At 43.0% G+C, this 283440-nt stretch overlaps 8 protein-coding genes and 1 long non-coding RNA gene across 31 annotated transcripts; 5 read left to right on the plus strand and 4 right to left on the minus strand.

Annotated features, from left to right (window-relative positions):
- Window positions 1-22586: 22586 nt before the first annotated feature.
- Window positions 22587-58114, plus strand: LOC140901449 (mitochondrial glutamate carrier 1-like). Of its 5 annotated transcripts, none has more exons than XM_073320327.1 (7): window positions 23853-24184; window positions 24459-24602; window positions 25119-25243; window positions 25991-26116; window positions 42630-42784; window positions 43546-43621; window positions 57458-58114. In XM_073320327.1, the coding sequence occupies exons 3-7, from the start codon at window positions 25224-25226 to the stop codon at window positions 57561-57563; spliced, it is 483 nt and encodes a 160-aa protein (XP_073176428.1). In that variant the 5' UTR covers window positions 23853-24184; window positions 24459-24602; window positions 25119-25223; the 3' UTR covers window positions 57564-58114. The 5 variants fall into 5 exon arrangements, 2 of the variants coding, with proteins under 2 accessions (XP_073176428.1, XP_073176427.1); XM_073320326.1 differs by lacking the exon at window positions 57458-58114 and adding an exon at window positions 44440-46848; XR_012155858.1 differs by lacking the exons at window positions 23853-24184; window positions 42630-42784; window positions 43546-43621; window positions 57458-58114 and adding an exon at window positions 22587-23168 and having other exon boundaries at window positions 25991-29296.
- Window positions 47230-67759, minus strand: TSHB (thyroid stimulating hormone subunit beta). Of its 3 annotated transcripts, none has more exons than XM_073320328.1 (5): window positions 67533-67759; window positions 66500-66623; window positions 62966-63116; window positions 48366-48528; window positions 47230-47537 (listed from the first exon to the last, which is right to left on the minus strand). In XM_073320328.1, the coding sequence occupies exons 3-5, from the start codon at window positions 63055-63057 to the stop codon at window positions 47295-47297; spliced, it is 498 nt and encodes a 165-aa protein (XP_073176429.1). In that variant the 5' UTR covers window positions 63058-63116; window positions 66500-66623; window positions 67533-67759; the 3' UTR covers window positions 47230-47294. The 3 variants fall into 3 exon arrangements, with proteins under 3 accessions (XP_073176429.1, XP_073176431.1, XP_073176430.1); XM_073320330.1 differs by lacking the exons at window positions 66500-66623; window positions 67533-67759 and adding exons at window positions 52803-52931; window positions 54626-54933 and having other exon boundaries at window positions 62966-63041; XM_073320329.1 differs by lacking the exons at window positions 62966-63116; window positions 66500-66623; window positions 67533-67759 and adding an exon at window positions 49399-49505.
- On the plus strand, window positions 59341-71028 carry LOC140901448 (uncharacterized). Of its 5 annotated transcripts, none has more exons than XM_073320321.1 (4): window positions 59341-59600; window positions 62181-62753; window positions 63973-64134; window positions 67102-71027. In XM_073320321.1, the coding sequence occupies exons 2-4, from the start codon at window positions 62225-62227 to the stop codon at window positions 67332-67334; spliced, it is 924 nt and encodes a 307-aa protein (XP_073176422.1). In that variant the 5' UTR covers window positions 59341-59600; window positions 62181-62224; the 3' UTR covers window positions 67335-71027. The 5 variants fall into 5 exon arrangements, with proteins under 5 accessions (XP_073176422.1, XP_073176425.1, XP_073176421.1 ...); XM_073320320.1 differs by lacking the exon at window positions 59341-59600 and adding an exon at window positions 60700-61206; XM_073320322.1 differs by lacking the exon at window positions 59341-59600 and adding an exon at window positions 60700-61201.
- A 1223-nt stretch (window positions 71029-72251) lies between these two features.
- SYCP1 (synaptonemal complex protein 1) lies at window positions 72252-146216 on the minus strand. Its single transcript, XM_073320331.1, has 31 exons — window positions 146109-146216; window positions 143957-144041; window positions 143716-143762; window positions 142294-142458; window positions 141657-141724; window positions 141353-141426; window positions 139160-139218; window positions 136688-136757; window positions 128913-128986; window positions 127803-127911; window positions 125797-125891; window positions 124343-124527; window positions 123299-123366; window positions 122050-122111; window positions 119443-119559; window positions 116549-116653; window positions 111557-111660; window positions 107798-107915; window positions 107455-107521; window positions 105435-105520; window positions 103362-103424; window positions 102595-102657; window positions 100898-100960; window positions 98689-98805; window positions 91735-91845; window positions 90736-90828; window positions 89621-89695; window positions 87990-88049; window positions 75150-75293; window positions 72903-72989; window positions 72252-72814 (listed from the first exon to the last, which is right to left on the minus strand). The coding sequence occupies exons 1-31, from the start codon at window positions 146214-146216 to the stop codon at window positions 72671-72673; spliced, it is 2886 nt and encodes a 961-aa protein (XP_073176432.1). The 3' UTR covers window positions 72252-72670.
- Window positions 134311-135876, minus strand: LOC140901452 (uncharacterized). Its single transcript, XR_012155860.1, has 2 exons — window positions 135423-135876; window positions 134311-134828 (listed from the first exon to the last, which is right to left on the minus strand). It is a non-coding gene; the product is annotated as an uncharacterized lncRNA (long non-coding RNA).
- Window positions 146217-149810: 3594 nt separating the features above from the next.
- Window positions 149811-185241, minus strand: LOC140901311 (bile acid receptor-like). 8 transcript variants are annotated; one of them, XM_073319925.1, is made up of 13 exons: window positions 170646-170836; window positions 165794-165903; window positions 163500-164723; window positions 158565-158930; window positions 158208-158228; window positions 154992-155132; window positions 154155-154294; window positions 153937-154041; window positions 153713-153812; window positions 151915-152043; window positions 151339-151458; window positions 151043-151156; window positions 149811-150679 (listed from the first exon to the last, which is right to left on the minus strand). In XM_073319925.1, exons 3-13 carry the CDS (start codon window positions 163588-163590, stop codon window positions 150441-150443), a joined length of 1566 nt encoding a protein of 521 aa, XP_073176026.1. In that variant the 5' UTR covers window positions 163591-164723; window positions 165794-165903; window positions 170646-170836; the 3' UTR covers window positions 149811-150440. The 8 variants fall into 8 exon arrangements, with proteins under 8 accessions (XP_073176026.1, XP_073176024.1, XP_073176027.1 ...); XM_073319923.1 differs by having other exon boundaries at window positions 170642-170836; XM_073319926.1 differs by lacking the exon at window positions 170646-170836 and having other exon boundaries at window positions 163500-163626; window positions 164591-164723; window positions 165794-166848.
- A 9334-nt stretch (window positions 185242-194575) lies between these two features.
- On the plus strand, window positions 194576-199827 carry SIKE1 (suppressor of IKBKE 1). Of its 3 annotated transcripts, none has more exons than XM_073320206.1 (6): window positions 194730-194818; window positions 195402-195568; window positions 195655-195760; window positions 196545-196687; window positions 197097-197210; window positions 197715-199827. In XM_073320206.1, exons 2-6 carry the CDS (start codon window positions 195410-195412, stop codon window positions 197814-197816), a joined length of 624 nt encoding a protein of 207 aa, XP_073176307.1. In that variant the 5' UTR covers window positions 194730-194818; window positions 195402-195409; the 3' UTR covers window positions 197817-199827. The 3 variants fall into 3 exon arrangements, with proteins under 3 accessions (XP_073176306.1, XP_073176307.1, XP_073176308.1); XM_073320207.1 differs by lacking the exon at window positions 194730-194818 and adding an exon at window positions 194868-195142; XM_073320205.1 differs by lacking the exon at window positions 195402-195568 and having other exon boundaries at window positions 194576-194818.
- A 1686-nt stretch (window positions 199828-201513) lies between these two features.
- CSDE1 (cold shock domain containing E1) lies at window positions 201514-252491 on the plus strand. 4 transcript variants are annotated; one of them, XM_073320197.1, is made up of 20 exons: window positions 201514-201684; window positions 207270-207662; window positions 213479-213677; window positions 214751-214860; window positions 215238-215330; window positions 215967-216064; window positions 217374-217455; window positions 218050-218178; window positions 218290-218415; window positions 219520-219732; window positions 222533-222673; window positions 222752-222910; window positions 223600-223707; window positions 228568-228743; window positions 229653-229765; window positions 232838-232957; window positions 233251-233429; window positions 238309-238472; window positions 240736-240868; window positions 251279-252491. In XM_073320197.1, exons 3-20 carry the CDS (start codon window positions 213479-213481, stop codon window positions 251324-251326), a joined length of 2391 nt encoding a protein of 796 aa, XP_073176298.1. In that variant the 5' UTR covers window positions 201514-201684; window positions 207270-207662; the 3' UTR covers window positions 251327-252491. The 4 variants fall into 4 exon arrangements, with proteins under 4 accessions (XP_073176298.1, XP_073176301.1, XP_073176299.1 ...); XM_073320198.1 differs by lacking the exon at window positions 201514-201684 and adding an exon at window positions 204248-204436; XM_073320199.1 differs by lacking the exon at window positions 201514-201684 and adding an exon at window positions 207056-207171.
- Window positions 252492-252920: 429 nt separating this feature from the next.
- On the plus strand, window positions 252921-261466 carry NRAS (NRAS proto-oncogene, GTPase). The gene is made up of 6 exons (XM_073320208.1): window positions 252921-253026; window positions 253335-253461; window positions 257563-257741; window positions 258265-258424; window positions 260051-260174; window positions 260892-261466. The coding sequence occupies exons 2-5, from the start codon at window positions 253351-253353 to the stop codon at window positions 260168-260170; spliced, it is 570 nt and encodes a 189-aa protein (XP_073176309.1). The 5' UTR covers window positions 252921-253026; window positions 253335-253350; the 3' UTR covers window positions 260171-260174; window positions 260892-261466.
- The last annotated feature ends 21974 nt before the right edge of the window (window positions 261467-283440 follow it).

Raw genomic sequence — 283440 nt, forward strand, 5'->3', positions numbered from 1 at the left:
CCTTTGCCCTCACTCTATGCACTTTGCAAGTCAGAACATCCTATGCCTTGTTTCTCAGTAACAAATCAGACAGTAGTACACCAGCCCAGAACCCAAGACACTAAGCGCCAGCTCTGTATTTAACAGTGGTGCGGTGTCCGTCTAACTACAAAAGCGCATTTTTCTGCTGTAACCCAGCATCCCAGTAACTGTGAAGGGTGCAAAGATCTCTGGGGGAAAAAACTGCTGTGATAAACTCTCTCTTTGTCCTTATACACTTTTTCCTAGTTCCTTCCCTTTCATATCCTGGCCCCATTCTCCAGGTCTTTCCACACTCACGTTGGTTTCTGAACATTCCCATTTACTCTGTGATCCCCATCCTGTCTCAATCAAACCACAGCCCCCACAGCCCAATAAAGCTCTCATAGTTTGAACCATGCTCAATGACTTTTCAGTACAGTAGGTGAACACAAGGAATAAAGTTGTATAGGAAAGGGATATGTATTAATAAATCCTGGAATTGAGGTCTATCTGAATTCAGCTCATGCTTTTCACACATTATTATTTGTATTACTACCATTGTTAGCCGACGGCCAAGGATGTTTGGTGAGGTGCCAGCTATGCCCGTTTATACCATCCGTGACTTTAACCGCTAGGACGCACTGTCCCTTCGCGGCGGGCAGCCCGGGCTAGGCTGACGGATGCCCCAAGGTCCTAACCACCCATGACTTTAACTGCTAGAGCTCAGAGCTCCTTCGCAGCGGGCAGTCAATACTGACTGACAGGTGCCCCAATGGCAGCACTAAGAGCCTCTCCACACCCGTGACTTTAACTGCTAGAGCTCAGAGCTCCTTCGCAGCGGGCAGCCAGGATTGACTGACAGGTGCCCCAAGAGTTTGCCCCGTGGAGGCGGCACAACTCAACGCTAGGCTCTTAGTACTCTCACCTAATGGCCAGGCTTTAGAGCCAAAACGGCTGAGGTTCTTTAATTGTGTTGGCTGCTTTACAGTAAACCAGAGAAAACAAGTCAGGCTTATGCACAAATGGTTACCAAAATTTATTAAGCTAGATTCTAATCATATGGTTACAAAATTGCTAGTGCCTACTTATTTAAATGTAGAGATGTTACACACACAAACAAGTTACAAAACTGAAGCCACAATCCCAAAGAAAGAAAAAGTATAGAGCTCTATTTCAAAATATGTGTACACTAAAGATAGGAGATCAGGTGTGGGTGCTTCTTGCCCTCCTTGCATCTCTCGATTCCAGCGGTGCCAAGCCAGGATCGGTCACTCAATTCCGCGGAAAGATGAATAAGGGACAAGGCTTAGGGACCCTCTTAGCTGCAGAAGCCTTGGGAGGCTGTCACTTATCTGACCAGCAGATAGATAGTGAAAAGCACTCAAAAATCATGGTGCTGTAGGTCCCCTACTTATACCTCTGTACTCCTTTATTCTCTTTCTCCTTTCTTATGCCAAATTGAGGCTGGTCTGTCTGGGTGACGCCAGCTTTCGCAAGAGTAGTTTACACTTGCAAGGGAGAGAAACAATAAGTGTCGACTACTGGACATTTCTTTTATCAGGGTAAATATTTTCCCACCTAGGATGTTGGTGTGTGTGCATCACGCTATTTAGTAGGGGCTAAGAGCCATGTCTGTCACAGGGCCTCTGCCTGCTGTGAGCTGAATCGTTGTATCTGTTCCCAGAGGCACACCTGTGCTTTTCACAGCTTCAAAGGCTGTGCTGGAATATATGTTAAGTGCCCTGTTCCGGCTTCCTCCTGTGTTTCCAGCAATGCTGGTCTGGGGGGGAGGGGGGGCTGGCTGGCTGGCTACAACCATGCCTTAGTGATGTAGCAGGAGCCCCATTATGCTAGGTGCTGTACAAACAGAACTAAAAGATAGGCCTTGGCCCAGAGAGCTTACAGTCTAAGTATAAAACAGAAGACAACAGAAGGATACAGACAGATGTAGGAGTACAAGGAAACAGTGAGACAATATTGATTAGCATGCTAGCCAGGGGTATTCATTGTCAAGTGTTTTTGTAGCCAGCATGGCAAAGGCAAGTTTTCAAGGAGGGATTTGGAGGGGGATAATGCGGTAGCTTTGCAGTGTTTACAGGTAGCTCCTCCCAAGCGTGAGGGGCAGAATGGAGAAAGCATGAAGATGCTTGTTTGAAAATATAAGAAATGGACAATGGGGACTGGCAATATTGGCCAGTTGGAAGTGGTAGTCAACTTTCTTTCATGCCTCAGGAAGCTTGCTCTTCTCTGAGCTCCCTGCAGTTTGTGGAGTATTAGATCATGTGATGACCAGATCTGAATGCAATATACCAGGTGTGGTCAGTCACACGAGACCTGTATAAAGAAGAGTGTCACCTCCCTGCTTCATGACATGATGACTGTGTATATGGCCCAAAATTGTTTTGGGCTTTTTTGCAACCATATCACATTGCAAACTCAGATCTAATTATCTGTCACTATCTCCCTTAGCTCCTCTCATCGGTATTGCTTTCCATGTTTTTTTCCTCTCATTGAAATATGTATTTTGAATCATTTCCCCCGCAGTGTTTTAGCTGTATTCATCCAAAGGGAGCCTGTGACTCTATCTGTATCTCCATGCAAGAAGGCCAGGGGATCACTTCTGGTAGTGAGTTTCAGTTGTTCCAATTGATTGTCATAAACTGAATCTGATATATGTCGTGTAAGGTATCATTGGAAAACTAATAGCATACTGATCATTAATAGTCTTGTGTGGTATATGTATGGTAAATGCCCAAAGGACATACAAATATGAAGGAAATGTGAAACTAAAATATGTTTAGCAGACAAGTCAGGCAGGGTAAACAGGTTCCTCCCAAAGGACAAGCTGACACCTCCAGCAGATGTCATCACAGTTGATTAGCAATCACATGTCAAGTGGCCATTTATTTGCATCGGAGAGGGCAGGAACAGATCAATTTGCATTTTAGCAAATACCAGCAGGGGAAGAAACCAGCATGGTTTCACAAAACTCACCACAAAACTCCATGTTGAACTTGAATAAACATCATTGGGGGGGCAACTTTCAGAAGAATCCATTTCATTAAGTTCACAGAACTATAAAAGAAATGGGCAAAGAACCCCAAGTTATCTTTCACCTATGAAAATAAGGGGAACTAGCACCGTGTATATCTGTGGAAGATCCTGACTGAAAGACAGTCAGCCATGCTGGACAAAGAGTGATTGGTGAATGAAACCATCTTAAACAAAGTCTGTACTTTGCTAAATTGTTTTAGACTTTTAGAAGCATGTTTTTTCTTTTATTTGCTTGTAATCATCTCTACCTTAATTTCTTTTACTTGACATGACTTACCCTATGTCCTGTTGTTAATAAACTTGTTTTATTTTAATCTAAACCAACCCAGTGCTGTATATGAATTGAAGTGATTGTTTACTCAAGTTAATGTGGCAAGCTGTTGGGTACTGACTTTTTAAAGGTGCAAACAAACCTTATTATGCTTCTGAATGGTCCAGGAAAGGACTGGACATTTCAGGACACATGGTTTGGGGAAAATTCAGGACTGGAAGTGTGTTTGAAGTCACTTGGATAACCAAGGCTAGTGGATACCAGTATGGCTGGGATGTAACAAGCAGGCTGCTAGAATCAGAGCTGTTAGCACACAGACTCTTAGTACATGCTTGTCTAATGGCTATCGGTGTACAGGCTGTGAGCCACAGCAGGAGAGCATTGAAGGCACCTAGCCCTCACTGGTCTGGATTGCACCCCAACGTGACAGAACCTCCTAAAATGTTCTGCCCTCGTGCCCCACTTATATTTTTACTGTCCTCATTAATGTTTGTAACTTATCCCAGTTTGGGATTATCTGTGAATTTCATTAGCATGCGGTTTAATTCCTCTTCCAAATCCTTACTGAAGATATTATATAGGAATAGGCCTAACGTTAGTCTTTGTGGTACCCCAACACACAGTTCAATACTGGCCTTTGTCATTTCACATTACTTTTTTTCCTTTTAAATAGGTTTTCATTCCCCTGAGTGTTTTTAGCCAAACCAGTCTGAATTCATTTGAAATGATATTTTGAGAGACAGTATCAGATGCTTTATTATTCAAATTTTATGCTAAGGTTTAATTTTTAGAACAGCCCCCCTTCCCTCAACACACACACCATGCTACTTATTGCTTAACATGTCATATGGCTGCTTCCCCACCAAACAACTCTCTGTACGGTATTCCATGTCACCCCTACATATGGAACACCTTTCCTCAGTTAATCTGCAAGACCACCATTCTCCCCTCATTGAAATTCCTCCTGAGGCCCCCACTCTCCTTGGTGGTTTCAAGTGCTACAATGGCATTAAGAATTAGGTGTAAAGATCTTTTCTTTGGTGGGTGACACCCTCTATGAATGCAGCAAACCCCGGTGTTACAGAGTCTGAGCTCGAGATTCAGGGGGACTGGACCTGACAGGCTGCCCTAGAGCTGAGAGCCATGCCTGTGGATCTATGTTAAGATTGCAAATGTAAGGCACAACCTCTGAGGCTTTTTGCAGGTAGCAGTTGACTAAGCAGTGTATTAATGGAGGACTACAAACCAGGAGTGAGGCAGCTGGGACTGCAGCATTCGGAGGAAGTTGACGGAGCAATAACAGAATCCAACTCCATTTATGAAAAACAGATTCATTTTATCCTAGAGTAGCACCAACAACTGACTTAATTAAAAAAAAAAGTCATTAGTGCTCTTCTTCCTGTCCTTTGTGGCAGCAAGACTCATTTGCTGAGGCGGTCTGAAATGGAAAGAGACGTGCGATTGCTAATGGGAGATTAGAAACGAGCCCTTTGCACTGGAAGTAATTAACCGCCCAGAAAGTATTTACAGATGTGAACTGATTACTGGGTCAGGTTTCCTGTGTATTGGTTTGCTACGTGTCTCTCTGAGCCCAGAGTGTACAATGCCAACGTGCTGTACAGAGAGCGCAAGGGTTTCCTCCCTTCCCAGCTGCTCACCCCACAGCGCTTGCACCCCTTCGATAGGAAGGCAGGGAAATGACACTTAGCAGCTCGTCCTGAGGGCTTCCTCCACCCCAGCTCTGGAATTTGAAATCCAGGCCCAAGCTTTGGGGCCCAGCGGGATCACCCCTGTTAGTCTGTGAGCCAGACATGCCAGGCAGCAGGTCAGCACACAAACCTGCTGGCCACAGCATATGTCTATCTCTCTTCTGCAGAGCCAGAGAAACCAGAACCAGCCCAGGCGGGACACAGCCAGGGGTGGTGCAAGTTCCCAGGCCCGCCCCTCTGCATCCCTCCACCAGAGTCCAGAGCCACCTCCATCCCCCGCAGCCACCAGTCCCCACCCCAGGCTAGCTCCCCCCAGCCCAGCTCCACCCAGCCTTGGAGCCCTGGGAGGGCGGGTGGAGCGGCCCGAGCCGGGGCCACCCTACAGGGAGACAGGACTCCAGCTGCATGGAGCAGGAAGCAAAGGGGTCACACCTGGTACCTGATACCCACCACCCATGGACACAGCCAAGGGTCAGACGGGCCAGGGGATGATCTCATGTCTGAGGAGAGGGCAGAAGCAAAGGAACTGCTACATCAGAAGCATCCCCCACTGGAGCCCTGCGAAGAGCAGCCACCAGCGGTTCCCCTTGCTTTCCATATGGGCTTGGGGGGAAGAAACATTCTGTTGCCACCTGTGGCATCCCCCAGGGCCCTCCCATGTGGCTCTCACAGGCAGAGACTGGAACACTTTCAGGCTGGAAGGGACCATCATGATCACCTAGCCTGACCTCCTGCACGTGACAGGCCACAAACCTCTCCCACTAGCGAAATGCCCTGCAGCAGGATTCTGCATGGAAGAGTTCAGAGACACGTACCAAGCACTAGCAAACCCTGTCCCCCAGTTGTTCTGCACTCTGCCCCAGGAGAAGTGATTTGGAAGCCCCCATCCCAGTTGCCAGGGAAGGGGGCTCCATTCTACACCCTGATTATTTCTTTGACATGGCCAGATGTAACATTTAGATAAGTACTGCTCCCACAGGCATGGCTGCTCTTTGACACGTGAGAATCAGTGGAGCTCTCATGGATTACATGGGAGTTGACATGCTGCCCATCATTTCTCTTACAAGTTAGTGTTTGGATGGCACGGCTCAGCTGCCAAGCAGACAGAACAGGGACTTTCTCCCTGTGATTTGCCCTGCTGTGGGGGCTGGGGGGGGGGGGGGAGGAGAGAGGTGTGTTGCTCAACCTTGGACCCATTACTCCAGTCAGGAGGTAGGCACCATACAAATGCTTGGGAAGAACCAGTCCCTGTGTGCTCATAAGCTAAAATCGATAAGGCAGAGTAATGGGGATACAACACAGAAGCAAACCCATCCTGTTTCCGGTTACCACATGCCCTAGCTGAATCTAACTGCTCTGTGGATCTGGATCATGACGACGTTGGAATGAAAGTGCTTCTCAAAGTTTAGGAAATCCCATTTCCCTGCTTGCAGAAATCCTTGTGCATTTCTCTCTAGTTTCCCTTAGGCCACAAGCACAGCTGGGAATATAAATCTTGCTGCCCCATGAACCCAGGACCGTTCAGACTGCAGCACCAGCAGTTTGCAGCCCACAGTTTGGCCTGAAGCAGTCACTGCACGTTTCCCCCCCTGCAGCTATATACAGCGTGTGGGTTTTTCCAATATGACTAGTAGTGCACCTTCCCAAAGAGTCAAGACCTTCCCCTTTGTGAGCCAACCCAGCAGAGCTGGGAGGCTGTCTGCACTTCGCCTGAGTCTCCCCTGTCTGCAGAGCCAGCGTGGGAGCAGTTACAAGAGGCTCCCGGAGGACATGGAGTTACCAGCAAGGCCCTCGCCCTGCAAGCTGACTCCACAGGCAGAGCGCTGTGCTCAGCAGTTTGTCCCACCTAGGTTTAGTTTGAACCCCTCTATTTTCAGCCCCTCCATAAAGCAGTTTTCTCCATCCTGCTGCCTGCTCTCATGTGTAGCCCATGTTCCCTAGCTGGCAGCTGTGGTCTGTTACAGGAGCACTGGGCTGGGCAGCTCCTCTGGGTGTTGGTCAGGCAGCACTATCCCCCTTGCCCAGTGCAGTACTCTTAGCTATACACGTTTTGCATGGCTACTCTCCTAAGAGGTGTCACTACCAGCTAGCTTACACCAGCGAGCTCCAGCCCTGCAGGCTAAACACCCTGTGAAAGGGACCTTCTGAAGCAGCCCCTCTCTCCGCTTTCTCAGGGTGTCCCTGGAGCTAAGCTCAGGTGCATTGAACCCACTGCTCTAGTGTGGGAGCTTCTAGAGGCAGCAGTTCCCTGCCACCTGCCGTCCCTTCCATTCAGAGTCCTGGCCTTGGCCCCTGGGCAGCTACAGTCCACTCCAGTTTGTCCAAGGCCTGGCTCTTCCCCTAGGTCAGCTGGAAAAGGAATCTCTCTAGCAATGGCTGCAGTGCAAGAAACTAACAGCCCTGCCCTCAGCTGGGCACAGTTTACAGAGCCTGCCTTGTGACCCTCCTGATATAAGCTCTCCTGCAGCCCAGTCAGCACCCTGGAACACCATACACCTGTGTAGGCTTTAACCGGAGCCCAGCAATTAACCCTCCATTAACCCTCTGCACTTGTGCTCTAACGAGCTCTGGCCTATCCCGCCCCTTGCTCTCTAGTTCCCCAGGATTGTTCTATGGGGTGAGATTAGAAGAGATTGGACAGCCTCTGTTTACTTTTCCTCTAATTACCTCATGTTGGTTCATGTGTCAAGGTCTCCCAAACCACCTGTTATCAGACTGAAAGGGCTCCTGTCTCAGCTTTAATGCCCTTCTTTAGATCCCTAATTACACAGAAGTTTGTTGGATTTCCCCAGGTTGGAACTCAGCAAGGAGGAGATCCAGCTATTGCAGCCCAGCTGCTTCTTAAACATTTACCCCGGTTCTGAACAAAGATCCCTCATTGTCCTTAGAATTCCAGTCAGCCCTGCCCTAAGGAGGAAGCCCTCCCTAGTGGATGGAGCCTCTGAGTTCTGTCACTGAACCCCTGTATGAGTTGGAATGAGCCCCCTGCCCTGCCCCCTCTGTGCCTTAGTTTCCCCAACTGTAAAAGGGAGCAATGACAGCGACCTGCCTGTGTAAATGCTTGTGAGATGCCGCAGCTCAGAACTGTTTGGAGAGCGACATGTGGAAGAGAAGCATATGGAAGAGAAGCATCTGTTCAGATCTTCAGCCCATTCCTTCCCTTCCCCTCTGGGGCAACATCCCAAGCCTTGGCTGATCATTTACTGAGACTGATCCTGCAAGCTGCCCACACAGACAGGTGGTTGTGCCTGGAAAGAGCCATATGCAATCCACTCTGGCAGCAGGGCTTCCTAGGCTGGGCCTAATGTGTGGCTGCAAAATGAGGGGATGCTGGAGGTAAAGGGCTGGCCACGTTACGCTAGGTCATGATGGCTAAGGCTGGAAATTTACCCAATTAGCTATTCTGAATTCTTACTCTGGGATAGTTATTGCACTATAAACCCCAGGTGGACACGCTTATTCTGGAATAAAAGATTAATCCACCGCCAAGATATGGATGATTATTCTGAACAAGCTATTTCAGTCAATCCCAAGTGCAGACAAGCCTTATGTCTTTACTGCCCAGTGAACATGAGTCAGTTGCATTCCGGCTAACTCCTCTCGAGCTCGCCTCGCTCAAGTGAGAGCAGCCACACTGCCCAAGGACATGCAAGTGGCACGGAGAGCATTAGCAGCTGACAAGTTGTGCTAACTCAGCCTGAAGGCTATACCTGCCGACAGGCTAACCAATTTGAGTTCAAAGCACCACCACACTTGGGAGTGTGGACAGGACTTGAATTAGAGCCAACACTTGAGTTATTCCTTGAGTTAACTGCGCAGTGAAGACAAGGCCTGGGAGCTTTCCATACGTGGCACATCAGGTGAGAACCTCCTGATACTCTTGAGTTCCTAGCGTTAATCCTTGCCACTGTCTTTCCCAAGGGTGACTGAATGCTCTGGGATAGATTCCTGGGAGTAAGGAGACCCAGAATGTGCAGATGGGGAGATGTGCAGCAATCACTCATGGGGCAATGCACCAAAGGGAAAAAAGCCAGGGGAAAAAAATCTCATGTCCATTAGTGAACTGGACCCACCAGAATTAAAATCCTCCCTGCTCCAGCTGTCATTGGCCCTCAGTAGCAGCATTGTCCATCTGCCCCAGATCAGCCAGGGGAATTTTTTGCCTCACACATGGCTTAGGCATCTCTGTACACTGTGCTGCTGATAGTCCTTCCCATAGTACAGTGATTTCTTGTCCTTGTTGAAGTATTTATCCATGTTTTCCATTTGCCAGTGAGAGTGCTAGGTCCAATATCTGGCTATATGTCAGTGCCTTCTCTCATTGACACACAGGATTCTCGGCTGTGGGCGGGAGACTCAATGCTCTGCTTACTGGTCTCTTGGCTCCACAGGCCTTCATCTTCCCAAGTGACAGTGGTAGTTGGTGCCCAGTGCACAATGCCATAAAGGAGCTGGTTTTCAGGCCATGCCAAGCACCCACCCTCTGAGAGCCAGGCCGCTCGAAGGTGTCTAGGCACCCAAAATCATTAGCCTAATAACCAGGGAAGCTGTAATCCACATGTGTTGTGTAAGACCCAGGAAGCAAGAGCAAAGCTTGGCTCATGTCCTCAGGAACTAAGCAGTTCCCTGAATGTGCCGCTTTGACGTTCCTGTGAGATGCTTCCATCACTTTATGGTAATTTTCTTGCCTTCCTAAGCTTTCCAGTGAGACTTTTTCCTCTTGTTCATTCGTATATTTAATACTTCTTGGGGGTGACTCTGAGTCTGGTCCCTGAATGTTCCAGCACTGTTTGGAAATCAAATCCATCTGAAGGCCCTGATTTCTTGGGGTGCAGGAGCTCTACAGTTACAATGACCCGCATTGTGACTAGGTTGGCAGTCTGGTGTTTGACACTGTCCTAGGTACAGGAAGTTCAGTTTTTCTTTGTTCAGGTATATAGGATTTATAGTAGTGGATCAATCCCTTAACCACAGTCTGGTATCCTGCCTCTTGCTGTGCCAGACCATCCATCTGTCTACTCAGCTAGCTCACTACCTTCTCCACCAGCTCCAACCACTGGAACATACAGTCTGGCAGCTCAGCTTTGGAGGAGGTAGAAAAAAAATCTTCCAAATGCCCCTGTCCAGCAGTACCACGCTGCACATGGAGGGAAATTCCGGGGCCCAACAGAAATGTATTATAACCCACATGTCAGGTGGTATGAGGAAGACGCTATAGGGGAGACTGGCTGTTGTGCACTTGGGCTTAGCTGGGCATTGCAGCCTCACTGGCAGACACTCAAAGAGGGACAGGAAGGAACAGGGGGAATTGTGGGTTGTTTGTTTTCATTTTATTTTGTACTTGACAAAGCTGCAGGTTATGCTCATCACCATGGGTGTTTTCCATGGCAACAGAACATATATTAAAATGAAGACTCACAATGAACCATTCTAAGTTATTTTATTAAATTTAATAAACTACATTTTTGAATTCATGTCTAGACTGGATTTCGGAAATAAAGTGTATTGTAAATTCCTTTTTCTTTTTAATTAGGAGTTAAATGGAAAAAATAAACTATACACATAGTTGCATGCTTAATGCCCTGTTTTAAAATATAGAGACTCTCTAAAGACAAAGACAATCACTGCAAGGCACAAAACTGTACAATTATTTTACACATCTAGGTACAGGAAATAAACATTCCTCATAACACAAAGATTCAAGTAAAATTGCCAGTGATGGTGCACTGAGAATGTAAGGCACAAGGACTATCCCAAGATGTTTAATGCAGTCATGTACTAAGTGCCATTCTCTGTAAACCCAGGCTGACTGTAACAATGAGTGAGAGCCTTAGTCCCAAATTCACCATGGGCAGATGACCAGAACAAAGTCTGATCTTACCAGAAATTAGACTTTAAATGGCGCAGTGGCCTAGTTTTGGCCCTTTTCATGGGGCGGCATTCCTTCTTGGGCAATAGAAGCAGCCTACATCTTTCCCTTCTGCACAGTGAGGAGTGAGTAGGGTGACATATTTCCCAGAGAGAAAATGGGACACCCCCAGCTGCTTGCCCAAGGACCATTCTCTCCACACACCCCCTCCGCGAGGCTGTTGCCCATGGCTAGAACCCTGCAGGGGTTGCGGGGAGCCCTCAGGAGGCTGTTGGCCCCTTGCTAGAACCTTGCCACCCTCCCTCCCCCCGCCCCATACTGGAACACTGCCTCCCCTCCCCAGCCCTGCCTCCCCTGTTGCAGGGAGCTGGCATCTCTGCTTGCCCTTCCCTCCCCCCGAAATTCCTCCACACCGCACCCCACCTTTTTGAAAAAGTGGGCATTTGTCCCATTTTCTCTTGCCAACTGTGCCAGCAAGAGCACAAGGGACAAATGCCTCCTTTTGGAAAAAAAGGTCAGGACGGCCAGGGCAGGGCTTAAAAAAGGGAATGTGCTGGCCAAAACGGGACGTAAGTTCACACTAGGAGTGAGCCACTCCAGCCCCATGCACAGACACACACTGCAGCTGATCTTCTCAGCAGGGCCTGTGGAATAAGGTGGCGATCCAAGACTGAACCCATTGCTGGAACGGACTACAGAGCACAACACAAAAGATAAGGGAGACCCAGGGCATTGAAGTCCTGACTGAATGATGGAATCAGTAAGGGCAATTTCCTTCCAATTGCCTCACAATGTGTGCATGGACTGTGGGAGGTTGTAACTGTGACAGCCACGGGTAGTCTGCACAGCACGTGCCCTTTTCATGCACACTTAGCAAAAAAAAAAAAGCACAGTCCAACTTGACTGCACACTGTGCCGCAGGATTCCCACATATTCACAACACAGCTAGAGCTAAAACAATGGTCCTTAGGGTGCTCCAAGACTTTTCTCACCTGGGAGGGCTTTTTCCTTGCCAAGGTTCGGCCTCCAGCCCTCTGCCGTTTCTGCTGTGCAGCTGCTAAAGAAATGACCAGAATGTTTTTCATAAAGGGAAAAGTATCTTCCCTTGCTGCTCATACCAACAAAGAGGACATTTTACATTTGGGGACAATGTATACCTTCAAATCAGCGGCACTGCTATGGGTACCCGGATGGCCCCACAGTATGCCAACAATTTTATGGCTGACTTAGAACAACGCTTCCTCAGCTCTCGTCCCCTAACGCCCCTACTCTACTTGTGCTATGTTGATGACAGCTTCATCATCTGGACCCATGGAAAAGAAGCCCTTGAGGAATTCCACCATGTTTTCAACAATTTCCATCCCACCATCAACCTCAGCCTGGTCCAGTCCACACAAGAGATCCACTTCCTGGACACTACAGTGCTAATAAACGATGGTCACATAAACACCACCCTATACCGGAAACCTACTGACTGCTATTCCTACCTACATGCCTCCAGCTTTCATCCTGACCACACCACACGATCCATCGTCTACAGCCAAGCTCTGCGATACAACCGCATTTGCTCCAACCCCTCAGACAGAGACAAACACCTACAAGATCTCTATCAAGCATTCTTACAACTACAATACCCACCTGTGGAAGTGAAGAAACAGATTGATAGAGCCAGAAGAGTTCCCAGAAGTCACCTACTACAGGATAGGCCTAACAAAGAAAATAACAGAACGCCACTCGCCGTCACCTTCAGCCCCCAACTAAAACCCCTCCAACGCATTATTAAGGATCTACAACCTATCCTGAAGGATGACCCAACACTCTCACAAATCTTGGGAGACAGGCCAGTCCTTGTCTACAGACAGTCCCCCAACCTGAAGCAAATACTCACCAGCAACCACATACCACACAACAGAACCACTAACCCAGGAACCCATCCTTGCAACAAAGCCCATTGCCAACTGTGCCCATATATCTATTCAGGGGACACCATCACAGGGCCTAATAACATCAGCCACATCATCAGAGGCTCGTTCACCTGCACATCCACCAGTGTGATATATGCCATCATGTGCCAGCAATGCCACTCTGCCATGTACATTGGTCAAACTGGACAGTCTCTACGTAAAAGAATAAATGAACACAAATCAGATGTCAAGAATTATAACATTCATAAACCAGTCGGAGAACACTTCAATCTCTCTGGTCACGCGATTACAGACATGAAAGTTGCGATATTACAACAAAAAAACTTCAAAACCAGACTCCAGCGAGAGACTGTTGAATTGGAATTCATTTGCAAATTGGATACAATTAACTTAGGCTTGAATAGAGATTGGGAGTGGCTAAGTCATTATGCAAGGTAACCTATTTCCCCTTGTTTTTTCCTACCTCTCCCCCCACAGACGTTCTTGTTAAACCCTGGATTTGTGCTAGAAATGGCCCACCTTGATTATCATACACATTGTAAGGAGAGTGATCACTTTAGATAAGCTATTACCAGCAGGAGAGTGGGGTGGGGGGAGGTATTTTTTCATGCTTTGTGTGTATAAAAAGGTCTTGTACACTTTCCACAGTATGCATCCGATGAAGTGAGCTGTAGCTCACGAAAGCTTATGCTCAAATAAATTGGTTAGTCTCTAAGGTGCCACAAGTACTCCTTTTCTTTTTGCGAATACAGACTAACACGGCTGTTACTCTGAAACCAACAAAGAGCTGAGCCATTTTTGCTCACCCTTAAAAAGCTCTTCTGGACAGAGAGCAAGCTTGGAATATGTCAGCCTGGAAAGGGAACGTTTCAGAAAGTCTGACAGCAGCAGAGCTCAGGGGTTTATAATAGAAACGGTCACAGCTTTTTAGCTAGGAGTTGCCCTGTGCTACCTAAGAGATCAGACTTGGTGACAGTGATCTTCTATGAACTCTGGGTGAAGTTTCTGCTAGAATGACGTCCAGGTTGCTGGAGAATATGCACCTGTGACTGGGCTTCTGCTCTAGTAGAAGTCCATGTATAGCAAACTGCTGACAGCTCTGCTCTGGCAGAGCTCGCGGCTGGATTTGGCTACCAACATGGGGAACGACACTGATCGCACACACTGGACGCCACAGGAAAGATTTTCTCTTTGGACCTGTTGCCCTTCTTGCCTATATGCAAAGCTTTGCTACAAAATAGAGAGTCATTAATACATGTGTCAGAGAGATTATCCCAAATCTGTCTAATTGGGGGGCTCTTGCACCTTCCTCTGAGGCAGCCAGTGCCACTGGCAGAGCCAGGATACTGGACTAGATGGCCCCCAGATCAGATCCAGTCTGGCAGCTCTATATTTCTATTGGCTTCTAGGGAAAGCACGTGTGCAAAGTGCTTTGCTGGATCAGGGCATAATGTCCCAACTGCATAAACCTTTCCCTGGCTCCTGGCATCGCAGGCAGACTTTGGAACTTTCTCAAACTGGCACAGATGCTTGCTGGGAGAGCTCTCACTCAGCTGAGGGTCCCATGATTGCAAGGGGGAAGGACTGCTCAGGTACTTCACCACATTACCAAGACAGCTGCAGGGAGTTAGACAGTGGGGGACACACTCACTGCATGGCAGTGCTGAAGTTCGTCTTCTGTATTTATTGCTTTGGTCTCTCTCAGATAACGGCACAGAACCTTTATTTATTTCTTAAGGCTTTGTAAAGCCTCTCTGGCTGCTCTGGCCTCCTTTTTCAATTTGTCCAGCTGTGACAGTCTAAAATCAGGGCCCAAAGACTTCCTTGAGATGTAACAATAACTTGCTAGGACAAGGTTCCTGTCATCAGCAGGTCTTGGGCTACTGGTGCTTAGGAGAGTTTCCTGACACAGCAACTGGCCTGGAATCTGTGGCAGATGGAGGAAGATGGCCAAGCTCCCCAACTAAAAAGGACAATTTATTTAAAAAGGAAAAGAAGATATTGCAATAAACTAGTCCTTGGGGGCCTAGGGAAGGAGGGCAACCAGCTGATGGGATACTTGTCAAGCAAGCCTTGTGAATTGTGGGGAAGCAATAGATGTGGTATATCTGGGCTTTAGTAAGGCTTTGGATACTGTCTCACATGACCTTCTCATAAACAAATGAGGGAAATACAACCTAGATGGAGCTACTATGAGGTGGATGCAAACTGGGTGGAAAATCATTCCCAGAGAGTAGTTATCAATGATTTGTAATCAAGCTGGAAGGGCACATCGAGTGGGGTCCTGCAGGGATCCATCATGGTTCCAGTTCTATTCAATATCTACAGTGATGATTTGGATAATGGCATAGAGAGCTCTCGCGATGTGACGGAGAGTCTGCCGAGACTCATCAAGCCCTCGGACCACTACCCCTTCCTGCTTTTCCACGTGGGCACCAGTGATACTGCCAAGAATTACCTTGAGCGGATCACTGCAGACTACGTGGCTCTGGGAAGAAGGATAAAGGAGTATTAGGCGCAAGTGGTGTTCTCGTCCATCCTCCCCATGGAAGGAAAAGGCTGGGGTAGGGATCGTTGAATCGTGGAAGTCAACGAATGGCTACGCAGGTGATGTCGGAGAGAAGGCTTTGGATTCTTCGACCATGGGATAGTGTTCCAAGAAGGAGGAGTGCTAGGTAGAGACGGGGTCCACTTAACGAAGAGAGGGAAGAGCATCTTCGCGAGCAGGCTGGCTAACCTAGTGAGGAGGGCTTTAAACTAGGTTCACCGGGGGAAGGAGACCAAAGCCCTGAGGTTAGTGGGGAAGCGGGATACTGGGAGGAAGCTCGAGCAGGAGCGTGTGAGAGGGGAGGGCTCCTGCCTCATACTGAGAACAAGGGGCGATCAGCTGGTTATCTCAAGTGCCTATATACAAATGCACAAAGCCTGGGAAACAAGCAGGGAGAACTGGAGGTCCTGACAAAGTCAGGGAATTATGATGTGACTGGAATAACAGAGACTTGGTAGGATAACTCGCATGACTGGAATACTGTCATGGATGGGTATAAACTGTTCAGGAAGGATAGGGAGGCCAGAAAAGGTGGGGGAGTTGCATTGTATGTAAGGGAGCAGTATGACTGCTCAGAGCTCAAGTATGAAACTGCAGAAAAACCTGAGAGTCTCTGATTAAGTTTAGAAGTGTGAGCAACAAGGGTGATGTCGTGGTGGGAGTCTGCTATAGACCACCGGACCAGGGGGATGAGGTGGACGAGGCTTTCTTCCAGCAACTCGCAGAAGCTACTAGATCGCATGCCCTGGTTCTCATGGGCGACTTCAATCATCCTGATATCTGCTGGGAGAGCAATACAGCGATGGACAGACAATCCAGGAAGTTTTTGGAAAGGGTAGGGGACAATTTCCTGGTGCAAGTGCTGGAGGAACCAACTAGGGGCAGAGCTCTTCTTGACCTGCTGCTCACAAACCGGGAAGAATTAGTAGGGGAAGCTAAAGTGGATGGGAACTTGGGAGGCAGTGACCATGAGGTGGTCAAGTTCAGGATCCTGACACAAGGAAGAAAGGAAAGCAGCAGAATATGGACCCTGGACTTCAGAAAAGCAGACTTTGACTCCCTAAGGGAACTGATGGGCAAGATCCCCTGGGAGAATAACATGAGGGGGAAAGGAATCCAGGAGAGCTGGCTGTATTTTAAAGAATCCTTATTGAGGTTACAGGGACAAATCATCCCTATGTGTAGAAAGAATAGTAAATATGGCAGGCGATCAGCTTGGCTTAACAGTGAAATCCTTGCTGATCTTAAACACAAAAAAGAGGCTTACAAGAAGTGGAAGACTGGACAAATGACCAGGGATGAATATATAAATATTGCTCGGGCATGTAGGAACGAAATCAGGAAGGCTAAATCACACCTGGAGTTGCAGCTAGTGAGGGATGTTAAGAGTAACAAGAAGGGTTTCTTCAGGTATGTTGGCAATAAGAAGAAAGCCAAGGAAAGTGTGGGCCCCTTACTGAATGAGGGAGGCAACCTAGTGACAGAGGATGTGGAAAAAGCTAATGTACTCAATACTTTTTTTTGCCTCTGTCTTCACAAACAAAAGTCAGCTCCCAGACTACTGCAGTGGGCAGCACAGCATGGGGAGGAGGTGGCCAGCCCTCTGTGAAGGAAGACGTGGTTCGGGACTATTTAGAAAAACTGGACATGCACAAGTACATGGGGCTGGATGCATTTCATCCAAGAGTGCTAAAGGAATTGGCGGATGTGATCGCAGAGCCATTGGCCATTATCTTTGAAAACTCATGGCGATCGGGGGAAGTCCCGGAAGACTGGAAAAAGGCTAATGTAGTGCCAATCTTTAAAAAAGGGAAGAAGGAGGATCCTGGGAACTACAGGCCGGTCAGCCTCATCTCAGTCCCCAGAAAAATCATGGAGCATGTCCTCAAGGAATCAATTCTGAAGCACTTAGAGGAGAGGACAGTGATCAGGAACAGTCAGCATGGATTCACCAGGGGAAAGTCATGCCCGACTAATCTAATTGCGTTCTATGATGAGATAACTGGTTCTGTGGATGAAGGGAAAGCAGTGGACGTGTTATTCCTTGACTTTAGCAAAGCTTTTGACATGGTCTCCCACAGTATTCTTGTCAGCAAGTTAAAGAAGTATGGGCTGGATGGATGCACTACAAGGTGGGTAGAAAGTTGGCTAGATTGTCGGGCTCAATGGGTAGTGATCAATGGCTCCATGTCTAGCTGGCAGCTGGTAACTAGCGGAAAAAGAAAAGGAGTACTTGTGGCACCTTAGAGACTAACCAATTTATTTGAGCATAAGCTTTTGTGAGCTACAGCTCACTTCCTAGCGGAGTGCCCCAAAGGTCGGTCCTGGGGCCAGTTTTGTTCAATATCTTCATTAATGATCTGGAGGATGGCGTGGATTGCACCCTCAGCGAGTTTGCAGATTGACGCTAAACTGGGAGGACGTGGTAGATACGCTGCAGGGTAGGGATAGGATACAGAGGGACCTAGACAAATTGGAGGATTGGGCCAAAAGAAATCTGATGAGGTTCAACAAGGACAAGTGCAGAGTCCTTCACTTAGGACGGAAGAATCCAATGAACCGCTACAGACTAGGGACCAAATGGCTCGGCAGCAGTTCTGCAGAGAAGGACCTAGGGGTGACAGTGGACGAGAAGCTGGATATGAGTCAACAGTGTGCCCTTGTTGCCAAGAAGGCCAATGGCATTTTGGGGTGTATAAGTAGGGGCATTGCCAGCAGATCGAGAGACGTGATCGTTCCCCTCTATTCGACACTGGTGAGGCCTCTTCTGGAGTACTGTGTCCAGTTTTGGGCCCCACACTACAAGAAGGATGTGGAGAAATTGGAGAGAGTCCAGTGAAGGGCAACAAAAATGATTAGGGATCTGGAACACATGACTTATGAGGAGAGGCTGAGGGAACTGGGATTGTTTAGTCTACGGAAGAGAAGAATCAGGGGGGATTTGATAGCTGCTTTTAACTGCATGAAAGGTAGATCCAAAGAGAATGGATTTAGACTATTCTCAGTGATAGCAGATGACAGGACAAGGAGTAATGGTCTCAAGTTGCAGTGGGGGAGATTTAGGTTGGATAGTAGGAAAAACTTTTTCACTTGGAGGGTGGTGAAACACTGGAATACATTACCTAGGGAGGTGGTGGAATCCCCTTCCTTAGAAGTTTTTAAGGTCAGGCTTGACAAAGCCCTGGCTGGGATGATTTAGTTGGGATTGGTCCTGCTCTGGGCAGGGGGTTGGACTAGATGACCTCCAGAGGTCCCTTCCAACTCTGATATTCTATGATTCTAATGTGTGCATATATGTGTATAAATCACTATAGAAACTAACTAGTCTCATTAAAATTTATTTTATCAGGACATGGACAATCGTAACCTGGTCTCCTTACAAGTTGTTCCCACTTCCTCTAACCTCCATATCCATTTAGCCTTACTTTAGAGTGTTTGCTCTAAGTCTTCCTGTGTCTCATCAGTTGTTCGTGATTTTTCAAAAGCAGTCAAGGGTGCAATAAGTTCTCTGGCTATTCCCCTTGCTATCCTAGGACATATATAATCTGGACAGGCAGATTTTAATAACTGTGATTTTACCAAATATTCCCTTTTCTGCTCTTTATAAATTGTTATTTTTACTGGACCTGCCTTACTAATTTTTCAAACTTATTTATATTTTGTGTTTTGTTAACTGCTCCTTTTTAAGTTGCATTTCAGTATCAGCCATTATAATCTCATCCTCCCCCTTTACTAATTGAGCTTCAGTCTCTTTAATATTTGTAGAAGCTGTTCTTATTCTGCTTATAATTAAAAAGGTACCATTTTTTGCAGTGCTTATCTTTTCCCTGCAGCCTTGACTCACTATTTAAAAAATTTGGTTCTTAGAGTCAGTCCTTCATGAAGCCAAATTGGCCACTTCTTGTTCCTTGAATGTTTCTTTTTCAGAGGATTTGTACCATAGTCTGTTATACCTTAATTATGGTGTCCTAAGCCGTATCCCATCATGGTGGTTTTTAATCCTGCCTACTGCTGCACTTTACATGCTAGATCTGATGTCTTAACTACCCACAATTTGCTTTTCTGAAATCATAATCTAAAAACATTGAAGTAACACAAAGAATATTCATATGTGACACATGCACACATATGAAAATGCTGTTGGAAGTGCACTGTGCCTATCCTCCTCCAGCTCCCCTTCAGCCTTGTTCCCAACACTTTTTCCTTTTTTCTGAACTGCTCTGTTGTGTGACCATTTCTGAAAATGATTCTGCTGGAAAGCCAAGCAATCATAGGCCACAATGCTATTATTCCTCCCCACCCCCATTTCCTGAAAGAGGTTTCTCAGAGTTCATAGATCCAAACATGTAACATACTCTCACACATACTTCCCAATCACACTTTCTGCTGTAAAATGCCCACTTCTTCTTAACACCAACTTGTTCTGCCTCCTTTTAATCACAAACAAGCTTCAAAAGAACAAAACACACACATACAAAATACTGTTAATTAGCAGAGTGAATCGGGTATGGAATAAAAGAGTGAGTTTTAGGACATTTTGGTAGATTTGACCTGGTTAATGGCAAATGTATTTGTTATAAGTAATAAATCATTGTAAAAATAACAGCTTTTACAAGCAGCCCCATTGGCTCCAGATTACTATTAATGCTGTATATAGCACCTTTACTATTTGTTAGTTGTTGAGAATATGCTTGGCCATGTACAATATACAGAGACCTGGTTCCCCTGCCTGAGCTGCCAAGAGCACACAGATACTAGGACTCTAAGCTTAGAGATAACCTCAAGACATGCGGTGGGGTGATGTAGCAATGGCATGAGATTGTGGCATTTGGGAGCCTTGGGAAAGAGCTGTGTTTTCAGAAGGATCTGAAAAGAAGGTGGGAACTGGTGCTAGGATAAGGACTGAGCAATTCGTACAGGGATGAGCAGAGGTCTTTTATGTAGTAGAAGACATTCCCTGCCCCAAAGAGCTAAATTGAGCCTCTGTGCCCTAGGTGATCCATGTAGTGAGTGTGCATACGACACTAGCCCAGAGCCTGCACAGGGTAGCATCCTTGCCACAGGAGCAGCTGCAGTCAGTGCCATGCAGGACATGGAGTGCATTCAGTGAATCCTCAGCCAAGACAGCATGGCAGAGCATAGCTGCAGCAGCTGCTGGCTTCACAATGAGCTGCTGCCAGGTGGCCGTGCAAAAAGCAGAAATGGGTGCAAACTGGAGGGAATGAATGTCTAAACAAATGCCTGGGTGAATCAGAGACTCACTGTTCAGCTGAATGAGTGAATCAGAAACAAGTGTACAAAAGAACAACTAGTCAGAGGGGGAGAGAATGAACATAAGAATGGCCATAGTGAGTCAGACCAAAGGTCCATCTAGCCCAGTATCCTGTCTTCCAACAGTGGCCAATGCCAGGTGCCCCAAAGGGAATGAACAGAACAGGTGATCATCAAGTGATCCATCCCCTGTTGCCCATTCCCAGCTCTTGGCAAACAGAGGCTAGGGACACCATCCCCGCCCATCCTGGCTAATGGCCATTGATGGACCTATCCTCCATGAACTTATCTAGTTCTTTTTTGAACCCTGTTATAGACTTGGCCTTCACAACATCCCCAGGCAAAGAGTTCCACAGGTTGACTCTGCATTGTGTGAAAAAAACTTCCTTTTAAACTTGCTGCCTATTAATTTCATTTGGTGACCCCTAGTTCTTGTGTTATGAGTAAAGAACACCTCCTTATTTACTTTCTCCACACCAGTCATGATTGTATAGACCTCTATCATATCCCCCCTTAGTCATCTCTTTTCCAAGTTGAAAAATCCCAGTCGTATTAATCTCTCCTCATATAGCAGCTGTTCCATATCTGGTACGCAGTATTCAAGATGTGGGCATACCAAGGATTTATATAGTGGCAATAATATATCTTCTGTCTTATTTTCTATCCCTTTCTTAATGATTCCCAACATTATGTTCCCTTTTTAAACTGAGTGGATGTTTTCAGAGAACTATCCACAATGACTCCAAGATCTCTTTCTTGAGAGTGTGAATGAGTCATGGGAACACAGGAATTGTCAGACTGGCTCAGACCTATAGGCCATCTAGTGCAGTATTTTGTCTCTTTGACACTAAAGTACACTAGCTTCAGAGGAAGGTGTGTTAGATACTCTGCAGTCTACAAATTTTGGATATTCTGTCCCCTACGTTACGTGTCCTCATGGTCTCTAATAGTTAGAGATTGGCTTAAACCTTGAAGCATGAGGGTGAACACACCTTCCAAAATTGGTTAGCATCAACAACTGTAACTCTGGATGTATGTTTTCCATATAAATGTCCAATCTCTTTGAATCTTGGTTGGTTTCTGGCCTTGATAACTTCCTTTGGCAATGAGTTCCACAGCTTAAGTATGCGCTGAGTGAAAAGTTATTTCATTCATTTTGATTTGTCTCCTTTCTGTTTAATTGACTGTCCCCTTGTTCTTGTATTAGGAGACAGAGAACAAGTTCCTGAGCTGCTTTCTCTAGACCAAAAAGAAAAGGAGGACTTGTGGCACCTTAGAGACTAACCAATTTATTTGAGCATGAGCTTTCGTGAGCTACAGCTCACTTCATCGGATGCATATAAATTGGTTAGTCTCTAAGGTGCCACAAGTCCTCCTTTTCTTTTTGCGAATACAGACTAACAGGGCTGCTACTCTGAAACCTTTCTCTAGACCAGGGGTTCTCAAACTTCATTGCACCACAGCCCCCCTCTGACAACAAAAGTTACTACACAACCCCAGGAGAGGGGGACTGAAGCCTGAGCCCGCCCCACTGTTCCAGGCAGGAGGGGCCAAAGCCCAAGGGCTTCATCCCCAGGCAGAGGGCCTGTAACCTGATGTGGTTGGGCTCAGGCCCCAGTCAGCCTAACACCAGCCCTGCTGAAATGGGGTCGCACATTTTTGTGTGTATTTATCGTGTCCCCTCTTCTTACCCATCCCCAGTATGAGGTAACAAGCCCAGTCTTTCCCGCCTCTCCCTGTGAGAATGTCTGAGTGAGGAGGGGGGAACAAGAGAGCAGGCTGGTGACAGATTGTGGGAAAGTGAGAGGGAGCGAGCCTGGCTCGGTACTGGGCGCCATCAGGGGCTCACGCTGCTGGGCACACTGAGGGATCAGGAGCTACGGGGTCTCTCTGCCGGGCAAGGAGGGGCGGGGCGTTACGGGCTCTCACTGCCCAGCGGCAGGGAGCTCGGGGGCTCTGTGTTGGTTACGGGGTCTCTGTGCCCCGCACGGAGGGGCGTTACGGGCTCTCTCTGTCCGGCGCTGAGGGGCGAGGCGTTACGGGGTCTCTTTGCGCGGCTGAGGGGCCGGGCAGGTGGTTACGGGGTCTCTGTGCCCCACACGGAGGGGCGTTACGGGCTCTCTCTGTCCGCCGCTGAGGGGCGAGGCGTTACGGGGTCTCTTTGCGCGGCTGAGGGGCCGGGCAGGTGGTTACGGGGTCTCTGTGCCCCACACGGAGGGGCGTTACGGGCTCTCTCTGTCCGCCGCTGAGGGGCGAGGCGTTACGGGGTCTCTTTGCGCGGCTGAGGGGCCGGGCAGGTGGTTACGGGGTCTCTGTGCCCCGCACGGAGGGGCGTTACGGGCTCTCTCTGTCCGGCGCTGAGGGGCGAGGCGTTACGGGGTCTCTTTGCGCGGCTGAGGGGCCGGGCAGGTGGTTACGGGGTCTCTGTGCCCCGCACGGAGGGGCGTTACGGGCTCTCTCTGTCCGCCGCTGAGGGGCGAGGCGTTACGGGGTCTCTTTGCGCGGCTGAGGGGCCGGGCAGGTGGTTACGGGGTCTCTGTGCCCCGCACGGAGGGGCGTTACGGGCTCGCTGTCTGGCACGGCGGGGCGTTACGGGGTCTCTCTACTCTGCGCTGAGGGGACGGGGGGCGTTACGGGCTCTCTCTGCCCGGCATGAAGGGAAGGGGGAGTTACGGGCGGGGTCTCGCTGACTGGGGCTGAAGGGACCGGGGGCGTCGCTCCAGGCTCTCTCCGTTCGATCCCCGTTTAGCGCTTGGCGCCAGACAGAGTCACGGATACGGGCCACAGGAAGGACGCGCCACTGAGCGCCGCCATGACGGGGGGGAACCGGCCCCAGCCGCTACCATGGGCCAAGGGTGGGGCAAAGAGCGGCGCCCGCTCCGCACTGGCTGTCTCTAGGGGCGGCTGGTGCCAATCACTGTGCACCCTTGCGGCGGGGCGGGCTCAACCGGCGGCGCCGAACCGAGGGAGTGAGCTCGGGAGCGCGACGCTGTCTCTACTGTGTTAGGCCCGGAGCAGATGGCGCCTACCGCCCCGCACGTTATTGGCTCTTGCGCCTGTCTCTTATACCCCTTCCCGCCGCTAACAACACCTCAACCCTATTCTAGTCCCCCTCGAGCAGCGCCATTTATCGGCCGCACTGCGCATGTGCACAGTATCCGGGTGGGGCTGGCAGTGACGGGGGGAGTTTGTGTTGGGTGCGTGACCGAATCCCAGAGGGCCGCGGTGCTGTTATTGCCCCGCCCCCTCTTCCCATCCCGCTGCACGCGCTGCACAGGGGAGGTTGGGGTGTCAGGAGCCTGGGCCTACGGGGCTGGCTGGGAAAGCAGGAGGAGGTCGCGTGGGGGGGTGCAGTCCCTGCTAGTGTGATCTGCATTACTCAGGCCAGAGCGCTGCCACTCCTGTGTCCACGCCAAACTTCTTACAGCTTCATGGGGCCCCACTTGGAGGTTTCTGGCATTAACGGGGGACAAGCTGCAGGAGTGCAAGTTGGGCGGTACCCTCCAGTATGCAGTACTGGCAAGAGTTTTTTAGCAGGTATGGGGTATCGGAAAGACTTGGGGCTAGCCCACTCCCGCCTCCATGGGGGGCTGCACTCTGCTCCTTAAAGGAGCAGAATGCGGTTAGGGAGGGCTTTCATTCTTTATATGGTTTTAACAGCACAATACATGTGCTAACAAACTTAAACAAAGGCTTTGTTTAAATTTGTTAGCATATGTATTGTGTTGTTAAGTTGGTCAGGAGTCCTCAGGAGGGATGGGGGGATGGAAGGTGTTTAAACAGTGGTTTTGTTTCTGTTTCTTCCCATTAGTCTGAATTATCCATATAACATCCGTATGGCATCCCATCAAGGCCAGATCATTAGAGGAATGCCTCTGCTTACTCCACCAGTGCCACGACTACACAGCCGTGGCAGCGCTTTAACGTTGGTAGTGAAGACATACCTTTGATAAAGGTAAGCTGGCAGAAGCTTAGTATGGACATAAGGGAGGCACTGATAGTGTGTTAAGGAAAAGGGGGGTGATTGAAAACTTCTTAAATAAGGATAGGGAGGACAATTTGGAGTGCTGCTGGATCCTCAGTGACACCTGGAAGTACAGATGGCACCAGGGGCCCAAGGCATCATTTTACAACTGCATCTATTTAACAGATGCAGTTGTAAAATTTTAGACAGGTAAGGGGGGGGTGTTGGAGGGGACAGGGAGAGTGTGGTGGGTGGGGAGGAGTCACATGGAGGGTCACGTGTCCCTCCCATGAGCGCAATACTGGCAAGATATTACTTCTACTTGCACCACTGATCAGCTGTCACTACAGCTGGGGGCGGGTGCTGATTTGTCACACGTTCCCTGCACATAGAATTTGAGTGGCATGGAGCTGCTTGAAATAGCTTTATTCTCATACAGTCAGTGAAGTAATATTGTGTTATATATATAACAACCAGAAGGTTTTTAAGCTTCATTTTACTTCACAGAGACTACTTGGAATTTTCTGCTTAACAACCAACTCCTCTCCAGGAGCATCTGTATTGAGTGACCAAAAAGTGCAAACACGTTTCATCTGGTGAATTTCAAAGAAAATGACTGAGAAACACATTGGGTAGGTCTCATAGTTCTGGAATGTTAAAAAGCAGGAGTGCTGAAAGTTAGCTGTGTTCCTATGTGAGTACAATAGAACGTCACTAATTCACACTAAAAACTGTGAGATCCTTTGCTAGAGTTTGGAAATTAGCGAGTAAGCCAACAAGCATACTTTAAATGATTAAGATACATCAAAATCAAATAGATTGAAAAACGTATTGTATTCATTTATTTTGACAAATTTTCATTTGTAACTAAAGTTTTCTGTAATATACTAGCATTGTTGTGGATATAGTCTGCAAAATAATGTCTCTACAACGTGCAAAGGTCTGACAATAGTACTATTTAAAATTGACAGTTTTCCTGCACCTGTTCAGAGAATTCAGCTTTGTTTGGAGGTTCCACATAAAGTGTTCAGAACTGGTTTGTTTTTTGTATATGGTTATTTAAGCTATTTGCAGAAGAGGTGTAGCACTAAATTTAAATAACGAATAGAGAGCTTCAGAGCACGCTGCTTGTGATAGTAGTGATGATTGAATAAGGGCAGTATATGCAATGCAAAACTAACACAATTCCAAACTCTAGTTCAAGTTGAAAGGGAGTCTGAGATTACATTAAGTAACTCTAAGGAGATGCTGAGCTTTTCCAGTTCAGCATGAAAAGGTATCAAGGAGACTTGTTGGTTTTACATAGCACAGGTGAGCTTTGAGAAATAAAGATACTTGCTTCATTTGCTTCCACTTAACATGCACTTTCTCTTGTTCAGTCTGCCTGCTAAACTCATCAATGGGGGAGTTGCAGGGATCATTGGCACTACCTGTGTTTTTCCAATTGATCTGACTAAAACCAGGTTACAGAACCAGAGGAGTGGACAGCAAGTATACAAAAGCATGTGAGTGAACATTGGAAATGAATTCTGAAGACAGAAGAGTTTGTATGTGTATGCTGGAGACACTGCCACCAACAAGAAATTTGTGGAATAAAAGCCCTTTCAAGAAATGTTAGAAATTGTGTTAACATTTAGCCTCTTTTGAAATTCGTAATTTAGTTAAGCAAAGAGGGACACACCACTGTGGTACTGTCATGCTGGGTATTCATTAGACTTTGTTGCCTCCCTATTTTGTTGCCTCCCATATTGACCAGTTGCAGGTGCTTCTGCATTAAACATGTGGCTGCACTGCAGTAGTTTGATATGAGCCTTCAGTCTTTTGAATCTTTTTGTGCTGAGACTCTCATTTTCTGTTGCTGCCAAAGCCCTGGTGTCAGCAAGTTAAGCGTCTCTTGAAATAGGCAATTCTATGCTCAGATGACACAGGTTTGGCTGTAAACTCTTTCATTACGATGCAGCTTCCTCTAATGATGATTTAGTTTTTCCTTTGGAATTTCCACTTTTAATATTAATAACTGGAATAACTAAATACATAGATACTCTCCAAAAGTGTATAGAGTATGTTTAGATCTTTGACAGATGAATTCAAATTACTGTGTAGTGTATTGGTCAGGCTGGATTGTCTAGTTAAGACACTGCGCTCAGAGGGCTGTTTTGGGATGTACAGAGATAAGACTTTTTCCTGTTTCGTAGCTAGTTATAGGTAACTCTGTAACACATAATCACAGTGATTCTCATTCCTTTTCGCCAACATTTTCCAAGTGTTTTGGGTTCCCAACATCATACACCATGGACCAAAATTTCAGCAGTATTAATATCAATCGGAGCTGCAGGTACTGAGAAGCTATGAAAATCAGACTCAACATGTCTAAAGCTGGGTACCCAATGTTAGAGGCCACTTTTGAAAAGTTGGCCCTTCAGGACCTAAGAGTGGAACATTACAAAGCACTAGAAAAAAATCTCATAAGTAAGACTGGACGCTTTTAGAATTTTTTTAAATTGTTGTTGTTATTATTATTATTATACATTTTATCCAAACGTTCTGTTGTTTCCATGCTCTGATATGCAAGTACTGGTAGCTAGATGGCAAGCAAGGAACTCAACTATGGGCACGAAGCGGTTAGTTAAAAGCAGCTGTGTGAGCGATCCAGTTTTCAGGTCTCTTCTGGATTTGTGAGAGGCCTAATATATCAAATGGAATCATGATATCCATACCTAAGAGGAGGACAATTAAAATTTAAGGACACACTCACTACAGGAAGGGCTTTGACTCTGCCAAGTAGTGTATGAGGCTCCTTTATTTACTGCATATACCATGTCTTTCTATCAGTTCAGTCCAGGGAAGGATTCACATCCAGGATTGGGATGTGTTAGAAAGGGAGATGGGTATGTCAGGATCCTCTATAAATCCACTTTTATCAAATTGGAAAGTTAGTTCCTAAGATAGCTACTTTTTGTTCACAGGTTCACTATACCTAAAGAATGTTCCCCTCTGATAAATCTGCTTCAAGAGAATTAATTTAGTTTTTAGGAGCCAAAACCGCATAGTGCAGAAATCTTGGCCAAGGAAAAGAAGCTTTCAGACCATGTGAATGGAGACTAAGCAAGAAATGATTCCTTAACACAAAAGCCAGCATTTCAATGTGGAATTTAAGAAAAATATAAAGGCAGACATCCTAATTATTTTCCCTCAGTGACTTTTACTGCTAATACCTATGCAAAGTAGAATGTTTTTTGTGGCATGTGTTTTTCATAATACAGACCTTGGCTCCTGAGAAGTTTGAAGGCTAGTCAATCTGGCCAAGCCACAATGGAACGTTTAATGGTTTTGCAGTGCTGCTTACCATTGCAAACAGGCATAGTTCCCTTTTTTTCCTGTCTGTAGACACTGCCTAGCTTTAGGTGTTTACTCTCTCAGTAAAGATTTTTTCCCTTAACTTCGATATAAATTCTTTCTCTGCCAAACATCTATTTTAAAGGCTCATCGATATTGGGAGAGTTCCCACTGAATATTGGATTACCAACAAGGAATCTTGACACTATGGATGTTTAACAAAAACATTCAGTCTCATCTTTCCAGCAATGGAAGGTTGCCTTTAATTTGGGATAGATTCTAAAAGTTTAATGGGTTGTTATAGCTTTTAATCTAACATTTAAAATAATTTCTCCCACCCACTAAGGCTGGATAGTGGTGAGCAGACAAAATAAAGGAGTTTGTTAGATAATCTAATTTGTACTATGTATTGCTGGTATTTGGCAAAGTAAGTGAATTCTACAGATCTTTAGTGTGGCAAATGAAAAATTATCGCTTAAATGTACTGTTTTTTATCGCAACCATTTTACAAGCCATTAATCTCATTTGTTTCAGTGTTGGGCAAATTCAGAGTTCTCTCTCACACGTGTGTGACCCGCACTGCTTAAGTGTATTAACCATTGTGGGTGCTTTCCCGATTTATTACTGCCAAAAAATAGTCTGCAAAATTTACCACTGCACGCTGGAGTTGGGGACAAGGCCTTTCAAAAACTTGATCTGATTATAACAATAAAGGACTTTGCCTTTTCTTCTCTTTCCCATTTGCTTTGACTTGTTTAACACACATGCTGCTTTCAGTTGTGTTCCTCACACTTTCTGCATGTCTGTGTGTTATACTGTATGCTTTGTTTTCACAAATAAGAGGAACATAAGAACGGCCATGCTGGATCAGACCAAAGGTCTATCTAGTCCAATATCCTGTCTTACAACAGTGGCCAGTGCCATGTGCCCCAGGGGGAATGAACAGAACAGATAATCATCAAGTGATGGATCCCCTGTTGCCCATTCCCAGCTTCTGGCAAACAGAGGCTAGGGACACCATAATAGGGACACTGTAACAATTTTATAGTCATATAGACTTTAGAATCATAAGCTGTTCTGCACATCATGACTGCATGGACTTAACAGTTGAAATTGGGGATGTAAAACTTTCTGACCCCAAAACACAGTCTTCAGTCATTTGAGTTACAGGTGCATCTCTTGCTGTAGTAGTATTAGAGGTAATAGCTTCTATGGGTCTCTTGCTGTAACGTGCAGTATGAAAACTCATACCTGACAGCTGTGACATTCCCAACTAGTAGAGAACACTGATGACATATATAATGTTAGCTAGTGATTGATACCACATCAATAAACAAGATGTCTTCCAAGCCTTTGTGGTTCTCCATTGATTAAAAATAAGAGCTCGTTTGCAGAGTTAGAAATTTGAGGATCACTTTATGAGGGAGAATCAAACTTCTGTGTACGTATTACATAGAAATGTGACTAGAATATAAATGTTGCAGACATATCACTAACTGCCCATGACAATTGCTCTAGGTAAAGGCTTTATTATAATTCTGCCTAATCTGATTCCATTAGTCTGTCAGAAGCTTTGCTGCAATTAAAATAAAACAAAATGAAGACATTTGGATTTGAGTGCGAGGTCCTAAAGCCTCTTTCCTGTCATTTGCCAAATGCAAAGCTATATGTTACAAGCGTTGTTAGTTTCAAGTTTATACAATACACATCCCATGGATTTTTAAGATTTCTTGCACAGTAATCCAGGGAATTGTAATTTAAATTCACCTGTTTTGTTGGAGCCACATTTCTAGAGATATTCTCCAGGAGAGGGCTGGGAAGTACAGGGTGTTCACTTCTGGGGGAAAAGCTAAGCCTGGGAGTGAGTTGGGGTCACCGTTCAGTATAACTCAGGCTGGTAAGAGCCAAGGTGTGCCTGGCTGGCTGCAGCACACAGACATGGTGGGGAGTGACTTGCAGGCTGGAGGCTCTTTGTGAGCACTCCAGACTGGAGGCTACAACAGCAAGGCAGTGTAAAGGGCACCCCGGGTTAGAGGGCAGGTGTGACGCAGCTACTTATTAGTCTGGATTGTACCCTGGGTATGTCACAGTGGTGTTAAAAATGCCTGCACTCTGCCATAGTACACTGGAGCTGAATCAGCAAAGGAAAGCACATAGGATGCCGCTCTGCTGGTGATACAACAGAGACACTGGTGTAGACAGAGCATTTTTACCACCACTTTTCACAGTAGAGGGCTGAAAACACTTCAGCTCCAGCTGCACTACCCACTTGGCTCTCATTGGTGTATCATTGTTGAATGTTGCTGTAACATAGATTCCGTTTTTTCTATTGTGGATACAAAATTTGCGTAATTGGAAGAATCCCACTCCCCACCTTTGCAGATAACACTGATTCAGGGAGTTTACATAATTTCCTGTACAACTTGTCATAGGTTCACGATCAAGTTGAGCTAACTTAAAGCAGAAATTCTCCCCTTTATGTCATTTCTTGCATCTGAGCCTCCACTTTCAAATCTGCACTGAGCAAATAATACTACGGGCAGTTAAAGGCATTTCTTAGTCACCTTCATAGTTATCACTAAAGAGGAGCATTTAGAGCCTCCTATAAAACACCAGCTGCTTAAGGTTCTCTATTTGATAAAGTGTTGGGTGCACCTGTGACTGGCTCAGTCAGGCCTGGGGATTTCTCTGGGGGAAGTTTCCACAGTGTTCAAAACCCGATTCTTATCTAGTTTCACTTTACAATAGACCAGGTGCCAGCCACAGCACGTACAGTCCTACAGTGACAAGTGACTAGTTTGGGACAAAGCTTGCTGGAAAGTGATCCTCCTGGTCCTTAACTAGAAAGTCCAGGCCCCCGCGGACAGCTGACAAGCTGATGAGGAGAATATTTTCATGTCACATACAGCCTCTGTTGGTGACAGGCATGGGGCACAAGATGCCATTTGTGACCCAGTCTGTGGTTTCCAGTCATTATTGCCAGTGAATGGGGGGTGGAAAACACTCTGCAGGCAATAAAGTGGAGTCGCTTCCTTTTCACATAGCCTCCTGGCTGCTCATGTGAGGCTGGGGCATTGTGTCCTTCACTATGGACATGGAGGAGGTTCAGAATTGCATGGGAGCAGAGCAGAAAGCAGCAGAAAGGTGGGTTTCCATGGGTCCATCTTTCAAGGAACACTGAACCTACCTCGTTAAGGGCCCAAGCCAGAGCGCATTGAAATCCATGGTGAGACTCCCATGGACTTCAGTAGGAGTTGGCTCGGGTCCTAGATATAGCATGCACCATAAAATCTTACTCTGGTACTGGTAGCACAAGTAAGAAATGTGGACCATAGAAACTGGCGTACTGTCATGGATGGACATAAACTGTTCAGGAAGGACAGGCAGGGCAGAAAAGGTGGGGGAGTAGCACTGTATGTAGGGAGTAGTATGACTGCTCAGAGCTCCGGTACGAAACTGCAGAAAAACCTGAGTGTCTCTGAATTAAGTTTAGAAGTGTGAGCAACAAGAGTGATGTAGTGGTGGGAGTCTGCTATAGACCACTGGACCAGGGGGATGAGGTGGATGAGGCTTTCTTCCGGCAGCTCGCAGAAGCTACTAGATCGCACACCCTGGTTCTCATAGGTGACTTTAATTTTCTTGATATCTGCTGGGAGAGCAATACAGCAGTGCATAGACAATCCAGGAAGTTTTTGGAAAGCGTAGGGGACAATTTCCTGGTGCAAGTGCTAGAGGAGCCAACTAGGGGGAGAGCTTTTCTTGACCTGCTGCTCACAAACCGGGAAGAATTAGTAGGGGAAGCAAAAGTGGATGGGAATCTGGGAGGCAGTGACCATGAGTTGGTTGAGTTCAGGATCCTGACACAGGGAAGAAAGGTAAGCAGCAGGATACGGACCCTGGACTTCAGGACAGCAGACTTCGACTCCCTCAGGGAATGGATGGGTAGGGTCCCCTGGGGGACTAACATGAAGCGGAAAGGAGTCCAGGAGAGCTGGCTGTATTTCAAGGAATCCCTGTTGAGGTTACAGGGACAAACCATCCCAATGTGTCGAAAGAATAGTAAATATGGCAGGTGACCAGCTTGGCTTAACGGTGAAATCCTAGCGGATCTTAAACATAAAAAAGAAGCTTACAAGAAGTGGAAGGTTGGACATATGACCAGGGAAGAGTATAAAAATATTGCTTGAGCATGTAGGAATGAAATCAGGAGGGCCAAATCACACCTGGAGCTGCAGCTCGCGAGAGATGTCAAGAGTAACAAGAAGGGTTTCTTCAGGTATGTTGGCAACAAGAAGAAAGCCAAGGAAAGTGTGGGCCCCTTAATGAATGAGGGAGGCAACCTAGTGACAGAGGATGTGGAAAAAGCTCATGTACTCAATACTTTTTTTGCCTCTGTCTTCATGAATAAGGTCAGCTCCCAGACTGCTGCGCTGGGCATCACAACATGGGGAATAGATGGCCAGCCCTCTGTGGAGAAAGAGGTGGTTAGGCACTATTTAGAAAAGCTGGAGGTGCACAAGTCCATGGGGCCGGACGAGTTGCATCCGAGAGTGCTGAAGGAATTGGCGGCTGTGATTGCAGAACCATTGGCCATTATCTTTGAAAACTTGTGGCGAACGGGGGAGGTCCCGGATGACTGGAAAAAGGCTCATGTAGTGCCAATCTTTAAAAAAGGGAAGAAGGAGGATCCTGGGAACTACAGGCCAGTCAGCCTCACCTCAGTCCCCAGAAAAATCATGGAGCAGGTCCTCAAAGAATCAATCCTGAAGCACTTACATGAGAGGAAAGTGATCAGGAACAGTCAGCATGGATTCACCAAGGGACTGTCATGCCTGACTAATCTAATCGCCTTCTATGATGAGATTACTGGTTCTGTGGATGAAGGGAAAGCAGTGGATGTATTGTTTCTTGACTTTAGCAAAGCTTTTGACACGGTCTCCCACGGTATACTTGTCAGCAAGTTAAAGAAGTATGGGCTGGATGAATGCACTATAAGGTGGGTAGAAAGTTGGAGTGCCCCAGGGGTCGGTCCTGGGGCCGGTTTTGTTCAATATCTTCATAAATGATCTGGAGGATGGTGTGGTTTGCACTCTCAGCAAATTTGCGGATGATACTAAACTGGGAGGAGTGGTAGATACGCTGGAGGGCAGGGATAGGATACAGAGGGACCTAGACAAATTGGAGGATTGGGCCAAAAGAAATCTGATGAGGTTCAATAAGGATAAGTGCAGGGTCCTGCGCTTAGGACGGAAGAACCCAATGCACCGCTACAGACTAGGGACCGAATGGCTAGGCAGCAGTTCTGCGGAAAAGGACCTGGGGGTGACAGTGGACGAGAAGCTGGATATGAGTCAGCAGTGTGCCCTTGTTGCCAAGAAGGCCAATGGCATTTTGGGATGTATAAGTAGGGGCATAGCGAGCAGATCGAGGGACGTGATCGTCCCCCTCTATTCGACATTGGTGAGGCCTCATCTGGAGTACTGTGTCCAGTTTTGGGCCCCACACTACAAGAAGGATGTGGATAAATTGGAGAGAGTCCAGCGAAGGGCAACAAAAATGATTAGGGGTCTGGAACACATGACTTATGAGGAGAGGCTGAGGGAACTGGGATTGTTTAGTCTGCAGCAGAGAAGAATGAGGGGGGATTTGATAGCTGCTTTCAACTACCTGAGAGGTGGTTCCAGAGAGGATGGTTCTAGACTATTCTCAGTGGTAGAAGAGGACAGGACAAGGAGTAATGGTCTCAAGTTGCAGTGGGGAAGGTTTAGGCTGGATATTAGGAAAAACTTTTTTCACTAGGAGGGTGGTTAAACACTGGAATGCGTTACCTAGGAAGGTGGTAGAATCTCCTTTCTTAGAAGTTTTTAAGGTCAGGCTTGACAAAGCCCTGGCTGGGATGATTTAATTGGGGATTGGTCCTGCTTTGAGCGGGGGGTTGGACTAGATGGCCTCCTGAGGTCCCGTCCAACCCTGATATTCTATGATTCTAAACAGCCCCCCCCCCCCCCCATTCTGCCTCGCAGGACACAGTCTGCCACAAAGACAGCCGGCGGCAGTACGTCACAGTGTGATTTTGTTAGTGACAAAGAATCAAGATGCCAGTTGGTATTTCCTAATCTCAAACCCCCTTAATCAAAGACTAGCACCTCCTAGGCCCTGCCCAGGCTCTGACCTGAACGTTAGCAAATGCGCCAGCCTTCATTAAGGCAGAGTTAAGGTTGCCCTGTGCTGCTCTATGGCCTTCCAGAATGTGGAGAGCCACTAGACTTAAACCTCTGTAAACTAGGAACTAGAGAGTCAAGGGACATGCAAAGCAACCGTAACCCCTGGCTCCGGCCAGAACCACTGGGAATGGTTCAGTGGGGGGACATAATAAGTAGCCTGAGGATCCCCTTGCCCAAGTGACAGCTTTGCACCACAAGCTCTGCGCCCTACACCATGGCAGCATACCAGGTTTTAAAGCGGTTTGCAGACCTGTGGATTTTAGTGCACTTGGACAATGGTAAGGAGCTGATTTTGGGGCACGCTGAATTCCTGGAGCCCCGGAACCAAACGCCTCGGAATTTGCACCACAAGGGCTCTTTGCCTTCCCATGAGCCCCTACACCCACCTGCTCCCAGGAGCCTCCCTCAGCACTTGAGAGAGGAGACGCCCCCTGCAGTCCCCTAGAAACTGGAGCCCCTGCCTTCCCCGCAATGACCCATGCACTCCCAGGAGCCTCAGCCCCCCACCGCCCCTGCCTCCCACCCCCATCCCACTCCTTACCCCCCTGCTGCCAAGATCCTGCTGCCAAGATGCCAGTGCCAAGAGGAGCAAGAACCGCAGTTGCTGCAGTTTTGGCACCTTGAGGGCCCAGTACTTAAAGTGGGCCCCGGGTGCCATGCTGCCCATGCTCCTGGCCACGTGGCCTGTGTGCCAGAGTAGGGAGATTGCTGTACAACTCCCCTGTGCACACCCACAACTTCCAGTTGCAATGTGCCAGTGTTTAACAAGGGGTATAGTGCAACCAGCAAGGCAGCAGAAAAACTAGCCCAGCCAGGTCTTGGTGGCAACCCCAACACATGGTTAAAAGTGGCTGGTCGTGGGTGGGCACCCCCCAGCTCCGTGGCCTCTACAGTCTACCTGGTTCCTTGTTATGCTATCGCAGGTTTCAAGCCAAATTCCCTATATGAGTGGATTTTAGCGTACCTTGCTTATTAACGTCTACTTATTGGAGGGCCCTAGGTGAGGAATCCTTGACCACAACACGCACTGCCAGCTCATCCCCCAACCCTGGTGTGGCACAGCACTATCATGGTGGGGAGCAGCAACACCACAGATAAGACTGCACCGAACTTTCCTTCTTCACGGGGGAAAAGGGCTGTAAACAATTCCATCGTTTGGGTTATTGCCCCACTGCAAACCATCACCCGCTTCCAAATGTGATGGGCACCATGGTGAAAACCAGCTCAGTTAAGGGGTTGTCTACACTCGAAAATGGGGCCACTTTAACTAGGCCAGTGCAGTTAACGAGGCAACGCTCGGCTCCGTAAGCTCTGCCCCCAAGCCCAGTGTGGCTGCAGTGAACCAGTATGAACGTCTAGTCTGGTTTGGGAAGCAAAACAAGCTGTGTAGCTAGCCAACACCTTGAGCCTGATAGACTTGCATCCACACTAGGGCTCAACCCAGTGTAACTACAGGGGTAAAATAATTACAGCCCAACTGACAGTTAGCCCAAGATACCGTCTCTAGCGCAGCACAGGCCTAAGCCTTTGCCAATAAGCTCCAGGCAACAGTGTGGGAAGGGACTGGGCAGAGCCTGGTGAGAAGACACAATACTTTGGCCTAGTGGCTTTGCCTTTGATACAGTGTGTTGGTACTGGAGCCAGCTGATGTAAGTGAAATGATCGGGTATGTCTACATAAGGGTGGGATTTAATCCGAAGAATTCGCAGCCAAAGAATAAAGCTAACATCGCAAACAGTCTCCTCGCTGACTGGACCGTGATGTGTAAGCAGACCTTGTCACCTTGCTGGTGAGTTTCACGATATCGCACGAGCAGTGAGACTAGGGCCTGGCACCCGTACTGCAATACCAGAATTCAAAGCAGATCACAAGCAAGCAGATTCACTCATGTTCTTGCATGTTGCTCATGCAAAGCAAACAGGATGCTAATGTGGAGCTTGGACTCAGGTTGCACTGATGTGCCCAAAATATTGCCCTATTCTTGGGGCAGATGAATTTGATTTCAAAACTGATGTTGGCCAAAAGAAGAGATGCATTCCCATTCCTCGCATGGCTACGGATCTGCGAATGGCCATTGGGCCGTATGCTGCCAGTGGATGTGACTCCACTTCAGCTTTCAGTGGCATGGGGAAAAGATGGCTGAACACAGCAGCTGAGCACCCAGAGAAGTGAACAGAGAAGTTTAGAGCTCTTCTCTCTCCACACACACACCCCCCCACAGATGTGCAGATGCCTCTCACACACCCATTTAGACACCCCAACACCCAGGCTCAGGCCTCTGTGTCTGGGGCATACATCGAGCCTGCCTGTTCTCAATTCCCCACCTGGGGTTTTGGGGGTGAGGCTGGGGGATGCACTGATGGTGTCTAGTCTGCACTGCCCACCCTGATCTCAGTGCTCGCGGCAGTAACAAAGCATGCCCACTCTCAGCTCTCGGGGACTTAGTGATGTGTCTGTGGTGTGAACTGAACAACCCCTCTTCTTTGGTCGGAGGGCTATTCACCTGAGTCATGCCCATTCCCAGCTCCTGTACAGTCTTAGTGATGTTTGCCTGTAATATAGGCCCAGACCCCGTCTCAGTTCCCCTCTGGCTCAGCACAAAGGGACTTAGGTGTGGCAATTCTCAGTATTACCAGCCCGCACTCATTGGAAGACCAATGGGATCCCCTAAGCCTGAGGTAGGTGCTTAGGCTCCCTCTTCAATAAATGGGGAGAGACAGGCACCTAAGAATGGGAACCACAAAAGCCAGCATGGTAGGCCGGGGGACACCTAAGGTAGCCACTGGGAGAGGCTATCGAAGGGCAGGAAGATGGGGGATGTTAAGCCTGGCCATTCACAGAGTTTGATCCCTATCGCTGCATGTGCTCCACAGCCAGGAACCTGTCTCCCAGGGTCAGGTGACTTCAGTGCCTAATCCCTGTCTTGTGAGATTGTCAAGTTCCTGCCCAAAGCCATACAAAACCAGTGGGGAGAAGGAGACAGAAACCTCCTGTCTGTCCCTTACCCCAGTGATTAGGCTCCTCAGCAGAAGGTATGTAAAAGGGGGTCCAGCACCTCTCAAGTGAGTGCCTTAATTGCTGAGCTAAAGGGTAGTCTGGTGTGGGCTGCTCTTATTGCAGCTGTTCCATTTTAAATATTTAAACATTAATTGGGCCACAGAAGCTGTAAAACTCAGCCTGTAGTCCATTGGTTTGGGGACTCGCCCAGATTTTTGGAGCATCTGGTTTAATCCCCCTTCTGCTTGATGAAAAGGGGTTTGAGCAGTGAGCACCTGCCTCCCCAGTGAATGGCCTAACTGCTGGGGTGTAAATTATTCTGCTGTGGGGCTCCCTCAGTCTTTTCCCTTGAAGCTGTTCCACTTTACTGAACTATGAATTGGGCCAAAGCAATAACAAAGCACAAGAAGCTGAGCACGGTGGTTTGGATATCGTGCTGGACAGTTGGGCGCCTTGGTTCAAGTGGAGAAGGGCTTTCAGCAGGGCACACCCAGCTTCTTGAAGCTGTTCCACTTTAATTAATTGGGTCAGTAAAAGGCTCAGAATTGCTTGATTGGCTGCTGATCTCAAAAGTGCAAGCATCTGCTTCAACACCTCTCTCAGCCTGTTAAGGATGGGTTTGAGGAGGGAGCTTCTTTTCTCTTGAAGCTGTTCCACTTTAATTAACTCTTAATTGGGCCAAGATATTTGTAGGGAACCCTACATAGCCTGGTGGTTAGGGTACTCGGTGGGGCTGGTTCAGTCCTCTTGCTGTGGAGAAGGAATGTGCACAGCAAGTTTCTTTCCTCTGGAAGCTGTTCCACTTTAATCAACTCTTAATTAGGCCAAAGCAGTGTTGCTGTGTAAGAAGCCCTTTTAGAGCCCTGTGATTAGTGTACTCACGTGGGTGCTACAGATGTTGGGTTAATTCCCCCCCTTGCTTGCTGAGAAGGGATTTGACAAGCTCTGAGCTCTTTTCCTCCTCATGCTGTTCCACTTTAATTGACTATTAACTGAGGAAAGCAAGTATCATCCACACCACTCTGTACTTAGCCTGGTGGCTTGGGTCCTGGTTTGGGGTGCTGACACAGTGGGTTCAATTCTTCCCTTGGCTTGAAAAGGGAGTTGAATGGGCACTGCATTAGGGTTTTCTCTTTAAGCTGTGTAATTGTTTAATGAACGATTAAATGGTCCACATCAAAGCAGCCCTTATGTAGCCTGCTAGTCAGGCTGCCTGCCTGGGTTGGTGGTGGCTGCAGCAGCTCAATTCTCACTGTGCTTGATGAGCAGAAAGGATTTGAACAGCTAGCAGCTTTCCTCTGGTTCACTTTAATTAACTATTAACTGGTCCAAAACAAGCTTCATTCCCAGCACTCCCTGGATAGCCTGGTGGTGCAGGTACTAGTCTAGGGTGATGGAAATGCTGCTTCAATTCCGCCCCCCTTGGATTTAGAAGAGAGTTGAGCAGTAATTGCCTCTCCTCTTGATGCTTGTCCACTTTAATTAACTATTAAATGGTCAATCAAAGCTGCTTACTGAATAGCCTGGTGGTTTGGGCCCCACCCACGGTGTTGGAGAGCCTGGTTCAAATCCCCTCTTGCTTTCTGAGGAGAAGGGATTTCAGCTCTTGAAGCTGGTCCACTTTAATTAACTATTCGTTGGGCCAAAACAAGCCTCCTTTATAACACTGCTTTCACAGCCGGGTGGTGCAGGTACCAGCTGGAGCTGCTGGTTCAATTCTCCCCCAATCCCCTTAGATTAAGAAGAGAGTTAAGCAGTAATTGCCTCTCCTCTTGATGCTTATCCACTTTAATTAACTATTAAACGGTCAAATCAAAGCTGCTTACTATAAATCCCTGATAGATCCTGGTTCATAATCCCCCTCTTACTTTCTGAGGAGAAAGGATTTCAGCTCTTGCCTCTTGAAGCTGGTCCACTTTAATTAACTAGGAATCAGGCCACTTCCTGAGCTAGGGTCGCTCTATAGTCTAGTGGTTTGGTTGCTTGCCTTTGCAATGAGAGATGCTAGTTCAAATCTTTCCTCTAAGGATTTGGAGAAGGCTGTCCTGCCTCCCAGAAGGGAAGTGGGAGGTTCCTGTTTAGGTCCCCTTGCGCTTGTAGGAGACCCTTGTCTTTCTGGAAACAGAAGGGGGTTTGAACAGAGATCGCTCACTTCATAGGTGTGATGGAGCGAAGGAGGGGTGGGTAGGGGGCCTGAGAGGAGGGAGTGGCGGTGGCTGGGGCGCCAGGTGGGGCTGTGAGGTGTAGGGGGTGGGGCTGGGAGGCAGGAGGGTCCTTGGGAAGTGGGAGAGCCTTGGTCTAACCCCTTGCAGAGGGGTTGGACCTGGGGTCTCCCACTGCCCGGGTGGGTAGCCTAGCCGCGGGGGACAAAAGAGTGATTTGCTTTTTTAATGTAGCTCAAGGAATATTTAAATAAAACAGAGGCAGCTGATATGTGTGTTGTAAACCCCTTGCCCACAGCAAAGATTGAACCAGGGTCTCTCACATCCCATGCGAGAGCCCCCACCACTATACCACAGAAGGCATCTCTTTTGGCCCAATTCATAGTTTAATTAAAGTGGAACAGCTTCAAGAGAAAGGGACACTACTCACAAGGCAGAGGGAGGAATTGAACCAGAAGCTCCTACACCCCAGTAGAGTACTCTAGCCCCCGTACCATACAGGGCTTCTCAGACTAGGCTTGGCCCAGTTAATAGTTAATTAAAACAATTTCAAGAGAAAACACTCACTTAACTCCCTGCCCCAGAGCAGAAGGAATTGACCCACAGCCTCCAACAGCCCAGGTTAGTACCCCTAGCATGGAGGGCTTCTTATGCTTGACTTCTGCTTTGGCTGTTACTAGTTAATTAAAGTGGAACGGCTTCCAGAGGCAAGACCAAGGCAGCCCCCCATCAGAATAACTCATAGCCCTGTAGTGCGGACATCCTCTTGAGAGGTAGGTGATCACTGCTCAAATCCCTTCTCATCGAATAGAAGGGGGACTGAACCAGACTGGCCCACAACCTAGCTGAGTACCCCAACCACTGCACTGTAAAATGATGCTCCTTGTCCCCCAGTGGCCCATTCGGTTTTGGTAGCCTTCTTGATGAGCAGGAGGTGGTCCCTCCTGACAGGTTCACAGTTTCAGAACAAATATTTTTTACAGTTATAAAGCAAAAACTTAAATATTACCTTACAGCATGTGATAAAGATATTTAAGGGAGATTAATGCATACAGACACTTACAAGCATTTCATAAAGTCTACACACATTGTTATAAGTCCAATACCCACCTTACCTGTGCTAATCCACAGGTGAAACAGACTGTCCAGCAAGCAATTTGTCAGTGCTTGGCTGAGGCCTAAAGCCTTGGCAAGAGCCGGCACTTGGTTTGCCAGTGTCACATAGCTTCTTTTGTTTGGGGAACTGTAATAAGCTACACTGGCAAAAGCATTCTTTTGTCAGTGCAAGATGGGTGTATACTACAAGGATGTGTATATAGTTAGTTCTCTAAAAATTAAATAGAAGAAAAGCTCTGTTTCAATTAAATAGAAGTGTATTTATTTTTAGGTGCCGCAGTAAATCTGACCTTAGTAACACCTGAGAAGGCAATCAAGCTCCTCGCAAATGACTATTTCAGGCACTTCTTGGCCAGGGATGGGTACGTTCCTCTCTGGATAGTCAAGATATCTAGAACATGATACTTTGTATATGGTAGAGTTTGATGTATATACTCGGACTTGCCCTATTAGTCTTTCTGTGGAATACATTCTCAATACAAGGTTTAATTTTAATTAAACAAAGCTGTAGCTCCATCAAAGTCATGTGAATTTCTAGGACCACAGGCAAATAGCCTAGAGAGGGAGTGTCTTAGTTTGTATTAGATGTTTGTTCAGATACTACAGTGATGATAGTTATATACATTAGATAAATATGTAACTTAGCTTTTGAGGGTCCAGTCCCGCATCCTTCACTTACACAGGTAGCCCCGCTGAAATAAATGGAAGACAGCTTCTCTGGAACTCTGAACATGTGTACAGAAAGGCAGAAAGTTAGTAGAGTTTTAAAAACTGAAGTAATATGTTCATAACAATGTAATATTACAATAGCCTGTTAGGTTGCAAGGACACTTGTAATGTTTGACCATCATTACACAGCAGCTAGGAGCATAAAACATGTATGGTGGAGGAAAAAGAAGAAAAACTTCTTCTCATAGGGTAGACATGGCTTTTTCTGCCAGTTTTATTAAACTTAACTTTTCCCCCTTGCTTTGAACAGAACTGAAAGTAACTCAGCTGTTTAACAAAACTGCTAGTTTTATACAGCACCTTATGCTGCCAAAGATGTAAGTAGGAGGTGCAGCACAGTGTTGGGTACAGTGCCAGATAATTAACTTGTTGATTGGAAGAAGTTAGTACCTTTTAGACTCTGCCTCAGCACATTGGAATAAGGTTACAGATGATGAGATTGTCAATGAGGCATTCTGTTGCTCCTGTATGATTTGTGGTCTAAACAGATATTGCTATACCATAATCTTTTTTGTCCCCATTTTAGAACGGTCCTGACCACATCCAGAGAGATGGTGGCAGGCTGTGGTGCTGGAACACGCCAGGTCATCATCACCACTCCCATGGAGATGCTGAAAATCCAACTTTAGGATGCAGGGAGAGTAGGTAATTGAGCACTTATCCCCTTCATTTACAACGTGCTTGGCTTTGAGTGTCAATTTCTGGGCATTAATGTGTCTCTGCTAAAAAGACACATTTTCGCTAACACACAGATCTCTGACGTCGTGAATGATGGAGCTGTTAATATTGTTTCAGGTTTTAGCTCTCATTGCCTGAGAGCAACAATCAGTGCAGATCAATCTTTGTACTGTACAACACTTTGGCCCCAGAGGAATGGAGGACAAAGAGGAATCTTGTCCTGATCTTCTGTCAGTCTGTTGTGGCTGATTGGGTGTGGTAACGTAGAATTGGCAATATCTTGTCAGGTAGGAGCACCGTTTAGTGGTTGGGAAAGATCAGCGAGAAGTAGCAGCTTTGGTATGAGACTTCTTGAGTGCAGGCCAGTTCTTGTAAGAAGGTGCTTTGGGTGGTGGCCATGACCAGATTCTCCAGCCTCATTGTACTGAGGATGAAGAACTAGATCTGAAACTTCAGGAAGAGTGCCAGGAAATAAGTAAGCTTGACATTTCTGGCTTCATTTCAGCATCTCAACAGCTTGCAAGTGGAATCCACTGTTCAAGTTCTGGCTATAAACTTGTAGCTGTCAGCTCTCCCCTGACCAGAGCATATAACACTGGAGCTGCTACACAGATAGCAGCTGCACTTCTGCATACACAGAGGGCATTAAGGGACTCTACAGGGGTCTTGGAGCCACTTTACTGAGGTGGTAATGGTACATTTCTCATTTTCTCCTTTCATTGGTGAGAACTGTTGATCAAGGGGTGTTATGTAAACATGGTGTCTTCTTTACTCAGGGATGTTCCCTTCTCCATCATCTACTTTCCATTATTTGCACGTTTGTACAGACGAGGACAGGAGTCTCTGGAGGAGAGAGCCCCGTTTTATCAGTTATTTCTAGCTGGTTGTCTGGCTGGCTCTGTGGCAGCAGTGTCTGTCAATCCATGTGATGGTAAGAGGCTTTTTATTACACGTTTGGAATCCACATAGGGACCATCGCTTGAAGAACAATCCCCTTCCTGTCTGTGCTTTGAGATAGGCACCTCAACAGCGGTACCATGGATTAGTGAAGAGTTGTTTTTGAGGAGGGCAGCTGTACCAATGGGACCTTAAAAACAGCCCTTGAGTGCTGTTAGGATGTCCCAACAAAGAATGCTGATGACTCCAGGAAAACTCAATGGAAATTAAAAGTCAATATCAGCTACTTCACACAGACATGAATGAAACTTTCTATTGATTTGGAAAGGAGGAGGAATATCTTGGTAGGTGTATTATACACCATTATTGAAGCATTAAGTGTTGGCTATTGCAGAAGGCAAGACTGGCAGACCAATGGTCTGATCAGTGTTGCAGTCCGTATGTTCTTATACAGTACAAATAACATGAGACACCAACACCAGCAGCTCTGTGGAACATTGGGCAGGTAACTGTTCAGTGTTCAACCATGTCAGTGGAAACACATGGCACTTTTTTTAGGCTAGAAGGGGAGTCAAACAGCATTGAACACACTTGCCTTCATCTTTCTGGGTATGGGGCAGAGGAGCTCATTCTGGTCTCTGCTGTCTACTAAAATAAAACAAGAAAAGTCTTAGTATGGATAACAGACAAGATGTGTGTCTTCAAACAGCATTCAGGGGTCCTTTCCTGGCCCTGCCTGTGTAAATCTGTTCAAGCCAATACTATGCTTTACCATGGAACATTTTGATTTTCCAGTAATAAAGACACGGCTCCTGTCACTAACCAAAGGAACAAATGAGGACAGCTACAGCGGACTTGTTGACTGTGCAAGGTAACAAATGAAGAATGATGATGGGCAATATTTTTCAAAAACGACTAATTAAGGGTGTATATGACTTGGACAGCCTTCAGAATTGTACTCTTTGTGGCTTTGAGTCATTTTGTGTAATTGTGGAGATCAGTGAATTCTTAATGGTGAACTAGTTTTGTAGCACTAGGCAGACAGCCAGGGAGTTAATATCCCAATTCGTTTATAAATGGGATATTTTTTGCTGAATATGAATTCATTTTCTTATTTGCTAAAACACAAGTAATAACAGTCTTGTCCCTCAGTGCAAAAGTACTGAGAATCAGCCACTGCCTGGATATGAACTGCCTCCGCTCAAACACCATATCACCAACAAAAATGTGGTGATATCCTTCATCATTGTATTGTTTCCACTTAGGTATGGACAGCTGTGTGCACCCATGAGGGAAATGGCATTGGTGAGCTATACAAGTGGGAGCCCTTCTTAGCTGTCTACCATCATGTAAATGTCAATACACTTTCACCTAGATCAAAGGCATTTAGGCCCCGAACTTGCACTGATCTCAGTGCAGTGGCATGGGGCTGGAAGTCTGTCTTGCCAGTGATCTAAGAACTCCTACCATTAGAATATATTCTTAGCTTTTAATAGATTGTGAAGTATTAGTGCTGAATTAGACAGACATGCTGCTGCCACAGGTTTACATTTGTGTTTTTTCTCTCTCTTTCATGAAAGCTGAACACGTATAAGGAAAAACACTGTGTGTGCAGTGGTAGCATGAACGTTAAATGACCTGTTTGAGAGCCTGGTAACAAAAACAATATATATTGTCTTCTATTTTCAGGAAAATTTGGTGGAAGGAGGGTCGCCTTGCCTTCCTGATTGGGGCTCGCTGCAGAGCATTAGTCATTGCTCCTCTCTTTGGTGTAGCTCAAGTTATTTACTTTACTGGAGTAGGGGAGTTCCTTGTTGAGCTTTCCCAATATGGCAGATTTTCATCCTAACTCCTCATGCCATGGACACGTTGGAACAGAACCTGCAAGAATCATCGGTATAGAGAGGACCCAAGAAACAAATGGCAACTCAGACTGATTTACTTACATTCTTAGTGAATCTGGGGTTCCCTGAATAAACTGTTACTCATCAACTAAAGTTAACGGAAAGTTGGGACAACGTATCCCTGGGCTGCTGCTCAGTGTTGCACCCCAGCTTGGGGATGCTGTATGTCTCCTTTTCATGGCATTTCCTATTTTGCACCACGAGTCAGACTTGTGACACCAACAACCAGTGCAGTATAGGAGTCTGCATATTGTTAGTGTATGGAAATGTCTCCCAGTGCTGAGGGTTGTAAGAGATATAAATCTCTATATGTGAAATGACCATAGCTGCTTTTCTGAATTTTGTGTACTTTTCAGAGGATAGCGTGATCAGACATTAGGGGTAGTTGATTTGGAACTTCAGTAGGTAGTGGGATTTAATGGGACAGATTAAAGACTTCAGTCTTACATGGAGGTTAAGGACATGCTGTTGAAGGGATTTCATTATTTAATGAAGGGAACATGAACGACATATTTTTTAACGGGTTTGGGGCCAAGTCTTTCTCTATTAACTGCACTTGATTATCCAGCTACCAGACTAGGTATTTCTCTTTGTTCTCTGATCCATCAGTGCTGTTTCATTAATTCACTCGTCACAATTAATTGGGAACAGAAGGCTAGGGCTTATAAAAAGTCATAGTTTACAACTTGAAGCATTTCCTTGTAAAGAAGGTGGTTGCTTTGGTGACAGCTAAAAACAGAAGCCATTTCAGACCATACATGCACAGTAGGCAAACTATCTTAGACAGGCACTCAGGATGAAATTCATCCTGTACAAGGCCTATGTATCACTTACAATATGGGTTCTAGAGAAAGCCCTCAGACGATTTTGTATGCTCATAAACCCATGATTGTTCAGCAGAGACATAGGTGCTACTTGAACTGGTTAGCATAACTCATTCCATACTTGAAGTTCTCAGCAATTAGGGACCAGTTCTTCCCTCAAACAAACATACAGTGCAACCATTGAACTTGCTAGGAGCTGCACCTGAGGGTAAAACTGGATAAAGAGTTTTTAACCATGTTAAAATATTACCTTTGATTACATTTAGCCATTTCTTTTCCTTGGCAGTGAGCTCATGTAATGGCTGCTCCCAGTTTTTGTTGTTGTTGTTGTTGTTTGCGGAGGAATAAACTGGTCAGTATCTTTGGCCCCTTCCCCAAATCCACAGTGTGCAGTCTGGGATTTAAATGTATATGGTGCAAGGAAAGCTTGAAGCCCTTTGTGACATGAATGGCAACTTTGTAGAAGCCATCCAGACCCTGTGCCTGCCATACCACCTTGCAGTAAAAGCTAGTGATCCTTCAGTATTAGTGAGGCATATTTTTTCTTTGCTGCAGCCCTGCATGGCCCCCATGCAGTCTTTGGATAAGTGGAGTGAGATTGACTTGGGCAGAGGCAAGAAGGGACTGAATGGCCCTTTTCCATCTCTGACTTCTGCAATTCTGTTAATAAAATAGACATGTGAATGCTAGGGTTGTAAAATTCCATAAGTGGGTTCTGCAGCTTTTTTCCCCTGCTGTGAACCACCTGCTAGAAACTACCTCGCCTTGCCACTGTGTGTTTGGTCTGTTTTATTTATAGCTTACCATTGAGCCACCTGTTGCTGTTCCACAACTGCAGGGGTTCATAGTGAGGCAAAAATTCATTCATTCACCTACTCTTATTTCCCTACAAATGGGCACAGACTCTTCACCCATGCCTGCTCAGTACCTAAGAGAAGGCTGCCACTTACTGTGCACAGAGTGGGTGTAGCCCCCAAATTGAGGAGCAGGGCATGTGTAATTTCACTTAATGTACATTGGGAGAGGACCATGTGCCACCTATTTTATTTTTTTTAAAGTGACCAAATGTGCCCAATATGTCCAAACCACATTTCATATAATCTTTAGAAACAAAATTCAGACAGAAGGTTCAGCTTGCCCCCACTCCCTTTACCCTTCAACATAAGTTACAGATAAGCCATAAAGCTCAACAGACGCAGGCTCCTTCAGTCAAGTGGGGAAGGGGGTTTCTCAGTGCAAAGTCCTTGATTCTGGAATTCCCAACCAGATGTTTAAAGCCACGGACATATAGTTTGCGCACCCAAGTTCACTACTCATGGGGAGAGGCATCTCTCAGACAGACAGTATTAAGCTGTGTACATGGATGTCAGCACCTGAGAGCAAAGAGGAAATGAGCACACTACAGTGACCCAATCTAGAAGGCACCAAGGGTCAAGGAACAGATCTAAAATAAATAATCACAATCAATCAGGTATTGAGCCTGGAGATGACAAAGCAGCAGATCACCACACCTTAGATCACCATCCAAGAGGCCCGGGCGCATCCCCCTGGCAATGCCTAACTCCTCCCTGCACACCAGTTATTTTTATCCTTTTTGCCTCCCTTCACTTCCATCAGTGCCCTCCAATGTTGTAGTTGCTTTGTCCTAGCAGGGTGATACAACAGTAAATTTGCTAGGATTCCTTTAGATTAAAAAATTCTACAGACCAACTTGCAGATCTGTTGTGAAATACAATTTTATTTATGACTCAGTTATAGATAGCCACTAGCTAACTGTGGGGCAGAAGGTACATTTCTAGCTCATTCAGTAATAAGCTCACACATTATAGGGCTTCTGTGGTTTAGTGCAATAGTCTGTCCTGACTGTCTCATGAATGCAGTCACTGTAATCAGTGTTACATTTACCACACTTGCAGTTCGTCGCCACTGGGTAAGAGTAATAGGGGACAGTGTGTCGTGGGCAGCCAGGGAGTACCACTGTTCTGTACACCATGTCTTTATATGTGCACACATTCTGGGACAGGGCACTTTTGAGGACTAGCTTCTTACCATTGATGTCCTACAAAAAAAAAAAAGAGAGATGTTATTCTGTTTTACTGAAGGACACACAAGTGACCCAGAGACTCAAGACCACCCGGAGTCATTCTGATTGTGTTCAGAAGGCAGGCATCTTTCCCTGCAGACTGTAATGGCTGCATTTCTAGTGTAGTTCTACTGAGATCTCTCACTGAAAATCTGCATGTGAATAGTCTCCACATCTCTATAAAGACTTCCACATTATGCTGCACCTGCTGCCTGGCTGAGGTAAATCCACACGTAACACCAGAGCTCCGTGACCTGCACTGGCTGCCTATTGGTTTAAGGGTGGAATTTTAGGTGCTGGCTCTAAGGGTAGCACGGGACCTGCCTATGTGTGAGAGACACCTCTCTCCCCACACCGTACTGCCATCACTGTGATCAGTGCATTGACTTACGAGCTGCACACATGATGAGGCAGAAGTTACTGAAACAATTCACTTAGTAATCTAAGAAAAATTCTGTCCCTCATTAAATGGGAGAAGAACCTCTTTTCCATCCTAACCCCCAAATTCATAGGAGAAAAAGCCATTGCAATGTGAGCGGCAGCTGCCAATCTTCTACTACAAGATTTTTGCTATAGGCACCAGATCCATCAGATGGCTTCTCCCACCTCCCTGCATCACCTCTGTGTCTGAATGATCTGCCAAATGTGGCAAGTGTGTGATTTTCTATCTATTGTAAATAATGTAAGAAATTAATAGTTTGTCCCGCTGATTTTCTAGAGGAATTAATGAGTGAGCTCAGATGTTCATACCACTGCAGTGGGCACAACAGAAGCACCCGCCTAGAACAGAATAGTGCCTGGTACCCGTGTCATGCAGAATCCAGCACAGATGGTTGTGTTGATGGCCAGGCAGTAGGCACATTCTCTCTTCTCCACGTGGATGATATACTCAATGGGAGCACAAAAAGACATTGCTTGCCCAAAAGTCAGGCCAAAGAGAAGGGACATCAGAAAGATGGGACTCATGCTAGATGAAAAGACAAAATATCAAAGGAGAAAGCGTTAGATGTGGCCTTCTGCCATGTTCTGAAAAGCAGTCACTGGGGAACCAGTTATATTATTCCCAAAAGTGAAAGACAACGAAATTATATCTAACAAGAACCTGACAAAGTTCCACTACCCTCAGTCCTTTATCTGAAATAGTACTGACTGCTGCCAGAGGCAGGGTGCCAAAACGTGGAACAATGAGACAAATCTCATGTTCACTTCCTCCTATTAAATCCCATTACACGGAACTTTCTGTTAATGAGTCCTAAAATGCTGACACAATAAAATAGCAGGAAGTATCCCCAACCCTCCCTACTAAAGGATTTAAGAAATGTGACAAACGAAAGAAACAATGAGCGCTAGAGTTCAAACCCAAAACCATTCCATTGGCTTTAAAGAAAGCAAGTCATATAAAACGGTGAAAAAATGAAAAGAAATGGCTGTGTAGACAGACTGCATAATCACACTTCTGACGCTCCAACTGGCTGTTTTAATTAGAGGCCCATTGACTGGAGCTGGTGAGATATGCACACTGCCAGTAATTTAAGTAACATTCTAGTAAATGACAACAAATGACAGAACATCAGTAAAGAGTTCAAATCAACCAACCATCTACCAGCTCTGCTGACCTTTCGCATACATGCTGAGGGATCCCTAGAATGAAGTTCTGATTAGCTCCAGGGTCTGCTCAACAGCCTCCAAAGTACAAAGTTAAACTGACAGTGTCTACAAATTTATGGACATCATCCTCTGAACTCTCTCAGCCTCTAGTTTCCCCAGCCAAAGCCATTATGTTGTCCAGTTTACAACACCCAGTAGCTGCAACAATGCTGAACCTGCAAAGACCAACCTGTTGGCAGCTGAATCTTTCCTCAATACAGTAGCCTGTGTCTGCATTGTGGAGTTGGAGAGGCTGTGACCCAGCACAAGCTCTCACTGTGCTTTATACTCTCCAAGCTAATACCAGGCTGAGCATACTGTTTATATAATTGCATCTTTATTGCTGCTTTCTTATCTCAAACCTATCTATTGAAAATTCATACTGAACTATAAGGCAAATGTAATTGGAACAAATGTTCCATTTATATCCTCACATGGAAACTGGGACTGGAAATCTAATTACTTTAACACTCATTTTCCTCTCAGCCTTTTAAACCAAGTGTTGCTTTAAAAAAGCTTTTATTGATGAGTTTAGTGACTACACAGGACAGTAACATCATGACAAAAAGGCTACCATGGACATATAGCCAACCTGGGTGCTTAGAACTGAGAGCTGCTATAGGAATTACAGATGATTATTTTCCCCTAATTGTTTATTTTGGGGAAGGACTTAACTCTGGTTCCCACTGGATGCAATGATATAACAAAGAGGCAGTAGCATGCACAGAAAGGGCTAGATTCACAAAGGAACTTAGATGTGGAGATGCTGAGTGGCACCATGCCTATAACTTTCAGGTGCCTAGAAAATCACTGGGATTAATGAAGTCAAAGTCAGGCACTGGGGCTCCCTGTACAATGAATGTGGAGAGACAGGCATCCCAGAATGGGATTCGCAAAAGCCAGCATGCTAGGCAGTTCCCCATCTCAACTAGCCAATGGGAGATTCCAAGAAGAGGGGGGTGTCCTAAGCTCTCCTCCACTCAGGAAGTTCAGCACCTTGCTTTGCTTGGGATTTTCAGTTGCAAACTCTCTCTTGTGGTTAGGTGACTACACCATTTTTGCAAGTAGATGCTCCCTCATAACTTTTAGCAAGTGGTTAGGGTATTATACCTGGGATGTGGAAGACTTCCAGCTCAAGACCCATCTCCACCTGAGGTGACAAAGGATCTGCCATCTGTCAGATGAGTGCCGCACTCACTGGGCTATATATGGGACATTCTGATATGTGGTTCCCTCAGTCTGTCCTGTTGAAGCTGTTCCACTGTAAATAAATAATGACTCACTCAACCAGAGCAAGAAAGATCTCAAGCATGAGAATGACTCTCTATCCTGATGGTTAGAGCACTACTTGGGAGACTCAGGATCCAGTCTCCCTGCTCCAACTACTTTTTAAAATTATTTCTTTACAATGGAACAGCTTCAACAGCAGAGACTGATGGAGACCCACATCAGAATATCCCCTTGCTCAGTGTGTAGGCACTCACCTGAAATGTAGTACAACCCTGTTCAAATCTCTTCTCTCTCTCCAGTAGAGGGGGGACTTGAATGCGGGGGGGAGGGACGATGTATCTCACAACATCCCAGTTGAGTACTCTAACCAGCGAGCTGAAAGTTATGAGGGAGGTCCTCTCTGCCACCCGGCCATTTTGCATCCCCTATAGAGATCCAATTTAGTAGATGAGCTATGACCACACTTGGTGGATCAATCCCCACAGGCAACTTTGGCAGAGGAATGCCTAAATTCCCCCAGCTCATGCATCGTTCTGGGGCTTAGGTATCCAGAGGTCTGGGGTAGGGCTGCAGTGCACATGCAGAAATGTAGGCACATAGAGAATGCTTACTGCAAAAATTTAGGTGCCAAGCAAGTTGTGACACCTACTGGCTTCAGTGGCAGATTATGGGGTTGTGAATCCCAGTGGGGCTTCATTCTGGAATACAGGTGCCTAAAATGGCAGTTAGAGGCCTAAGTCCTTTTGTGAATCTAGTCCAAAATGAATAAGATTCAAACTGTAGCTAATCTGAAAAAATTCCCTCAGTCACTCCACCATTTCACATGGGAACAGGAGTTTTCATCTACCCACACAAGCAGATATAGAAATGATTTGGGCATTGAACCTATTTTGCAAAAGATTGATAGCAACAATTGACTCAAAATTAGTCATATCCAATGGGAGTCAAGTCTCTAGAAACAGCTATATGCAGCATGGCTAGAAGCACCATATTCAATATCTATGTCTGGAGAATGTCTAGAAATGGGAGTGCTCAGGTCCCAGTGGAGAGTGGACAGATACTGGGGAAGCACTCTGGGTGGCTAAGGGGGTTGCATGGCTGCATGTGAGTTGGCCTCAATGAAACGTGTGCATTCTCATTTATAGTAGGGCTGTTGCCCTCTCCTGCTTCATCAGGAGCCAACTTGCCTTCCCATCTCATTTATTTTGTCCTTTGAGCTTTTCTGGTTCTTACTCCACTGTTAGCATCCCAGACACATCCTCAGTAACCACTAGCTGCTGTTAAGTTTTCATGAATCTGATCCAAAACAGCCCCGTTCTCCATTTACATGGACATGAGAAATACAATACAATTAAGATTAACTTGACTTTGGTGAGCACACAGTGATTTGGGCAGGAGGAATCCAGTTAGCCCAGACTAGTGCCAAGCTACTCCACTCGCTGGCACATTAGGTTGCGTCACTGCCATGACTTCAGACTGCAGTACGTGTCTCTTTGTTCTGGGTAGTCCTTCAGTGATACCATAATGTCAGAAAAAACACATTTTACTCCTCCCACCTCATTTCTCAGGGTCTCTAATAATGGGTTTCTTTATATAACCTGCCAGGAATTAGGTATGACTCTTTCTGGCTTAAGGGTATGAGTGTAGTATTAATTGTACTCTCGGTAACATCTGTCTATGCTGCCTCAGCAGTAAAATTATAATACTGATATTTTGCTACTATTACTATTTAACTCTTTCTTGTCCTGATATAATTAAAATGTAACTAGATATACTGTTTGTATGTGTACATATATTTTATACAGGTGAGTGTATGTGCATAAAACTAGTCTCAGGGAATAAGTTCCTGCCTGAGAAAATCTAATATTTACAAGCATGCACAAGGAGACTGGAGTTTCTGTTGAGATCCAGAAAGGATAGAAAAGGTCAATGCAAGAGAAAACATACTTCCTCCAAAATGTGGTAAAGGGGAGATAAAATCCAGTGAGATGCAAAAACTGCATAGACACCTGTCCTATCCAGAGTCCCTCTTCCAGTCCTGCATAAGTCAAAGCACTGGCATCTGACACGTCACCTTCCCAGAATACCTGCAAAGGGTGCAGTTGGGGAACAACTAGTGCCTTTCACCCACAGATCTCAAAGTCCTTTACATATAGGACCCCAGGCTGTTGGGGTTGTGCTTGTATCTGTTGGTCCTGACATGAGGAACCCAGTGGATAAGGAATTAATGTGCTCTCACCATATTACATGCTGTTTATATTTAGCATGAGCAAACAGAGGACACACCCAACCAGAAAGGTATACACTAAGTACTTCAAAAGGGGTAATTTTCCAAAGCTGAAGAATATTATGAGTGAAACTTACTGGGAGAAAACCTTTAGACACAAAAATATGAATGAAGATTGGTAGTTGCTTAAGAAGAGTTCATTATGTGTCCAAAAGAGCCACAATTCTACAGTCACCAAAGAGGAAAACTTGGGTTAAAAGCCCATCCTGGTTTAGAGGGGAAATAAAGACATCAATTAAAAATATATAAACAAATGGAAAAAAGGGAAATCAACTAGCAATCAATTTAAATTGGAAGTAATAAAGTGCAGAAAATAGATAAAGGAAACTAATGAAATCAGGGAAAAATCCCTTGCTGACAGGGCCAAGGACAACACGGAGGAGTTTTTTTAGTATGGAACAAAAGAAATCCTAACAATGGCGTAGACCCATTCCTAGATGGAGACAGTACATTTGTTAATAGCAATGCAGAAAAGACAGAAGTAGTCAATAAATATTTCTGTTCTGTATTTGGAAAGAAGGATGATGTACTGGTATCATATATGGAGGATTGAGTACTTTCCAGTCCATTAGTAACTGAGGAGATAGTTAAACAGCATGTATTAGGGATAAATATTTTTAAATCAGCAGGCCTCGATAACTTGTACCCAAGAGTCCCAAAAGTGTTGGCTGAGAAGATCTCTGGCCCGCTAAAGTTAAATTTTTAAATAAATCTTGGAATACTGGGGAAATTCCAAAAAACTGGAAGAATGCTAATATTGTAGCAGTACTATAAAGGTCAAACAAGAGGATCCAGGTAAGCAGTAACCTGGCTGGCTTCACAGCAATCCTGGGAAAAATAATGGAAAAGCTGATTCAAGATTTGATCAATAAAGAATTAAAGGATGGGAACCAAGTTAATCACAGTCTATATGATTTTAGGGAAAATAGATCAAATCAGGTTTGTTTGACCTCATTTTTTTATGAGATTATGCATTTGGTCGATAAAGGTACAGTAGAATCTCAGAGTTACAAACACCTCAGGAATACAGGCTGTTCATAACTCTGAACAAAACATTATGGTTGTTCTTTCAAATTTGCAACTGAACATGAACTAAATATAGCTTTCATACTCTACTCTCAAGAAAAAAATGCTGCTTTTAACCATCTTAATTTAAATGAAACAAGCACAGAAACAGTTTCCTTACCTTGTCAAATCTTTTTTTTTAAAACTTCCCCTTTATTTTTGTAATAGTTTACATTTAACACAGTACTGCTCAACACAGTATTTGCTTTCTTTCTTTTCTTTTCTTTTCTTTTTTTTGGGTCTCTGCTGCTGCCTGATTGCATACTTCTGGTTCCAAATGGTTGACCAGTCAGTTTGTAACTCTGAGGTTGTCATAAACATACAGCTAAGGGTAGCATAAAATCCCTTCTACAGTCTGATTAACTAATTAGCACTATACAGTATCAGTAAAGCAAATGTTAACTGAATTAAGAACTAATTGAACAACCCCAAATAGTAGTAGTTGTAGGCCTTTCAGGAACTCTTGGTGTACCTAAAAGTGTGAACCAAAGTAAGTCTTGCGAGAATAGTAACACTAGGTATTAGCTAGCAATGTAAACACATTTTTGAGAGGATGATACAGGAACACACATACCTTTCAAGTAACTACATAAACACATTCTTAAAGAGAATGGTGCAGGAATACACAGACCCCACATAAAATAAGGAAGTAATGACAGAATAATGGATGAGGATGTTTTGTTTGAACTATAAAGGTACAAGTGCAAGGATAGTAACTAATAACATCTGTAATGTAATACATAACTTGTTTGTATCATTGTATAAAAGGAGAAGTCACAGGAGGGGCAGTTTTGCATTGTCCTAGGGGACAATATTACATTGATTAAGCAGCTACCTTGTCACTCGCATCCATTCATTAGTGAACCTGCAGCTTGGTACGTGGGGCTCTGATACTGTGCCTTGTTGACAATAAACCTTTGCTGAGCCTTCGCCACTGAACCGAGCCTACAGTCCTCCTTTAGGAGTAACCTGAGGTGTGCTGAATCAATAATCTATGCAGGTGCAGAATGCACAGATTCTCCAAGCATTAGCAACACTAACAGTAGTCATCAGTTGGGTATCGCCATCAAATGGAGGGTGTTTCTAGAGAGGTTCCAAATGGATTTGTCTAAGCCTACTGCTTTCTACAGTTTCATCAATGATCTGGAAGTAAAAGTAAAAAGAACCATTACTGATAAAATTTGCAGATAACACAAAAATTGGTGGAATGGCAAATAATGATGAAGACAGGGCAGTCAGACAGAGTGATCTGGATCACTTGGAAAGTTGGTCCCTTTCAAACAAAATGTGTTTTAATATAGCCAGATGCAAAGTCAGAAATCTAGGAACAAATGTCTCCTACAGAATGGAGGACTGTTCCTGGAAAGCAGTGACTCTGAAAAGGAGACACAGTGGACAAACAATGCAACCTAAGTTCTCAGTTTGACACTATGGAAAAAAAAATCTAATGCAACCCTTGGATGTAGAAACAGGGAGCAGTGAGTAGGAGTATGGAGGTGATTTGATGGCTCAAAGCTAAAACCAGAACCATTCAAATTAAAAATAAGGCATACATTTTTAATTGGGAGAATGATTAACCATTGGAACAAACTACCAAGGAAAGTGGTGGATTCTTCGTCTCTTGATGTCTTTGTAACAAGAATGGATGTCAAACACGTTATTGGTCTCCATACAGGGATAATTTGGTGAAATTCTTTGCCCTGTGTTATACAGACAGACTAGATAATCTAATGGCCTTTTGGGCTTGAACTCCATGAATAAATTCAGTGCTATAGGGAGCCATTGCACAGAATCTGGCATGGTGTATGAAGGCAGTGGAGCATAATTCATCACTATGCCTGGTGGTATTTCTGTGGTACATTTGTTCATTGCAACTCAATGTCCTGACTAGTGACTTTTTCAACCTTGCCACCATTGGGCTCAATTCTCTGCCTGTACCACTGAGGTACCCGAGGCCTCATCAGACAGGATATAAGTCTGCTGTTTTCTCCAGTGACTTACATAAGCCATTAAACTGATGGTGTGCAGCCTTCCCTTGTGCACTGGACTGTGTAGTTTCCTTTCACCCTGGGCCTCTGTCTAAACTTGGGGATCCTCTCACTGTAGCTAGGTCCCTGTCTGACTGCCTCGCTGATTCCTGCCACTATGGTCTAAGAGCATTTCCTTAAGTTCACAAGGCTGCTTTTGCAAGTGTCTCCCTGAATAGTCCAGTAGAATCCAGAGTTCACTCTTAAGACTCCTATTGATCCATTTCTCCTCCTGACCCACTGTTGACCTGGTGCCTGCTCAGTTATACAGATTCTCAATGTGCCACTGCAGCCCTCGAGCTCTCAGCTGCATTCAGTGACAGTCAGTCACACAGTGAATTATTTATCTCTAGCCTTTCTGCTAACCAAAACAATTAGTTCTCTGACATCAGTAATCTACATTTTCATGAAGTGAAAGCCGTCTGTGCTGCTGCTACACAAGAAATGTTATGGGTGATCATAATGGAAGGAACCAAATAAGGGGTAAAAATATGTGGTTTGGTATGCAGGATTGTCAGAAAGATTCTGGTAGGCCAGAGACATTCTATACATACACTGGCATTCACTGAATCATTTGACAAGGATCTACAACAGAGAACAATGCCTAATGTCAAGATAGAGTCAGGAAAGAGAATATCAATAACAAGAGGAAAGCAATGACGGAAAACTTTGTAGGTGTTATGAGTGGGCTAGCCCATACATTTGTGTGAGTAAATCTGTTCTTACTACTACATGTAAGATTCTGGGTTTTGGAATTTAAAAAATCTCCATGTTTGCAGATAATACTGGAATTGGAGACAAAGCCAACATTTAGGAACAAGGCAGCTAGATCCCAAAGTATTGGGATAGTTTAGGTGATTGAGCGGAAGAAAAATGTTAGGAACAGGACCACAGTTATGGTGCAGGAATCATTGCCAGTATCATCCCAAAGCAGTGCTCCAGTGACAAAGGGAAATAAGATCCTAGCAAAGAGATAGACACATTAGCTTTCATATTTAAAATGTTTGTGGCTGATGAATTTTCAAAGTCCATTTGTCCATCGCAGGCTCTCAGAGTAATCTCTTCTAATGTTTCCTTCTAGCTCTAATCTTTTGTAATCAACGATTCACAGACCACAGTTCTGGTCCTCTGCTTCCAGGATTAGCTGCAGTATTTCCTTACCAACCAAGGATTTCAAAACTAATACTCTCTCTTCGTTGCATAGCATATGATAATGATCTCCATTTAGATATTGAAAATACAACATAGTCCGCTTAATTATTGTTGTTTATACAGAACAGAGCACTGTGTGCAGCCAGAATGACTGGAACTGAGGTTTTAGCCTTGTCTACCCAACTTTTCATCACTGATCACAACTGTAATTTTAGTATGTATTTAGATCTGCTATCAATAAATCATTCTTGCTGCACATGAATCTGTCCTAAGAGAAGGCTGAGTCTGTGAAGTTCTATTGCTCTTATGCACTAATCTCAAGGTACTTGCAGTTTGACTCCCTCTCTTCATAAAAGCCATTGAACTTCAGTGGAATGTGTCCTATCTTTGAATATTTTGTGTGCACATGTGTTTGGGGAGGAGAGGACACTACACCCCTTTCTGAAGGGCAAGCTGGAAGTACCAATGAATGTTCATCTCTCTTTCAGAACTAGAAATCAGAGGCAGATACAGGTATTGAAGGCCAGGATTGCCCCTTACCCTTCTATCTGCTGTCTTGCCTTCAGATACAACTGGGAATCTTGCAAAGAATGACTGCAGAATTTATCCCTGAAGCCTCCGTCTAGTAGTCTGTGCTTCCTCTCTTTATATTAACCACCTAACTCATTCTAAAGTTGGGACTCATCTGTAATTGGGCCTGGCCCATGCTTCAGTTGCAACAACATGGATTAATTAGCCTGGCAGACCCACATTAACCATTTCATTAACTGTGGGGGGCATACCCCATCACAATATGAAAAAAAGAGCAAAATTCCCCTAAGAAAGGTTTCTTGACTCCTAAGATTAACAATTCTACAATAAAGAAATGTTGTAATCTGTGATGTCCCTGAGTGATACTTTCATTCATTTCCAACTCCCTGTCTAGTCAGTATCTCATACTTACACTACTCAGCCTTATTATTTATGCTGATTCCTTACAATGAGAATATAATTATATCTATTAAAAACGGGCAATTACATGTTTCAATGGATTAGAAACACAAGAATTCCTAGACTGGATCAGACTGGGGTCCATGTAGTCCAGTCCCATCTCTGCCAGTGACCAACACCAAATGTTACAGAGAAATGTGCAAGAACTCATGGTTTGTGTGTATAAAAAGATCTTCTGTACTTTCCACAGTATGCATCCGATGAAGTGAGCTGTAGCTCACGAAAGCTTATGCTCAAATAAATTGGTTAGTCTCTAAGGTGCCACAAGTACTCCTTTTCTTTTTGCGAATACAGACTAACACGGCTGTTACTCTGAAACCTGTTACTTAGTGGGTAATTAGGGAGAAATCTGCCCATAGGTGAAGCTTCTTCCTAATCCACGTTAGTAAATCAAAAGGAAGTATATCTAATGCAGAAGTCAAGCTGTGGAACTCTTTGCCAGAGGATGTTGTGAAGGCCAAGAATATAACAGGGTTCAAAAAAGAACTAGATAAATTCATGGGAGGCTAGGTCCATAAATGGCCTTTAGCCACAATGGGCGAGGATGCAAAACCATGCTCTGAAGTGTCCCTAGCCTCTGTTTGCCAGAAGCTGGGAATGTGCAACACAGGATGGATCACTTGATGATTACCTGTTCTGCTCATTCCCTTTGAGGGACCTGGCATTGGCCACTGTCAGAAGACAGGATGCTGGGCCAGATGGACTATTGGTCTGACCCAGTATGGTTGTTCTTAACCCATGTAATGCAACTGTGGATGTATTCTGTATCCATATAAATGTTTAATCCCTTTTTATCCTGCTAAGATCTTGGTTTCAATGACATCTTGTGGCATTAAGTTCTACAAATTATTTGTACAATGTGTAAACAAATTTCTCTTTAATTTGTTGCCTTTTAACAAACTAAAAAACAAGCTGTTGAACAATGGAAAGTGGGTGTCTTAGAGCTTTGGAAGCACTCTATGCCTTTCCCTCTGTGACAATTTAGGCATGCTCCATTTTTAGGTTACCTATGCCCCATGAACTATTCTGAACTGAAATGCAAATACTAACATTTATTTGAAAAACTTTGTCTACAAAATAATATAATGGTAGGAAATTTACATTACTGTCTCTGTAAAATAAAAACACCAACTTTTATTCAAATTGGGTTTTATTATAAAATAAGTAACTTTCCAAACTTGTCTTCAACCTGCTTTGCTGAATGTAGTTGTTAACAAACATAGCAAAATATGTTTTGCTTTGGCCATTCTGGATTTCATGTGTTTGTTTCAACTGGACTGCTGTTCACAAGTTGTTTTAATTACAATCTGTTATGTGAGTTTTCAAGGGACATTGTGAGAGTCAAAATTTGCCCGTCATTTTGTAGCATGTCGGCCCTTTATTTATCCAAATCTATCCAGATAAGATTTTTTGCCACTGCTTTTCAGGTGCCACAGTTTGACCTAAAGTACCTGGGAAAACAAAAGGTCCTCTTTTCCACTTGTACTGTGAATGCAAAATGGCACGTTAATGATTTACCTACCTGTGAGTGTTGCCAAAACAATTATTACGTTCAGTCAGTTAATAGGCTTGAGGAGATTTAGTACTTTATTCTAGCACAGGTAAGGGATGTTCTCGTAAATCAGGAAGGGGATTCTACTGGTAAGTTCATTTTTCCTTTTCTTTTGCATCCAAGATATTAATAGTGCTACTGTGAGAGAGTGAGCCAAGAGCAGTGGCCTTTTTGCAGGAAAGTTTTTCAGAATGAAAAGGGCTGATTTAGTTCCCGAATCCAAGGTAGATATATGGATGAAACCTGCCCCCAAAAAGACTTCATGCTCTGTGATAAACTTGTGTTTCTCCCAGAGAGCTAGCATATGAGATGGATAAAGAGAAGAAAACAGGCCTTGAAAACAGGACGATCACTCTGGGGAAAAACCTACCACCACTGACACTGTCCTAAACCCAGAGTAGTTCCTTTGGCTTCAGGATCAGAGATCAGCAGAACTTAGCCCAATAAGAGAACATGCAGTCAAATCTGCTTTTTACTTCCAGCCTACAAGCACCAGCTCACCTAACGATTCCGAGATTGATTTTCTTTTATATTAAATATAATTTATTCCCATCTTAAAGCCCCTTCATGCTATCAATGGTGTAAAGTGATCTTAATGTAAATGAGAATCAGGATTTTCATCTCTGCATCTTCTTCAGAGGAACATAGGAGTGAAAGATGGAAAAGACATTGCAGATCATCAAATTCACATCCTTCCCCAATTCTGAATTTTTACTGTTTATCTCCAAGAAACGCAAATTCAAAGACACAGGCGATTAGAGACAAAGAGAAAGCTGAGAAATCTGCTTCAGCTGAAGAAATGGGCAGTCAAGAGTTGGGTAGAATACTGACACTCACAGGAAGGAAAGAGCCCCTGGAGTATAGGGATAATGGAGCTTCACTTTTCCTGGGTCTTGTTTTATTACTTTCATTTAATTCCTGTACCTTAATTTTTTTTTTTTTTAGTCCTTTTGTATTCAGAAGTTGCATTGAGTATTATCTTTGTTCTGGGTTTAATTTGTCCTTTACTGTAACTATAGCTTTCAGAGTAGCAGCCGTGTTAGTCTGTATTCACAAAAAGAAAAGGAGTACTTGTGGCACCTTAGAGACTAACCAATTTATTTGAGTATAAGCTTTCATGAGCTACAGCTCAATGCATCCAATGAAGTGAGCTGTAGCTCACAAAAGCTTATGCTCAAATAAATTTGTTAGTCTCTAAGGTGCCACAAGTACTCCTTTGTAACTATAGTGCATGTCTGACAGGTTTTCTAAAACTCACTATTTCTGATCAGAGAATGGTATTGCTATTAGCAAGAAGATTTAAACACCTACACCACTTCTGAGGGAAAACATTTGAAGTGATTGCTACATATATTCTTTACAAGAGTCTAAAATTGTCTCTAGGTCTGCAAAAGCTGCTTTTTAAAACTATTGTGAAATTAAGTTATTGGTAACTGCTAGCATGACACACACACCTACCTGTAATGTGACCTTGCTAGATTCATGAACAGGTGAACCCAACCCTAGTGCATTTATCTCTGACTAATCGCAAAACTCCACTGCAACTCCACTGGTTACCATAGAGACATCTCAGTGTTTCACCCTGCCCTCAACGGAGTGTATTCCAGAATCTGAATAAACAGGAACATGCTACGATAGTGTATCTGTTCCTCGGAACTACCTGCAGATACAAGTGCCACGTGTTTCATAGGTTAGGTGAGTTCTGAAAGTATTATTTTGATAAAATTTGTTCTGATTTGATATTTCCATATGGCATTTAAAAATTCCACTTATTTTGAGTACTAAAGCACAGAATACAAAGTGTGTGGAATGTAACTGCGTCATTAATGTCAGCTCACAGCTACAACTCACCCGGAAATACTTGGACACACTTGGTTTGCACTGTAGTTTTAAGTTCCGAAAGTGTTTGATATTTCACTTGGAGTCTGTAAATTTGGGGTTTCTTTGCAGTTATCAAGACAACTTGTTGGTTTGACTTACAATGTGTAGTGTTGTGTCAGGTACTGTATCAACTCTACTTTATTCTATTGTTTGACAAAACCAAAACAAACAACTGATATCTAAATCCCAAAATACTGGCATTCTGGGCTAAAGCAATAAAAACAAGCTAATAATTTTGAAATAATAGGTAATATTCCAATTTTCCATGCTTAAAAAAAGGCTGATAGGTGATAATAGAAACTACAGTGATTGACATTTCAATATTTTAACAGGAACTCATGGTAAACACAGAAACTAGCTGAGTACTGCAAACAATTTTCCATTAATATTCATTCATACTTGTAACAAAATTGGCTTCAGCTGTGTTTTCCTTCAAACCTCCCTCCCTCCACCCCCCCAGCTTGTTTTCTGCAAATCTAGAAAATAAGTTCACCGGTAACAGTGAATATTACTGACAAGAACATTTGCAGAAACCGTAAATTTTGAGTGAATATTGCAGAATATTTGCTTTAACTTCACACCTTAATTCATTTTAACTTTGCTACCTTAATTCATATTTACTTTCCTGAGTGTCCCTGTGTAGATAAGCAAGCCCTCAAATCCCAAGTAATAAAGCCCAGCTAATGTCACAGCCATCACCCAAACCTCCTGCAGGAACTAGCCCACAGGTACTAAGCTAATCTATTTTGCTTATCTTCATGGCTTTGTTTGTTTGTATATTTGCATAGAGAAGGGTAAATCTTCAGCTGAGCAGAAAGAGTGAGAAGCCATAATGGATGGAACACAACTTGCGTGTGTCAAGCTCCTTTTGATTTATCATATAGTAGTGAAGTTTTCTGTTCAGGCTGCAGATCAACCTCCCACTGTGAACGAAGACATGCAAACAGAAGCAACATCCAATGAATCTGGAAATACAACCATATCTAGAAGCATTGTAATGTCCACCATTTCAGATAAAGAAGCAGTTAATACAACCACAGTGCAGAATATAAATGCCAGTTGGAATACAATTACTGTGCCAGCAAAGATAACTAGTTCATTGGCTTTAACAACTTTGTCACATTTTGTACGAAGCACTCTACATCCCCACAACACAGACAATAGCAGCCCTTCAGATATTACTATTAGATTCAACACTGTTGTGACATCACCTACAGTTTCAACCTTTAATCAAGCAACTGATAAAGATTCTAATCCCAGAATGTCCTCAGTCACATTGAAACCAACAGCTCAGTCTTCTACAGCCACACAGCTACATACTAGCAAAGCTTTGGATTCAGTTCCTATAACACAGGCTTCAGGTAAGTGTCATTAGATTCTATGGCAGCATTTCCTAACCTGCGGTGTCAGACTAGTTCACTGTGTGCACCCAGCTGTTGGAAAGAAGCAACGGCATCAGGCATTGGGGTTCATCATGTACACACAACAAATGTGTCAACAAGTATCAGGTATTGGCTGCTTTCAGGGCACCAACATTGTCGTCCCGTCCCCCCCCCCCCCCCCACCAGCTTACGTGTTCAGGGCCCCAGGCCCTGGGAACAGACCATCAGCTAAAGTTTCTCTTCTCTGTTCCCATGAACTCAGTTCAGCTGCAAGAGCCATCATTGGATGCCCAAAAGTGTGTAACTTCTGTTGAGTGGAGGACTTGAGGAGAAGGAGTCTTTCTGGGAGGGGAAGGAAAAAAAATTTTAATGGAAAACCAAAGATTTGAAAATTACACAGAAAAGAAAAAATTCAAGATGAGAAGGTGGAAAGCAGAGACAGGAAAGGACAGAAACAAAGAGACATGCCGAGCCAAGTTGTCAAAGAGTATGAGAAAGAGGGCCACCCATGCCTTCTGAAAAGTAGGCACAGGTTGATGGAACAGGTATTGGGGATCTATGCTAGCAACATAACAAAGACAAATCATCACGTAAGCCAACATTTTGAAGTGTGGTGGCTTAACGTTAGATAACTATATCCTTTTTTAGGCCCTTACATCAAAATGACCTGATTTTCAGATGGCTCACGACCCACAATTCCTATTGCCTTCAGCGCAAGCTGCAGGTCCTCAACCCCTGTGAAAATCAGGTCATTTTAATTTAGGCACCTAAGTATGGATTTAGTTGACTAACTTTATGTACCCTGATTTTATAAATTTTGACCATATGCTATATCTTTGATCTGCTGTCATATATTTACAGTAAACCTGGGAGGGTCAAACCCAAACTAAAACATTTACTTTGAAAATTCACCACAATAATAATAAAATAACCAGACTTTACTACAAGACTCATTTGAATAAACACAGCATCTTGGGTGTGTTGCTGTTAGGTTGCCCCATGGCAGCTTGGAGGTTAAGGCAGTTCAAATCTATTTTAGGGAGGTTTTTTAACAGAGAGGTTAGAATTTGAATCTGTCTCTTTAATACTTAGCACATTAAAACCTTCTGTATTGCCATACTGAAACCTAAAGATTGAGATTTGTTGTTTTTGTAGCTGTGAAATAAGAACAACTTTCTAAATGATTTTATTGAAACAGGAGGAATTCATCTAAGGAATTCAGAGGCCATTCTGATAATTATTTTCAGCAGCATCCTCACATTTGCTGTTCTAGCAATTGTCATATGCAATCTTGATAAGTACAGGAAGAGAAGAGCTCAGTATTCCCATCACCCACTATATGACACCTCTTCTGAAACAGGTTGGCATATTTTTAATAAGATGTATCATATAAACAAACGTGCATTCTATATGTGCACATTACAAATTGTTTATTCAAGGCAACCACTCCCCCCAGTAATGAAAGGCAGCAACCCCTGAGGAAGAAGGTGGTAACTTTCTAACACTGTAAAACAGTGGTTCTCAACCTATTTACCACTGTGAGCACATATGCAGCTCTCTATGTGTTATGTGGACTTCATCCACACAATATACATACTATCTGTGTGGCCCTGAGGGTGTCACACAGGCCGCAGCTATGTGCTGATTGGGCTGCAAGCAGCCCATAGGCCACGGATTGAGAACCACTGGTGTAAAGTAATGCTACACAATGGTCTAAGTGCCAGATCTTCAGTGGTTGTAAAGCAGTATCGTTCCAAATATTTCAGTGGAAATACATCAATTTACACCTGCCGAAGATGTGACTTTTGGGCAGAAACTGAGAACTTACCATCTTTTCCAATTACAAGTGGGGGGAGGGATACCTCAGTGGTTTGAGCATTGGCCTGCTAAACCCAGGGTTGTGAGTTCAATCCTTGAGGGGGCCATTTAGGGATCTGGGGCAAAAATTGGGGATTGGCCCTGCTTTGAGCAGGGGGTTGGACTAGATGACCTCCTGAGGTCCCTTCCAAACCTGATATTCTATGATTCTATGAACTGTTGTCAACAATTAGGCAGGCAGGTTTTGAAACTGGAATTTGACCGAGAGTGTATATTATTATACTTAAAATTTATTTATGTGTTTGTTTTGTTTAAATGAAATTAATTATGTTAAATGAAATAGCAACAATGAAAAATCCTTAAACACGGAGGGCCAGATTTCAAAGGTATTTAGACACCTAATGTGCCTAGGGGCTTTAAAAAAACCCATCAGGCACGTATCTGCATCTTTAGATGCTGCTTAAAACAGCTAGCCAAATTCAGACTGGAACCACAATAAAAACAGGGCACTTTAGTTTTATTGCAAGATAAACTAGAGAGGTTAGCATTATACCCCCATCTGGCATTGACCTCACCTAGTTTATCTTGCAGTAAAACCAAAGTGCCCCATTTTTACTGTGTGTTTATATCAAGGTAGCTTTAGTTACCCCAAGGTAAAACAACTTTTTTAGCAGTAAAGACAAAGCCAAAGAATGCATGATACGCACACCCACCCAAAGTCAACTTTGGCACCAGTGCTTCCACAGCAGTAAACAATATTTGTCATTTATGAAAGCAAGAAAGCATATGGGTACCATGGGCCTTTTGTTACAGAATCTTGGCTTACATCCCTTGGAGCATATTTCATTTAATGGAAGGCTTAGTTTCATAACTTTAAATGAAGTGGGAACTGAAAAGACAGCCAGTGACAGTTTTGACAAAAATCTGCTTGTTAATCTTGCCACAGTGTATAATTAGAGAGAATCTTCAGAGCTGCTGATGACATTGTAACAAGCCAAAGAATCCTTTGTACTGGCACACTATCCTACAAATAAATCTGGAAATCTTCCAAGATATTTATTTGTTTAGCTTACAATAGAGATGCATTAATGAGACAGTCCCCAGAACAAACTCTTTTTATCTCTAGTCCTTGTTTTGTATCATTGTTTTGTCTTTTACTGACTATAGCAGTGGTGACAAATGCAAATGAGACAACACCAGCAACTTATTTTTGGATAATAAATTTGGTAATTCATTTTATCAGAATTTTGCACTGGTAATTAGGGTCACTTACTGAAAACAAGTAATTATTTAGTATCTGGAGGTACACTGGGGTTATCGTTTTCAAACTGTGCCTATCTCTAGTTGGTGAGATGCTTTAGAGATCAGGTTCTGAAAGGCTATATCCTCCCAAGAACTGGTTAGGTGGATTATCTTCACAAAATAAAATGTAGTATAACAAATGTATAATGTGTATGTACTTCAGGTATAAATTAGCTGAGTTAAAGGAGGTGAATCACAAATATGCCTAATAAATTGATGTCAACAGAATCACTAATATAAATTTGAATTAAAAAGCCATTGACAGAGAATCATCCAAATATTTCTTTGTATGGCTAATACATACAAGCATTGGGAAAACGACAGCTAGAAATATGCTTGTGCTGATTATACTTCTTGCAGATAATGGTAGAATAATATAATTTTCTTGAATTGAATGGAACTGGACAGATAACACGGATCTGGGATAACCAAGCATTTAGTCTAAAAACTTAAATAAAAATGCACAGGAAAATGCATCAATGCTTCAATAGTTAAATGCTTCAGTATTATAAATTATAACCTTTAAAAATATTCTATTTTCCTGACTAAATGGATACAAATAAACCCGCATTTCCATGTAATAACAGTAATATTTTTGTACTTACTATAACATCTTTCATGGACTATTGAAAGGGCAACTGGCTGGCAATTAAGGATTCAATAAAATCCTGTATTAAAATGACACATCTGGGTGGTCTCTCACTCAGGTCTTGACTGAGAAAATATTCCCTGTTAAAACATGTGAAGATTTGTCAAAGTACTTCTACATTTATCATACCCCCTCTTTTTTAATACCACTCACCCAAAACAACCTGGCATTCTTTCAGTGTTTTCTGGTACTTCTATTACTTCTTTTATTAAAGGTTATTTTATTAATATTCTGATCAGCTTAACAGTTTGTTAGAAACAGATAATTTCTACCACTTTACTACCTGAAGAATGTACAAACCAAAACACAGATTATAAAGAAGTAGATTAGCCAATTTTTCATTTGCTATTTTTCATTTGCCTCCTATGCTATCTGGATTAGTGACTGGGACAATGACGCTTTTTTATGTTTCCATTTTTACTTTAACATATACAGTCAATCCACATATACACAAAATAGTAGTTCAAGGTGAATACATCGATTTTAGGCCTTGTGATTTGCTTGAATATGCTACATTTCTCCCCAGGTTCCTTTAATAATGCTTTCAATATTTTACAGCTGACATATACACTACTCCAGACGACACACTGATGATATCAGGAGGACTATATGATGCACCAAGGATTTATAACCCCAATATGACTGTATTGGACGATGATGAGCTTCAAGCTGAATACTTACCATTTGGCTCCAGACCTGGAAAGTTCAGACTTGAAATTTTATCTGGTGAAAATGAAAAAGGACTTTCCCCAACCTTTGATAGATTTCAGCCACCACCACAACACTCATAATGTAGTAATAATGCCAGTAGTATAAAGCACTCTCTTTAATTCGTTGTAACATTTGTTTTTAAGTAGCATTTTATTACAATATTAATAATTATACTAGCTCTTAATCAATAGACCGTAATGCACTTCACAAAGGAGGCAAGTACTGTTATCCCCATTTTAATGATGGGGAAACAATCACAGAGAGGTGAAGTGACTCACCCAAGGTCACTCAGCAGGACTGTGGCAGAGCAAGAATAAGTCCCAGGTCTCCTGAGTCCCAGTCTACTGCTCCATACTCTGTGTATGCCACTCTTCCCCACAGCTTCAGTTTCATCCCCAATATACTGATTAATATAATGCTACTTGTATATGTTCGGTTATACATGCTCAGTTATACTGAAGATATAATTTATTTCTCATAGGAAGTCTCACTGCAACACTGGATTAAGCCTTTCACCTAGGCAGGCAAGCATTCACATTCCTGGTATGCAGGGATATAGCAAAAACATGAAAATGATTAGTAAAGGTTAAACATGGATTTTAAATCTTAATCTTACTGCAGCAAAATTTTGAAATGCATGGATTTATAACTGGGTCATAAAAGAGACGGGCCAACCACTATTCTTCGTTCCCTAGCAAGCTCAGTGAGTAATTAAGGTTCACATTTTAAAATGGTCTCTGAATTTAGGTACCACTGTTGTTGAACAGAACAAAAATGGCAGCACTCAAAACTTGAAATTGGCTGTTTTGAAATGAAATGGTAATTAATAGATACTTGGAGCCCTGGGTGAAATCTGGGCCCCATTAAAGTCAATGGCAAAACTAATAGGGCCAGGATTTCACATCTTATATTTAAGAGGGAGGAATTAATTTTTTGTTGCAAAGCAGCTACAGATGTATCAATAGTAATATCCATATCCATAGGTGGTTTTGACTGTCAACAAACTAAGTGATTGCAGGGGAATAGTTGATTTTGAGTCACAGCCCACATACATGGTTCTAAAAAAGTAATTAATGTATTTGGCAAAGGTTAACACAGAGAGTTTTACAGTATTTAGAGAGAATAGTTTCTGGTAAACTGCTGTTGTCTGTGTTATAAGAGGGTCTGTGCATTGCCTTCTAATATATCTGTTAAAAAATATACATACTGAAAAAAACTAGAATAGAACACAATATTCTGTGTTTGTGTCAAGTCACTACTTTCCTGTAAAAAAAGAACCTGTGTACAAATGATCCTGACTACTCAGAAGCTGCGACACCCCCTATATTCCAGTCACAATATTCTGAAGATATTTTGTACATCTTTTAAATCCCCCTCTGTTAAATGTTTATCTGCTTTAGCTATATGCACTGGAACAGTTATAATGACGTAAGCGTCATTGCTCAATAGCCAATATATCAGGACCAAAGTTTGTAGCTTAACTTCTAGACACAGAGTGAAATCATGATCCCAGTGAAGTCAATGGGAGTTTTGATTAACTGCAGACAACAGCAGCATCTTCCTTGCCACTCAGGCCCATGACCCATGTGTTGTATTTGATTCAAACCTGTCTCTAGGTCCTCACAACCAGGCTATGTCTAAAACTTGCAGATTCTTTCTGCATAACATCTCTAAGAGCAAGTCTACACTGGCAACGCTGAAGTGCTTCCGCAGCAGTGCTTTAACGTGGCTTGTATGGGCACAGCACAGCGCTGGGAGAGAGCTCTCCCGCAGTGCTCTAAAAAATCACCTCCACGAGACCTGAGCGAGAAAGTTGCAATGCTGTAAATTGCCAGTGTAGAAAAGCCATAAGACACAGACTTTCCTATCCACCTTCAAGGCTAAAACTCTGGTCTCGGCTCTCATCATCTTCCATCACAATTACTGCAAGAGCCTTCTCTCTGGCCTTGCCCTGCTCATATGCATTCAGAATGCTTCTACCAATATCATTTTCCTAGCCCTTCACTTTCACCATGTCAACTCTCTCTTTGCATCCCTCCATTGGCTCCTCCTCCTCTACAGCATCAAAGAAAGGCTACTTGTCTACACTTCACAGACTATCATCACCCTACAAGGGAAGTGGCAAAGTCTACAGATGATACAAAATTACTCAAGATAGTGAAGTCCAAAGCTGACTGCAAAGAATTACAAAGGGATCTCATACGCCTGGGTGCCTGGACAACAAAATGGCAGATGAAATTCAGTGTTGATAAATGCAAATAAATGCACATTGGAAAACATAATCCTCACAAAAGCTTATGCTCAAATAAATTTGTTAGTCTCTAAGGTGCCACAAGTACTCCTTTTCATAATCCCAAATATACATACAAAATGATGGGTTCTAAACTAGCTGTTACCACTCAAGAAAGACATCTTGGAGTCATTGTGGATAGTTTCCTGAAGCCATTTGTTTGATGTGCAGCAGTCAAAAAAGCTAACACTGTTAGGAATCATTAGGAAAGGGATAGATAGCAAGACAGAAAATATCAATGCCACAATATCATAATGCCACCCATACCTTAAATACTGCATGCAGTTCTGGTCATCCCATCTCAAAAAAGATATATTAGAATTGGGAAAAGTACAAAGAAGGGCAACAAAAATTATTAGGGGTATGGATCTGCCATCTGAGAAGAGATTCAAAAGACTGGGACTGTTCAGCTTGTAAAAGAGATGACTAAAGGAGGATATGATAGAAGTCTATAAAATCATGAATGGTGTGCAGAAAGTGAATAAGGAAGTGTTATTTACTCCTTCACATAACACAAGAATCAAGGGTCAACACAAGAACCAGGCAACAGGTTTTAAAAAAACATAAAGAAGTACTTCTTCACACACTGCACAGTCAGTGTGTGGAACTTGTTACCAAGGGATGCTGTGAAGGCCAAAAGTACAGCTGGGTTCAAAAAAGAATTAGATAAATTCATGGAGGATAGGTTCATCAATGGTTATTTACCAAGATGTTCAGGAACTCAGCCCCATGCTCTGGGTGTCCCTAAACTTTTAAATGCTAGAAGCTAAGATTGGACAACAGGGGATGGATCACTCAGTCAACTGCTCTGCCTTGTTCACTCTCTCTGAAGCATCTGGCACTGGCCACTGTCAGAAGACAGAATACTGAGCTAAAATGGACCATTGGTGTGACCCAGTATGACGATTTTTAAGTACTTATCTCTCATTCACTGTTGAGATATTGGTTCCTGCCTCTGATCAGCCTATGATACCAGCCTCCATACCACACTTGTTAAATTTTCAAACAAGCACCTCTATGCTTTCTCCCATTCTGCTCCTCAGTTGGGGGGGGGGAGCTCCCCATAAACATCCACAAAACTACTGAATTATCTTTTCAAGCCTTCCTTAAACTCCTCTTTTAGGCAATACAACCCCCCCCCCCATGTACTCACCCGTTTGTTTGCTTTTCTCCATCTATTTCTTGTCTTATACTTAGAGTATAAACTATTTGCAGGTAGGGATCATCTTTTTGTTCTGTGTTTGCACACTGCCTGGCATAATGGAGTCCTAGTTCATAACTAATGATCCTAGGTGCTATGATAATACAAACAAACGAAAACTAATAGTAAGAATTTCTAGATACGAGTTAAATCCTGGTCCCAGTGAAGTCAATTGGAGTTTTGCAATTAACTTCTATGGGGCCAAGGTTTCATCCAAAGATTTTTAATTTTCCTTGATATTTGTGGATCTATTTATGTTCAGAGATCAAATTATTTGCCTTTTTTTCCTCTGAAGTTTTATTTTTAAGCTTCGAAGCCTCTGTACTATTTTTGGAGCAACTGAGATTAATCAAATACCAAAAAACATATATTAAGTTACTCTGTGCAATTTTTGTAAAAAAGGAAATTCTCATTAAATGAAGAAGATGTTAGTCCTGACAAGAATAATTTGGATAATTCTCTGCTATCTGAATATGAGTAACATTTTTGCTTTAAGACCTGTTTGGTGCTAACTTGATTTGAACTTGGAGAGTGGTCAGTTTGGATGAGCTATTGCCAACAGGAGAGTGAGTTTGTGTGTGTGTGTGTGTCCCCGGGAAAAAAAGGGGGGGGGGTGAGAAAGCCTGGATTTGTGCTGGACATGGCCCACCTTGATTACCATGCACATTGTAGGGAGAGTGGTCACTTTGGATGAGCTATTACCAGCAGGAGAGTGAGTTTGTGTGTGTATGGGGGTGGGGGGGTGAGAGAACCTGGATTTGTGCAGGAAATGGCCCAACTTGTTTATCATGCACATTGTGTAGAGAGTTGTCACTTTGGATGGGCTATTACCAGCAGGAGAGTGAGTTTGTGTGTGCGGGGGGGTGGAGGGTGAGAAAACCTGGATTTGTGCTGGAAATGGCCCAACTTGATGATCACTTTAGATAAGCTATTACCAGCAGGACAGTGGGGTGGGAGGAGGTATTGTTTCATGTTCTCTGTGTGTATATAAAGTCTGCTGCAGTTTCCACGGTATGCATCCAATGAAGTGAGCTGTAGCTCACGAAAGCTCATGCTCAAATAAATTGGTTAGTCTCTAAGGTGCCACAAGTACTCCTTTTCTTTTTGCGAATACAGACTAACACGGCTGTTACTCTGAAACTTGTCTACTGATGAGCTCTTCATTTTATGGATGGGCATTTAGCGTAACACTTTCTTGAACTTTTTTCAGATTAACCGTTTAATGACATTTGGAAAGTGTGTTCACAGTAATCTGAAAGAACAAGTCTACATATAGCATTTATTATAAAACTAGATTCCTGAAAAGCAAAAGAAATAAGATTTAAATCAATATTGTTAGAAGTTCAACACTTAAATGTTTCAATACTGTTAGAAACTGAAAAACAGGCTACTGCCTCAACCAACTACTTTAAAAGAATATTTGTAAAGAACACATCAAAAGAACAAAAAAGAAGTAAATTCAAATATAAGTACTCAATTAAGTGAATGTAGTTCAACAATCTCAATAATAATAAAACAATACTCTTATGGATAAGATACTGCAAAAGTGAAAGTAAACTTTAAAAGAACAAAAACTGAAGTTATTTAAATGACTTCAAACAATTTTGCAACATATTTTTCCATTTTAACACACCATACATTATTTTTTCCTATCAATTTTCAAAACCTAAATGTGCCAAATTTATTCCCAGGTTTATGTTTTATGATGGTGTAAACTCAATGTGAAAAGTCCTCCAGAGGAGGAGGCTGTGGTGGAACAAAGGAACCACAATGAAATCAACAGGAGTTCCACAAACATAGCACTTCCAGGATTTAGCCCTAAACCAGTAATATGCTGCAAGTGTTAACTGTGTAGGATTAATACATTCTACTGTAAAAGATTTTACATGAACAGAAAATTCATAACTGATTGCTCAGGTTTAATTTTAGGCAAAGAGTTTTTCAGCTTCTTTCATTTTTTTTTTCCTGTCCATTTTAGAAACTGCAGTCCATCCAGTCTCTCGCATCTTTCTCATAGCTGTAAGTTTCAGTGCAGCACCAGGAGACTTTATGGTTGACAGAGTTGGTATCTAAGAACAAAAGTAAAACTATCCATTTACTTTTGTAACAAAATCTTTCAAGTATGTAGTTTGATCTGAAGTAAAGTTAAGAAGATACCTTTTTTGGTGTCATAACACATAAGCGAGAAGCTTGAGGACAATTTTTGTACAGCTTTTTAAACATTTCTTCCTCTGAGACTATGCTCTTAAATGAAAAAGAATGTTACATAGTCAAAAGACATCATAAACTATATGTTTTCTATGCTACCATATTTATTAACATTCCATCATGAAAAAAGAATGTTAAAAAATTACTACAGATCCTGAAAGAAAAGGAGTACTTGTGGCACCTTAGAGACTAACCAATTTATTTGAGCATGAGCTTTCGTGAGCTACAGCTCACTTCATCGGATGCAAACCGTGGAAACTGCAGAAGACATTATATACACACAGAGACCATGAAACAATACCTCCTCCCACCCCACTGTCCTGCTGGTAATAGCTTATCTAAAGTGATCATCAAGTTGGGCCATTTCCAGCACAAATCCAGGTTTTCTCACCCTCCGCGCGCCCCCTCCCCCACAAACTCACTCTCCTGCTGGTAATAGCCCATCCAAAGTGACCACTCTCTTCACAATGTGTATGATAATCAAGGTGGGCCATTTCCTGCACAAAATCAGGTTTTCTCACTCCCTCACCCCCCTCCAAAAACCACACACACAAACTCACTCTCCTGCTGGTAATAGCTTATCCAAAGTGACCACTCTCCCTACAATGTGCATGATAATCAAGGTGGGCCATGTCCAGCACAAATCCAGGTTTTCTCACCCCCCAACCCCCATACACACACAAACTCACTCTCCTGCTGGTAATAGCTTATCTAAAGTGATCATCAAGTTGGGCCATTTCCAGCACAAATCCAGGTTTTCTCACCCTCTGCCCACCCCCCCCCCCCCAAACTCACTCTCCTGCTGGTAATAGCCCATCCAAAGTGACCACTCTCTTCACAATGTGTATGATAATCAAGGTGGGCCATTTCCTGCACAAATCCAGGTTCTCTCACCCCCTCACCCCCCTCCAAAAACCACACACACGAACTCACTCTCCTGCTGGTAATAGCTTATCCAAAGTGACCACTCTCCCTACAATGTGCATGATAATCAAGGTGGGCCATTTTCAGCACAAATCCAGGTTTTCTCACCCCCCCACCCCCATACACACACAAACTCACTCTCCTGCTGGTAATAACTCATCCAAAGTGACCACTCTCCCTACAATGTGCATGGAAATCAAGGTGGGCCATTTCCAGCACAAATCTAGGTTTTCTCAACCCCCCACCCCCATACACACACAAACTCACTCTCCTGCTGGTAACAGCTCATCCAAAGTGACCACTCTCCCTACAATGTGCATGGTAATCAAGGTGGGCCATTTCCAGCACAAATCCAGGCTCTCTCACCCCCCTCCCCCCGGAAACACACACACACACACAAACTCACTCTCCTGCTGGCAATAGCTCATCCAAACTGACCACTCTCCAAGTTTAAATCCAAGTTTAACCAGAATGTCGGGGGGGGGGGTAGAAAAAAACAAGGGGAAATAGGCTACCTTGAATAATGACTTAGCCACTCCCTGTCTCTATTTAAGCCTAAATTAATAGTATCCAATTTGCAAATGAATTCCAATTCAGCAGTTTCTCACTGGAGTCTGGATTTGAAGTTTTTGTGTTTTAAGATAGCGACCTTCATGTCTGTGATTGCGTGACCAGAGAGATTGAAGTGTTCTCCGACTGGTTTATGAATGTTATAATTCTTGACATCTGATTTGTGTCCATTTATTCTTTTACGTAGAGATTGTCCAGTTTGACCAATGTACATGACAGAGACATGTTTCATGGTCTGTGTGTGTATATAATGTCTTCTGCAGTTTCCATGGTATGCATCCGATGAAGTGAGCTGTAGCTCACGAAAGCTCATGCTCAAATAAATTGGTTAGTCTCTAAGGTGCCACAAGTACTCCTTTTCTTTTTGCGAATACAGACTAACACGGCTATTACTCTGATACAGATCCTGATGAATTCAACAACATTCAGTCAAATTCCAGAGATATTAGAATTTAGTGCAATTGAAACGATTAACTGAATATATAATAATGTTTCTGTAGACATGCCCTGATCATGTTCTAGAATTATGTACACATAAACGAACAATCTGAGCTACTTCTTAAATATACACATACCCCACATACATATTTTTATTTTGTACAGTATATGATATCTCTGAAAGGTAGACACACATTCTGAGATACGGCAAAGAATGTACACAGAATAAACAGTGATAGGCGCTATTCATTTTGAAATTTTTACCAGGAGGTCATTGTGTTCTGAGCTATCTGAGTGAGTATCCAGCTCTAAAAGTACTTTTCTTTTTTTCTTCATGTCTTCTTCTGAAAGTGGATTCATGCTTTCTCTTTGCAATTTATATTTTGGAGGAGTCTTCACAGTATATGTCTGGGGGGGAAAAAACCCCAAAATATTTAAGATTATGTTGTTACACTAATTTCATAAATAGAGGACCAAATCCAGAGCAGAGTACAGAGTCTGAGTTGTATCGTGATCTGTGGAATTGGAGTCAGAGGGCCCATGTTTTCATGGTCTCTCCTCCATAACAGGTACTCCTGTAAGGACAAAGACATTAGTGAGACAGAGTGGACTCAAGGAGTCGTGAGAGCCACAGTGGCACAAAGTGATCTGAAGAACAAGAGCCATCTATGAACCAGGAGACAACACCCAGAGCGAGCATACAGAAATACACAAATTATCACATAATGACAGAGTACCATCCGGAGGCCACACCAAAAGGGCAGAGACTCGAAAGAGAGAGCGAGTTTGCTAGACTTGATAGCAGGGAGACAGAGACAGGTCACTTCTGGTGTGGTTGCCCCTTGAGGAGGCCAAACTATCTCAAAGACTATGCAACCAGAAGATTCTGTGGTAAAGACAAGACTTCAACTCAACTATGTGCTAGCAACCTCTGGTCCGGGGATACAGGATAGGGGTCTGGGTATCAATTATTTGTTTTTTAATGATTATATTAAAAATTAATCATAATAAATGGAACTGGAGTCAGAGGGCCCATGTTCCCTGCAGGGATTCTTATGGAGGGGATACCAGGAAAACAGGGAATGAGAGGAGTTGGGCTGGAAGCAATGAGGTCACATGGACAAACCAGTGCTTAGGGTTTAATAAAGTTCCACTTGTTCAACTTAACCTGCATCATGGGTGGCAGCTATTGTAGGCCAAGGGAGGCTGAGCCTCCCGAAACAGCCCTGCATGGTGGTCCCACCCATGCTCTGCCCCCAGTCTCCCTCCTGCTGGCACTCTTCCCCCATGGCTGGGCTGGGGTGAAGAGGGGGAGCAGGCTGCGGCCCGGGACTCTGAGGCCGCACTGCCCACCCACGCCCAGCACTCCAGTGCTGGGGGCCACGCTGCCTGCCCACTTGGCACTCTGGGGCTGGGGGCCATGCCACCGGCTGCCCAGCACTCTAGGGCTCAAGGATTTCCCTACAAGCCCCCTAAATTTACCCCCACAGTTACATGCAGTGTTGCCAATTTAGTCATTGGTTGGAAATTTGAATTGAAATTGAAATATATTAATAGATAAAATAATATACAGTATATGAGAAAATACTTGTACCTGAGAAAGCATAATGGGTTTGAAAAGTATGAACAATGTCGGCGCATTTGTTTCGGCTATATTGGCCTACCTAATAATTTCAAATTATGATTTGTAAGCCAGGTCTCAATGAACTCTCCCCTGACAGCTAGTAATGAACCAGGGGTGTGTGGAAAGGCTTCAGGACCAGACTGTATTTACATGAACACACCTATTCTGCCTAAGTATCCAGCAAACAGAGCTGTGCTGCCCAACTGATCAATTTTGGCTGGTGCTGGGTTACAAATCACATTAGTATTGAATGTGGGGGTCATGAAATGTTGTTATCCTTATTGTATGAGTAAAGGGCAGCAGAACTGTACTTAGCCTGCCTGATGAGGGGGTCTCCCTCAGTGCTTACTTTGTGCTACGGCTTGACAGGGCTGAGCCCCAGCACTCTAGGCTTCGCAGTTCATAGCCCTGGGACCTCTGGGCTTGCCACACCACTTATGAAAATAACAAATTGCTTGAGCCCCGGCACCTCTTCCATTACAAATTAAACACTGGTCACCCTCAACTGAACTGCACTCCCTAAGCAGGAGGTTTGGATGTCATATCCTAGTGAAGAGAGAGCATGATGGTGAGGCACAGGTGTTTTGCTTGGTGGTGTGGACTCTGCCTAAGAGCCACTATTTGACCTGCCCCCTCTCCTGTTTAGAGATAGAGCAGATTAGGCTCCTGTGGCATGGTGAACTAGGTCTGGAGGCCCCCTGCTGGAGGCCTTGTGGCCCTGAATCATTCTGCACCAGTATATAGCAGCGAGAAGTCCTCCTGGCAGCCTAAAGTGGCTGCAGAAAAGCAGCCAATCAGAGGCAGCTGGAGCGATCAATAAAGGGCCAGAAGGGCCACATAAAACACAAGTGCAGCAGACCAGAGCCTCCAGTTGCTGTATGGAGCTTGACTAGGGAGGGCCAGATGCCTGGCTGGCTAGACAAGCAGCAGGCCGCAGGCAGCTCACTGCAGAGAGCTCACCAGACAGAACTCAGCCCAGCAAAGGCTGCCAAAGACCAGGTGCCTGGCTGGCTAGATAGAGTAGCAGCAGGACCATGAAAAGGCCAGTGCGGGTAGGCTAAGCCCAGGGGGACTGAGCTCAGGACCTGGCCAGACCAGGAGAGAGTACCAGACTGGTTTCAGACTGAGCCCAGGGAGGCCTGTGAAAAGGACACCAGCTGAGGTTACCAATAGGATGGGCCCCAACTGGGTGGATGAAAAAGGGAAGAAGCCTTTGAGCTACGGTCTCATACCAGGGCTGAGAAAGAACTTGGACTGTATACCCCGGAAGGGGGGACAGCGCGTGTGGTTCGGCTGGAGGGCTGAGGTGCCAAAGACCATCTGAGAGAACAAGCGGCCAGGGGGTGCTTGTGAGGGCAGGCACCAGCCTGATGTAAGACCAAAAAAGAAAAGCAGGCTCACACCTAACCAAGAGAAAGAGGGCCATCCAGGAGAGATGGGTGCCCCTTCATGAAAACAACTGTGTTTTCAGGCACTATTGGCCAAAGAAAAGGGGGGGTCAACCCTGTTACAGCTCTATAGAGAATCTTTTGGTTTGTTAAGTGACCACTAGAGCTGAAATCACTGATAATCAGGTCTAAGTGCTGAGACCTGCAGTGGGACAGTGTTTCTGTGGAAGAGACGGCCCAGCCTGCATTAGCAGCGAGGTTCCCCCACTGAGAGCTGAAATCACTGAGAGTGGGTGGAACCTCGAGAGTCCGACTTGCAGAGGTCACAGTGGCAGGTGGGCAGCAGAAGGTGATGGCGCAGGGACATTGGGGACGGAGTGGCGGAGTAAACAGTGGCATGACAAACAACAGTGGCCAGAGCATTTGTTTGTTGGACTATGTTTTAGTGACTTCGCTCACGAATGCTAGATTTGTGACTGGGAAACTTATATAAATATAAGTTTCATAGGCCAAGATTTTTAAAACGCATTTTTTACCAAGGTCTTTATCTCATATTATCACTATCTCAAGAGGTCATCATCCTGGGGAGTTTCTGTACTAAACTTTATCATTATAATTAATTTTTATGTAAGAATGGCCATATTGGGTCAGACCAATGGTCCATCTATCCCAGTATGAGGTTACTCACCTTGTGCAGTAACTGAGGTTCTTCGAGATGGTTGTCCCTGTGGGTGCTCCATTTTAGGTGTTTGTGCACTCCAGCGCTCTGAGTCAGAGATTTGCAGTAGCAGTGCCTGGCTGGCCACTCTGAGCGGCTACCCAGCGCACGCAGCCAACTCCCCGCAGTTCCTTCTCTACACCAGAGGATCGAAGACAAACTCCGAAACAGAGAGGAGGATGGAGGGTAGTGGAGCATCCACAGGGACAGCCATCTCAAAGAACCTCAAGGTGAGTAATCTTCTCTTCTTCTTCTTCGAGGAGTGTCCCTGTGAGTGCTCCACAGGGGTGTAGAGCAGTGCCCCTCTTTGGAGTGGAGGGGCTTTGGAGTTAGTTAAAGCACAGTAGATAGCACCGATCATCCGAAGTGAGCATCAGCAGCTGAATGTTGCTGTAAGGTATAATGTTCGGTAAAGGCATGGACTGATGCCGAGGTAGCTGCTTTACAAATTTCAGAGATAGGTACGTCTTTGAGAAAAGCTATTGATGTGGACATAGCTCTGGTAGAGTGCATGTGAAGTCTGGAAGGAGGTTCCAGATCGTGGTTTTGATAGGATAATCTGATACAGTTAGAGATCCATTTTAAGAGTCGCTGTTTGGAAATGGTTTGGCCTTGGGAACATTCTGTTGTGGATACGAATAATTGGGATGATTTTCTCAGTGTCTTTGTTCTTTCTATATAGAACGCAAGTGCTCTACGAACATCCAGCATGTGAAGGGACGCTTCCCTGCTGTCAGCATGCAGCTTAGGGAAGAATACAGGTAAGTAGATGCATTGGTTGAACCGGAAGAAGGCGGCAACCTTGGCTATAAATCTGGGATGTGGATGTAGGATTATCTTGTCCTTGAGGAATATGGTACAAAGTGGGTTTACCATTAGGGCACCCAGCTCTCCCATCCTCCTTGCCAACATGATCACCACTAGGAAGGTGACTTTCATAGATAAGTTTAACAGTGAGCAGGTGGCTCGAAGGGTTTGCCCATGAGAGTACGGGGAACAAGGTTGAGGTCCCACATAGGGGTTGGGTCCCTCAATGTGGGATAAGAATTCTGTATGCCTTTGAGAAAGCGTTTAGTTCGGCGGGAAAGGGGGGGCCAAGACAGTGAGTCTATCTACTTTAGAGTGCTAAGTTGTAATGGCAGATAAGTACACTCTGAGTGAACTAATGGAAAGGCCCAATTTTTTGAGCATCAGCATGTATTTGAGTATTGTGGGTAGTGGTGCCGATTGTGGGGTAACTTGTATGTCTCTGCACACATATGGAAAAGCGTTTCCACTTGTGTGCATATGATTTTTGCTTAGTGAGTCGTCGGCTATTCAGTAAGATATCCTGTACCTCCCTGGAACAGCATGCCTCTAGGTTCGTCATCCATGGATTAGCCACGCCTTGAGATGGAGAATTGGAATGTTGAGGTGGTGGAAGCGTCCCATGTCAATAGGTGATGCACAATGGGAAGGATCTGTGGTGGTCTTGTGGCCATCCGATTCAGGTATGGGAACCACATTTGTCTGGGCCATGTTGGTGCAATTAGGATTACTCTGGATTTGTCCTTCTTGATCTTAAGAAGTATGGGGCTCAATAGTGGAGTTGGGGGGAAGGCATACTTCAAGAGGGCTTCCCATTTCATGAAGAAGGCGTCCCCCAGGGAATTTTGTCCAAGTCCTGCCCAGGAGCAGTATTGTGGGCATTTGATATTGTGGGATGTTGCAAAAAGGTCTATTGAGAGAAAACCCCATTGTTGGAATACAGTTTTCACGATTCCTGGGTCCAGCTCCCATTCGTGCATTTGCGAGAAGTTTCTGCTTAGGTGGTCTGCTGTGACATTCTGGCTTCTCGGAAAGTAGGCTGCGATAAGATCTATGTTGCTGAAGATGCACCATTCCCAGAGGTGAACTGCTTCTGCACAGAGCAGGTAAGATCAGGCCCCTCCCTTGGTGATTTATGTAAAATTAGTGGCCAAGTTGTCCGTGAGGATCTGGACAGTCTTGTTGCACACCAGGGGCAGAAAGTGGTGGCATGCATTTCGAACCACCCTGAGTTCTAATAGATTTATGAGGAGGGTGGATTCTGCAAGGGATTACCAGCCCTGGATGGTATTCTTGGACAAGTGTGCTCCCCATCCCACAAGGGTCCGTGGTGATTGTTACCAATGGGGTGTGTCATTGAAATGGAACACCTGTGCAAACATTCGTTTGTTTTGTCCACCAGGTGAGTGAGTCTTTTACCATGCTGGGCATTGTCAGTCATCTGTGGATGGAGTACATCTTGTAGGTCGAGGACCGAGAGCCAACCTCCTTTCTCCAATGCCGGAATTATGGTTGCTAGAGTTATCATCTTGAAGCTCTGTGTTCCGACAAACTTGTTTAGCTTGTACAAGTCCAAGATGGGCCTCTATCTGCCTGTTTTCTTCTGGGTGAGAAAGTAGTGTGAATAAAATCTGCTCCCCCTGTGCTTGGCAGATACAGGTTCTACAGCACCTAGTTGCAGGAGGTGGTTTACTTCCTGCTGTAACAGGTCCTCATGAGATGGGTCCCTGAAGAGGGATGGGAAAGGGGGGTGGGTAGGCAGGATAGAGGCAAAAGGGATATAATAGCCCTTGTGTATAATTTCCAGAATGCACTTGTCTGATGTAATGGCTGACTAGACCAGGTAGAAAAGTGTTAGGTGGTCCCCAAATGGGCTGGAGGTTATGAGTAACTTCAGCAGTGGAGTATGTGGGGCTCTTGTGTCCTCGACTAACACTTCTAAATGCTTGTCTGGAAGTGGATGGTTGAGACATCGATGATTGCTCTGGGGCTTGTCAGTGTCTCATCTGATATTGTTTGCGAGGTGCTGGTCATAATCTCTGTGAGGTTGGGCATATGGGACAGTGTGGAAGCGTTGGGTATAAAATCTGCCCTGTTTCTTTTTGTTCCCAGGGGCATATATTCCTAGGGTTTCTTTATGTAGCACGGGAATCCTTGAGAGTTTGTAAGGTTGCATCTGTGCCTTCCACGAATAGTTTTTGACCTTCGAAAGATAAGTCCTCTACTGTTGCCTGAACTTCCTTGGGGAAGCCTGAAAGGTGGAGCCAGGACATCCTCCACATGACTATGGACGATGGAGTGGGCCGTTATGTCAGTGGAGTCCAAGGAAGCTTGTAAGGCTGTTCTGGCAATGAGGGAGCCTTCTGTTATGTTAGCTTTATATTGTTATTTTTTAATCTGTTGGAAGATGTTCAATAAAAAAGTTGTCATTTGTGCAAAAATGTTGCATGTGTACTTGGCTAGTAAGGCAGAATAGCTTGCTATGCGAAACTGAAGGGTCGCTGAGGAACAGGCCTTCCTGCCAAAGAGGGCTAGGCATTTCCAAGCTTTATCATAAGGGGTGGTCCTAGCCAGATGTTGCTTTCCGCTTTGAATAACTGCCTCCACTACCGATGAATTAGGGTTCGGGTGGGTGAACAACATCTAGGCTGGGACGTAGTACTTCTTGTCTGATTTTTTACAAGAAGGTGGAGCTGTAGCTGATGTCTGCCAGACAGTTTTTGCTGGATCCATGATGGCAGCATTGATGAGTAGTACAATCTTGGCAGTAGGAGATGTATGGAGAATATCTGTCAGCTTATGCTGTATCTCCAGCAGCTCTGCCAAAGAAATGTCGAGGGAGTCAGCCACTTATTTAAATAATTCCTGGAAGGATTTAAAGTCATCGCCTGATGTGGGAGAAGGCGGCATTACTGTTTCGTCAGGAGATGAAGAGGAGATGTGGGTGGGTGGGATGGTGTCACCATCTGGTGGCTCTTTAATTGCTTCTGCTTCCTCCTCGAGAGCTTCTGGGGAAGCTGGGGCAGAAGGTGAAGGTGATCTCTGTGATCCTGGTGTTCTGGACCTGGATGGGTTGTAGGGCTGTATGTTCTGGGTTGTGTATAAGGCCCAGGGGTCCCAATATGGCCAGTTTGGTAGGAGGACCATGAGGGGTGCACCCATTGCGGAGGTTGCCATGCTATGGACTGCTGTTGTGAGGTTCCAGGTTCGGCTGAGGAATGGTGAGGGGTGTACATTCCTGTCCCCACTTCCTCCTCCTCATCGCTGGAGGGAGGAGGGGCTGAGCCAGCAGGGGTATTAGTCAGGCTTGGCCCTGGTCTGGCTGGGGTACCATCAGTATCGAAGAGAGGCATTCCCGGAGTAGACGTGATGAAGACGTCTGCCTGGCTAACTAACTGCTGTGGCACGGGTAGGCTCTGTGCCGACAAAGGAGGCGTGCTTTCGTTCAAAATCACTGTGATTGCTGCTGGTGCTGTAGACTTGCTGCAATCTATTAGTGCAGCAGGTGGTGCTATTGCGCTGCTTGGTGCTGAGGTAGCAGGCTTAGCTTTGTTAAATGTGCCTGCCTTAGAGCTAGACTGTGTAGGATCTTGTGCTCCTTGGGCCGTCCCAGTGCCTCTCGGTCCAGAGCTCTGAGTGCTGACAGTACCGGAGCAGATTTGGCGGTCGGAGATCGCCTTTACTGAGGTGATTCTCGCTGAGATGAGGAGTGGGACCTCTGGGACTGGGTCCTTTGCAGCTGTTTTTTGAAGAGGATCCCATGTCTGATGCCACCGCGAGAGAGTGCTGGCAGGGAGGGGTCCTGTGCTCAGGATCAGAAGCAGGTCGAAGGGATTTCTCCATCATCCTAAGTTTTAACTTGAGATCCCTAGCTTTTCTAGTCTTCACTGTCAGCTTTTTGCAGTGGTGGCACTTCTGTGCGACATGTCTCTCTCCCAGACAACAGACACACTGCAAGTGACCGTCTGAGACTGGTATTGACAGACTACAGGTCAAACAGCGTTTAAAGCCTGGAGAACCAGGCATGTCAAAGAGGCTGTTCACAAAGAAGGAATGGGAATAGTCCCTTCCAAGTGCCTCTGGGCTGTGAGGCGGATTTCCGCCAGAGGAGGGGGGGAAGGAAAAGTGAGGGGGTTCAATAGAGAAAAAATGAAGTAATAAATAAATAAAGGATAAAACTACAAGGGTTGAAGTAAAGGAATAGCAAGGTTTTTGAAGGTGCTTTTGTTGTTCCGAGCGAAGCCAACGGCAGTAGAGAAGGAACTGGGCGGTGGTTAGCTGCACACGATGGGTAGCTGCTCGGAGCGGTGAGAGACGGCTGCTGCGCGTGCATGGCCAACTGGGGCACTGCTACTGCAAATCTCCAACTAGAAGCGCAGCGGTGCACAAACACCTAAAATGGAGCACCCATAGGGACACTCCTCAAAGAAGAACCTGTCTTCTGACAGTGTCCAATGCCAGGTGCTTCAGATGGAAAGAACAGAACAGGGAATCATCGAGTGATCCATCCCCTGTAATCCACTCCCACCTTCTGGCAACCAGAGGGTAGGGACACTCAGAGCACGGTGTTGCATCCCTGCCCATCCTGGCTAATAGTTATTGATGGACCTAACCTCCATGAACTTATCTAGTTCTTTTTTTAATCCTGTTATCATTTTGGCCTTCACAACATCCTTGGCAAAAAGTTCCACAGGTGACTGTGCATCATGTGAAGAAGTACTTCCTTTTGTTTATTTTAAACTTGCTGCCTATTAATTTAATTGGGTGACCCCTGGTTTTTGTGTTAAGTGAAGGGATAAATAACACTTCCCTATTCTTTTTCTCCACACCAGTCAAGATTTTATAGACCTCTATCATATCCTCTCTTAGTCATCCCTTTTCCAAGCTGAAAAATCCCAGTCTTTTTAATCTCTCCTCATATGGAATCTTTTCCATACCCCTAATCATTTTTGTTGCCCTTCTCTGTACCTTTTCCAATTCCAATACATCTTTTTTGAAATGGGGTGACCAGAACTGCACACGGTATTCAAGATGTGGGCATATCATGGATTTATACAGTAAAAGTGGAGGAGCTTGGTTTGCCAAACTGATCAGCAGAGCCAATACTGACAACCTACATGAAAAGGCTGCAAAACAGCATGCCTCTGGACTGCATCAACATGCAGAAAGCCTTATAAGCCGGTCACTGTCAAAGCCAATTTTAGAAGTACTTAATAAGGCTCTTAAGAATGTTGGAGATACAACTCCGTTTATGTGAACTATCACGGCTGTTGCATCATACTTTCTATTTAAGCAAGAGATACCACACACTGCAAAGTGGAGGTCAATGTTAAGTGCATTGTCACTTGTTAATCCTGAAATTGGACACTGGTTCTGAACAAGACTGGCAAATGCTCACTATCTTTCTGTAAAAAAACTCAGCTGACTGTCTAGAAACATGGGTTGCAACAGTGAAAGACTCGGCAATTGAACAAGTGAAGAACTCTCTCACCATATTCAATAAATGTGCATACGTGGCTGATAATGCACCAGTGCAAATAGGCATTAAGTATTAAATTATTGCGTATGTTATCTTGATGTCCGTGGTAGGCCAGTAGATGCATTCTAGATGTTCAAGTTATAGAATATACACCAGCTGCATCTGTGACATCTTAGAAAAGTTAAACGCTTGTAAACTGAACCCCAAACAGATGGCTGCTTGTGCATTTGATGGTGCTACAAACTTCTCTGCAAGACACAGTGGAGTACAAGAGAAAAGTGTAACCCTAATCTCTCCTATACACATTGAAGAGGCCATCTCGTCCAGCTAGTGCTAGTACAAGCTGCAGAATCTTCAAAAGACATTAAAAAGCCATACATTTAATGGCTTTGTTATACTCTTTTTTCAGCAAGAGTCCAAAAGGACTGAACATCTTGGAAACAAACAGAAGATACACTGGGACTGAAGTTCAAATTATTCCAACCTGGGAAAACCTGCTAGCTTTCTCATGAGCGATCTTTGGCTGTTGTCTTAAAAATGACTGAAACCGTTATTACTGGCTTTGGAAAATATCTACCCAGATAGGACAGATCTAAGTAGTGAGACTGGTGGACTACTTTTGTTACTAAGTTCAGAGAAGACTATCACCATTCTCTTTCTTGTAAGTCTACTGTTAAAACCACTTGGGTCATTAAACAATGCCATCCAGGCATCTGCTACAACAGCAGTAGATCTCTGTCCAGCAATAGAAGCTAACCTTGGATCAACCAGGGAGATATCCATTGAAAACGTACTGGAAGAAGCAAAGACTTTAGTCCAGAAGTTGTCTAATGAAGGCACTTATATTTACTCCTTAAGTGAAGAGGACAAGAAGTGTTTATTAAGACAGCTGAAAAAGTACACAGACTTGATTCTTACAAATCTACAATAGTGATTTCTGGATTCTACTAACTTCTACATAGCTATTACAGATGCTTGTCTTATAAAACACCTACAGTTGCGTAGAGTGAGGCGCTATGAGCAATGGGGCTGCTACGTGATCAAGACAGAATAGAGAATTTTGAACAAAGAGTGGAATATCATACGACGAACGAAGGAAGATTTAACTTCAGCTTCTTCTTCTTTATCATCACTAGTGGTTCGACCCAATCTTTGTGCTTTGTTTCCTGGGTTGAAAGAAGTAGGAATTCATCTCTTGCTACTCCCAGTCACAACAGCTACAGTTGAGAGTTCTTTTTCCTCGTTGAATAGAATTTTGTATTCTGAAAGAAGTCGCCTTCTGCCTGATCATGAGCATATCATGGAAGTAATGGACACACAAGACGACACCAAAGAGTTGTGCAAAATTACAACAAGAAACCAAGAAGGATGTAGATGTAGTGCTTCATAGTAGGCTTGAGTAGCCAACTTTAATTTCTGTGGTGATTTTAAAACATGAGTTAAATCAAATAAAATGGTCGTGAAACATTTTTCAGTTTTTACTATGGTGCCATACAACCCACCTTCGCCCTCACAGTCCTACCCTTGTCAGCCCTCACCCACCCGTATATTCCAGGGCTGCGGGCTGCGCGACCGGCTGCCCGGCATTCCGGGGCTGGGGGCCACGCTGCCTGCCTGCTCGACTGGTGCTCTGGGGCTGGGGGCTGTGCCGCCCACTTGCCCCCAGCAGTCTGGGGGTGGGAGAGCTGGGAGCCGTGCCACCTGCCCGGTGCTCCGGGTTGTGCCACCAGCCATCTGGCACTGGAGATGCCACAGTTCCCACCTGCCTGATGCTCCTGGGTTGGGGGTGCTCAGGCGACCTGGGGCTGGGATGGGGAGACCACGGGTGGGCAGGAGAGGGGCTCTGGGCTCCGGGCTCCCCACTTTGTACTGCAGAACTATACCATGACCACAGAAGAAGGGTCTGGATTTACCTCAGAGTATACAATATGAATACATAGTTAACACTTAAATAATTATTCAGAAGACAGTACGCTAACACTTAACCACTTTGTTCTCCTTCATGTTTATTATTTATTAATTATTATTATGGTAAAATTAAATATATTCTAAGAAGAGGAGAAAAGGGTTTTAGATTTCTTTTCTAAATAGTAGATTTTACTGTTGATTTTAAATTCTTATAGATGTATTCAGCATAAAAAGTTGACCTTAGTTATTTACATATTTGAATTCTATTAGTTCAAATGCTGTAAAAAATGCATGTGGGTTTTAAAAAGAGCCTATTTTATGGCTATGATATAACAGCCATGAACACTGCATGGCTATAATAGCATTACAATCTAACTTTATTTTTATTTTTTTGGCGCTGCTTACTAGAAACATTTCTGCTGTGCAGGACACACAGCACTTTTCCACCAAGATTGTCAAAAAAACTCTTGTGACAATAATTAAATAAAGCCTCACAACAGCCCTGTAAAATGGGTTTTGCTAGCCCCATTTTACGGATGGGTAGACTGAGGCAGAGATGAGTGAACTGACCTGTCCACGATCACACAACTAGCAAGAGTCAGGAATAGAATCTTGGAGCCCTGTTCCTTTTTCAAAAACTTATTTTCCCTAAATATCCCCCAATATATGCACATGAAAAATACTCTAAATTTTTTTAACCTATGCTTTCTTTAATCAAAAGTGAAAAAGTGTCTCTGGAGACAATTAGATCAGCATGGGCCTTTAAAACAAAGTGAAAGGTGTATTTTCAAAAATAAAAAAAAATAAAAACATGGAAATAATATACTACCCCATAAGCAACAGATCTTTAATGATGGAGTGACCAAGACACTTTTAGTAGGTGTCCAAGAAGACATTTCTTTGTTTTCCAACTTGTTCTCTCTAAAAGATGTGAAATTCTGGGATAATTTTTTTTTTAATTAACTGATGCAGAGGCAAGCATCAGGTTTTAGGAGTCTCCATAAAGGATGTTTGTATTGTCTAAAAATAACAGTAATAAATTAAAATATATTAAAAATCAACATCATATTAATAAATGCCAACTCGCCAACATTTTCAGTTAGTATGAAACCTTAGTTTCATTATACGTGCCTGCTAACACAAATCATAACATTTTATAAAAATCAAAGTAAAAAGCCACCTTATGCTTTTTTTCTTTTTCAGAAACTGCATTTTCTTTTGCTTCTCTTGTAAGCTTTTCCTGTTTAAAAAAAAAAGAGTAGTGTAATATGTAGTAAATGCTCTATTTGCAAATATATTTTAGCTGAATATATCTTCTGTACAATAATGCAGTAGTACACATGTTCAGCATTCAGTTATAAACACACACAACAATATATGAGCAGCATTTAATTAAATTTCAGACTTCAGTAGATATTAAACAAGTGGAAACAAGAATTAACACACTTATCTTAATTATATATGGGAAAGGATACATCTCTTACTGTCCCTACATACCCAGTTTTCATTAGTGTTTGTTTTTTATTTATGCAGTAAGACTTTTTTTATTTCAGACTATCTTTCATTCATTTACTTTTATGGAGTTCTGCCACATACGGAGTTTTGTCCTCTACAGAGTCAGGTACATATTCTGTCAAATATTTGTGATCCCTTTTATTCACTAAGGGCTTGAATCTGCAAGCACTTAGGCTCATGAACAGACCCATTAAACAATCCATTCACAATTACACAACATGAATACAGAATTTATTTGCACAAGTAATCTACTGAACTGCAAATAAATAAAAATCGCAATCTGTTTGTAGATAATTCATGAACTAAAAAAAGAGGCTAAATTCAGGAGATTATTTGTTGCATATTGTTTGGCCGGTTCTGGTCTTGTGCTAGTATGAGTCATTTAGCAACAAATTCCATGAGAGTGTTTGAGGTTGTAATAAAAGGTAGTGTACAAGCTCAGCAATCTGTATGCTAAGATTCAGACCATCAAACATTCCTCCGACAGTTTGTATCTGGATAAGGAAAGGCTAAAATGTCTGTGTCCAAAACATAATTTCATTTTTTATATGCCTGTACGCTTGTGTAGAAAACTTCTGTAGAGTTGCAACTGGATTACTTCAGAGGCCAAAGGTGAAATCCTGGACCCATATAGGTCAATGGGAATTTGACTTAAATTCAGCAAGGCATGCTGACTTCAGAGCACATCAAGCTCTTGAGAGCAGAGTGAGGCTCACTACAAAGTTTTGCCAGCATTGCTATGTGGGCTAGAAGTGTGAAAAAGTGAACCCCTCTACCTGACATATGCTGGCAAAACCCCCAGTGTAGACACAACTATACTAACAGAAGAGTGCTTTGTCAGCATAGTATCAGAAGGGTAGCCATGTTAGTCTGTATCCACAAAACCAATGAGGAGTCTGGTGGCATCTTAGAGACTAACACATTTATTTGGGAATAAGCTTTTGTGAGTAAAAGAAGAACTGAAGAAGTGATTTTTTACCCACGAAAGCTTATGCCCAAATAAATTTGTTAGTCGTTAAGGTGCCACTGGACGCCTCGTTGGTTTTGTCAGCATAGTTAATGCTATTTGGGGGAGGTGGTGTTGCTATGCCAGCAGGACTCCTTTTGCCAGCATATCCTGCCTCCAACAGGGGGCTTTGCTGGCATACCTCTGCCAGAATATCTATACCCCCAAGGCCTCTTAAATGTACACAAGTCCTGAGAGAGAAGAATCAACCCAAATTTCCTTCATAGCACTAAACGATATAGCCACAGGGCTAAGCCAAAAAATTTTAAATGTAATGCCACAAGACATACCTTCTCTTTAATCTCTATTTTAACCTGCTCCTTAAGGGATAACAGTTCACTTTTTACATGAGATAGCTCAGTTTCCTAAAAATTACAATCAGATAAGAGTTAATAATTTTCTGTTACATTGAAAAAGAAAATAGTTTTTAAAAACTCACATAAATGTATCTGTCATATACTACTATACTGTTCAACTTTACATTATTTTAATGACAGAAATAATTCTAAAAGTTAACTGTGGGTACCTTCAAACACTTAGCCATTTTCAGGCCTATGGTTAAGTTGGATGTTTTGAAATAATGGAGTTTCCTATCTGAGCAACAGGTATGTTCAGCATGAATGAGTTAATTTGTAGACTTGGATCAACCCCTTCCCATGGAAATACATGTGAAAAAGTCCTGTAAGAAGGAAATCATAGAGTATCAGGGTTGGAAGGGACCTCAGGAGGTCATCTAGTCCAACCCCCTGCTCAAAGCAGGACCAATCCCCAATAAATCTCCATGAGAAACCCCTCACTGGGTTTGAGGGGGATGAGGATCTGAGGCTACACTGTCAGAGACTACTCAATGACTTGGTGACTACTCTCAGGACCTTCCCCAAAATGAGGTTTTGCCAGGTAAAGGAGGGGCACAGAAAAGTTAATGCAGTCATAGGCTAGGAGGTTATTATTTTTTTCAACAGATCAAGTACTATTGAGAAATGTTATCTATTAATATTTGGACAGGACTATTCAAGTCAAGCAGTTTTTCTCTCGTTATTTGTGGCATATTATTACCAGGAAAAAAATGGCACACTGTTTGATACAAAAGTTCCTTAATCAGATAGAGTGGTGAAAACATTCAGAGGCCATCAGGAGGAAAGTTGACAGGGAAGTACACTTGCTTACATTTCATTTAAAACACTTTATACTGTAACACATACAAAAATAATAATAATTAAGTATGGCGCACAGAAATTGAGGGGGCTAGCCTTCATTGTACAGTTCCAGAATATAAACTACACATCTAAAATAGAGAAAAAACAAACAGTAAAAAAGGAAAAATTGTTATCTAGTTATGTCACTCATCTGCAGCTGTTTCTTTTAATTTTCTTGTACTTATTCACTATTAAGGTTTAGCTCTTACCAAGGATTGCTTTACTGACATTTGTTCTTGTTCTTTCGTCTTACAGAGTTCTAATTCTGTATCTTTTTCTTCAGCCATTTTATCATATTGATGCTGCATAAAAAGAGTCATGTGGATAAGTGTGATAAATAAACATCACTTAAAAACAGCTAGTATTCATTCTTTATTCAGAAGTTACAAAAGATTACTAACTTTGTTGGACACAAAACTAGTTTGAAGTTTCAATGATACATATCTTAACTCTTTCTACAGATGCTACTCACACTTTCTCTCTATACAATAATACTCTGTGGGGCCATTTAAAAGCATTTTATGTCCTCAGTGGGGAATCAAATGTACCTGTGTGGAAAGGCTGGTTATACTGAAGCAAGTAACATTTATGAACATATCCACTTAAAAAAGAGTGGTACAGAGTGCTTCACTAAAGTATGTTAAACTGAACTACGCAAGACCACTGAAAGGTTAGAGGCCTTACAAGAATGGGTCCGAAAATTAACACCAAAAGAAAACCTGGGGTGGGAGAATGGGACCACAAGGAATCTGAAATGCCAGAAAATCCTTCCCACAGAACAGGCATGGGAACATTCAGAATTCTAAATGATCATTAACGTCCGTATTTCCCTTCTTCCATAAAAATCTATGCAAATGTAATACCTCAGTATTTGCAATCCCCAAAGCAGCTCTAGGAGAGCTGCATCTCTGCCACAACTAGTATTACAGTATTAGGGATGGCCAAATGCTTCAGTTACAAGTAGTATTATCATTTCTCCTTATCTACATATTTAGGAGTTAAGATAGTGAAGAAATGCTTCCTGTCATTGATGTATTTCTTGTTAGATGTGAAGAAACTGAGCATATCTCCAGCTTAATTTTCCTAGATCAGTGTCCTTATAATAAAGCTCCATTTCCTAGTTCCTAATACTTGTGGTTTGTGCAATTTTACTGATTCCAGACATAATGTCATGTATTGTACATATAAAACTAGCAAAATCATTGTACCTTGTGTTTTTCCATAAGTGCTACCATTTCAGCTATCTTGTGCTGACATCGAATATCAATTTCTTTCTGCAGTATTACTGCTTCATCAGCTATTAACCTCATGTTTTCTACCTGTTAACAACACAGTATTTTCTTCTAATTTGTGAGCAACATTGAATACAATATTTTCACGAAACCCCCAAAACTACATATAGTTTAGTTTTTGTTATGACAGTCCCTGGTCTACACTAGGACTTTAGGTCGAATTTAGCAGCGTTAAATTGATGTAAACCTGCACCCGTCCACACGATGAAGCCCTTTATTTCAACTTAAAGGGTTCTTAAAATCGATTTCCTTACTCCACCCCTGACAAGTGGATTAGCGCTTAAATCGACCTTGCCGGCTCGAATTTGGGGTACTGTGGACACCATTTGACGGTATTGGCCTCCGGGAGCTATCCCAGAGTGCTCCATTGTGACCGCTCTGGACAGCATTCTCAACTCAGATGCACTGGCCAGGTAGACAGGAAAAGAACTGCGAACTTTTGAATCTCATTTCCTGTTTGGCCAGCGTGGCAAGCTGCAGGTGACCATGCAGAGCTCATCAGCAGAGGAGACCATGATGGAGTCCCAGAATCGCAAAAGAGCTCCAGCATGGACTGAACGGGAGGTACGGGATCTGATCACTGTATGGGGAGAGGAATCCGTGCTATCAGAACTCCGTTCCAGCTTTCGAAATGCCAAAACCTTTGTCAAAATCTCCCAGAGCATGAAGGTCAGACGCCATAACAGGGACCCAAAGCAGAGCCGCGTGAAATTTAAGGAGCTGAGGCAAGCCTACCAGAAAACCAGAGGGGCGAACGGACGCTCCGGGTCAGAGCCCCAAACATGCTGCTTCTATGATGAGCTGCATGCCATTTTAGGGGGTTCAGCCACCACTACCCCAGCCATGTTATTTGACTCCTTCAATGGAGATGGAGGCAACACGGAAGCAGGTTTTGGGGACGAAGAAGAAGAAGATGATGAAGTTGTAGATAGCTCACAGCAAGCAAGCAGAGAAACCGGTTTTCCCGACAGCCAGGAACTGTTTTTCACCCTGGACCTGGAGCCAGTACCCCCCCGAACCCACCCAAGGCTGCCTCCTGGACCCGGCAGGCGGAGAAGGGACCTCTGGTGAGTGTACCTTTTAAAATACTATACATGGTTTAAAAGCAAGCATGTGAAAGGATTACTTTGCCCTGGCATTCGCGGCTCTCCTGGATGTACTCCCAAAGCCTTTGCAAAAGGTTTCTGGGGAGGGCAGCCTTATTGCGTCCTTCATGGTAGGACACTTTACCACTCCAGGCCAGTAACACGTACTCGGGAATCATTGTACAACAAAGCATTGCAGTGTACGTTTGCTGGCGTTCAAACAACATCCGTTCTTTATCTTTCTGTGTTATCCTCAGGAGAGTGAGATATCATTCATGGTCACCTGGTTGAAATAGGGTGCTTTTCTTCAGGGGACACTCAGAGGAGCCCCTGGGCTGTTTGCCTGCGGCTGAACAGAAATGTTCCCCCTCTGTTAGCCATGGGGAGGGGGGGGAGTTGCGGGGGTAGCCACGCGGTGAGGGGAGGCAAAATGCGACCTTGGAACGAAAGCACATGTGCTATGTATGTAATGTTAACAGCAAGGTTTACCCTGAAAGACTGTAGCCACTGTTTTATAAAATGTGTCTTTTTAAATACCGCTGTCCCTTTTTTTTTCCTCTACCAGCTGCATGTGTTTCAATGATCACAGGATCTTCTCCTTCCCAGAGGCTAGTGAAGATTAGAAAGAAAAAAAAATGCACTCGTGATGAAATGTTCTCTGAGCTCATGCTGTCCTCCCACACTGACAGAGCACAGACGAATGCGTGGAGGCAAATAATGTCAGAGTGCAGGAAAGCACAAAATGACCGGGAGGAGAGGTGGCGGGCTGAAGAGAGTAAGTGGTGGGCTGAAGCCAGGTCTGAAGCTCAAATGTGGCGGCAGTGTGATGAGAAGAGGCAGGATTCAGTGCTGAGGCTGCTGGAGGATCAAACCAGTATGCTCCAGTGTATGGCTGAGCTGCAGCAAAGGCAGCTGGAGCACAGACTGCCACTACAGCCCCTGTATAACCAACTGCCCTCCTCCCCAAGTTCCATAGCCTCCACACCCAGACGCCCAAGAACGCGGTGGGGGGGCCACCAGCCAACCAGCCACTCCACCACAGAGGATTGCCCCCAAAAAAGAAGGCTGTCATTCAATAAATTTTCAATTTGTAAACTTTTAAAGTGCTGTGCTTAAAGTTCTGTGTGGCATTTTCCTTCCCTCCTCCACCACCCCTCCTGGGCTACCTTGGTAGTCATCTCCCTATTTGTGTGATGAATGAATAAAGAATGCATGAATGTGAAGCAACAATGACTTTATTGCCTCTGCAAGCGGTGATCGAAGGGAGGAGGGGAGGGTGGTTAGCTTACAGGGAAGTAGAGTGAACCAAGGGGCGGGGGGTTTCATCAAGGAGATACAAAGAGAACTTTCACACCGTAGCCTGGCCAATCATGAAACTGGTTTTCAAAGCTTCTCTGATGCGTACCGCGCCCTCCTGTGCTCTTCTAACCGCCCTGGTGTCTGGCTGCGCGTAACCAGCAGCCAGGCGATTTGCCTCAACCCCCCACCCCGCCATAAACGTCTCCCCCTTACTCTCACAGATATTGTGGAGCACACAGCAAGCAGTAATAACAGTGGGAATATTGGTTTCGCTGAGGTCTAACCGAGTCAGTAAACTGCGCCAGCGCGCCTTTAAACGTCCAAATGCACATTCTACCACCATTCTGCACTTGCTCAGCCTGTAGTTGAACAGCTCCTGACTAGTGTCCAGGCTGCCTGTGTACGGCTTCATGAGCCATGGCATTAAGGGGTAGGCTAGATACATATAGGCATTTCAACATCCCCAACGGTTATTTTCTGGTCTGGGAATAAAGTCCCTTCCTGCAGCTTTTGAAACAGACCAGAGTTCCTGAAGATGCAAGCGTCATGTACCTTTCCCGGCCATCCCATGCTGACGTTGGTGAAACGTCCCTTGTGATCCACCAGAGCTTGCAGCACTATTGAAAAGTACCCCTTGCAGTTTATGTACTCGCCGGCTTGGTGCTCCGGTGCCAAGACAGGGATATGGGTTCCGTCTATGGCCCCACCACAGTTAGGGAATCCCACTGCAGCAAAGCCATCCACTATGACCTGCACATTTCCCAGGGTCACTACCCTTGATATCAGCAGATCTTTGATTGCATGGGCTACTTGCATCACAGCAGCCCCCACAGTAGATTTGCCCACTCCAAATTGATTCCCGACTGACTGGTAGCTGTCTGGCGTTACAAGCTTCCACAGGGCTATCGCCACTCGCTTCTCAACTGTGAGGGCTGCTCTCATCTTGGTATTCATGCGCTTTAGGGCAGGGGAAAGCAAGTCATAAAGTTCCATGAAAGTGCCTTTACGCATGCGAAAGTTTTGCAGCCACTGGGAATCGTCCCAGACCTGCAACACTATGCGGTCCCACCAGTCTGTGCTTGTTTCCCGAGCCCAGAATCGGCATTCCACAGCATGAACCTGCCCCATTAGCACCATGATGCATACATTGGCAGGGCCCATGCTTTCAGAGAAATCTGTGTCCATGTCCTGATCACTCACGTGACCGCGCTGACGTCGCCTACTCGCCCGGTATCGCTCTGCCAGGTTCTGGTGCTGCATATACTGCTGGATAATGCGTGTGGTGTTTAATGTGCTCCTAATTGCCAAAGTGAGCTGAGCGGCCTCCATGCTTGCCTTGGTATGGCGTCCACACAGAAAAAAATCGTGGAACGATTGTCTGCCGTTGCTCTGACGGAGGGAGGGGCGACTGACGACACGGCTTACAGGGTTGGCTTCAGGGAGCTAAAATCAACAAAGGGGGTGGCTTTACATCAAGGAGTATTTCAGGCAGGACTTCACAGAGGGTTCCAGTAAGAAATGGTGCACCTAAGTTATTGTTCTTATTGGAACAAGGAGGTTAGTCTGGCCTCTGATTGATACATGGTAGATTTACCTCGCTGCACCTTCTCTGTGAGTGACTGCAGTGTGACCTAGAGGAATGAGTCCCCTAGACGGGGGTGGGGGGGGGAGCAAATGAGTACAAAACAAATCTGGTCTATTTCTTGTTTTGATACACTCCATCTATCTTTTACATCTTTGGCTGGCAGCAGACGGTGCAGAAGGACTGCATGCCATCCACATCTCAGGGCTGCTCGGCAGAAGATGGTACAATACGACTGCTAGCCATCCTCATCTCTTGCCTGCCCAGCAGAAGATGGTACAATACGACTGCTAAGCAATCCATATCACCTGCCTGCTCACCATAAGATGGTTCAATAGGACTGACTGCAGGACTAAAGAGAATGGCTTGATCAAGTCACTCCAAATTTAGTCCCTGCGCCCATGTCTGCCCAGGCGCTCCTGGTCGACGTGGCCAGGAGCACCTCGGACATAACGATGACGGCTACCAGTCCTATTGCACTGTCTGCTGCCACAAGGCAATGGGTTGCTGCTACTGTGCAGCAATGCAGTACCGCGTCTGCCAGCACCCAGAAGACATACGGTGACGGTTACCTGAGCGGGCTCCATGCTTGCCGTAGTATGGCGTCTGCACAGGTAACTCAGGAAAAAAGGCGCGAAACGATTGTCTGCCCTTGCTTTCACGGAGGGAGGGAGGGAACGGGGGCCTGACGATATGTACCCAGAACCACCCGCGACAATGTTTTAGCCCCATCAGGCATTGGGATCTCAACCCAGAATTCCAATGGGTAGCGGAGACTGTGGGAACTGTGGGATAGCTACCCACAGTGCAACACTCCGGAAGTCGACTCTAGCCTCGGTACTGTGGAAGCGCTCCGCCGAGTTAATTCACTTAATGTACTTAGAGTATTTTCTGTGGGGACACACACACTCGAATATATAAAACCGATTTCTAAAAAACCGACTTCTATAAATTCGACCTAATTTCGTAGTGTAGACATACATTAGTTGGGTTTCCATTAGCTCAAAAGCCACTTTGTTCTTTATATGGTTCACTTGCAGTGCCTGCATTGTTGCACAGTTTATCTTTAACTGTAAGACAGGCAAAATTTTGTGGCATCAAGTTAAAAAAATAAAATAAACTAAGCTAAAAATATATTTAAAAGGTTAAAATACTATATATACACACACATGAGAAGAAATGCTTTTTTCACAGTGGACTTGTCTGACCATTTTTGTATTTTTCTCAAATATGAAACCACAGCTATTCATTTAATGAAATACACAAGATACATTTTGAAGTTATTCTAACAATTACAGTAATATGGATGGAATGAACCACTTGATTTGGAGTATTTTCTTCTTTGTGATATTATAATCTACAGTATTGAAGACTAAAAAATGCCTGGTTGCCCTGCAAAAATCTGTAACACAGATATTTTAAAATCTTAGTTTTTTCACTCTCATTGTATTTCAGTCTGGTACTTTCTAGAACAAAAAAATCCTGTGCAATTAGTTTTAAAAATAACATTTTTCATTTTAAAAATTCCTGTACTAAAATGCACATTAGTTGAAAGGCAATTTTACAAACTAAGGCCTACATTTTCAAACCTGGATTCCTAAACTGACGCACTAAATCCTAGCTTTTATTTAGGTGCCTTGCTTTAGAGACCCAAATATGAATGTTTTCACTTAAGGACTCAATGCTGAAAGCCTATAAATCACCAGTATTCATAGTTCACACACAACCAGTTCCACTGACTTTTTCATGGCACTGGTCAAACTCCCCCTACTAGACATTCACCAGGTGCTGCGTTTCGATCACCACACTGCATCCATGTGCTCTTATGCTTCCTGAATCTGAACAAAGCCCATGCATTCCCTGTCTCTTACTCTGGATCTCTAGGCACACTTTCAGGCTACAAATACTCTGCAAACAACCCATCTGCAAGCTTAGACTCCATGGTCCAACTTCCTAGGCCCTGAAAACTGGCACTGGCTTCCCTAGGCTCCCCAGTATCTGACTCTCACACCTTCTCAGAGCTCCAACCTTGTGGGCACTCTGGTTTAATTTCTCTTCAGGGACTCATGATAGTTGAAGCAAACATACACAGGCTTTACAACAGGTATTGCTAAAGTAATTACTTTTTATATTAGCGCAAAAGAAATTCAGATCGTGCAAAATAAAACATCTATATGCTATTCCCTGTCTCAATTTCCTCACCTGTTTCAGTTTCCTCCTCAGTGTTTTCTGGGATTTGGTTAGAGTCCTCTAGGGTGTCCGGGACACCCCCCCCCCGCTGCCCATAGTTTCTCCTCCAAATCATGGAGTCTCTCTCTCTTTCCTCATGCCGGTTTCCTTTGACCTTGACTGGTCCCCCAAAGTCAAAAAAGTCCTCTCTCCTTCCAAAACCATGTGTCTTTGTTCCTCTCTCTGCACCATGCCTTCTTCATCTGTCTGACCCTCCCCTCCCAGATTTTGTGTTTTTAAAAACTAGCACTAACATCTTGGTACTTTGTTTTGCTCTTTGGGGATTTTCCACTTTTCAAACCCACTTGCAGAGAAGTTAGAGAAAACCGTTTCTCCAAGGCTTCAGCCATCACATTGTCCAAAAAATGGTCCCATTTGAATGGGATCCATTCACATTAATGACTTAATTTGTTTGATCTGTAACTTCTCCCAGCCCTTGACTGACTGACTTCAAATTGAGTGTTGGAGTTACACATACAATCCATGATTTCACATAGAAGTAATAAATTGTATATAGTCAGCTTCCCCATATGGCCATGGGTGTCCACAGGACTATAACATGTGAATGGAGTTCAGGATCAGCTCTAAATAATTTTACAAAGCACATTAAACATTGGGTAAATATCAAATTACTCAAATGAATCCAAAGAAACAGTACATTTTAGTAATTCTTACCTTTTCAATAAGTTTTTCTTCGGTTACGTTTTTTGCCTCGATTTCTTTTTGGTAGCTGTCAACTGTTTCTTTATGTTGCCTACTTACATTTTCGAGCTCTAGTTGTAATTTATTCATCTTTTAAAGGATAAAATCATTTCAATTAACCATTCAGGATTAAATTTTAATATATGTTGATTCATTTAAGCGGTTATTACCTAACCTATACTGGAGATACAAGATGAGTGAGGTAATATCTTTTATTGGACCAACTTCTGTACTGGGACAGTTTACCTTCAAGTCAATTTTTTTTTTAAAACAAGGATCTGAGCTATGGCCTTTCACATTTTTTCCTAATTAGTGGGAAAATAGCAACAATAATTTCAATTAAATCACCCCCTCCAATGGAAAAACATATGAAAAAGGAAAAGTGAAACGTAATGAGTTTCAACCAATACTGTCTCCAAGACATCATCACCTAAAGAGGGGGAAGTTTCTGATTACTTGAGAGGAGAGGGCCCCCCCCCCCCCCAAGTGTACATGATGTCCTAAAATTCACAAGAAAATAAGACCATGCTTGCTATTCCCTGGAAATTCATCCACTGGCATTATGACTTCCTCCCAGAGCTGTGCAGCCACAGAATAGTCTTCCATTCCTGTACTCTTCCTGTTCTTGGGGGGGAAGATTTGCTATGGAAAGCAGGGCTCTGCAAGGAGTCTCCATTGACTCCCATGCCACCTTTGCAATCCCCATCCTGAGCAGTACTGCGTACTCTTCAGCCACAGTCAATGATCTAGTCCTGTGGTTTTTTATAATTTCCATTTAGAATACCATTGATTGAAGAACAGGGAATTTTCCTGGCCCATTAGTCTTAGTAGGTTTTTATTATTATTAATAGTAATCTCTATGAAAGGAACTGTGTTTGTTCAAACGTTCTTTTAAACTGCTGATTTTGCTGGCAAAATGCCTGGAAGAGGCCAACAATTTGCATGTTTGACTGAGAACTGACTTCAGTGAAACCAGGACAGGAATTAAAAGGGTGCACCCTAGTAAAATTAGTTTATTCAAAATTAAGTACTTAGAATATTTAAACAACAGCTCATATTATGGCAGAAACAACTTATCACAAAAATTACATATAACCAGTTAATATGCATTTGAATAATTAGGCTAGAGAAATTTCTTGTGCTACTTTCAGTAGATGCTAGAGAAAAGAAGTTCAGAAGGAGAAAAACCATTTATATTATTTTGTTCATTTTAGTAAAGCACAAGGATATTAGTAATTTAAATAATGTTATATTGCTGTCAAAGTACGTAACTGTATTTTTAAAATTGTTGTTGTAGCCATGTTGGTCCCAGATATTAGAGAGGTAAGGTGGGTGAGTTAACATCTTTTATTGGACCAACTTCTGCTGGTGAAAGAGACAAGCTTTGAGCTACACAGAGCTCCTCCACAGGTCTGGCTGACCTGACCAGCTACAATGCGCACATAAAATGCTCATTTATGAACAAATCATTTGTGGTTTAACCCTGCTCGAGTCAAGTCAATGGGACAACTTCCTTGATCTGAATGATACAGAAGCAAGCCCCGAATAACTTTATATTTTCCAGGAAAACTGAACCTGACAGAATTAAAAGTAAAGAGAGATTCTGAACTCCCAAACTCCTATTTGGATTTGAATTTTGTTGCTGACCTGTATCTCTGCAATGAGCCAAACTAAAATCTAAATAAAAATGTGCTTATCTATCTGTAAAGGTCCTTATGTGGTCACAGACATTGTAGTATTGGAATGCTACATCTGAATATCGCAACGTGGGCCAACTTCTAATTAAAAGTATTAACTAATCCAAAAAAGATAATACATGCTTGGGTGCTTGGCAGCACTGAAAGTCTGACTACCCTTGAAATCTTGTCCTAGAAACAGTGGATACAATTTCACAAATTTCTTATTAAAGGTTTGATTCAGTGAGGTACAGAGCATCTCCTGTAAGATTCTGAGAAACTTCAATCCTTACTGATTTCAATGGGGAGCCGACAGTCTCCAATATATCATAGCTTGATACAACAAGATGCTGAACATTTTGGCCCCAATCCAGCAAAACAATTAAACTTGCTTAATTTTTAAGCACAGAAGTAATCTCATTGACTTCAATGGGACTGAAGGACAGACTCATGCTCTTCAACTACTTGTCTTTCACTTTTACAAGAAATATTTAGTATACACCTACCTTCTCTTCATAAATACTGGATTGCTTGCTTTCTGCTGCAATATTTTTTTTCAACACTTTATTCTGTTAAAACCAAAATGAAGACTAAAGGTATGCATTTAAACATTTACATTATTTTATTAACACACTGGAGTATTGCTTTGCTGCTTCGGTAGCTAAAATTAGTATAAAACACAGGGCAAATTGAGGCGGGGTATCTTCAGCTGTCCATTTACAGCAGTTTTCTGCATACTGTGTACTGCCTCACCAGCACACAACAGTCAGAACTGGGACTAAAGATTGATCACGGTACCCTCTCCTTTAAACTTTTTTTTTTCCCCCCACAATCCATGTCCCATATCAGGGCCCCTAAGATTTGTGCATTGAAAAATCCTTCCTGTGGAAGGAAAGCTCAAGTACCAAAAACCAGATGGAGAACACTTAAATCTCTCTGGTCACTCGATTACAGACCTAAAAGTGGCAATACTTCAACAAAAAAAACTTCAAAAACAGACTCCAACGAGAGACTGCTGAATTGGAATGAATTTGCAAACTGAATACAATTAACTTAGGCTTGAATAGAGACTGGGAGTGGATGGTCATTACACAAAGTAAAACTATTTCCCCATGTTTATCCCCCACCCCCCATTGTTCCTCAGACGTTCTTGTAAACTGCTGGAAATGGCCCACCTTGATTATCACTACAAAAAGCTTCCTCCCCCACCCCCGCCCCGCTCTCCAGCTGGTAATAGCTCACCTTAAGTGATCACTCTCTTTACAGTGTGTATGGTAACACCCATTGTTTCATGTTCTCGGTGTATATAAATCTCCCCACTGTATTTTCCACTGAATGCATCCGATGAAGTGAGCTGTAGCTCACGAAAGCTTATGCTCAAATAAATTTGTTAGTCTCTAAGGTGCCACAAGTACTCCTTTTCTTTTCACGTACCTCAATAAAACTCTTTTTTTTACTCTTTGTGGACACTGTGGAAAACTCTCCACATGGTTCAAGGTTCATGTGAGCAACATGGGTGGAAGAAAGGAGCAAAAAGCAGGATGCAGAACATCTCTGCCTCCTGCTTGTTGAACTTCCATGAAAAAATTAATACAGGCCCAGGCTGCACTGCAAAGGAATCTCCAGAGGGCCAGACCTGATGCAGTGATACAGAGGCTCCATGCAGATGGCCCAAGTTTCTGGATGGCTTTTCTACAAGGAGACAACTCTGCCCCCTTGTAGGGTGAGATAGGGGAAAACTCTGTGAAAAAACCTTCAATGAGATTTTCTCACAAAAAATCCACTCCCATGGCTTTTAACAAGAGAGGACAATCTGAGCTCAGATTTTTATTTTTCTGCTTTTCCTGATGGATAATTAACATAACTCAAGTGTTTATTTAGAAGTATACTGATAACACTGTGTATCAAATACAAAATAATCAGAATTCATTATAAATATATTCTTTCTACAATTACTTTTCACAAAAGTAGACCAAGTTTTACAATTAAAAAGAACCATTTTAAAGACCAAACTTTCTTTAGATTTGACCTGAATTAAGACTATCATAGAAAAGGGAACCAGTTATGTAATCTCATAGACATTTGCAAAGACTCCACATCTATTTAAAATCCTACCAGAGACTGAACAACAGTATTGCTCTACACAAATGCAGTTGGATTTCTTGTGTTTCATGTTCCTGTAACTTTAAAAAATTCTACATACCTCTTGCTGCAGTTCTTGGCTGTATTTGGTTTTATTTTCAATCTGTTTCTTTAAATTGTTAAACTAAAAACAGAGAGATTTCAAACAATGAATCATTGCAAAATTATTATTTTTAGAATTTGTTAATTTATTTGATTGATATTTTAAGAACAATTGCAATTGTCTTTGCTTAGGTCCCAATTCAGTAAGGCACTTAAGCATACTCAACTTCAATAATGTGATTAACCTCACTGATGCTCATTGGAACTATTCTTGGCCCCAACTCAGTAAAAACACTTAAGCACATGCTCAAGTATCTATTTAGTACAACTTTTAAGCATGTGTTTAACTATAATCACATGCATAAAACCCACCGATTTCAGTGGGACGTAAATTACAAGCTTACGTGTTTTGCTGAATCAGGATTTAGAGCACTAAAGCTGTAATGGTTTTGATAGTCTACTGCTAGCTAGTAAAACTGTAGTAGGACAGCCCAACAAAACAGGGTGACCAAATGTCCTAATTTTATAGGGATAGTCCCGATTTTTGAGTCTTTTTCTTATATAGGCTCCTATTACCCCCCACCCCATCCCGATTTTTCACATTTGTTGTCTGGTCGTCCTACATCAAAAGCTGTAATTAGAGCAGAGCAAAAATTTGTAATATGGAACCATAATCACCTCTTTTCTGTTCACAAATTGTATATAAAATACTGCAGCTAATGCTTATAACGGAAAAGAATTTTTGAAGTTCTCTCTAATTCATAGTATAATAGTACACTCTCATACCTTATTTTCTAGCATCTTCAGTTGCTTTTCCTTTCTTGAAATTTCACTTTCAATGTTTCTAGTCTGAAATACATTATTTTAAAATCTGGCTAAACTATTATTAGAAATTTTACCACAAATTGCCCCAAAATATGCAGCTAGTTTTCTTCTGCTATTTATTTATACTTACAGAACAAGCAAGCAAATATCCCTTGTTCTGGGTGTCTTTATCTAATTTAATTTCACAGTAAAACTTCATAAGACACTGTTTAGCATGCTCCAAGATATATTTCTATGCACCAGAAAACATAAGAAAATAAAAATCCTCCACACCAGACATACTAGTATTAAAATCTCATCTAACCCACAGACACCCATGGGTCACATTGGTCATTATAATCATTCAGAGACATACATATGGAAAACATGGGAGGTGTTATGCATGATGAAAATTACAAGATCTAGATCTTGTAGTTAAAGGCAGGTCATTCAAAGGTATAGGGCGTTGAGACAAACTTCTACAGACAGGAAGTGGGAGACATTTTTCCCTGATGGATCACTGTGTATTGCAGATCTTACAATATAAGTCTCTTGATATACTTAGTAAAATGCTAACAAAGAGCTTGTGGAGACTTCAGAATGAAATGAACAGTAAGACAAACAGCTAGGGGACACCCCTGTTTTGAGGTGAAGATCAAAGGGATAGTCCGGTACAGCTAGTGATGCAGAGAAATTCCGGCATTCTTCAATCTGTGAAGACAAGGCACCAGCAGGCTTGATCTTCTGAAAGGTCCCGGTTGAAAATGCTAGGGAAAGACTTTGGGTAAGTTATCCTATAGGAGACAGAGGAATGTCCTGTGAGTTAAGAAAGAGAGAACCTGAAGCACGGGCCTAGTGCAAGGCCTGAGGTCTCAACCAACGTCAGCAAAAGTTATGCTATGAGCAACAGTTAGGCCCTGTCAAAAGCATATGCTTGCCTGCAAGTCAGTGTCCGGTACACGATCTCGGCACCAATATTGCTACCATTGCTAAAACACAATGAATATGTAAACACATTCCAGCAGGCCAGTACAAGAACACTCCAACCAAGCACATGATAAAATGGTTTGACAAAAGTAATGAATAGTGATGTTCTGTCTGAAACATCAGGAAAAAGTACAAGGGTGATAACAAACATGTCATGAAACACGTAAGGTGATAGATAAGTTGTCTACCCCAGGCTGTTTGTCTCAGTCTATAAACATTGGGATACCTCGTTTTTACCCTTCGTCTGGCCTAAGGGGTACTGGAAAATCCATTGTCACAGGCATACGTGTTAGTGTACCTGTAACCATTGAGCCAGGGCATTAGCACTGTGCTTTGTTGGCAATAAACCTGGCTGGGTGCCTTCACTACTAAACTAAGTCTTGTGTTTATTGGTCAGTTCGATCAGAGCCTGCTGTATTGGCTATCTGGACAAAGCTCGTGCAACATGCAGGAACACACGCATGCAGCCAAACATCTGACAAAGTGTAAGCTCTAGAATGCATTTTATGATTTTGTTTTATCTGCAAACATAGGTTTCCAATATTCTGATTTTGTATCATTTAAATCTCTGTTTGATAATAAACTTATTCTTGTTTTCACTATAAATATATCTAAGTGCTGTATATTAAGTGGTCTGGTGATCCTGAATTAAAACTGTAATTTGGTGTGTATTATTCCTTTTTGAGTAGCAAAGCTGAGTTCTGTGAACATGGAACAGGGGCTGGGCAGTCCAGAGGGACATTCCGAGGACTTGGGGATTGGTGTGTTCCTATCACTAACCTGCACAGGGTGTGCAAGGCCCGAGGAGTCCTGGAAGGTAGTGTTTGCATTGTCAGAGGCCAGTGCAGTCAGTGAGCTGATCCACAGCAGGTACTTTCTCACTCTAAGGGGTAGGTAGGTGCCTCACAACCCTGGGTACTCATAGAAAGCATCACAACCAGCCTGTTCCTACACAATTATTATTTCCTACTCGCCATCATCTGTTTCCTAAGGATACCTTTTTTTGGCTCAGACATTTACTGCTATAGCTTTTTCATAATAAGATATAGCACTGTATATATCCCATACATTTTCTTCACTTTCATCCAGTTTAGTTTTAGCTTCTTCATCTTTCTTTTTCATCTTCTCCTTCAGAGACTCCAAGTCATTTCTAAATGCCAAATTAATAAGTATTAGTAAATAATTAATTTTAAAATGAAGATTTCTTTCACTGCTGCTAAAAAAATTTTAAAAAATCACAGCTTAGCTCGAAGCTAGAAAGGCAGCTTCCTTTATAGCTAATATTAAGGGTGCTTTATGCCAGTCTTTGAAGATGTCCCTAAAAGGTACAGGGCAGTGGCGCAGACTTTCACTTCTGAGCTGTATGTATTTTTCACAGACCTAGAAAGTCCTATGCATACAATAAGTTTATCTATCTACATTATTTTAATGCATCTATCTCCATAATATCTGAATCCATATTATGGAAGGCAGATTAACAATGAGACTTGTCAAAATATACAACACTTCAGATGGTAAAATTTAATAAGAATCCTCTTCTCCATAATAATCTCATTTTTTCCACATTTAACTAATAACTTTGTATATGCTATTTTCTTTAAATTTCCTCTATAATTAAAGGGTTTTTCTGAGAAAACTGAAAACCCAAACTTCTAACGTCTTAGATGAAAATGAATGATGCAGTATAGCTCTTGGTATAAACTGTGCAACAATTACAAAAAAAGAACATAACTAACAAATATAAAGTGGGAGTAAATTATTGTCATAGTAATTTTATGGCTCTGTACACTGCCAGAATAGTGCAGAACAGTCTTAATGTAAATGAGAATGTGACACAGAGGCAAAGGGGCCCCTGTTCTTTGCAAACAATTCTCACCTCAAACCTGACAAGCTCACTACACTAAACACACATCTTGCAGAATATTTATCAAAAAGTAACACATAAGGTATCTACAGAAAGCTCATGACTTCTCAAGACTCATAAGCATTGCAAGATGAATGTGTGGGTAATATTTAAGGAACTATATGGAAAGTCTGCTTTTTGGACTTGAAGCAGAAGTTCATCACCAGAGGATAAGTCTCCACAATGGCTCATTTGAGGAGGTCGGAATTGTGAACATGTCTTGGTTAGCCAGTGACGTAATGCAAGGCTCAATAGTCTAGTCTTGCTTCATCCCAAGACTTTCAATGGAAAACCATCAGACACAATCACAAACAATCAAAACCACTTGGAGGTAAAAAAAGGAACGGTACAAAAGACAGAAATCACCCTGAATGAATGAATGAAGACAAAAGACTGTTTCAGTATAACACAGAAGGGGAAAGGCACTTGGTATTCTTTCACTGAGGAGACATCTTGAGGAGGGTGCTTGATCTCACAAAAAAATTGGAGCGGTGTTCCTTTGAAGCCAGCCAGCTCTGCAATGCACTGAACTTTGGCAGGGAAAACCTACTTTATTAGATTGGAAAAGTAAATATTAACAAGTGTAGACCTAGGTTAGTGTTTTATGATTTAGTTGTGACCATCTGTTTCCAATACTCTTATTTCTAGTAGAATTGCTATCCTTTCTTAAATAGACCTTATTTAATTTTATTACAAAGCTGTATCTTCTGGAGGAGGAGGGTTTAAGGTAAAACTGGTAAACTGGAGTATGCTCTGCCTTTGGGGACAGAGGATCTGGAATTTCTGTGAGTAACCAGAGTCAGGGACTGGATATCACAGCGAAATGCTCCAGAGGAATTCATACACAACCAAAAGGACCTGGCAGAGCCTGCAGGAAGGGTGCTTGCATGGCTGACAGGCCACCCAGTCATCACAGGCAAGACTCTCCTTTGTTACCTCCTCCTCGTCAGGAAGGAGGGTAACAAGGTGACTCTCAGTCCTGGGTGCCCCAAAAATCACCAGAGAGAGAGTAAGACCCATTACATTAACATACAGCCTGAAAACAAATATATTAATCTGAAGTCATAGAAGCCAATGCGTAAACATATATATCTAAAAAAGGATAACTCCAAAATCTAATGGTAAATAAATGAATCAAGACTTTCTAAGAATATGCTACTTATATTTTTGTTTTTCCTTCCCTTAGCTGGCCGTTTGTTTCTTCAAGGTTTTCTATTAGCTTCTTAGTCTTTTCTTCTTTCTTTCTGTTATCCTAAACAAAGATGCATACAATCAATTATTTATTTTGAGTGAAATTCAATCTGTGCAGTGACAGATAGCACAAAGAAGTACATATGCTTTTATCTAGTCCTCTGCAAAGGGTGAATTTCACCATTTGTATTTTAAAGTGCAAAAATTGTGTTTCAAAATTAACTAACATCATGAAAATGGTCCTGTGTCATATTTTGATATACCATATGCTTTAATCACATTTTATTTTGAGTAAGAAGTGTCTTCCAAAAGAAGGTAAGTTTACTTCTCAACTTGCCTTATGAACTTCTTGTAGTTTCTTGAGCTCAGTGACAGTATCGCTTTTCTTTTGAGATATTTGTTCTTTTTCTAATAAAAGTTTACTGCAATTCATATTTAGTTCCTCATTCTGTATCCTATAAAAATAATTGGGAGATAAGAGGAATAATTTACTTGTATTCTCAAATTCCCTTTCAAATCAGATCATGACGAAGCTTCTTGAACATAGGGTAACTGAAACATTGCTGACTCACCACTGTACAGTTAGTTTTTGGTTATGTAAATCCCTGCACGCTGGCTGGATTAAGAGGTGGCAGATTTGCCTAAGAGTACAATTATTTTTCAGTGACTGTACAGAATGCAAATCTGTGTGCCCTCAGGCCCTGATTCTACTAACTGCTTAGCATGCTGACATAGCTGTACATTTAAAATGACTTTGAACTACCAAATTATGTACACAGCTAGAATATGTAACCATATGTTTTTATTGCTGTTATCTTTGTCCTCCTCCCACCATGTGTTACATACACTTAATATATCTTGTCTTAAAAAGCGAACATCATTCGGGGATGTATTTGCAGTAGGGATATCAAGCAACCGTTTATTTAAATATATTTGAATGTTTTCTACATTTTCAAATATGCTGATTTCAATTGTAACACAGAATACAGAGTGTACAGTGCTCACTTTACATTTTTTATTGCAAATATTTACATTGTAAAAAAATAGTATTTTCAATTCACCTGATACAAGTACTGTAGTGAAATCTCTATCATGAAAGTTGAACTTACAAATGCAGAATTATGTACAAAAAAAAACTGCATTCGAAAATAAAACAGTAAAACTTTAGAGCCCACACTTCCACTCAGCCCAACTTCTTGTTCAGCCAATTGCTCAGACAAACAAGTTTGTTTACATTTACAGGAGATAATCCTGCCCGCTTCTTGTTTAAAATATCACCTGAAAGTGAGAACAGATGTTCGCATGGCACTGTTGTAGCCACCACTGCAAGATATTTATGTACCAGATGTGCTAAAGATTCGTATGTCCCATCACGCTTCAACCACCATTCCAGAGAACATGCATCCATGCTGGTAATAGGCTCTGCTCAATAATGATCCAAAGCAGTGCAGACCGCTGCATGTTCACTTTACATCATCTGAGTCAGATACCACCAGCAGAAGGGTGATTTTCTTTTTTGGTGGTTCAGGTTCTGTAGTTTCCGCATTGGAGCGTTGCTCTTCTATGACTTCTGAAAGCATGCTCCACACCTCATCCTCTCAGATTTTGGAAGTACTTCAGATTCATAAACCTTGGGTCGAATGCTGTAGCTATCTCTATCTTTAGAAATCTCACATTGGTACCTCCTTTGCATTTTGTCAAATCGGCAGTGAAAGTTTTCTTAAAACGAACATGTGCTGAGTCATCATACCAGACTGTTATAACATGAAATATATGGCAGAATGTGGGTTAAACAGAGCAGAAGACATACAATACTCCCACAAGGAGTTCAGTCTCAAATTTAATTAATGCATTATTTTTTAATGAGCATCAGCAGCATGTCCTCTGGAATGGTGGCCAAAGCATGGAATATTACACAAATGCTTAGCATATCTGGCACGTAAATTCCTTGCAATGCCAACTACAAAAATGCCATGTGAACGCCCATTCTCACTTTCTGGTGACATTGTAAATAAGAAGGGAGCACCATTATCTCCTATAAATGTAAACAAACTTGTTTGTCTTAGCGATTGGCTGAACAAGAAGTAGGACAAAGTGGACTTGTAGGCTCTAAAGTTTTACATTGTTTTTGTTTTTGAGTACAGTTATGTAACAAAAAAAATGTACATTTATAAGTTTCACTTTCATAATAAAGAGATTGTACTATAGTGCTTGTGTGAGGTGAACTGAAAAATACTATTTATTATTTTTACAGTGCAAATATTTGTAATCAAAAATATAAAGTGAGCACTATACACTTTGTATTCTGTGTTGTAAGTGAAATCAATATATTTGAAAATGTAGAAAACATCCAAAAATATTTAAATAAATGGTTGTTTGATAGGTTAGACATTAGGAAAAATTTCCTGATAGTAAGGGTAGTTAAGCATTGGAACAAATTATATAGGGATGTTGTGGAATCTCAGTCATTGGTGGTTTTTTAAGAACAGGTTAGACAAACACCTGTCAGGGATGGTCTAGAAAATACTTAGTCCTGCCTCAATGTAGTGGACTGGACTAGATGACCTATGAAGGTCCCTTCCAGTCCTCCATTTCTATGATTCGAAATAAGGCTATAAAATCATTGTGACAGGCAATGGATTCTTCTAGATGTTTCTACACTGCACAGCTTGTGGAGCTCTGATCCTGACTGGGGCCTCAACCATAATACAAATAATAGAATAACAGGGTTGGAAGGGACCTCAGGAGGTCATCTAGTCCAACCCCCTGCTCAAAGCAGGACCAATCCCCAACTAAATCATCCCAGCCAGGGCTTTGTCAAGCCTGATCTTAAAAACCTCAAAGGAAGGAGATTCCAACACCTCCCTAGGTAACGCATTCCCGTGTTTCACCACCCTCCTAGTGAAAAAGGTTTTCCTAATATCCAACCTAAACCTCCCCCACTGCAACTTGAGACCATTACTCCTCCTTCTGTCATCTGCTACCACTGAGAACAGTCTGGATCCATCCTCTTTGGAACCCCCTTTCAGGTAGTTGAAAGCAGCTATCAAATCCCCCCTCACTCTTCTCTTCCACTGACTAAACAATCCCAGTTCCCTCAGCCTCTCCTCATAAGTCATGTGTTCCAGTCCCCTAATCATTTTTGTTGCCTCCACTGGACCCTTTCCAATTTTTTTCACATCCTTCTTGTAGTGTGGGGCCCAAAACTGGACACAATACTCCAGATGAGGCCTCACCAATGTCGAATAGAGAGGAAAGATCACGTCCCTCAATCTGCTGGCAATGCCCCTATTTATACATCCCAAAATGCCATTGGCCTTCTTGGCAACAAGGGCACACTGTTGACTCATATCCAGCGTCTCATCCACTGTAACCCCTAGGTCCTTTTCTGCAGAACTGCTGTCTAGCCATTTGATCCCTAGTCTGTAGCGGTGTATGGGATTCTTGCGTCCTAAGTGCAGGACTCTGCACTTGTCCTTGTTGAACCTCATCAGATTTCTTTTGGCCCAATCCTCTAATTTGTCTAGGTCCCTCTGTATCCTATCCCTACCCTCCAGCGTATCTACCTCTCCTCCCAGTTTAGTGATTATACTAATAATCTCTCAGGTTATCTAAAGTGGGTCTCCAGCTGTAAATACTAATACTAGTATTAGTCTAATTTTAAAATGCACAGATAAATACAGTAACAGTGTTGTGGGGGGGGAGAGAAGAGGAAGGTGGTAGTCCATTCAACTTTTACATTACTGAAAAATACTCTGAGCAGAAGGGAAGGGAATTGAGGTATCAGCAACAATTGCACCTTGATTTCTCTTTTACAAACTTTTGACATTTGTTACAGCTTAAGCAGTTTTCCAGGGTTCTTCCTAAAGACAACCCCTTTTCATACGTAACGCTTCCCCCCTTTGTGCTCTGGTACCAATAAGAGGGAGAGACAGCAGAGACAAGTGTGAAGTGAGAGATGCACAGTAATTGCAAAGGGGTACAATGTAACAAAATAAACCTTACATTTTTCATTAGAAAACAAATCACAGAATTTAAATATGCATTAAAAGGAGCAACAACTTTAAAGGTAATGTAATTAAAAATAAAGTCATACATCTCTTTTTCAAGCTCTGCATTCAGTACTGTAATCTGTTTTAAACAATTTTGTTCATTTTCAACTGCACCAGTTAACCGTACTTCCAAATCACGTACTTCTTTCTGCAGAAAAAAATGTCACAAGTGCTTATGCATTTATAATATATAGTTTCTGAATACTGCTGCAAAGAAACAGACAACCCAAAACTTCATAAACCAATCTATGGACAGCTGTTAGTCAGATTACATTTATATAGCATTGTATGGACTACTATGATATTAAATGTTTGCATTAAAATATTTCATATAGCTACACAAGACAAATCCTCTCCCTAGTGCATAGCCTGAGTAACCAGGTTGTAAGTGTTTTGTTTGAGTGCATAGATGGGCATATGCACTCCTCACAAACCCAATGGAAGTTTGGGAATACAAGGAATTCAGGATAGAGCCTTCAGTGAGGAATACATAAGATGTTATTAGGATGTATATGCAAGGGATGTGCTACAAAGAGGAGGGCAGAGCACACCCGCACATCCCTCCATTCCATCACCAATACAGAATCCCAGAGAAACAGGAATCCATAATAGTTGGAAAGGGCAGGTCATGGAATCCTTGTGGACAATACATGTCAAAGAAACAGTTACTGTAGGGTAACTAACCATTCTTTCTTCTCTGACAGACTGGCCACATGGATTCTCCTCTTGGTGACACTCAAACAGCTACCCATTTGCTTGGTTGATGCTAGTGGGAGTCCTACTTAGATAACGTCAGGAATCTTCCAACTGTGTGGACTAACAAGCTCTGAACAACATCATACTGAAAACTGGTACTCCTTTCATAAATGAGCTGTTTGAAAGACTGTTCTGCCAAGGTCTTTGCAAAGTTGGACTTCTGCAGAGCTTACAAGCTGTTAAGGATCTGGGAAGGAGACTACGTTCCATACCAGGGCTGGCCATGTCAAGCATCTGATCATGCCGTTTTGCATTGTGCAACACTCCCAGCAACCTTCCAGCATTTCTTTAATGACATCTTCAGGGACAAGCTGGACAATTTGTCATCATTTTTCTAGATGACATCCTCATTTTCTCTGAAAGTCAGTATCTTCATTTTCATCCCGTGTGCATTGTCTTGGAGAGACTCTGCCAGACCTCTACGCTAATCAAGAGCAACGTGAGTTTGATAAGGATATAATGGAATTGTTGGGATTTATTGTCTCACGCGAGGGACTCACCCTGGACCCCCATAAGGTGGCAACAATATCTGAGTGGGCCACTTCCAAGGATGTATGCAATGACTCCTGGGGTTCACCAATCTCTTCAGGCAATTTATTAAAAGGATTCTCTAACATTGGTTGCACCCATAACGGTGATCCTACGAACAGTGGCCTGGTTTGCCTCGTCCATAGAAGCTCAGTTGGCTTTTGATCAACTGAAATCGGCATTCACCTCAGCACTGATTCATGCAGATCCTACAAACCATTTATGATTGAGGCTGATGCCTCAAATTTTGCCACAGATGCAATACTATCTCAATACGTGGGCAGCTGCAACCAACTCCACCCCTGTACCTTTTATTCTCAGAAGCTAACCCTGGTGGGAAAAAAATGGTATTTGGGATAAGGGGCTATTGGTTATTAAGTCAGCTTTCAAGGAATGATGACACCTCTAGAAGTAGCCCAGTTCCTGCTCAAAGTCCTGACAGACTACAAGAACTTGGAATACCTATGGATTGCTAGACTTTTTAACCATTGCCAGATCCACTGGTCTCTCTTCTTTTCTTACTTTGCCTCTGTTGTAAGTTATCACCTTGTGAGAAGAAATGGAAAGACAGATGCCCTCTCCCACAAAGACAAATATCTCAAAGCAGGCGATGAGTTCTCTGCCACCAGGCTCAAGATGTCCAGCTTTGTCAACAAGATTACTGATAACAGTCTGATGTTCTCCAATGACATGTTCACAATCCAGATCCAACAGAGCCTGAACGATGTGGGTACCCAACCTGACTCAGAGTTCTGACTACAAAATGGCCTCCTCTACCACAAGAGTTGTATTTCTGTTTTGGAGGGATAAGTTATGCTTTTGGATTACATTTGTTTTGACAGCCCAAACATCTGCAACTTCAGACAAGAGTTCCTGGAATACCCAAAAGGCATCCACTGTTGGCACCAGGGCCAGATTGATAGCCTCATCAGGTGAGGAAGAGAATTCCCTGGGCATTGAGGGAAACTGCAGCGTCTCCCTAGCCTGCCCTGTTGGCTCTCCCTCCTGCTCTTTCAATTCCAGTGAGGAAGCCCTCGCTATCATTGACAAACAGATAGCAAGATCTCCTCCTCATGGCGGCTTTTACCACAGGGAGTGACTCCAGGGCTGATGGGATGGCAGGCCCCAATATGGGCAATACAGCCATGGTGGCATCTCATATTGATACTGTCTAGGTTGTGGGTGGTCCATTCATTACCATCTTGCAGAGGGCCAGATACTGATTGTCCTTTGGGTATCTCCTAGGGTATCATTCCACATTCTCTGACGAGGAGTTGCTGTAGAAGCTAGGAGAGAAAAAGGAGAAAACCTTCTTCAGGAATGGTGGTGCCATCAGGTGTAGGTCCAGCAAGGATGGTGCTGGTACCAAGATTGGTGCTTGAGTCAATGTTGGGAGGCACAGTGAAAGTGAAACCATCAAACCTTGGTGCCTGAAATGATTTCTTAGTCAGTGTCATGGTCGGGGCTTGAAGGTATCTTGGTGCCAAAATAGATATAGGGGCCAAAGTCTCTCTGGCTTTCTTTGATATTGGTGCCCTGCCACTGTCTCTAGAACTGGAACGCCTCAGTAGTAGGTCTTTGAACTTAGAGTCCTCCTTCCAGGGAACCCATGATGTTCACTGAGGCAAATGCAGCTTCAAGCGCTCTGTGCTGGATTCAAAGTGTCCTGGGTCTCTCTCTTCCAGTGTCAGTGCCAAGGAGGTCAGCACTGATGTTCTTCTTCGAGTGCTTGTTCATGTGGATTCCAAACAGGTGTGTGCGTGTGCACGTGCACAGTAGCCAGAAGATTTTTCCCTTAGCAGCTGCCGTAGGGTCAGCCTGGGCGCCCCAGGAGTTACACCTTCATGGCGCCCAATATAGAGTGCTGTTGACCTGCCACCCCCTCCTTCTCACCGCCAGTGATGGTAGCTGGAACTTCCCTCGCTCTTGCTCCGGCAAATGGCTTAGCAGCTTGACTCTCGTTGTATTCTTCTTGTTTAATCAGTTTAGTTTGTTACCTAGTTAATTAGTTGTAAGTTCCGTTACAGGGTTTTTTCCCGCAGGCTTCCCCCCATTTCTTGCCACACCGGGACATGCCGTGATTCCCGGGTTTCAAGACCTGCAAGGACTGAGCAAAATGCATGCCAGGGAGCAAAGTCAGTCCCCAGACTTCCGACACTTCGAGGTGCAGCGCTGCCTCGGTCCTCGTATTCCGATGCTTCCAAGTTGGAGTGGGACTCGTACCGCTCCGACTATAGTGGGAGCAGAAAGTCATCCTCCAGGCACCATAGGAGGTCCCGACAGTGGGCCTCTCAATGGCAAAACCCAGGTCGGTTGCCCTTCTGGACTCCATGGGCTTTCCTACAAGCTCAGGGTTGGAGCCAAGGCTCTCGCTCAGGTGCCACTTCAGTCATGTCTGCTACCTTTATCCCACCACGTCCAGTGTCTGAGCAACTACCTCTGGCATCTATGCCAGCATCTGAATCAACATTGCCGACGTCGGCACCAACATTGGCAGCCCCTTCGGCAGTGCCCTGGGCTCCAGAGGTGCCAGCGCTCAGGTCACGACGCCAACAGCGGCCTTGGCACTGACTGCGGCACTGGCTACAGCACCAGCCCGTACTAAGGCACCAACGCCGTCATCGACACTGCCTGCACCGATGTTGACAACCACCATGGTGCAGACACACTACTTGACAGTGCCTCCTGCACTGACCGGGGTGGGGGTGGGAGGGCGATGTCAACGCTGGTGCTCTTCTCGGCACCAAGACCAGACTATCAATCCCCACTGGCTCACAAGATCCCTCATGCAGGGATGGAAGGGAACAACCACCTCCCTTAGTGACCTCCTCCTCATCTTCCCCAGAAGAAGCACTCGCAGGCGCTACCATCGCCTCAGCCCTGGAAGACTCCAGGGTGTTGCAGCAACTGCTCTGCCAGGTCGCACAGGGTCTGGGCATTAAGGCGGAAGAAGTTACAGAAGATGCAGACTCTATGGCAGACATCCTGCCCCCTTCAGGCCCTTCCCATATCGCCTTACCGCTAATTAAGACCCTGACATGAACAACACATCTCAAAGAACAACAGTTATGAGAAGGTGAGTAACTGTTCTTTTGCAGTACTGGAGTACCCATCGGTGCCAGTGTCAACTTTCTTCCAACTCTTCTCCCTGCTGGAATCAGAAGTGTGCCGGGTTGCCAGGGCACTTGCAGAGGAGAGCCTCCTTAGTGCCTAACAGGACATATCTTCTCCTGGATTTTTAAATGTAATATATGTAATGTAAAAACTCATAAAAACATTTAAATGGTGATACTGGGTCAGACCAATGGTCTATCTAGCCCAGTATCCTGTCTTCCGACATTGGCCAGTGCCAGATGCTTCAGAAGAAATTAACAAAGCAGGGTAATTATGGAATAATCCATTCCGTCATCCAGTCCCAGCTTCTAGCAGTCAGAGAAAGATTTAGCAACACCTGGAACATGGCATTGCATCTCTGACCATTTTGGCTGATAGCCACTGATGGACCTATCCTCCACGAACTTATCTAATTCTTTTTTTAACCTGATTATACTTTTGACCTTCACAAAATCCACTAGCAATGAGTTCCAGAGGTTGACTGTGCATTGTGTGAAGAAGTACTTCCTTATTTTTATTTTAAACCTGTTATTAATATCATTGCATGCACAATAATTTCTGCAAGTCACTAATCAGGATATTCGAGCGCATTATATCAATAAGATATTTCTGAGAAAAAAGTCACCCTTTCTACAGACCTCTCTGATTTGAAGACTATCCTTCATCTCTTTTTCTCTCTCTTGTAGTTTCACAATAGTGATCTCAAGATGTTTCTTTTCAGATAAAAGTCCTTGAACTTGTTCCTGTTTAAGAACATTGAGCTCAAAATTTACAAAAATAGGGCTTGCACATATAAAGAATAAGCTTAATTGGCTAAATTCAGCCCTGGCATACATGGGCATATTTTTAAATATAATTTCTAATTACACAACCAAGTGTAGGACCATAAGTAACATTGTATAATAAATACATATACATTGCAACCAAGTTAGACTGCATTAATGATTTGGGGAATTTGTCGATGTAGATTTATTAATTCTAGTTGATATTATAAAGTTGTTCTTATGAAACTGTTGTATCACGGATTGTGGATGTGGCATCCACCATTTTCTGCCAGACCAGGAGCAATAGTCATTCATTAAACCTAAAACTGTTGCCTATTAAGGTGGAAACACCTTGGGCCAACAGGTTGGCAGAGGCTGGGAAAAGCTAGTCCCTACATCTCCTCTCAAGAGATGGGGAGTGGAAAATCCCCAGTAGCAAAGGATTGTTGGTGGCCCGTATAACATGAGTGACAGGCTCACCGAGACAAACAGGAAACTTTGACAGCAATGAGGAAGAAATCGACTTGCCTTCACCGGGGGAGGGGAGGGAGGAGCTGGGAGGGTCCAGTTTAACTGTGGAACCAGCCAAGATCAGAGAAAGTTAGCTGACCTAGAAAGGCTCTGTAGTGACAGAAGGATCCCAGACACCCCAGAGGAATCTGCCCAAGCCCAAAAAAATCTTCAAAGTGGTAACAAAATTGAGGCAAGGAAAACACAAATTCGTGTGTTTATTATTTCATCTAAATCTGCCTCTCTCTCATATGCTGTTACGTAAAGAGTAAATGTTGTAGAATCCTGTAAAAAATCTGTTTGATGGCTTTCACTATCACATGTCCCTGAAGGGTTAAACACAGAAGGCTAACACATTCAATAGGATTCTAGGAAACAAACAAGAGCTGCTCGGGAGGCTTGCAGGAGATGGCACTAGAATCATAGAATCATAGAATATCAGGGTTGGAAGGGACCCCTGAAGGTCATCTAGTCCAACCCCCTGCTCGAAGCAGGACCAATTCCCAGTTAAATCATCCCAGCCAGGGCTTTGTCAAGCCTGACCTTAAAAACCTCTAAGGAAGGAGATTCTACCACCTCCCTAGGTAACGCATTCCAGTGTTTCACCACCCTCTTAGTGAAAAAGTTTTTCCTAATATCCAACCTAAACCTCCCCCACTGCAACTTGAGACCATTACTCCTCCTTCTGTCATCTGCTACCATTGAGAACAGTCTAGAGCCATCCTCTTTGGAACCCCCTTTCAGGTAGTTGAAAGCAGCTATCAAATCCCCCCTCATTCTTCTCTGCTGCAGGCTAAACAATCCCAGCTCCCTCAGCCTCTCCTCATAAGTCATGTGTTCTAGACCCCTAATCATTTTTGTTGCTCTTCGCTGGACTCTCTCCAATTTATCCACATCCTTCTTGTAGTGTGGGGCCCAAAACTGGACACAGTATTCCAGATGAGGCCTCACCAATGTTGAATAAAGGGGAACGATCACGTCCCTCGATCTGCTCGCTATGCCCCTACTTATACATCCCAAAATGCCATTGGCCTTCTTGGCAACAAGGGCACACTGCTGACTCATATCCAGCTTCTCGTCCACTGTCACCCCTAGGTCCTTTTCCGCAGAACTGCTGCCTAGCCATTCGGTCCCTAGTCTGTAGCGGTGCATTGGGTTCTTCCGTCCTAAGTGCAGGACCCTACACTTATCCTTATTGAACCTCATCAGATTTCTTTTGGCCCAATCCTCCAATTTGTCTAGGTCCTTCTGTATCCTATCCCTCCCTTCCAGCGTATCTACCACTCCTCCCAGTTTAGTATCATCCGCAAATTTGCTGAGAGTGCAATCCACACCATCCTCCAGATCATTTATGAAGATATTGAACAAAACCGGCCCCAGGACCGACCCTTGGGGCACTCCACTTGATACCGGCTGCCAACTAGACATGGAGCCATTGATCACTACCCGTTGAAACTATCCTAGTTTCAGGAGATATGCATTTGGACCATAGCATCCCCACTGCCAAGAGTTGTCAGACACAAGATCTGCACTTGGAGTGTATGCCTAAAGGCCCAAAGCCAGGGACAATGCTAACCACCACCCAGCCCCAGCAAGCTAAGGGCACGTGGGGTTCAGCATTTACATCCCCTCACTGCAGTGTGTCAAGTGCCTAGCACGGGAAGCTTAACCAGATCTGTAACAGGGAGTCAGTGCTGCCCGAATCTAGGATTCACAGGGCCTGGAGTTGGCCCTAGGGTGACCAGGTAGCAAGTGTGACAAATCAGGGCACTTTGGGAGGGCTTGGTGTGTGTGTGTGCATATAAAAGACAAAACTCCTAATATTGGGACGGTCCTGATAGTATTGGGAAGCCTCGTCACCCTAGTTGGCCCCTCGGCCTGTTCTAAGGGGAAGAACGCTCCCCACCTGATCGAATGATGTGGGATACAACTCCAGTGAGGGAACTGTGGCAACTAGGTCCCTGAATCCTTTGTATAGCTTCAGACCCTTGAAGGTTTTGTCTATAAAGGGGCACTTGCACTGCCCCAACAGGCACTGCTATCTATAGTTTGCCAACCTCTGCAAGCTGGGCGTGTGCATCACTATAAATGGGAATCTTATGTACTGGCGATTCTCAAAGAAAAGCATCTTCCCTTGGGTGGTGGTGGGGGAAATCTATAAACAAAAAAATCTATAACTTTTGAAATAGCTAGTTCAAGAGGTAACAAATAAAATGAAATTTTAAGTACAATTAACAAGAAAAACCACATGGTCTAACCTTAAACTCTAAGTGGTCAGAGTCCCTAATTTCTCTCTCTTTTATTAATATCGTTTTTTCTGATTGTTCACACACTAACTGCTGCTCCAAATCTTTTTGAAGTTTTACTGACCTCTCCTAAACAGTAAAGGAAAATGTTTTAACATGTATCTTACAGTAAGCTGAGAAGATTTATTAAATATGGGTTATTTTCAGTCATATTTTTATACAACAAAGAATACATACTACTCCCTCTCCCCCATCCTGCCCCACTCAATGTCAATGCTAGAAGTGCCTCCTATCCCATGCCTGGGTAAACCCCACAGATGACGGAACGCAAAGGGGACCATGAAATCCACTATGAACCATACTATGCCAATCTAATAAAAGTGAAGAGTACTCAGATAATACAGTCATAGGCACCAGTATAAGACTCTACTGGATTTAAGGAATTCATATTGGCAGTGTCACAGGGTGACTGGCCCCTTGTAAGAAGGGATGGGGCCAGCTCCACCAATGCCCTAATTAATTAGCTCCTTCCCAGCCTGAGGGGATGATAATAAGAGAATTGGCTGACACTTAATGGACACATGGGCCTTAGAAAAGAGCTGAGGGCTGGCTGGCAAGGCAAGAGGCCAGGTACTCCAGGGGAACCAACCTGGGGAACAGTGCTCTGTACCAGAGAGACGCAAAAGTAGCCCAGAAAGCAGCAGAGAAGAGTGTTCAGAAAATACGCTGAAGAGAAACCCATGAAGGGCAGAAAACAACATTTTTGTTTGTATGGACTTTTAGTAGGACTTTTGCTACCCCAGAAGGTGTTGTTTGTGACTTGATCAGAGGGCCAAGCCACATCTCCAGCACCAACTTGCGTATGTAGAGTTTAAAGAGGCTCTGAAGAAGAGGGAAACGGAGGCAAAGTACTACAGAGCTACCCTGGGCAGGCAAGGGGTGCTGCCGAACAGACACACTCTGTTAGAGGGTCAGCACTAATTCCTGAAGGTACTTCCCTAAAGGGAAATACCTAGTATGTGTCATTCCCGTCCATGATGATTCACTGGGGAAAAGATTGATAGAACTGCAATTCCTTGTTATGCCTGACATACAGGAAAAAATAATGCCTCGTAGGGAGAAAATGCAATTCCATTGAAGTATTTCCAATGGGAAATTCAAAAGTGTCTGTAAACATCCACAAAAGGCTCACGCCACTTCCCGCAACCCCACAACATGTCTGTAAAAATGGGAAAAGTATACAGGATACCCTAGTGTGAGCGCTTTGATGAAAGACTGTCTATGCTTCAAGCTGGAAGGTGTAAATTCCAGCTTGAGGAGACATATACACTTTAGCTATGATCATGCTAACATGCTAAAAATAGAAGGCAGCCATGACAGTGCAAGCAGCTAGTTGCCTTGAATATATAGCTGGCCTCTTGGAAAGGTAAGTAGTTGGAGTGGCTAGCGCCACCTGCTGCTCATGCCACTGCAGCTACACTCTATTTGTATCACATTAGCTTGATTAGAAAAAGCATGAGTATACCTCGAGTTGAAATTTATACTTTCCAGCTCAAAATGTAGACATGCTCTTTGTTAAACATAACATTCTCAAAAATCTATAGCACTTTGTGTGAAGTTAGAAGTTTAACAATCCATACTGAACACCAAAATAGACAGTCGCTCTAAAAGAGCTTACATTCTAGTTTTACAAACTAAAAGTTACAGAAAAAACAGACCACACTGGGAATCCCAGAAGGTGGCATTAAAAATATTTTTTTAATTATTATTGGAACTCATTTCACACTTCAGCCTCAAATGTAATGTCAGAGGAGTTCAACAGGGGTAGGAGTTTGCAGACATCATGGAAGAAATTAGTATTTAGAAAGGTATCTGAATGAAGACAGGGTGAATGCTTGGCATACCAAGGCAAGGTCATCCCATCCATAGGAGATGGCATGCGAAAGGATGGAAGTGCAGAAGAAAATGAATAGGGCATCAAGGCTCATTTCATAGCCATACACAGGAAACAAACATAAGAGATGAAGTCCAAGACGTAGGCTGTGGTGGAGTCGAGGAAGGCCCAGGCAAAGGAGAACCAGAAGTAGTATTCAGAGACTTCAAAAGAGATGAGTGAAATAGTCTAAATCAGTGGTTCTCAAACTAGGGGCGCCGCTTGTTCAGGGAAAGCCCCTGGCGGGCCGGGCCGGTTTGTTTACCTGCCGCATCCGCAGGTTTGGCCGATCACGGCTCCCACTGGCTGCGGTTCGCCGCTCCAGGCCAATGGGGGCTGCGGGAAATGGCGCGGGCCAAGGGATGTGCTGGCCGCCCTTCCTGCAGCCCCCATTGGCCTGGAGCGGCGAACCGCGGCCAGTGGGAGCCGTGATCGGCCAAACCTGCGGACGCGGCAGGTAAACAAACTGGCCCGGCCCGCCAGGGGCTTTCCCTGAACAAGCGGCACCCCTAGTTTAAGAACCACTGGACTAAATGATCGGTTAGAAAGTTAAGTTTAGTGGCAGCTTTTGAATAGATTGGAGATGGTTGATATGGGTCCCCAGGAAGCCTCTAGAAGGGACGCTGGACCCCAAATGAAAAATAAATGTCTTTAGACTATTAACATCTAGGACAATTTATATTTACCAAGGCTTCTGTCAGATCTTCAAGTTGTATTTCTTTGTCACTTTTTAGTTTGGACATCTCTTCTACAGCAAATACAATGTAAAGATATAATACAAAATGGATACAATTCTCTATATTAATATATTATCAACATTGTTTGCCCCCTCAAAAGCCTTTTAGGCCCTAATTCAATAAAGTACTTAATTTTGTACTAATTAGTAGCTTTATTGACTTCATTGGCACTGCATGTGCTCAAAATTACAAAATATACTGAAGTATCTTGCTGAATCAGGGCCAAACATATTGCCTTTTTATTTTTAGTTTCAAGTCATGAATGAAAATTAATTTATATTTTACCACTGAACATATTTTTCTATGGAGTTAAAAAAGACATTGGCCCAAATCCAGAAATCTTGACTCAAAGCTATATTCTGCTCTAAATTATATATTGGTAACATGACCTAATTGAAAGCTGAGCTGGACAAATATTTCAAAGAAGGATTCGTGAACATATATTTCAATAAAAATTAAATCATTCACTTCAATGGTCTTCACAACCCTTCTTAGGTTTTCCACAAACACATCTATAAGTGAATTGTTGTTTGCAAGAATGTACAGAGAAAGCTAGTTTTAGAATACATATGCAAATGTCTGCTTGCACAAACATTTGGACCGCAAGTATTTACATGGCTATCCTGAAATCTCACTGATTTCCCTCCTCCTGTTTAATAAAAGTTGCAGCTATTCAATCAGGAAGTAAATTCCATAGTACTGTTTTTTAGACACCAATCACATACCACAAATAATGATTGCTAATATTCAAGACAAACAGTTCACAAAATACCTTTTGGCTGAAATATTTTTGCATAAGGCAATTATGAAAAAAAATTATATATATTATTTATAAGACTATGAAAGTAGTGAACATCTTAGGGCCAGCATTCCGGATCAGTTCAAACTCTGCTTCACAAGGGATCTGGGAAAAGGGAGAAAAGGCAGTTTATGTTGTCATCTTTCTACTTCCTCAATCCTGGAACTGATCCTCAGTATAATTTAGAGCAGTCTAAAAAAAGACAGGCACTCATCAACATTACACGTCCAGAGGATCTCTCCACATTGATCATATACACACTACACTATGAATCAAAATACAAGACACTGGAGTGGGTATTATACAGATAATACCAACCTTCTCAAAGAACTAATACTGATATTTTTACCTGTAACCAGCTCTTGCAAAAAAATTCATTCCTTTTTCAGCAAATCTTACCCAGTTCAACAGATTTATTTTGGAGCTTTGAGGCAAGTATTTCTGACTCTTCTTCAAGTTTCTTCAACCTATTTAAAAGCATAATAAAAAACAATATTTTTCCGTGTAGGATTTAAACTAGAAAAGTAAGTCATATTTCTGTTGGAAATACAATATGTCTATCTGCCTGCTAACAAGCAGATAGGTAAATATATTACACATATAGGAAAGTAAGCTATGAGAAATTTAAGTACCAAACATTCTATCAACATGTTGCTTGAATAGCAGGCATAATAAAATTAGTTAAAAATAAATTGATAGAAAGATACATTCCCAAAATGTAGATTTTTTTTAAAGTAAATGTTACATTTTTTCAAAAACATCATGTCCAGATTTTACCCTTAGACCACTATGAATCTGGAGTAATCATAGAAAAGTCAGTGCAGTTACTCCAGATTTACACCAATTTATGTGAGAGCCAGTTTTAGCTTCATATCCCCTGAATTTCTCATAACTTCTACTAGTGACATGACATTACAGTGCAATGCAGTCTCCTGAAAAACTCCATTACAAGAACTGAATAAAATACCCACTTTATAGATCAATTTCTAGTTTTGCTGAGATTAATTTTGATTACCATCAATTACTTCTTGCAAAAAACCCCAAACATTTTAATGACAAATGAAATGAAAGAACATTAAGTAGCACTAAACAGTAATACTATTATATACCCACTGAATGTCCATATCACTACATTTATTATTATTGAACACTTCTATTACAGTACTGCCTACAGGTCCCAACTGAGATTAGGGCCACACTGTGCTAAACACAACACACACACAGTAAGAGGGGGAAAAAAACGGTCCTAAAAAGCTCACAGTTCAGAAAAAAAACCCCAAAGGATGTGGGAAAGTAAGGATGATACTTTACAGGTAGAAAACTGAGGCACAGAGATTAGGTAGTTTACTCAAGGTCACACAGAAAGATCTGGGAACTGAACACTGTTTAGTGCCTTAAATCACAAGATCATCCTTTCACTCTAAATATAAAAACTTTTTTAACCTATTTTGTTCTCTTTTCAGCAACTCTTTCAAATTAGAAACAGCAATTTCAAATTCTTCAGCCACTGATGCATGCAAAGCCCTAGTTTCTTTAAGTTCTTCCATTTGTGCTTCTTTTTCTACAGTGACTTCAATTAAGGTTTTCATTGCAGTCCGTAATTCGTTTTCTAAACTCTTCTGAGCAGTCTAAATAGAAAAGTGTAAAAAAATAAAATTTGTTGTAAATATGTGTAAGACATTACCCGCCATATTCTTCATGGAAATATGGATATGACATATCTGAAATGTACTTTATACAAGATGGCTCATGTAAGGTGTCACCGGGAAGGTTATGATTTACTGAATGTGTTTATCCAATTTGTATGCATGTATTATTTTTGTATCTGAAGCTGGGAATATTGACCATGTCTCTGTATTTCAAATGTGCTACATTGGATGAGGCCAAATAATGTTAGTGGCTTACTGAAGACAATGCACACAATCATAAAGGTTACCTCAGGAACTGTGTGCAGCAGAAACCTCTCAGAGATAGCTCTACACAATGGGAACTGTTTGACCCAGGTCACAACAAAAAAGCTTTCCAGCAAGTGGGGGGGGGAGATAAAAGAGGGACAATGACAACATGAGTGACCTCACTCTCCCTACAACAACACACCTGAAAACACCTGAGGAACAAAGACTGAACTGTGGAAAGTGCTGGTCCCAGGCTGTAAGGATTTTTAGCTTGTGTAAGAAAACCTGCGAAAACCAAGGCAACTTGTGCCTTAAGAATCTGCCAGCCTGTTTTTCACTCAGGGTGAGAATTTGCTAATTTGTATCCTACCTATCTAGTGTGTTAAGCTCAGTTTGCGGCTTTTGTTTATTTACTAAGGTAATCTGCTTTGTTCCATTTGCTATCCCTTTAACTACTTAAAAATCTACCTTTTGTACTTAATAAACTTATTTTGTTTATTATTAAACCCAGTTTATGTAATTTCTAAGCAGGGGGGAAGAAGTTGTGCACATCTCTCTTCACATTGAGGAAGAGGGCGGATTTTTATGAGCTTGCGCTGTGCAGATTTTTCTAAACAGTGCAAGACAGTATTATTTTGGGTTTATCTCCCAAAAGGGGTGTGGACGTGAGTGCTGGGGGAGTCCTCTCACACAGAGCTGACTTCAGTTTGGCTGTAGCTGGGTGTGGCGCGACCTGTATGTGTGTGCTGCAAGAGGCCGGGGAGCCTAATTCAGCAAAACAGGGAGTGGGAAGCCAGGCTGGTGAAGAAGGAGAGGTTCAGTGAAATCCCCGTACATTAGGCGACATCCCAGAAGGGGGATCCAACTCGTCACGATGTATAGTAGCAAGCAATTACAATTCATGGTTCAGATGAAAAGTACTGACAGTTGTTTCTACAAATTACACATCTACCTTATTTATATTACATTTTGATTTGAAAAAAAAGTTAGAGCAAGTCATACCTCTGTTTTTTGCAGCAAAACTTTAGCTTCTTCCAGTTCTCCCATCAAATGTTCCTGTTTGCTCTGTGATTCTTTTAACATTTCTTTTTGTTGTTCTAAATGACAATTGTTACAGATAAGATATACACTAATGTTTCTAAACATTATGTCATGTACCAAACAAATTTGACGGTACTCTACAATAATTTGTACAATATATGCCACTTAAATAATTTATCTCTCTCAATAGTTTAAGAGAGAGACATGAGAGAGCACTGCATACATATCACTTTTCATTATGTAAATAGAAAATACACGGAGTACTTAATAAATAGATATTATTTATAAAGTTTAATTAAATGTACCCATCCTAGGCACAACATGGTATATATAAAAAAAATATAAAAAACTTACAGCCTTCCAAAATAAATAATTATTCCTCATCTACTCAATGAATTAGGACTCTCTCCACAATTTTACAAAGCAAAGGAAACAGAAATAACTTAATTACTGATAAAATGATATAATTTTATTTGTCAAAATCACTGAAAACATACCACTATTTTTAAGAAGTATTTAATTTAATTAAAAGTGGCTGATTAACAGTTAAGAAGACTAAGTCCTTTCTTTGCCCTTTGCAAGTTTCACTCAAAACACTCATTGACATGTCTCAACCATGAAATGGAAGGCCCCTTCTAAAAGCAGTTCAATGTCCAACTCCATTCAATCCTCTGCCTTTTGCCTGCCTACAAGGATGTCAACTCTAATGCCATCTGTAAAGGTATTTTTTGGAGATGTGGAAACATGTCCAATAGAGAAAAGAGTGAAAACACCATTTATTTCATTGGCTGCTGAACAACTGCTGGAAACTAACAACTTTCAATAACCAGTGACCTAGGGTGGTCTACACACAAAAATTGTACGCTTTTAGCTATATTGAGATAGTTAAAATGGAACTCCTCCCACAGTGTGGACATAGTTATACCAGTATAACTTATTCCTACAAGGGAATAAGCTATATTGGTATAACAGTGTCCACAGCAGCATTAAAAAAAAAAATCACACCCCCAAAACAAATGCTTACATTGGTACAAAAATTGCGTGTCCATTATACCGCTACAAAAACTGCTGGCGTATCGAGACAAAAACAGTCTACCATGCTGACCAACATTGTGTCTGAATGTTCTTGTTTTCTCTCTCTCTCTCTCTCTCTCATCAATCTGTCTGTATCCATCTGTTGTCTCATTTTATACTTAGATTATGAACTTTTGGGAGCAGAGACTATCTTTTCTTTTGTTTGTACAGCACTTAGCACAATAGGGTCCTGGTCCATGACTGGGGCTCTTAGGCAATACAATAATAATAATAAATAATTGTAGACCAGACCCTAGAAATAAAAGTTTGAACATACTGTTATGGCATAAGGTGCTAACGGTTTGTCCATTAGGGTGTCACTGATCTATAAGCACCCAGATACTGGTTAAAGAGATTGTGTGGATTAAAGCACTGGTCTGTCTGGCAGTTACAGCTTTGAGACTCCTTTGTACTGAGAAGCAGGTGAACAATGCCAAGGCTCACTTTTCCAGGCCATGTGGTCTCAGTGAGAAGCCTTGGACTAAGGGTTTCACAGGTGTGGAAAAAAAGGACACAGGAATTGTTTAAAAGAAGCTGGGTTTGTTAGCAATTTGAGACCCTCCCTGGAGAGCAAGACAACTGCTTCTTAGGACTGCGACAGGGGCACCTTACCTGAGGTTTCTACAAAAGGTATCTGCTTATCCGAAGTTTGTTACCAACTCCATTCAACCCCTAACTGCACTTGTGTATATTTTATAAACAAATCACACTAACAAAATACCCAATTCCATTTCACCCAATTTCTGCTTCAAAACAGGAAAATGATCTGCAAGTCCCCAAATTCCACCCGTGCTCAGCAAAAGAATAACACCACCATGATCAATCTCTAGCTTTTCTGTCTCTTGCACTATTACAAATAATGCTATTTGGATTATAGCAATTAAAATTCTTACTTGTTGCTTCTTCTAAATCAATAATCTTATCCCTTGACTCCTGCAACTGAATTGTGAGGTCTCTCATTTTATTGTCTTTTTCACCACTTTGTACAGTCAGAACTGATAGCTAATGAAGTGAAGAGCAATTACAATATATAAATAACAAGGTCTAGAAAAGACTACTAACTTCATATTGTTTTCACATTTGTACATTATATGCAGGATTAGGATTTCATTGAATAACTGCAGAAAAATGAATACAGCTCAAGAAAAAAGTACGGCGGCATTAACCAAATGTCCATAAAAAAAGGCACTGCAGTCTGGAGACAGCAGATCTGCCATCAAAACTAGACTGTAAGTTCCAACAGGATGGAGGTGTAGAAACTTATATTTAGGGAGAATGGAGTATCCATTCAGACTCAAGTAGTCTCTTGATGTCATTTCCTACACTTACACCAGTGCCTGGTCAGACTGATTGCCACCTCCTCAGATCCATTCTCCCCATGAACCAACAGGTCCATCTTCTGACCCTTCTCAAATTAAAAAAATTAAAGAAATAAAACCTTCTTTCCACACTATTGATTATACTCCTAATACCACCACCACACGGTTCCACAACTTGCCCACCTTTCTTGGCTCCCTTAATACCATGACAATACCCTATTCCCTCTCCTAGTCTCAGTATTCCTCCAGTCAGTCGCTGGTCTGATCTGTTTCCTGATCCTTCCTCCCAGCTTCTACATCATTCTCTTTCCCCCATCTCTTCTTCACCAGCAGATGTGGAATGAACCTTGCTCAAATACAAAGATTGTCAGAACTCTGTATTTCTTTTATGGTGCTTTGTGGGGGAAAAAATAATGGCATATAACTCCCATTAACATTTTAATTCAAACAACATAAAGCAAGAAGCACTCAATTTAAATATCACTTATAATAATAATTTTCATCCTTCAAAAGTACAAAATCTTTTACAGACAACAAAGCACCTTTTTAAGAACTATTCTGTTTTTTTCTGCACTCCAACTAAATTAGTCAACAACAATAAAATCAGTTGATATTTTTGCTCCATATAATGCAAATTATATTTCCAAATAAAAATGTACAAATTGGACTTTACATTAAACAAACCTGCTTTTCCTTGACATCTGTTTCCATTTTGTATTCTTTTTCAAGCTGTTCTACTTTTTCTGCTGCTTCTTTTACTTCAGAAATAAAATGTAAATACTTAGTACTTAAACTAAACATACTTCAAGAAATCAAATATAACTGTCATTTTAGAATATATGTATATTTATATAGCTTTGTCATTATAGATTTACTGCTGAGGTATGTTTGAAGCTATGAACTATTCAGAGAAAATATTTTTTGCAATGTCTCTTCACATATTTATTCCAATATTATGTAAAATGGGAAGTCAATGAGAATTTCATGTATAGAAATGATGCCAGGCTGATCACTTGAGTGTAAATAATCAAATAATGAGCCCAATGTTTTTGCTGGTATAAACCAGTGCAGCTTCATCATATATCAAGAAGGCAACTACAGAAAACAAGCAGTGCCACTGTGGGCTGGGCTCCATAAGAAGAAAAACAGTGTCTGCAAAATTCCTATGGTGATAGGTACTAATACAAAACCCTAAAACAGAGGCAAAACAAGAACAAAGCTGACTGGAAAATAAATGTATGCAGTGTTGTTGTATCCATGTTGGTCCCAGGATATTAGAGAGACAAGGTGGGTGAGGCAATATCTTTTATTGGAGCAACTTCTGTTGGTGAGAGAGAGAGAAGATTTTTAGAGCTACACAGAACTCTTCAGGTTTGGACAATGCACTATATACCCCAATAACAACTAAGTGGGTGAAACAAGACAATCACTATACTCTCAAATGAACTCTCACAGAAAAATGATAAAAGACAAAAAACACAGTATCATAGAATCATAGGACTGGAAGGGACCTCAAGAGGTCATCTAGTCCAGTACCCTGCACTCATAGCAGGACTAAGTATTATCTAGACCATCCCAGACAGGTGTTTGCCTATCACTTGTGTGTGAACACTTTTCACAAAGCGATTACTTTATATCTGGCCTTTAAGTCCTTAGCCTCATTGGAAACATGCCTAACACCTTCAAAGAACGAACCTAAGAGCTTAAATTCAGAATTTTGCTAGATTCTAAAAATCATGGACTGAACAGAGACACTGGATTTATGGCTTATCACAACAATCTATAAAGTACTTACCCACCCAATAACTGGGTTGGTGTTAATAGGCACTTCAACTTCAATGGTCCCTTGAGATGTATGTTAACTTCTTATGCTAAACAATCTGTCACAGCTTGTAATTAGATGAACCTGTGACTCTGAGTACTCTACTCAGACATGAAGAGGAGCTCTGTGCAGCTTGAAAGCTTGTCTCTCTCACCAACAGAATAAAAGCTATTACCTCACGTACCCTATCTCTCAGGTGAATAAATGTTATTTTCAAGCTTTTAGAGCAGTGTTTCTCAACCTGCGGCCTGCTTGCAGCCCAATCAGCACAGAGCTATGGTCCACGCGACATCCTCAGAGCCACAGAGGTACTACTGGATGCGGCCCACAATGGTAAATAGGTTGAGAACCACTGTTTTAGAGTATTACAGATATACAGGTTCCAAACCTACTAAGGGTATGTCTACACTACGGAATAAGGTCGAATTTATAGAAGTTGGTTTTTTAGAAATCGGTTTTATATATTCGAGTGTGTGTGTCCCCACAGAAAATGCTCTAAGTGCATTAAGAAAAGGAGTACTTGTGGCACCTTAGAGACTAACCAATTTATTTGAGCATTAAATGCATTAAGTGCATTAACTCGGCGGAGTGCTTCCACAGTACCGAGGCTAGAGTCGACTTCCGGAGCGTTGCACTGTGGATAGCTATCCCACAGTTCCCGCAGTCTCTGCTGCCCATTGGAATTCTGGGTTGAGATCCCAATGCCTGATGGGGCTAAAACATTGTCACGGGTGGTTCTGGGTACATATCGTCAGGCCCCCGTTCCCTCCCTCCCTCCGTGAAAGCAAGAGCAGACAATCGTTTTGCGCCTTTTTTCCTGAGTTACCTATGCAGACGCCATACCACGGCAAGCATGGAGCCCGCTCAGGTAACCGTCACCCTATGTCTCCTGGGTGCTGGCAGATGGGGTACGGCTTTGCTACACAGTAGCAGCCACCCGTTGCCTTGTGGCAGCAGATGGTACGGTACGACTGGTAGCCGTCATCGTCATGTCCGAGGTGCTCCTGGCCACATCGGCTGGGAGCGCGTGGACAGACATGGGCGCAGGGACTTAATTTAGAGTGACTTGACCAGGTCATTCTCTTTAGTCCTGCAGTCAGTCCTATTGAACCGTCTTATGGTGAGCAGGCAGGCGATACGGATTGCTAGCAGTCGTACTGTACCATCTTCTGCCGGGCAGGCAAGAGATGAGGATGGCTAGCAGTCGTACTGTACCATCTTCTGCCGAGCAGCCATGAGATGTGGATGGCATGCAGTCCTTCTGCACCGTCTGCTGCCAGCCAAAGATGTAAAAGATAGATGGAGTGGATCAAAACAAGAAATAGACCAGATTTGTTCTGTATTCATTTGCTTCCCCCCCTCCCCCGTCTAGGGGACTCATTCTTCTAGGTCACACTGCAGTCACTCACAGAGAAGGTGCAGCGAGGTAAATCTAGCCATGTATCAATCAGAGGCCAGGCTAACCTTCTTGTTCCAATAAGAACGATAACTTAGGTGCACCATTTCTTATTGGAACCCTCCGTGAAGTCCTGCCTGAAATACTCCTTGATGTAAAGACACCCCCTTTGTTAATTTTAGCTCCCTGAAGCCAACCCTGTAAGCCGTGTCCTTAGTCGCCTCTCCTTGCGTCAGAGCAACGGCAAACAATTGGGCATCTGAGAGTGCTGTCCAGAGCAGTCACAATGGAGCACTCTGATGGGGCTAAAACATTGTTGCGGGTGGTTCTGGGTACATATCGTCAGGCCCCCGTTCCCTCCCTCCCTCCGTGAAAGCAAGGGCAGACAATCGTTTCGCGCCTTTTTTCCTGAGTTACCTGTGCAGACGCCATACCACGGCAAGCATGGAGCCCGCTCAGGTAACCGTCACCCTATGTCTCCTGGGTGCTGGCAGACGTGGTACGGCTTTGCTACACACTAGCAGCAACCCATTGCCTTCTGGCAGCAGACAGTGCAGTATGACTGGTAGTCGTCCTCGTCGTGTCCGAGGTGCTCCTGGCCACGTCGGCCGGGAGCGCCTGGGCAGACATGGGCGAAGGGACTAAATTTGGAGTGACTTGACCAGGTCATTCTCTTTAGTCCTGCAGTCAGACCTATTGAACCGTCTTATGGTGAGCAGGCAGGCAATATGGATTGCTAGCAGTCGTACTGTACCATCTTCTGCCGGGCAGGCAAGAGATGAGGATTGCTAGCAGTCGTATTGTACCATCTTCTGCCGGGCAGGCAAGAGATGAGGATGGCTAGCAGTCATACTGTACCATCTTCTGCCGAGCAGCCATGAGATGCGGATGGCATGCAGTCCTTCTGCACCGTCTGCTGCCAGCCAAAGATGTAAAAGATAGGTGGAGTGGATCAAAACAAGAAATAGACCAGATTTGTTTTGTACTCATTTGCCTCCTCCCCTGTCTAGGGGACTCATTCCTCTAGGTCACACTGCAGTCACTCATAGAGAAGGTGCAGCGAGGTAAATCTAGCCATGTATCAATCAGAGGCCAGGCTAACCTCCTTGTTCCAATAAGAACGATAACTTAGGTGCACCATTTCTTATTGGAACCCTCCGTGAAGTCCTGCCTGAAATACTCCTTGATGTAAAGCCACCCCCTTTGTTGATTTTAGCTCCCTGAAGCCAACCCTGTAAGCCGTGTCGTCAGTCGCCCCTCCTTCCGTCAGAGCAATGGCAGACAATCGTTCCGTGCCTTTTTTCTGTGCGGACGCCATACCAAGGCAAGCATGGAGGCCGCTCAGCTCACTTTGGCAATTAGGAGCACATTAAACACCACACACATTATCCAGCAGTATATGCAGCACCGGAACCTGGCAAAGCGATACCGGGCGAGGAGGCGACGTCAGCACGGTCACGTGAGTGATCAGGACGTGGACACAGATTTCTCTGAAAGCATGGGCCCTGCCAATGCATGCATCATGGTGCTAATGGGGCAGGTTCATGCTGTGGAACGCCGATTCTGGGCTCGGGAAACAAGCACAGACTGGTGGGGCCGCATAGTGTTGCGGGTCTGGGACGATTCCCAGTGGCTGCGAAACTTTCGCACGCGTAAGGGCACTTTCATGGAACTTTGTGACTTGCTTTCCCCTGCCCTGAGGCGCATGAATACCAAGATGAGAGCAGCCCTCACAGTTGAGAAGCGAGTGGCGATAGCCCTGTGGAAGCTTGTAACGCCAGACAGCTACCAGTCAGTCGGGAATCAATTTGGAGTGGGCAAATCTACTGCGGGGCTGCTGTGATGCAAGTAGCCCACGCAATCAAAGATCTGCTGATATCAAGGGTAGTGACCCTGGGAAATGTGCAGGTCATAGTGGATGGCTTTGCTGCAATGGGATTCCCTAACTGTGGTGGGGCCATAGACGGAACCCATATCCCTATCTTGGCTCCGGAGCACCAAGCCGCCGAGTACATAAACCGCAAGGGGTACTTTTCGATAGTGCTGCAAGCTCTGGTGGGTCACAAGGGACGTTTCACCAACATCAACGTGGGATGGCCGGGAAAGGTACATGATGCTCGAATCTTCAGGAACTCTGGTCTGTTTCAAAAGCTGCAGGAAGGGACTTTATTCCCAGACCAGAAAATAACTGTTGGGGATGTTGAAATGCCTATATGTATCCTTGGGGACCCAGCCTACCCCTTAATGCCATGGCTCATGAAGCCGTACACAGGCAGCCTGGACAGTAGTCAGGAGCTGTTCAACTACAGGCTGAGCAAGTGCAGAATGGTGGTAGAATGTGCATTTGGATGTTTAAAGGCGCGCTGGCGCAGTTTACTGACTCGCTTAGACCTCAGCGAAACCAATATTCCCACTGTTATTACTACTTGGTGTGTGCTCCACAATATCTGTGAGAGTAAGGGGGAGACGTTTATGGCAGGGTGGGAGGTTGAGGCAAATCGCCTGGCTGCTGGTTATGCGCAGCCAGACACCAGGGCGGTTAGAAGAGCACAGGAGGGCACGGTACGCATCAGAGAAGCTTTGAAAACCAGTTTCATGACTGGCCAGGCTACGGTGTGAAAGTTCTGTTTGTTTCTCCTTGATGAAACCCCCCGCCCCTTGGTTCACTCTACTTCCCTGTAAGCTAACCACCCGCCCCTCCTCCCTTCAATCACCACTTCCAGAGGCAATAAAGTCATTGTTGCTTCACATTCATGCATTCTTTATTCATTCATCACACAAATAGGGGGATGACTACCAAGGTAGCCCAGGAGGGGTGGTGGAGGAGGGAAGGAAAATGCCACACAGCACTCTAAGCACAGCACTTTAAAAGTTTACAACTTGAAAATTTATTGAATGACAGCCTTCTTTTTTTTGGGCAATCCTCTGTGGTGGGGTGGCTGGTTGGCCGGAGGCCCCCCCACCGCGTTCTTGGGCGTCTGGGTGTGGAGGCTATGGAACTTGGGGAGGAGGGCGGTTGATTACAGAGGGGATGCAGTGGCAGTCTGTGCTCCAGCTGCCTTTGCTGCAGCTCAACCATACACTGGAGCATACTGGTTTGGTCCTCCAGCAGCCTCAGAATTGAATCCTGCCTCCTCTCATCACGCTGCTGCCACACTTGAGTTTCAGCCCTCTCTTCAGCCCGCCACCTCTCCTCCCGGTCATTTTGTGCTTTCCTGCACTCTGACATTATTTGCCTCCACGCATTCGTCTGTGCTCTGTCAGCATGGGAGGACAGCATGAGCTCGGAGAACATTTCATCGCGAGTGTGTTTTTTTTTTCTTTCTAAGCTTCACTAGCCTCTGGGAAGGAGAAGATCCTGTGATCATTGAAACACATGCAGCTGGTGGAGAAAAAAAAAAAAAAAAAGGGACAGCGGTATTTAAAAAGACACTTTATAAAACAGTGGCTACAGTCTTTCAGGGTAAACCTTGCTGTTAACATTACATACATAGCACATGTGCTTTCGTTACAAGGTCGCATTTTGCCTCCCCCCACCGCGTGGCTACCCCCTCAACCTTCCCCCCTCCCTGTAGCTAACAGCGGGGAACATTTCTGTTTAGCCACAGGCAAACAGCCCAGCAGGAACGGGCTCCTCTGAGTGTCCCCTGAAGAAAAGCACCCTGTTTCAACCAGGTGACCATGAATGATATCTCACTCTCCTGAGGATAACACAGAGAGATAAAGAACAGATGTTGTTTGAATGCCAGCAAACGTACACTGCAATGCTTTGTTCTACAATGATTCCCGAGTACGTGTTACTGGCCTGGAGTGGTAAAGTGTCCTACCATGAAGGATGCAATAAGGCTGCCCTCCCCAGAAACCTTTTGCAAAGGCTTTAGGAGTACATCTAGGAGAACCGCGAATGCCAGGGCAAAGTAATCCTTTCACATGCTTGCTTTTAAACCATGTATAGTATTTTAAAAGGTACACTCACCAGAGGTCCCTTCTCCGCCTGCTGGGTTTAGGAGGCAGCCTTGGGTGGGTTCGGGGGGGTACTGGCTCCAGGTCCAGGGTGAGAAACAGTTCCTGGCTGTCGGAAAAACCGGTTTCTCCACTTGCTTGCTGTGAGCTATCTTCTTCATCCCCAAAACCTGCTTCCGTATTGCCTCCCTCTCCATTGAAGGAGTCAAACAACACGGCTGGGGTAGTGGTGGCTGAACCCCCTAAAATGGCATGCAGCTCATCATAGAAGCGGCATGTTTGGGGCTCTGACCCGGAGCAGCCGTTCACCTCTCTGGTTTTCTGGTAGGCTTGCCTCAGCTCCTTCAGTTTCACGCGGCACTGCTTCGGGTCCCTGTTATGGCCTCTGTCCTTCCTGCCCTGGGAGATTTTGACAAAGGTTTTGGCATTTCGAAAACTGGAACGGAGTTCTGATAGCATGGATTCCTCTCCCCATACAGCGATCAGATCCCGTACCTCCCATTCAGTCCATGCTGGAGCTCTTTTGCGATTCTGGGACTCCATCATGGTCTCCTCTGCTGATGAGCTCTGCATGGTCACCTGCAGCTTGCCACGCTGGCCAAACAGGAAATGAGATTCAAAAGTTCGCGGTTCTTTTCCTGTCTACCTGGCCAGTGCATCTGAGTTGAGAGTGCTGTCTAGAGCGGTCACAATGGAGCACTCTGGGATAGCTCCCGGAGGCCAATACCGTCGAATTGTGTCCACAGTACCCCAAATTCGAGCTGGCAAGGTCGATTTAAGCGCTAATCCACTTGTCAAGGGTGGAGTAAGGAAATCGATTTTAAGAGCCCTTTAAGTCGAAATAAAGGGCTTCATTGTGTGGACGGGTGCAGGTTTACATCGATTTAACGCTGCTAAATTCGACCTAAAGTCCTACTGTAGACCAGGGCTAAATTAACAGTTTTGCCATGGACTTTAAGGGGAGTAAGATTCGGCCAAATGAGTACAAAGAATGGATGAGAATCTCTTTTATGCCCCTTTTTAGAACCTAGTTGACCTTCCTCAGGAATTGTTGCCATATTGTAGAACCAAGTTATGCTGTAATAAGAGCATCTGCTCCCCTTATTACCACATAAGCATGTCCTATAGACATTCTTAACAGTGTGCCTATAATTCATTGGTTCTAATAAATCCCATCACTCCTGCCAAAAGTGCATGTTATGATCTCCAAAGATCAAAGAGATTGTTACATGTACTCTGTATATTATGAGTATTGTAAACATTAGGTGGAATTCTTACATTTAAAACACATTTCCAATCTGGAGTTCTCTGCTTGCACATGAAGTTCCTCAAAAGCCAATATCATTCTCTAAAAAATAAAACATAGCAATAAATGTTCAAAAACAAATGATTTCCTATAATGAAAAAGGAATGTACATACCATTTAAAAATATGCAGTATTATAAGCCAATGGTAACGTTTCCAGATTAAAAAGTACTTTGTTAAAACAGACAGCTATTATTTTAAATCAATGTTACTAGAACAATTATTTAAAAAATTAGAAATTGAAGTAATCCCATACTTAGATGGTAAGCTCTTTAGAGCAGGGACCATCTTTTTGCTAGCTATTTGTACAGTGCTTAACTTAATGGAGCCCTGGTGCACAACATGGGGTGCCTAGGTGCTATCACAGTACAAATAATAAATAGAAGTCAAAGGTTAAAAAGAAACATTTAACTTAACTATTTTAATATCAAATTCTCTACCCCAGATAAAAATTCCTCTCCCTTCTCATTGACAAATATTCAAAATTCTCACTATATTCCCACTGAAGTTCAGAAAAAAACTGAAGGTCAAATGTACTTTGCAAGACTCTACTGATGGTTTTACATTTTGTTTAAAATACCAAAAGTCCAGACAAAAAATGGTGTAAAAGAACTTAATACCTCCCTCTTATCCCTACTTACTCATCTGTTCCTCCACAAAATATATTAAGGGTTTGTCTACAATACCACTTAAGTTGATGTAACTTAGTTGTTCAGGGATGTGAAAAAGCAACCCCCCGAGCGACGTAAATTACATCGACTTAACGTGGCATCTACACCGCACTATGTCGGTGGGAGACACTCTTCTGCCAACATAGCTTCTACCTCTCGCTGAGGTGGAGTAATTATGACGACAGGGGAGTGCATAGTGCGGTAGTGTAGACCAGCCTTAAGACTAAATTTTCACTCTACTTACTATGCTGTACTATACTTAAAACTGGTGTATATTTTCAATTCTTATGTCATGATACAATTGTATTGCACCTTATGTTTGTAAGCATGTTTTGTATTAATACATGTATATATTTTTCAAATAAAGTTCTTTATGTTAAAAAAAACCACCACCAACTGAATAGAACAAACTCTTATCATTATATTCTTATCATAAAGACTTGGGCACTCAGCACCAGCAGCTGCCCATGTGACAATGGCAGGGAATGCTGTGGGAATTCTTGTTTTATTTTTATGAACAATCCATGTGACTCAGTTTTACTCTGTATTGTTACCCACTAGGTACAAAGAGGTTAACTTCTCCCCAGGGCACAGAGAAGCAAGACATAAGTGGATGTCACCCTTGAGAGACAATGGGAGACCCAATGACTGAAAATAAACATTTAACTGTCTGGGAGATAAGGAATGCTGCGTCTATAAGGTGCAACTGGAATGGTTTTTAAGACTAGCTGCTGCCCAGAGCAGAGACACAGGGTCAGAGAGAGTGAGACTAGGATAGATTCAAGGATAACATGGAACAGTGCGCAGTTGTTTTCTGCCAATATAGACTCTTAAGTTTTCCATGATGATCTAAGGACCCTCAAATGCTGTATTCCAACTGACTAAGAAATGCTGGCTTGTTTTGAAAAGGCTACACTCTGTCACTGCAAATACTGGTTATATTGCTCCCTAATAGTGGAAGTTTCTAAAAGGAGTCTGAACTTGTTCAGACTTGCTGTAGAGCCACAGAGAAAAATCAAGAGTGCTGGCGCCTAAAGGCCTAGCCTTGGAGTTATACAACTGTGGGTCTCACCCTTGTAAAAAGCAAAGGGCTTGGCAAAAAATAGGAATACTCCAAAGAGACTGTATAAAGACTGGGGCTATAAGGATCCAGGGGTTTCGGTCCTCAGTTTTGGCAGGTCTACAACTCAGGTTTTGGGGGTGGGGGTGTGTCACAATCCCTTGTCACCACCAGTGAAGACAGACAAAGCAGTATCTGATTGTCTCACACCCACTACTTACACCAGGAAGTGTCCCAGGCAGGGCTGTCCAAGCAGCTGCGCAGACTCCTTGATGTTGCCGCAACAGACTCCACTCTTATCTGGCTTCTGCAATCTGCATCCAACCTTGTTCCTAGTTCCACTCCACTCTTGTCCTGTTCCTGATCCCTATCTTGCTCCTTCCCTCACTCCTCAGTTCCTGCCTTGTTCCTGATCCTTGCTTCATCTCTGGTTCCTTCCCCTATACCTTGTTCTGACTAACAGCCCTATCAATCCTGTCTCTGATCCCCAGCTTGTTTTCCGGCTCTGGGGGTCAGGTCAGAGTGCAATTACGTATCCTAGCCTCTCCTATTAGGTCGGACCACCTACATCCCAGCTCCTAGCAGAGGCACTGACCCTCCTGTAGATCAATGACAAATGTGTTTTGCATTTAAGAAAATCTCAGCATTCACATCAACTCAATTCAGCTGTTTAAATTTATAGTATTTTGAAACCTCTTATAATCAATCACTTACCTCAATATTATTATTAAGTGCCATATATAGATGTCTGGTTTCTTCTCTTTCATGTTCATCTGTCAATATAGAAATATTTTGAATAAAATTTTACTTTTAAGATATGCACAACAATACAGCAATAAATGTAATATACAAGGGCATATTAGATTGTACATATGATTTTAAAAAAAGTTTTGCCCAAGCATTTCAATACACCATGCATCAAGAATTAAAACACGGATATGGTGAGCCTGCTTTTTCTCGTCATTTTACCAAAATGTCTGCAAAAATATTGTTGGCAAATGTTATGCAATGCAGAAAAAGTGTATTCTCCATCTAAGTAGCATTCCAGATCAGTTTACATGGTTTCATTCTGAATTCCACTTCTTCCAGACAGAATGGCAGGCTAGATGTAAATCCAGGATCAAAAAGTATAAGCATATTATCATGTTTTTATTATTATAACAGATTTGGACACATCAAAACACAGCGACAGCAGGAGTATCAAAGATGAGTTGATAATTCCTTGAGTAGCCCCACTGAAATCCACTCTGTTTCATTGAGACTACTTGAGGAATAAGGTGGTCAAGTGATATGGTCACATAATTAAACATACTATTAGTGCCGCAAACAACTAGATGTTTCGGAATCGAACATTTATATATATTTATTTACTTCCTGGATTGCCCCCTCAACCTAACCATTGTTAGTTGGCCAATTTCCAATAACTATCATGGCAGAAATGACTCGAGAGATTTGAGAGGGTAGTTATTTTAAAGATAAATTCAGGAAAGGTGTTCCATATGTAAGAGATGGCATAGAAGAAAGCGTGAAGACACTTGTGAGAAAAGCAGTCAAATGGACCATCAAGTCTGACATCATTGGTAAAGACAAGGAACCATGAGGCTGATGTGATAAATGACGAGAACAGATAACTAAGATGAGGCAAAGTTGTGAAAGGCCTCGAAGGTGAGAACAAAACATTTGAATTTGATGCAACAGAAAACTTGGTCAGCAAAGAGATCCAAAGAGATTTGTGTGATATAGGTAGTGCAACAGGCAAAGAAGATTATCTTAGCATCTTCGTTTTGTACAGACTAAAGAGGGATGATGTCAATGTTTCAGCTATGTGAACAGAAAGAAAATATCTTATTTTAGAAATGTTATGAAGAAAAATACAGGAGGATTTGTACGTGACCTAGATGTGAGCACAAGGGAGATAAGAGAGTCTAAGTTAATGTGCCAGTGTGACCAACCACACTGCTGTGGTAGCTAAGCACCTTACAAAAATGTCATGGGTTCCCCATATAGTGTAATCAATACTGATTTTTGGTTCTGCCCTGTCTTCCATTACTGTAGAAGGAAGAAAATATTTTTACCATTCTGGGAACGGTATGATGCAAGGTTTAGTCTTGCATTTTGTCCTACATAAGGCAAGATGCAGGTCATTCTCTTCTCTTGTGAAAAGCCATGAGACAACTGTTAAACATCTGCATCTTGCACTTAAGACTTTCATCCTTGTAGCTGACAATGCCATTGCTTCTCAGGAACACAGCGGTCATGAAAGATAATGGTCAACAATGGGGCTACTCACAGTAGTAAAGCTAAATGTGTAAATATGTACAGGATTGAGGCCAGAGAAACTGAGCAACTCTTCAGCAGCATGGATCCAGCAACTCTGAAGGTTTTGAAGATTAATTCAGATAAAAGCAAGATTATAGTTCTAAAGTCCCAATTCAGGAAAGTACTTAAGCACATGCATAATTTTAAGTACTTAAATTGAATTTAATGGGACTATTACATGTATGCTTAAATACCTTCCTGGATCAGTGTCTAAATGGGTAGCCAATGTAATGTAAAAAATACTAGTGCGATGCACTTATTTTGTTCTGCATTGTTTAGGTATCAAGCTACCCCAAACAGATCAATGTTGCTTCTGATGAATATGCCAAAGAAAAGGTTGGGATACAAATGTATAACCCTTTAACAACCTTGTTGCCTTTGGGGGAAAAAAACTCTGAAATTAAGAACACAAAATGAATAGCTATTAGGTCTATGGCTTATTTTCTCCAGAAAACTTCATTTTGGTGAGATGAGCCACGCACAACTTATTCAAACTACACTAGAATCCATGCCTGCAGAAAGAAAGCTTGTTCTCCCATGCAGCAGTGTGCATTTACAAATGTAAAACAATATCTAAATACTATTTACATTTGTTGGACTTCTCTGTGGATCGAGCACAGGTTTCCTTGAGCAGATTACACAAACGTCTTGTTGCACTGTTTCTGAAAGAAGAAAAACCTATTTTATTATTATTTACATAATATTACAGGGGTGTATAGTATTTTGCAGATATAAAAATGACAAGGTCCTTGCCTTGAGAAGCTCCTTGCCTTGAGAAGCTCTGCAATCTACCGTCTTTCTTGAGTGCAGTTAATTATTCAAAATTATAAATAAAAATGTAAAGTGTTCAGTATGAAAAAAATTTCTATAATATTTTGTTCATATTACTCACTCTTGTAGAAGATCTTTATTTTCACATATCTCATCTTCCAATTTCAAACTTAGTTTTTCATTTTCAAACTAATTTTATAAGAGATGCACATAAAAAATTAGTTATTCAAAATACAATTATCTTGCTTCATTTCTTTTCAAACCTCACCTGATAATATATTTTATGTGCTGTTAATTATACCTATTAATTTCTCTCCGTGCTGTTATTTCACTGTGACTGCAATATTTAACTCTGAACCATGTTTTGTGATATAATTTGTATGAAGGGAGAATAAACATATCAAGTTTCACTGTACTCTTTTTACAAGTTACAGAGAAGCTTCATTTCCACGTGTTAATTACATTCTTATTTTTTTTGTATATTAAGTTGCTTTTTTCTTTCAAAACAAACATTCATTATTGAGAGGATAAGTTTTTACATTTTAAAATTAAAAAATGAAGTTTTGCTTGTAAAAAGGTGAAGCTGTTGGATCAATTAGACGGTCAAATATTTTTCACAAGATGAATTGCTTAAATTATTTTTGTGAGCTGTGAATCATTATTGATTAAATTATATTAGAAAGCCAAATTATATTTGTTTACTCAGAAAGTTTTTATTCTTAAAAATATATTTTGAAGTATCCTAGACAGAAACTTGCCTGTAACTCTTGAATAGCTTTACGTTGTGCTTCAATAATCTTTTTATTTTCCTGCAATTTTCTCTCCTTCTGCTTCAGTTCAGATTCTACCGTCACTTTCCACCTCTTGATCTTTTCAGCCTCTTTGTACAGTTTTGAATAAAGCTCATGCATTGTCTCTATATTCTATTGAAACAGGTTTCACAACTTAATCTGAAATGGTGTTTAATTAAAAATATTCTACACACGTCTCTTAGAAATATCATAAGAATTTGTATTTCTTTAATAAATTGCAAAGTAAGCTGCTCTAGGGATCAAAGTTTAAACTGATTAAATATGGTAGCACCACTGATGCACTATTCTGAATGCTTACAGCAGCCACTAAAAACCACTGTGTACCAATTTGTTTCATGGAATAAGAAACAAAAAATGCACAATTACAACACAATACAAATAAGGGAAAATTCTCCTAACATCTTCAGATCTTCTAACATAGCTGAAGGCAAATCCTGGCAGTCATGGATGACTACTCCAGGTCAAATCCAGGTCCCACTAAAGTAAATGGGAGTTTTGTTACTAATTTTATTAGGGCCAGGATTTCACCCACTAGGTTTCCCATACCAAGTTCCAATGCCCAAAAGTCCAGACATTGGGAGTGAAACCAGTAGGACTCCAGAGAGCATATCCAAGAATTCCTACGTTTTTTCTGCAATAGAGGGACTTTATGTGCTGTTAATGATATCAGTCAATTAAGAGTTCTAAAAAGAACTGTAGAGCACCACACAAGAAACTGTAGATTAATGGTCTTAAACAGCTCATAGAAAAGGGGAATCGGTTCAGACACAAGGTCATATTTTTTCTACTCTTTAAAAAAACCTCAGGGGTCACCAAATTTTATCCTCCTTCTATGGCTTCACCAGGGATTATTACAGCATGATTGTGCTTTATTAGCTGCTAAGGTTAAAGAAGTGCAGTCCAAGTGGAGATGGAAACCATGAGACCCACAAGAGGAAGCCCGTTCGATCTGGAAGGGTGTGGCTGTTGTCCGGGTGCTTCTCATGTCAGGAATGCTAACTGCTGTAAACTTTGCTGAGTGTTGGAATAGAGCGCAGCAAAACAGCACTGAGGAAAATGGGCTGAAAGTACAGTACTGTAATTCAGCTTTTCAGTAGTTCATGCTAGTAAATTATTTGGTGTTGCCATAGATTGTACTATGTATAAGTGGAAGGCTGTCTAATGGTTAGGGTACTAGCCAAGGACTTTGGAGACCAGAGTTCAATTCCTTCCTCTGCCACAGACCTTCTCTGTCATTCAGTGTCTGTGCCTTTGTTTCCTCATGTGTTAAACTACTACTTGCCTACCTCATAGGAGCATTGAGAGGATAAATACATTAAAGATTGTGAGGTGCTGAGATACTAGATTCAGTCTGTACACTTAACTGACCTCTTCTTCTACCTCAGGCAAAAAATTTATTTTCTGTGAAACAGGATCTGAAAAAGATATTTTGATGAATATTTTTTCTAAATAAATTTGTATAACATATAGTATAATAGCTTAAAACTAGGCAAAATGTTACAATATTTAGAAGTGTCTTCTTAGAAGACATTAAAAAGTGCATATAACTAGAAACTTAAATTTAAAGAGACCATTGTACAAGATGATGTAATACCCTTTTTGGCCTTACCTGGATCTGTGACTTCACCATGGCTTGGTGTACTTGTCATTACAAAAGGCAAACTAAAATAATCTTCTGTGCACTTGTTAAAAACCTAGAAAATTTTAAAAATTAGTTTGTTAAGGTATATCTGAAGGCTGGGAGTGCCAATCCCAGAACAATACTATAGTTAAGGCTCTGTTCAAAATTTATTTTCCATTCCCTGTAACATTCTCAGAAAACATTCGTGATGAAATTTCACAACCTAAATCTTACCTTAGAAATCAATTTTTCATTTTTAGAAAATACCATAGAAATCTGATATGAGTATACCTGATCTTATATGCTTTTAAAAACTGAGCATATCTGGAACTGATCAGTACTTGAATAAGAGACCCCAATGAGAAAAAAGAATATGTTGAATTTATGCATATTTATGCAACAGACAATTAAGTGTGTGCAGGCCTCAACTAGTACTACTGACTGACAGAACATGAAATAGTTCATAATCCAATTGTTTTCAGTGGGACTATTTGTCAAGTAAGGTACTATTCGGGGTGAATAAGGTTATCTGAATATATCCTAAAATTTTATAATCCCTGGATAATTTTCTGTATTCTAAATTATCCACAATAGGCTTTGCAATTTTAATTTCTCGCTGGCTGAATATCTATATTTTTTTCGGTCATTGTTCTCAAATTATTGTAGCTTTCTGTAAAACAGAATATTTGGGGGGGGGGGGATGAAATTTTTCATTCTTGTTCTTAGGCCAAATATTACCATTTTTGGAAATTCTGGTAACATTATTTTTAGTTGTTTTGGAGCTATAGTTAGGCTTGGAAGGATATTATCAGTAAGCATCAATTTCAGCATACATACACAAACCAACTAAAAATATTTCCACCTATAATAATCAACATTTACAAATAGGCAAAGTAAGAAAAATGCCCCTTATTTGTTTGATTTAAGGATTTTGTACATTTCTACATGATAATAATGTTTTAATGGCTATAAATCTTTAATTTCTTGAATTTCAACATCTACTGTGACTAAATATTTACTAACCCTTCAGTTTCTCACAACTGAAAATTTAAATCTATAAAAATTGAAAAAAATGCTTAAAACTAATTATTATCCATCAAAATTATTAAAAAACAAAACACCAAATTCTGTCGGGGCTAGCTACAACCATAATTCTCCCTGCAGCTTTCAGAGTGCAACAGATGTAACCTTCCAGATACACATACACCAAATAATGCATGGGTTTTCAACCTTTTTCTTTCTGAGGCTCTCCTCTCCCCACTCCCATGCTATACAAGTTCCACGGCCCACTTGTGACACTGCAACAGTTTTTCAGTAGATTAAAAGCCAGGGCCAGTGTTAGGGGGGTAGCTAGCAGAGCAATTGCCCAGGACCTCACACCACAGGGGGCCCCGCGAAGCTAAGTTGCTCTGGCTTCAGCTTCAGCCAGGAGCATCGGGGCTCAGGATTCAGCTTTCTGCCCTCGATTCCACTGGCCCTGCTCTCTAGTTTATTTTGGCAGAGACCCTGAAACCTGCTCACGGCCCCATTGGAGGCCCTGGACTCCTAGTCAAGACAGGGTTGCCAACCCTCCAGGATTGTCCTGGTGTCTCCAGGAATTAAAGATAATATTCAATTAAATTTTATGTCATGCGATGAAACCTCCAGGAACATGTCCAACCAGAATTGGCAACCCTAGATGAGAACCACTGTAATAAAAGTACTTCAATTAGGAAGGCCTAGAGCTTCAATTTAGAAGTTACACTACACTATAAGGCGACAATATTTCTCGACAAGGTCCTTGAACTGGTCTCCAAGAACAGGACTTCGCGGAACAGCAGGCGGGTCTGCGCGGCCCTTCTGACATCGAGCTACGAAAAGGCAGAGCCGGGTTGGAAGCGCCTTTACCGTACTGCACTAACGTTAACCCACAGCCCCGGCGTGCGGAATACAGCTGGCGAGAGACGGCCCCACGAGTCGCGGCCGCCCGCCCGCCCGGCCGCCCCGGGGTCCCCACAACCGCAATCCCTGTCCGCAGCAGGAAGAGGGACGCGGGCGTGCAAAGGTCTCGCCTTTCGTTCGCGTCTGAATGTTCTCCGCACCGACACACAGCCGCGATCGCTGCGCCGAAAAGCCGCCGTTTCATTCGTGCCATGTTTACCTGACAGGCTCCAGCGCCCCTGGCGCTCGCCTGAGGTTTAACAGCAGACACTTGGCTGCTGCTCAGCCTGGGAGGCACGAACAGTGTAAAGGGCTTTTCTTTTTCCATTTCCCCAGGCCCAGCAGCACGAGAACCAGGCTCTCCACGGCACAGGGACCGCGCCCCACCCCACCCCTGAGCGCCGCGGTCAACGGCCGCGCGAGCCAGAGGGAGGCGAAAAAGGCGGGAAGCGCGAGCCAGCCCTGAAACCTGTGGGCCGCGCGCTGCCCGCGAGGCGCTTCGAAGGGCCAGGCCGGGGGGCAGCTGGCCAAAGCCGCCTTGCGGGCGGGGGAAGGAGAAAAATCAGGCCGCCTGCTGTTTGCGCGGGGACAGCGGAGAGGGCCGGGACGGGCCGCGGTGGCTGCGTGGGGAGCCCTGGCCCAGGTGCTGGGTGACGCGAGTCTGGCCCCCGGCTCATCAGGCTGTCAGCCGGCGGGGGACGGCTCAGGTGGACACACAGGTGGGGCAGGAGAAACAGGGACGCCCCCTTCACAGCTCAGCCTTGTTTGGAAACAGACTGACCCCGAGGCTGGGGGCATCAGGGTGCTTCCCCGGGGCCGGCCCGAGAAGGGTGTAGTCTCCTGTGACAAAAGGTGTTGAGATATAGCGGCCTCCTCTGCTCCAATATGCACTGTCTCACAGCAGCTCCCCTCAGGGAAAAGGGTGCTTTGAATACCTGCCAGCCTCAAACCTTCTCCCTGGGATCTCAGGCTTACTTGGTGCAGCTCAGATATCATTTGTCATTATCAGTAATAATTCTTCAGGCAAACTTCTGCTCTTGGTAGTACTTGTGTAAACCTAATGCCTTCCATGCTATGCCAAATAGTGTCTTGGTCTGTATTTTCTTAACTATCTGAGTTGCACCTGTCTTAAAGACTACTGGCTTTGCACAGGTGCTATGGAGAGAGTAATTTCATCAGTGTGCTATTACTGTGATAGTGCATAAGGAGGAAAGAGCCCAGTGGATTTTTAAGGTGAGATATGACAAAAAAAAATCTAACATGTACACCTCCCCTGTTTACTTTTATCTAAACAGCAAACTTGAGTGGGACAGCACTGAAGGTGATAAACATGGAAATCTTGTACTCACTTTATCAGACAAGAGAGGGAGAAGAAGAAATGGAAACTGGGGTAAGGAGGAAAAGAAGATTAAATTAGAAGGAACAGCTCCCTTCACTCATTTTCTTTTATCTCCATTTCCTTTTTTGTCCTAATAATCTCCACTTGGTCTGTTCTGTTTCACCTGTTCCCTTCATTCCTTTAGTTTAAGGCTGTGGTGCCTTGTAAAGCTTTACATATTCTCCTCTCCTTTTAGTCAGTATAACAGAGCGTAGGCCACAGTACAGTCATACTTGATGCACATAGCTTACAACTGTATGTGGTTAAAGCACTCATTTGACTCTTCCTAAATCCATACAAAATGTAAGTCTCAAACTCTATAGTAAAAAACACTAATAGCATATAATTTCTGAGAAAACAGGATATCTTAAACTTATCTTTTGTATTAAAGATAAGATACTTTTGGTCTGTGTTCACTATTTGCATTATAATTCAAAAGTGATGAATGTCTCACACCTGTGGATCTGATTGAATCAAACCATATCTAATATATGAAAGTATTCATACATGGTTTTTAATCTGCCATATGAAAATATTTTAATGACAAAATATAATAGGTGCTCATTAACATTGCCAAAGTATTAGCATAATCTTGAAAACATTAGCAAAGCGAGTAAGCTGCCCCTTAAATATCATGAAACTTTACTGAAAAAGACATTCCAAAATGAAGCTAGACAAGTGTCTGGAGTAAAGAAAATGATTAGGTGCAATAACAAACTCATTGTGGGAGGAGATGCACACCAGCTGCCGGATCCTCTTTCACATTTATGATGTTTTGATTGTTTAAAAAAACAAAACAAAACCACCCTACCTCTTAGTGGTGTGTTTTTTTTTTAAATAATAATCCTGAGATAAAACTATTTGAAAGTTCATTCTATGGTGAGAAATGTTTAATGGCTGTGTAGAATGTTTAAAATAAATAAAATTTTATTATAGTCTTCTTTATATACCCATCATATCTTTATTCCTATCTTTTTAGAAAGATAGGGAGCACTAACAGACTGAATGGGATTCTACCCACACAGTTGTGGGCAGTGCCCACTGTGTGACTGGATGTACATTTCCAATGGGTGCATGTAATTTTCTAAAACTATTAAAAAAAACCACCTCAAAAAGTTATTCCCCCTTATAGGCTAGATTCTGTTCACCTGTGAGGTGGTACATCAGTGCAACAGCACCCCCTCAGGTCAAGCATGACACAGCACTGGGGCTGACAGTCTAGCAGTCCTGATGCCCAGGAGTCTGAAAACATAGAATCAGAGAATATCAGGGTTGGAAGGGACTTCATGAGATCACCTAATCCAACCCCCTGCTCAAAGCAGGACCAATCCCCAATTTTCACCCCACAGCCCTAAATGGCCCCCTCAAAGATTGAGCTCACAACCCTGGGTTTAGCAGGCCAATGCTCAAACAACTGAGCTATCCCTCCCCCTCAAACCTTTCCTCACTCGCAAGTTTTTCAGTATGGGAACCCACTCCACAGGGTTCCAGCTCTGATCCCTAAAGCTAGATAAGCAGGATCAGGATTCTTCAACAGACAGTGCTCTGAGCTCCTTCCTATCTTTCCCTGGATCTCTGCAGGCTCTCACCTGTTGGTCAGTTCATCCCCTCCTGAGCTGTTGTCTTTGGAGAGCTCTTTAGTAGCTTGCTGGCAGAAGCTCCTTTCTCTGGCCTGCTCACTCCTCTGGCAGCCACCTCACCTTTCTGCTTCCCAGCACTTTTATCCTCCCAGCTGCTGTGAGACTGCCAATCAGCAGTGGCTAGCAATGCTTGTAATAACCCTTTGGTTGCTAGCCTAGCTTGGGGTACATCCACCCCATGACAGCCTCACATAAGTAATTCTATTGATTCTGAGTAAGAGAAGGATGATTTTACTCTTCATAGTATTCTGCCTCCAACATAATCTATCATGATGCTATGTCTGATGCAGGAAAAGCATGCTGCTGGAGTCCTTGCACCCATTAAGGAAATGAGATTATATAGCCTATGCTGGAAGATGGAGCATACTCTGGAACAGCATATGCCAGCAGTAGAACATTGATCTCAACCCGTCCAGAATGTGACCATTGTTGGAGAAAAGTAACATTAATTTCTACTGTATTTCCATTTTATTTTATGATGTACAACAAATGAATTTGAGTGCCTGTAGTTGGGACTGGTGTCTTGAAAAAGAATCCTCAAATGCATGTAGGAATCTTCTACCCCATTATAGTCATGATAAATGTAACTGAGAATTCAAGCATTAATGGGGAGTCCTTATGACATTCTCCATAAAACTTCCAATATGGTTGGTAGGCAAAAATACAGAGTTAAATCCTGGTCCCACTGGAGTCAGTTGGCATTTTGGTATTGACTTCAGTGTGGACAGGATTTCACGCATAGTAGGTAAGAAAGAAGGCGGGAGGGGGGGGAGACCTATATTGCTGAAATTGAAAAAGTATATTGTGCTTATCTGCTTTGGAGAAACCATTCCAGAGTAATTCATGTGTAAAAATAATCCTGCCAGGGTCACATTCAGGTGACAAATAATTTATGCACTCAGCCTTCAAGATTTTAAAAGTTTTAATAACATACTTGCAGTGTCCACTTGAGCCACTGTATCCTTTTTCCTACTTTTTCTGGGGCCTTTTGGACCCACTGGATTATACATCTGTCAAATTTCCCAACATGGTTACATAATTCTTGCAAGGAAGATGTTGCACAAGTTGAACAGATCCCAGGAAATTAACTTTTTAGTCTAATGGCACGACAATATTAGAATCATAGTACCTAAGTAAGAGCAGAATACAACTTTGCATGGATGATTAGATTTTTTGTTTGTTTTTAAATGAAGGATCTGCTACTGTATTTTTTCTGGGGACTCAGTTCAAACTGTGAAACTGATTTAAATCCTACTTCCCCCCGCCCCCATTTGTAGTAATAAAGTTTAAGATAAATTTTATATGTTTTATATTGGATCACTTCAACAGAGCACGACTACTGCATCCAATTTTTGTTTAAAATATAGATTACTATAGATAAATACAATATTTGTTGAAGACGCTGCAGCCATATAAAGTAAGTGAAAATTTTAGTATATTTTTATAAAAGTAATATGTTTCTGAACAGTGTGCATTTCTGCAACTTTAAAGAAAATCAGCCATGTGTGTAATAACAGTAATATAGGTAAGGTGTTCAGTGCAAATCCCAAATTTCACAGAGTAAAGAGGTCAGTTTGGGGTCTTTTGTCCTCCACATTACTAGCACTTCTGAATGGTTATGATTGAGGGTCCTGAGTTCGGTAAGCCTCCCTATGAGGCGTGCAAAATGCTGTGGATCTTCTGGATGATAAATTTTTGAATATTTGTACAAAATACCTAAAAGGGGTTCTTGGAGTTTTTCCACATGTTGTTTGTTTTTTAGGAGTGGGCGATCTGCAAAACAACAATAGTATATTAATATAATTTGGGAACCAAACTTGCTCACTTTATTTTCTATGAGTACTCCCATTAATTTTGGTGAAACTACTCATTTGAATGATGAGAACAGGATTTGACATAAATGAAAGGCATAAAATGAAATACAATGATTAGGAAAATTGAACTCAAGAAATATTACACATTGAGGAAAAATTATACCAAAAAAACAACCACATAATTAGTTACACACTTTTCGCTTCTTAGGACAGTGGCTTGAGCATGTTTGATTTAAAAGTGATCAGTTACTTTTTTTTTTTTTAAGTTTTTTAAAAAATTGCACATGTAACATAATCAATCTTCATTAATCTGAAAGTTTACCTGAAAAAAATATAGTAGTTGCTACAAGTAGGGCATATTCTGTCTCAGTCACGTTAAGTTCTCCCATGCTTCTGTAGAAGTAAAATAGCGCAGTGATAAACTCCTCGGTGATACCTTCAGAAATGAAATCAAGCTATTGAAAAATCAATCCAGGAGCAAACTTGTGTTACCATTGTCAATTCATTTTCTCAAAAAAAACCTGAGTAATTTTAAAATACTCAAACTATTTAATCTCAAAATTATTCGCAAATTTAGTAAAAGAATGATCATTCTTGAGGTATTGAGAGCTAATCTACCTGTGGTAGTTGTGGAAGTTGGACTCTCTTCACTGTGAGATATTTCCATGGAATAAATAGTACTTTTATCAAGGTCTTGAACATGACAATACACAGCATGATCAGAAAATCTTACATGACCTAGAGCAAGGGAAACAATATTAAAAGTCCACTTTCTGCTTTTAACTTTACCCTATTTAAACATTGGGTTGCAGATGTTTTGCAAATGGGTCCTAGACAAGGGTGCACTATTTGTAAATCCAATACAGAGGATACACAGTACAGTTAAGTTCACATACCTCCCCACCCACCCAATACTCTGTTGTATAAACATTCCAGAAGCTCTGCTACCTCTTTGGGGCTAATGAGAGGCAAGAAAGGATCCATTTTATTGTTATTTGTTGGGGTCTTCTAAAAAAGTGAAGGATAGGTGGACATCATCATCAAAGCTATTATAAAAAACACCCTTCTATGCTTGAATGACCAACCCATTTAGGTGCAGTGTCCAGAGGAGCCAGGCTTGCTGAAAAAAATAAGTCAACAAATACAAAACTGTTGTTTGAATTCACACAACTGTTAGCATTAAAACTTACTTACTTTCACTCACTGATGATTGGCATTCATTAACTCTTTGATTATATATCTGGGCTGAACGCAAAAACATTGCTTCCACTGTTGAACCTTTTAACAATGCAATCTGGTCATCACTCGCTAAACTTTCAAATCCTGTAGGGAAGAATATTCAGTAAGACTCAAAATTAGGGGTTACTGTTTGGCCTCAGGCTACCAATATAAGTTACCAAAAATTGGGAGAATGATCACTTTAGATAAGCTATTACCAGCAGGAGAGCGGGGTGGGGGGAGAAAAAACCTTTTGTAGTGATAAACACCCATTTTTTCATGGTCTGTGTGTATAAAAACATCTTCTGTATTTTCCACAGTATGCATCCGATGAAGTGAGCTGTAGCTCACTAAAGCTTATGCTCAAATAAATTGGTTAGTCTCTAAGGTGCCACAAGTACTCCTTTTCTTTTTGCAAAAATTATTCGTCTCTGGCTTTAAGAGACAGTAGGACCCGTAGTTGTATCAAAGGCAAGATACTTACACCAAGCAGTAAAGGAGCAATCACAGCTAGCAGTGTCTTGTGGTCTTTCTAGATATTTTACATTTACATAGGAATTGACATCATGGATCAGACCAGTGATCCATCTACTCCACCATTCTGTCTCTGACAGTGGCCAATACTAGAAATTTCAGAGGAAGGTGCAAGAAACCAGTAGAGAATTTTGGAATAACCTGCCCTGCAGCCTGAGAGCTTATGTTCCTATACATTTGTTATCTTGTCTGGTGTAACTGTGGATGGTTTGTTTAGCCACAGACACGTACTCCCCTCTTGGTCTCCTACAAGAACAAGGGGACATTCAGTTAAATTGCAAGGATTTTTTAATCCTGATCAGCACAGGTTTACTTAACGTGGTGGTAAACATTCCTGTTTTTCCACGAGTGCTACCACCAGTGAAGCTGTACCAGTGCTAGATAATTAGTGTGAAAATTCCTGCTGTAGACAAACCCAATATCTTTTGACAATGAGTTCTACAAATTAATTGTACACTGTGTAAAAAAAGTATTTCCTTTTATCGGTTTTAAATGCATCACCTTTCAACTAAATCAAATGTTCCCTTGTTTTTGTATTATACGAGAGGATGAATGGGAGTGCCCGATTTGTCTTCTCACACCATTCATTATTTTATCTCTATAGTGTACCTCTTATTTTTGACACAAAGTAACTTCACTTTTTGCTGTGACAAAGTGAAACAGAGTTCAGACAATAAGATGAACAACAGTTCACTTGAGATAGCATTTCTAATTGTACATTTTTGAGAAAATATGGCTCTATTCTCACATATTGTATATGATCGGATTTTTTGATTTGGAAAAAAGGTTGTGAATTGTTCTGTTATTGAAGCTAAATGTGTGTCATACATGTTGAGTTGGCTTCTTGAAAGAAAGAACAGGGAACTGTTTCTTTGTTTTTCAAATGCTAGCGAATTAATGGCCTTCCTAATTGTCATTTGCAGGGTTGTTGTAGCTTTGTTGGTCCCAGGATATGAGAGACACAACATGGGTGAGGTAATAATTTTTAGTGGACTAACTTCTGTTGGTGGAATGAACAAACTTTTGAGCTTCACAGAGGTCTTCCTCAGTTCTAGGGAAGATAACCAGAGTGTCCCTAATTATTAACATTTGCAAGTAAAATTAATCAGTTGACTAGTTTCTGAACTGTATATCTTTTCTCAGAGTATGCATGCCACATAGATAAATGTCCTTCTTCTAGAGTAAGGCTAAATTATACTGCTTGTGGTGAAGAGTTTGTTAAATTATTTTATAAAGTTACCTGGGAGTCTCTTTGTGAAATCCACTAGTACTTGCACATGAACAACTGCTGTCTCTGAGAGCCTCAGAAAACTCTCTTCAGGGTTTGCAGTTTCCTGCAGCTGAATAAAAGAAAGAAAGATTATAAACATTTGGTATTGCCAAAATACACTAATATTATATTAATTTTTAATATTCTAGCAATTAATATCTTTGTATTGAGGCCTGTGCATTCTGAACACGTACAAACTTCTTTGCTTCCTCTAGGGGAATTGTATATTTTTGATGGGCAGCAACAATGTGATCAATAAGTTGATGTTCCACTGGAGTAAGTTCCATCCTCCCTTGGATCTTTTAAAAAAAAAAAAAAAAAAAAAATCAGATAAATGACAATACATGTGTGTTAAAGTAAAAATAATGTGTAACAATGAAAAGATACATTTTAAATAGGTAAAATCTCCCACTTTTCCAGATCTAGTTGTGGATGAAACATGCTTGCTGTTTACTCCCTCATCTTCCACCTTGATGCTACAAAGGAAACTGCTCTTCTGCTTGAAATTCTTTCGGAGTCGTTTTGATTTACACTGGACTTCAGTCAGCAAACCTGTAAGATATATAATTCTAGATCAAAGTACTTGTTAAAGTTCAAATACCTGTACTGTTCAAAACAAGCCCTTGTGTTATTATGCAGACTTTATAAAAGTCTGGCACCTCGGTAGCTTATCACCTATATGGAAAGCAGCTTCCTACCTATGAATGTTCTCAGCTAACAGGTAGTTCCAGGTTCTGCCTATGATGGTGGCAACATAATGAGTTTTGTCAGTCAATTCCTATCAATAGCCTAGATGTGGGCAGGGGTCAAACAGTCTGATGTCACATTCTCTTAACCTAGACTCTGTGCCATATGAACATAAGGGTTTCTCATGAAGAATGAGCATGGGCAAAATTTCTTTTTTCTCTTTTTTGTAACATGAAAGAATATTAAACACGCTTTTGGAGATCAGTCACAGTTCACCACCTTTAGCTATCTCTTGTTGGCAATTTCATAGACCCTTCTGTGATTCAGTTAAGGTGCCTGACACAGCAATTCTAGATCATAAGTAAGTCTGCATCACTTTAGAGAGGATATTTCCCAAATACTGATGGCCAGTATGGGTGGAAAGAGGAATACCACATATTCTCTGAACCTAGGAGAGGACCCTCCAAAGTTAAAACTTCCTAAAGCAAAATAAAGAAACTGGCTTTGAAAAATAGTATGCCAGAGAATTTGTTGCAGTTGTAAGGAGCAGTGGAGCACTTACATTCTGCCAACATTCCCACAGCCTTACACTTCTTCAGGCGACACTCCTGACACTTCCTCCGCATGTACATGTCCATTTCACAGTGGCCACCATTCTTGCATCTGTATATTGCATTTTTGGTAATACTACGTCGAAAGAATCCTAGAAACAAGATATTTTGGATGATGGGAAGGAATCTAAGAAATCTTTGTAATTCCACTCTCAATTATTTAAAGAGTTACTGTATGATGTTTCTACAATGAAAGGATCAGATGGTTAGATATTAGACTGATGACATTTTAATTCTCATTGATTACGTTCATTGCTGTTTTATGCCTAATATTAACCAGTGCTTGACCAAGGTAACTCCCTTTCTAGTGACAGGCACCTTACCAATAAAAAGAGGATCTATTAAGAGAGGCAGGAAATCAGCATACCTCCCCAACCCCCCATTTTTAAGTAATGGCTCAAACCATATTCCAAGTAGGAGGTCTATAACTAACACTTGACACTGTAGTTCCAAGAAAACTGAAATGAGCAAAATAATATAGGCCTGTTAGAGGCTGAGAACACAGCAAAGGCGACATGTTTAGCGACTTGGAAAAGGGGTGAACACTGAGGTGGCAAAGTTTGCAGATGATACAAAATTACTCAAGATTGTTAGAATCATAGAATATCAGGATTGGAAGGGACCTCAGGTAGTCATCTAGTCCAACCTCCTGCTCGAAGCAGGACCAATCCCCAACTAAATCATCCCAGCCAGGGCTTTGTCAAGCCTGACCTTAAAAACCTCTAAGGAAGGAGATTCCGCCACCTCCCTAGGTAACCCATTCCAGTGCTTTACCACCAAAGCAGACTTCAAAGAGTTAAAAAAGGGATCTCACAAAACTGGATGATTGAGGAACAAAATGGCAGATGAAGTTCAGTGTTAAAAAGTGTAGAGTAATGCACATTGGAAATCATAATCCCAACTACACATACAAAATAGGGTCTAAATTAGCTGTTATCACTCAAGAAAGACATCTTGGAATCATTGTGGATAATTCTCTGAAAACATCCACTCTGTGTGCAGCAGCAGTCAAATAAGCTAATAGAATGGTAGTCGGAACCACTAGGAAAGGTATAGATAATAAGACAGAAAATATCATAATGGCACTGTATAAATCCATGGTACACGACATCTTGAATGCTATGTGCAGTTCTGATTGCCTGTGATGGGGTGTACTCCCCACTCCAGCCTTGAAAGAGTTGAATTAGGCCAGGTAGGCCCAATCAGTTAAGATGCAACTGTGTGGAGGCTGCCAATGAGAAGGAAGCTGTGAGGGAACCGGCAGGAGTCCAGCAACAGTGTGGGAGGCAGCAGGGAGGAAGCCTGCAGTCTCTCTCCCTGAAGAAAGGAGAAGGAAGGGGAGATAAACCTTTTCTCAGGGGTTTCTATCTAGTAGGTTTAACAGAGAGGAGAAGGCTGATGAAAGAGAAACTGAAAGAAGCATGGTAGGAAGTAGTCCAGGGAAGTCCAGACCTTAACTGCTCACTATAGGGCACTGAACTGGAACCCAGATTAGAAGGCAAGCCTGGGTTCCCCTACCATTTACTGCAGAGTGGTATTGCTAGGGGGCAGTGAATGGAAAACTGTCTGAGTCACTGCAGCAATGATATAGTCAGGGAAGCGGGCATAAGGACTGCCTGACACTGCTTGTGAAGGGGGACATTGACAGACTCCCAGAAGGGGAAATCACAGTGTATCCTAGTCACAAAGCAGCCATACTGTGACTCAGTGAACAGGAGAAGAGCCACAACAGTGAAAAAGAAGAAAGGGGGTGATTCCCAAAATTGCCAGTAGGGGATGCCACCCAGTGATGAGTAGACCACCCTGTGACACTTCCCCCTCTCAAAAAAGATACATTAGAATCGGAGAAAGTACAGAGAAGGGCAACAGCAGTGATTAGGGGTATGGAACAACTGCCATCTGAGAAGAGATTAAAATGACTGGGGACTGTTTAGTTTAGAAAAGAGGTGACTAAGGTGAGATATGATAGGGGTCTATAAAATCATGAATGGTGTGGAGAAAAATGAATAAGGACGTGTTTTTTATCCCTTCACATAACACATGAACAAGAGGTCACCCAATGAAATTAATAGGTAGCAAGTTTAAAACAAAAATAAGGAAGTATTTCTTAACACAATTCACAGTCAACCTATAGAGCTTGTTGCCAGGGAATTTTGCGAAAGCCAAAAGCATAACTGGGTTAAGAAAAGAATTAGCTACGTTCATGGAGGATAGGTCCATCACTGGCTATTAGCCAAGATGGTCAGGGATGCAGCCCCATGCTCTGGGTGTCCCAAAATCTCTGACTGCCAGAAGCTGCAACTGGATGATGGGGGAGGGATCCCTCGATAGATGCCTTGTTCTGTCCATTCCCTCTGAAGCATCTGGCACTGGCCACTGTCGAAGGACAGTATACCAGGCTAGACAGATCATTGGTCTGACCCAATATCACCATTCTTATGTTCTTATGAGTGCCACACACCACTTTGTAGGGATCGCTTTGGCCATTGTCAGAGCTGTATTATCTGGTTCCTGAGAAATGAGTTGGTTTCCATGAAAAACAAACTTTGATAAATGCAAAATCGCAGTGATCCTCAGGGATCCAAGCCCAGCAGAGAGAGAAAAAACACAGTAATACATAGGCATTATGAGCCAAAGTCACCACCCGCATAAGCAGACACAACTTTACTGAAGTCAGCTAGGCCCGAGAGTGATGTGTAGCACTGTGTGAAATCAGTTTTCACCTCACATAATGTTTACTATGAAAATAGATATTAATTAAATTCCACAAAAATGTGAAACTGGGACCAGTATTATAATGTATTATCTGTTTCTGATAGCTTCCACAATGTGCTAAGCACTTTTCAAATGCAAAAGAGTGCACGGTCCTTGCCCTGAACAACTTAGAAGCTAAAAGATAAGCAGGCAGATAAAAGATAGAGGAAGAGGAGTAATATGGATGAAATGGTCAAGGGGGTAGTTATCCATTGCAACATATTGCTTGAATAATATTAGCTTTGTGTGTGTGTTGTATGATAGAGTTCCAGAATTTTCCCAACCTATAGTTCTCACAGCAGCAATAGATCTCAAGGAGAGATTTTAATGTAGTGAGGGTAGTGGTCGAAGACTTCTGTATGCAGTGGGAGCAGCAGGGAGGGAAAAGGGTGGAGATTTTTTTTTTGACATACCTGACAAATGAGTGGATGAGTCTGGCATCATTGGTGGAACAGAGGAGATGGGGCAACATGTAAAGAGACAAGGGTAGATAAGTACAGAGGAGTTGAGTTATGTAGATACTTGAAAGCAAGGACAAGAAGAGGAGTCTGATGAGCAGAGAAGGAGCAGTCAGTAGTGGGATTCAAAGGGGAAGATCCCATAAGTTATTCCACTCTTCAACTAGACTTCAGCTGTCCTCCAAAATGTCAATTGAAAATTAACATAAATATGTTAATTTAAAATTGCACATGTGGAATTTCAGCATGCTGCACTGATTAATATGGGGCAGTTTTCTTTCAAGTCACAAAATAAAAGTATTTCTCCCTTACCTTTACAGCCTTCACAAGTGAGCGCATTGTAGTGGTATCCCGAGGCTTTGTCCCCACATACAACACAGAGCTCTTCCTGACCCTTCATTCGCAAGGAGGAATGACTTAGTCTTGGCCTTTTTAGTCCATGATATCCATCATTATCATTATTATGGGCAACCATGCAGGAAGGCTGGTTTAATTCACAATTACTGATTATGTACTGCCCATCACTGTACTGAGAATCCAGGCTGTATGTGTTGTATTGTGACTGGGAAGGTTGTGACTGTAACACTGGAGGAAACTGAACAGTTGAATACTGGCAGTAAGGAGTAGCCTGAAAGTCTGAGTCTTGTAGCTGATAATTGATGTGCTCTGGCAAAACATCTAGATAACGAAAAAAATGAGAATGAAACAAAAAGGTTGTGGAAGAATTTGTGACTTCATTTACCTGAAAATATTAAATTATTTTTATAATGTGTCAATATTAAGATAAATTTTCAGAAGGGTAGCTTCACTTTTGCACCTAAAAATTGGTGCCTGCAATTTTTCTTAGTAAATTCTTTTCATGTGTTTGGTCAGTGTCATATTGTGGGCTACTGGAATCCTGTAGATTAGTAATTTAATTTTCCATAGATAGTTAAATTGCAGGCAATTCAGGTAGTGAGAGTTTGGTGTACTCAGACTTATGCCTGCAGTTCATTAATGATGACTAAGGTTGAGCTCCAGAAAAGAGACCGAGTGTCAGTCCAGCAGAAAATTTACCCCTAAATAAACAAACATTTTAAGTAGGGAAACATTTTTGTTTTGTATTAAAAACACATTCCAGGTACACTATATGAAAATGAAAAAAGGATTAACAAGCAGAGAAGGACATTTCAGAAATTCCAAAGGGTGACATATTTTACCATCACATACACATCTCAAAGCTGATATTCAATAGACCACAAATGCCAGAACATGTTTTATTTAATATTTCTCTGTGTAACCCAGATTTCATATAGTCATACTTGCATTTTCAGTAATATGTTCGTACAGTGTTGTGATAGGAGTTGTTTTTAGTTATTTATCATGCTTGCAGTTGATCTAAATATGAAACAAAATGTACAAGAATCACAGAAATGTAAGGCTGGAAGGAACCTTGAGAAGCTATGAAGTCCAGCCCTCTGTGCTGTGGCAGGTCAAAGTAAACCTGGACCATCCCTGACACGTGTTTGTCCAACATGTTTTTAAAACCTCCAATGATGGGGATTCTACAGCCTCCCTTGGAAGCTCATTCCAGTGTTTAACTACCTGTATAATTAGAAAGCCCTTAACATATATGAAGGCTTATCAGGTGCCCACTCTGTCTTCTTTTCTCCAGACTAAACATTCCCAGTTTTTTAACCCTTCCCAGCATGGTCCCCTGCAAATTTTATAAGCATACCCTCCACTCCAATATCCAAGTCATTAACAAAAATATTGAATAGTACTGAAGCTATTACTGCCCCTGCAGGACCCCACTAGGTACGCCCCCCCCAAGTCTGACAGCGAACCATTGATAACTACTCCTGGTGTACATTTCTGCACCCATCTTATAATAATTTCATGTAGACCACATTTCCCTAATTTGTTCATGATGGTCACATGGGACCATGTCAAAAGTCTTACTAAAATCAAGATATATCACATCTATTGCTTCCCCCTTATCCACTGGGTTAGGAACCCCATCAAAGAAGGTTTGGCATGATTTGTTCTCGACAACTCCATGCTGACTATTCCTTATCCTATTATCTTCCAGATGCTTACAAATTGATTGTTTAATAATTTGTTCCAATATTTTCCAGGTATGAAAGTTAGGCTGATTAGTTTATAATTCCTCACGTCCTCCTTGTTCCCCATTTTAAAGAGAGATACTATATTTGCCTTTCTCCAGTCTTCTGGGACTTCACCTGCCCTCCAGGAGTTCTCAAAGATAATTGTTAATGGTTCTCAAAAAGAAAAGGAGTACTTGTGGCACCTTAGAGACTAACAAATCTATTTGAGCATAAGCTTTCGTGAGCTACAGCTCACTTCATCGGATGTATTCAGTGGAAAATACAGTGGGGAGATTTATATACATAGAGAACATGAAACAATGGGTGTTACCATACACACTGTAAGGAGAGTGATCACTTAAGGTGAGCTATTACCAGCAGGGAAGCGGGGGGGAGGGGGGGACAACACAGAATGGACCTTTTGTAGTGATAATCAAGGTGGGCCATTTCCAGCAGTTAACAAGAACGTCTGAGGAACAGTTGGCGGGGGGGGGGGGGTTAACAAGGGGAAATAGTTTTATTTTGTGTAATGACCCATCCACTCCCCGTCTCTATTCAAGCCTAAGTTAATTGTATCCAGTTTGCAAATTAATTCCAATTCAGCAGTCTCTCATTGGAGTCTGTTTTTGAAGTTTTTTTTGTTGAAGAATTGCCACTTTTAGGTCTGTAATCGAGTGACCAAAGAGATTGAAGTGTTCTCCCACTGTTTTTTGAATGTTCTAATTCTTGATGTCTGATTTGTGTCCATTTATTCTTTTATGTAGAGACTGTCCAGTTTGCCCAATGTACATGGCAGAGGGGCATTGCTGGCACATGATGGCATATATCACATTGGTAGATGTGCAGGTGAACGAGCCTCTGATAGTGTGGCTGATGTGATTAGGCCCTATGATGCCATGTACATTGGTCAAACTGGACAGTCTCTACGTAAAAGAATAAGTGGACACAAATCAGACATCAAGAATTATAACATTCAAAAACCAGTCGGAGAACACTTCAATCTCTTTGGTCACTCGATTACAGACCTAAAAGTTGCAATTCTTCAACAAAAAAACTTCAAAAACAGACTCCAACGAGAGATTGCTGAATTGGAATTAATTTGCAAACTGGATACAATTAACTTAGGCTTGAATGGAGACTGGGAGTGGATGGGTCATTACACAAAGTAAAACTATTTCCCCTTGTTTATTCCCCACCCCCACCCCCCACTGTTCCTCAGACCTTCTTGTCAACTGCTGGAAATGGCCCACCTTGATTATCACTACAAAAGGTCCCCCCCCCCCCCGCTCTCCTGCTGGTAAGAGCTCACCTTAAGTGATCACTCTCCTTACAGTGTGTATGGCAACACCATTTTTTCATGTTCTCTATGTATATAAATCTCCCCACTGTATTTTCCACTGAATGCATCCGATGAAGTGAGCTGTAGCTCACGAAAGCTTATGCTCAAATAAATTGGTTAGTCTCTAAGGTGCCAGAAGTACTCCTTTTCTTTTTGTGAATACAGACTAACAGGGCTGCTACTCTGAAACCTGTTAATGGTTCTGAGATTGCTTCAGCTGGTTCCTTAACTACCCTAGGATGAATTCCATCAGGCCCTGCTGACTTGAATGCATCTAGTTTATCTAAATATTCTTTAACCTGTTCTTTCCTTTTGTTAAGAATGTGTGCATATTTCAGTACATTATGTATCATGTTTCAGTCTACTTTTCAGGCCTGATCCAAAGAGCACTGAAGTATCTTGAAAGACTTTTTGCCTTCAGTAGGCTTTTGATCAGGACTTTAGTGTTCAGTCATCCTTAGCCAGATACTAACTTCAATTATATAGTCACACTGGAGCGGGAGCAATAGTCATAGGGCCTTTACAGTATGTCTGGAATAGTTTAATGACACCTAGACTTTTAACCTTTGTGTACCAGAGGATGACAAAAACTGCTCCATGCAACCCTGGGATAAAACTGATGGCCAGCATATCACACTGAATGCACAGATTTTTGTATCTGAATTATTTTAATGAATTTTGAATCTCTCTCACTGGATATTTCAGATTCCAAGGCCAGGAGGGACCACTGTGGTCATCTAGTCTGACCTGTACAACAAAGGCCCTGGAGCTTCCCCAAAATAATTCCTAAATTCCATATCTTTTAGAAAAACATTGAATCTTGATTTTAAAATGTACAGTGATGGAAAATCCACAGTGACCCTTGGTAAATTGTTCCAGTGGTTAATTACCCTCACTATTAAAAATTATACCTTATTTCCAGTCTGAATTTGTCTAAGTTCAACTTCCAGCCATTGGAACATGTTATACCTGTCTCTGCTAGGTTGACTCGTCCATTATCAAATATTTGTTCCCAAGGTAAGTACTTATAGACTGTAATCAAGACATCCCTTAACCTTCTCTTTGTTAAGATCAGCAGATTAAGCTCCTTGAGTCTATCACTATAAGGCATGTTTTCTAATCCTTTAATCATTCTCATGGCTCTTCTCTGAACCCCCTCCAGTTTATCAACATCCTTCTTGAATTGTGGGCACCAGAACTGGACACGCTATTCCAGTAGGCGGTCACACCAGTGCCAAACACAAAAGTAAAATAAGCTCTCTATTCCTATTTGAGATTCCCCTCTTTATGCACTCAAAGATCACATTAGCTCTTTTGGCCAGAGCATCACTTTGGGTGCTCATATTCAGCGATTATCCACTACGACCCCCAAATCTTTTTCAGTCACTGATTCCCTGGATAGAGTCTCACATGACATCCGGTAAGTATGGCCTACATTCTTTGCTCCTAGATGTTACATTTAGCAGTATTACACCACATTGTTTTCTTGCACCCAGTTTACCAAGCAACCTAGATTGTGACATGTCCTCTTAGTTATTTACCACTCCCACCAATTTTTGTATCATCTCATACTGTATCAGTGATGACTTTACCTTTTCTTTGAAGTCATTAATAAAAACGTTAAATAGCATAGGGCCAAGAACTGATCCCTGTGGGAGCTTACTAGAAACATACTTGCTTGATGATCATTCCCCATTTGAATGTATAAGTGCCAAGATCTTCAAGGTAGGCACCTTTTGTAATAATAAACCAAAAGAAAAGAGTAACTGATGCAGACAATCTTTCCGAGTTTTCATAATACTTTCATTTTGCTTTACTCACCATAATATTGAATGGGTTCAGCAAGACAGTACCCATCAGATACAGTTACAAAGGTATTTGCCATACTCTGCTCCAGCTCCAACTGTTTCATTCACTTTGGTGTATGATGGGCTTTTAAGAAGAAAATCTGAGGAAGTAGAACATTGCCTGTTACTTCAAAAGGCAAGACTCAGCCTTTCATTAGAAAGAAGACAAACATTACTTCAGAAAGAATTGTGGGAGGCAGGTTAAACAGCCCTGAACAAAAAGAAACCTCTCCAGAAAATGAGGCCATTTGCGAATTATGAGAGAAATTCAGATAGGTAGAAAGTCACTGTGAGTCTACATTTCAGACTGTGTTGGTGCTAATGAACAGGGTTGAGGATTCATTTATAAGTCTTCTCATGTTGTTGATTTTACTCTAAACTATGTTCCCATCCCAAATAATTAGACGAGGATTAATATTCCCCAACACTAATCTCATAGTTAGCTGTGGAATTGCTCTGAAGCCACTACTGCAGCCTAAAGTCTGGCGCGAAATGATTGTCTGACGTTGCTTTCACGGAGGGAGGGAGGGCCTGGCTACATGTACCCAGAACCACCCGCGACAATGTTTTTGCCCCATTAGGCATTGGGATCTCAACCCAGAATTCCAATGGGTGGCAGAGACTGCGGGAACTGTGGGATAGCTACCCACAGTGCAATGCTCCGGAAGTCGATGCTAGCCTCGGTACTGTGGAAGCACTCTGCCGAGTTAATGCACTTAGAGCATTTTGTGTAGGGACACGCACTATCGACTATAAAAACGATTTCTAAAAAAACAACTTCTATAAATTCGACCTAATTTCATAGTGTAGACCTATCCTTAGTGTCCTTCTCTTCCCTCCACAGTGGTGAAGGATTAGGGGAACTGCATTGATTAAAGGTACCAGTCGATTTGACTTCTCCAGAAGAGATCAGGCTCCAAAGGGGGCCTCACCACTAAAATATTAATGGTCTCTCCTTTAGCAAAGAGGAGGGATGACAAAGATGAAGGAGGCAAATAAGCATATGGGAAAAATAAAAAGTGCATGATAGGAGTGAGTTCAGAGGGTCAAAGAGATGAAAAGTACCAGTCTGATAGCCTTGGACTCAGAAGTTCTGTACATATCCCCAGAGCAAGTACAGGATGGGCAGTGACAGAGCAAATTTCTGGCCAGCACTATCCCCAACCAATATGCTTCAACTCAGCTCTGGAGGAACCATCTGTAGAGATGAGAAGGGACATTAACTCTCCATGGCTCACTCGATTCTTGGCCCCTCTGTTGAGCTTTGTGACCAGTAGAGGGGTGAGGCAGACAAGGGTGTCAAATTAGTACTAATTGTGATGTTGATTTTGCCATTTTATACAACACAGAATATCACAAATGAAAGCTCATTCTGTTAACTGTGAAGTTGCTGTAATGCCTATGAAAATGTTGTATGCTAGAGAACCTTCAGATTAACACCTACTGAACTGGGCTGAAAATACTGTAATTATACCGCATTTCTGACTATTGAAATCATCACAGTAAAGCTATTTTAGGTAATATTTAGAAGTTTTTAAAGTTGATTAATAATCATAATTTTCTCTCTAAGTACTGAACAGTTGGACTTATGGAAAAGAGGCGACTAAGGGGGGATATGATAGAGGTCTATAAAATCATGAGTGGTATAGAGAAAGTAAATGAGGAAGTGTGATTTACTCCTTCTCATAATACAAGAACAAGAGGCCACTAAATGAAATTAATAGGTAGCAGGTTTAAAACAAACACAAGAAAGTTTTTTCACATAATGCACTGTTAACCTCTGGAACTCCTTGCCCGAGGGTGTTGTGAAGGCCAATACTATAACGGGGTTCAAAAGGGAGTTAGGTAGAGTCATGGAAGATAGGTCCATCAATAGGTATTAGCCAAGATAGGCTGGAATGGTGTCCCTAGCCTCTCTTTGCCAGAAGCTGGGATTGGGTGACAGGGCATGGATCACTTGATGATAACCTGTCTGTTTATTCTCTTTGGGGCACCTGCCATTGGCCACTGGCAGAGGACAGGATACGGGGCTTGATGGACCTTTTGGTCTGACCCAGGATAGCCGTTCTTATGATAAGTAAGGCACCTTACTTCACAGGAGGAGGGATAAAAGGAATGCCTGGTTAAAAAAAAAAAATTAAAATTGTCTAAAACATTTCTAAAATAGACTATGTAAAATATGTAGTGTGTACAAAACATATGCTGTAATTGAAAACTTGTATGAAATGCTGAAATGTGCTACAGAAAAAGAATATAGTATATACTCACACTGTGGATACATCTGTATTTGAGCTGGGAGATGTGATTCCCAGCTCGCATAGAGGTACTCAAACTAGCTTTGCCTCAGTCACATCCCCAAGCTGAAATGTAGATGAACCCTAAGGGAGATGCACCCAATATTTTACATTTCCACTAGAACTTTTATCCCAAAGAAATTCACAGTTGATACACAAAATGCAGCCACCAAGCACATAGTATGCTCCACAGTGGTTTGGGGAGGATACTAGGTTAAACTCTTACGGTATGTCTACATTGCAGCTTAGAGCACTCCTCCCAGCCTAGGGAGACAGACACTAACTTTGCTGTAACTAGCACATTAAAACCATCAGTGTAGACATTGCAGCCTGGGCAGCAGCATGGCCTAGCCACCTAAGCTTGGATCCACGGGATTGGGCAGACTTGTACTCGGGTGGGTAGCCTATGCTGCAACATCCATGCTGCTATTTTTAATGCTCTAGCTTGAGTGAAGCTAGCATGTGCCTACCCAAACTTGTAGGCACGCTTTCTTCTGCGGTGTAGACATATCCATACTCAAAGAAAATGATGGCGTCATGGGATCTGTAATGACTCCTGCAGAGCAGATAAGAGCTTAGATCTTAAGGGCTCACCTGAAAGATGGTCACAGCAGGCTACATGGAATAGTTTACTGTACCTGAGAAGGTGATTTTATGACATCAGGGAAACTGAACTGAAGCCAATTCTTAAGGTATATACACCTCCCCTCCCAAAATACATATTAATACCCTCCCCCAACATAGACATATCCATGGAATAGAAAACTTTCCCCTCATGTCACCAGCACAAGGAGAAAAGGTGCTGTGAGGCTGGAATGCTGCCATTTTGTTATCTCTGCTAGTAAATATTTGTTTGAAAGAGAAGTGACTCAGTGAATCATGGTGGGGCCCCTTATCAATCAGATCAATTTGGCATGGACAAAGTCTAAATTTTTTCCTTTGGTAAATATGCTTTTTTTTAAACTGATGGAAGTATGTGTTTCCAACATCCTTTTGATGGTGGTTCTATGTGAAAGTATTCCAAAGTAAAATAAAGTTACACTGATTGAGTCTATAAAAAAAGTAAATTGAGTTTACAAAACCCACATTCACATCTGTAATGTGTCTAAATTGATCCTGATGTAATGAACCAGTCTTTATTCAGGCGAAGCTTCCACTGATTTAAATGAGTGTTGTTTGAGAAATGATTTCAGGATTGGGCTCTTTGTGATGGTCTTTCAAGGTCATGGAGAAACAAAAGTTAAATTATGCTCTATATTTCGTTCAAAAAATAACATAATATTAAGGTTGCATAGCAAAGCTCTCCAAAATTAGGAAATGCCAAAGTTATGATTGAACATTCAACTTTATTTCTATCATCTTGTGTTTCATTGTGTGCATTTCAGTATGGGGCTAGTTCCACAAGAGGAGATAGGTGCCAACATTTAGGAACCATGGAGATCCTCAAAATTCTTGCTCTGCTGCTACCATCTAACCCTGGAGGCACCTTAAGTGCCTACATATCTATATTCCCACTGTTAAATTCCCTAGTCACTGAATTTTCTGCCAGTGAGCATACCTACAGTTGCTTCAGTCTAAGCATACCATGCCTATCTCACACTTAAGCCCCAGTGGGATACTCAAATTAGGCATTTCCTGTCTATCTATCCTGCGGGATGCAACGCAATATGCAACGCAATATGCGTAATCACAGCATGCCTAACCCCACATAAAACAGCCAGACTGGGGGAGGAGATGGTAGCCTCCCTTATAATCTTTAACCAAGTGATTAAGGAACTCACCCAGGCTGTGGGAGACCCAGACTCATTTCCCTCCTCTGCCTGATGTGGAGAAGGGATTTAAACTTGGGGTGTTCCTCCAGTTAGCTGAGTGCCCCAATCACTGGACTATAGAGTCAGTCTGACATGCTGTCTGACCCAGTACATATTTAATTATGTATACAAAGTGGTATAACTTTAACAGGGGAAACCAAGAGAGGGACACTCAGCTAGTGGTTCAGGCACTCTCCTGAAAAGACCCAAGTTCATATTAATTCTCCATAGCAGGTAGATGGGGGAATTGAACCTGGATTTCTCACCAGCTCGTTGTGGGTCCTAACTACTGGGCTAAAGATTATAAGAGGACTACTGCTGCTACCGACTCCTGCCCCCAACATTTCATGTAAAAACCAACAACTTAGGTGCCTAACTCCAGAAGAAGATTCACAGCAGAGAATCCCAGCAGAGATAGGCGCCTAGCTCCTTGCAAGGTAGCTGTCTCTAATCTCTTAGACTTTACGAGGTCTTCAGGGACTGAACCAAGAACTCTTTGGAAGTATTTCCTCAGCCCACATGTTTACATGCAGTATTCCTTTCACATACTCTCAGTTAGGCATCCATATATACAGAACACAGCCTTCCTTAGTTGCCTATGCTGAACTTAGCAAAAAAAATGCAATTTTCAAAGTATCATAAATTGATCAAATCATAACCAGATTTCACCAGAACACTCAAAACCTCTTCTCCCCAATGACAGCTGTTTCTCTGACAAATTTTAATGTTTTATCCCAAACAGAAGAGTTAGAACCTTTTTTTTTATAATGGAAAAAGATCACACACACACTTCTCTTATTTGACCATTACTTACACTTTAAAAAGAAAAGACAAAAAAAAAAATCTTTGAACAGAGATGAAGATGGGGAATCTTAACCTAAAAAGTAAGTTTCTGAAAGTTGCAACTGAAAACAGGGTGATAGACTGGCAACTGTGATGCACCCCTTAATTAGAGCAATTACTATCATATCAGTTATCTAGGATCTCAATTAGTGCCACACTTAGGTCCCAACACTTTAGCCCTTAGTTAGGCTGCCTTAAGATGAGTTTTTCCTGGATAAGGATACACGTTACGCCCTGCTCATTTTTTACTGTTTCTGATCTTATTCCTGCTAAGCCTTTTGTATGGAAAGTCTTTTTTCCTAGTTTTTAGGAAGCATATAAAAGAAATAAAATGTCCTTTTCACAATGACTTAGGGTAAATTTTTCAGAAGTGCCTAATTGATTGACAAACATTAAAGTCAATGGCACTTAGGAGCCTAAGTAACGTAGGCACGTCTGAAAAATCATACTGTTTTGCTTTTCTAACCTTATTTTTGATAGTATTAAATCTCCAGCAGGTGACAAAATGTAAACTGGAACGTCTACTGAAACAGTAGGTTAGCCATTCACTGTAAATCTTGCATGTCGTACAAAGGTTCAAGAATATTCAGCTATTAATCCAAATCAAAGGATTCATCACTCATCTTCAGTTTATCAAAAGTTAAGGGAAAGTGATGTTTTAATGTATAAAAAGTAAAGTATGAACTCATGACACAAAACCATCTGAGTCACTTACCAGAAGTCACGTATACAAACTAAAGACATACTGTGCATCTGTTTTCATGTTATTAATGGCAGAAGATGCTATGTTGTTTTTCATAATTTTATTACCATGTGGAACATATTTCTTTAAGGAGACCCTCCAGGGAGCTCTTCAAAATGTCTGAATTGACAGTACATTAACATCTATCGTAAATATTTTGACAGTTGTGTCAAAACGGAAATTTCTTGTTCCAAAGGAATTTCAGGAACTTGGGCTGAAGGTCTTTTAGATTTATTTAGTGCACCCCATATCCTGGGAAAGAAAGCATGAATGAACAACCACATGAATTAGGCAGTGGATTTCAATCTCAGTTTTAATCCCAGCTTTGTTTGGTCTCCAGAGAGGGAGTTGTACTTTCTGCAGTTATGAAAATTAAACCAAGAATTGACAGGAAGTTACCAGCCACTCTCACTGGCTACTATATTCTGATATCCCAGGTAGTATATTTGGCTGCATTCAAAAGGCAATCCTCTAACCACCTCTGTGATTAAACTAAGAGTGGATTCATTTGCAAAGAAAGCTAATAGAATCAGATAACATAGTGCTGCATAAATCATGCCTTTTAATAATATGAGCTCTTGTGGGGATTTTTGTTTTTTTAATATGTGAAGAATCCCAAATTAAACTGCTCTCTGAGGAAAGCTTCACCCCCCCCACCCCATAAATAGTATTTGCTCTGTTTATCGGTCTGTATGGTACATTTTTGGGGACTTTCTGTAACTGGGATTGCTTTATCCATTGATGGATAGTTTTGTATGTGACAATTTTGTAATCTCTGCTAATTATCTTTTAAATAATGGCTATGTGTCTAATTATTTAAAAGGAATAATTTAAATAAATTGGAAAAATAAAGGGAGGCAGGTCCTTTATCACCGTACAGCTTTGATGTCTGCGTGTCTGGTTTGTGGAGAATGGGTAACATTGAAATGGATCCACCACTAAAAAAAAAAAAAGTTAGTTTAAAAGGACATCAAGAATTACATTTAATTTATTTTTACACAGTTCACAGACACATTTGTGCCTCAGACACCAGATTTACCACCAAATTTAATCCTGAATGTTGCACAGAATCCTTGGGGCTCAGAAGCTGCCATTGCATAATTACATGACTAAAATACTACTATTTATATTGCACTGAATTTTGCACTTCCTTGGGAGGGGAAAATGCATCTCGTGAATGGCCAGTATATTGTAGGTCACCAAAGCAGTTTACATATGTATAATACTCCTGAAACAAAACGATTGGCAGTAAAGAACACCTTATTTTAAAGGTATACATTTTTCTATTGTTCCTTGATCAGCATTTCAAAAATCAGATGACGAAAGTGTTCTAAACTGCAAATATCTTAATAGCGCACAGTTAATTTGTGTGTAGACTGATATTGTAAAATCCCCAAGCTTTTAGAGAACTAAATAAAATACTTACGTACAGTAGTTCTGGAGAGAATGCCCTCTCTTCCTAGAGTGGGTCTGTGAGGATGCAGCAGTTACTTCAACTTTCTGATTTCCAGCTGGAGCAAACTGGGCCTTTTCCCTATTTATCAGTTTCTTTGCATACACTTCGGCTCCAGACACTCTGCAGACCAACGCTTCAGCCTATCTGAGACACAAACTTCCCACACAGCCCTTCCTAGGGTCAAAGCAAGGGCAGCTGCAAGTCCACATAAATCAAATAATAACTGTATCATCAGGGACAGAGGCCATTGGGACTCTCACGTCATACTTTCCCAGAGTTCTGTCTAGGCAGCTTACTAAATATTTTGCTTTCTTGATAGAATTTGACATTCTCCTAATTTGATTGCTTAACACTGGCATCTCTGCACATTAATAGATAACATACATTGCAATAGTATTATTTTAACATGTATATGTGCCATAATAAATTGAATTTGGAAACTTTGTGAAGCCACTATCTCTAAACTATGTAAACATTGAACTTTTTCTACATGTTTTAATTTTAACATACGTGCTGCTGTATTGTACAGGAAGATTAATCCATGTCTCCATTACACATTGACTATAGTTTTGCCATTTGTAACAGTTGCCTAAGTGCTGACAAACAGCTGTGTATTTTATAATTTGAACATATCTAGAATTCTACAGCTCAGGATTACTCAGGATCCCAACTGCACATAATTCTGATGTGCACACCTCCAGAATGGACTCTAGAGAAGTTTAGGAAATCTCTGTATGTAGGTCTTTTGGAGTGATTTTCTGTTGCTTCTTTTCATTTATAAAAGGTTGCATAATCTGGCCATTGGCATTCTTAACTGCCCATGAAGTAGTTAGTGCTACTTTTTCATCTAAGTTAACCAGAATAATTTGTGCTACATTGTATTATGCACACTTTTGTAGTATGGTGCTGTTCTGTATTGTATTCTAGCATATTGCATTGTAGTTGAGCTGTCTTAGAGAACAGCTATATTTCTTTATACCAATTTCACTTTTGTGAAAGAACTCAAAGCTCCTCCATTTTGAAAGATTTTTATTGATTTAGCTATTCCAGCAATGGGCTTTCAGGACTTCCTAGGGTACGATTTAAGATTTTTGGAGTCAGGGCCTTCTCTCATTAAGCACCATGATTCTCCTACTCCCTGCCTGATATGATGTTGAGTAAGCATCAGATGGTTTAAATTTGGACTCAGGTCACATTTCATATTTGCCCCTGGTTTTACTGACATTTCATATTTACAACAGCAGTTTTTGCAGTTACTGCAGGAATAGCTGCTCATTATTATACTTTTTTTTGCTATGACAAAAGGCATGACTTCTCATTTTTTGCTATAGATTGTTCACAAGAACCAGTCAACCTTGATAGCATATCTTAATTCCCAACACAGCAAATTACTTCAAACAAACAAGTCAAAATAATCATGAGGCAAATAATCAGTATAAACTGATTTACAAATTGTTTAGCAATAAGGCATAGCTCAGGTTTGAAAACACTACTTACCCTATCTGGTCAACAGCATGATGGCAAAGGAAATCACCCAATTAAGTGAGCATGCTTTGCTTGACTGGGAAGGTTTACTTTATTTGACTCATACATTCAGGCTCCAGAGATTGATAGAACAGGTTGTGTTATGTCAGGAACTGGAGGCTGGAAATACCACGGTACAGTGTATGGAAGGCACATATAAATTCATATTCAAGAATAATCAGCTGTGATAATGCTGTGGGTCTGACCTGAAAGACCCTCTTATATTTGTCATGTCACACTACTTTGGAGGCCTCATTTTATTCATTAGCATCATTGTGGGCCCCTCTACAGGCCATCCTATGGGGTGAGGATGTCTCCATCTATTCAATGGCCTAAAAAATGTGATGAGCGTCTTCTGGAGTCTGAGCTCAGCAGACAGCTTATACAGAAAGTTGCTGTTCCTGAATCGTGTTTTATGTTCCAAGCCCAGCATCAATCTGAACCATTGAATTCAGAACTCTTATGGGTTTGAGTTCTCAGGAGATCTTGTCTATAAATGGTTTGGTATTCAGATAGTTAAAGGAAATCATATCTGGTCCAGCTGGATCTTTTCTGCATAACTGACCCTTCCTGCTTGATCTGGCATTGGATTGTTTATGCCATGTCAGTAATTAACCACTATCAACCTCATTAATGAAACATAAACCACCTCTTCTGCTCATTTATAAAGCACTTGTCAAACAAAATTTAAACAAAGGGCAGAATCTCAGAGGAGTAATAGTCCTTTAAAAGCTACTGAGACTGATTGCAAATCACTGTGGTTGCTTTTTGTTGTTTTTCATTAAAAATAAGATAGAAATTATGGAGTCATCTATTGCTTTTGGCTAACTCTCTGAGAGTCCATCTGAGATCTGTCATATAGGGGCAACAGTGCCTGGATAGTAATGTTGGCCATTTCAGTGTAAAATACTGATGTTTCAGCTCTTTACTGTAAATCACTACATGATAAAAGAATAGTCAAACCCAAAACAATCAGGAATTCTTGGAAAACTCATTGTTAATTGCACCACAATAACTGTTGTTGTATGTGGGACAGAGAATATGTTAAGATGATTGATTATACTATTAAAGCTTTTTTCGTATATGCCATGCAAAAGAAGCCTAACTGATGGCAGCAAGATGTTCAAAACTGGGAAAGAGAGCAGTTAAAAATGGATGTAATACTTGTTCATCAAAAATAGTCTAATTTCGGCTTATGCATTTTCAATTTTACAGGAATAAAGACAGGCATAAAGGTATAATGAAAAAATAATAAATGCCAAATATACTGTGTTCTGAGAATTATGTAAATGCACCATTTCTTGGGGAAACTGTGAAATCTGCAAGTTTTCTGCTCACCTGTTTCTTAGATGAATAATTGTCCCCATTAATATATTAAGGTGATAAAGGTACAGATGTCTTTGTAGTGTTTCTGGTATGGGTATATTTTTCCAGTCATGCAGAAGCTAGTGTACAAAATTCTAATAACTAGGGGTGAAATTCACCCTGTGCAGATCAGCCCAAAAGCCTATCCCCTATTTACATTCCACTTAAGATCTCTGGCTGCAAATGGTGCCAAGCACTTCTGCTGGCTCTCTGCACGACAGTCAATTTCATCCTCATTGGATCCATTTTTACTGGCATTGCGGTTGTAATGATTGGTTCACATGTACCAAGATAAAAATATCAGAGCCAATATCTGCCAAAATGGAAATTGTCCTTCAGCAAGTTCTGGAATTCTCTACAGCTGCTAATGTAAATGGCAGTGCATATGAATGGAAAATAATTGCCTGCCCCACACATTAGGGGTTTCATGGCCTACATGGGGAGATAACAGAACAGTAGGATCTCTGAAGAAATACAAAAAGAAAAGGAGTACTTGTGGCACCTTAGAGACTAACCAATTTATTTGAGCATGAGCTTTCGTGAGCTACAGCTCACTTCATCAGATGTTTACCGTGGAAACTGCAGCAGACTTTATATACACACAGAAATCATGAAACAATACCTCCTCCCACCCCACTGTCCTGCTGGTAATAGCTTATCTAAAGTGATCAACAGGTGGGCCATTTCCAGCACAAATCCAGGTTTTCTCACCCTCCACCCCCCCACACAAATTCACTCTCCTGCTGGTGCTAGCCCATCCAAAGTGACAACTCTTTACATAATCAAGTCGGGCTATTTCCTGCATAGATCAAGGTTTTCTCACATCCCCCCCACCCCCATACACACACAAACTCACTCTCCTGCTGGTAATAGCTCATCTAAACTGACCATTCTCCAGGTTTAAATCCAAGTTAAACCAGAACATCTGGGGGGGGGGGGGGTAGGAAAAAGCAAGAGGAAACAGGCTACCTTGCATAATGACTTAGCCACTCCCAGTCTCTATTTAAGCCTAAATTAATAGTATCCAATTTGCAAATGAATTCCAATTCAGCAGTTTCTCGCTGGAGTCTGGATTTGAAGTTTTTTTGTTTTAAGATAGCGACCTTCATGTCTGTGATTGCGTGACCAGAGAGATTGAAGTGTTCTCCGACTGGTTTATGAATGTTATAATTCTTGACATCTGATTTGTGTCCATTTATTCTTTTACGTAGAGACTGTCCAGTTTGACCAATGTACATGGCAGAGGGGCATTGCTGACACATGATGGCATAGATCACATTGGTGGATGTGCAGGTGAACGAGCTCTCAACTGCTTGCTCTTCACTTTATGGCACCTTTCATGATGCAGTACGATCATTGATGGTGACTAGAGGTCCAATCCTTCATCACTGATGTCAGCGGGTGCAGGCTCATGCACTAGGAATTGTTGAATAGATGAGGGTGGCTTTTGTAGTGATGTCACTTACTCATATAAAGACAATGATTATGAAGAGGCTAGGGAGGAAAGAACCAGAAAAAGGGTTCTAACCACATGCTTTATTGTTATGAAAAAGAGAGAGAAATAGTCAAAGGGATCTTAATTCTTTGTGTGGCAGAGCTCTGACCTTGCCCCCATGGGTCCCACGCTTCCAGGCAGTTTATGCTAGTCTCAGAGGCTCACTGCAGTCCTCCACATAGCCTCTCTCTCTACGGCCAAGGTTACAGTCTACTGAGCCCTTTTTATCATAAGCCAGCAAGGAGGTTGGTGAAAGAACTCCTACAGTCTCTGTTGTTCCTACAGGCTTATTCTATAATAGTTTAGGCCCCTGTGAGGACAGGGGCCTATCTTCCCCTCCCAGGAAGTGTTTCTGTAGTGGCGGGTTGCGGGGAACCCAGGCTCATCCTCTACTCTGGGTTCTGGCCCAGGGACCCTAATGGCAGCAGCTGCTGGCAGCCAACCTTTCACTGCCAGAGTTGCTACATTTCCTTGAGCCACTTCCCCACAGCTCTCCTGCTCTCTCTTCTTCACCCTTACCTTAGGGCTCCCTAATGGCTTGAGGGTGTCTTCATTACTCAGCCCTTCAGCCACACTTCCTCTCCTCTGGCTCCCCTCAGCCTGACTGGAGTGAGCCCTTTTATAGTATCAGAAGGGCCTTAATTAGAGTCAGGTGTTTACATTAACTTAATGGCCCCACTTGGCTCTTTGCAGGTTAATTGGAGTGAGGTGTTCTCATTAGCCTGGAGCAGCCCCTGCTCTGGTCAGTCAGGAAACAGCAAACTGCTAATCCAGTGGCCAGTATATCTGCCTTCGACTACACTGTTGTACCCAACTGCCCTGTGTCTATCACATTTGTTCCTGTTCCTTGTTAAAGGATCTAGGAAGGTTAGGTGCATACAGCCAGTCTGTGAGAAATGCAGTACTTGTGGCACCTTAGAGACTAACCAAAAGGTGCCACAAGTACTCCTTTTCTTTTTGCGAATACAGACTAACACGGCTATTACTCTGAAATCTGTGAGAAATGTTACTGTTACCCCATCCCTTCTCCCTGCCACCTGATCACCCTGTTTTTATTTCACTAACCTGTTGCATCTTGTCTTAATCTAACAATGCCTGCTCAGTAGGCCAGGGTCTATCTTTATTATATGTCTACAATACGCCACCTAGCAATATGGGGCCCTAACCTGATTGGTGTTTCTAGACCTTGTTCTTATACATTTAAAAAAAATAATAATCTAAAGCCTTGAGATCTGGGATGAGGGAATGGTTTTGTTTGCAATACAAGTTCATCCTGTGGTTTCCTTCTTTGGCAACTTTCAGGCTTGTGCTCACTTCTGTAGCTCTGGCAACAAGATTTGTTTGGCATTTCCTGACTTTTGAGCACTTACTTGTGCAGTCTTAACCTTCCCTTTATGTAGTTTTTTGTACAATGCAGTTAAATCAAAAAGAAGAATAGTCTTCAGAAGGCAGAATTCTATGTTATAGCAAGGGGGTAAAAACCAAAGATTGAGCTTCAGCCATGGAAATTTCGACAGGTAAATCCTTTCAACTAGGATTTACACAGATTTCATAAATTCCATTACTCAGCTATGACCTAGGGAGAAAAAGCTCTGAGATACAGTGAACAGCTCCTGTTTAGCATTAGAGGGTGTTCATTCTTCTCTGGAGCTTATTCCAGTTGGCTTGGTGTTAGATAATATGAAGACTCTTCTGTTTAATGTCAAAGACATTAGAAAAATCTTCCTAGTAAAATTAATAGAGAAATAATGTCAATGGAAGATATAAATTCTCATTAAGTTCTCGAATGCTTTCCTAGAATAAAGTGGTGGGAAAATACCTCAGTCCAGGGAGAAAGATGGGCTTGAATTATTTATTCTTAAAACACTGCATTATGTTCTCTTGCAATCATGAAAAGCAAAGTTTTGTTCTTATTCTCACTATTCATTAATTCATTATACTGTCAGGAATTAGGACTGGGTGTTTCATAGATACCCAAGATAGTTAGGCACCCAACTCCTGCTACATTTTGATGTGATTTGAGTGCCTAACTGCTTTAGGCTCCTTTGAAAATCCTATCCTAGGTCTCAATCAGCTTTGGAAATGGCATTATTCCATCTACAAAGATGGGGGTGTTCAGAAACTGGGTAGGAAGCAGAACTGGCGCAGTCCCAATGTGCATGGATAGTGTAGGAAACAGGGAGGTTGCATAGGGTGTCTGCACGCCTTCAGCTATGCTGAACGTTGCTGTTCTGTGGGGGTCATTTTAAAGCACCATGATAGGATCGGATAGGGAAGCTGGCTTCCATGATAATACAGATCCTTTGGCCAAACCTCCCCACTATCCCACTTGGCTGGTGGGACAACAGCCCCAGAGCCTACTTCAGCATTGAGGCTCCAATAGTAGCTGTGGATGGTAATGCTAACAAAATGGCAGGCTTGCTTCCCCTTCTTTGAAAACTCGTGGCGAATGGGGGAGGTCCCGGACGACTGGAAAAAGGCTAGTGTAGTGCCAATCTTTAAAAAAGGGAAGAAGGAAGATCCTGGGAACTACAGGCCAGTCAGCCTCACCTCAGTCCCCGGAAAAATCATGGAGCAGGTCCTCAAAGAATCAATCCTGAAGCACTTACATGAGAGGAAAGTGATCAGGAACAGCCAGCATGGATTCACCAAGGGAAGGTCATGCCTGACTAATCTAATCGCCTTCTATGATGAGATTACTGGTTCTGTGGATGAAGGGAAAGCAGTGGATGTATTGTTTCTTGACTTTAGCAAAGCTTTTGACATGGTCTCCCACAGTATTCTTGTCAGCAAGTTAAAGTAGTACGGGCTGGATGAATGCACTATAAGGTGGGTAGAAAGTTGGCTAGATTGTCGGGCTCAACAGGTAGTGATCAATGGCTCCATGTCTAGTTGGCAGCCGGTGTCAAGTGGAGTGCCCCAGGGGTCGGTCCTGGGGCCGGTTTTATTCAATATCTTCATAAATGATCTGGAGGATGGTGTGGATTGCACTCTCAGCAAATTTGCGGATGATACTAAACTGGGAGGAGTGGTAGATACGCTGGAGGGCAGGGATAGGATACAGAGGGACCTAGACAAATTGGAGGATTGGGCCAAAAGGAATCTGATGAGGTTCAATAAGGATAAGTGCAGGGTCCTGCACTTAGGACGGAAGAACCCAATGCACAGCTACAGACTAGGGACCGAATGGCTAGGCAGCAGTTCTGCGGAAAAGGACCTAGGGGTGACAGTGGACGAAAAACTGGATATGAGTCAGCAGTGTGCCCTTGTTGGCAAGAAGGCCAATGGCATTTTGGGATGTATAAGTAGGGGCACAGCGAGCAGATCGAGGGACGTGATTGTTCCCCTCTATTTGACATTGGTGAGGCCTCATCTGGAGTACTGTGTCCAGTTTTGGGCCCCACACTACAAGAAGGATGTGGATAAATTGGAGAGAGTCCAGCGAAGGGCAACAAAAATTATTAGAGGTCTGGAACACATGACTTATGAGGAGAGGCTGAGGGAACTGGGATTGTTTAGTCTGCAGAAGAGAAGAATGAGGGGGGATTTGATAGCTGCTTTCAACTACCTGAGAGGTGGTTCCAGAGAGGATGGTTCTAGACTATTCTCAATGGTAGAAGAGGACAGGACAAGGAGTAATGGTCTCAAGTTGCAGTGGGGGAGGTTTAGATTGGATATTAGGAAAAACTTTTTCACTAGGAGGGTGGTGAAACACTGGAATGCGTTGCCTAGGGAAGTGGTGGAATCTCCTTCCTTAGAAGTTTTTAAGGTCAGGCTTGACAAAGCCCTGGATGGGATGATTTAATTGGGGATTGGTCCTGCTTTTGAGCAGGGGGTTGGACTAGATGACCTCCTGAGGTCCCTTCCAACCCTGATATTCTATGATTCTGCCATGGAACACCCTGTGCCACACTTATATACTTGATCTTAGCACAGAAACCCAGGTTTGTTCCTGTAATAGTACAGTGCACAGATATTTGGGGATTTACATATGAAATATTAAAGCACCTACATATTAAAGCAAGTGGCCAATTTATAGCTAATCGATGCTAGATCACAAATTCTTGTGATGCTGGTAAATTTAAATGAACTTATAGGGTAAGATTTGAAATATTCAGCTCCTTACAATACCAAACTATGTTTTTGTAAGTACATCAATGAGATCCCAGACTTCAGACTTGCTTTCCGTAAGGCAGAGTATCTTGACACCCTGTATTAAGCACTGTAAAATAATTATTGTGGAATGCATCCATCAGCATTTTGTCAGGAATGTAGTGTAGCTGCCGGGAGACTAAAATAGCTGGATGTATATTTCATCCATTTATCAATGATAATGTTTTTCTTTTCTTCCAGCCTGGATTCCATCTTATGGAAGTTTGTTTTAATTGTATAAAGAATATTAGACTCATCAACTTAAAACTACATAGTGTTACTAGTGATTCTTCCAGATTTGTCAAAACTGGGTAATTAAGATTAACAATGGGGCTGCATTTCTTAGTAACGTTTAAATCCATTTCCTGCAATATGCACTCCTTTGTCACCCAATTTCTGTTTTGCACCGAAATGCTACACATTGGAATATAAGAATAAGAAATGGGTAGACAGGATTTAGTCAATAAAGTGGGGAGTTGTGGGGATTCTGTGGATCCTGCTAATTGCTCCAGTTTTTGTCAAGGCGAGTAGCAATTAAATCACAACATTACCTGCCCTTCACATTAATACCATAATCAAACAGCTTTTTTAAGTGAGCTATCCAAAAATTGCAAATTGCATTTATATAATAATTATATTTTAAGTACAATGTCTAAATTGTAAGCAGAGATATCCAGCCTGTAAGCACCTCAAGGCAAGAATTGTCTCTTCAGGCCTAATTCTTTTCTCACTTCCATTGATGTGAATGCAGAGTAACTCCACTGAATCTAATGGATTTTTCAGCTAGCGCGGAAGTGAGGAGAAACACTTCCAGCCAGGGACAGAGCCCATTTCTGCTGGCAGTACTCTATGGGAGCTAAACCAGCAGGGAATTTGGCCCATAGTCTCTTGTACCATGCTGGTCCCACCACTAATAGTGATTAATGGTGCCAGTCTAACGCTGTTTTTGACTAAATGCAAGAATCTCCTGTGGTGAGGAGGCCAGTTTCTTCAGTCATTCTCAGCTACCATCCACATCGCTGATATTGTCTCTTCCTTAGAATCATAGAATATCAGGGATGGAAGGGACCTCAGGAGGTCATCTAGTCCAACCCCCTGCTCAAAGCAGGACCAATCCCCAATTGAATCATCCCAGCCAGGACTTTGTCAAGCCTGACCTTAAAAACTTCTAAGGAAGGAGATTCTACCACCTCCCTAGATAACGCATTCCAGTGTTTCACCACCCTCTTAGTGAAAAAGTTTTTCCTAATATCCAACCTAAACCTCCCCCACTGCAACTTGAGACCATTACTAGTTTAGTATCATCCGCAAATTTGCTGAGAGTGCAATCCACACCATCCTCCAGATCATTTATGAAGATATTGAACAAAACCGGCCCCAGGACCGACCCCTGAGGCACTCCACTTGACACCGGCTGCCAACTAGACATGGAGCCATTGATCACTACCCATTGAGCCTGACAATCTAGCCAACTTTCTACCCACCTTATAGTGCATTCATCCAGCCCGTACTTCTTTAACTTGCTGACAAGAATACTGTGGGAGACCGTGTCAAAAGCTTTGCTAAAGTCAAGAAACAATACATCCACTGCTTTCCCTTCATCCACAGAACCAGTAATCTCATCATAGAAGGCGATTAGATTAGTCAGGCATGACCTTCCCTTGGTGAATCCATGCTGACTGTTCCTGATCACTTTCCTCTCATGTAAGTGCTTCAGGATTGATTCTTTGAGGACCTGCTCCATGATTTTTCCGGGGACTGAGGTGAGGCTGACTGGCCTGTAGTTCCCAGGATCCTCCTTCTTCCCTTTTTTAAAGATTGGCACTACATTAGCCTTTTTCCAGTCTTCCGGGACTTCTCCCGTTCGCCACGAGTTTTCAGAGATAATGGCCAATGGCTCTGCAATCACAGCCGCCAATTCCTTTAGCACTCTCGGATGCAACTTGTCCGGCCCCATGGACTTGTGCTCGTCCAGCTTTTCTAAACAGTCCCTAAACACCTCTTTCTCCACAGAGGGCTGGCCATCTATTCCCCATGTTGTGATGCCCAGCGCAGCAGTCTGGGAGCTGACCTTGTTCGTGAAGACAGAGGCAAAAAAAGCATTGAGTACATTGGCTTTTTCCACATCCTCTGTCACTAGGTTGCCTCCCTCATTCAGTAAGGGGCCCACACTTTCCTTGGCTTTCTTCTTGTTGCCATTCTCCTGACACTCACTATACAAAGAAGGAACATTTGCTTTATTATTTATTCTCCCAGTTCCAGCATTTTGGCTGCCAGTGGGGCACCATGGATGAGGAGTAGCACAGATAGTGGCACTGTTTTAAGGCCCCTAGGACCAGTTCTTGAAGTTGCCCCTGGTTTTACAGACATTGTTTTGCACTCAGAACTCTATAAAACCCCTCAGTTCTGCCCAGTGCTGAGTAATTCTGTCTTCGTCTGCACTGCAGGCTGTTTTGTGAATTCTTTCTCTCAACTGCAAGTCTGAACAAAAAAAAAAAAAAATCCATTCCTTCCTGGTTTAGGCTGTGAGCTAAACCCTTGTAAAGCACTTTACATTAATTTCCAGTGCAGTAATACTACTGTGTGACTTTTCAAGATGGCCTAGAAGCATTTTGCATTGTAGCACTTTTGTTCCTTTTGGAAGCATCATTTCCTATCTAGCACATACTTTTCATGGTAGAACCCATGTTCTATTTGACAAAATACAGCCATGTGGCTAAGAGTTATTAAAAGCATTAAAGCATTAACCTCTTGTAACCTCATTTTTCACTTTGTACACATACATAAGTGTTTAATCGAACTGAAGTTAAACACTGAAAAGTTTGAGAGGCCAACTTTATACATTCTCTTCAGTTTATACAGAGTCAATGTGATAAGAAGCCAAAGGAATTAGAAAGAAGACTCCACAGTACAGACAGTGCTCATCTCTTGATTTGTAGTATAAGCTTTGCTGCTGCAGTTTTAACAGGACTGCTCCATTTGTGGTGTTAGACTAAAACCTCAACTGATGAGAATTTCCAGTGTTCAAGTGAGTTCTGTGTTTCTAGGACATGGATCCCTGCTCCTATGCTGCACTAGATCACTCAATTGTTCTTTTTTAATTTAACAAATTATTTTTGTCAAACTATTCCATTGCGGGAGTGGAGGGCCCAATCGTTGGGCCTGAGAGAATGCAGATTGGCCTCTGTAAGGCACTTGCTGCTTCTGCCTCCTCTTCACTTGGCTCTTTTATCCCAGCCAGTGAGAATCTTAAGCAGGGATGCCTTACTTCCTGAAATGGAACCCTAAAACCGTGATATGCTCCATTTTACCCCTCTTCTTGGTTTTCTCCTTCTCCAGGAGTGACAGGCCTTGAATCTTCTTTAAAGTCAGAAAAATTAATAATAAATAATCATTAAAGCCCAACAGAAAGACAAATGGCTTGAAGCCAGGTATTGTTGATGCCTGGGATGGGACAGGCCAGAGACAAAGACTATTACATAGAACTATATAATTATATTGCAGCAGAGGTGCTATGCCCTTTGCTGCAATATAATGAACTTGCTGATGGTCTGCTAGCTGCTCTAGTGAAGCTGTTCCTTTAGCAGACTCAGTCAGACTAGAGTTAAACTAGAGTTCTTGGCACTGAAGTTCCGAATGGTTCTTAAAGTTATATGCACTATAAGTAGGATATGGCTCATTGCAGACTGTCTCCTGACGGTGGGACTGAACTCCTATGAACCCCATATATTCTACATTCTTTGAGTTCAAGGATGAACTCTTCCTTATGCTGGGCAAATAGGCAGAGTACTGTTTTTTGTACATATGTACCATTGCCCCCACAGAACTGTATCAGATGTTCTCTGTATAACAGTTCAGGAGCTCTGCCAATTTGTAATTAGATGCATTGACAGAGCTGTAGGACACCCACTGATATAGCAGAGCCTGCTACAGGTCAGATCTGAGATGCCTCAGCAGCAGCAGAGTTGAGATTGCTTTAGGACTGGAACAGCAGGAGGTGCTGTGGGGCAAGACAGAAATTAATTGAGAGAATTAGTTGGAAGCCTAGCACTGGCCTAGCCCTGTGTACAGTAGGTCAGGATTAAGATGCACTGATAGAGCTGTAGGCCTGGAACAGTAGGGGTGTGTTTTAAGTAGGACTGAGGGGCACTATGCCCATCTCAGACCAGTGCCATCAGTCTTTTACCTTCCCTCTTTCTGTAATTATAAAGCACCTATAGTATCACTGTAACATGTGTGAGCATTCATGAATGTACTTAATTTACCCAATATGAAAAAGGAAAACAGATACTAAAAATATTCCAAGCTTAACATTCAGCAATGAGAAGACAACTAAGAAAAGTGCCCAGAAAGTAACAGAAAACTACGCTACAAAACTCAGGCCAGTTTCTACTTCCATAAAAGACCTACCATAGTCAAAGTAACATTACATTTTCCAGGATTGCCAAATGAGTCACTCTAATATGTTACTAATTATTTAAATGATGTGTAAGTGTTCCAAATATGGCTGCTTGAACTATACCTAATTGACTCATAATAAAATCTTAAAATTCACTTGTTGATCTGAAATTGTCTCATTCAGCAATTCTTGACTAGGCCCTTTGGAATATTTGTCTCTGTGATAATAAAGAAGCTTTTATCCAGTAAAAAGCCTCTGAAATTATTATTCTGTGTCTCTATTGACAGGTTTTGAAACATTAAGGGGTAAATGATTTAAGTATTGTGGATTTAGCTCACTACAGTCAATGGGAATCTTGTGGCTAAAACCCTGCCTTATGCTTTGAAAAATTTAATATTTTTGGTAATAATAATAGAAAGCTGAAAGCCCCATAGTAAAAGGTACATTAAGCATTAAGGACAATAAATGTCACTGACAGTCACTTCACTTAGCAAATAAGTAACAAAGAACCAAATCAGCATAACAGAAATTCTGTTATTTTAACTTGAGTGGAGGATGTTTACTGTGAAAAGGAACAAACAGGAATATTAGATAAGATGATAGATCAACAGAACTCAGACCAGAATTTATCAAACAGTGTTTAAGGGTGTATTTAAACAGGTAACCAGAACCCCTTTGGGTCAAGGATGTGTGCCCTGCTGCAAATATACAATGCTGCATAGCACTGACATTCATTATATACCAACACAAGTAGTAAATACTGAGTCAAAATCATCCCAGTAGAATTCCATTAATTGAGTGTTACATTAGGAATTAATTTGATTTATTATGTTTAAAAAACCCCACAGTCTTTTAAAAATGCTTATAGTCTAAGGTTCTTAATTAGGGAAAATGTGTATTGTGGTCATTTTCACTAAGCTTTATTTTTTCTAGACAAAAACTTGTTAAAAAGACTTAATGGTCTAATTTGTTTTTATTCTGCTTTACAAGGCTATGTCTGCAGTGCGTGCCTATGTGGGGATGGGGCGGGGGAAGGAAACAACCCTAAGGAACTGTTTTCTGAGAAATCTGAGTTTGTTTAGAAAATACATTTTCTAGTTCAATCACAAACATATATGTATTTATACACAACCTATTAAGTGAACTAAACCAGAGAAATTTTAGGGTTATCTTTATGCAAGGACGTCACCACATAATTTTCACAATGCTACTGGGAGTTACACCTATGCAACCCTGGAGAGTGGGATAAGTTTGTAAATCTGTGTGTATAGCAATCGCTTTTACTTACCAAAATTCTAGACTTCTGTCTTGATAATGGTTCAAAGGCATCATCCCCTACCACAGAGAGCTCTTTCTTTCCATGGGCAGATCACAGAGATGAAAACATTGTCATTATGTGAACATATTAAATACATTTAATAATACTTTGCACTTACTTACCTCTTCTTGACCAAGGAGCTCAAAGCATGACAAAAATTCACTAATTAGCCCACACTACACGATGTGAAATAAGAAGGTTTAATCATCTCCATTTCACAGATGCATAATCATAGACGGAAGGAGGTGAAGTGACTTGCCAAACATCACATAGCAAGTGACTGGCATATCTTCAACAGAACACAGTATTTGTGATTCCTGGCTCCAAACCACTAGATCACACTCCTCTCCCATAGCTAGGAATGGAATCCAGGAGTTCAGATTCCCAATCCCTGGCCCGAACCATGATACATTCCAGTGCTTCACCACCCTCCAGTTTATTGCAAGGACTTTTGTTATAATTTAAAACAGACCAAATGCTGAACAAAGCACAAATTGGGGGTGAGGTAGGGCAGGACTACAGGACTTCGTATACAATCACTGAACTTTCCCAACTGAGCCTTGTGGAGTTTTTACAGCCCTGTGTGGCGCTGACTTCGTGGGCTCTCAGTTCTGTTCTGTCAATAATGGCTTCCTGGACCTTGTAATGCAGGGGTGGGCAAAATTTTTGGCCCGAGGGCCACCTCTGGGGGCCGAGTGCTCATGAAATTGGGGTTGGGGTGTGGGAGGGGGTGAGGGCTCTGACTGGAGGTGCAGGCTTCAGGGTGGGGACAGAAATGAGGAGTTCAGGGTGCGGGAAGGGGCAGTGAGGGCAGAGTGGAGCCCACAGGCTGTCCCTACACATAGGAGCCAGGGGGGGGACATGCCGCTGCTTCCAGGAGCCACGCGGGGCAAGCCCCAGACCCTGCTCCCCAGCTGGAGCGCCAGAACGGGGCAAGCCCCAGACCCTGCTCCACAGCGGGGCAAGCCCCAGATCCTGCTCCACAGCGGGAGCTCGAGGGCTGGATTACAAGCGCCGGCAGGCCGTAGTTTGCCCACCCCTGTTGTAATGGAATGCTAAACTGTATTATATTGTTCAGCCACTAGATGGTGCTGTGTGTAAAATACCTTATTTAACAGGTTTCAGAGTAACAGCCGTGTTAGTCTGTATTCGCAAAAAGAAAAGGAGTACTTGTGGCACCTTAGAGACTAACCAATTTATTAGAGCATAAGCTTTCGTGAGCTACAGCTCACTTCCTCAGATGCATATCTGATGCAGTTTCCACGATATGCATCTGAGGAAGTGAGCTGTAGCTCACGAAAGCTTATGCTCTAATAAATTGGTTAGTCTCTAAGGTGCCACAAGTACTCCCTTTCTTTTTACCTTATTTAAATGAACCTCAGCGATACCTGGCAGAGCATTAAAGGACCTTACGATGAAAACACCTGGTGGAAGCTCTGTGACCAGTCCATATCTGGCACAGAAAAACATGGCATGGCGTCAGGAGTAAACGAAGAACAGAACAGCAACAAAGGTTGCAGGATCTCATCAACATGCCACTCATCAATGCCCCTGGGAACTTTAGCTTTGACAAACCTTCACAATGGACAGACTGGAAGCAGTATTTTGCAAGATTTTGAATTGCAAACAAACTCCACAAAGAAACTGGAGATATACAGGTTTCAGAGTAGCAGCCGTGTTAGTCTGGATACATCGATGTATCCGATGAAGTGAGCTGTAGCTCACGAAAGCTTATGCTCAAATAAATTTATTAGTCTCTAAGGTGCCACATGTACTCCTTTTCTTTTTGAAAGGTGACTATGAAAGGTTTCTGGCTATGTTTGTTGCATACTTTATACCCCAGAGAAATGTGGTTTATGAAAGAGCAGGTTTTCCCCAATAAATTCAAGAATGAGGGGGAAAACGTTGAATGTTTTATAAGAGCTATGCATACATTGGCTGAAAACTGTGATTTTGGGAATGCAAAACATGAAAATATCAGAGACAGGTTGATTATTAGATTACCAGATAAAAATCTTTCACAGTAGCTACAGTTCAAGAGGGGTTTAAATCTATCCACAGCTATATTGAGAGCAATATATTCTGAGCTGATGAGACAGCAAAACTTAGAGCAACCTGACAAATTTGAAAAACCTGAAACTATCTTAGACTGTATACAGACATTTGAGTGTTAAAAGTCAGGATCATAAACAGTCTGAAGCAAAGAGAGAGAACTCCCAGGGTAAGAGGGACAAATCCCAGCCTACATGCAAGAGATGATGCATGTCTAGCCAGAGGCACACAGTATGACATATGCATGAAATATGAACATTTTGCATCAGTTTGCCACACCAAAGCAGTTAGGAAGTTGACTTATATTACAGACAATCAACAGCCATTGTTTCTGGGATCTATGATGTGTGATGGCATACAGCCTGCCTCAAGAAGGAAACTGAATATTCAGGGCAAGACTATTGACTTTAAAATTTACTCCGGAGCTGACTTCAGAGTCATCAGTGGTTCAAACAGGGTTAAAAAAAAAAAGAACTAGATAAATTCATGGACGATAGGCCCATCAATGGCTATTCGTCAGGATGGTATCCCTAGCCTCTGTTTGCCAGAAGCTGGGAATGGGTGACAGGGAATGGATCACTTGATGGTTATCTGTTCTGTTCATTCCCTCTGGGGCACCTGGCATTGGCCACTGTCAGAAGACAGGATACTGGGCTAGATGGACTTTGGTCTGACCCAGTATGGCTGTTCTTATGTTCTTATCTCAGAAGGAATTTACAATCCCTTTCAACCCTCCCATAGTTTAAGTCACCTGAAAGAGCTCTGACTAGTCCTGGAGGTATTCTGAACTGCAGGGTTCAGTTCACCACAGAAATAATATACAAGTACAAAAGCTTTGCATTCAGAGTGCATGTGATTAAAGGATCAAAGACCACCAACCTTCTCAGATGCAGTGTGGAGCCCTGATGGGCCTATTGAAACAGGTGGAAGAACTTGGAGGATTTGAGGACATTGGACTTTTGAAAGGAGATCCAGTATAAATCAACTTAAGAGACAATGTTGAACCATACGAATACCCCTACCAAACACACCTTGGGAGAGACTAGCTGCAGATTTATGCAAAATCAGAGGACATCATTATAGGGTTGTATTGGACTATTTCCCCAGGTATATAGAAATAATGTCATTAAAGACATAAGATGTTGGAGTGTTACTGAGAAACTGAACTGGACTTTTTCTCACTTTGGTCTTCCAGAACAACTAGTGATGGATAATGGACCACAATTCACTGCAGCAGAATTTAAGTCATTCCAAACTAAAATGATTTTGATCATATTATCAGCGAAGCACTTTACCACCAAGTGAATGGAGAGGCTGAGAGAGCTGTATAGATAGCTAAGAAAACCCTACAGCAGGAATATCCATTCTGTGCTCTTCTGAGTTACAGATCAATCCCAATAGCAGCTACTGGATATAGCCAAGCACAGTTCCTGATGGGAAGACAAATCAGAACCGCTGTTCCAACTTTGGAAAAGAATCTATCTCCAACATGGCCAGACATGAAGAGAGTGGCCAAATCAGATAAAAAGGCTAAAAGAGTTTATGAACACTTTTACAACTGATGTCACTCAGAGAACTATGAGGTCTAGAGCCTGGTGGCCATGTTCATGTCAAACTGGATGGAGAAAAAGGATGGACAACTCTAGCTGTCGTGATGAAAAAGTCAGCCCCCAAATCATATGTAATCGAGACCAACAATGGAGTTCAACAGAAACCATCAACATCTACAGTTTGTTCCTCAAAAAGAACAGTCAGCAAAGTAAACTCTGTGGATGGTAGAGGGAGAACAAGACGACTCGAGGATTCCAGATTGACCACAGCCCGTCATTGCAACTAACTGACAGCCAGATGACCAAGATGCTACATGTTCATGTCATGTAATTAGAAAAACAGTATGATTCAGACTTAACAGACTGATATGTACCATGTGATAGTGTAAATATTATAAATGGTAGGAATGTGAAACTTAAAGGGGGGTATTATATTGTTCAGCCACTAGGTGGAAGTGTGTGAAATACCTTATTTAACCTCAACCATGCCTGGAAGAGCATTAAAGGATCTTATGATGAATGCATCTGGTATGTATAAGAAAGCTGCTGTGACCGGCCCATATCCGGTACAGAAGTACATGGCAGGCCTGATCATCCAAGCCATCTGCATGTGCAATTCCCACTGAAATCATGAAAGACTTTAAAAACTGGGCCTCAAAATGGTAAACTCCTGGGGAAAGAGACTGTGTCCCCGTTTTGAACAGCACTGAGCAGGATACCAGTTCTGTACAAATTCTAATGGGGTGTAATTTCATAGCATGCAAAAGATCCTACGTTTCAAACATGCTCATATACAAGCACCTAGAGGCCACAATCAGGATTCAGAGCTGCACTGTGATAAACATTGGTCACATATATAATTATATATTGATACAATAAAAATATATGCATCTTACACAGAGTTTATCAGCACTGGTTTGGGGTGTGCTGCATAACTAAATGTGTGACCAGGTCACTTGTGAGTAACAAACTCTCCCAAACTCATTATGATGAAATTTCCAGAAAGCCTGCACCATCATGGATATAACTGGGGGTACAGCTGCCTCACATTGAGATGTATGTCTCAGAGGATGCACACCAGATCCACCCAGGCTCCTGGACTTGAGCTGTCTACTCTTCATGTTATGACATTTACTGCACATCATTGTGATACAACATTGTCACTCATGTTTTGCAATTGTATTTACAATAGTACCTCAGAGTTACGACCAGAGTTACAAACTGACAGGTCAACCACACACCTCATGTGGAATCAGAAGTACGCAATCAGGCAGCAGCAGGGACAAAAAAAAAAAAAGCAAATACAGTACAGTACTGTGTTACACATGAACTACTAAAAAAGTAAAGGGAAAGTTTAAAAAAAGATTTGACAAGGTAAGGAAACTGTTTCTGTGCTTGTTTCATTTAAATTAAAATGGTTAAAAGCAATATTTTATTTCTGCATAGTAGTTTCAAAGCTGTATTAAGTCAATGTTCAGTTGTAAACTTTTGAAAGATCAATCATAACATTTTGTTCGGTTACGAACATTTTGGAGTTATGAACAACCTCCATTCCCGAGGTATTCATAACTCTGAGGTTCTACTATACATAGATGGTCAAGTCAAGGTTTCAGTCTCAGTGTCTTAACAAGTCAACAGCTGAGGGAAGGGCACTGTGCCAGTCCACAAGTGAACCAGGCAGCCCTTGCTGATGGGCCCAGTTTGCAAGTATGTGGCCTACATCTTCTAGCTGGCCGCAGTGCCAAAGGGGGTGTCAGGAGCGCACCACATATAGTCGTTAGCAACTCATCTGATTAGGGCACATCTGGAGTGATTGAGCTACACCCAGAGATGGAATGGCATCACACAAAGGCATGATGACATTGTGATGCTGGCAGGCCAGATGCCAGCTCTTGCCCAGGCTACAGGCATTCGTTAACAACTGACAAACTCATAGCTGGAGTCCAGACCCGATCATCTGTATGTTAAGTTTTCCTCAAAACAGCTGTTAGTCTGATAAGAATGTATCTAGTGTTTAGACTCTGAAATGCTTGTAAGCTGCTGCATGCATTAATCTCACTGGTAATGTCAGTATTCCATGCTTTAAGAAAATACATACATTTGGCTTTATAACTTTGAAAATGTTTCTTCTGAACTTGTGAACCCAGGCACAGGAATGGTCCCTCACCCATCCAGAAGGACTATCAAAATCTCATGGGCTATCAAGGCACAGCACCTGGTTAACAGCCTTATCACACTTGGGAAATGCTACATGCAAGGAAGCTGAATGAAGGAAATAAAACAAAACCACAGGAAAACATTTAGTCTGTCTGCATGCTGACCCGGCTAGCGACCCCCGCAAAGACGGAGATTGCAGGGCTGCCTCCTGGATGCGTCCTGCCAGACACCTGGCCTTGGCGATCACTAGCATGCTCAGCAGTTCTATGACAATTCGTTCATGTTGCTCACTTTGGCCTGTAACAATGAGCCACCTGCGATGGGTTGCTGCAGCAGCAGCTGCCGGCTCCCAGCTGCCCAGGCTCAGTACCTGGTCAGAAGGTGAAGCATGAAGTAGAACCGGTCTAGCTAGGTGTGACCTTAGACCGCACACTGAGTTACCATGCCCACCTGAAGAACACAGTAACTAAAGCTAAGATGCACAACAATCTTCTTAGCAAACTGGCAGGTTCGTCATGGGGTGCTCGTGCTCTACCTTTGCAAACATCAGCACTTGCCACCTCGTATTTGGTGGCGGAGTCCTGCGCACCAGCGCAGAGCTGATCGTCACACACCAAACTGGTGGATACGCAGTTACATGCTGCCATGCACATCATCTCCAGCACCCTGCGTCTGACCCCACTCCAGTGGGTTCCAGTTCTGAGCAATATTGCTCCTCCTTATATCAGACAAGAGGTTCGAGTTACTGGAGAAAGTACATGCCAACTCAAGCCTGCCACTGCACAATAACCACTTTAAGCCACTAGTGCATGTTTGGGGTCATATCGCCCATTATGGTCTCATCTGCCACGTCAGGACGTTAGGGCAGACGCACTCTGGGGAGATTTCAGAGTAACAGCCGTGTTAGTCTGTATTCGCAAAAAGAAAAGGAGTACTTGTGGCACCTTAGAGACTAACCAATTTATTAGAGCATAAGCTTTCGTGAGCTACAGCTCACTTCCTCAGATGCATATCGTGGAAACTGCAGCAGGCTTTATATATACACAGAGAATATGAAACAATACCTATTCCCACCCCACTGTCCTGCTGGTAATAGCTTATCTAAAGTGATTTCCAGCACAAATCCAGGTTTTCTCACCCTCCACCCCCCCCACACAAATTCACTCTCCTGCTGGTGATAGCCCATCCAAAGTGACAACTCTTTACACAATAAGAAAAGGAGGACTTGTGGCACCTTAGAGACTAACCAATTTATTAGAGCATAAGCTTTCGTGAGCTACAGCTCACTTCTTCAGATGCATATCGTGGAAACTGCAGCAGGCTTTATATATACACAGAGAATATGAAACAATACCTATTCCCACCCCACTGTCCTGCTGGTAATAGCTTATCTAAAGTGATTTCCAGCACAAATCCAGGTTTTCTCACCCTCCACCCCCCCCCCACAAATTCACTCTCCTGCTGGTGATAGCCCATCCAAAGTGATAACTCTACACAATGTGCATGACAATTAAGCTGGGCTATTTCCTGCATAAATCCAGGTTCTCACATCCCCCCCACCCCCATACACACACAAACTCACTCTGTTTGTGTGTGTATGGGGGTGGGGGGATGTGTGTGTATGGGGGTGGGGGGATGTGAGAACCTGGATTTATGCAGGAAATAGCCCAGCTTGATTGTCATGCACACTGTGTAAAGAGTTGTCACTTTGGATGGGCTATCACCAGCAGGAGAGTGAATTTGTGGGGGGGGGTGGAGGGTGAGAAAACCTGGATTTGTGCTGGAAATCACTTTAGATAAGCTATTACCAGCAGGACAGTGGGGTGGGAGTAGGTATTGTTTCATATTCTCTGTGTATATATAAAGCCTGCTGCAGTTTCCACGATATGCATCTGAAGAAGTGAGCTGTAGCTCACGAAAGCTTATGCTCTAATAAATTGGTTAGTCTCTAAGGTGCCACAAGTCCTCCTTTTCTTTTTGCGAATACAGACTAACACGGCTGTTACTCTGAAACCTGTCTTTACACAATGTGCATGACAATCAAGCTGGGCTATTTCCTGCATAAATCTCCCACTCTGGGGAGAGGAACGGATCTCCAGTATAATCCCCAGGCACGCTGGGGGCGGGGGGAGGAACGGGTCTCCGGTAGAACCCCCAGGCGCGCTGGGGGGGGGGGAGGAACGGGTCTCCGGTAGAATCCCCAGGCGCGCTGGGGGGGGGGGGGAGGAACGGGTCTCCGGTAGAACCCCCAGGCGCGCTGGGGGGGGGGGGGGGAGGAACGGGTCTCCGGTAGAACCCCCAGGGAGTCTGGGGAGAGGAACGGGTCTCCGGTAGAACCCCCAGGCGCGCTGGGGGGGGGGAGGAACGGGTCTCCGGTAGAACCCCCAGGCGCGCTGGGGGGGGGGGAACGGGTCTCCGGTAGAATCCCCAGGCGCGCTGGGGGGCGGGGGGAGGAACGGGTCTCCGGTAGAATCCCCAGGCGCGCTGAGGGGGGGGAACGGGTCTCCGGTAGAATCCCCAGGCGCGCTGGGGGGGGGGGGGAGGAACGGGTCTCCGGTAGAACCCCCAGGCGCGCTGGGGGGGGGGGGGGAGGAACGGGTCTCCGGTAGAATCCCCAGGCGCGCTGGGGGGGGGGAACGGGTCTCCGGTAGAACCCCCAGGCGCGCTGGGGGGCGGGGGGAGGAACGGGTCTCCGGTAGAATCCCCAGGCGCGGGGGGGGGGGGGACGGGTCTCCGGTAGAATCCCCAGGCGCGCTGGGGGGGGGGGGAACGGGTCTCCGGTAGAACCCCCAGGCGCGCTGAGGGGGGGGAACGGGTCTCCGGTAGAATCCCCAGGCGCGCTGGGGGGCGGGGGGAGGAACGGGTCTCCGGTAGAATCCCCAGGCGCGCTGGGGGGGGGGGAGGAACGGGTCTCCGGTAGAATCCCCAGGCGCGCTGGGGGGGGGGGAACGGGTCTCCGGTAGAATCCCCAGGCGCGCTGGGGGGCGGGGGGAGGAACGGGTCTCCGGTAGAACCCCCAGGCGCGCTGGGGGGGGGGGGGAACGGGTCTCCGGTAGAACCCCCAGGCGCGCTGGGGGGCGGGGGGAGGAACGGGTCTCCGGTAGAACCCCCAGGCGCGCTGGGGGGCGGGGGGAGGAACGGGTCTCCGGTAGAATCCCCAGGCGCGCTGGGGGGCGGGGGGAGGAACGGGTCTCCGGTAGAATCCCCAGGCGCGCTGGGGGGCGGGGGGAGGAACGGGTCTCCGGTAGAATCCCCAGGCGCGCTGAGGGGGGGGAACGGGTCTCCGGTAGAATCCCCAGGCGCGCTGAGGGGGGGGAACGGGTCTCCGGTAGAACCCCCAGGCGCGCTGGGGGGCGGGGGGAGGAACGGGTCTCCGGTAGAATCCCCAGGCGCGCTGGGGGGGGGGGAACGGGTCTCCGGTAGAATCCCCAGGCGCGCTGGGGGGGGGGGAACGGGTCTCCGGTAGAATCCCCAGGCGCGCTGGGGGGCGGGGGGAGGAACGGGTCTCCGGTAGAATCCCCAGGCGCGCTGGGGGGCGGGGGGAGGAACGGGTCTCCGGTAGAATCCCCAGGCGCGCTGAGGGGGGGGGAGGAACGGGTCTCCGGTAGAACCCCCAGGGAGTCTGGGGAGAGGAACGGGTCTCCCGTTTCATCCCCAACCATTCCCTCATCGCCAGCCCCACAGTCTGCCCGCCGGGTTTGGACCTGCCCCGTCGCCAGGGGTCCCTGGCGAACAGGTTGCAGGCCAGGCACGGTCTCCGGTGTCGCTGGGCCATGGAGACAGCCCGCCGGGCGGAGCCGGAGGGCGCCGCGCGCTGCCGATGGATGCCGGCTGAGCAGGCCCCGCGCGGGCCGGGGGTAGGGCTGGGATCCCAGGGTGGGAGCGGGGTCAGAGGTCGGGGGTTATCATGGGGGCCCCGCCCACACGGACCCTCCGCTGCACCAATGACTCCGGCGTGACCCTGAGTGAAGGGTGGGGAGAGAGCTGCCCATGCGCTCTTGCGCTCAAGCCAGGGAGGAAACTACGCATGCGCAGGCGCCCGTCGCGCGGGGGTGCCAAGACCCGTCCCGGGGAGATACCGCGCATGCGCTGTCCCGCAGGACCCGGTGGGGACGCGGAAGCGACGGCTGAGGAGGTGAGTGTCCAAGGGTGCCCCGCCCCCATGGCCAGGCCGCCCTACGGCTGTGGGAGGGGCCTAAGCGGCGCCCATCACCGCGGCCTCAGCCAGCCACCCGAGCCCTTCCGCGGTCCCGCGCAGCGGGGAAGCGACTGCGAGGGCCCGGCCGCAGCCCCTGCGCCGCCTCAGCGCCCTCGGGCCGGGACTGGATCTCGTCCCGCTCGGCCTGGGGGAGTGTAGCCGCGCTGCGGGGGGCGTGCGCGGGGGGGCGTGGGTAGGTTCCTAACCCTCTCGCATTGTCCTGGAGTCTCCAGGAATTAGAAGATTAATCTTTAATTAAAGGTAATGTCATGTGGTGATTCCGCTAGGAATTCATCCGCTGAAAGCTGGCAACCGCCGGGGGAGCCGCGGTCGGGCAGTTCCCTCGCGCGCTGCAGGGGCGGGCCGGGGGCAGACGCCCCAGCGTCGTGTCCTCGGCATTCCGGCCTCCCCAGACACGTCCCAGGCCAATCTCCTGTTAATTCGCCTGAGGCAGGAGGGCGCATTTCCTGCACGGGAAGCAGGTGCCTGATATGTACCTACTGCCGCTGTTTGTTCTCAGTGCGCACTATGACCTGCACGATAGAGAAGATCTTAACAGATGCCAAGACTTTGCTTGAAAGGCTGAAAGACCATGATAATGCAGCAGAGTCTCTCATTGATCAGTCGACTGTCCTCCATAAACGGGTGGCAGCCATGAAGGAGATTGGAACGTCACTGTCAGAAAAGGTTAGTGCAGGAGACACCATTCTTCTATGCAAAAGAGTTATACAAATGTTGTTATCCTTGGTAAAAGTGTCCCTTTGTTTTTCAAGTACCAAGAAGATGCAGCTGATCTGAAGGACACATCTAAATACAAACCTCACATCTTGCTATCACAAGAAAACACACAGATCAGAGACTTGCAACAGGAAAACAGAGGTTAGTAGTCTAGCTCTACATGATTGCTCTTCACACTTGAATGCCTAGAACCTTTAGAATAGTAAATTATATATCTATAAACCGCATAACTTGAAAGGGAATGCAGATGTGCTAAAATACCTAGCATCTTGTGCTTAACTGTATGTGCAAAGGTAAGGCATTGCCAACAATTATGACTTTACATTTTACCTAGTGGCTTCTTATAATTCTTAAGTGGTATAACTGAGGGAAAGTCATTATGATTTGGAACTTTCTTAACCCTGTCATTAAAGTCTCAGAAGAAAGAATCCCTTCCGTGGAGTTTCCTGATGGGGTTTTATTATGAAGAAAGTGTGTTAAAGGTGGGAGCTTAGAAACGTGCATTTTGGAAGTACCTGTAATGACTTGAGGAACAATGAAAATAAAGGCATCCATCTCCTATGAAAAGGCTATTTCTTCTCTAGAGCCTATTATATTGAATAAAATGTTTGCTGTATAAATAAAACTTCAGGGTTCTGAGGCCAGTAACTTTTCCATCATAGTGTAATGTATTGGTTTATTTCTCTCTAGATTGTAATTAAATGTGCAATTCAAGGTGGAGGGAAATTGGGTTGCTTGAAAACTTTACAGTATGTTCTTTTTAAAGTAACTTAATTGAACAGGAAGTGTGGGAGATTTTATCCACCTGCTAGGAACTTGTCTTTATTAAGTCTGTGTGTATAATGGAAGGTAACCTCATATAACTGTAGTGCGGAAGGTGCCCTTCAAAATTGTTGTTTCATGATGATTGTATTGTATGTTGTAGAGTTGTGGATCTCCTTGGAGGAACATCAAGATGCTTTGGAACTTATCATGAGCAAGTACAGAAAGCAGATGTTACATTTAATAATGGGAAGAAAAGATGTGGATGCTGAGCCCGTCCTAAAAGTGCATGTTGCTCATTCTGTGGTAAGTTGGGGAGAGCGGTAATCATTATTTTACCTATTTCTGCCAAGTGTTGGGAATAAAGTCTGTACTTTAAAAACCCTGTGCTCTGCCACTATCATTTATCTTTATGCTTACTTTGTATCCTTTCCCACAAACAACTCTGCTCTGAAATATCCTTCCTGATTCCATAAGCCATGGGACCTCCTGCACCTTCCATTCCTTCCTATAAACACTGCAACAGTAACCCAGAGTTCCAAGCCAACTTCAGCTTAATAAAATCTACATTTTAAAAAGGAACTAATAAAATACATAAACTTCATTCAAGAAGGGACGTAGTCCTACTTGTCGCTATTGGAAAAGTATTTAGAAGATGTAAAACGGTGCCACTGTCAACTGAGCATAGTATTGTCCTGCTTCAATGTATTTGCAGGAAATTGAGAGTCACGTGGACAGAATCTGTGAGATGGGGGAAGTGATGAGAAAAGCTGTTCAGATGGATGATGATCAATTCTGTAAAATTCAGGAAAAACTAGCCCAGTTGGAGGTAAGATCTTGGTGTGGCAGTGAAGTTGGTTGTGGGATGGACCTGTTGCTTACTCATACTCACTAAGGGTGAGGTTTTGGGATATTGACTGATTCAGAGAAATCCTTTCTGCTTCATACAGGATATGACCCAGGCTGGCTTTTTAAAGGGAAATCCTAACGATCTATTTATGGAGAGCAGAAAGTAAGAGACAGAGGGATATCCCATCTGTGCTCACTATTTTTGTGTATTGGGCACCAAATTAAAACATTTAAAAGTGAAATAAAGAGCACAGCCCCTATGCCTCTCCATTCACCCAAGGTTCTTCTGTGGTGTGGGGCGGGGGGTGTCTGTATGTGTAGAATTAAGAGATAGAAAAGACATCTTAGGTTATTTAGTTCCCCTCTCTGCCAGTGCAGAGTTGTTCTCCACTGTACAATTTCAGTATGTTAGAGCTCTTTAGTACTGACATTTTAATTATGAATTAGTTCATTTCTGTTTTAGCCAATATATCGATTTTTGCAGCTTGAAAATAAAGAGCTGCGGGAGCTGTTATCCATCAGCAAAGAAACTATCGAGGTGAGGCGAGAGGAGCTGCCTGACATTGCATCTCAAGTCACACAATAACTCTCTCTCCAAACTCCTGACTTTCAAAACTCTATGGAAACCAACCACCGTATAGGAAAACATTTTATCTTAGTTCTGTTTTATTACTTCATGTGTTTCCTGATATCCCTGTCTCATGTCACCCTCTAATGGCAAGGGTTTGTATTGCTGCTCAGTCTTAACAGTATACAGCAGCTTAACAATGTGGTATTTATGCAGCTATACTCCTTGCAGTTGTTTGTTTCCTCTCATGAAGAGTGTTTCTGGATCAGCCCCAATGGGAGACATCTAACTCTGTGGCCTGCAATTCAAATCTACTTTAGCATTCTCACTTCATCAGTGGTTATAGAGCATTTTACAAGTTGTGATTTTTTTTCTTATATATATATGAGTGAAAACGTTTATTGGAGAAGTTTTCTTGTAAATATTAAACATCACTCTTGTAATTTTGCTTTAAATAACTCTCCACACAGCATTTGGCTGGGTTAACAATGTCACTTAACTACAGACTCTCTGCTTTTTATTGTAAACAGACCCAGAGAATGGCAGAGTTGTAATTTTGCGTGTTTTCTAGCTCTTGTGTTGGAAGGAGTGAACACACCCAAAGCCCAAAAAACTAGGTAATGTTTAAAAGCATCACTCTTAATCCAGAAACGATAAATTTTTAAATGCAGGCTGTCTATCCCTGTTAGCAAGTATTCAAAAGATTTATTTTCATGAATTAATACTAAACTTCTCAGTTCCAGCAAGAGTGTAGTTTTTACTTCATCCTCTTCTGAGAGTGAGATTTTTGTTGGACACAGGTGGATGTAGGCCTTATGTTTTTGATTGGGAGAGAATTCCTTCCCTCACCCCAGGACATCTTTGGCAAGTGTGAGTTGGGTAGAGACAAGGGACTTCTGGAAAGGAAAATAATGGGAGAAAAATTCTCTCTTCTCCTTTCTTCCATCTCAGTTGAAGAATAAATGAAATAACCTAGAATGCTATTTTTCTGAATAACTCAGTGAGTGCTTTGAGACCAGACAGAATTTTTCTGTATTCAAGGTAATTTTTACCATAGCGCTTCAGTGTAGAGCTGCAAACAGAATAATTATTTATTATGGATCTTGCTCTTATGGTAATGTGTGCTGTGAGATTGGCGTAAATGCATTCCACACTCATGACACTACACTGGGTTGTACAGCAGCTTGATTAAGATGTGGAGTTTAAGAAATTGGAAGCTGAGCAGCAGTTGCCTTCTCAGACAGTCACCACTGAAATCCTTACTAGGAAGAGGGGTCAAGAGGGTGCTGTTTTAATGAGTACTTCTGCTATTCCACTTTTCTAAACGTAAATGTTCACTGTAGAATGTGTGACCTTAAATGTATTGTTATCTTTGACTTATTGCTATTGGAGGGATTTCCAGAAGAGCATAAGGGTGCTCAACTCCCATTGAAGTCACTGAGTTAGGTGCCTAACTGTTGAAAATCCAACCTTTCAGCACAGCATCTGAACTTTGGTCCAAGAGCAAAATACCTCCCTGTTCTTTTCCTTCCCACAATTTATCTTCCTCAGTGGAAGTGCTGAGAAATAAGTTGGCACCTTTCTCAGACTCCACCGCCTGGATGACCATACTGCAACCACCAGGACCTGGGATCCTGAGTACAGAACTTGGAATTGACAGGAAAATTGCTGCTCTGCTGTGCTGTACAAACATCGACTAATTAGTAGAAACTGGTTCAGTTGTTCCTTAGCACCAATTGTAGCTTTATGCCTTTAAATATACCATCAGTGCCACTTTCAGTGTCAAATGAGTTCCTATAATGAGCAGATACATGCTCAGTCTGTTTCATTCTGATTTACACTGTAAATATTCTAAGGAAGAAGATACTATAAATAAATTAGCGTTACTGGGGTGTGCTAGGATAATTCTTTCTCTCATTTGCCTGCTCTAATCAGTCAGCCAACTTGAAATAGTTTTCTTTACATCTCAGATTTATCATGTATGTATATTGGCTTCTTATTTTTCTTGAAATAAATCTCTTAAAGCACAGTCACATGGTAATACTTCATATAGATGGATATCTACCAACACTTGTAACCCCATGCAATGTAATTACTTTGACTAATTATTTAGAAGTTATAATAGAGGCAAAACAAAAATGAGTGCTCTGTGCACAGATATCCAGTTTGCATAAGAAAAGTCAGCCTCCAGAAAGAGTTAGTTCCACTAATGTGGGCTTTGACTTCTATGAGAGGGTGATGTATCTCTGCAGCAGTGTCTCCTGAGGAATTCCAGCCATCTGTCAGATTTGACTGAGGAACATGCTCTGAATGCTTTTACATTGCAAGCTCTCTGGGGTACAGGATTGTATTCTTATATGTCCACATACCCTCTAGCACATGATGGGTTTTACTGTAATACCAGGGCTGTGAATTGGTAAAATTACATATGTTTATATTGTGTGAAAGCATATACTCTCCGACTGTAGCTCTGTCGTAAGAGTGAAGTGCTCTTATCGCTATTGATTCTGGAAGTTGTGTAACTGGCGGCCAACAATAGAAAAGCCCTACTCCCCCTTCCTATCAACACAAGTTTAAACAGGGGCTAGCCACATCTGAAAGACCACTTTGTTCTTCCTGTTGCTTTCTACTTAGCACTTTAATCCATGGAGAGAAAGGATACAACCCCTTCTTTCAAAACTGTGAAATGTCTCTTTAGACAAAGTAGGGCCCAATAGAAAAAACTTGTAGAGAACAGCTATCATAAATCCTTATTTCTATTCCTAATAATTTTATTTAGGTTTTTTTCACTTTCAGGTCTGAACATTTCTGACCCTTAAGAGTAACAGGACAAATCCATGCAGCAAAAGTATCTTTGGTTTCTTTAAAGAAAAGGAGTACTTGTGGTACCTTAGAGACGAACAAATTCATTTGAGCATAAGCTTTCCTGAGGGACAGCTCACTTAGTTATTTCAGGCTTTTCTGTGAGCAAAGGAATCCTGCATTTTACTTGTAGTGCTGCATCTCATGTCCTTGTTAACAATCCAAAAAAGTGGAACAGCTGTCTGTAACACAGTATGGACATTTCCAGGAATAGATCTATTGCCCTGCGCTTTCGGGTCTCATGACTGACACGGAAAGGCTATTTTGAAATAGTACTTTCATTCTGGATAGTAGAGCACGCTGTAGCTTTGTAAGTTATTGTAAATAATTTTCAAACGCTTAGAACCGAATGCTTTCAAATACAGACGTTACACAACTGCAGCTGCCTCTTCTAGAGCAGCAAAACTTCACAGGGATTTCTTACTGGGGGCTAGACTGATCAACTTCATTGGAAGCCCGAACCCAGACGAGCTACGCTTTGAAGCACGGCCGTTTAGGCCTGGTGGGGCGAGTCTCGGGCGGCTGTAAAACGCACCAGCGCCGTCTGCGCACGCGGGCAGCGAGCCGCGGCGTTGGGCCGGGGGTTGTCGCTGAGCGGCCCCGGCGCAGCGGGCGCTCGGTGCGGGATGCGGGCGAGGGGCCGTGCCGGCAGCGCGCCGGGCACTCAGCCGAGACGCGCCCCGCTCGCGGGAACCCGGGTCGCCGCTCCTCGCCCTGCAGCCTGGCCCTGGGGTCCCTCGGCCGCGCCCCCGGGCAGCGGCCTGGGCACGTGGGGCCCTCGCCCCTTGGCTCCGTTTCTCGCACTAGCGCCCCCTGCCCGGGGGGCGCATGCGCACTTTCCCGGGGGAGGGGGTCCTTTTATGCGCTTGCGCGTTCCCCTCATCGAGTTCCCCGCGCGCACGCGCATTCTTCCCTAGTTGCCGGCCCCTCCCCACGGGTCTCTCGCGAGAGGCCGGGATTTATTCCTACGTGCTGTGCCGTGCTGCTCATGGCGGCGCTGGAGCGGGGGCGCTGAGCTGTTGGGGTAAGTGCGGCCCGAGGAGCGGCCCTGGGGCGCCCGCACCCGCCTAGTCGGGCCCCGTGAGCTCTGAGGGCGGCGGGAGGGGCTGGCGTGGCCTGGGAGCTCGCGTCTCCGTCGCCCCCTCCGCCCAACGGTCCCGAGCGGGCAGAGCCCCCCCCGCGCTTCCTGTGGGGGGGCGCGGGCAGGCCGAGGGGGCCCGGCGCGGTAAGCCGCGGCCTGCGCGGGAGCCGCTGGGGGGGCCCGCGGGTTGTGGGCCGAAGATGGGGCCTGAGCAGCTCGAGTCCCAGCGTGCCGCGGGCGGCGGCCTGCCGCGGGGACTGCTGGGGGTGTAGTTCGAGCTGCGCGGGGCCGGGGGCCTGGGCCGTTTCAGCACTACGGCTCCCGGCAGCCGCCGAGCAGGGCAGCCCGCGAGCGCTGCTGGGGGATGAAGGCCTGGGCGGTGCTGCCTTGGTGGGGCCTGGGCGCGGGGAGGACGACGGGTTGCGAGGTGCCCTGTGAGGGGCCTGCCGAGGGGCTCTTGGGGATGGAGCGGGGGAGAACTACGGGTCCCGGCATGCAGCGCGCAGTTAGCCCCGCCCGGGAGGGAGCCAGGCCTCTCTTCCTTTGTGTGTGGGGGAGCAGCCGCCATTTTCCTTCCCCCCCCTTTGTATGCGGCGAGGGTCGCAGGCCCTGCGCCTGCTGGCTCGTCGGGGAGCCGTCATGGCCGGGGAGCCGTGGGGTACGGCCTGCCTTCGCGGGGCTGCGGGGAGGAGCGCCCTCTCGGGCCGATGCTTTGTCATGCTTGGGCCTCCGGCCCTCACCCCTTTCCGCTGAGCCTCGGCTAGCAGCCCCCGGCAGGGCAGCGCTGCTTCTCTGCGCAGCGCGTTCGGGGCTGAGGAGTTCGGCACCACCCCAAGCCAGGGCGTCCGTGGGGTTTTTTCTCCTCAGTCTTTCCCAGCGGCCACCATTTTGCTGCAAAGTAACGTGTTGGAGACGCATGGAGGCCTGGATGGGGAGGCTGCCGCTCCCTCCAACCTAACATGCGTCTGGATACCATGTTCCAGTGCACTGTAAATGTCTGCATGAGCCTCTTGGTTTGCTGCAGGCCCCAGTGGGTGCCCCGCTAATGAGACTGATGCATCAGATTCTGTTCTTTGTCTGGAGTAATAACGTCATTCCACAAGATACACTGGCTAGCTCTAGACCAGTTTAAAAGATAAAACTAAGTTTGCTTTAATATTTACCATTGTTCCAGTTTGAATTGTTGTTAAATACATCTGTTAACTTGCATGGCCTACTAACAAATTTGTCACTTCAACATCTACCTTGATTTCTCTCCCCTCCCAGTCTCTCTCATGCTTTTAAACAATCTCAGCTTCAGATCAATAGCATCTAACAATTGCTACTGCATTGCCCGAGTTTTGTGGATATCCTGTGGAGTCTTCTGGAGTTCTTACTTCTGTTGCCTTTAGCTGATAGAAGGTGCTTAAACAATGAACTATTTGAAGGATCTCCAAAGTAACTTTACTATAAATTATTAGTATTGTCTTCAGAGCTGTGGCTTGCTAGGTAAAAATGTAACATCCAATTTCCATTAAACATGGCAGCATTGTTCTCTTGAGATATATTATAATCACATTTGAGTTAAACACAAATGGTGTTTTAACCCCATCTGTTGCGTTGTGTTTTGAAACTACATGAGAATACATCCCAGTTTCAAAAGAATGGGTAACAGAAAATGGTTGTGGCTTAAGCTCTGCAATTTTTTGATTCTGATGAACTGAAAACATGCATGTGCGGAGTACTTAATAACCCTCTTTTTTAAACTAATTAAAACTTGAGAGACCTTGAACTGCAAAACATGTATAGCTTTAGCTTTGTCTCTGAGTTAATCCTCTCTGCTGTAAATATACAAATGCAGAGACCAGTGTGACTTGAGGGCTGGGCAGCTGCTCTCTGTGTTTATGGCTGGGAGGAGTATTTATAGCAGCTGAGTTGAAAAGTAAAGAATTTGAGGCAGACACACATTCAGATTTTACTCAAGTTCTGTCTGACTCACCAAACCTTTCTCAATACTGTAAGAATGGTAAACTCATCTTACATCAAACCAAAGTTTTATGAAATGAAAGTATGCTAAAAATTTTTCCATATCTAATTAAATTAGCCCTAGGCAGACTTGTAATTAGGATAAGAAATGTTTTGAATAGCTTCATGAAAGAACTAAGTCATGTTCTTGCAAGGCTAAAAAGTGTTTAATGTAGCATTAATTTAACAGTACCAATAGCGTGCTAGGCAATTTGGATGAAAAGTATTTTAATAAGGGGGTCCTGACTTGTTTGCAAGGCATCCCCCTTCCCCCAACCATCTCAGTAGGTTCTCTCCATCCTTCCTCATTTTCTTCTGTGTCAAGTCAGTATATAATCTTCATATGCACTGACAATGCTACATGGTAACAATTGGCCCTTCTTAAGACAGCATGGTCTCTGTACATTATGGTCAAGTGGATACTGTCACTTGATTTTGGTAAAGCTTTTCAGTTTACTCTCTTCTGCATCTCTCAAATAGCTTGTTTTGTTGCAGGTGTTGTGTGGGTGTAGTGAGGGGAGAAATCTTAAAAACCTAATGCTTTTTGGAAACATAGTTATAAATAACTTCAAAGTTTGGTGCACATTCTCAGCTTTTTATGACAAGCTGGATGAAATGCAGAGCTGAGAGACCCACCCATGTTTCATCAAAATGTTAATTCAAATTCCCTGTTCCTGATGGAGCGTTAAAGGTACGGCCATAAGCTTAAACTTTTCAAGAAACATCAAAAACCAAGTGTCTTTTTTTCCAGGTTGAATCATGCAGAGAGATGCAAACTTGTACTGCTGGTGTGTTTTAATTATGTGGAAAAGTTGTTAAGATATACTAGGATTGTGTATAACTGAAAGGGGGGAACACTAGCCGCAAAACAGTGAGTCTGTCCTTGTGGATCTGGCTCTGGATTTACCCATTATTTCAGGGATCCACTGAATCAGAGCTATTTGCATGGAGGCCTTGTGCTTCTGCAGTACCTCAGGCCCTCTTGTATCTCCATAGTAGCATAGTTGTGTTAAGAGTTATGGGTTGTCTTAAAAGATTCCGATGATCCAAAATTTCCCTCTTGGTATGGTATTCTCAGATTATGGAGGAGGAATCTTAAATCAGTGTGGACTCAGTCAGTATTGTGCTTCACAGTGGATGATGGTTTCTCAAGTCCTACTGGGAGAAAGGGGGAATGATGCTGCAAAGAAGGCACTCATAGGCTGAGTTGGTGTCCTCCGCCTTCAGATGATGTGGGGAATATAATACAAATATAGTGCTGGGAGGGACCTCAAAGTCATCAAGTCTAGCCCCCTGCACTGAGGCATGACCAAGTAAACCGAGACCTTTCCTGACAGATGTTTGTCCAACCTGTTCTTAAAAACCTCTGATGGGGAGTCCAGAACCTCCTAATATCTAACCTAAATCTCCCCTGCTGCAGATTAAACCCTTTATTTCTTGTTCTGCCTTCAGTGGACATGGAGAACAATTGATGACGCTCCTCTTTCTAACAGCCCTTAACATATTTACAGACTATTATCAGGTACCCCCTTATTCGTCTTTTTCTCAAGCCTGATTTTTTTACCTTTCCTCATAGGTCAGGTTTTCTAAACCTTTGATCATTTTTGTTGCTGTCCTCTGGGCTCTTCCTAATTTTTCCACATCTTTCCTAACGTGTGATACCCAGAACTGGACACTGGTGCTGAGCGGAGTGTGATGATTTTCTCATCTTACTTACAACTTTTGTGTTAATACACCCCAGAATATTAGCCTTTTTTGCAGCTGCATCAACTGATGGCTCGTATTTTATTTGTGGATCCACTTTAACCTTCTGCCAATCCTTTCCAGCAGTACTACCACCAACCCAGTTATTCCTCATTTTGTTGTACATTTGGTTTTTGCTTCCTAAGTGCAAATTACTTCACTGCCTTTATTGAATTTAATCTTGTTGAATTCAGTCCTATTCTCCAATTTGTCAAGGTCCTTTTGAATTCTAATCCTGAGTTCCACAATACTTCCAACTCCTCCCACCTTGGTGTTGCCTGGAAATTTTGTAAGCATGCTCTCCATTGCCTTATCCAAATTGTTAATGGAAAATATTAAATAATACTAGACCCAGGATTGACCCCATAGGATCCTACTAGATATGCCCTCCCAGTTTGACAGTGAGCCATTGATAACTTCTCAATGAGTAGTGTTTCAACCAATTGTGCAATATGTAACTTCACTGTTTTCTCATCCAGGGAACACACTTGTACTGGCTTGTGTGCAGGATATACTTATGCCCTAAATCGTTTATCTTTCACCTAGTAGCCCGATATATTAGATGTCTGTTTCCCTTTTAAGCCCTCTGCTTGTGGAAATTGAAACAGTACACGTTCGGAAAGGATTGTAATGCCCAGTGATTACTACAGAAAGAAATAGTCTAATATTATGCTGTTCATTGGCTCTAGGTGTTGCATAATGAGGTTTTGAAATGTCATAAAATGACACTTGATGGTACAACTTATCTATATTGTCCGAGTATACTGTTTGTTCACTTACAGCAATGACTGATTCAAGGGACACCATCAGTTGCAAATCAGTTAAGTTTATACAAAGACAAAGTAGTTCTAGGTACTAGACCTGCACCTATATCTCCCTGACCACATTGGGGTTTTTTTTAAAGTTTCTGGTTGTGTCCAAGACCCATATTAACAGCAGGGAAGGCTTGTTGATTAAACTGTGAAACTGACTAAACATAAAGTGCTGTCAAATGGATCATATAAACCAGGGGTTGGCAGCCTTTGAGAAGTGGTGTGCCAAGTCTTCATTTATTTACTGTAATTTAAGGTTTTGCATGCCAGGGGCCAGCAGCCGGAACCCCAGACTGGCAGTGGGCTGAGCGGGGCTGGTGGCCAGGACCCCGGCTGTCAGGTGCCAGGACCCCAGGACGGCAGCGGGCTGAGCTGCCCAGCCTGTTGCCGGTCTGGGGTTCCCTCCACCAGACCCTGCCAGGCATGGTCCTGGCCACCGGCCCTGCTCAGCCCACTGCCAGCCTGGAGTTCCGTTCATCCAGGCAGGCAGCGGGCAGAGCGGGGCTGGCAGTCGGGACCCTGGCTGGCAGCAGAGTGCCACTAAAAATCAGCTCATGTGCTGCCGGTTGCCGATCCCTGATATAAACAGTTTAGGGGAAAAGGTTCGAATTCACATAAATGACACCTTTTGTTCACTTGGTATTGATCAAAGCAAGGTTACTGTTGCAGTGTTTTGATATGTAATAAAATTTGTTGCTTTCTTGGGAAGCATTACTGCATCTGCAGAGGCCGTCATGAGTTGGAAATGTTTGTTCTCTTCGTGGTTGGAGGTGGATCCTCTTGGGTATCTAAGACCAAAAATGGGAAAACTAGAGGGCATCTGTAAAAGCAGATAATCTTGCCCATCATGGGACAAACCTGCAGCATTAAGGTAGTGGCAAAGTACCTGGTGGTCAGAATTTATGGTCTGTAATATGTTTATCCCAAGTATACTTAGTGTGTGTTTGTGTTTTTTTTTTCCTTCTCCAGTATGAAGTGTAACAGAACAGAATTTACCACCTGAAACTGCTGCTTCAAGTTCAGATCAGGAAAGGAACACGCCACATTGTAACAACAAGACAAGACCAAAGAAGAGTAAACCTACACTGAAGACACAACACTTGATCTGAAACAAGAAGTTTGTGCCTACTCAACAGCTTCAAAAGAGCACGTCCCAACGCTGCTAGTAGTCTTTGTTTTCTCCAGTGCTGCACTGAAACTCCCCAGTGCAGCAGCAGTTATATTCTTTAGTAGTTTGATAGATCATTTTCCTCTCGCTGTCTTTTTTTTTAATAATAGCAGTCTTCATACTTTGAAACGTGTGCTGAAACAGAAGAATCCGCGAATACTACTGAAAGTGCAATATTTGAATATCACTGCGAGGTTGGTGCTTGTACTATCTATATTAAACAGTTATAAATGGTTCTGAACTAAATCCTTCAATTATTTGGCATATAACATAAAACTTAACAAATTTTCACTATTGCATAGGCTAGTGTTTGTTGGTCTCAAATGTATGAGGGTAGAATTAATAGAACCAGATTGCTTTCCATTACTGGCCAAGTGCGTACAAACTACAAGTAACAATTCCTAAAGACACCCCATAAATAGTTTTAAATGAAAGCAACCTTGTAAATGCATGCAATCATTTCTCAAAGCTTCTGCAATTTTTTCCAGGTTTCTCTTGAAATATCAGTTTACTCTAATGTTTTAAATCGTTATCTTTTTTAATAAAATTCCTATTTTTCCTCAAATACGGATATTGCTGCAGTTGATAGTCCCCACATCTGTAAACTGTAAGGTTAGATGTACAAGATGACTTCTTTTAGTAGTGGACTGCTGAGTTGGAGAGTACCCATGGGTCCAGTCTAGCAAAAAGCATCTGGCTTCTGCATTGCAAAAAAACAATCCAGGCTTCTGTAGACTAGTACAGCAACGCCAACCTTTTTTAAATCTGGCCTCTTGTTTGGAAGCTGCCTCAAGAGCACCTTTTGTGATGGGACTCTGGATAAGCGGCCCATATAAATTGACACAGTTACCGTGTTTGATTTTGTTATATTCAGCATTATAAAATTAAGTTGAAATAGATGTAGAAATACATCAAGCGCTTGGAAAGAACTTGTTGAATTTTCCTTGCTGTTTTCTTCCCCTACTGCATATGTTCGTGTCAACCTGGGCAATGCATCTCCTATTGGACTGAATTTATCTTATGGCCAATCAGTTTAAAAAAAAAAAAAAATTCACCATTCTGGAATGTCTTAAAATTAAACCCAAACTAGCTCAAATGGTATAATGCAAAAACTTCCTTTTGAGCAAGAGAAATGACAGCAAAGTGTCTTTACCTTGTTAGTTGAGGTTTTTTTGAACGTAGTTTTTAATTTTTTTGCATATTTGTAACACTTGAATACCTCTAGTTCCAAGATATCTGGCATTTACTGGCAGTTCTACTTCAGAAGCATGCAGAGTCCATTTTTCAAATGGATTTAATAAAACTTGGGGCCCTCTTATCAATGTGAGGTGTCTGCCACCATCACTATAGCTCTTCCAGAGTAGGTTAATTGCTTCACCCATACTGTTGCTGAACTATTTTCAGTTTGAAAATCATTTCATTCCCTTCCCCCAACCATTTCCTCACTACTGACAGTTTTCAGGACACCAGCTCCTCTTTTTTAAAATAAATTTTAGTGTTGATGGCTGTTAAAGCCAATCTATAGGGAGTACTTAAAGGTGTTGCATTCCCTTGATGCTGTCTGCCTTACAGAGGGAGGTGCCCTAGGGGCTGCACCACTTTGAAGGTGGGTATCCCAAAGACTGAAATTCTGGTCTGATTTAGGCTTATGGCAGAAGGCTCTGCTACAGTGTAGAGCTGATGAGGGCGTTCTGATCATTGTAACATTTAAGGAATAAAGATATTTTGAGCATCTGTCTGAATATACCACGGTTATGGTTTTGAAGCTTCTTGTAGCTTTAGAATTTTGCCTTTGGATCTAGTGTTATAGTGGTAAGTACGTTTGATATTATCTCCATGATATCATGTACTAGTACATTTTGGTATAGCAACTAAAACTCTTTAGGTGTTCTCTAAAGCTTGTACTACTTGCTAATGTTTAAACTGAGAATGTAACTAATTCTTGTGTTAAGCTTTAGTTGATGTATTTCTTGATACTTGATTTGTTTTCCTGGTGTCTGTGGGGTTTCATATTTGAAACATTTTATTCAGTCATAGAAGTTATTACTGAGTTGAGAAATTGCATCAGTCTGAACAAGACTAAGGTAAAGTGGTCAGGTTTCTTAAAAGCTTTTCACTTTTGTATGGATTCATTCTTTCTTTTAACACATCATTATGGCTTATCAGAAAGCTCTAAAAATTCCAGCGTAGCAGAAAAATCTCTTATTCTGATATAACTGAATATGAAATAAGAGAAGGAATACTTGTGGCACCTTAATTTGTTAGCCTCTAAGGTGCCACAACTACTCCATTTCTTTTTGCAAATACAGACTAACATGGCTGCTACTCTGAAACCTGAATATGAAATGTTTCCTGTCGCTTAGGATGTCCCAAGAAAATAGGAAAAATGATTTTGAAGCAGTTTGGTGGAGTTACTGTTTTCACAGGAGAAGGAAAGTGTCCTGCCTCACATATAACTTTACTGATCCAAACTTGTTTTGTTCAGTTACAAGTTTTAATGTGATGGCAACAAAACCTGGGATAGTTAACTTGACTGTACAGAAACTGTTCATAAAACTGTTTGCATTTTTATCTAATATTTACCATAAATGATTAGTTTTCAGTATTTTCACTTGTACCCTAGCTCCATAGAAGAACAGATCTTTCTATGACATGCTTCAAGGCTTTTTAATAAAATGCTAAATATGGCTGAAGAGAAATCAGCTGCCTAAACTAAGGCTTGTACAGTGGCCAGCAATTTTGCTACTATACCAAATGGAGAACAGTTAAAATCTAGGGCAAGAGAAGGGTTCAGCTTGCTCTGGAAATTACATGAAGGACTGCATTCTGCAGGAAGTGTACCACTTGCAATTTCCAGTAAGAATAGATGAGTTTTCAAGTGCTCAGCACCGCTCAGGATTTGTCTTTGTCTATGTTCTGCCCTCTCGGTCACAGAGAAGCTTTTATAATGAAAGATATAGAACGTTAATAAAAATGGGAAAGATGGAACACTCAAGCCGTCCTAAAATTATAGGTTCTGTCAGACTTAACTAGTCTTTCAACTTTCAGATATTCCAATTTGAGTAATGTATTGCTGGACACAGGATTTCTATGGAATTTAATTTGGAGGAACTCTCCACTGGCATAGATACAAAGCAAAACCCTGACCCTGTACCCATTTAAGTCCATGAGAATCTTCCCACAGGTTTCAGTGGGAGCCATATCCGATCCCCTGACAACTGTTGGTAGTGTCAGGTTCAATCTCGCTGAAGTGGTAACTACTGCTTCCATTAAACTAATCTGTTCTGCTCTCCCTTTAAAATGGGACAATAGAATACCATCTATCCTGTTCTAGTGGGGAGCATACTGTACAATGGAAGAAGTTTGAAGATGAAAGGGGCTCTGAATTGAGTTGATTTTTAGCAACTGCTATTATAATTGTAGTTTAGAGGATTTTAATTAGTCCATGTACAACATCTGTGGTAACTACCTCTGCTCTAGAGGTACTTCTATACACTTCTCCTTCCAATGTTTATCCCCTTTTAGCCTCTAGCTTTTGTGTAGCACTTGGCTATGCTCCTGCTAATTTGAGCCAACCTGTGAGTGGAAAGAAAATGGAAATGCAGGACTAGAAATGTAGCCATGTATGCTTTTCTTGAAAACAATTCAGTAAACCTGTGCAAACAACTGAAATGCGGGTTTACTATTTCAGTGTGAAGTTCTAATTAGTTTAACCTCTTATAGGATATGGACTTGACTAACATTGACTTGCGTGTCTTTAAAGTTGTGCTAAATTTTGACTAGTTATAATATTGTACTATGTTATCACAGCTGTATGAGATGGAGAACCATTATACTGTGTCATCAGATCCTCTCCCCCCTCCTGCAGCTCCCCCTCCTTCTCTTCTTTTACCTTTCTCTTCATCTTCTACCTCATCTGGGTCTAAAAAGCAGAAGAGGACCCCCCTGTATCAGAGATCTGTAAGTCAGGGCAGCAGTCTATACATCTATGTTTTAATAGCATGGGGAATCTTAGGGGCTAACAACTTTGCACATTCTCTCTTTTCAACTTTTCTAATATCAAACCCTTTAACAAGTTAAAGAATCCAATTCCTTCTGAGCCAGTTGGAAATCCTAGACTTTTTTTTTTCCTGTATCTGTTTCAGAAACTTTTACCACATGAAAATGTCATTCCCCGCGCCTCCTCCCCTCCGGCCCGCTTTGTTTGGGGGGGGGGGGGGGGGTGTTTAACTGCCACTTGGTCCAAGTGTATCCTGTGGGGATGTATATTATTGACTGTGACTATTTCCTAGTGTAAGCTACCCCATCTGCCTTTAATCTTAAACTATAAAATGAGGGGTTGGGATGGATCATAAAACTAAAACAGCACTTGTGGGCTGTGTTGACACCCTTAAATGACACTACTTCACTTTTAAAAAGTCCGTATGTAACGTGTTCCAAGTGAAGTTCTGTTGAGAAGCAGCAAGCACAGTCCCCTCGGTTAGCAATAACTTCCAGACTGAAAATCATGTCACTCTTCTCTTATGCCACCACCCAAAGCATTGATGTAGTTTCTCTTTGAGAAAGAGTCAGAACCTGACCCTTGCAGGTATTTGATTGCCCTAGGCTTACTGTCCATCCTACTTAACAGGAAATCCACTACTGTTTTGTGGCTTAAGAAATTTACAGCCAGAGTTGTGCTACCTGCCTCGATCATTAACTTCACTCTGGTTGGCAAACGCTAATATGCACTGCTTAACCATAGACTTGAGTACACTGAGTGCCTAATCCTCTGTTCTGTAGTTAAAAAGTATTGCCATTATACAAGCTATTCTGAAGCCTTTTAACCCTATTAATGTTAACTAGTTTTGAGTGTTACTCTGCTTGGTGCTGTGACAGATCAGAATATATAGGTATCTGAGAACAAAAGGGAAACCTGCAATCAGTTTCTTAAACAGATACATTGGAAACTGCAACAAGTGAAAACATTAAATGTAGTATCTCAAACTGCATGTTGATGGCACTTTGTCTTGACTGCTCTCTGTGAATTGCACGATGTTCATGGTTTCTTGTTAGGGCCTCCTTTTTATAATGGTTACTAATTTGATCTTATTTTAAAACATAAATAGCACACTTCTACTTCCAAGTTTCAAAGTGTTAAGAATAAGGGATTCTTATGCAGAGCAATGGGGGGTTCCCACGTTGCATATTTATAAATCTAAAGAAATAGTTCTTTACAGATACACACAATACTGAAATGTATTTAAAGAAGAGTCTTTTATAGAGAAAAGTTAAAGGATGGTTGAATAAATCTTAACTTTTTTTCCTTCTAATTCCATTATTATTGAATTAAGTTTTTTAAAAGTCCTGCCAAGCTCCAACCAACATTTAACTACTATGACAATCAGGTTAAAACTTTTTCACTGGTTAACTAAAACTTTAACTTTGACAGTCCCCAAATATATACAAACATGCTTAAATAAAATGTGGCTATTTAAAAGCCTTATAAATGTTTTAGTTCCATGTGGGAAGAATCTTAATATTGCCTAATTTCCTTAATGACCTACTTCATCAGTGAAAGTAGGTCATATTTTATCTTGATCCTAATTCTAGTTTAAGACTGTCAAACGTAAAGCAGTGACTATAAGAGTTCTTCCATTGAGGATGCTCTTAATACAGTATTTAATTTTAAAAAAGCAAAATAACATGCCCGGGTAAATTAGAATGAAATCTGACCTGATGAGCAGACTTTATTTTTATGTCATCATTACAACATGTTTTTGTTAAATTTATTGGTAATACTCAAATTTAGGAAGCTATCTTAGAATATCTCTAAAGTAGTTTAATTTATCATGAAGAATTGTCCAAAATTTTATTTGCCTGTTGGCCAGTTGTCTTTTCATAACATTCAACTGGCTCTTCACTTCATATTTATTATACTTATCATGCACTGGTGTAAGATTTTTCAAGGGTGGGGAAGAGAAACTTTGTTTTGGAATAGTTATAGCTTACCTTTCATTTCTTTAAATAGATGAGCTTTGATCCAAACCTTCTCCACAACAATGGACACAACGGGTACCCCAATGGTACTTCGGCAGCACTGCGTGAAACTGGGGTTATTGAAAAACTGCTGACCTCTTATGGATTCATTCAGTGTTCAGAACGACAAGCTAGACTGTTCTTCCACTGTTCACAGTATAATGGCAACCTGCAGGAGCTTAAAGTAGGAGGTAATAAGTCAACCAATAAGATTCTCTACATTCTAATAGGTTTCAGAAGGGTAGCCATGTTAGTCTGTATCAGTAAAAACAACGAGGAGTCCTTGTGGCAACTTAGTCTAACAAATTTATTTGTGCATAAGCTTTCATGGGATATAACCCACTTCATCAGATGTATGGAGTGGAAAATACAGTAAGCAGGAATATTCCTGCTTACTGTATTTTCCACTCCATACATCTGCATTCTAATTTGAGGGTTTTTTTTAAGAATTGCAGTCTTATACCTTGTAACACAGTTCTGATACATCTAACCACCACTACAGACACATACAGTTACTTCTGAGTGGCTAAACTGACAAATGAATCAGAAATCTCCCAGTAGAAAGGAAAACCAATGTGAGAAAATCCTTGGTAATTTAAGGCTTTTGTCTTCTGTCAGTGATGTTATTTTATGGCTACCTTTGAGAAGGAGTCATGCTGGGACAAACTTAAGTGTTAGGGATAGGGAAACTATATACAAAAATCAATACATCTTCTGCCTACTTCCCCCTGTTTGTGAGTCCATAGGCTACGTTGTTCCCAGATGTACTCCATTAATTTCAGTGGAGTTACACTAGGGATAGGTGACCTTATTTCAGTAGGGAGACATTATTCCCCCACAGTTCTGCTTGATCTGGCAGTAAAGATTAAAAACAGAATTTCACAACACATCTATCATGGAACCTGATGTCATTTAGTATTGAGTCAGCTGAAGGTATTAGAATTAGGTTGGAAGTGGCAAGACTTTAAAACGCAGATCATTAGCAAAAGGGGAGAATAGACTTAATGATTATTATCAGGAGAAACTTCCACAAGCAAAATGGCCTCCAACAGCAGTAAGGGTTCACTTGTGTTCAGACAGCAGAGTGTAGAGCAAATAAATGTCATTACTTTATGCGTGTTTCTCCTTTTCCCTCCCTTTCCATTACTTTTTTTTGTTTGTCCTTTTGTTCCTGCTTATTTTTTTGATTTTTTTTTTTTAAATAGACAATGTGAATATGGTGCTTGAGAGTCCTGTGTCATTATTGTGGTTTTGATTCTTGCAGATGATGTTGAATTTGAAGTATCTTCTGATCGCCGAACTGGAAAACCCATTGCTGTTAAATTGGTGAAGATAAAACCAGAAATTTTACCTGAAGAGCGAATAAATGGACAAGTTAGTTGCTCTGATGTCTAATTTCTATATGCAAATAATTTATATCCATTTTATTCTAATACAAAAGGACAAATCCCATTTTTGCACGCATAATCTTAGTTGCATAAATTTTTCAATTAAATTGAAATTGTTTTTTATCTGACTTTGGCAAAAATATGAAGATTCAGTTTGGGCTTTTATTTAACCCCAAACACTTCTTACAGTCAGCAGAAGTACTGTGAGTTTGAAACTTTGCAGCATGGCATCCTCTTGTGGATTACATTTAAAGTGCATCCCTGAGTGTGTAGTAGAGGATATTAAAGTTCAGTTTGTATTGCACAGTGCTGCTCCTGAAATGATTAGCAATGGATTTTTTTTTTTTTTTTTTTGACTGGTAGGTTGTGTGCGCTGTTCCTCACAATTTAGAGAGTAAATCTCCAGCTGCCCCGGGTCAGAGTCCAACAGGGAGTGTATGCTACGAACGTAATGGGGTAAAACTCATGTATTTTACTTAAACTTTTGAGTGACCAACCAGTGTGATCTGTACACAGAAAAAAAAATAAAAATTGGCACTTGTTTTTGAAGTAGACAGTTTAAACTGCCGTTGTCACCCAGTCTAAATTTTTCTCTAAGAACTACAACCACTAATTACCACAAATATAGAAACCTCTGTTGACTTCCATATGTTTTTTACAACTTACTCTGCCATAATACCTTTGTTAAAGGATTTAATGTAGAACTAAATACCTAGTTATAGATTCTTACTAGTTATGATTATGATTTAATGTCAGTTAATATTAACAACTAACTGTTCATAGGATCTTTATTTTCTTGAACTTAACGCTTTTACCCTTTGGAAATCAACTTAAATGTAATGGTAATACTGTGTACAAACCTTTCAACTCCTCAAGTTGCTGGGTATGGACTCAGCAAAACCACGAGCACCAAGGAACCAAAACGTTCTCGCATGCAACGTTTTCACAATTTCCAACTTTTCACAAATGTTGAAATAGTGTAACTTGAAATGGAAAATAATTATTAAATTAATGCCACATTGACATTTAATCTTGTTTAAGGCGAGGCTGCGTTTTGCAAATAGAGTAATGCTAGCGAACCTTAATTTACAGGAAGTGTTTTACCTGACTTACACCCCTGAGGATGTTGATGGAAATGTACAGCTGGAAACTGGAGATAAAATAAATTTTGTAATTGATACAAATAAACAGTAAGTTGATACTTCTATTTTCTTATTACACACCGAATTAACAATGTGGTGTGATGGTTCAGATATGCTGGGCTGGAAGGGACGTTGAGAAGTCATGTGCACTTAGGCAAGACCAAGTAAACCTCGACCATCCCTGACAGGTGTTTGTCCAAACTGTTTTTTAAAAACCTCCAATGGTGGGGATTCCACAACCTATCTTGGAATGCTATTACGGAGCTTAATTACTCTTATAGTTAGTAAGATTTTCATAATATCTCACCTAAACTTTCCTCCGTCTAGATTAAACCCATTACTACTTGTCCGACCTTCAGTGTACATGGAGAGCAACTGATCACAGTCCTCTTTGTATCAGCCCTTAACGTATATCTGAAGACTGTTATCGGGTCCTCCCTCAGTCTTCTTTTCTCAAAACTAAACATGCCTGGTTTTTTACTTTTTCCTCATAGGTCAGGTTTTCTAAACCTTTGATCACTTTTATTGCTGTCCTCAGGACTCTTTCCAATTTGTCCACATGTATACTGATGTGACACCCAGAACTGGACACAGTGCTCCAGATGAGGCCTCACCAGTGCTGAGCAGAGTGGGATAATTACCTCGTGTCTATCTTATGACACTCATGTTGTTAAATGCCAGAATATTAGCCATTTTTGAAACTGTATCACATTTACGTTGTTTGATTTCCCCCCCACCCCTAATTTCCAGGTTCTTCTCACCAATCCTACTGTATAGCCAGTTATTCCCCATTTTGTAGTTTTGCATTTGATTTTTTTTTTGTATCCTTCCTAAATGTAGTACTTGGCTTTATCTGTATTCAGTTTCATCTGATTAAATTCAGACCAATTCTCCAATTTATCATAGAAGCTAGTGCTTACACACAAGATTTAGAAATCAAAACTTGTTTACCAGAATTCCTGAAACTGTCTTTTTGATTGTGTTGGCCAAAGGTGCCGTATGTCTGATGCAAGTACTTCTATCAAGTTTAAAAGTAATTGCATCTCTTATATTTGGTTCTGTAAAGAACTATCGAATCTCAAACATAATAGTCCAGCATTTCTTGCTTTAGTTCAAAGATCTTAAATTGCAAATGGGTGTATATTTAAAGCAAGAAAAGATTAGCTAAATAGACCTTTACTTAAAAGATTTTTAGTTTTACTTGGCAAGAGTAGCATGTTCTAGTTTCCTCTACCTTGCCCTGTCAAATAGCAAATAAGAAAGTTGTACTAAATCTGATATGCTTATGAAATTTGTCTAATTGTTATGAGGCCCTGCTTAGGTCCACTTTGTCATCGTAATCTACCCTTTTTCCTAGTACTGGTGCTGTAAGTGCTCGTAACATTATGCTATTGAAAAAGAAACAAGCCCGCTGTCAAGGAGTAGTTTGTGCCATGAAGGTAAGTAGGATTTACTCTTAACTTTTTAGAGCTGTTTGAAAGGCACAATATATGTATATGCTCTGCGTAGTAAAGGTTGGGCACAGAAGGCACTTAAACACTTCAGGACTTGATCCATTAACAGTTTTTAACACAATTACTCTTGACTATTTCTTTTCTTTAAGATGGCTGTAGTAATGTTGTTTTTCCCATTATATGTGTCTTAAGTTTCAAAAATATCTTTATACAAATGGTTCAGTAGCTGTAGATCAGCGTTTCTCAAATGACACCACCAGGAGCTCTTCTTGTGGTCACAGCCTCCTGGGCTGTTTTTGGGGGAGGAGGGAGTAGAAGCCCCTCCCTGTTGCTCCTGGATGCACTGCTTTGGTGTTGGTTGCTGGGGCCACCAGCGGTGGTTGAGGTTGGTTGAGTCTCCAGTGGTTAAGTCTGCTGTAGATCATCTGGGGGCACATTTAGTCTGCAACATTTTATTTGGCTTTTTCTCATTGCTTGGTTTTATCTGAGGACTTTACTTTTTATCAGACTTCAAAGTAAAGCTGTTGTCTTGGTGTTTTAGACAGTTGACTATTTGCTAAACATTGTATGTTCTCTTAGGAGGCTTTTGGATTTATTGAAAGGGGCGATGTCGTAAAGGAGATATTCTTTCACTATAGTGAATTTAAAGGTGACTTAGAAGCCTTACAGCCTGGTGATGATGTGGAGTTTACAATCAAAGACAGAAATGTAAGATCAAATTCAGTAAAATTGAAGACAAGATTCAAATACATATAAAAACTGACAGTCTTCTGGTAACTTATACCTCTTACCTTGTTTTGATTTACTTTCTGCTCATAGGGTAAAGAAGTCGCAACAGATGTAAGACTACTGCCTCAAGGAACTGTTATTTTTGAAGATATCAGCATTGAACATTTTGATGGGACTGTAACCAAAGTAATCCCAAAAGTACCCAACAAAAATCAGGTAAATTTAAATATTTCTTAGAGGTCATCTTCCCAACATTTGCATGGCTGAAACAGAAGAAAGTTCTTCATCTAGTCCAAATTGCATTGTGCTGCTCTTACATTTCAGCACAAATGCTGAAACATGAAGATTCTGCTGTAGAGTGGTATGAGAGGGTTTTATCTCCAACAGCACAGTTTAGATTCTAGCATATTAGCCCCATAACATTATTCAAAGTAAAATTATTACATTATGGATGTTATGTTACTAAAAAATCACTACTTGTATCTGTAGTGGCTGCTACCAATGGGGAAGGTTAAAGAGCAAGTGTTAAGATGACTCTACATTTTTATGTGAATGGTAAAAACGGTCATCTGAATGTAAAGAACTGTTGTGGAAATGTGAACTAAAGAAAGGGACTGTGGTGGGGGGAGAATCCTGCCTTTTAAAAGGACGGAGACAGATCTTTTCATCTGCTGCTGGGTTGAAAAGTTTGGGGGGTTGGGGTTTTGTTTTTGTTTTTTTTTCTTGAGGATTGTTGTGGGTGATAACTCAGACAACATCCAAGGTCCTAAATGCAGACATCGTTTGATGTTTCTTTTGAGGAAAGCCTAATAGGTGTACCTCACCTTTCAGAACAGTTTGTGTTACTGTATCCTTGTTTCTTCAAGAAAATACTCTATCGTAGAAGGTATCTGTTTCCTGTGATTGTCTTGAGGCTCAAGGGGCTCTTACATTAGACATACTACCCCATCTGCGAGTCAGAAGGCTGAATATAGAAACAGGTTGACACTTCTATTCAACAAGTGCTTGAAAACATTAATGAGTTCTGTTTTGGGGCAATCGCTGAAGTCTTATTAGTTTTATGTAGGAGGCAGGCAGCATGGGCCACTGAATTGCTGTAACCCTGGGTAGGTCACTTAACCTCTGTCTTAGTGTTCTCATATGTAAAATCTGAGGTCTGAAGTCCTAAGTAGTAATCTACTGATACTTACGGGAAAACTCAAAGACCAATTCATAGTCAGTTGAAATGCAACTAATGAATTTCTTTCAAGGCTCAGTTTAGAGTCTGGAAGGAATAGCTGGTTCATCAAAAATTTCTCTTCCTTTCTACGGGGCCACCAGAATGACCCATTGCCCGGACGCATCAAAGTTGACTTCGTGATTCCTAAGGAACTTCCATTTGGAGACAAAGATACAAAATCCAAGGTGACACTGCTGGAAGGTGACCATGTTAGGTTCAACATTTCTACAGATCGACGTGACAAATTGGAACGAGCCACCAATATTGAAGTTCTTCACAATACTTTCCAGTTTACTAGTGAAGCTAGAGAAATGGCAAGTATCTTTTAAAAAAAAAAAAAAATAGATCTTTGTATATAGGCATGTATTCGGGGGGGGGGGGCGCAGCGCGGGGGGAGAGGTATGATGGCTTAATCAGGATTGTTCTGAGGGTTTTTTGTTTTAAGTTGATATATTCTAATGCATCTCTTGACATCTTCACTGAAAACTACTCTGAAGAAAAATGCTTTCCCTTTAGTAGTAGTTTACATTTAACACAGTACTGTACTGTATTTGCTTTTTTCCTCTATTGCTTCCTGTGTACTTCTGGTTCCAAATGATGTGTGTGGTTGACTAGTCAGTTCATAATGCTGAGGTTTTATTGTATTTTAAATTAAGGCTTCCTGTTTGCCAACTTTTAAATCAATCCACTCACCCTGAGGTTCAGACTCTGAAAACTGATGTTAACCCCCAATTGTTCCTCTCTAAATCCACATAAGAACTTGTTAGCTCTTCAGACTGTGCGTGCCCTCTACATCTAGTCTAAAAATCCAAGCATAAAATCCGTTTATGAATTCCACTGTGAATTGGAGCAGAGTTGTTTTTGGATGCAAAGTCTCTAACAGCATGCTTGCCAAGGGATAGATTCCCGAAGCTTAAGAAAAAAGCTGCTGCAGGATCTACTTGACCGCTCCATAAGGTTCCTCCTGAGGCTTCCTGCACATGTGACACCTTCAGTATGGTTTGATGGAAAGCTGGTTAAAAGACTTCATTTTTTTTCTTCACAGGACAGCTTGTGCTTCTTAGTGATTTCAGGAGCTCAGACTCTGTGGTGGACAACACCATAGAATGAGCTGAGGGGGATGCCTTTCATCCCTATAGACAGTTGAAAAGGAATTAACTGTGGTTTCAGCATAATTTGGGGAAGTTGCTTGGGCCACCATATAATTCAGCATCTCAAATCCAACCATACACCATAAAATATACTAAACTCTAGGTGATCTGCCTTAAGAACTTTTTTCTTCTGCTGTAAATCCTGACATGCATTTTCCATATATTATAGAAGTGGGCAAGGAGGAGCTTGCCCTTAGTATCCATTTTAAGAAGCAGTTTGGGTAGCATTTTTACTTACTCAGCAAAGACCTGGAACTAATTGACTTAGAAAAAATATTTGCAGCTAAATAGCTCACTCTTTGGTCATACTGTTTGAGTAGCTGGATGACAACTGGCACTCATGAAAGTGTTCACAAATGGTGCATGTTTCCTGAAATTCTTCCCAGATCTGGATTACTCACCATTCGCCTGTTAGTCTCTTTTCTAGTAATGGAGCGGAAATGATACCATGTGACCAGTTGCATGCTCTTTATTGCAGAGAGTGGATAGTTGTAATGAACAATTCACAAAGTATTCAAGGTCTGAACTTAGTCCAAACTATTTGGCAGAAATCAGGAATTACTCACATACAGAGAGACCTAAATTACTTGTGTTCAAATACTGTTTGACAAGTTCAAGCAAAGAAAATACCTTGGGTGCCTTCCTGAGCTGAAAATGCAATGTTGAATATGAAGTCTCTCAAAGAGATTGATATTTGTCTTCAAATTTCTGCTTTGTAAAAATGAGGTATTTTGAATTCCTACTTTCTGTTAGAGACGGCGGGGAACTAGTCTCTTATGGGATGGTTTTTCTTCCCAGCTACATACTAAACTCCAACTTCGGTTTCTCAGTTTTGCTAGCATCAAACCTTCAGTTCTTCTGCCAGTTCAGGTGGAGATCCTGTCGCAAGGCAGGTTCTTCACTAAGATCGAATATTTGATCAAATAAGATCAAATATTCAAGTTGCAGTGGGGGAGGTTTAGGTTGGATATTAGGAAAAACTTTTTCACTAGGAGGGTGGTAAAACACTGGAATGCGTTACCTAGGGAGGTGGTAGAATCTCCTTCCTTAGAAGTTTTTAAGGTCAGGCTTGACAAAGCCCTGGCTGGGATGATTTAATTGGGGATTGGCCCTGCTTTGAGCAGGGGGTTGGACTAGATAACCTCCTGAGGTCCCTTCCAACCCTGATATTCTATGATTCTGTGATTTCTGGAAGCTGGGATCGAGGCATTAGTCATGAGGTCAGATACTGATTGCGAATGAGAAAATAAACTAATCTTTCTAGGCAGCCATAAATCTTTCACAAGAGAAGCATACGCTTTAAAGATGAAAATATCTTTGGTTTCAGTCAAACGTTCCAGACTTTCCCTGAGTTCTCTTAGGGTCGCTTGGTAGCTGTATCTGCATACAACTGTGGTTGTGCATGAATCCTCTGCAATAGTACATCCTATTAAGTTCTTACAAGGACTACTGACCCTTCCTCACTTGAGTCTTAGGTCTTCTGTCCAGTGCTTGCAGAGCTTAGAGGCAGATTTTGAGCCTTGGGATGATGTGTCTTGGAAATTTGGAATTACTTTTTTCCTTTGGACCACCCTCTAAGAATTGTTACTGCTCGTTTCCCACAATGGGATCTATATCAGCAATTCTGAAAAGGAAAGATGCTTCTTTATGCTGTAACTCTTCTAGGGATTGCATATAAAGATCCATACTTGCACTCCTCTCCCTTTTCAGAGACTTTGAAATGCAAAAGAAACTGGGTTGGACCCATTTTGTATCTCCTCTTGTCCCTGGGGTTGCGTACTGTGATCTACAAGGGAGCATGTGCGTGTACCAGCAGTCATTCTTATAAGGCTCTGGTCATGTGCTAAGGATATTATACATCCCACAAGTGCAGCTCTGTGCAGACAGACATCTTAAAAACTCTAATTACTTTTCACTGGCTGCAGCAACTGACAAGGTGTCCTGTGTCTTTGTGTGTCCCCAGGGTGTGATTGCAGCAATGAGAGATGGCTTTGGTTTCATTAAATGTGTTGATCGGGATGCCCGCATGTTCTTTCACTTCAGTGAAATTCTGGATGGAAACCAGCTCCACATTTCAGATGAAGTAGAGTTTACTGTGGTTCCTGTGAGTAAAATTACAACTTTTTAAATACTAATAGAAGTATTGTGTTCATTTTAAAGTACTGTGGGTCTTGTTTTCCAGGATATGCTGTCTGCCCAAAGAAATCATGCTATAAGGATTAAGAAGCTTCCTAAGGGCACGGTTTCATTCCACAGCCAGTCAGATCACCGCTTTGTGGGCACTATAGAAAAAGAAGCCACTTCTGCCAAAGCCACTAGCCCAAATAAAAGCAAAGAGAAGGTAATGCTGTTTCTCTAGGTGTGCATTAGCTATTTAGTTTTCTGCCTTGAACTGAGGATACACTTTTATAAAATGTATTTAACTTAATTTCTGGAAGTATTTGCCTGGTCATGAGTGACTGTACTGCATGGCTAATGGTAAAAGTCAGCTAAACAGCTGGTATTTGACTGAAGCAGAATAATAGAAATGCAACTTTGGGCTCTCAGAAGGGATGTAGTAGCTGAAAACATTCGTTCCAGTCTTGTGTGGGATAACTGTCTTCAGAGCCTTGTGGGAAACTTCTCCTCCTTTGTTAGTGGCTCGCCAAGTTGTGTGAATTTGCCAAAACACAGGCTAGAGGTAGAGTAGGCATATCCGTGCCTCCAAGTGTTTAAAATTGTACCATCAAAAGTGACGGTGCTCACTACTTAAGTTTCAGCTAAATGCCTATTTGAAATAGTGGCACACACCATTTCAAAAACGTTGTATAGGTAAACCATGTTTAACTGATAGGAATAGTCCCAAATTTTATACTATTTTCAGGTTCTGAAGTATGTCTGCCATTTGGTTATTGCCTTTACTGACTACTGGACAGCTATTGTGTAAAACAAATGTTAAATAAACTGCATTTGTATTGACTCAGACACTTAAAAAGCCTGCATCTACCAATTAGTCTCTGCTTTATAATGAATCTTGTTATTTCTCTTTAGGAAGCTGAAGAGGGAATAATCGCGTATGATGATTGTGGAGAGAAACTGACTGTTTCTTATCAGGCCAAGGATGTGGAAGGATCTACTAACCCTCAGATAGGAGATAAGGCAATATAACTAAGTTCCCAAAATATATGTGATCTTTCTGTGAGCTACAAATTGTGACCTTTTGCTTTACCCAGCTATTGCGGTCAAAGACTAGTTCAGAAAGGAGTGAAGAATAATGTGTGAACTGTTTTTTCCTCTTCTGTTATACATTCCCTTTCCCATTTTGGTATTCAGTACACTTCTTCAACCAGGCCTGGTGAATAGCCTTCCTCTCTCTCCCTCCTTCTTTTCTCTCCCCTCCACCCCCCTTGCCAATTATACAGAAGATATTTCTGAAGCTCCTGCGGTGTGCCTCATCTAAGAGTTGTACATTGCTTTACTGGTAATTACTTATATGGCATCATACATGTAAAGGGTGCTCAAATGGTAGGAGATTGTTCCTGAAGAGCTTAGACTGAATTAGTATAATATGCATGGGAAAATTGTCTGCGTGTTTTCCTGTGAGGACTGTCCAAGAGGATGTATGAAAAGACTTTATGCAAAGTGGATTTGAAGGAAAGGGAGAACGCTTGTTCATGGTGTGTGGGAGGCTATTCTTACTGTGGGTGGTGATATAAAATGCATAAAGTAGGCAGAGGGACCAATGAGAAGATCTGGAAGGAAACCCAGATAGAGTGGTTGGTCTTCAGATGGCATACCATGAAAATACTATTTGTTCAAGCTAATAACCCCCTTCCTCCCCACAAGACCTAAACTGAAATGGACTGTGTTGTGATACTCAAGCTTCTTGAGGATGGAGACAACTGTAGGACAGAAAGGTGAACTATAGGGAAATAATACCTTGTATGTGGGTACGAGAATTGATAACAGCATGCTACATGGTTAGTCTACCTTTAGCAATAGTTGCTTACTGCTCACTTGCTGCTTCACATGGAGTAAGGGAAGTCCAAGGGGAACCTATTGAAGTAGATATGAGTGTAATGGGTAGATGTTTGAAGAGCAGTCCTCAACAATGCACTTAAACCGCAAAGTTCTGTAGCGCTTAGCGTCCGTGGCCACACTATACAGCTGTATTCCAGGTGTCTAAAGGCTTGACAGGGTTAGTACTGATCCGATCCAACCAAGTTAATGATGGACAGTCATGTGGCCGCCTACAGACCATGGCCAGGTAATTTCTTCTCCTGAGCTCAAGTCCAGTCTTGAGGGCTGAATGTGTGGGACTTTCTCTGAAGCAGGCTATATGGTGAAAAAGTGCCAGACAGTTGTGACAGATGGTGACTTCAGTCTTCTGAAGGCCTGTTCTCAGTGGGATTCTGTCTGTCCCTAGAGGAAGTATGTGAAGGCAGGAGAAGATTAGGATGATCAATAGGTGGCTCAGGCAGTGGTGCTAAAAGGGGGTTTGAGGATGTCTGACTCCTAGGAAGCATTCCTGGACAGAAGACTGTTCTTATGGGATGGACTCCACCTCAGTAATTAGGGAAATGGACTTCTGGGATGGAGGTTGGCACAACTGATTAAAAGCTTTAAACTAGGAGTTCAGGATAAATGGTTGGGAGATGCTAATATTGAGAGTGAGGAAAATCGACTCAGATAATACAGTAATGGGGAAAGGAACAGAGGGTAAGCAAATGGATAACAAGAAGAAATGACAGTAACAGGTGGGCAGTACTGGCAGTAAAATGACTGTATGTAGTTGGGCAGGGAATATGGTTGAAGCAAAGAAGAAAGAATTAAGGTGTCTGTACACCAATGCAAGGAGCCTGGGTAACAAAACGGAGGAACTAGAACTGCTGGTGCAGGAATTGAAACCTGATATCATAGGGATAATGGAAACATGGTGGAATAGTCGTCATGGCTAAAATATAGGAATTGAAGGTATGTGCTGTTCAGAAAAAGGCAAAGGTGGTAGTGTAGCATAGCTTATTAATGATGTTTTAAACTAAAGAAATGTAGAAGTGATGGAATGGATATAATGGAAACTGGGTCAAAATTACTTGGGAGAGAATGGTAACAGAGGCTCTACTGGGATAGTGCTTGTGCATAACCATTTTAGGGTTAGTACTGGTAAGTCTTGAGGACCTCACAAGAACTGGTTATAGAGGACAAACTTGGTTCGAGTGAACGTGAGTTAATTCAGTTTTAAGTGGAAGGATAAACAAGAATAGGTCTCCAACCAGGGTCCTTGATTTTGAAAGGGCAAACTAAAAAAAAATAAGGGAATTAGGAAAGTGGAGTCGATTTTTAAAGAACTCAAGGATCTGGATGTTGGAGGAGGCTTGAAATTAGTTTCTGCAACTTAAAGTATCGAAAACCTGCATCCCAAGCAAGGAGGAAAAAATTTGTAGGGATGGATTGCAGGTCAAACTGGATGAAAAAAGCATCTGAAACAAGTTACTATGAGAAAGCAGAATGAATGGCTCAACAAGGAATGCTACCTCTTGGAAGCCTTAAAGTATAGGGGAAAAGGTGAGAACTGCTAAAAGCCAAGCAGATTTGGACCTTGCAAAGGAAATTAAAACTGATAGTAAAAGATTCTTTATCCATACTTTAAAAAGAAAAACAAAGAAATGGGAGTGCTAAGCGTTGAGGATGGGGTGCAGATCATAGATCTAGGTTTGGACCAACACCTAAACAAATACTTTGCCTCAGTTTTTAACAGGGATAGTGAGGAGCTTGGAGGCAGTGGCAGGGTAACTAATGGGGAATAAGGATAAGGAAGAAGAAATTACCACATTTGAGGTGGAAGCCAAACTCAAACACTTAATGGGACCATATCCACAGGCCTGGATAATATTCCTGGATGGAGATTAGAGGAACTGGCACATGGAATTGCAAGTCCAGTAGCAAGAATTTCTAACAAATCTGTAAACTCAGAGATTGTTCCCAAATGATTGGAGAATTTCAAATATGGTGTCTATATTTTAATAGGAAAAAAGTGATCTGGGAAACTACAGTCCCATTAGTTTGACCTCAGTTGTATGTAAGGTGATAGAACAAATTTTGAAAGGGTGGTTGAAGACACAGAGGTAAACAGTAATTGGGATAAAATACAACATGGTTTTACAAAGATGAACCTGAACTTTCTGTGAGAAAATAACTGATGTTCCTTTTAGAAAAAGGAAATGCAGCAGATCTAATCTATGTGGATTTTAGTAAAGCATTTGATACAGTGCCACATGGAAAGTTATTAGTTAAATTTTAGAAGATGGGGATTAATGCAAGAATCAGAAGGTAGGTAAGAAACTGTTTAAAGGAGAAGCTACAACCGGTCATGCTGAAACGTGAACTGCCAGGCTGAAGGGAGGCTACTAATGTAGTTCCTCAAGGATCAGTCTTGGGACCAGACCTTAACATTTTAATTAATGACTTAGGCATATAAAGTGGGGGTGTGTTGTTAATTTGCAGGTGACACAAAGTTGGGAAGTGTTGCCAATACAGAAGAGGACTGGAAAATCCTACAAGAAGATTTGGACAACTTTGAAAACTGGAGTAATAGAAATGGGAAAAAATTTAATGGTGCAAACTGTAGGGTCATGCACCCTGGGATGAACAACAAGAATTTATGGTAAAAACTGGGAATCAGTTGGACACAACAGAGGAGGAAGACCTGGGTGAATTGGTTGATTACAAGATGACTGAGCCATCAACATGATGCAGTTGGGGGGGGCGCAGATTATGCAGGCCTAGGATGCATCAGGCAAAGTATTTCCAATCGAGATAGGGAAGTGTCATTACCATTATGCAAAGCACTGGTGAGACTTCATCTGGAATATTGTGCAATTCTGGTCTCCCGTGTTCAAGAAAGATCAGTTCAAATTGGAACAGGTACAGAGAAGGTCTACTAGGATGATCAGGCAAATGGAAGAACCCAGAGGAGACTAAGGAGTTTGTCTTGTTTAGCCTAACAAAACAAAGGATGAGGGGAAATATGCTTGCTATCTATAAATACATGAGGGTTAAATACCGGGGAAGGAGAGGAGTTATTTAAGTTGAGGACTAATGTTGGCACAAGAAGAAATGGGTGTAAACTGGCCATCAACAAGTTTAGGCTCGAAATTAGGTAATGGATTCTAACCATCGAAGGAGTGTGGTTTTGAACAGTCCTTTAAGGTGGGTAGTGGGTGCAAAAAACAACTTGTTTTAAGACTGAGTTTGATAGGTTTATGGAGGGGGTGATGTGATTGCCTAAAATGACATGGCCCATCTGTGACAGTTAGTAAATATCTCCAACAGCTTGAGATGGAGAGAGCTGAGTTACTACAGAGAATTCTTTCTCTGGTGGGTTTTACCCCCATGCTCAAGGTCTAACTGATTGCCATATCGGGGGTTATGGAAGGAATTTTTTTCCCCAGGTCAGATTGGTCACCTTTCTCTGCAGCATTGTGTCACTTGCTGCTTTGAACTAGAGTAAATGGTGGATTTTCTGTAACTGGAAGTCGTCAGTAACTCAGCAAGAAGTTATGGGCCTCCTGCAGAAGTGAATGGTTCAGGTTCTTTGGCCTGCAATATATACAGAAGGTCAGATTGGATGATCATGATCCATGATCATGATTCTGGCCTTAAAGTCTGAGTAATACATACCCATTGCTGATAAAAATCAGCATCTTATGCATAGTAGTCACTGCTGGCAAAGCATAGGAAATGCTTCCAGCTTCCTGAGGTCTTCTATAAGCAGTGTCCATGTTTCTGATCTGTATAAGATCAGAAATGCAAAGGTTTTAAAAATCCATCCATTTGTATTGTGGCCAGTTATTTTAGTTTATTCATTTGTGTGATGTTATAACTTCACCTTTTTTGGGTGAAGAGCAGTGGCTGGAGTAATACTGCTTTCTCTCTTCCTCCCCAGGGTGCAGACATTTCATTAACCATTCTAATAAAATAAATACAAAACTTACTTTTTTTCTTCATTCTGACAAACAGGTTGAATTCAGTGTTTGTGAAGTGAAGAGAACAGGTTTGCAGACAGCAGTTTCTGTCAGAATGCTTGGTCGCAACTACAACTCCAAGAGGCTTGTGGGGTATGTGGCAACCCTGAAAGATAACTTTGGATTTATTGAAACGGCCAATCATGATAAGGAGATCTTCTTCCATTACAGGTGAGTGACTCCCTTTTATATTGCTGAGTGTTAATCTGTTTTCTACACACCATGTGCATAAGTTTAAGTATCTGAGAAACTTCTAATTAACCACTTCCACAGGGCTGCTGCAGGCTTCGCTGTTTAACATCCTGTATCTTAAGTATTCAGAGATTGTGTCGTAGACTAGTCATATAACTACAGCTAGAGGAATGTACTTTTTTAGAGCTTCATTGGTGGTGGATTATGCAGGTTGAGACTCCTGGTGCAAAGGTATATTTTCAGTATTCTCTGAGAGGACTTCCCTTAGGAGTAATGGGGATGACCGACTCCTTTTCTGAATTAGTCTTAACTGCCTGCTAGCAGGCAAAGACACTCTGGCAAGCATATGTAATGGTAAGGAACCAGTATCCTACATCAGGTAAGTTGCTCAGCAGAGAATTTGGGAGTTGATCGGAGATGCAGTCCTGACTTCTAATGAGCTGGGAAACTCTTGGGATTTGGAACAGTCCTTTCATTTAACACGAGTATATTTAAGGGATGCTCAGTTTTGGCCTATCCTTCATGCAGGATTTAATGCATTATCTTAACAGTTGCTGGTTCAGAATAAATCCTATTATCCATGCCCTGGACTTGGATTACTGATCGTGACTTGCTTCATGGGAAGCATAATTTATTTCACTCTGTTCCAATAGCCAAATTGATTACTGTAAACTTCTTGTATGAAGAGAAAAAAATGGCTATTGGGTAGATTTAAATCTGTAAACATTGAGCAAAACGCTTGCATCCAAATTGTAAGGTCTTGTAGTAATGAAATTGGTGAGCCTGCTGAAGTGTAAAGGTTCTGTCCCTTCCACTTTGTTGCTGGGTGAGTGGTTTTGTTGATGAGCATGTAACTAAAGCAAAACGTGCATAACTTCTCCCATGCAGTGAATTCTCTGGTGATGTCGATAGCCTGGAACTTGGGGACATGGTGGAATACAGCTTATCAAAAGGCAAAGGAAATAAAGTCAGTGCAGAAAAGGTGAACAAAACACATGCAGGTAAACTATGTCAGTAACTTATCTCTTAGCAAAAGGGCACTTGCAATTTTGTAGGGAGTTCTGGGTTAATGGACAAAGGCTGGCAGTGTCTTGCTTGGAACTCTAGTCTAAAGTACATCTGGAACACGATTACAGAAATTGTGATAATGGTGTACAGCAGACCAGAATTGGTCTGGTCACTTTAGGACTTCTGAAGGACATCTCCCCTCTTCTTAGGAAGAGCCCTTTGAGAGCTGCTTACTGTGTCAGGAGAGGTGGGAGCTAATCAAGCAAGAACAGTCTGTAGACAGCAACAGCTCAAAGATAGTGGCTCTTACCTGATTCCAGCTTCTAGAGCACGCTGCCTGAGTTGTATGAGAATTGGATTATTCTTGTCTACCAAATACTGACAGCATGCTTGTGACTGTACAAGACAATTGACTACCTGTTATGAAAAGCTGAGTCTAAGAGGGGCATAGAAAGTTGATTGTGAGAGGCCCCGAGGAAGAGTTGCTTAGGTAACTTTCCTCAAACTTTCAATTCTGTTTGTTTTTGGGGGCTGATTCCTAACAAAAATAGGTCTCTTGGGGATTTGAGTAAAGGGTTGTTGCCCTGGTATCTGGGGACTGGGAGGGAATTCAGTGCATAGAAGATATCTATAGAGAGAAAATGATCAGCAAGGAGTAGAAGATCAGGGTGGAAAAAACATGGGGGTAAGAGGTCATGGTTGGGTTAAGCAGAAGGAAGAATATACTTTACAAAAGAGCCTTGAGAAATGTCATATTGCCTCTGTATAAATCCATGGTACACCCATATTTTGAATATTGCATGCAGAAATGGTTGCCCCATCTCAAAAAAGATATATTGGAATTTGGAAAAGGGCAACAAAAGTTATTAGGGATATGGAATGGCTTCTGTATGAGGGGAGATTAATAAGACTGGGACTTTGCAGCTTGGAAAAGAGATGACTAAGGGGGGATATGATGTCTTTAAAATTTTACTCCTGGGGGAATTCTGTGCCACTGTGCATGCACAGAATTTATCCCCTGCAGATTTCTTTGCTTCCCTGGAAAAAAAAAAAAAAGGACTGTCTGACAGGGAAGCCACAAGAGTGGTCATGTGACCCTCCCTAGCAGTACATTTCAGGTGCCCAGGGCAGCTGGCAGAGAGGTAAATCACTGTGGGGCACGGAGCAGGACTGGAGAAGACCCGGCAGGTGACTCCTACCCTGTGCTGGGCTCAGCTGCTAGTCCCGGCTGGGCTGGGGGGACTGGACTTCCTCTTCCCCCTGCACAGTATCAGGGGCTGTGTCAGACCCCTCCCCCCCCTCCCAGATTTCTCCCCTGGCTATAGGAAGCTCTGCAAATCCCCAACCCACCCCCTGCACTTTCTGCACCCATCGCTTCTCATGGGGAGCTGCTCTCTCATCAACCCAACCTCTGTGCATCCAAACCCCCTCACACCCAGAACCCCCTTGACGAGCCCCACCCCGACGAGCCACCTGCACCCAGATCCCCACTGTACTGAGCCCCAAACAGCTGCACCTGGATCCCCACCCCACTGAGCCCCGCACACCTAGACCCCCTGCCGAGCTCTATCCCTCCCACACCCGAACACATCTCCTGCTGAATCCCAACCACCTTCTCCTGGGCTGCCCTGCAGAGTCACATTACCATTGCTCCCAGAACCACCACCACCCCCCGCCCCCCCCCCCCCCCCAACAAGCCCCTGTGCATCCGGATCACCCCTGCACCTGGATCCCCCACTGAGCCATTCCCACCCAGATTAACCCACACAGAGCCCCCTCAACCCACACCTGGCTCCCCTCACTCTAAGCTCCTTCACACTTGGATCCTACCTTGCTGAGCCTGCCTGCCTGCCCATCCACACCTGGTGCACTTGACACAAAGGGTCAGGGCCCTGGGGTGTTTCTGGGGCAGGCCCAGTCCTTGCACTGCATCAGGGTTGGGTGCAGCCTTACCGCTGTGTCCCGGGGGGCTGCATAGTCATCTCCCACCTCTGTGCAGCCAGTGGCCTGGGGTCCCCAATGCCATGCTGGAGCCTCCACATTTATTTGACAAATAAAATTTGCAGAATTTTAAAATACTGTGCGCAGAGCTTTTATACTTTGGGGGGCGGGGGGGCAGAATTTTTAATTTTTTGCCGCAGAATGCCCTCAAGACTAATAAAATGACAACTGGTGTGGAGAAAGTAAATAAGGAAGTGTTATTTACTACTTCTCATAACACAAGAACTAGGGGTCACCAAATGAAATTAATAGGCAGTAGGTTTAAAACAAACAAAAGGAAGTGTTTTTTCACACAATGCACAGTCAACCTGTGGAACTCTTTGCCAGGGGATGTTGTGAAGGCCAAGGCTATAACAGGGTTCAAAAAAGAACTAGATAAGTTCATGGAGGATAGGTCCATCAATGGCGTCCCTAACCTCTGTATGCTAGAAGCTGGGAATAGGCAACAGGGACTGGATCATTACCTGTTCTGTTCATTGCCTCTGGGGCACCTGGCGTTGGCCACTGTGGGAAGACAGGATACTGGGCTAGATGGACTTTTGGTCTGACCCAGTATGAGCATTCTTATGGTCTTTACTCCCGACATACTAGTGTACATAAATCAAGTGCACCAGAAAAGGGAGCTGTTTCTGAGTAGTCTTTGCTCTTTTCGGAAGTATTTACAATGAAAACGATGAAATGCCAGTTCAGACATCAGTGTCTGCAAAGCTTTAAGTGTAGTGATGCTGTGGCAACATCATATTCCTGTCTTCTACAATGGGAGTGATCAGAATGGCTCAGGATGCTCTAATCCACTCAGCCTTTCTGAATAGGCTGCCATGGGGTAGAATGAGAATCCTTTGACTCTTTGGTTTGCTATCCAGTTTCTAGAAGCTTCTGGGTTCTTGATTAACAATTGCCCATCCCTTTGCTAGATTCTGTGTATCTCAGGTATTGTGCTGAATATAGAAACTTGTAGTAATACTGCAGTGTTACCAAATGGTCCCAATCAGGGGTAAAGGTCTCATTGGGTTAGGCTCCCAAATTATGTAATCTAAACAGTGTGTACTGTCTTTGTTTTACAGTGAATGGTGCCACTGAGGAAGCTGATCCAACTGTCTACACGGGTAAAGTAATTCGCCCCCTGCGGAGTGTAGATCCCACACAGACTGAATACCAGGGAATGATTGAGGTCATGGAGGACGGTAAGCAGAAACAAACCTGACTCAGCACTGCCCTGCATTAAAGTGCCAACATACTGTTTGTAAAGTTGAGATTACTTTTAATGAGTCTGTTCAGCTCACACTTGTCAAATTATATTTGACAGTGAGCTTTGGCTGTAGATTAGTAAACTATAAACTAGCAACTTACGTAAACTTTTAATTCAAGTTTCTAGCTAGAAAAAAACATTGTGTCCAATGTAGAAACACTTCAAAATACTTCCTCATGAAGGAATAGAAATAGATCTTAAACAGTGTTTTCCTTCCCTCTCTGCTAGGGGAGATGAAAGGAGAGGTCTATCCATTTGGAATTGTGGGGATGGCAAACAAGGGTGATTGCCTGCAAAAGGGGGAGACAGTCAAGTTTCAGCTCTGCGTCCTTGGTCAGAATGAACAGACGATGGCTTGTAACATTACTCCTTTCCGCAGAGCCACTGTGGAATGTGTGAAAGATCAGGTTAGTGGATTCTTCCTTGAGACAAGAGTGTTCACATAATCATAGAAATGCAGGGGTGGAAAGGGCTTTGAGAGGTCAAGTCCAGCCCCCACATTGAGGCAAGACTCACTAAACCTAGACCATCCTTAACAGATGTTTGTCCTATCTATTCTTAAATCTCCAATGATGGGGATTCCACAGCCTCCCTTGGAAGCTTCCCAGTCAACAAATTCCAGAACTTAATTATAAGGGTAGTTAATTTTGTATTAGGAAAGACTTCCTAACTACTATATGAGTAACCATCTGATGGTTCTAACTTGTGTAGCTCTGAAATACTGGGACTTGAATTTTGAAGGAAAACAGAGTTACACAGAAACTTTTGTTCTGTTATCCCATGTGCCCAGTCACAGTCCCCTGTGTCGAGGAGTCCTGGGAGCTCACATTGTTCAGCCTCAGTAGGCATGCGGCAATTCTCTAAAGGGCCATATTTTTTTTTAGTTTGATGTACTCACACTACACACCCACATCATATATCATTTGAAAGCTTATTTTGGGTACGTTTAGATGAGGTTATATGTGGAGCTGTTAAGTGGTGCCATAAGCCTCTGGGCAAGATGAAACAACGGTACCCAAAATGAGTGACTTTGTGCACAGTTCCAGAAACACTCCAGCATGATGGATTGAAGTTTATTGTTGATATTAATTTCAAAACCTTAATGTGGTGGTGTCAACGTTCCCTCCCCACCCTGATCTCTAGGGTACAGATGTGGGGACCTGCATGAAAGACCCCCTAAGCTTATTTCTACCAGCTTAGGTTAAAAACTTCCCCAAGGTACAAATCCTTCCTTGTCCTTGGATGAGTACTGCTGCCACCACCAAGTCAGTTAGACAGAGATTCAGGAAAAGGACCACTTGGAGTTCCTGTTTCCCTAAAATGTCCCCCCCAAGCCTCTTCACTCTCTTTCCTGGGGAGGCTTGAGAATAATCTACCAACCAAATAGATAAACTAGGTGAACACAGATCAGACCCTTTGGTTTTTAGTATCCTAGAAACCCATCAGATGCTTAAACAGAACTTTATTATAAAGAAAGAAAAAAAGTAGAAGAAACACCTCTGTAAAATCAGGATGGAGTGTAATTTTACAGGGTAATAAGATTCAAAATGCAGAGGATTCCCCTCTGCACAAAACTTTAGTTACAAAAACACGGATAAACCTCCCTCTTAGCACAGGGAAAATTCACAAGCTAAAACAAAAATACTCTAACGCATTTCCTTGCTATTACTTACTATTTCTCTAAGTTAGATGTATCATTCATTAGGAGCTATATTACATGCTTGGTCTCTCTTTGTCTCAGAGAACACGCAGAGACAAAGTAAAAACCTTCCCCCCACAGATTTGAAAGTATTTTCTCCCCTTATTGGTCCTTTTGGTCAGGTGCCAACCAGGTTATCTGAGCTTCTTTACCCTTTACAGGTAAAGGGATTCCTGTACCTCTGGCCAAGAGGGATTTTATATTACTGCATAAATAAAGATAGTTACCCTTCCCTTTATATTTGTGACAGGTGGTTATTGATCAGAGCTACCAAACAATGGTGTATTAAAAGATTTGTATTGGTTTTGTAAGGGCAGGTTTGTTTTTTCAGAAAGGAACTTTAGCATATGGCAAATATTGATAACATGAACTGTTTTCATATCACATTCTAAGTTGTCAGAATATTGTACAAGTGATTCTATTTTCAGATGACATATGCTGAGCAGATCAGTCTCTCAATTAAGATTGTGAAGCAGTAGCTATAGGTTGTGCATCCATAGTTTTGTACTGCATAATGAATAGATGTAAATGTGTGAATTCCTAATGTAATGTTTCTCCATTTGTAAGCTTTTGTACATAGTGTAGTTTCTAGCCTGCTTGGTAGAAGGTTTTTATTTGTAATTTGTCTAGGCATGTAATACTAGTCTTTTGAAATATTCTAGAAACTAGCTTTTTAATTGTGACACTTATGTACAAGTCATTCATTATTAGTGTTCGAGATGACAGTACACCACTTCATATTATGAATGTGCAAAAGGTATACGAGAAATGGCCTAACAAGAAGTAGTGAAGACAGTCCACAAACAAGTCCTTACCTTTGCACTGAAGAGGGATGAGGAGCATGGTACATTTTTTTTTACCAGCTATGTCATCAACAACCCATTTGACCCTGAATCACATCCAGAGGTGCTTATTGACTTACATACTGGACTGCATGTAACCTCAGATTTACAAAAGTCTCTCTACTGAAAATACTAGATGTTGAACAAATGGAGAGATTTGTGAAAGGTATACTTGATTCTGATGGGACACACCGCTTCTTCAGCCCAGTTAATAAATCTGTCATTAACACTTTGCTGGCATGGCCAAGATGACTGAATTGAAGTCTGGCAAGGGAAGGATGATCACAGCAGCTGTCAGTCCAGAAATTTGTTTTCCACAGAGCCTTGTCCTTCACAAGATGCAGAGATAATGTTTCGATGGCAACTGTTAGTCACACAGTATGACCTGTGCCCCTGCCCCTCTTCCATGCTGATGGAACACTTAAGCTTGGTCCACACTACCAGCTTATGTTGGTATAACTGTCGTTCGGGGGGTAGGTTTTCCAGAGCGACGCAGTTACACTGATCTAACCCCTGGTATAGACAGTGCTGTGTTGATGGGAGGGCTTCTCACAGTGACATAACAATCCCCTCTCGTGGAGGTGGAATAAGTACACTGATAGGAGAATCTCTTCTGTGTCGGTAGGGTCTCCATTAAGCGCTACAGTGGTGCAGAATGGTGCAGTGCTGTAAGTGTAGACAAGCCCTTAAAAGACCAGACTAAGCTGAGTGAGGGCATCAGCTGAAAGCTCAAGCTGAAAGAATTCAAGAGCTAAGAGCATGCAACAAAGAAACCACGGTGTACATTAGAAATGCCCATGGCTGTCATACAAATGGCTGGAGACGCATTCCACACTTTCACTGAATTGGCTGCTGAGTACTTGAGGTAGGTCCTAACAGGATTTGACAAAAGCTAATTCTGTAATCAAAATCTTTGACAAATATGACGAACTTTGGAAAGACAGAACTGGACAGGATCTAAGATTGGATGCAACAAATAGCTTGACTGGCGGATGCCCTGTGCCTCCATAGAAAGTTTCTGAACTAAAGTGGCATCCAGCAAGCAGTCACTTGTAAAAATTTCTGACTACATGATTCAAAATGCACCTGAGTGTAGAAGCAGATCTCGTCTTCGCCCCCCACCCCTCCAACGATGTGATTGTGCCACCCCTGTTTGCTATGTGCAGGGGAGGGGAGGGAACCTTTTTTAATGTTGCCAAAACAAATGGAGCTTACTGCTTCAGAGATTTACCAAATTGGGGGAGGGTATAGATCAGCCACAATTCCTACAGCAAGGATGTTTGCAGCAGTGCTGTATGACCAGTGAGAGAGAGAAGGAGCTCCACAGAGACCTGAACTGCTTGCAACTCAATCTGTCCATCAAAGAGGACAAGTCACTGGCCAAACTCTCACCGTGTGAGGACAGTTCTAAGAGCATGTCAGAAGAGCATTTTGGCAAACAAAGATTTGGATGCCTTCACACGTAGGTAAATCAGATATTGGATCACCATTGCAGCATGGGTGGAAAAAATGTGGATGATCTACTTTCTGTGTTCAAGTGCCCAATAGCATTTGAGTTTCTGCAGGACTTTATTTTTGCAGTGATCCTACTGGTTTAGGCACAATCAGCTAATTATCTGTAGTTAAGTCTTCCCTGCACAGAACTGTGTACATTGCAAGGCAGTGAAGACTCTGGTAACCCAGGTGCACATGACTGATAACTAGAAAGTGTCACCAGCACTATTACATTTCAGTGATACCTGTACAAACTTCTGACTATTTTTAGCTTTTAGATTGTTGCTTTCAGGTCCGAAAGAAATCCATTATGTCTTGAAATAATACATAGTAATTTAACACACACTAATCCAAACAGGTCAAAGTGGTCTTTTTAATGTGTTGATGGTGTCATTGTTCATGCCCACATCGATGGTAAGAGCACCACTTGACAGTCCCATATCCTACCTCATCTTGGAAATAAGCTTTCAAATCGTTTGATGTGCATGATGATTTTCCTATGGGAGAAGTTTTGTTACTAACTTCAAGTAGTTAGTGGTAGCTCTGTCCTGAAATATGAGGGCTGATATCCCTTCAGTTTTTATCATAGCTAATGTCGCTGCCAATAGATTATTCGTATAACTGTGTAATCCTTTTTTAATTTTACTAAAAGTATCTTGTAGTAAAATCCACAGTCTGCTTGGGAAGAGATGAGTGCAGGAGGTGGAAGGATGGAATATGTTGCCACCTTAATTTCACAGGGCATTCACTTCTTGTATTACGAGTAAATAGGAGCACCTGATGGAGGCTTTCTGCCACTTATTGTGTATACTTTCCCACAAAAGAGTTGAATATTTTACCTCCTGCCTCCTTTTGTTTGCTTTCTCTGGACCCCTTCTGCTATCAGACTTCTGAGACTGAGTGTCTGCAGTTTAATTCAGTATTCCACATAGTTGTTCCCACACAGAAAGATGACAGTATCAGTATTAGGCCATGATTTTAAAAACAGATATGTAAGTTATGCTTCTAAGGCCATATTTAGGACCATAAGTGGCCTGACTTCCAAAAGAGCTGCGACACTAACCATGCCCTTTGGCTTAATAGGTGTTTAAATATGGATTTAGGTGCCTGATGTTAGGCATCCATTTTTTTAAAACCTTACCTGCACTCTGTCCCTTTTTAATACAACATATAAACAAAGTGGAGTTGAAATGCAATAGTGTGTCCATTTGAAATGACATGAATGAACTAAATTGCATTGCTGTTTTTCAGTTTGGCTTCATTAACTATGAAGTGGGTGACAGCAAAAAGCTCTTTTTTCATGTGAAAGAAGTTCAGGATGGTGTAGAGCTGCAGGCTGGAGATGAAGTAGAGTTCTCCGTGATCCTGAATCAGCGCACAGGGAAATGCAGTGCCTGTAATGTATGGCGTGTCTGGTGAGGAATTGGGATTATCTGGTTTAATCAGAAACAAATAATCAAATCTCTGCAGGTTGGGGGAAAAGCACACACTTTCCTGCGTGGGAAAGTGACGTTTTTTTTTACATGACAGACCTTAATGTGCTTTTGTGTTAACTGGCATAGTTGGTAAATGACTGCCTCCTGTATTATCAAACATATTGCATAAGTCCTGTTCTTAATAGTCACTGAATGGACAGCAGCATTCCTGCCTATTAAAAGGATTAGTATCGTATTTGACAATGGGAAACATGGATGTGGACAGGTAAACCAAGTAAAATAATGAAATTAGAAGTCAAGATTTAATAGAATGGGCCACAGGGCTCTGTGAAGACAGGGTGGGTGAGATAATATCTTTTATTGGACCAGCTTCTGTTGGTAAGAGACATTGCATAAGCTTGAAAGTTCTTCAAGCTTATGCAGCTTCTCTTAACAGAAACTGGTCCAGTAAACCACCTTGTCTCTAATATCCTGAGACCAACATAGCTACGGCAGCATTGCATACAACATATGCAAAATGTGTGGCAGTTCAACAAGGGTTGGAGTCAAAGCTTCCGACTAGCATTTAACTGATATTCAGAAAACTTCATTGTAGCTCTGCACACTTGTTATAAACCTCTTTCCACTGATCCCTTACTGGTAGACATTTAATTGCAAGAAAATGTGGCAGGCAGGCAGCTTTTTATTTTGGGTGCTTTGGAAAACTGAGTTCTGCACTGAAGGAGATTTTGAAAACTATGCCAAACTGTGGGAGAAATCACCCTGAAGCAAGTGTAGAACACGGAAAGAAGAAATGCTTTCCTGCGCTGTGTTGGCTAAGAGTGCACAACTCCAGGTAGAGATTAGTAGATATTGTTTGAATAAATTGCTTTGATTTTTTTTTGAATGGCTGACCATTAATACGTCAGTTTTACTTTTAAAAGCCTTTTGCAGTAGCAGCTAGGTGTGCACAAACTTTAAAGCCGTGTGGTCACTCTCAAAAATGGGCAAAGACTAAACCAAAAACTTCTTGCATTTGAGTTAGAGCTAATCATCCTTCATTTCTATAAGACTGAAGTGAGGGCCCCACCATGGAGGACACTGCCACCATTTGCAAAATCTTTAACAAAGACGCTGACAGTGAGAGCCTCCCAGCTATTCTTAAATGCTGTGAGAAGTATGGGTCAGTCAGTCTCTTAGATAACTGGGTCCCAGACAGTTAATTGAAAAACAGTGTAATGACTTGAATGTAGGAGTTATGTAGTCACAATGGCCTGCCCCGCTCAGGAAGCAGGCAATTCAGGACTTTCTGCTGGATCTTCCAGATGTATTTCAAGCATATCTCTAAAGAGAGGGCATTAAGCAGCAGCCAGGTTAGGGGGAGTGGTGCTTTTTCCAAGCTCTGCATACAGAGCTGAGTGGTTAAGGCACTCAACTACAATCCTGAAGGTCATGGGTTTGTCTCACTTAACCTCAGACTGTCAAAGCCTGCCTCCAGTTCACCTAGCTTCAATATGGCTACCTGATCCATTGTTAGGGCGGTCAAAGGTGGTTGGATGTGATTCCTGAACCATTGGTCATGAAACTGATGTGTTTTAACCGCATCAGCCTGAGGAGCCATTGGCTCAGGGGACCTATGGCTTTGACTGTGCAAAATTTACATACCCCCTCATTCTTATGTGAGGAATTTAATTTAAATATCAGGATCACTGGGTATCTGCACTAACCCCTTCTGAGATGAATAGGTAGCTCACGCTAGTCAGAGCTATTGTTCCAAGTGCTGCAGACTCATGTTACACTTCAAGATTTTGAGTTCATCTCTGCAACTGTAACAGCCAGTTGTTTCTCCAGAGATTCTGGAGAGTTGTTGGCATGTTGTACCACGGCATATCAATGATTCCTGAGCACTGGCATTAAGCTTAATTGGGATGTGACAAACACATGGGGTGACTGTTGAAGGTTTGCATTGAGAGGAAAGATTGTAGCTTCCTGGCTAGCTGTAGAGGATAAAGTTCTGTGGGCTCCTGCTGACATCTGAGAATCCAGGGGCTGCAGTAAATATCGTAGGACCTTGGGGTTGGTATAGTGTCCTTTCCAGAAAGCCCATCTCAAAATGAGGTGACTTCTTTAGTCTCAATTTCCTTTTTGTCTTGGTACAAATTATCCAATTCCCAGTCACCTCATATGCCTTCCCAAATGTTAGTCCGGACATTATCCAGGGGATGGCTGCTGCTCCAAGTAACTAGCTCCATTTCTGTTACAGTGAAGGCGCAAAGGCTGTTGCTGCTCCGCGTCCTGATAGACTTGTTAATCGTTTAAAGAGCATTACTTTAGATGATGCCAGTGCTCCTCGCCTAACAGTTCTTCGTCAACCAAGGGGACCGGATAACTCAAAGGTATACTCTTACGATAACAGCCTCGTGTGCAGAATTACTCTCTATAAATATCTAGAAATAATGGTAATTTATGGTAATAGAATCTTGATTCTTCAAGATGAATTGTCCATATGATTTGCACTCTTGGTGCATATGTACCCCACATACATGAGATCAGGTTCTTTTTTGCCAGCAGTATCTGTTGGGGGTAGTGCCTGTGCTCTGATGTCCTTGAACATACACATCTCCATCAAGGATGTAAACGGCGAGGAGTAGGCCCAGCCATACATACCCATCTCCATCAAAGGATGTAAACAGAGGGGAGTAGGCCCAGCTATCGTAGGTTTTTTTATTGCTGGTAGCAATGAGATGGAACTCCTGCAGTATCCACCTCCTTCAGTGTGTATGTAGTTGTGTGTTAGGCTTGTTGCCAGTTGCCAGTACACAAAAAGTCCTTATTTTAATCAGCTTCTGTTTTTAGCACAGAAACCTTCCCCTCTGTACAAGGGCTCTAGCAAAGTAACCAAAGTGAAATCTCCAGGTTTTAAAACCTGCCCCTCTGTGCAAAACCTCAGTGCCACTTAATAATGGGCACCTGGTGTCACCTCTTACCAGGGTTGCTTGTGATAGCTGTGGTCCAAGAAAAGTCATAGCAGGAGTGGCTTTCCAACCCTACACCTGGGGGTGAGACCCAGAGACTGGGCTTGTTGGACATGCAGCCTGTTCATGTACTAGCCTCCAGATGTCACCGATGACTGAGCTCTCCTGTGCAACTGTTTCAGTATGTGAACAGGCTACCTCAACACCAAGAGTGACTAAAGACCATCTGTCTGAAGGACAGTTGATAGTCCACGTGTCCTTACGTGTTGTGCCAGATGTGGCTGACACAGCAGCAAATACTGTGGTTATGTTGGTAGCCATGAGAACATCCTGGCTCTGATTATCAGGGATTCCCAAGGAGGTTCAAACAACGGACAGTCTTCTCTTCGGCAACAAATTTCTTAATCCAAAGGGGGATGAGGCCATACATTTCTTGAAGGACTCTAGGGCCATTCTGTGCTCCCTGGGCTTCTGTTTCAGCCCCAAGAAAGAAGCAAGCAAGACCAGACTTTCAGGCACCATCTCTCTGCTGATTACTATTACCAGCCTCAAGAGACCTCAGAGTTTCTGAGAAAGAAATACAGGTTCCAGGAACAGTGACTCTGACTCTTCCTCTAGTGCTTCACAATGTCTTTCCCCTGGCATTCAATTTGACACAGTTGTCACAAGCCTAGGAGAACCTCCAGAGGATCTAGTCTCTTCTGCCCCCTTTTGGCAACCACCTCTTATTTTTGGGAAATCTGGATTCAGTTATCTCAGACCTGTGGGTCCCAGGAATTGTACAAGCCAATTCCAATCCCTTCCTACTTCTTATACCCCCTTTCTCATCCCTTTTCATGAATCCTTCTCCTAAGATACTGTTAAAACAGTGGACTCCTACAACTAAGCAGTGGAAGAGGTGATCTTGGTAGTCAGGGGCAAGGGTCTTTATTCCCATTACTTATCCCAGAAAAGGGGATTGGCCTCCCATTCTGGACCTCTGTTTCAACATCTTCATCTGCTGTTCAGTTTCAGGATGGTGACTCTAGCCTCCATAATTCCCTCTGTAGATCCACAAGATTGGTTCAGAGCTCTCAACCTGCAGAATTCCTGTTTTTACAGAAAGGTTTTCTGTGGGTTAGATTAATTAGATTCCTAGTAGGAACACCTCATTACCAGTGTGGGAGCCTGCCCTTTGGTCTTTCCATGGCACTGAGGATGTTCACAACTGCCAAACCCTTGGTGGTAGCTCATCTAAAGAGACCAGGGATCCTGGTCTACCTATATACCTTGACTGACTGATTCAAGGAAGATCTCCCGCACCTCCAACATGTGACTAACTCTGTTGAAATAACCTTAAGTTATTTACCATTTTGGGCCTCAAAGTCTGAGAAATCCACATAGACTCAATACTTAGCGCTTATAGTAGCCATGTTAGATTTTTAGGTCAGTGAGAGCTTACCTTACAGAGATAAAGTTGTTTGAGGTTTATCAAGATCACTCAAGAACATCAGTGAGACTGGCCTCTCAGACTCTTGACACATCTTAGAAATGTAGGGCTGAAAGGGACCTCAAGAGGTCATCAAGTCTAGTCCCTCTGTGTTGAGGCAGGACCAAATAAACCTAACCTATCCCTGACCAGTTAATGTCCAACCTGTTCTTAAAACCCTCCAATGGTGGGGATTCCCCAACCTCCCTTGGAAACCTATTCCAGAACTTTTCTGCCTTTTTATAGTTAAAATGTTTTTCCTAATATCTAACCTAAATCTCCTTTGCTGCAGATTAAGCCCCATTACTACTTGACCTGCCTTCAGAGGAGAACAATTGATCACCGCGCTTAAAATATTCATACATTACAAGGGCAGAAGAGGTCGTCATGATCTAGTCCAACCTCCGGTATAACACAGGCCATAGAACTTCCCCCTGAATAATTCCTAGAGCCAAGCTCTTCAAATCAAGATTGGTTGCTTTTTTCCAAAAGTCCACCATGACCCATGGTAAATTGTTCCCATTGTTAATTATGTTCACTGTTACAAATTTACCTTATTTCCAGCCTGAATCTGTCTAGCTTCAATTTACAGTGATTGGATCATGTTATAACTTTTTTTACTAGATTGAAGACCCCATTATTAAATGTTTCCCATGTAGTTAGTTACTCTCTAATCAAGACACCCCACCTTCTTTGTTAAGCTGAATCATAGAATATCAGGGTTGGAAGGGACCTCAGGAGGTCAATCTAGTCTAACCCCCTGCTCAAAGCAGGACCAATCCCCAGTTTTTGCCCCAGATCCCTAAATGGCCCCCTCAGGGATTGAACTCACAATCCTGGGTTTAGCAGGCCAATATTCAAACCACTGAGCTGTCCCTCTGAGCTCTTTGAGTCATCACTAATCCTTTAATCATTCTCCTGGCTCTTCTCTGAACCCTCTCCAGTTTACCAACGTTGTTTAATTGTGGCCACCAGAACTGGACACCGTATTCCAACAGGGGTTGCACCATAGCTAATTCCCGGGGGGAAATAACTTCTCTACTCCTGCTTGAGATTCCACTTAACGCATCCTAGGATCACGGATGCTGGCAGACCAGGTGCTAGCTCATGCCCAGGCCTCACCGAACACTGATAAATGGATAACTGGAAACCAATCTTGCTCACCTGTGTTAGAATTGTTAAAATAGATCTTAAGTTTATAAGAATGTGTTTAGTGTTCCAACTTTATGAAATGCTTATGGGTCACTGAATGTGTTAATCTCGCTATCTGCATCCCATGTTATAAGGTAACGTTTACGTGTTTGCTTCAACGTAACTATAAAAGTGTTTGCTATGACACTGGAAATCCCCACAGTCAGGAAAGGAGCATTACCAGGTGTGAACTTGTGGTAAACTAGTATAAAAGTCACATTCTGTCCATCAGTAGAGACCTGTAGACACCAGATGAACCATTTGTAGAACATCAGTGGACAAAGACTGATTTTGCTTCCCCTATACCCATGAAAAGGGGATGTGTACAAACCTTTGTCCGAACTGTGGTGGGAATAAGTCCCTGACCAGAAGGAACCATATCACTATTCTGCTGAGAAATTTGGAGAGGGCAAAATATCTAAGCATAAGCAAGGGATCCCCGCACTGCTTTGCTTGGGGTAGCCCTAAAGGACACAGAGCTTGCACTTTACAGCAACTTCTATAACTTTTTGAAACCTAAGATAACTCTTCTGTGCGTGATGTTTACCTGCTTTAACCCAGAAGTCACCTACTCCAGGACATGCCCAACAAAGAAAGTAACAGAACACCACTAGCTGTCACCTTCAGCCCCCAGCTTTAACCTCTCCAGCACATCATCAAGGATCTACAACCTATCCTGAAGGACAATCCCTCACTCTCACAGATCTTGGGAGACAGGCCAGGCCTTGCCTACAGACAGCCCTGCAACCTGAAGCAAATACTCACCAGCAACCACACAACAGAACCACTAACCCAAGAACCTATCCTTGCAACAAAGCCCATTGCCAATTGTGCCCACATATCTATTCAAGGGACACCATCATAGGACCTAATCACATCAGCCACACCGTAAGAGGCTCATTCACCTGCACATCTACCAGTGTGATATATGCCAACAGTGCCTCTCTGCCACCTACATTGGCCAAACCGGACAATCTCTACCCAAAAAAATAAATGGACACAAATCAGATGTCAAGAATTAACTTTCTAAAACCAGTCGAAGAACACTTCAGCCTCCCTGGTCACTCAATTTCAGACCTAAAAGTTGCAATTCTCCAACAAAAAAAACTTCAAAAACAGACTCCAATGAGAGACGGCAGAATTGGAATTAATTTGCAAACTGGACACCATTAAATTAGGCTTGAATAAAGACTGGAGTGGATAGGTCATTACACAAAGTAAAAACCATTTCCCCATGCTGATTTTTTCCCCCGTACTGTTTGAAATGGGCCATCCTGATTATCACTACAAAAGGCTTTTTTTCTCCTGCTGATAATTGGTCTCGTTACAGTTGGTATGGCAACACCATTTTTTCATGTTCTCTGTGTATATAAATCTGCCCACTGTATTTTCCACTGAATGCATCCGATGAAGTGAGCTGTAGCCCACGAAAGCTTATGCCCAAATAAATTTGTTAGTGTCTAAGGTGCCACAAGTCCTCCTCATTTTTTTTTTTTTGCTGATAGAGACTAACACGGCTACCACTCTGAAACCTGCTTTAACCTTGTAAGTAATCCCTTTCTTTTTCCTAGCTAACCGTTTAGTTAGATTACAGGATTCGCTACAAGCATTGTCTTTGAGAAACATTAAGGTACAATTGACTTGCAGTAAGTGACTGACTGGTCCTTTGGGACTAGGAGTAACCTGAATATCGTGATTTTTCGATGTAAGGGACCATCTGTTACAAAGGCAGGCTTGCTTGATCATTTTTGTTGCTTTCCTCTATACTCTCTCCAATTTGTCCACTTATTTCCTAAAGTGGGATGCCCAGGATTGGGAACAGTGCTCCGTTTGGGGCCTCATCAGTGCTGGGTAGAGGGACTGTTGCCTCCAGTCTCTTATGAACAACACTCCTGTTAATACATCCAGGGGTAACAGCTTTTTTCACAGCTGTATCCCATCTTGTATCACAAATTGAATGAGTCACCAGTAATCCCTGGATCCTTTTCAGCAGTGCTACCACCTAGTCCATTACTTTGAATTTGTATTTGTTTTTTTCCTTCCTACGTGAATACTTGCACTTCTTCTCTATTGAGTTTAATCTCTTTGAATTCAGACCATTTCTCCAGTTTGTCAAGGTTCTGACTCCTAATCCTGTCTTTCAAAGTCCTTGCAACCCCTCCCAGCTTGGTGTCATTTGAAAGTTTTATAAACATACTGTCCACTCCAGTCTCCAGGTCATTAATGAAAATATTGAATAAGAGCAGACCAAGGACTGACCCCTGTGGGACCCAGTTTAGATATGCCCTCCTAGTGTGACAGCAAATCATTGATAACTACTCTTGAGTGTAGTCTTTCAACCAGTTGTGCATCCACCTTATAGTAATTTCCTCTGGATCATATTTCCTTAATTTGCTTATGAGAATATCATGTGGAACTGTTGGATGGCTTACTAAAATCTAGGACACCTGTGTGATGCGGTTTGCCAGACTTCACCTATGCTCCATGCAGGGGAGGGTTGAAATTTGTCTACCCAGCAGACACTGCATAGACATGAAGATCAGTCTTCTCCCTCTTAAATTGATAAGACCCTCTTCACGTGTGCAATGGAATAACCTTCTCCGCCTCTACCTACCAAGACTCTGGTGGCAGATGCCTCTTCAGGGGTGGAGGGAGCTTATCTAGATCACCTTCAAACACAAGGTCTGTGGTACCCTCAGAAGTTCATCTATAGCCCAGAGCCATCTGCCTGGCATAAAAAGCATTTCTGCCTTTATGCCAGGGATCCATGGTCCAGGTGCTGACAGACAGCATCACAGCTATGCATTATGATGACAGAAAGGAGAAGGTAATCTCCACTGATACTGAGGGAAGTGAGGCAAGATGCATGACTGATCACGACTGCCCAGGCTATAGGCAGTTCTGGTATTAGGACCTTATTCACCTTTTACCATAGCCGCCACCATCCCCTTACTGGCCTTACCCAACAGTCTTGCAGAACAATGGTCAGATCCTGCACCTGGACCCTGCTTTCTTGTATCTGACAGCCTGGATGTTTGACAGGATGACGTCCACTGAAAGAAGCTGTTCAGCTGAAGTTCAAAACATTCTGCTCCAGAGCAGGAAAGCATTAACTAGACTGACTAGGAAAACTCCTCCTTCCACTTAGTTTTATATTGGGGCATCTCAGCCCCAGCTATTGCCCTTGACTGCTCATTTGAGCACTAGTGGACTGCTGACTAGCCCTGAAACAATGTGGAATATTTCCAAGGGTCCATCTGGCAACAGTATCTCTGTACATCCTATTCAAGGCCATGCTGTACTTTGCCACTCTTCAAAGCCTAGATTTTTTTAAACTTACGTTTTTCCCCCCTCAGTCTTTCCCATGTTTTGAAGACTGTTCCTATTTCTAAGATCTTTAGGGCAGCTACATGGAGCTCAGGCCCCACACTTAAAATATACTATTCCTTGATAGAGGCTTCCACACTGGATGCCTGCTTTGATAGGATTGTCTTACGGTCATTATCTAAGTAAGAGTCCTGTTACCCACCCCGCCAAGGAAACACAACTTTTTGTTCGAGTCACCAAAAGTGCATCCATGTGAACAATCTCTGAGCAGGGTTACTTACCATACTGTAACTGGCTCTTGTGTGTTGTCCACATTGGTTCCACAACACACCCTCCTCCACTACTGTGGATTCCTATTCCTCTGGGATTCTGTATTGGCGAAGGAAGTGGGGATGATTGGGCCTGCGCTGCTCTTTATCTGGCATGGGGATGTGAGAACATTAGGGTGCAGGGGTAGCCTCAGTGGACACTACTGGCTAAAAGAATCTGATCCTGTTTACATCACCCACATATGCACCAAGAGTGGAATGGGTGTGGACAATACATCACAGAGAACCACATTACTATAAGGTAAGTAACTGTTCTTTTCGTAACGTGTGAATGCTGATAAAGGCTAAAACTGTTCTTACTTTGTTAATTCTTTTAAATGTAAAAGTCAAAAATCAAGGCTTCCTGTCTTGCTATGTTTGCCACAAGCCACTCAAGCTGCTGATCCCGGAAAGGACTGTAATGCACTAACATAGTTAATCTGAATTTCAGAGCTGGGTGTATAATTACCACCTCAGCTGGCAGGTGATGCTAACTGTCTTTAAGAATGACAAATTGATTGCTAGAAGGCAAAATGTACTCTTCTGCAGCAATCCATTTAAAACTCCTCTAGAGAAACAGCTTTCTAATGAAAGAGCCTATTCTCCTTTGTGCAGAAATAATCCACCTAGGAGAAAGGGGAAAGAGCTGGAGCTTCAGCTCAGTGAATTTCATAGGAACTTTTGTTAGCATGGAGGAATCTGGGGGAGCCCAGCAAGCTCACTCCTCACCTGTGTTCCCTCTAAGGTGTGTGCCTGCGTGGCTGCACAGGAGGCCATCAAGGGCCACACACACAAGTGAGCGTGGAGGGTGGGTGGGGGTAGTGGGGTGAGATGTGGGGCAGTGACGGTAGTTTGGGGTGTGCAGGGCTTGGGATGTGGGGGGAAGACTCCTCTCCCCCCACCCCAGCTCCGCCTCTCCCCTGGTCAGCACAGTATCTTGTTTAGCAGAATGTGTGTTGTCACCATCTGAATAGCCAGGAAATAATGCCTCAATAAAACTTTCAGTAGACTGCCGGAGAGATGCTTCTAGCAAGCTCCACGCCGATTGATAAGTTTTAACTTCATGTAAAGGTCTTATAAACCTCATTCTTGGCAATTACCTATCTACATTATTTATCTCATTCCTTTTTAAAAATGGCAAAAATAGTATTTCATTGTCCCTGGCTTTCCATTGCATAAGACACCAATTACTTGGATCAACTGGCAGAAAATGTTCTTGTGTTGAGGTTAGTTACTGGATCAATATAACATTGCCCCTCAACTTGAACTGTGCTCTGAGTTCAGAAGTAAGATCATGTGTTAAGCATTCCATGGAAGCTTTAAGTATCAGGCTGAAGAAGTGAGCCTTTCCCATTTATAGATTGCAAAGGAACAGTCTCTAGGTAAGACAAAGTTAATACAAATTCTGATAAGTACATTTTGGTTGAACTCCCCTTGGGGAAACTACAGGGTCTGATGGTTGCTGTATACAACCTCATTAAGGTGAATGTCAGCTGTGCACACTTCGATGAAATTCAGTGTTGGTAAATGGAAAGTAATGCACATGGGAAAACATAATCCCAACTATACATATAAAATGATGGAGTCTTAATTAGCTGTTACCACTCAAGAAAGAGGTCTTGAAATCAATGTGGATAGTTCTCTGAAACCATCGACTCAGTGTGCAGCTGCAGTCAAAAAAGGAAACAATGTCGAGAATTATTAAGAAAGGGATAGATAAGACAGAAAATATCATCATATTGCCTCTATATAAATCCATGGTACATTCACATCTTGAATAATGTGTGCAGATGTGGTCGCCTATCTCAAAGATATATTGGAATTGGAAAAGGTTCAGAAAAGGGCAACAAATTATTAGGCGTATGGAACAACTTCCATATGAGGAGAGAGTAATAAGACGGACTTTTCAGCTTGGAAAAGATGACTGGGGGGATATGATAGAGGTCTATAAAATCATGACTGGTGTGGAGAAAGTGAATAAGGAAGTGTTTATTCCTTCTCATAATACAAGAACTAGGGGTCACCAAATGAAATTAATAGGCAGCAGTTTAAAACAAAAGTATTTTTTCACACAATACACAGTCAACCTGTGGAACTCTTTGCCAGAGGATGTTGTGAAAGCCAAGACTATCCCAGGGTTAAAAAAAGAACTAGATAAGTTCATGGAAGATACAGGTCCATCAATGGCTATTAGCCAGGATGGGCGGGGATGGTGTCCCTAGCCTGTTTGCCAGAAGCTGGGAATGGGCGACAGGCTGGATCACTTGATGATTACCTGTTCTGTTCATTCCGTCTGGGACACCTGGAATTGGCCACAGTTGAAATACAAGATACTAGGCTAGATGGACTTTTGGACTGACCCAGTGTGGCCACTCTTATGTTGAAATTCACGTAGGAACATAGGTAGCCACAGAAAGTTCCCCAGTGCAGCGGAACTGTCATGGTTACTCTACATGTGAATGGGTAACTTCAGCTAGGTGCAGAGGACACAGAACCTCCTGTATGTGAGACACTAGAACATTGTATATGTGCATGAGACTCTGAAGGTGAACTTGACTGTGCTACCTTAATTGTCCAAGCTGATCCAGTGTAAAAATGTAAACCACATGAAGGTTGAATAGTCTTTATGGCTTTTAAAGTGCTTTGTATTAATACAAGAGGATGGTAATAAGGGGAATTTGAGTGGTGGTTTTTTAACTGAGTGCTTTTTTAATTATTTTGAGCCTTGGTGTCCTGATTTAAAAAGAAACATTTACTTTGATTTCTAAATTGTGGTATTATATTTTACATTCAGACAAGACCTTTACAGATGAAGCCCTGTCTGAACATTAAATATCTCAAGCATTTTGCATAAGTGGAAAAGATTCTTCCTCTCCAAAATTCCCCTTCTCTTTCCAAACTCCTGCACAGTGCTGTTGGCCTAGCTGGCTGCCAATTTTCCTCACCAGAGGTGGCTGCATTTCAATGGTACATTTATATGCATAGTTTGCAAAGCATGTACTGACCCTTGTGGAAGGGGGCTGTAGGAATGAATGGATAGGCACTGCCAAGGTCACCTGAAGACCCACCTTTCCTAAGACCTAGCTAGGTACTAGCAGTAGGATGTTGTGAGCTCTTGGTGAAAAATGGGGCTGTTGTGAAAGTCGGGAGATGATGGTGCATATCCACAGATTACCTCGATATTGGTGCTGCACATAAAATTAATTCCACAAATGGATGGAAAAAATTAGAGCGAACACTGCACTTCACCCTTCCAGGTGTGTAGAGGGGATTCTTTGGAGTTAAAGGAAATGGTATAGAGCACAGTGCCTAGGTAGAACTGCAGACAAATGCATGGGAGCTCTGTGCTAACTTGAGCCAGCTTTGTCCCCAAATATGAACATCAGAAATCCTGGTAACACTTTACCCTGTTAGAAACAAAACATGAAGAGTGGGCTACACTTTGATATATTACAGCTCTCTCAATTTCTCCATCTCTGTTAACCATATACATTATTTCACATTGCAGTTGATTAATGAGGTTTTATGTCATTACAGGGATTTGGTGCAGAGAGAAAGATTCGTCAAGCTGGTGTTATTGACTAACTGATCCATAAAGCACATAACTAAGTACGATCAAGCAGTGGGAGCTGGTGAAGGGTACTGAATATCTCCCTATTCATCCCTTCCAAATTCTAAGAAGCTATTACACCAGTTTTAACACCTTCCTCATGTTATGTTTAAAAAAATTTATGAAACCATTTTAAAATTATGCACAGTTGCATCCTGAAAACTTAAGGTGGCACCTTATAGTATCACATTTTAGACGCTTTTTGAATGGTGCATTTAACGCAACTGGTAACTGCAAGTCTACATTGCCTATGTAAGTGAACATTATAGACAGTTCTACTCCGGTAGACCTTATGAAATTCTGCACTAAAAAGATATATACTCTACCTTCATTATTTCTGACAAGGTGTTACTATGCCTTAGCTCTCAGTTGTATTATCTTCCCCTCCAAGTGGGAGGCTCACTTCCTGTTTGTTCAGATCTAATTCTGAGGACCATATGAGGGTGGACTATATTAACTTTTTTATATATAAATCTGTATGAGCATTCAGATAACTTTATTAAGTTGATGGCCAAATGTTACAATGTTGTTTTCATCTCTCATTTAAACTTGAGTCCATGTAGCAAAGTTCTGTTAGATCTCAGTGAAAGTACCTTCCAGAATAGATCCATTTTTGTAACTTTCTGCAAATAGTATGTGCGGTGCAGAATTTCAGAAGGATGAGGTGTGCCATTGGTGTGGTAATTTAAATATATAAAACAATGCACAAATTTTGCTGCTGCTTAGAACACTGCAGCTTCTAAACCCAGTTTCTTTTACTGATTTAAATTTAAAAATTGTGCCTGAAGTGAATACATTTTTCTTTTTGCAGCCAGCACCCAGTGTACTGTAAAAGAATAAATACTTAGGCTTTCCATAGCTGTATTGAGATTTTCATCAAGGTGAAATAGTTAATGTCTGTGTGCTTTTTTTCTCCCCCCCCCTCCCCCATTCTTCCCCAGTCACACTTTATCAAGCAAGAAAACTGAATGATTGGTCTAAGTATTACTTTAACCAAAAAGATCAGGAGTTATTTTCTTTGAATAGAGGGCAGTACTGTGTTTTTTTTTTTTCCATATTACCTCTATTCTCAATTTAGAGTTTTTCTTCTCTGGGAGATGCATTATCTTTGTGAAACAAACATTGCTTTCTCCAATTTTCTGTTAATGGCAAAGAATGGAAATAGAATAAAGTTTTACTGATTTTGAAAAAAAATGCCTCCCGTCTGGTCTCTAAGTTCACATTCAGCGCTCAAGGTCTCTGAATTCCAAAGCCTCATGTTTCTGCAGTGTTTCGTTAGCCCCCTTATTTCTGCATCACTCCCCCCTGCCTGCGGGATGTATAAAAGAGGGGTTGGGGCTTAGCACAAGGGCGGTGCTTTCTGAGACAGTCGCTGCCTGCCCCGCTCTCGACCTTGTTCCGCTCGGCAATAGGGCTGCGGGGCGCGGCCTGCGCCGGCCCATAACTCGCGCTCCCCTGCAACGCGCTGCGGCCGGGAGCCCAGCCTGAAGCGGGCCGGCAGTCGCGCGGCCTCGCCGCCAGGGACTCGACTGGGCCCTCGTGCGCCGAGCGGCTGTGCTCGCCTTCCGGCCTCGCCTGATGACGTTCGGGGCGCGGGCCGGAAGCCGGAAGGACGGACCCACTTGGGAGGGGTGTTCCGCTTTCTCGCGTCCCGCGGAGCCTGTCGGGCCGTAAGGTGAGAGGCTCCCCGGGACGGGCCCCGCCCCGCGACTGGCTGGGCGCGGGGCTGCCTCCGGTTCGGACCCCGCGGGGCCGGCGTCCCGGCCCTGCGCTGGGGGCTCGAGGCCCCTCCCCGGGCACGCAGGGCTCTGTCTACAGCGAGGGTCACGGGTCCTCCCCATGTCTCGGGGCGGCCGGGCTGGCCTTTGCCCCCGTCTCTCTGGGGTGGGGGTCCGAGGCCCGGCTCTCCCCTGCCGCCCCGTGTGTCTCCGGGTGAGTGGGTCCCGGGCCCTCGCTCCGCTGACCTCTGTGCTGTGACCGCAGGTTCCCGAGCAGGGCGATGACAGAGTACAAGCTGGTGGTGGTGGGAGCTGGTGGCGTTGGCAAAAGCGCCCTGACCATTCAGCTCATCCAGAACCACTTTGTGGACGAGTACGACCCGACCATAGAGGTGAGTCCCTGATGCAGGCTGGGCGTATGAAGACAAACCTTGATCTGCACAACGCTCCTGAAACAGACTATGTATTCTTGTGGCTGATTTGACGTTTAGTCACTTTTTGCAGTTAGGCTGTGTTTGCACTGCAGCTTTTGAACCCATTCAGGGAAGTGGTACGGCTCAGAAATAACTAACAAGCTTCAAACGCATTTGTAGCTCCTGTAAACTAGTGCAGCAGGTTAGCAATCCCTCTTCTAGCTCTCCAGGTGAGGCTGACTTAGGCTGTAATGCACTTTTGTACAACAGGTTTCACTCACCCTTCTCTACTGCAGCATACATGCAGATTTATTACTTGGTCTTCCCAGGCAATGCCACATTGCACAACCCAGCTAAGTGCTGACAGCATGCTGGACTTTCAAGTTGAGAAGTTCACAGTTGTTCTTGGTCTTCATGTTCAGATCTGCAAAAAGTTTATTTTGAATGTCCACTATTCCAGGTAAACCAGACTCTGGGCATTTGAGCTGAAGCAGGTCAGCCACATGTACCTTAATGTACACCTTATTTGTTTCTGTACATGATGCTATAGTCATATAAATAGGAAGAAAACAAAGAAAGAAGAAGTGGGACCGCTAAAAACTGAGGATGGAGTGGAGGTCAAGGATAATCTAGGCATGGCCCAATATCTAAACAAATACTTTGCCTCAGTCTTTAATAAGACTAAAGAGGATCTTAGGGATAATGGTAGCATGATAAATGGGAATGAGGATATGGAGGTAGACATCACCATATCTGAGGTAGAAGCGAAACTCAAACAGCTTAATGGGACTAAATCGGGGGGCCCAGATAATCTTCATCCAAGAATATTAAAAGAATTGGCACAAGAAATTGCAAGCCCATTAGCAAGAATTTTTAATGAATCTGTAAACTCAGGGGTTGTACCGTATGATTGGAGAATTGCTAACATAGTTCCTATTTTTAAGAAAGGGAAAAAAAGTGATCCAAGTAATTATAGGCCTGTTAGTTTGACATCTGTAGTATGCAAGGTCTTGGAAAAAATTTTGAAGGAGAAGGTAGTTAAGGACATTGAAGTCAATGGTAAATGGGACAAAATACAACATGGTTTTACAAAAGGTATATCGTGCCAAACCAACCTGATCTCCTTCTTTGAGAGAGTAACAGATTTTTTAGATAAAAGAAACGCAGTGGATCTAATTTACTTAGATTTTAGTAAGGCGTTTGATACTGTGCCACATGGGGAATTATTAGTTAAATTGGATAAGATGGGCATCAATAGGAAAATTGAAAGGTGGATAGGGAATTGGTTAAAGGGGAGACTACAACGGGTCCTACTGAAAGGTGAACTGTCAAGTTGGAGGGAGGTTACCAGTGGAGTTCCTCAAGGATCAGTTTTGGGACCAATCTTATTTAATCTTTTTATTACTGACCTGGGCACAAAAAGTGGGAGTGTGCTAATAAAGTTTGCAGATGATACAAAGCTGGGAGGTATTGCTAATTTAGAGAAGGACAGGGATATCCTACAGGAGGATCTGGATGACCTTGTAAACTGGAGTAATAGGAATAGGATGAAATTTAATAGTGAGAAGTGTAAGGTCATGCATTTAGGGATTAATAACAAGAATTTTAGTTATAAGTTAGGGACGCATCAACTAGAAGTAACGGAGGAGGAAAAGGACCTTGGAGTATTGGTTGATCATAGGATGACTATGAGCTGCCAATGTGATATGGCTGTGAAAAAAGCTAATGTCGTCTTGGGATGCATCAGGAGAGGTATTTCCAGTAGGGATAAGGAGGTTTTAGTACCGTTATATAAGGCACTGGTGAGACCTCACCTGGAATACTGTGTGCAGTTCTGGTCTCCCATGTTTAAGAAGGATGAATTCAAACTGGAACAGGTACAGAGAAGGGCTACTAGGATGATCCGAGGAATGGAAAACTTGTCTTATGAAAGGAGACTCAGGGAGCTTGGCTTGTTTAGCCTAACTAAAAGAAGGTTGAGGGGAGATATGATTGCTCTCTATAAATATATCAGAGGGATAAATACCAGAGAGGGAGAGGAATTATTTAAACTCAGTACCAATGTGGACACAAGAACAAATGGATATAAACTGGCCACTAGGAAATTTAGATTAGAAATTAGACGAAGGTTTCTAACCATCAGAGGAGTGAAGTTTTGGAATAACCTTCCGAGGGAAGTAGTGGGGGCAAAAGATCTATCTTGCTTTAAGATTAAACTCGATAAGTTTATGGAGGAGATGGTATGATGGGATAACATGGTTTTGGTAATTAAATATTCATGGTAAATAGGCCCAATGGCCTGTGATGGGTTTTTAGATGGGGTAAGATCCAAGTTACCCGGGAAAGAATTTTCTGTAGTATCTGGCTGATGAATCTTGCCCATATGCTCAGGGTTTAGCTGATCGCCATATTTGGGGTCGGGAAGGAATTTTCCTCCAGGGCAGATTGGAAGGCCCTGGAGGTTTTTCGCCTTCCTCTGTAGCATGGGGCACGGGTCACTTGCTGGAGGATTCTCTGCTCCTTGAGGTCTTCAAACTACAATTTGAGGACTTCAATAGCACAGATATAGGTGTGAGGTCTTTTTTAGGAGTGGTGGGTGAAATTCTGTGGCCTGCATTGTGCAGGAGGTCAGACTAGATGATCATAATGGTCCCTTCTGACCTAAATATCTATGAATCTATGCTTTACAGTGTAGATTGTCATCTCCCCCTGTTGTCCCACAGAGAGGGAAAGGAGAAGGGAGAGTGCTATCTGATTCTGAAACTACTTGGGAAACTAATATATCTATCATGAGGCAAACAATGGGTGTTGTGTGTATAAGTGGTTGTAGTTTAAGCCTCTTTTGAAGGACTATTTTGAGACACATCTATTGGTGCACTGCAGTACAGGTAGGCACCTGTGTGCATTCCATCCAAGAGTCATGTAGCCTGTATTTGCTTGTATGGGTAATCAATCGCTACATGTATTTTCATCATTACCATTTTGCTGAAAGAGGGGGAATCCTCTTCATTGCACTGTCCGTTGAGTAAGTTCTGTGGAGGAAGGGACCATTTTTGTTCTGTGTTTGGATGGCACCTAGCACAATGGCATCTTGGCCCATGTCTAAATCTCCTCATTGCTGCTGTGATACAACTAATAAAAGTATCTATGGGTAGGTCATAAATCCAGGGGAAGCACATTCCTGTCTCCTACACCACCAGTTTGACTTGGTTCCCAGGACAGGCTGTCAATGGTTTAATGGGGCTTTATTTGGTGCTGGTCTAGCCAGGATGATCCTGAAGTTAATGCAGAAAAATTATCACTAGTTGTATCATTTGAGTAATATTTTATGAGGTAAATAGCATTGAATTATTTGTGTTTATAGGTGATAATGCATAAAAAAATAAAACAGATGTAAGTGTATAAAGCAACCTCCAAATGTTGGACTCTTGCCCCTTCTAAAAAGGACATAAACTGGAGAAACCGCTTCTGAGTCATCCTCAATATTAGTTTTTTCTTTCTGGGATTCTGTTTGGGGATTATAGAGTCCACTGTACCTGGGGGCATATTCTCCTTGATGCATGGTACAGAGGTACATCATGGGGGTTATTTTATGAGATGTTTGGGTTTCCTTTGCTGATATAAGAAAAGGAGTACTTGTGGCACCTTAGAGGCTAACCCATTTATTCGAGCATACGCTTTCGTGAGCTACAGCTCACTTCATCGGATGCATTGCTGATATATAATTTTATAACTTCCTGTAGATATACTCTTCAATGAATCACAGCAGAGGCTCCTCCTCCCCCTACAGCAACAGTGCAATAGGAGGCAGTATTTTTCCTTTCTAGAGGTGAAAGCCTTTTTGTCACAAAAGTTACATGCTGTGTTAAGGTCACTAGCAATACACCCTGCACTTGAAATGCTTCCTCAGTTAGAGTTCATGAGAAAGTGTAGCAAGACATGGAATTGCTGCCAGTTTTAGGCTTTGGACTAGGAGGTGCCTTTGAGACACTCACTAATAGAGTCTGAAGTAAGGGATTGCAGCAGCAACAGCACTAAGTCTTGTCTTTGTTTTAAAAGTTGTCTTTGTGTCTCCCTCAGGATTCATATCGGAAGCAGGTAGTTATTGATGGTGAGACCTGTTTGCTAGACATTCTGGATACTGCAGGGCAGGAGGAGTACAGCGCTATGCGAGACCAGTACATGAGAACTGGTGAAGGCTTCCTCTGTGTCTTTGCCATTAATAACAGCAAATCATTTGCTGATATCAATCTCTACAGGTATGTTCTGCTCTTCGTGAGGAAGCTTTTCCTAGTTTTATTTTGGAGGGGGAAGGCTGGAATGGCGCAATCTTCAACTGGCATTGAGTATTATCCACCACTGGAATTAGTGGAGACCAAACTTGCAAGACAATCAATGATCTTCAAATAATAAATGCTGGAAAAATTCCATACAGCACACTGGGTTTCAGAATGCCTTTGAAAATCGGACTCAGTATTTTAGAGTGGTACATAAATTGTCAGCAAATGGAGAATGGAACAGCCACCAAGATAGAGTGTTGAAGATTAGATGGTATTTCAGTGGCATAGCATACAGGACAAGACACCTGAGATAGTAGCGAAAGGGGAGCACATCAAGGTGAATGCACTGACAGTGTAACGAGACGGACATATTGGTTGATGGGTTGGAGGCTAAGTCCTGTGAGGTCTTTTCCAGCACTGATGTCTGATTTGTAATAAGATGTCAGTTTAAAACTCAGTTTTTGTACAAGAAAAGGTGGTTTTTAATGTATTCTTTCTGCAGAGAGCAGATTAAGAGAGTGAAAGATTCAGATGATGTGCCAATGGTGCTAGTGGGAAACAAGTGTGACTTGCCCACAAGGACAGTGGATACAAAACAGGCTCAAGAACTAGCCAAGAGCTATGGGATACCCTTCATTGAGACGTCAGCCAAAACAAGACAGGTGACGAGCTTCCATTTTTCCAGTGTGATTTCCTTCCTTGGTACTATAAATATGGTAGTGCCCCGGATCCTCTATGGTACTGATTGCAGGGGGCTGGAGATGGAGATGTGTAAATCACTTTCCCATTTTTACCTTTGAGTTCCATGTGAACATGCAGAGTAGAACTTTAAGAACAGCCATACTGAGTCAGACCAAAAGTCCATCTAGCCCAGTATCCTGTCTTCCGACAGTGGCCAATACCAGGTGCCCCAGAGGGAATGAACAGAACAGGTAATCATCCAGTGATCTAGTCCCTGTTGCCCATTCCCAGCTTCTGGCATACAGAGGTTAGGGATGCCATTGATGGACCTATCCTCCATGAACTTATCTAGTTCTTTTTTGAACCCTGTTATAGTCTTCACAACATCCCCTGGCAAAGAGTTCCACAGGTTGACTGTGCATTGTGTGAAAAAACACTTCCTTTTGTTTGTTTTAAACCTGCTGCCTATTAATTTCATTTGGTGACCCCTATTTCTTGTGTTATGAGAAGGAGTAAATAACACTTCCTTATTTACTTTCTCCACGCCAGTCATGATTTTATATACCTCTATCATATCCCCCCTTAGTCTTCTCTTTTCCAAGCTGAAAAGTCCCAGTCTTATTAATCTCTCCTCATATGGCAGCCGTTCCATACCCCTAATCATTTTTGTTGCCCTTTTCTGAACTTTTCCAATTCCAGTGTAACTTTTTTTGAGATGGGGTGACCACATCTGCCCGCAGTATTCAAGACGTAGGCGTACCATGGATTTGTATAGAGGCAATATGATATTTTCTGTCTTTTATTTAATTTCTTTTGCTCTGGATGATATCAAAACCTCAGTGACTCCTCAGATTCACATTTGATGGCCTCAGTAGCTGGGTTCTAAAAATACCAAGTCCTTACCAACCGGATGAGAGTTCAGCCATCCCTCTCTTCTGGAGTAGTTTGTAGTAAGACCAAATGCTGTTCTTATGGGATTTTGTCCCAAAACTGCCAAGTTTCTCTTGGCTTCTAATTAAGGCCAGTGTTGAAGCTAAGTCAGTGGCATGTCCTCAGAGTGTGTGTGTTTATATAGAGAGCATTCTCCACTAATCGCCCTGTGTTCAGTAGGCTCCCCCAAGTCATTGCTCCATCACTTTGCAGAATGAATCTGGAAAGGGGTAATAAATTGCTAAGAAATAGCCTGAAAATAAAACATGAACAGGGAGGCAGTTTGCCAAGAAATAACCCCATTTCCTACTGAGGACATAAGCTTCAGAAACCTCCTCCTATAGCTACAATCAGCCATTGCCTCCATTTTTGGAAGGCTGCTGTGTTGGCTGCTTGTTTATGGTTTCCTCAGAGGGAGAATTATCAAAGTCAAGAATTTTAATTATGGGAAATGTGGGCATATATGCTGGTTCCCTGCTGCAATGAATTGTGGAATAAGTTGGCCCCTGATCCTCCTGGCTCCCAGTTGGCTAGGAGCTGCCATGGAGAAAGAAATGCGTTTTGAATAAGTATGTCAAAGAATCCTTTGGTGGAATAGTAAAATGATGGATGGAGTGCAAAGTGACCCCCAAAGCACATGGGGGAGAGAATACCTGACCAGGACTCTTTGCATTCAGGGTGTTGAAGATGCTTTTTACACATTGGTGAGAGAGATCCGCCAATACCGGATGAAAAAGCTCAACAGCAGTGAAGATGGGAATCAAGGCTGCATGGGATTGTCATGCATTGTGATGTGATTAGGTGAGCTGTGATTAAATCTTTCACTTAACTCATATGAATGCATCTGTAAGCCTTGGAAAAAGTAGATTATAATGGACCAGTTCTTGCCACAGCCTTTGCTGTATTGTAGAACCTGTTGGTTGGTGTCCTGTGGATTTAACCAGACCTAGAACCAGTTACTTCTCTGAAGCTTGTTTCATCAATTAGGAGCAAAGTTTGAAAGTGGATGGTCTGTTCATGGTCTCTGTAGATTGGACTGGCAATTCTGGTCTGTATGTCCCTTTGTGTGGCCCCTTGCCAGCTGCCTCTGTCCTTTGGGAAACACTGGTTTAAGCCAGAGAAGCCCAGCACACACTTCATACTTCCTTATTCTCACACCAGTGCCACCCGTGATCTTCACAACTCTGAGATTAGTGTTGGCTTGTGACCTGCTTCTGTACAGCTAACATGGGAAGCACAGCTCTGCAGGGGAGGAGGGTTTGTAATTGCATCTTCACAGGCAACAAAGGGAGAACTATGTGCCATTCTTGGGCGGCTCAAACAAAACTGCAGTAATTCAAACAAATGAAGAATGCTGTGATGGAGGGTTAGATTCTTTCCAACAGCTGTTCAGAAAGCATTGCCCTGCTGAATAAAGTGGGTAGGTTACCCCAGTACTCATTACACAAATACCCTGTCATATCACATATCCATCATGAAATAGTGTAACAGCTAATCAAAGATGCTTTTCCCTTTTAGTCACCAAGAATACCTGGATCAGATGTAGCTGGAGGACGAGTCCTGATGCCACTCTAAAGCATCTCATGATGATGCCCTGCCAGTACCCTGGTGCCAGCCAAGCAGTATAAAGTCCTTTTCTGTGCTCCGTCTGAAGAGAACATCTCTGAACATCTACCTCCTTGCTTGGCTAACTGAGCAGAGAAAGCCCCATCTGTTGATGCACTGGGATTTCTTTTTTTTTTTTTTTTCCTGGGTAGGTTCAAACAGAAAACTGGTCACAAGAAAAGTGAACACCAAATGCTGTGAAAAAGATGACAACACTTTTACCTCTAGAGTAGATGCTAGAAGTGATGTTTGTTTCCTTTGTATCAGATTAAGACCTGCAGGGCTATCTGAGAAATGTCACTAATCACTGACTGGCAGGTAATGTCAGAAATGGCTTTGCCACTGTTTCTTAATACTCTGCTACCTGTTCCAGATTGGTATCTGCTCTCTGTGTGCACCACACCGCCTACTCACAGCACACCCATTGTGTCATGCCGTTTACTCCGATCCTCTATCTTTCTGTAATAAAAAGGAGAGATCTTTGTTAATTAAGTGCCTGTTTGCAAAGGAGCTTTAGAGCTTTTCCCCATTGTCAGACTGAGGGAATTACCGAGGATTCAGGTTCCCTTGAGAGCTGGTGCACTTGTAAATGATCATATCTTTGAGAAATGCACATGGTCAGTTTATTTGCGTGACTGGACTCTGCCTCTTCATCTAGAGAAACTTCCCAGCTGGAAGCTCCAGTAGACATTGGGGAGGGGAAGAGGGGTCTCCATGTCTGAGGAGCACAAGGCAATGGATCTGTTTTCTTTTCTGTTTTAGTAGGTAGATTCATGTACATTCCATCTTGCTTTGTCACTGTGCCCAGGGCTTCCTTCCTCTCCAGGTAGGACCAAGCTAATCAGCTGCTCTTGTTAATGTTGGCTGGAAATATATGTGGACAGTTATTTGACAGGTAACCACACCAGTGGATTTTACCAGTTTGGGTGACTATTAATTGTTTAGATTTGTCTAGAACTTTCAATTCTATTTTTAAATTATTTGCCTCATCACCAAATTTCAAATACAGCCTCTGTCAAATGAATCTCTGGGAAGAGTAGCTGGGGGACATTCTCAATGGGGAAGGAGTCTTGGATTTCTGACTGGCTTGCACAGTGTTAATATTTGCTCCAGACTTCAGTGCATGCAGTCCCTCCAAAAGTGGGGGAGAAGCTAGCAATAAAATATAGCACAGAAAACTGATCTGGCTTCTGATTATGTCTGACTTCAGAATCATCTGTGGCAGGGGTTTGCAGAATGAGGAAGGAAATTAATTCAGAGATCAGCACGTAGAAGTTTTCTTGGTTTGGTGATGGGATTTTGGTGCTTGTTCTGCCCCCAGTAGAGTATGAGCGAATCTTTGCACAAATCATGGAGATTCTTCCTGGAGCAAGATACCATTTGCTAGTTGGCATGAAGTAGGCCTTACAAGTAAGGGCACTCTTATACAACACCTGTGGTATTACAACTGGGAGAGTATGTTGGGTCGGTCCTTCACTAGCCAATGTACCATTGGAATTGGACCAGATGAGCTAAATGACCAGATGAGCTAAAGTAGCATATTTCAAAACCAATCATCATCATTGTGGTAAATCCCAAACAGACATGGCCTCCTTGCAGATCAAGTGCCTCCTGGATTGATCTCTGGATAGGACCTTAAGGTGGTCGAGCTGGATGTTCAGTTTGTCAGGTTAGGATGACAACCTACTACAGCTGTCCGTTATTCAGTTAGCTCAAGTGGCAGTGTAGCGAAGGTAAAGGTTCCAACCCTGATGATGATCCTTGTGGATGTCAATATGGTTCCACACAATGGAATTTTTATTTTTTGAGGCAGTTACCTGTGTTTGTGATTAACAACTGTAGCTGATGATTGAAAGGCTGATGGTTCAAACCCCCCTGAAGATGGTATTTTTCTCAGGGGTTGGACTAGATGACCTCCTGAGGTCCCTTCCAACCCTGATATTCTATTCTATGATTCTATCACTGGCAGTTTTATCAGACCATTAAAGTTTTGGGCACCCACATGATCACTGGCCATGTAATGGCATTCCTTAGTAAATGTGCTTCAGAATTAGTTGGTCTTTCATACTGATATGTCCATATCAAGAAAGCTGCTGAAAATAAACCAGTGCTGAAGGACGTGGTTGCTGGGTTCAGCTTCAAATGTCCTTGTTTCTGATCTTGTCCTGCTATTTGATACAGAACAGTTGATGAAGACTATGAGAATTGAAAATGTCGTGCCTATGTTCTTCAGCCTTCCTCAGCACCCATGTTTCACTTCCGTACAACAGAGTTGATATAACCGTGGTTCTGTGGATCCACAGCTTTGTAGCAAGCTTGATGTTATGATAGCCTCTCAGCGGCCACTGAAGGGCCTGAAATGTGGCGTCACGTTCTGCTGTACAAGTGTCCACATCTTTCAAGCATCCTCCTCCAGCACTGTCTCTGACGCTGCCCAATTATCTGACAGTTCCCATCTTTTCAGTATTTCATCCAAACAAGTTAATAGTAAACTGGTTGTAATCTGGAGCTGGAGGTTGCTTGATGGTAATGGCCAGGGACCTAATTTTATCTGGATTAATAACCAGACCAATGCATGCTGATTCTTGCCTGACCAGCCATCAGTTGTAGATACACCAGACTGAGCCAACAAGACAATGTCATCTCCGTATTCAAGATCTCGGAGTGCAATGGTTTTCAGCACAGCGTCACCAACAGCTGCCTCCTCAAGTTTATCCATTAACCAATAGTGCCGAAACTGAACAACGATCATGACTGAACGCAGCCTTGCCAAACTCCTGTGGAGCTAGGAAACCAAGCTGTGTATCTGCCATTGAGTCAAGTGTAGCTTTCCGTTCCATTATAGAGCTCTTCTGTCAATGACACTAAGTCATTTCATCAAATCCCACACACTTGCATGAGGCGTTGAATCAGAGGCCTGACAGAAGTCTATAAAAAGTGTTGTTCAGGACTTATTAAATTTCAGACACCTTCTCAAAAAGCAGTTTCAAGGTAAAGATCTGGTTGACAGTGGAAAAGCTAGATCTAAAGCTGCAGTGAGTAGCCATGCCTTTGCCATGCAGTCCATTGGTGATTCCAAAGCAAAGTGCAGTTCCAAATCCCATCCAACCTGACAGTGTGTTTTCTCTAGGAAGAACAGGTGGTGTATAACTGACAGAGGGAGCTCAAAGCCCTAACATGGACCCCACATAGATAGTGGCTGGTGAGGGTTTTGTTTCAGCTTGCTGGTAGCAGAATCATAGATTTTACTTTGAGATTTCCTCCTCCAATTAGAAAATGTTGAGAGGTAAGGTTAGCCCTTTAATGTACTTCCATAATCAAGTACATGCCTGCTCCTCCTCCTCAAATGCAGTGGGGACTGCTACTCTAATTACTGTATACCCCCAAATAATTGCTGTTGACACTATATACAAGTGTAGTTCCTAAAATAACTTTGCTTTTGGCTAGTGTGAAACCGATGTCTTATTTCAGAGTAAAATCTCTGAACATAAAACATTAGCCTCCAGTGATACACGCACATGCACAGAAATGGGCAGCATTGTGGAGAGTGCTGTTTGGGATCTGCGCATGCTGGATTCTTGACTGGGGCCCTTTTGTCTTGTGGCTTCTTGATCCCACTGTTTGAAGTCAGAGGTCCCACCTTACTGGGACAGGTCCATGAAAACCCTTGGTAGTAAAATGTTGTATACTGTCTTGTCTGTCAGTAACTGGAAACTTGTACATTTTCTTATGTGACAAGATGTAGTTCTTGATTTGCAAAAACATTCCTAAAACGTTATGCTGGTGGTTGGTTATGTGTCCGGGGGGGACACAAGAGAATTGTGAGTCTGGCATAATGTGTTGTCTGCTTTCTCTAAGCAATCATGATTGTGTTCTGAGGTGGCCCTATTGTGAGGACTTTGGGTCTTGTGTCTTGCATCTGCTCAGGTTATTGAAAGTAAGAGCCCACCTGGAAAGATCGTGGCCTGGGGATGCCCTGTGCAGAAGAGGCAGGTATCTCTGGCTGCTAAGATTCTCTTAGCCGGGTCTGTGCAAATTTTGTAGATTACTTGGAAATGTGAACTATTTTATTCTGCCAGACTGTGTGGGAAAAGGGACAACTAGTGCAGTGTTTAAGGGATCTCTTTAGAAAGCATGCTGTCAGAGCACACTCATAGGAAAGTATTAAGAAATCGTGTTTCTTTACAGCTGGTATTTGATGTTTAAAGGTCATGAGTTCAACCATATGAAGATTAAATATCCTATTTGGCTGGGTCTGCAGCATATTAACTAGCTGAAACTACATCTGAGAAGCATTCTCTGTGTTAAAACAGTGTAACACATGCTATTTGTTGTTAAAAACACACGAACTATGACTCCAGCTTCTGGGAAGCTCTGGTGTTAATGTTTGAGCTTTCAAACTCTCATCTACTTTTTCTATAGCCCCCCTAAGTAGAACCCTGCCTGTTGGGAAATACCAAATCATAAAGTTAATGAGACTGGACAAAGTTTGTGCAAAGTGGATTTTACTCTAGGATCCTTGAACAGGGGATTCAGTGGGAGGTTCTGTAGGACACTTGCAAGGGTTGATCTACACAGTCTCTGTATCATTCTTAACATATGAGTTGAGAAACAGCTATAGTTAAAGTAGTTCAATCCTCTAATGTGGCCACAAATATCCCAGTGTGCTGGTGTATTTGTACAGGAATAAGCTGTACTGATAACTGCAAAGAAGGAGTAACTAGTAACGGCATGTTGTCAGATTGGAGCAAGGTCTCAAGTGGGGTTTCACAGGGATCTGGTCTGGGTCTGGTGGTGTTTAACATAGAATCATAGGACTGGAAGGGACCTCGAGAGGTCATCTAGTCCAGTCCCCTGCACTCAAGGCAGGACTAAGTATTATCTAGACCAGTGTTTCTCAACCTGCAGCCCAATCAGCACAGAGCTGCGGTCCATGTAACATCCTCAGGGCCATATAAGTAGTAGTGGATGCAGCCCACAATGGTAAATAGGTTGAGTACCACTGATCTAGACCATCCCTGACCGGTGTTTACCGGTTCTTAAAAATCTCCAATGACAGAGGTTCCACAGCCTCCCTAGACAATTTATTCCAGCGCTTAACTACCATGACAGGAAGATTTTCCTAATGTCCAGCCTAAACCTCCATTGCTGCAATTAAGCCAACTGCTTCTTGTCCTATCCTCAGAGGTTAAGGAGAACAATTTTTCTCCCTCTTCCTCATAACAACCTTTTATGTACTTGAAAACTGTTACAATGTCCCCTCTGAGTCTTCTCTTCTCCAGACTAAACAAATCCAATTTTTTCAATCTTCCCTCATAGGTCATGTTTTCTAGACCTTTAATCATTTTTTTTTTTGTTGTTCTCTGAACTTTCTCCAATTTGCCCACAGCTTTCCTAAAATGTGGCACCCAGAACTGGACACACTACTCCAGTTGAGGCCTAATCAGCATGGAATAAAGTGGAACATCTTTATTACAGACCTGGATATAGGAATAAAGAGCATTACTGATCAAATTTGCAGATGACACAAGGCAGGGGGGATTTGCCAAGACTTTGGAGGATAGAGCTAAAATTCAGAGGGACCTTGATAAATTGGAGAACTTGGCTATAGACAACAAAATGAAATTCAACAGATAAATGTAAGGTGCTTCATTTACGGAAGAAAAGCAAATGCACAAATACAGAATGGGGGATAACTGGCTTGGCAGTAGCATTGCTGAGAAGGACCTGGGAATTGTGGTGGATCACAACCTCAACATGAGTCAGCAATAGGATGCCATTGCAAAAAAAGTAAATGCTATTTTAGGTTGCATTAACAGAGGCATCGAAGTCACGGAAGGTGATAGTACCACTCTACTCAGTGCTCATGAGGCCTCAGCTGGAGTAGCGTGTCCATTTTGGCCAACGATGTATAGAAAGGATGTAGAGAAACTGGAAAGGATCCAGGGGCGAGTGACAAAGATGATCAAAGGGATGAATTGCAAGCCATATGACCAAAGTCTGAAGGAACTGGGTATGTTTAGTTTGGAAAAGAGGAGATAAAGCGGGGACATGATAGCGGTGTTCAGATACTTGAAAGGCTGCCATAAAAAAAGATGGAGAAAAGTTGTTTTCTCTTGCTACACAGAGGGCAGGACAAGAGGCAATGGGTTCAAACTATAGCATGGCAAATTTAGATTAAATCTCAGGGAAAAACTTCTTAATTGTAAGAACAGTAGGACAATGGAACAGACTGGCTAGGGAGGTTGTGGAAGCTCCTTCGCTGGAAGTTTTCAAAGAAAGGCTGGAGCCATCTGGTCTTGGACAGGTTAGACCCAACAAATCCTGCATCTTGTCAGAGGGTTAGATTAGATGACCCTTGTGGTTCCTTCTAACCTATGATTCTAAAATTCTATAACAAGCTCCAGTATAACTGCATCCACACTAGGGGTTGCACATATTAACTTTGCGTGTTCCTAAACCAGTATTGTTAAAGAGGTTCAAAAACTGTGGCTAAGACCAGTGTGAGGCAACTGACCGTACTTTGCCTCCTAGTTACATTTAACTGTAATCACCTTCATAAAAAGGCCATTAACTCTAACAGCCTCCGGTGCACTCAGGTCTCAGACGCACCACACCAGAGTACATAAGATCTCAAGAGCCCTCTTCCCTGTGTGTTATAACACAGGAAGTGTTGTTGTGACAGTTGCTTTTCTCACCTCAGGAACGTCTGCCTTACTTTATTATTCAGCTGAGCGCCATAAGCCAAATTGAGCACATGCATCCCTCGTTCACTCAGGGTAACTAGCTGTAGGAGGCTCATTCTCGCTAAGTCCAGAGAGAGTGACTGGCTTGATCAGGGAAATGCATGTTTGGGCAAAAGTCTGGGGCAGGCAAATTGGAGAGACTGTAGATAAGATGGTAAAGTGCAAGCACAAACTCACCTGGGAGCTAGTTCCTCTGTGTGCTGAGCTCTTACCTAGTGTTGCATTGTGTACCATTGCCTCTGCAGCATGAGGGCAGGCCCTTGAGCTATGTTCCTGTGTCGGTGGAAGGCTTCTTCTCTTCTTTTTGGTCTTCTGTTTTGTTTGTTCTCCTTGGTTCTGTTGTCTGGGTCATATCAGGTCATTTCCTAGGTCCTGATCCAAAGCCCAGAGAAGTCCATGGAAAGACTCTCACTGATTTCACTGGTCTTTGAATTGACCCCATTGTACATGGGCTCTCTTGCTCCGTATGAATCAGTGGTGATCTCCTGCCAGGATAAGTCTGATCTATCCAAGGGCTTTCTAGCACTTCACTCCTCTTATCATCAGCACTGACAGCATAGCTCTGTTACTACAATCGTCAAATCTAAACCAGGTGTATGGTCATGATGAAACTGGACCCATCCTTATGCACTCTCACTTGTTCTTCTTTCTCTTCTCTCTCCTCCTTTGCATATGTTGCTTCCCCATGGGGTAATCTCAATAGAAATCGCAGCAAACATACTTACCTTCCAAGAGTTTCATGGCTGAGCTGTATGTTTACTGTTCTGATTGTTCTCCATAAATCATTTCTGCTACTGGAAGCTAGTTGACTAATTCTAACACCGTTAAGAATAAGGCTGCTGTATCCTCCATGCCCAACATCCATTACAGAGTGTAACGTTTCTACTGATTTTGAGTTGATTTGGCAAAAGAGAGAGCTAAATGGGGAAAATCTAAGCATACAGCGTGAAAGCAGCACAGTACTCATCTTGCTGGTTAATGCTTTTGTCTGCTGGGATTTTTCAAGATATAAAACCTGATTATTTTTAAAACATATTTTACATTGGGTTTGCATATGCATAGCTGTGGTCAAATCTCCTTAAGTGTGTCATCAGTCACTTGTAGGAGTTCTGTCTAGTGGGGGTGGGACTCAAACCCAGGAATTTTTTAAGGCTAGTTGGGAGGTGATGGGGCCACAAACCCAAATACAAACAATATTTTCATATAATTTTCTTTTTTTTTTTAAAGTTAGTTTAGAGAGATCTTCCAATGTGAACGTCCCCTGTTTGTTAGTGCACAGTAGCCTAGAAGTGAAACTCACAATGCTGCTTTCACCATCTCAGCTGAGAGAAACAAAGACACAAGCAGCATAAATAAAAAGAAAAGCTGTAGCTCAAGAAAGCTTATGCTCAAATAAATTGGTTAGTCTCTAAGGTGCCACAAGTACTCCTTTTCTTTTTGCGAATACAGACTAACACGGCTGTTACTCTGAAACCAAACAGCATAAATGAGACCAAGAAAATGAAATTTTTTTTTTAAGGTAATCATTGGTTAATCTCAGCTGATGGTAACAGAGGAAAGATATTTTTTTAAATACATGATTTTTATATCCTGACAGCCCTTATATCCCTTTAACCAGATAGCAAAGTGGTGACTAGCCACAATATTGCTTTAACATCCCCACTCTGCTAATGTTTAAGAAAGTTCAATATGTATTATTCTCACTGTTCATTCTACTGTTGTAATAGAATTCAGGTATTTACAAAGGGTAGATTTGGTTTCAAGTAATTTCTGGACTCTTTGGTGTCTCAGTTGTATTCACATGACACTCCACATGCCTTTGGGCTGCCAAACCCTGGTGAAAATGGTAATGTGCAATCTGCAAGATAAATGGGAATTGTCGGGAGTCTGTATCCTGGATCAAAGGGCTACTTTATATTCCATTGGAAAGATAACTGTTTTCAAAAGACTCTCATTGATTTGAATTTAAAGTCAGTTATTTTGCTTATAACATTATTTTTAGAAGAATAAACCTGTAAAATCTTTAGTTATTTATATGTTTTTGGGATCATTAACTGGGGAAGGGTACCCACCCTTTACTGCAGCATGCTCGCTGGACAACACTGGCCATCCTTTCTCTGCAAGAATTATAGATTTCTCGAACAATTCCTCAAATTGTCATCACTGACGCTCAGCATCAACAGTAGCCCCACACATACATCTGTGAGCTATACAGGGGGCTGAAACTGCTACAAGGGACCAGTACTATTCTTGGTGGCCACTATCAGGCCACTTCCTACAAGGGTGGAAAAATATTTGCATACCTCCTGTTCATTCTCTGCTGATCAGTGTCCCTGATGCAAAATCAGTTGTACTGGGGAAAATTCCATCTTAAATTCTTGTTCTATAATAGCTTTTGCAATTATTCAGTCTTTTTGAGTTAATAAATTCTATGGCATCATATTTTCTGAATGCAGTGGGTTGCAAGTGCTCTTTTAGGACCATTAGACCACGTGTATGTTTCTCTTTGTCCATTTGCTTGTTGCTGCAATTTGGTGGTGGACACAGAATCTAGACTGTTCCTAACATGTTAGAAAGGAACAGTATTATGAAGTTTGTAGTCACAAAATGCTTCACAATTTGAAATGATAGTGAATAAAAAGAACACAGATGTTGAACAATCCAGATTAATAGATTATAATGTTAGAAAGGAACCATTATGATGTAGTCTGACTCTTGTATATTGCAGGGCACAGAGTTTCACCCAGTGAATCTGGCAATGAAGAGAATTCATTTTGCCTGCTACATGAGTGACACCATCAAGCCCAGTAACTTGTGGTTGAACTAGAGTGTATCTTTTAGGAAGTCATCCAACCTTGTTTTAACGAGTCCAACTCATGGGGAATTTCACACTGCCTTTGAGAATCTTTTCAGGAGTTAATTATCCTTGCTGTTTCTATAAAAAATCACCTCAATTCCAATTTGAATATTTGTAACTTCAGTGTTTAAGCATATTACCTCTATGCATGGATCACTGAAACCACAGTATCACAGACAAGTGAGACAAGGCTGAACTCTGTCTGATTAGGCTTTTGTGCCATATTCGTCACTGCTGCCAGAGTGCTGGTGTGATGTTCCATTTTCAAAGAAACTTGGGCCATTATTTAAATGTTGACAGTTCTCAGCTCTGTACAGCCACTCTGAGGAGCTCCACATCTAAATGCACCCCAAACCTCTCTGGTCATGCAGAAGAAGACTCGATCTTAAAACATGTATTTTTCCATCTTTAGGAATCACATTTGTGAGTGTTGTGGGAGGATTGGAGTCTACTGCTCTATCTCCATACACTTACTGTTCACTGCAATTCCTGAGGGAGCCATACCTTAGCAGAGTGTTAAAGTCAAGGTGGGCAGCGAAGACATGGATGGAGGAAGCTGCCTCTTCCAAATGGGATCAAGTGCCATGCTGCCTTCTGGTGCAGCCCTTTGCTTCGCACCAGACTGAAATCCAGCCTGCTGGGTGGTGGCCGCTGCATGTAAGGAGTGTGCTGGTTTCTAGTTCTTTCTGAGCAATGGACTTCTGCCTGTTTTTGCTGCTAACTCCAGCCAGCCCTGTAGCCTTTAAGGTCACCCAAAGTTGAGCTTAGCTGCATGGTTATCTGATATCCCCAAAAATAAGTAGGTCGGATGAGGCCTGTCACTTGTACTTATTTTCCTCACCCTCCAAACAGGCACAACAGAATCTGGAGTATGTGACAATCACACAGCAAGTCCCAGCTCCCATGGGGGCAACTATTGTTGTAAAATTTGGAGCTGACGGCTGCAATCTGAACAGAGATGACACAACAGTGAAGCAGAAGGGACTGCTGTTAGTGTAAATTAAACTCATAAGACGCTGAGAGATCCATGTGGAATGTTTAGGTGAAATTTACCGTAGAACAGCATTTTATTTCTCAAAAAGAAAAGGAGTACTTGTGGCACCTTAGAGACTAACCAATTTATTTGAGCATGAGCTTTCGTGAGCTCACCCTGTATAGCTCACAGATGTATGTGTGGGGCTACTGTTGATGCTGAGCGTCAGTGATGAAAGCTCACGAAAGCTCATGCTAAAATAAATTGGTTAGTCTCTAAGGTGCCAGAAGTACTCTTTTTCTTTTTGCGAATACAGACTAACACTGCTGTTACTCTGAAACCTGTCATTTTATTTCTGGTGCTATAGGGAAATCTTTATTCCAGCAGGACTCTGGTCTGTCCCTCTGACTTACTGATCTCCTTCTGGGATCTAACTGGCTTATGTTGCAGGGTGGGATGTAAGGCCATTTACCTGAACAGGCTCAGCCCATAGCTGAGGAATCTGGTCAATGAATAGCGAATGGCTGAGAGGAACTCCGTGGGAATTAGTGCTAATAACTGGCCCAGTGTGCTGGTGAGGACCTACTGCATGAATTTAATCACACCATTCACAAGCCAGGGTGTGTCTATGAAATTAATGGAAATGTAACATTTCTCTGAAAACTGAGGCTGCCTTTTGGCTTGCCTGGAAGAACTGTCAGCCACAGGTCTGGATTTGGACACCTCATCTGGCAACAGGTGCACCTGGAGACAGCAAGACTGGGGAGAAGGATGTCACTAAAAGATCTGCCCTACTATCTGACAAGGTTTCAGTCTCCTCCCTTGTAAGAACCCCTGTGCTGAGGAGCAGCCAGGAGCAAGCAAGCCTAATAGGAATTTAGTGCCGGGTTTCTGAGGCCTGTGCCTGGCAAGGCTGCTCAATGTTGAGAATAAATGCCTCACCAGTGATGCAGACCAAAGGCTGAAAAAGTTCATAGCTGGACAAAAGTGGAAAAATCACACACTCATGTTCAGTGTTTTAACTTAATGAAGATTTAATTGTGATTATTGTATCACATAACACATCCCTACTAATGTTTCTGCGAATGACCCTATCTGTGGAGCTCAGTTTAATTGACTTTTCAGTTTAAAACAGTGAGAGGATTGAGAGTTAGCAAGTTAAAGAAGTGTGGGCTGGATGAATGCACTGTAAGGTGGGTAGAAAGTTGGCGAGATTGTCGGGCTCAACAGGTAGTGATCAATGGCTCCATGTCTATTTGGCAGACGGTGTCAAGTGGAGTGCCCCAGGGGTCGGTCCTGGAGCCGGTTTTGTTCAATATCTTCATAAATGATCTGGAGGATGGTGTGGATTGCACTCTCAGCAAATTTGCGGATGATACTAAACTGGGAGGAGTGGTAGATACGCTGGAGGGCAGGGATAGGATACAGAGGGACCTAGACAAATTGGAGGATTGGGCCAAAAGAAATCTGATGAGGTTCAATAAGGATAAGTGCAGGGTCCTGCACTTAGGACGGAAGAACCCAATGCACAGCTACAGACTAGGGACCGAATGGCTAGGCAGCAGTTCTGCGGAAAAGGACCTAGGGGTGACAGTGGACGAGAAGCTGGATATGAGTCAGCAGTGTGCCCTTGTTGCCAAGAAGGCCAATGGCATTTTGGGATGTATAAGTAGGGGCATAGCGAGCAGATCGAGGGACGTGATCGTCCCCCTCTATTCGACATTGGTGAGGCCTCATCTGGAGTACTGTGTCCAGTTTTGGGCCCCACACTACAAGAAGGATGTGGATAAATTGGAGAGAGTCCAGCGAAGGGCAACAAAAATTATTAGGGGTCTGGAACACATGACTTATGAGGAGAGGCTGAGGGAACTGGGATTGTTTAGTCTGCGGAAGAGAAGAATGAGGGGGGATTTGATAGCTGCTTTCAACTACCTGAGAGGTGGTTCCAGAGACGATGGTTCTAGACTATTCTCAGTGGTGGAAGAGGACAGGACAAGGAGTAATGGTCTCAAGTTGCAGTGGGGGAGGTTTCGGTTGGATATTAGGAAAAACTTTTTCACTAGGAGGGTGGTGAAACACTGGAATGCTAGGGAGGTGGTGGAATCTCCTTCCTTAGAAGTTTTTAAGGTCAGGCTTGACAAAGCCCTGGCTGGGATGATTTAATTGGGGATGGGTCCTGCTTTTGAGCAGGGGGTTGGACTAGATGACCTCCTGAGGTCCCTTCCAACCCTGATATTCTATAATTCTATGAGAGATTATAGGAAAAAGAAGAAATTTCAGCCTTGAAGGTCATTCTTAGTTTCTGATGTTAATCCTCTGACCTTGACATCCAACCCAAAAAGATTATAAGTAAATGTAGTCTTTAAAGGGTAATGATGTGCAGGAGACATTGGTTTTATAGGATTTAAATCAAAGAATCATCCACACAATGATGTGGGGTCTGGGTTCCTAAAACCAAGTCTCAGATTTTATTATTTATAAAAGTTAATGAAAGGAACAGGGATAAAAGGAAGCAGTGCAAGCCCTGGCTCTAGTCAGTAGTCTTCTATATCTGACAGTGTCTTAGACCAAGATCATAAAGCCCAGGCCTGAGGAGAGAACACAGAAATCTCTCGATTGACAATGGGGTCTGGGCTATGATGAGGCTAGGTGCTAAGGTAATAAAAATAAATAATCATAACAACATGGGATGGACCATCCCACCATTTTGCTGTTTGCCAGCTGCACACTCATTTGCAGGCAAGTAAAGCAACTCATTTGCCAAGAGTCTTTGGCAAGGGGCAGGTCCCAGTGTACCATCCAGGAAGATAACTGGAGAATGTAAAAATTAGTGATATAGTCCAAGAACCGCTGAGAGTATCTTGCTTGATTATAACCCAGCTGAGCATTAACACGAGAAGCAGTGACACCCACAGAACTTGAATGAACAGAGTTTCTGAAAGGTTCTTTGAGTGACCTGGAAATGATCTTGTGAAGGTGCTGGACTGGACTCAGCACTTCTGCTATAGGCTTCCTGTGTGACCTTCAATATTTAATTTATTCTCCCTGTCTCAGTTCCCCATCTGCAAAATGGGGATAATACTTCCTTACCCTTTAGACCATCCAGCTGTTTAGACTGTAAGCTCCTTGGGGCAGTGTCATTATGTGTATCCACAGTGTGTAGCACAATGGGCTCCTGAACTCAGCTGATGTCCCCAGGGGCCACAGTAATGCAAATAATAAAATAATAAATTATGGTCTTCTCATGGGAGAACTGGTCAGTCTGTTTCCTTCTCTGTGTTACAGTCACAAGCTGTGTGACTGTAACAATTTTAGGCCTGGGTGTTTTGCTTGAGCTGTACTAATTTTAATTCAGTTTCTTTTAACTCCTTCCCCAGTAAATAAAAACAAAGCCAGTAGCTGGGCCTGTGACAGACCCTGTGCTTTTCGCTCCCCTGTTGCCCAGGCAGTGCAGGTCCCTACACTGCCGAGTCAGAAGCTGAAGAGTGATTTTGTCGGCACATTCCAGGTGTTTTTCTAAACAGGAATAGCTCTTCCATTCCAATATTTGCTAAGTCAAATAATATCAGGGAATAATGTCAACATTTGCCAAGTCAAAATAGCACGATGAATAATTCCAGGAATTATCTCCTGGTGGCACAGACTCTAAGCTCTGCATTAGGTTTCTGGTACTTCAGGGTCAATAGAGTTAATGCTAGCCTTCAGCTTCACCTGTTCCACTGAGACTGCTCTTGGATGCAACTTTAAATAGTTCCATATCTGATCCCTCCTCTCCTTTTAGAGAGGGGAGTCTGGTTACACGGGGATATACAGAAGTAAAATTTGTGTTAGGCTGTTGTGCAGCTTCTCTCAGCCACGTGCACTCCCTCACCGCAGTGAGTTACTCGGGGCTCCAACAGCTTGTAGCAAAGATGCCACAAGTGAAAGTTGCAGGTAGGTCTAAAAGAAGCCAATGAGGTGAGAAGCCAGAGAGTGCTCTTTGTAAACTGCAAAGTCTCTCTTGATGTACCCATTATGTCTGGTGATGCAGATGGCAGCAGCCAAAGGGGGTCTCTTGTTTTTTGTTTGGGGATGAAGAGAAAGCTACATGCTATATTGTAGATGGCGCAGATACAAGGTGAAATCCTGGCCCCACTGAAGTCAAGAGGAGTTTTGCGGTTGATTTCAATGGAGCCAGGATTTCACATAAAAGATGTACAGGATGATCGGCCAAATGAGGGAAACACAGGACTGCAAATAAATGCACTGAATTAAATGGCCAGGTGAGTGGATTCCACCAAACTAGTGGACAGGTCCCCAGAACTAGGACCTGCTGAGCATGTAGAGTGGTGCTAAAGCAAATTGGGCTCAGTCCTAACACTCAACTTGCAACTGTGACTGATGCTAGCACCCCAGCTGAAGCCAAATGTCTGGACATATCATGAGTGCATCTGAAGAGAAAGAGGGTGAGCAAAAAGAATTGGGGCTACTGGAGATTCCCTGTTGCTCTGTCTGGCAAGGAGAGAAGCAATGTGCTCCTGCACATTAGGACACTGAGTGAAGCTGTGGTGCTCTACTAATGTAACACTAGCAAAAAATGATTTGTGGCTTGGGGACAAGGTGAAGCAGAAACATGAAGGGAGTTTGCAGCAAGGGTAAGGAGCAGACTTAGCAGCTCAGGACTGAAAATCCTTCCTGCTCCTCCGTCACTCATCAAGCCTCCAGCATTCATCAGAGCAGCCTTGATACCAAGTGCTATGCTGGGTCTGCCTGCATCACAGGTATAGAGAGGTGTGTAAGGCTGCGCTAGGTTAATGGCTCAGCGTACTGACACAAATCCCAATTGCCTGGGACAGGGAAAAGTGAAAGGATCTTCTCCCAGTGACCACCCCCAGCAGCCAGCTTCAAACTGACAGTGTCAAACAAGTGTCTGGCATTGCCTGGTCTTTGGCAAGAGCACAGAGCAGCCTGTAACATGACAGATAAGGAGCAAACAAAAAAGAAAAGAGCTGGGAATGGAACCTGCAAGGCAATAATTAGGATCCCCTGAGACTTGGCAAATTATATGAGATGTGTGATTATACGTTATACATCGATAATTGTGGATGTGTGCAGGGATCCCAACATGTGGATTTCTGGGTCTCACAATCTGTGCTCAGTCCTACAGACTGCACTAGTGACAGATTATTAATCCAGATGATTCAGACTAAAGGGGATGGTGGAGCTCTGGTATGCATCATCCAGTCTCAATGATAGGAGAGTAAGCTTCACTAATCTCATTCCAATGTGAGTGGGACAGGCAGTGAGCCAGAATTACCTATAACCAAAGAAAACATTAGGTGGAATGGAAGGGGTCTGGGGGTACAATGTCAGAGGGGTACAATGTGAGAAGGACTGGAGCCAAAGGAAGTTGGTAAGAGGGTGTAAAGGTCATTAAGGAAGACGCACTGCCCAAGGAATTCATCTGAGCCAGGTTCACTCTAACCATAATCTCTCAGCAAGCAGCAGCCAGCCAAAGGCAGCAGGTCAGGCCTCTCTGACAATCAGACCATAGAACTTGTTTGCTCTATATTTTGAATTGCAACTCAGAGTGATATTGAGCTGTAGAGAGTATAAAGCTAATGAAATGCCTATTAATTTATTTTCGATAAAAATAATAGCTGGAAATTTACTGAATATAAATGACAGGTATTTCCCCAATACCTAACTGTAATCGTAACCAGGAAAGCAAGCCCTAGCCTAAACTATGTTTGAAAAGTACTGGAAGACTGGTGGATGATCTGCCTGCAAAAACATTTGGAGAAAAGACATTCCCACCACATATGATCAAAGTCGCCACTTCTCCCATTCCTCCTGCAGCATAACATTCTGAGATGTATTAATAGGAGTGTTGTATCTAAGACATGGGAGGTAGTTGTCCCACTCTACTTGGCACTGGTGAGGCCTCAGCTGGAGTACTATGTTCAGTTCTGGGCACCATACTTTAGGAAAGATGTGGACAAATTGGAGAGTCCAGAGAAGAGCAACAAAAATTATTAAAGGTTTAGAAAACCTGATGTGGGGGAAAGGTTAAAAAACTGGACAATTATACTCTTGAGAAAAGATTTGGGAGGGGGGGCTAAAAACAGTCTTCAAATATGTTAAGTGCTGTTAGCAAGAGGCTGGTGATCAACTGTTCTCTATATCCACTGAAGGTAGGACCAGAAGCTTAATCTGTAGCAAGGGAGATGGGGGTTAAATATTAGGAAAAACTTTCTAATTCAAAGGATAATTAGGCTCTGGAATAGGCTTCCAAGGGAGGTTGTGGAATCCCCATCACTAAGGGTTTTTAAGAACAAGTTGGACAAACAGCTGGCAGGGATTGTCTAGGTTTATTTGGTCCTGCCACAGTGCGGGGGGCTGGACTTGATGACATCTTGAGGCCCAATCCAGCCGTGCATCTCTATGATGCTGTAAACCGGAGTTTCTCAGACACTGAATCAAAAGCACAAGCTTGTAGCAATATTCATTTCTTTACCCTCCACTTGCTGAGGCACAGGCTGTGGGAGTTTCCCACAGCCTTTGTTTCTCCCACTGGTGGATCCAGAACAATTCCCAGACTAGCCAAATTGCTAAAACATCAGCTTCTTGTTAGGAGTCCAAGGAGTCTCTGCTAACTCTGTGCTCCGGCATCCTGTGCTGGATTGTGCTGCCTGCCCTTGAGCGCAGGAGTGTGGAAACACCTGACGAACACCAGCCAGACAAGGCTGCCTGGATCTTATTTGATGAGTAAATGTATTCAATAATTATTCTTATGTCACTCTGAATAGGCCATGAGTTAAGTGACTTGATTATGGAGTGTGAGCTGTCCCATCCCTGGTTAGCCAGAGGATAGACTCCATTAGCTAAAGCTGCTGCCTTGGAGGATCCCAGCTCTTCTCCATCTAACCCTGCTCAGATCCTGTTACCAAATGCTGCTCTCCTCAGATGGACACAGGAAAATCCCAGAGTAGGTTTTTAGATTATAGCTTTTACACAGAAGTCAGCTGAAGTTCCTGCTGCAGATTTTAGGCTCCATCTAATGGCTGAACAGCCTCCAAGATAGGAATGAGATGTTTGCAACACAGTTATTTCAGGTGTAGCATGAAGACAACCTTGTAAAACTGTCAAAGTAGAATTTGTATATGTAACGGAGATATTTCCTATCACTGCAAAGTGACACAGTGCAAACAGAACAATTTAGAATATTTGCCATTGAAATAATTCTGCACATTTTTCTGCACAAATGCTAATATTTATGGGAGGGAGAAGCATCTGGGGACTTGCGAGAGCAGATAATCTCTGTGTGTTTTTATTTTACGTCCAACAGCAGAAGAAAAACATTAATATTACTGGCCCTTCCTTGTGTGGCTGCTGGGGTATGAACCAGACATTTTATCACTGGAAATAGTTAATAGACAAATGACCATGGCAATATGTTAACAAGCTGAGAAGCAGCCATTTCTCAGCAGTACATGCCAGGAACCAGCCTGGACCACAAGTAGAATTGGTTTCCACATGTTTTGATTGTCTGGCTGTTTACAATCACTAAAGCTGCTATTATTAAACATTTCCTTAACAGCTGGTGTTTTGTAAAGTTCCAACTTGACCATTAACTCCTTAAGCCTGCAACTAAGGCCAGTGGAGAGGTTGGGCCTCTATAGCCTGGGGTGAGATCTCATTCTCTGTGAAATGAGCAGGACTAGAGGGAGAAAAACTTCAGTTTTCTCCCAAGTCTAACAAGCACCTCACTTTCCTGCTATGTGACTCAAGCTAACCTAGCATTCTCTAGCCACCTCCTGCTCTTACGGCAGTCAATCCGCAGACTTCACTGGGACCAAGACCAGAGCCTTGTCTCCTTTATCCAGATCAGGGGCCCACGACGCGCAGCCCCTTACATCCTCCTCTTCTACCGTGGACAGGGTGAGGACAAATTTATAATCTGCAAATGCAGGGAAAGTCACACACCCAGTGTCCCCATCTGCCAGCAAGATATGAGAAGAGCAGTGGTTCAGAAGTTGCATTTATTTTGATAACGAAAATGCAAATAGCTACAACAACTCAGTACATCCCTCAGGCTCCTGTCTATTTACCACTGCCTGGCCCTTGTGTCACATAGATCAGGAGCTGCTGATATAGCAAAACCAGAACTGCTGAGAAGTGGACATGATTCCTGAATTTGCAGAGATGCTGCTGCTGGATGCAGAGTTGAGCATGAGCCTCTTTGCCTCAGAATCCTGCAGCTGCTGGGAACAAGATTGCCTCAGCAGCCTTCTCTCAAGGGTGGAACCCTAGAACTGAAATTCAAATGTCATGGGATAAAATACTGCGGCCTCCCTGAGGCCATGTCCAAGTAGAACCTGTGGGTTCAGAACAGGAACTCCCCCAATTCAGTTGTTTCTGTCATGCAGATGGGGCCCGGTCCTGGCTCCTCGTCACATGCTTGTTGTGCTTCCATGAAGTGGTGTTGCATGTGCATATCCCCAGCATAGGCCATCCTTCAGCCTTCTGCTCATCACAGTTCACATCCCTCCTGCCATACATCACGTTCATGAGCTGCTCAGGCTTACTGTGAGGCGGTTAGGTCCAGGGAGCATTTGCTTTCTGGAGCTGTTCCAAAGTGTCTGTGGCCTGCAGGGGGCCATGCAGGAGGCTAGCCACTGCTTCAACCCCTCCCCGCACCACCACCTCCCCCAGAAGCGTCTTAGTCCTTGCTAGTGCCTTGCAGCTTTAGGTGGCATGTCAGTTGTGCATAGTTATGCTGGCCTCCTGCACAGGCCCCTTTCCCCTCCAGCGACCTGTAGAGCTGCACCCTGAGGGGTACAGGAGCTCATTGGTTTGGCTCCCAGGTGGCTGTTTCTGCATGCTCCATAGTTGCTACAACATCTGGTAGATTAAGGAAACCCCTTTCTAGATGTAAGCAGAGGAATGGTTCTGTTATCGTGGGGAACTTTCCTGGCCTACGCGGTTGCCAATTTTGGCTGAACGTATTCCTGGACAGGGCCGGTCGCAGGGGTGGGCCACCCAAGCAACTGCCCAAGGGGTGCCATGGGCAAGGGGACACCGTGCAGCAGCATAGATGTGCACACTGATGGTTTAAAGTCAGAAATTGCTCCTGCCTGACAGGGGAGCGCTGCATGGAGGGGCACCCAGATTTTTCCCCGTTTCCTCCTGGCGGAGGAACAGGATGGGAGACAACCAGTGACGCAAAGATACTGTTCCCCCCCCCCCCATGTTCCTCTGCACCACACTCCCCCTCCCAGTGGGCTGTGAGTCGGGGAGCGAGAAGCAACACCAAGCACTTAAACAGCCCAGGAGGGAAAGTGATCTGGATGCAGGGAGCCCCAATGCTGGTCCTCGCTCCCCCCTCACAATCCCCTACAGGTGCACGGATGAGCAGTGTTTGGGGGTGGGGGAGAGATCGAGCAGCAATGCTAGCTGTTTTATGCACCCAGGTCAGTTTTCCCACATGGGCGCAGGAGAGGGGTTCGGGCTTAGGAGCAAAGGAGGCACAATGCAGGGATTCGGGTTCAAGAGAGGGGCAAGGGTTGGAGATGCAGGTGGCAGGGGAGTACAGGGGTTGGAGGTGCAGGCGGGGAGTCCATGGGGGCCAGGGACAAAGGAGGGGGGGCACCGTGCCCACCAGGGTCAAGAGCGCCAAAATACTAGTTTGCCCAGGGTGCCATTTTACCTAAGGCCTGCCCTGTTCCTGGAGATTTCATCACGACAGAATCTTTAAAGGAAAATTAATTTTAATTCCTGGAGAGTTGGCAACCCTATACACCACCCTTGTGGAATTGGCTAGTGAAAGGATTTGAGTCCTCGTTCCCACTCCCTTTACCCAGAGGCCTGCCTGCCCTCAAGGACTCCCCTTCCTCCCTCCCGTGGGGCAGAGTCCTCATAACCCCAACAAGGCCAGGCCCAGGATCCCTGGGGGGGGCTGGACCCCCACTCTTGTCGTGGTCACTTAGGACAGTGGCTAGGGTGTCCCCACGGTGGGGGGTCTCTCCGCCCCGGCCACGTCCCTGACCCACTGCTCATTACATAGAGTGGTTCAAAGCAAACACGACTGATTAAACAGCAACCAACAAACAAAATAAGGACAAATGGGCCGGTCACAGGAAACCACGTCACCCCCTCGGTGGGCCGGGGACACACCACCAGCCGCCTCTGGGCTGCAAGGGAAGGTCAGTCCGTCCCTCGCACGTCCCAGGCCCTGGCCGCGCGGCAGGGACGCCGCGGGTGAGTTGCCAGGTGTCCAGTTTTCACCCAAACACCCAGTTGAGAAAGGGCCCTCCCCAGCCCGGTGAAACAGAGCGAGTGGGGGAGGGGGGGAGATGGAGGGGGCGGGGCCTCGGAGAAGGGGCGGGGCCTCGGAGAAGGGGCGGGGCAAGGGTGTTCGGTTTCGTTCGGTCAGAAAGTTGGCAGCCCGGCGGGTCGGACACTTGCTCTGGCCGGAGCCACCCTCAGGCTCTAGGTGGCAGGGCCCTTCCCCCAGTGTTGCCCCCTCCGCCCGTCGGGGTCACGGCCCCCCTCCCGGTCCGGCCTGGGAGACCCCTGGGCTGGTGACCTCTCCCTGCGCTGGGCCCTCGGCCTGGGGTCCCCCCTCGCAGTCCCCAGCTGCTCACCGCACGCGGCTCCGGACGGCCCCGGCCTCGGCCCCGGCCTCAGCGCGGCTCCCCAGGCGCCCCTCCGGCCGGCCGGCGCGGCTCTGCTCCCGGCCCGGCCCGGCCCTCTGGGCTGCTCCTTTCTGGCTCTGCTCCCGGCCCGGCCCGGCCCTCTGGGCTGCTCCTTTCTGGCTCTGCTCCCGGCCCGGCCCGGCCCTCTGGGCTGCTCCTTTCTGGCTCTGCTCCCGGCTCAGCTCGGGCCCCCGCTCCCCTTAGCTCGGCCCTGCGCTGCCTCAGGCAGCTCCAGCGCACACGGAGGACGGGACCCCGGGCTCCTGACTCCCTCATTGGCCCGTCTGCCCTGTCAATCGGGCTGACCTGGAGGTTGGCCCCTCCCCATTGGCCCTGGGGACCATCAGTCTCAGGCTCCTGATTTCCCATTGGCCCTGCCCCTGTCCTTTGGCACTGGGCGAGGGGCCAGTGCTCCATGAGTGCCAGGCCTTGCGAGGGCCAAGCCCCAGCACTGCTTTTATTATGAATAAAGCACTGGCGAGGGCCAACCAAAAACCCCACTACGTGCCAGTGGGGAAGCCAGCAGTCCCCTGACCTAGCGCTCCCAGCCTCATGGGGCAAAACAGGACAGAAACCCCAGCAGCCCCAGCCTCTGGCTCCAGAGTGTGGAGCGCAATTGAACGGCGCTGAGTTGTCTGGGGGCAGCCAAACACCAATACCATTCATCCCCCATTTGTGGAAGGCCCTGAATGGCACAGAGCAGAGCCACCACCAAACCATGTCCATGGTGCTGAGCACAGGCAGGGCTTCCCTGCCCTTCACTAAGGCAACAGCTCCCCCAGTTCAGGCTGCATTGTCTTTAGCAAATGTCGGGTCCCACCTGCTAGACAAGGTCCCTGAAGCAGCATCAGGGAAACTCCTGCTCTCCCAGCCCCATCCCCCAGGGTCAAGTGAATATAAGAATAGCCACACTGGGTGAGCCCAGTGACAGTGGCCGGTGCCAGAGGCAATGAACAGGACAGGGCAACTATCACATGCTCCATCCCCTGTTGTCCAGTCCCAGCTTCTGGCAGACAGAGGCTTAAGGACAGCCGGAGCATGAGGCTGAGTCCCTGACCATCTCAGCTAATAGCCCTTGATCACTCTATCCTCCATGAACTCATCCAGTTCCTTTTTGAACCCAGTTGTACTTTTGGATTTCACAACAGCCCATGGCAATGAGTTCCACAGGTTGACGGTGCGTTGTGTGAAGAAGACATTCCTTACTGTT

Source organism: Lepidochelys kempii, chromosome 21, assembly GCF_965140265.1.
Source record: "Lepidochelys kempii isolate rLepKem1 chromosome 21, rLepKem1.hap2, whole genome shotgun sequence".
NCBI lineage: Eukaryota > Metazoa > Chordata > Testudines > Cheloniidae > Lepidochelys > Lepidochelys kempii.

What these genes read in the sequence shown, in the direction of transcription:
- LOC140901449 (XM_073320326.1), top strand. Translation starts at nt 25,224, where the DNA reads ATGACTGAGAAACACATTGG. An exon ending in ATGACTGAGAAACACATTGG is followed by an intron (nt 25,244 to 25,990) that starts GTAGGTCTCATA and finishes TCTCTTGTTCAG; the next exon opens with TCTGCCTGCTAAACTCATCA. An exon ending in GGACTTGTTGACTGTGCAAG is followed by an intron (nt 43,622 to 44,439) that starts GTAACAAATGAA and finishes TTCTATTTTCAG; the next exon opens with GAAAATTTGGTGGAAGGAGG.
- LOC140901448 (XM_073320321.1), top strand. Translation starts at nt 62,225, where the DNA reads ATGGATGGAACACAACTTGCGTGTGTCAAGCTCCTTTTGATTTATCAT. An exon ending in TCCTATAACACAGGCTTCAG is followed by an intron (nt 62,754 to 63,972) that starts GTAAGTGTCATT and finishes TTATTGAAACAG; the next exon opens with GAGGAATTCATCTAAGGAAT. An exon ending in TGACACCTCTTCTGAAACAG is followed by an intron (nt 64,135 to 67,101) that starts GTTGGCATATTT and finishes AATATTTTACAG; the next exon opens with CTGACATATACACTACTCCA.
- TSHB (XM_073320328.1), bottom strand. Translation starts at nt 63,057, where the DNA reads ATGATGGCTCTTGCAGCTGAACTGAGTTCATGGGAACAGAGAAGAGAA. An exon ending in GGGCCTGGGGCCCTGAACAC is followed by an intron (nt 48,529 to 62,965) that starts GTAAGCTGGTGG and finishes CTTTTCATCTAG; the next exon opens with CATGAGTCCCATCTTTCTGA. An exon ending in CTGGATTCTGCATGACACGG is followed by an intron (nt 47,538 to 48,365) that starts GTACCAGGCACT and finishes TTTTTTTTGTAG; the next exon opens with GACATCAATGGTAAGAAGCT.
- SYCP1 (XM_073320331.1), bottom strand. Translation starts at nt 146,216, where the DNA reads ATGGAAAAAGAAAAGCCCTTTACACTGTTCGTGCCTCCCAGGCTGAGC. An exon ending in CTGAAAAGAGAACAAAATAG is followed by an intron (nt 123,367 to 124,342) that starts GTTAAAAAAGTT and finishes GCTTTTAAATAG; the next exon opens with GTTGAAGAAACTTGAAGAAG. An exon ending in AAATAGAGATTAAAGAGAAG is followed by an intron (nt 88,050 to 89,620) that starts GTATGTCTTGTG and finishes TTTTTTAAACAG; the next exon opens with GAAAAGCTTACAAGAGAAGC.
- LOC140901311 (XM_073319930.1), bottom strand. Translation starts at nt 163,590, where the DNA reads ATGAAACAGTTGGAGCTGGAGCAGAGTATGGCAAATACCTTTGTAACT. An exon ending in TGAACCCATTCAATATTATG is followed by an intron (nt 158,931 to 163,499) that starts GTGAGTAAAGCA and finishes TTCGTTATCTAG; the next exon opens with ATGTTTTGCCAGAGCACATC. An exon ending in CTCATCCACTCATTTGTCAG is followed by an intron (nt 155,133 to 158,207) that starts GTATGTCAAAAA and finishes TCTTGTTTCTAG; the next exon opens with GATTCTTTCGACGTAGTATT.
- SIKE1 (XM_073320205.1), top strand. Translation starts at nt 194,591, where the DNA reads ATGGGGGCCCCGCCCACACGGACCCTCCGCTGCACCAATGACTCCGGC. An exon ending in CGGAAGCGACGGCTGAGGAG is followed by an intron (nt 194,819 to 195,654) that starts GTGAGTGTCCAA and finishes TTGTTTTTCAAG; the next exon opens with TACCAAGAAGATGCAGCTGA. An exon ending in AAAAACTAGCCCAGTTGGAG is followed by an intron (nt 197,211 to 197,714) that starts GTAAGATCTTGG and finishes CGATTTTTGCAG; the next exon opens with CTTGAAAATAAAGAGCTGCG.
- CSDE1 (XM_073320197.1), top strand. Translation starts at nt 213,479, where the DNA reads ATGAGCTTTGATCCAAACCTTCTCCACAACAATGGACACAACGGGTAC. An exon ending in GATTGAGGTCATGGAGGACG is followed by an intron (nt 232,958 to 233,250) that starts GTAAGCAGAAAC and finishes CCTCTCTGCTAG; the next exon opens with GGGAGATGAAAGGAGAGGTC. An exon ending in TGTAATGTATGGCGTGTCTG is followed by an intron (nt 238,473 to 240,735) that starts GTGAGGAATTGG and finishes TTTCTGTTACAG; the next exon opens with TGAAGGCGCAAAGGCTGTTG.
- NRAS (XM_073320208.1), top strand. Translation starts at nt 253,351, where the DNA reads ATGACAGAGTACAAGCTGGTGGTGGTGGGAGCTGGTGGCGTTGGCAAA. An exon ending in AGTACGACCCGACCATAGAG is followed by an intron (nt 253,462 to 257,562) that starts GTGAGTCCCTGA and finishes TGTCTCCCTCAG; the next exon opens with GATTCATATCGGAAGCAGGT. An exon ending in CGTCAGCCAAAACAAGACAG is followed by an intron (nt 258,425 to 260,050) that starts GTGACGAGCTTC and finishes CTTTGCATTCAG; the next exon opens with GGTGTTGAAGATGCTTTTTA.